This window comes from Manis pentadactyla, chromosome 3, assembly GCF_030020395.1.
Source record: "Manis pentadactyla isolate mManPen7 chromosome 3, mManPen7.hap1, whole genome shotgun sequence".
NCBI classification, from domain to species: Eukaryota; Metazoa; Chordata; class Mammalia; order Pholidota; family Manidae; genus Manis; species Manis pentadactyla.
In genome coordinates this window covers 149,042,663-149,331,020 of record NC_080021.1, presented here as the reverse complement: position 1 = coordinate 149,331,020, position 288,358 = coordinate 149,042,663, and the positions used below count along the sequence as shown (strand labels likewise).

The window sequence follows — 288,358 nt, the reverse complement described above, 5'->3', positions numbered from 1 at the left end:
GACTCAAAAATAGTAAGATTTACAAAATGACTGAAGGATGGTGTAATGCCTTTGAGATTTAAGCAATAATGATAATAGAACAGACAACCATGAAATTGGCTTTGTTCAACAGTTCGCTTAAAACCATGAGTTTCATAACTCTTGTATGGACCAAGATGTAGCTACAGCCTGATTATAACCAATGTATGCTAAGAGCTCTCCAGAGAAACAGAATCAATAAGATATATATAGTTATGTAAGAGGACATTTATTATAGGAATTGTATCACATGGTTATGGAGGCCAAGGAGTCCTGTGATCCGCCAACTGCAAATGGAGAACCAGGTAAGACGATGGTATATTTCAATCCAAGTCTAATGGCCAGAAAATCAGGGTGGCAAAGGTATAAGTCCTGATCTGTGTCAGAAAGCCCAGGAATCAGGAGCACTAATGCGTGAGGACTGGAAGAAATGCATGTCACAGCTCAAGTAGAGAGCGAGAGAATTCACCCTTTCTCTGCCTTTTAGTTCTATTCAAGCTCTCAAGGGATTGGAATCATTGATGCCCATCAGCATAGGTGAGGGTGATCTTCCTTACTCACTCTGCTGATTCAAATGCTAATCTCCCCTGAAGACTCCCTCACAGACATACCCAAGAATAATGTTCTAACAGCTATCTGGGCATCCCTTAGTCCAGTCATAAAATTAACCATCACAGCCAGTACCAAAAATATGTGTTCCTTGCACAAATGGAAAGCATCAGTGCACTGTGACTTGCTTCTTGAGAAACTGATCTTGTCAGTGGAAAAATTCAACAAATTGATGTCAACCAAAAGAGGACTGTGTAAGCAAACCTAGTCCGGAGCTGAAATCCCACACTTTTATGTATGCAATCCCAAGTAAGCATAGATAGGGAAGGAGATGATGCTTCCTGTCCACTCTCAGTTCAGGGCACTACCTCTAGTTCTGAGCTTTGGAAATTTCCCCAGTGGAAATTCCAGGAATGGGCATAGGACATGATGCAAGCAGGATGTTATGAAAAAAAGAAAAACTAACTCAGTGATTTACTAGAACTTTCAAATTAGCTGCAGATCCAGATAGAAAGAATGGAAATCCAGAATATAAAATACTTTATTTTTTGCAATCCACCTTGGTTTCTCATTCTAGCTCCCGAAATGGAACTCACAGATCCCAGTTTTTTGCTGCCTGCTGATATTTTCTTTAGTGACAAATCAATGAGCCAAGTTTTCATTCAATTCAATTTTGGTGTGTGCATGTCAATCATATTTTTTGAAGAATTAAAATAAACTGCACAGTACAAAATAAAAATACCCCTGGGTGAATTTGGCAGGAAATAATCTAGTTGAAAAGTAAATCATAAGATTCATTTGGGCAATCATCATCAAATGTTTATCATGCATTTATATTGTTTTAATGCAATTGTGAACAAGAGCGGTTTCCGTTAATAAAGTCACAACAGGGGAAGGAGGCACGTAATAAATAAGCAAATAATTAAACACAAAAATGTCTAATAATGGTGAGTGCTATGCAGACAACTCCTTTTTAATATGCAGGAGGGTAGAGTAGTAAGAGAACAGGAAGACAATTTGGGAAAGCCTTCTCTGAAGAGGCTGCCTTTGAGCTGAGACTTGAAGGATGAAATGGCACCCAGCCAGGCAAAGATCTGGAGGAAGAACATTCCAGGCAAAGTGAACACGTGTGCAAAGATCCTAAATGGGAATAAAGTCAGCATGTTTAGGGAACATACACAGACAGAAGAGCAGCAACTGGAGTACAGAGATCAAGAAGAAGAGCTCTAAGGTAAAATCAGTGGGATGGGAGCCTTCAAAGATCATTGTAAGGAGTTTCTAATCTATTCTACTACAAAGAGAAACCATTAGAAGATTTTTCAATATAAGGCAAATCAAAGGACCTAATCTACATTTTTACAAGATCTCAGTGATTGCTGTGGAGCACGTATTATAAAGGACTCCAATGGAAACAGAGAAACCCTAATCATGAGACTTGGAACTCAAACCATACTGATATTCCTTCAGATCTTTGTCTAATGTAGGCAAAGCTATATGGCCCTAATATTGGCCAAACTCCACATAAGAACTTATATAAGCATATTAATTTAACTTTTATTTTATTGACAAAGCATTCTTACTGACCAGCCAAAAGTGTTTTGTGAGCTTACAGTTTCCTGACCATCAAAGGAAGCATTCTAGCCTGAGAGGGGTTTCTCTGTTCTTTTTCTGCTGGTAGCAGAGTGGCATTTCCTCCGTGAGGGTTTGAAAGTGTAAATCAGAGATTTTGTCAAATTGCAGAAGAAAACTGCTTTTGCTTTCCATACTGACCTCAGCATTCTTTATTTGATGTACTTTTTATTACTGAGAAGCTTTTAATTCAGGGTGAAATTACTCAATGGATATCTTAACCTGTAATTGATTTGTAAGGAGCAACTTACTAAACAAGCAAACAAAATACCGGAAAAAACACTAAATTACACAGAACATTTCCAAGATAACTTCTGATTCCCCATTCTTCATTTTCTTTGCTAAATATTCTTTCTCTTGAAACTTTGTATTAAAATATCAATAGAATCTACCTTATGTACATCAGTGGTAATGACACTGAAGCAGTTATTTGGAAAACATCCAATTCTGTATCTTCTCTGCTTCCCAGTAATGGAGATCAGCATGAGTGACAAATGTCCTGGATCTTGGCCTAATATTCCTTTCCATAAACCAGACAATAAAAATTGCTTGTGACTATGTAAGAAGACAGACTATCCAGGGCACCAAGTTTAAAGTGTTATATTGATTCTCTTTTTATAGTTCCCCTTTCACAGTCTCTGCCTTTACAAATGGAAGATGCAGTTCTCAAGCATACCCAGTCTTATTTTATCACATTGTTTTTGGAGGAGAGTATCCCAAAGACAATTCAAAATGTCATCAAGTTGAGAAAAAATGGCTCAGATGATTTTCATTCACTTTTTTGACATGAAAATCAATGAATGAATTGTATGACATTGCTGTTACAAAACATCTTCCATTCTTAATTTTTGAACTCATGCCAACATGTTTTTTCTGCATAAACCTTAAGACAAAAGATAAAAGAGAAATAAAATTGACGCTAAAATCTATCTCATTCTAGCAATAAATAAGATTCATTTATAGATGCATGACTTTTTTAGGAAAATTAATTTTCATACATTTTATTAAGGGATACACTTCCTATAATGTATACTTTTTCTATTTAATAATTATTATCAAAATGTTTATTTAGATATGTATATATAGTGATTGATTGTATACTAACTGCAATGGTAACTCAGTCCAGAGGAATAATCTTTTGTAAAATGTATTTTATTATAGTAAAATAAATATAAGTCTGTCATTTTAATAATTTTAAGTAGACAATTAGATGACATTATCACATTCACAATGTTGTGCCACAATACTCCCTATTTATTTCCAAAACTTTTCATTAACTTAAACAGAAATTCTGTAAGCATTAAGCAATAACTCCACATTTACTCTCCACCAGGCCCAGATTATCTCTAATCTACTCTTTGTCTCTGTGAATTTGCCTAGTCTAAATATCTCATATTTAGAATATTTTTCCATTTGAGTCTGACTTATTTCACTTAGCAAAAACTATTGCAAGGTTTATCCTTGTTATAGCATATATCAGAATTTCATTCCTTTTGATGGATTAATATTATTCTGTTGTGTGTGTATATATATATATATATATATATATATATGTATATATATTCTTTTTGGTTTTTTATCTTTTTGACAGTTTGATTATAATGTATCTTTGTGTGGATCTCTTTCAGTCTATTCTATTGGATTCGAATAGCTTCTTAAATTTATAGACTCATGTATTTCATCAAATTCAGGGGAATTTTCACCCATTATTTCTTCAAACTTTCCTTCTAGTCCTTTCTCTTCTCCTCTGGTTCTCTCACTGTGCATATGTTGAACAGCTTGATAGTATCCTTCAGGTCCCTTAGGCTCTGTTTATTTTCCTTTATTCTTTCTGCTTCTCTGATTTGATCCTTATAGTTAGCCTACCTTCAGGTTCACTGATTGTTTCATCTGCCTGCTCAAATATACTGCTGCAACCATCTCATGGATTTTTTTTTTCATTCAGTTACTATAATTTTCAGCTCCAGAGTTTCTGTTTGGTTCCTTTTTATAACTTCTAACTGTATTATTAAAATACCTATTTTGTCCATACATCATTCCCTGATCTCTTTTAGCTCCTTGTCCATGCCTTTCTTTGCTTTTTGAACATATTAAGATAATTTTAAAGTCCTTGTCTAGTAAATCCAATTTCTGGACTTCTTTAGGGATTGTTTCTATTTATTTTGTTTTTTGAGTGGGCCATTCTGTCTTGTTTCTTTGCATGTCATGTATTTTTTTGTTGTTGAAAACAGATATTTGAATATTATAATGCAATAACTCATGAAATTAGATTTTTCCTTTCCTTCAGCATTTTCTTTTTTTCTCTTTGCTTTTCTTTATGTTGTTGTCATTGTTGAAGGTCTTAGTAGTCCATTGGCTTAGTGACTTTCTCCAAGTATTTTTGCAGAGATGCTACTCTTTATCATGTGGGTCACTGAAATCTGTTCTGTAGCTTATGTTGAGCTAGTATTTTAACAAAAATTTCCTTGAATACCAGGAGCTAAAAAACAAACAAAAAAACAATGAAACCCTCTCCCATTCTTTGAAGATTGGCTCTGTGCCAGGATAGTCTTTAAACACTTAGCCAAGTTTGCAATAAGCCTAGGGATCATCCTAAGGTGAAATCTAAGGGTCTTCTTTGAATGCCTTAATTTTCCATAGAAAATCTCCCAGCTTTGGCTTCCAGGTATGATATGGTCTTTTGTATGTTTCAACCATAATCTTCTGCCAGAGACATCTGCATTTGTTTGTTCACTTTGCAACACTTCTGACAATACCTATCACCTTCCCAAACTGAGCTTTGAGTTAGATGAAACAGAGATAAGCACCTGAGTCAGTCTTTCAGTCATCCTTCAAACATGCCAGAAGAGACATACACAACAATTTGGGGGAAAAAAGGGTCTGCTCTTCTCTATTCCTTCTGGAACCAGGGGCCAGAACCAGGTTCCACACTGGGAATACAGGCTTTCCTCTTGGAGACTACAACCATTTCTGAGATGGGTGGATGCGGAAAGGCAAGCAAAGATACCACCATGTTTTCCTACTGCTTGAAAGTCTCCCCTTTCTTGATAATAACATTCACTTTGTTGTTGAAAACATCAACCATTTTCCATAGTTCTGGAATAATTGGTTCTGACAGTTTCTTGTTTTTTTCTGTAGTGGGGGAGGGACAGAGAGCTTGAGGTACCTTCTCTGCCATTTTGCTGACATCACTCTGAAGAATAATTGTAACAAAGTCACTGAATTTTTTTCATTTAAACATAATTTTATATATTGTTATTGCATATATATATGATAAAGTGATCATTAAAAGTCACACATAAAAATATGTTATATTAAGATAAAACTCAATGGAGGAAGTATAATTGACACATCTGCTCAAAGAGTACTTTAAAAAATTCTGACTAGTAGAGAAGATCCTGTTCATGTATGTTTTAAATGAATGACAGACTATGGTATTAATATTTCACATTTAAAGACAGGTAATAATTTTATTTTAAATATATTTACAATGTTTCAAAAATTACATCATTTGCAACTATTACTTAAATGTATGAAAATCTTTGTATGTCAACTTAAAAATTTGCAAGAGGTGCTTAATTTTCAAAATTCATTTAAGTATTTGAGCCAAATATTTGAAGAACACTGCACTATATACACCGTTTCCTTAAATGTATATCAAACTGAAATTAATTGAATTGAACCAGGAACAAATAAAATACAAAGGAGAACTAAATTTGGCTACTATGAGTGTTGCCCTTCTATTCCAGCTTACCACAGGAGCCAACAAGTTGATAACCTCTTCCTTGAAATACTTTTTTTTTTTGTAGATAATTATTTTTTATTGAAGGGTAGTTGACACAGTATTACATTACATTAGTTTCAGGTGTACAACATAGTGATTCAACATTTATATACATGATAATTCCAGGTACCAGCTATCACCATACCAAGTTGTTACAATATTTTGACTATATTCCTTATGCTATACATTACATCCCGGTTACTTATTTATTTTACCATTGGAAGTGTGTACTTTTTTTTTGTTTTGTTTTTGTTTTTGTTTTTGTTTGTGAGGGCATCTCTCATATTTATTGATCAAATGGTTGTTAACAACAATAAAATTCTGTATAGGGGAGTCAATGCTCAATGCACAATCATTAATCCACCCCAAGCCTAATTTTCGTCAGTCTCCAATCTTCTGAGGCATAACAAACAAGTTCTTACATGGAGAACAAATTCTTACATAGGGAATAAGTTACATACTGAACACTACAAGGACAGTCATCACAGAAACTTCCGGTTTTGCTCATGCATTATGAACTATAAACAGTCAGTTCAAATATGAATACTCATTTGATTTTTATACTTGATTTATATGTGGATACCACATTTCTCTCTTTATTATTATTTTTAATAAAATGCTGAAGTGGTAGGTAGATACAAGATAAAGGTAGAAAACATAGTTTAGTGTTGTAAGAGAGCAAATGTAGATGATCAGGTGTGTGCCTGTAGACTATGTGTTAATCCAAGCTAGACAAGGGCAATAAAACATCCATGTATGCAGAAGATTTCTCTCAGAACAGGGGGGGTGAGGTTCTAAGCCTCACCTCTGTTGATCCCCAATTTCTCACCTGATGGCCCCCTGCGACTGTGCCTGTCTTAGGTTGTTCCTCCCTTGAGGAATCTTACCTGTCTCTGGATAACCAGTCATCTTCCGGGGCCATACAGGGAAATGTAAAGTTGGTAAGTGAGAGAGAAGCCTTATTGTTTGAAATGGTTAGCTTTTTATTTCTTTGCGTATTTATGCCCTGTAGCTTCTATGCCCAGCATTTGTCTTGAGGTATCTTTACCACTTGGAAGAATTATGATACTCGGTAAATTTGATATGAGGCACGAATTCTATTTAAGGGTTGTAATTAGGAAGGAAGAAGAAAAGCTATAGAAGTAGCAGGCAGAAGAAAACATGGGAAGATTGATCATTTCTTTGACATATCTTCTTGTAGAGTAACTTCAGCATATATAGATTTTAAGTACTACTTAAATTGCGCACACACATTAACATAATAGGAGTATAGTTACATAACCAAAGCATACCTCTAATTACCAGCCATCTCCAGTGAAACCAAGAAAACCAGTTAGGCACCTTAGCCATTTGTGAAAACTTATCTATGATATGGTGGATATTGTCCAACTGAACTTGAACAGTCTGAGAGAAATCAGACAAATTAAAACAACCCTTTCCTGGGGACTGTCCACATCCCTTAAGTTCTTTTAACAGTAAATAGTCTGTAGTTGTAAGATTTTGGAGCGCTACAATTTGCACTTCTCCTAATTCTTGGTTGAGTTCCAACAGTATAGATCCAGTCAAATTTGTTGTTTTACTGTATGCACAGGCCAGCTTAGATATCTCCTTCTTCATTCCCATGGCAAGTCCAGGAACTGGTGGGATGAGTGCATCTACACCTGTAGCAGTGCGTGAATCTTTGTTGGGGTGTTTTGATGATCATCTTCTGGCATGAGTCTTCCAGAGAGTGCTGATGTTGGAAGTTCTTTTTCATATCGTATCTTAGTTCATTTTCGGGGTAGCCCAATTAGGCTTTGATCCTCTGTATAAACACAAACAGACCCTTTGCCCTTCACTTTTATATGCCCTTTATACCCTTGTGTAGAACTCACTGGAGGTTACCACACAGGAACTGCCTTTTTATTTTTTTATTTTTTGGTATCACTAATCTACACTTACATGATGAATATTATGTTTACTAGGCTCTCCCCTATACCAGGTCCCCCCTATAAACCCCTTTAAAGTCACTGTCCATCAGCATAGCAAAATGTTGTAGAATCACTACTTGCCTTCTCTGTGTTGTACAGCCCTCCCTTTTCTCCTACCCCCCCATACATGCTAATCTTAATACCCCCCTACTTCTCCCCCCCCTTATCCCTCCCTACCCACACATCCTCCCCAGTCCCCTTCCCTTTGGTACCTGTCAGTCCATTCTTGAGTTCTGTGATTCTGCTGCTGTTTTGTTCCTTCAGTTTTTCCTTTGTTCTTATATTCCACAGATAAGTGAAGTCATTTGGTATTTCTCTTTCTCCGCTTGGCTTGTTTCACTGAGCATAATACCCTCCAGCTCCATCCATGTTGCTGCAAATGGTTGGATTTTCCCTTTTCTTATGGCTGAGTAGTATTCCATTGTGTATATGTACCACATCTTCTTTATCCATTCATCTATCGATGGACATTTAGGTTGCTTCCAATTCTTGGCTATTGTAAATAGTGCTGCAATAAACATAGGGGTGCACTGATCTTTCTCATACTTGATTGCTGCATTCTTAGGGTAAATTCCTAGGAGTGCAATTCCTGGGTCAAATGGTAAGTCTATTTTGAGCATTTTGATGTACTTCCATACTGCTTTCCACAATGGTTGAACTAACTTACATTCCCACCAGCAGTGTAGGAGGGTTCCCCTTTCTCCACAGCCTCGCCAACATTTGTTGTTGTTTGTCTTTTGGATGGCAGCCATCCTTACTGGTGTGAGGTGATACCTCATTGTAGTTTTAATTTGCATTTCTCTGATAATTAGCGATGTGGAGCATCTTTTCATGTGTCTGTTGGCCATCTGTATTTCTTTTTTGGAGAACTGTCTGTTCAGTTCCTCTGCCCATTTTTTAAGTGGGTTATTTGTTTTTTGTTTGTTGAGACGTGTGAGCTCTTTATATATTCTGGACGTCAAGCCTTTATCGGATGTGTCATTTTCAAATATATTCTCCCATACTGTAGGGTTCCTTTTTGTTCTATTGATGGTGTCTTTTGCTGTACAGAAGCTTTTCAGCTTAATATAGTCCCACTTGTTCATTTTTGCTGTTCTTTTCCTTGCCCGGGGAGATATGTTCAAGAAGAGGTCACTCATGTTTATGTCTAAGAGGTTTTTGCCTATGTTTTCTTCCATGAGTTTAATGGTTTCATGACTTACATTCAGGTCTTTGATCCATTTTCAGTTTACTTTTGTATATGGGGTTAGACAATGGTCCAGTTTCATTCTCCTACATGTAGCTGTCCAGTTTTGCCAGCACCATCTGTTGCAGAGACTGTCATTTTGCCATTGTATGTCCATGGCTCCTTTATCAAATATTAATTGACCATATATGTCTGGGTTAATGTCTGGATTCTCTAGTCTGTTCCATTGGTCTGTGGCTCTGCTCTTGTGCCAGTACCAAATTGTCTTGATTACTATGGCTTTATAGTAGAGCTTGAAGTTGGGGAGTGAGATCCCCCCTACTTTATTCTTCTTTCTCAGGATTGCTTTGGCTATTTGGGGTCTTTGGTGTTTCCATATGAATTGTTGAATTATTTGTTCCAGTTCATTGAAGAATGTTGCTGGTAGTTTCATAGGGATTGCATCAAATCTGTATATTGCTTTGGGCAGGATGGCCATTTTGACGATATTAATTCTTCCTAGCCACGAGCATGGGATGAGTTTCCATCTGTTAGTGTCCCCTTTAATTTCTCTTAAGAGTGACTTGTAGTTTTCAGAGTATAAGTCTTTCACTTCTTTGGTTAGGTTTATTCCTAGGTATTTTATTTTTTTTGATGCAGTTGTGAATGGAGTTGTTTTCCTGATTTCTCTTTCTGTTGGTTCATTGTCAGTGTATAGGAAAGCCACAGATTTCTGTGTGTTGATTATGTATCCTGCAACTTTGCTGTATTCCGATATCAATTCTGGTAGTTTTGGGGTGGAGTCTTTAGGGTTTTTTATGTACAGTATCATGTCATCTGCAAACAGTGACAGTTTAACTTCTTCTTTACCAATCTGGATTCCTTGTATTTCTTTGTTTTGTCTGATTGCCATGGCTAGGACCTCCAGTACTATGTTAAATAACAGTGGAGAGAGTGGGCATCCCTGTCTAGTTCCCGATCTCAGAGGAAATGCTTTCAGCTTCTCACTGTTCAATATAATGTTGGCTGTGGGTTTATCATATATGGCCTTTATTATGTTGAGGTACTTGCCCTCTATTCCCATTTTGCTGAGAGTTTTTATCATGAATGGATGTTGAACTTTGTCAAATGCTTTTTCAGCATCTATGGAGATGATCATGTGGTTTTTGTCTTTCTTTTTGTTGATGTGGTGGATGATGTTGATGGACTTTCGAATGTTGTACCATCCTTGCATCCCTGGGATGAATCCCACTTGGTCATGGTGTATGATCCTTTTAATGTATTTTTGAATTCGGTTTGCTAATACTTTGTTGAGTATTTTTGCATCTACGTTCATCAGGGATATTGGTCTGTAGTTTTCTTTTTTGGTGGGGTCTTTGCCTGGTTTTGGTATTAGGGTGATGTTAGCTTCATAGAATGAGTTTGGGAGTAACCCCTCCTCCTCTCTTTTTTGGAAAACTCTAAGGAGAATGGGTATTATGTTAAATGTATGTCTGATAAAATTCCGGGGTAAATCCATCTGGCCCGGGGATTTTGTTCTTTGGTAGTTTTTTGATTACCACTTCAATTTCGTTGCTGGTAATTGGTCTGTTTAGATTTTCTGTTTCTTTCTGGGTCAGTCTTGGAAGGTTGTATTTTTCTAGGAAGTTGTCCATTTCTCCTAGGTTTCCCAGCTTGTTAGCATATAGGTTTTCATAGTATTCTCTAATAATTGTTTGTATTTCTGTGGGGTCCATCGTGATTTTTCCTTTCTCGTTTCTGATACTGTTGATTTGTGTTGACTCTCTTTTCTTCTTAATAAGTCTGCCTAGAGGCTTATCTATTTTGTTTATTTTCTCGAAGAACCAGCTCTTGGTTTCATTGATTTTTGCTATTGTTTTATTCTTCTCTATTTTATTTATTTCTTCTCTGATCTTTATTATGTCCCTCCTTCTGCTGACCTTAGGCCTCATCTGTTCTTCTTTTCCCAATTTCGATAATTGTGACATTAGACCATTCATTTGGGATTGTTCTTCCTTTTATAAATATGCTTGGATTGCTATATACTTTCCTCTTAAGACTGCTTTTGCTGTGTCCCACAGAAGTTGGGGCTTAGTGTTGTTGTTCTCTTTCGTTTCCATATATTGGTGGATCTCCATTTTGATTTGGTAATTGATCCATTGATTATTTAGGAGCGTGTTGTTAAGCCTCCATGTGTTTGTGAGCCTCTTTGCTTTCTTTGTACAGTTTATTTCTTGTTTTATGCGTTTGTGGTCTGAAAAGTTGGTTGGTAGGATTTCAATCTTTTGGAATTTTCTGAGGCTCTTTTTGTGGCCTAGTATGTCGTCTATTCTGGAGAATGTTCCATGTGCACTTGAGAAGAATGTATATCCCGCTGCTTTTGGATGTAGAGTTCTATAGATGTCTATTAGGTCCATCTGCTCTACTGTGTTGTTCAGTGCTTCCGTGTCCTTATTTTCTGCCCAGTGGATCTATCCTTTGGGGTGAGTGGTGTGTTGAAGTCTCCTAGAATGAATGCATTGCAGTCTATTTCCCCCTTTAGTTCTGTTAGTATTTGTTTCACATATGCTGGTGCTCCTGTGTTGGCTGCATATATATTTAGAATGGTTATATCCTCTTGTTGGACTGAGCCCTTTATCATTATGTAGTGTCCTTCTTTATCTCTTGTTACTTTCTTTGTTTTGAAGTCTATTTTGTCTGATATTAGTACTGCAACCCCTGCTTTCTTCTCGCTGTTGTTTGCTTGAAATATGTTTTTCCATCCCTTGACTTCTGGTCTGTACATGTCTTTGGGTTTGAGGTGAGTTTCTTGTAAGCAGCATATAGATGGGTCTTGCTTTTTTATCCATTCTATTACTCTGTGTCTTTTGATTGGTGCATTCAGTCCATTAACATTTAGGGTGACTATTGAAAGATATGTACTTATTGCCACTGCAGGCTTTAAATTCGTGGTTACCAAAGGTTCAAGGTTAGCCTCTTTAGTATCTTACTGCCTAACTTAGCTCACTTATTGAGCTGTTATATACACTGTCTGGAGATTCTTTTCTTCTCTCCCTTCTTGTTCCTCCTCCTCGATTCTTCATATGTTGGGTGTTTTGTTCTGTGCTCTTTCTAGGAGTGCTCCCATCTAGAGCAGTCCCTGTAAGATGTCCTGTAGAGGTGGTTTGTGGGAAGCAAATTCCCTCAGCTTTTGTTTGTCTGGGAATTGTTTAATCCCACCGTCATATTTGAATGATAGTCATGCTGGATACAGTATCCTTGGTTCAAGGTCCTTCTGTTTCATTGTATTAAATATATCATGCCATTCTCTTCTGGCCTGTAGGGTTTCTGTTGAGAAGTCTGATGTTAGCCTGATGGGTTTTCCTTTATAGGTGACCTTTTTCTCTCTAGCTGCCTTTAAAACTCTTTCCTTGTCCTTGATCTTTGCCATTTTAATTATTATGTGTCTTGGTGTTGTCCTCCTTGGATCCTTTCTGTTGGGGTTTCTGTGTATTTCCGTGCTCTGTTCGATTATTTCCTCCCCCAGTTTGGGGAAGTTTTCAGCAATTATTTCTTCTAAGATACTTTCCATCTCTTTTCCTCTCTCTTCTTCTTCTGGAACCCCTATAATACGGATATTGTTCCTTTTGGATTGGTCACACTGTTCTCTTAATATTGTTTCATTCCTGGAGATCCTTTTATCTCTGTCTATGTCAGCTTCTATGCGTTCCTGTTCTCTGGTTTCAATTCCGTCAATGGCCTCTTGCATCCTATCCATTCTGCTTATAAACCCTTCCAGAGTTTGTTTCATTTCTGTGATCTCCTTTCTGGCATCTGTGATCTCCCTCCGGACTTCATCCCATATCTCTTGCGTATTTCTCTGCATCTCTGTCAGCATGTTTATTTTTCTTATTTTGAATTCTTTGTCAGGAAGACTGGTTAGGTCTGTCTCCTTCTCTGGTGTTTTCTCTGTGATCTTTGTCTGCCTGTAGCTTTGTCTTTTCATGGTGATAGGAATAGTTTGCAGAGCTGGGATGAGTGATGGCTGGAAGAACTTCCCTTCTTGTTGGTTTGTGGCCCTCCTCTCCTGGGAGAACAGCGACCTCTAGTGGCTTGTGCTGGGCAGCTGTGTGCAGACAGGGTTTCTGCTTCCTGCCCGGCTTCTATGGAGTTTATCTCCGCTATTGCTGTGGGCGTGGCCTAGCTCGGGCAGCTGCTCCGAAGTGGTGGAGTCGCGTTGAAGGGGCATTGGCTGGGAGGCTATTTATCTCCGTAAGGGGCCTCCCTGCTCCCTGCAGCCCAGGGGTTAGGGTGCCCAGAGATCCCCGGATTCCCTACCTCTGGATTAAGTGTCCCGCCCTGCCCCTTTAAGACTTCCAAAAAGCACCCGCCAAAACAAAACAACGACCACAAAAAAAAAAAAAAAAATTTCAATTTAAAAAAAATAAAAATAAAAAATGGCCACTCATTTTTCTTTATTCTCTTTCGCCAGCCTCAGGCATCTGCTCACCGGTCTTGCTGCCCTGTTTCCCTAGGAATGGGGTCCCTATCCCTTTAAGACTTCCAAAAAGCGCTTGCCAAAACAAAACAGCCAAAAAAAAAATTGTCACTCGCTTTTCTGGTGTCCTCCGGCGCCAGGCCTCCGGTGCCCGCTCACTGTTCTTGCTGCCCTGTTTTCCCAGTATCCAGGGCCCCCTGCACATGTACTGTGTCTGCACTCTGGCCCAGATGGCTGGGGCTGGGTGTTCGGCAGTCCTGGGCTCCGTCTCCCTCCCGCTCTGCCTATTCTTCTCCCGCCGGGAGCTGGGGGGAGGGGCGCTCGGCTCCCGCCGGGCCGGGGCTTGTATCTTACCCCCTTCGCAAGGCGCTGGGTTCTCTCAGGTGCAGATGTGGTCTGGATATTGTCCTGTGTCCTCTGGTCTTTATTCTAGGAAGAGTTGTCTTGGTTATATTTTCATAGATATATGTGGTTTTGGGAGGAGATTTCCGCTGCTCTACTCATGCCGCCATCTTCCGATCCCCTCTGAAATACTCTTATTTGGGATTTTATGACAGTACATGTGCCTGATATTCTCCCTACCTACTATTTCCTCTCAGTCTTTTCTGATTGGTCTTTATCTACTTAGCTTGTAAATATTGCAGTGCCTATGACACAATTCTTGTTTCTTCTATAACTACACCAGGCTCCTGGCTTTAAAAACTATTTACTGATAACCATTAACTTTATATCTTCATTCCCTATCTCTACTCTGATCTCTAAAAAGTGATATCTGTCTACTTAACATCTCTACTGAATGTTTAATATAAAATAATATAATATAATATAAAGTCTAAGGAAACTTTAATATAATAATTCCTAAGAAGAACTCTTGGTTTTCTCCACTTCCCAAACCAATTTCCAATCCAGTTTTATCCCTTTAAGCTAATGATGCCACTTTTAAATCATTTTTCTACCCCAAAAATCTAGGTGTCATATTTATTTCTACCTTTGTTCACCCTAAATATATCCAATCCATTCTAAGTAATTTAACACTGACTTTGAAATATATCCTGAGTCCAACCAGTTTTCTCTAATCTCCACTGTTTATACCTGGTCCTAGCTACCATAACCTCTCATCAGAATTTCTGAGATAGCCTCCTCAAAAATCTTCTGATTCATCCTGTAATATATCTTCCACATTGAAGTGAGAATAATTTTATAAAGCAAAAATTAGATCATGCCACTTCTCTGCTAAAAATTTCTCAGTAACTTTGAATAAAATTCTAGCCATCTTATCTATAACATACAAGACTCTCTGTCAGATATTCTCTACCCAGATTATACTCATCTCGGAAACTTTTTTTTTTTTTAAGTGTTGAGGCCTATTATCACTCCAGAATCTCTGGGACCAGGGCCTGGTATTAGTATTTTGCTAAAGTATTAGCCAGGTTAATCTAATGCACCACCAGAGTTCACAACGTCCATTACCTAACTCTCCAACCTTATTCTCTGCAATTCACACACAATTTCTGGGTTTCAGAAATTTTCAAAAATTCAGAACTTTTCCATTCTTCAGGCATACTAAGCTTTGCCCATATGAGGGCCTTTATACTTGATATTTCTGGGGTCTGGAATGCTGCTTTTTTGAAGACTTTCACATAACTAATTCCTTTTGTCAATTTGTCTCAGTTGAAAAGAAATATCTATTCATGAGGCCTTCAATTACCACCCATCCTAAATCAATATTCTCCCTCACCATCACCCTAACCATTCTGTATCTGAAATCACCTTGTTCATTTGTTTCTACTTACTTCTGTGTTATTTCCCACTAGACTGTAGGCACCGTAAGAACAGAGCCCTTGTCTATCTTGCTTCCCATTTCATCAGTCAGGATAGGATAGGTTTGGCTTCAGTGATATATAAGCCCAAAATCTCACTAGCTTAAAAAATCTAAAGTTTGTTCCTTACTCATTCTGTATGCTCATAGCAGCTCAGCTGAGGGTCCACTGTAGGACTCAAGCTGGTGGAACAACTACTATCTAGAACATTGACCATCTTCCTGATAGAGGAAAAAGACTATTTAAGGATCTCAAACTGGCATTCAATTGCTATGGTCCAGAAATGAAATATGTCAATTTTACTGATAACTCATTGGCCAGAATTAGTCACATGGACCTATCCAACTGCAAAAGGTCCAGGAAGTACATCTTTCCAGGTACCAATTAGGTGCAAAGAGGCAGGAAGATCTGATTACTGATTATGACCACAACCATAATATTCCCATTTTCTGTAACAGCACTTCAATACAGAAGATAATTTGTAAATATCAAATTAATGAATTAGTATATTCTGATACTGGAGAGTATCCGTGCTGGTAATTGAGCTAGTACATATTTCTGTTACTCAGAAGTGAGAGAGACAAATTTTCTTCAAAGTGGATGGCTTTGATTTATATAGTTTTGTAATTACAAGAGACTAAAAGTGATTTTTATCCAACAACCCTTCAGTTTTATAGAAGCTAAGGCCCAGGTTTAAATGATTTTTCCAAATTTTATGGCTAGTGTTTCAACAGTGAAAATATGACAAAGATGTGGAGTGTTTGCATCACATTAATGACCTCTACAGTATAATAATGATGCATTTTGACTCACAGTGTCTTTAAATTTTGACAATTCTATAGAAGTTTTCAAAAGTCATTATCACTTTAATCACAGTGTAAAACATTATTAAATCACCAATCTATTAAACATAGCACAATTAGATGAATTTTTGCTGGTCAACCTAAATCAAATGCATCATGGAAACCAGGCTGTTGGGTGTGAGCTTGATCCACTTTAGTCTGAACTTTTTATGTCACGGTCAGTCATGTTGTACCTAAAACCAACATATTACTAGGTATAATTTGCTGAACATTCATTTTCCAGTCCATTGGAAATTGATCAGATTTTCTTTCTCAAGTGTTATTAAGGTAGTAAAAAGCCCATATTTATTATCAGATTTAGTAAGCAGCTGAGCTTCAGCATGAATGTTAAGATACAGTATGTTTTAAATTTTTAGTGTCCTAGAATAGGCTGCAGGGTCCTTCATGACCTGGTTTTTGTTTCCTTCTACCAGCTGGTCTTCCATCTCCACCATGCCCAACACCAAAATGTGCCTCAGTACTTTTCTCACACACAGTGCTTTTCCTGACTTTACCTGTTTGTTAATAATGGTTTTCCTTGACTGTGCAATGTCTGTTTTTGTTCCTTCAAGTCCTGGTTCATGTGTCATCTCTCAGAAAGCTTGTCCTGATCTCCTTTGTCTATAGAGATTGGGCACCTAATTTCTTTGTGCCCTTTTGCATGCCCTTCTTAATTCTGACAAGCCAAAGATAGCATACATTTAGGATAATGCCTGACTCAAGGAAGAGTTTCTAGAAATAAGAATTCACTGATTAATTAATTAAAGACTCACTTGCTATGTTATATTGAGTTAATTGCTTGATATTTTCTCTGCCTTTCCCATTAGATAACATGTTCCTTAAATGCAGGGTTTGTGCAGATTTGTCATTGAATCAGTACCTGTCAAGGCAGTCAGCACAAAAAAAGATGCTCTGTAAATATCTGCCAAACTGAATCTAAATTGCACATATATTTCAAGAATTAAAGACTCTCAATTTATGAAATTTTCACAGTACTGTTTAAGAAGGAATAGAATTGAACCAAGGTAAATCTAAAAATCATTTGTGAAGCAAAACATTCAGTTCACTACAGGAATTTAACAGTTCAAATGTGTTTTTGTTTGAAATGTTTACTCTACTAACAGGCATTTCTAAAGTGTGTTTTTGCTATGAGGCTGAGAAATTTTGTTTAAAGGCATTAGGACATCAAGTGTTAAAAGATATCTAGTCCTTACTTAAACTAGAAAAGCGATTGCCAGTAGAAATGTTTGCAGGCAGGGTTTCAAGTTCAAAATACTTTCTTGAGTGAAATATCCTCAGAGGTAGAAGGAATTTCGTTTGCCAGCTTAGCTACTAGCATTATTTCATTAACATGGAAGCCAGTGCATTGTTGGAAAGTAAAAATAATATTGATTCACATGAAAATGTAAGATGAAAATAGCAAAAAAGGTAAGAAATATCATTCTCCAGTCTTTAAGTTAAATTGTCAATTTTAAAGTACACTATAAGTCAGTATTAAAATTATATTTTTTAATGCCACTCAGTAAAGCATCAGGAAGAATGATATATAGGATATGATATAATTTGTAGTTTCTATAGATAAATAGACATGTATCTGTATGAGTTAAAGGATTTCAAAAGTATATAAAAGTACACAATGCCACATATCACTATACAAATCAACAGCCAGGGTTTCCTTAGGGAGGGAGGAAAGGATATAGACCTTCAGTATTGTCCATAACATTTATACTTTTTACACAGGAAATACATATATTTATATTATTTATAAAATTAGAAATTACTGTTTAAAATATTTTTCAATGACAAAGATGAATGGGAGTTAATATGTTAAATGAATGATTTTCTAGATAATTTTTAACATCTTTTCCATCTATTTCCATAAAATAATTTTAATTTTATACTTCTGAAGGGAATTTTTTAAAAATTCATATAGTTAGTAGAGTTATAGTGTATCTTTTAGGTGTCAAAACATTTTCTCCACAACAAACAAAAAACTAAATATAATTTTCACTTAAAGGTATTTTGTTCTAAAATTATTTTTATCATAATTTGATCCAGATTTTCTTTAAAATATGAAAAAAATGACCCCCTTATATGTGTGTTTTTCCCAATTCTAAAATGAACATCTGAAATATAGAAAATAAGATAATAAATCTTTAGTAGTATTTTCAAAACATTTATCTAATTTAAAATTTTCTAATCACAAAAAATATACTGGCAATAATAACTATGCATAAAGAAATATTTGAATAAATTATGACAGATCCCCACCAGGATATAATATATGCTGTCATTACAAAGAATGAATCAAACTTACCTCAATTAATTTGAATAGATTTCCATAGTGTATTGTTAAATGAGAAAAATAGTATTTAGAAAATGTGTTTAAATTCTTTACTCCTGCTCAGCAAATTACCCCAAAACTTAGTGGTTTTAAGCAACAATAGTTATTATCTCAGAGTTTATCAGGTCCAGAAATCCAGGCACATATTATCAGAGGTCCCTGCCTGGGTCTCTCACAAGGCTGCAATCCAGATGCTGGCCAGGGTTGCTGTTAACCTGAAGGTTCAACTGGGACAAGGCTTGCTTCTAAACCCACTCTAGTTATTGGCAGGATTCAGCTCCTCGAAGGCTGTTGGACTGAGAAACCTCAATTTCCCACTGTTACCAAGGTCACTCTCAGTTCCTTTCCTTTTGAATATTTTCAAAAAGCAGCACATAACATGGCTTCTTCAAAATGGGCAAGCAAGAGAGAGAGAGCCAGTGAGACAGAAGTCAGCCTTTTATGTCCTAATCTTGGAATTGATATGTCATCATGTTTGTCATATTCATTAGAAGCAAAGCACTGGCTTCAGATCACATATTCAAGGGAAAGGGAAAGGGCATGAATGCCAGGAGGAGGGATAATTGATAGTTGTTTTTGAAGGTTTCCTCCCACAAGTTAAAAATGATGCCCCTTTTACTAAACAGATGAGACCAAAATTCACTTTTTATTATACATAATTTTTTAAAACTTATATATATTTTATGAGCAAGGAGAAAATTAGAGGGTAATCCACAGGTCAACACAGGAAACAAAAGTAACAAATTATTGGGGAGAAGCAAGAAATAACAAAAAAAAAAGAGACTTCACTAAAACAAACAGAAACCATTTATATACTGTTAGGTATTAAATTTAAAACAAAGACTTTCAGAGCTTAAAAAAAAACTGAAGTTACCTTGTCACCCAATGAAACCCTCCCTAGCAAACAGGCAATTTACTGAGTGGTTCTCTGAAGGAGAAAGTCAATAGTTCCTAAGTATTATAAAAGTGTATTTAATGGTGGTTATACCAATCAGGATTGAAAACTAAACTATGGATAGTACCAAATGCATCCATAAAATTGTACACATTTGGTTAAACATTTCCCATTGTTCCTTCATCAGGAAAGTCTTTAGTAGGTCCACAAAGGGTCCTGGAATTACTCAGAGTTCATGGTTATTTATCAGCTTCGGCAGGTTGGAACCAGTTGTGCTGGAATACAACATTCAGTTTTGTTATCTTAATGCTCTATAGAGGGATTTTTTTTCCTTTTTATTAATCAGGAAAAAAGATAATTGCAAAGAAATGTGTACAATGTGATTCAATTTCAGGAAAAGCAAAAGACAACAAGCCACCTATATTTTTGTGTGTATATTGGTATAAACATAGTGATGTGAAAGGATGGGAAAATAGGTGAAATTACTAGTTTTATATTTTTCCTGCATTTGCCTAGATAAAATGTTATCTCCTGGTAATGTACAAACTGTCCCAGGACTGAGAGGTTTCTCAGGACATAAGACTTTCAGTGCTAAAGCCAGGAAAGTCCCAGGCACACAATTTCTTGGTAATGACAAGCATGTATTACTTTTGAACTTTGATAACTTCAAATAAAGGAGTAAATGCTTTCTCTGACTAGATTTAATGATTTTAGAATGATCTGAGAAAAGAGGGTTAGCTCCTTTATTAACTTTTAGCTGGCAATGATGTCCTGCGGAAGTTCTTTTCTGACTGGAACAGGAAGCAAGGCCATGTGCTGAATGTGAGGACAGTGTAACAGTGTAGGCAATTTGGGAAGTGAAAAGAAATGAGTGGCCATCTATGAGAGTGGAAAGCAAGTTGGTGAGGGAAGAAGGGTTGGCTGACTGAGCTGTATGAGCCCCAAATGTTAAAGTCATGAGTTTAATGTAAGACGGGTCTGTCTAGGTGTGTACCCACCCCAACTCCCAGCCCCAACTATGTTCAGCTGCACAGACAGAGCATCTGGGCAGACTTGAGTTTACCTAAGTTTGGGTTTTTGCCAGAACAGCGGTAAAGAAAGAGAGGATGAAAGTGATTGAGAATTTATGCAAGAAGGAAAGCATATGGGTAGTCCATGGAGTGGAGCTTAATGCACAGGAATGAGGACATGAATGGGGATGAGACAATGAAAAGGTGGCGGTGTCAAAGGGTGGACTAGCAGAAGTGGGGTGGTGAGCAAGAAGGAGAAGCAAAAGTGATCAGAATAAGGGTGAGCCTCACAAGAACAAGGGTGTCTTGAAAAAGAACACCTGGTTGGGCTTCTTTTCTGTAGAACACAGTGGGGCTCAGGATTACATGTACAAATTATACCCCCACACCTCTGCATCCTGTCACATCACCAGTGTTGATTGGGCATAAGATGATGTAGTGATATGGTTGTTGGTGAGGACAAGGACCCAGAGTATGTGGAGAAGAAGGGGTAAAGGAACCAAACAACCCATGCCTTATGTCAGTACTAAAATTAAAAAGAAGTATGACAAACAGAAAAAAACCCTGACTGAAGCTGTTCAAAATACAAGTGCAGTAGAAATCGCAAATAACAGAAGGAGTGACATAAAGTGACTGAGTGACTTAAGAATGATACAAAATGCCATTTGAAAAGGACAGTTTCAAACCACCAGAAAAGTAAAGCTAAATCAAGAGTAATTAGCACTCACTAAGAAGAAAGAGATATTTTTTAAGTTACTTGTGCCCTTCATTTGAATGGCTGTTGAAAAACAAATATGGATCAATATGTAGCCAGGAGTTACAAAGAAAACAGAAACTGCCTTAAATGATAGTAGCCAAAATTGTTGATGAGTGGCTTGACTCCCACTAAAGTAAACAAGGCCACCAAATGTGTCCTTAGTTGTTACCTTTTTTACCTTCTTTAACACAATCTACCAGTTAAGAGTAATGAGTAATATACCAAATAGGTAGCTATGCTAATATGCTAATTTCTCAGTGAAGTGTAGTATTGTAGGTAAAACACATTTAGGTTCCTCTTGCTTGCTAAAGTACCTATTTCTCTCTGTTAATCCATGCCTAAAGAAAAGTTACTAAATTTGAAAGGCAAATCTACCCAACTGATACTACCTACCCAAAGTGCAGCCTTAAATTAGTTAAACCTGTAGCAGTCCTGTTGTGCATATTGTGTGTGTGTGTGTGTGTGAGTGATGCAAATAGCACAGAACTATTGACCAAACTCATAAAATTCCTTTAAAAATTCTAAAAGTTTATGGTGTCTTAAAGCAGAACATTTTGTGGGGCTTCTTCTCCAGAGAATCCAGTTGAGACTCTAGGTTGCAGCCATTCTGATAACATACAAATACTAACAAAATGTCTCCTTACCCTGTCAGACCACCTGTGCTAATTTGAGACCTAGATTTCCTACAGTGAGCATTTAAAGACCCCGTAGCATCTGGAGGCCTTCTGTAACATCTTATTTTTCTTAAAAGAAAAGGTACAAAGAGGGAAGATGCATTAACAACAACAAAAAAGTGATAATAATAATGTGTTCTGAAGAATACAAATTGTTATTTAACCAGAGGGTGTAAATCTCCAAGGAAGCTCCTTAAAGAAAATGTTTACATTCATTTTTTTATATGAAAGGATTCATCTAACAATGTATTACAAATAAAAACCACAACACTGTTGATGAGCTCAGCTGGAGAGAAAAGACAGAATGCAGACCAATTTATTGCCAACTGGTTTAAAGAAGTTATAGGCCCAGATCCAGGGATAAAGGAGGGAAGAGGTTTAGGGCATAGAAGGTAAGAAACACATTTTCTGATCATCAAATATGAACAAGCTTTGTGCTTAGTACTTTACAAAATTTTTCTTATTTAATCCTAAAACTAACTTTATGGTAAATAAAACAGGGGTATACTGTTAAGAAAAGTGAAGCTCAATAAATTTAGCAGATTGTTCAAGGTGACATAGCTCATAAAATGTAGGCCTTCATTTATCTGGCTTCAAAGCCAGTTGAAGACATAAAGAAATTCACCAGTGTATTTTTGCTTCCTTACTTCAAAAACCAGAAAATCACAAATGGAAGTAATTTTAAGGCTCTCTTCTCCCCTAGTCCCTGCATATTTACTTAAATAATAATTTACAAAGTCTATATACATCAGCTATGATAAAGTCAGTTTAAGGTTATTGGCTATGGAGGTGACTTTTATGGCTCTTTCTGACCCCTACTATATAGGTAGCATATGCTAATATGCTAATTTCTCAGTGAAGTGTAGTATTGTAGGTAAAACACATTTAGGTTCCTCTTGTTTGCTAAAGTTCCTATTTCTCTCTGTTAATCCTGTTTAAAATATTTTAAGTTTGCTCCTTACTCATTGATGACAGGCTGACATCATTTCAACTTCCTAAAAAAGTGGTAAGTGTGGGATTAAATGCACTAATAGTTAAAATTAAGATTGACTTTGGTGTTTATAAATTGGTAGCTGGTAGACCAAACATGGCCCTCAGACCTGATTACTATGGTCAGAATTGGGTTTGATTTTGACATGTTATACAGCCTCTAGTTTGCTACAGGCTTTGCTTTCCTTCTCCCTATGATCTTAAGCCCAGTCAGACTCACATATTTGTTACCTGCCTGACCCTTGGAGGCATCTGAGTTTGTAATCCCCAGACACAATGCTGCTGAAAGTTTCTTCCAGCTCTCATACACTATGATTATTTGACTGAGAATTACTGAAATATGTACCCAGGGCCTTCAAGACATTAAAAAAAAAAATTCTAACTCACAACTTGAGATGAAGAAGAGGAAATTTTTTGAAAGGCAGACTTTCTCATCCTCAGAAGATATTAGTATTTGTGGAAAAGGAAAATGGGAACGTGGCATCTCCTCAGCATTCAGTGGAGTGAAATCTTTATATTGTAATCACATGTCAAGCAATCAGTAGATGTTAGACATCAATGCTGTGCATGGCACTAGGCTAGACATTGAAAAATATATAAAGAGGTATAACACATGTCCATCATTTTCCTAGAAGGCATGCCTCATCTAGTTTATAAATTAACAATACATCAGCCTTTAAATGCATTAAATTTACTATGTGCCCGGGTCCTTGAAAAGTGGTGGACAGATCTTAAAATGCTGAATCAAAATTATGTTTCCCTATGAAATAAAATCAAGGAGATGTACTGTGAGAAGTAAAAATATTGCCAGCCATGTACCTTTTAGCCAAACTGAATTAAGAACTCTTGCCCAGAAAGTCAGATTACCTTCGAGGCCACAGACATAGGACTGTTCTGATTTTGGTGATGTTAGCCAAAAGTTGCCTATCCTGTCACAAAGGTATACCTTGTGATGAAGGCCTGTAATCTTTTGCTAATATGCCTCAAAACCATCATCGGATGAGTTGATGTAAGCTTATACAACAATGATGAGCACATAGTAAGTGCTCAATAAATATTAGATGTTTATAATTTTTCTTGTCATCATCATCATCATTCTGGCTGATTGTAAGAATCTACTCTTCTGATATTTTCCAGTATGATTTCACTATACAGTTAAGATAAGTACATGGGAAATTTCCTAGTACAAGGGAAAAAAATTATCAGAATATTGAGCACAATATACAAACATGTCTAAAGAAGTGGATTATGGCCAAAAATGTGGTTTGCATTACTTCCAGCATAGCACACTATCCATTTAGCTTGTCTCTGGACAACTGAACTACACAACCACCATACAGCCATTCAGGTTGTAGTACTCAGTCTAAACTCTATCCCTGTAAAATTAGCAGAGCTCACAGAAACACTAGAGGGTGTTAATTTCTGCATTATTCACCAAACGGGAATATTTAAAACTTAGGTAAATTGGGAAGCAGGTATAAAGAGACAATGTGATTACAGATTTGGAGAGGGATAGGGGCAGGAGTTTAGAAATGGAACTTCCCTGTGGACTACAGATGATATTTGTTGATCGCTTCCATTTGCCCTGTGAGCTTCCTGATGTCATAGCCTCTTGCTTTTCACGTGCACTGTCTGCCTTCCCCACTGTTCTGTTGGCAACTTGGTCATAATTTTGCTCATCATTAGGCCACGAGGCCTGCTGAGAACCTAGTACATAATGAGTTAGTGGTATGTCATTGTTAGATAAATAAATGAGTGAAATTGCAAGTAGTGTATTCACTCTTCAACTGTGAAACTGACTAATCTTGTGAAAATTCATCAGGACGGGAATGGAGTTGCATGATCACAAGTTCATCATTCAAAAAGAAAATCCTGGATGTTTTTGATATCTCACCTATTTCTCAGATCACTGGTTATGTTCTCTAAAAAAAAATCTCTGCATGCTAATTTTTGGGAAGACATTTGCTATAAGATTTTTAGCTGAACAGATTAATTTGGATGATAGTAGGCAATAAAACCTATGGTAGACTCAGAATCAGAAGGGAGCCTCTGACACACGCAAGGCCCTGAGCCAGCTGCTCCAGATGTTGCTTTATTTATCCTCATAACAATCTCATTAGGAAAACAGTGTGATCCCATTGTGCATATGGGTAAATTGAGGCTTAGAGTGGTAAAGTTAGCCTTAGGTTAAACAGCAGGTATGTAGAATGGCTGGTCTTCAAACCAGATCTCTCTGGTTACAAAGTCCTTCCTTTCTTCATGACAACTTGCTAAGTAAGCAAATAAAATTCAAGTGAAAAATATATTAACACAGGTTTATAAATTAAAAAAAGAGGAAACTGTAACAAACACATAATGATTTAAAATTAGGGCCCAACCTTACAGTACAAAATCCATTGGCTTTAATTCCAATTGTTATTGCTAAATAACCTCACTGCAGATGTGAAAGTATATTTCCATCATTTGAAAAGTCCAATTCTGTAATAGAAAGCAGTATGATACATTGGTTATTCACTATAAGAACCTGCAAATTATTTTCTCCACATTTTATTTTGAAAATAATCCCTTTGTGAGGTTAGAGAGACGACTTTGCATTGTGTTTTCAGGTGTAACAAATCAAAATTATAATTTTTACTGGCAATATTTATTGCAAATTAAGGAAAGGAAGCTATTTCCTAGGGCATGTTTTTCCTAGAACCACATCCACTTCCAAATCAGGAAATAAAAAGAGTTTTAAAAGGTTGGGAGCAGGGACTTGAGGAATTATTAAGCATTGGTGTTAACTGTATGCCCAGCACTTGACTTGATAAAGATGCTACATCTATAGAAAGATGAGAGTTGCAACGATAATAATTACTGGGAGATGTCTATCATCTACACCCCAGAATTCTCTATTGAAATCCTGTTCAGAGAATTGTCTGTGTTCAACTCCTCCACCCCCTGGGAATTCCCCCAGCTATATTTCTACAGAAGGCAAAATTGTGCTTGTCCATGGAGAAGAGGAAGTTAATCTGCTGTCCTGTTCTTCAAAAATGCCAAATCACTGCCAGTATTGATTTTTGGCTCTTTGTAAAACTTTAACTCTTCAGAATTTAATATGGAGAAACTAATGTTGGAAAAAGACGACCTTTCATTTTAGACAACCTCAGTGCTTTAAGGGTAAACAAGTATTTTGTAAATTGGTTCACTGAATGACAAGCCAACAGATTTGAAGCCAGCTGTCACCTTTTATTAGTCACACCCATAAATCTAGCCTGGTACTGGGATTGTTCCCAGTGTCCCTGCATCCCAGGCAAGGTACTGAAGGGGCCCGTGGAGAGAGGGTATCATTTCCCCCTTTTTAGAGCATTTTACTTGGAAGTCTGAGGGATTGGCTGTGGTCTCCAGATTGATCCTGCAAATGTTATAAGAGGAAATTGATGACATATGTTATTTTTCTTTTGCTCTCTCAAATTGTCCACCTTTCAATCATATATTTAGACATTAGTCCTGACCAGCACTTTAGATCTAATATCCATCAGTCCCCATCAGCTCTATACTCTTGTTTTGTCCCTCCTCCCACAAAGGAACTCTACCTCCTTATAGATATCAAGACTCACAACATTACTAAATAAAGTATAATAACCATAGCTGGAGCCTTTATATTTTCCCATCAATATGGATTTTAAAAGAGTGTCATCAAGAAAATCATCTTCAAAGATATTTTCTTGCCTGCTTAAGTACAGCACCTGAGATGATACTGGAGGGAGTGCAGTTGAACTATCCTGGGCTTTTGATGCACTGATTCCTTCCTCACTAGCAGAGACAGTGAATTTAACACTCAGATTTGCTCTGACAGGCTGACAACTGATATCACAAGACCACAGCTAAGAGTGGTTTATTACTTTTAGTGGGATTTATTTAATTCAGTCTCACAGCCTGAGGGTGGGGTAAAGATTTAACTTGAAATTAAATTCCAGCAGGAGACCTTTTAATATAAGAAAAATGGGCAGAAGGATAAATGACACACTCAATTGCAATGAATTTTTAAAAAAGCCTATATTTAACATGGAGGAAAAAAATCCCACACAAAATCATTTCAGTTGTTTGACAGATATGGAGAGAGAAAGTGCAGATGAACCAATAATGATGATATGACTTAAAAGAGAATGATCTAAAGGAAAGTTTTTGACACACTAGAATTTATTTAATCCATCCAAGAAAAAAAAAATTCCAGTTTATGAATGCTTTCCGTCAATGTCTGGATAAGTTGATGAGAAACTCCAAGCATTCCTCTATTGTTTAAGATTAAACTATACAATAATTCTCGATGAAATAGTAGAGTTTAAGTAAAGCCATGGGTAGAAATTACTCTGGTTTTTAACCTGAACACAGGGAATGCTGACACCCAAAAATTTGCTACATGAAATTTATATTCATTTGTATTGTGAGGCTACGAGAAATGGAGTTATATCTTATTAACAGATAACCCAAACATGGTCTTGCCAGTTTGGATACTTAAGACATATTGGATAGCTATGAGCATGGTCCTCTGATATCACTTACTTAGAAAAGAAGATACTTCTTCTTCATGGTTGATAAATATTTGAATATCAATGACATATTTCACTTTCTGTGGTAATATTTTAGTGCCTTGGGCTTCCTCTCATAAAGAAAAATGACTATGGAGAAAAGTTGATTAAACGTGAATGTTATCTATTAAAGACATTATCTAATTTTGAGGCTTTTGGGAAATCAATGCCAAGGAAGAGTATACTGTCTAATAAGCACAGTGGCCATTTGCCTTACTCTGTGTTTGAAGACATTCCAGTTCAGTCCAAGCTTCAGAAATGTGGTTCTAGATCACACCAGCTGGGGTCCATCGGCACAGTACAAGCCTGGTCTTAGACAAACTCACAAAGCCTACAACCTGTTTGTTCACTTACCATATTCTGCTTTTTCTTTGCCTCTCTCTTCTCTTCTGGAACTGCAAGTTTTCATGGCTGTCCTAGGAAACCTTCTTTGAAACCCCACATCCACTTGCCAAGAAGCTGTTCTGCTCCCCTCTTCCCCATGAAAACTTGTGCTGTGTTCATTGGATATATGGTTAAATAATTTGTAAAATTATTAATAGGTTATAATAGCTGAATGCAAGAGGTCCCATATTTTCTTAGTTCATGGCGTCCTTGGGCTGAAAGAAATACCTTACAGCCCCATTTATTAAATACTTAGGTCCAAGCACCTTAATAAGCATTTATGTCCTCAAAACTTGGCACCTATTGGACACTACACAAATTTCTCAAATTGTGGAATCAGATTGGACTGCACTATTCTCACTGAAAGGAATGTCGTAATTAACTTGGGAAATGTTTAGATAACATTTAGATAACCTTGAGCTACTAGTGCACGTGATGTCCAACAGATATTACTGTGTTTTTCCTGAATTTTAAAATATCTTGCAATGCCTCTTTAAATTTGCAGTGGGCCTCAGGTGACCTCAGTGCTCAGTTTGAGGTCCATGGGTTTGAACTGTTATCTCTGTTAACAGCTCTGCGTTTAAATGGAGATTGTTTATTCAGTTCACTGTTTATGAACTGACTGTTGGCGTCTGTTTCACACACCATGATAGACTCAAGGAGAGGTATTTGGAGACAGCAATTCTTTTGATACCTGGCATCCCACCACTCACCAGCTTCCTAATCCATGGAATGAGGACGAAGCCTTAATGTGTCTAAATTCCTAAGACCCCAGGGGCAATTGTATTTGCCCTGACTTTAAAATGATCAACACTCTATAATCGCACTGTAATTTCCCAGTGGCTCTTTGCTGTAGAAAGAGCCTGAGCAGCGGCACTTAAACCTCTGACCCAGTGTAGGAATAAGCCCTTCGAAGTAGGTAAACTACGAACAGACACCCTTTGGAAGACAAGTATTCGCCTGTCTCTGGGTTCCAGGACTCCCCTTCCCCCTTCTGCCTGCCCATCCGATCTAAACATACAGGACACAGTGTGACACGCACCTGCTCTTGCTTGGACCTATTGCTGTGGGACTGTTTGTCCTTCAGATTTGCATCCAATATGATTTTGCCACCAGTGTCCTTGTCCAGAATCTTGCTTATATGAATTTGAATGCTTCAGCTCCAAGTAACTTGATACAAAATCTCCTTAATCCAATGGCTCTTCCTACTGGCCTGAGTTTTTGTCTTGCCCTCTTCCTGGGTGAGCCTTACACTCACCATGGTATCGAAATGCTAACTGTAGCTATCTCAAGGCCATGATCAATAATTCCCATAAGAAGAAAGAGAGGGTCACTTTCAAAAGCTCTCCCAGCAGAATGAGGATCAACTTTCTCAAAAGCCCATACAAACTTCTCATATCCACTCTTTTTTGTTGTTGTTTGGTGTAATGACTTTTCCACACAAAAACACACTAGATGTACTCTTAGAAGTAATATTTCAGACACAATATGTTTTCCTGTGTACTAATATTATTTTAAGTGCATGTTGAGTGCAGGATAACCTTCAGCCTGCTCCCCAGCTGACTGAAGAACAGACAAATAAAATAGTCCATTTTCAAAGGATAACTTTCCGCCTCTTCAAACCTACCACCAATCACTTGGAAGTCTCACTTCTTTGGCAAGTTATTACATTGCATTTAAGATACAAATTATGTTTATTTGCTTTTCAGTCCTTATTTCCTACTTAGGCAAAATTGTTTTCATTGTGCAGTGATGTTTGTTTCTATTTGGGGTTTGGGATGGAACTCATGAGTTTTCCTGTCAGAAATGGTAGAGAAAAAAAAATTTTTTCACTTAACAGCTCTTTACTTAGTGGCAGTCTTTCCAGAAAGGAGTTAAAGTCATTAAACAAGGGATAGGTATATACTCAAAGCAATTTACTTCTTAGGTGATTCAATAATTGAGATATCACCATGTTTTTTTCCTGCAGTGAAGTTAAACTGAAGGCCCATCTGCTGATGAATAGCATAACCAGATTTTAGATTAATTAGCTCCCAAATGCCCTGTATGTATTTATACCATCAAAAGATCAAAAGGTACACATTTGAGTATGTCTAAACTGGAGTGTATGCATTTTACTGAGCCCCTTCTTTATCAAGTAAATAGATGATAACAGTGTGCTTTTACAAATACATTCTATGTAACTTTTTATGCTGAAAGTTATGGGTAAAGATGTAGTAAGTATGTTTTCTTATCTGCAGATTCCCAATGATGATAATAAGTATGTTTATTTCTTGTAAAAATCTTTATATTGAAATACCCAAGAATTTGAGCTCCTTTAAATGAAGGCAATCCAACTAATATAAAGAAGTAAAATCTCAGACAAAAGAATATAATATACAAAATAGTCATTCCTTTTGACTTTTAATTCAACACAATTTCTTTTGTATTTCAAGGTCACTTCTGAAAAAGCTGACAGGAAATTTTTATCTCATCCCTGTCCCCAGGATGATGTCAGGGTTCTGGGAGATTTATTCTGTGCCAGGATATTGGGAGGAAGGGATAGATTGTGTCCCTAAATTATCGGACCACACATCTGCACTAACATAATCATCATCCCAATCCAGGAGCCTTCCACTGTGCTACACTGAGGGGCAGTGAAATCTTTCTGCAAGGATGTGACAGTCCCCTTGCTTCTTACCCAAAAAGATCTCTTCCATCTGCTCACTGGTGCTTGAAAATGCCTCTGTGGAAGGTTCACCCACATGGCTTAATAGAGTGAACAGGCATAATGCAGATATACTTCACAGAAGAAAAGCTGTAGAGAGGCAGCCATTTTCTTATGTTATGGCTCAGTGCTAGAGTTTTTCTTAGAAGCATGTTCAGACAAGGAATATATACAATGTCAAGTTCCTAAATATTAAAGGAAGCTGCCCCAATGTGTGTGCTGCCCACATACCACACTTCTCATCCTCCTGTTTATTTCATGTACAACTTATGGTTTTTATTTAATGCCTAATAAACTTTATTATGTGGATGGGTAGTGTTTCCATTTCTTATTGTCTTTCTGGGTGTTTTTTTAACTTAGAAGTTTCTAAATTTAATTCGTATGGGTACTTTGATATATCAGTTCCTAAGAAAACCCAGTCATTCAAATAATGAATAATGTGCTTCATTAATATTAATTTCAGTAGAATGTTGTTTTTAGATTTTTCTAATGTTTAGGGTTTTTTTTATGAAAGGGCTTAATTCTCAACACACACACACACACACACATTCTCTCCCTCTCCCTCTCTCAAGCCATAAACTAAGAGACTAATAAGTAACCATGTGGAGATGAATGCAGACATGCCCTCTTCTGTACAAGAATGAAGCAGAGGATAAATAACTTATGTATTCCAATTTTCTGTCACTAATGGAAGATTTTTTTTACTATAAATGGACAGCAAATTGTCTAGGGTACATGTTGCAATTGGAATACAGTGGAAGCCCAATTTGAATAAGTCAGAGAAAGTAGAACAATGTAAAAAAATAACTTACACATTCTAATATTTGCATTTACCTACCTTCTACAATTCATATCAGTTCTACACATTTTTAATAAACCTTGAAAAGACTCCTTAGGTCGCATGATTCCCTGTGCCATAGGTTAGCCACCTTCAAAGCGACACATGGCAGGAGTGCATGAGCCAGAGAGGTGGACTACCTCAGAGCAAGCAGCCAGGGAGATCTGTTTCATTGCAGAGCTTTAAGTATTGCTATTGATTTCAATTTGTTTCTTATCTTGCCTCACTTTTGCAGCCCAAAAATTCTTTATACTTTCCGAGCTACTTGCCCATGAGCTGTAAAAGTTAAGTCAATAATTATTTTTTATATTCCCCTTATAAATTCCCATTTGTATCTTGTCTCAAGTTTCTCTGTTTTTCTAAGGACTAAGAAAAATGGGTGAAATCTATGGAGCTTTATTAGAAAGTAACCTTGAAATTAGCCACTCTGATTTGGGGTCAGCCCTTGGCTGAACTAAAACAATAGGCGACATGGCATAGTGAGGAAGAGGTTGGTTGAGAACCAAGTTAAGAGCCTTCTAGGGGGCACCATGCATCTTAGCATCATAGTATTCCAATCACATGAGCATGTGCCTACTTCATCTTACCTGAAGGCTAGTGCTATAGCTTCAAAGGGTCATTACTTCACTGGTCAATTAAAGTTCAGACTATTGCAGGGACATAAAGGCAATGGTAAAGATCAGCACAATTTGTTTTTAACATGATGGTTAGTCGAAGCAGGGATGTCTCTGTGTGAGTGTTGATGAAAGAAAGGGTGCTAAAGCTTGAGGATCTGTTGAGGAAGGACACATTCAGATGGAATGCTGGGATAGAAAGCTGTGTAAATACCAGCACACAAGGCACCAAGGTCAGGAATGGGGAGCCAGGGGAGAAAATTATGGGTGAGTGTGACTGAGTGGGCTGTGATATCACAAGATGGAAGTCTATGTCTACCCCATTTCCTCACTGGAGTACTTGTTCTTGCTGAGTATGCCTGATGCCATTGATAGTCTTCACTGGAACTTCTCCTAGTAGCTGGATCCCTGACGCATCCTGCCATACCAAATATAGTGAACCAACTTCTCTCCCATTTTTCTTCCCAGTGCATAACAGGTTAGTACTTGACACCTCACACTGAGCATGCCACAATAGTAAAATCACACAAACAGAGGCAAGATTTGAAGACTGGAGGAGAGTTTAGGGATGATCTTTCCCTTCAACTTCACTGCTACCAAAAACTTTCCATGTAATGATACTCTTCCCATCACCTAGAAATGAAACTGTAGATTTTGCTGTTTTTCCTACTTCACCTTCTACATCAGTTGCTTAACTCTTAAAGTCTTTTTAATGTGACTTCCCAACATGTCACTTGTGTCATTGTTTGCCATTCCCACTGAATCTTCTCTGCTTTAATTAACTAACTACTTTCTAGGTACACGTCTAGCTTCATGAAAGAAAAAGTCTTTGGAATTAGGTAAAATGGGGTCAAATCCAAGCTCTTTCTAGGTGTGTGATGTTGGTCAAGTTTTGTTCATCAATTCAAAGTTAACTTTCCTCAAAGATGAGACTAATATTTTCTTACAGTGCTGTTAAATTAACTAGCATATAAAAACTATTTAGGTATAGTCAGTGCTCAGTGTATGTTAAATATCTTCTCGAGTTAATCTTAAAATACCACATTAATTTTACGACTTCCTTACTCAAATCTATGTCATTATGCCCAAATACCTTGAGATAGCCTCCAAACTTCCTGCCCTGCCATCCTAGCTTCTCCTCTTTCCCATCCAGTTAGGGTAAATCCCCTCTTTTCTCTACACCAGCCTTCAACTATAGCCAAGGGAGACTTCTTGCTATCTCCTGTGTTCAACAGAGGGAGAAAACTTTATTTTTCCTTCACTTCCCATTTCAGATAAATGCATAACTTAATATTTGTAGAGTTAGTATTTCTAGATTAGAAGCTCCTCCAATCACTGTAGATATAAGAATAGTCTTTGTTTAGTAATTAAATTTCTGATCCAGTGTCATAATCATATAATGATATTCACTTTATTTGAAAATTCTCCCCACTTACCTCCAGTTTAAGCCTGACTAAAACTAAGATCCAAAAATTAAATGATATAGATGGGGAAAGCCCAATCATTCTGTAAACTAAGGACTGAATGGCTATTCTCCAGTTACTCCTCAAAATCTGAGACCACAAGTGTATTCAGTTGTAGCACTAGGAAGAGACGTGAGTCTCCACGTGCTGTCATATAGAAATATAACTGTGCCAATCTCAGGGGGTAAATCCACACTGAAACCTATTGGAGCCCATCAGAGACTTCTATTACAAAGGAGAGTCCCCTGCTTCCCAAAGGCAGAGGATTCATTCTCCACAGGATGTTAAGTATGAGGACCTCCAGGGCTGTTAAATGGCATGACTGTGTGGGCTGAGCATTTAACAATACTAGAGTAGTCCAAGTAAGGATTGTGGTACACATAGACTCTTACAAATTTGGAAGTGGGAGATACCTTATAAGTCATGGTTTGAAGTTCTAGGTCACTCTGCTTACAGTAGAAGAAATGAGTCATCCATCTCCAAATCTAATTTACAATATGTCTGTAATCTTTTAGCAACACCACTTCAAAAATCTTCAGTTCTTGACCAAACACTAATGGTACCTCTATGTTCGCAAAATCTGAATATCCTGTCTAAAGGTGATCCATGAACTTTTTACTTAAGAGAACAATAGAAAGCAATCTTGTGAAAGGGCTAAGCAGTGCTCCAGATATTGCCCCAAAACACTGTTCCCCAAATACTATAAAAAAATTCCACTCCTCTACCTGGAGCCCCATGATACAAAACATAAAGAGAAGCCATGATTTTCCTCATTCACAGCATCTGGATCAATTCGAAATAATCAACTACTATAATCCATGCCTTGTGTCCTTGTATATTATATAGCTAGTCTCCAACGTCCCTCCGAAGAGCTCTGAGGAATACATTTTTTTAACAAAAAAAGGCAATTATCATTTACTGCATTCATTGACAGAAACTTAATCGATATCATAAGGGAGAGACTGTCGTGTGGCAAGTCCCATTTTCATTCATTTCTCCCTCAAAAGTGTACATTAGCTTAGACTTGATTTATTTTAAGGAACAAGCACTCAGAATTCTAAATTAGGTTCATTGTCTCTTCTGGGGGTTTGCATTGCCTTCCATGCAAAACTCTGATTTAGAAAATAAATACTTTGGATGGAAATATCTGTTTATTCATCTGAATCTCAGATTCTGCCTTTCCTCACTCCCACCCTAAACTGTAATCTTTGGAGAACTGCTCCAGTTATCCATCGTACTCCAAAATTTTGTAACTTTTATTGCAAAAATAGCAACCATTTTATTGTCAAGGATTTGGACATGGCTCATCTGGGCAATTTTTTGTGTGTTATTTGCTATCAGCTGAAGTCTTGCTGTATCAACTGGTAGATGAGCTGGTCTGAAGAATGCAAGCTGGGCCCCTCATTTGTCTAGCGTCTTAGAAGGGATGGCTGAGTTGATACCATCTTCTGGAGTACCTATAAATGGACTGTCTGAATGGTGATCTCAGGGTAGCAGGATTCTTGAGGTTACCTCAGGGCTCCCAGAGTAGTATTTCAGACAGGCATAAGGAAAATTGCATGGCTTCTTACAATCCAGACCACCAGTTTCATCTCATTGTATTGTTCAAGCAAGTCACTAAGACTAGCCCAGATTCAAGGGGAAAGATATCAGACTCTACCTCTCACAGGATAGAAAACTAAATAATTCACGGTCATTTTTATTCTACTTTAGGGACTTGCCTTATATTTATTTATTGAACATCCCTCCCCCCTTAAAGTGTGCCAGGCACTGTGCTAAGCAATGGAGATAAAGTGGTAAACAACTGAAAAGGAAAGACCTGCTTTCCTGTTGTTCCTTTTTTACATTCTCTGCACTCCAACACCAAGCACAATGCATGGAATATTATAATGTCCAATAAGTTTTTGAGAAACCTAACAGACGGGATTGCACAGTTGCAAGGATGGACAGCTCTTCTCTTCAGGAGTGATGAGAATGAGGTGACTGATAGGGAAGAAGAAGGAGCACTATTTTACCATTTTTATTTTTTTCAGGCATCTGTCATATCTTCCTGTACGTTCAATGAGCATGCCTGGCACTGCCAACCCAACCAGGTCCAAGCTGAGAGTTTGCCAGTCTCAATCTATCATCCATTTTAGTGTAAGCTATCCCCTAGAAAGCACTGCTGTGCTTTACATTGAAGAAACAGTATTTGGCATCCAAGTCTACTTTTTTCATTTTTCCCAGACTTGAAGCACTTTTGTTTTATTGGTTAAATCCAAAATGTTGATGGAACTTCCCCTCTTCAGTACAAAAATCCACCAGAATATTAAAATCATAATGATAACATTCTTTGTGAGAATAAGATGTGTGCATATAGCCTATCTGGGGTGTTCCTGGTTCTTTATTTGGTTGTAATTCTGTGAGATTTCTCTTAAAATGACTTGGGAGGAATTACCTACAGTGTGAGGAATAGCCTCTCAGTTCAGGTTGCTTCCATATTTTTCTGATGGCATTATATACTTCAGTGTTGATGCATTTCCAAAAGGAAAATAATTGCTGCGACAGCTTGTACTCAAGACACAATTTTAATGATACAATTCACAAAGCATGCTGGAATGTTTAATAGAATGTAAAGGTAGTAGACATATGACATTTTTTCTAAAAGTCACATCATCTCTATAAAAATTAAAGTAAAACTCAAAGGAATTTACAAAGAGCAAGCTTTTTATTTTTTTGATTACAGTAGGGCTTCTTCATATAGGCAGTTTTTTGTGTATAGTGAACTATCACCCAAAAGGGAATACTCAGTGTAGGGGAAATGCAGCTCCCCCATTCATATAATTTAAAACAACCTTGCAGATAGTAAAGTATGTTGACAAGGTTCAGTATATAGACTTTATTTTTTTAAGTTGCTAGTAGGTATTGTCTCATACAGTAGAACTTGACACATCTTTTTGATTTTCTTTTTCTTCACAAAAACATTTGAACCTAACAAAATGAATCCTTCTAAGAAAAAATTTTGGACATTTAAATAATATGCTAAGTACTGATATACTATTCCAAGAGGAAATAACATTCCATCTTCTAACAGTTCTCCTTAGAGAATACAAAGTGAAAAACCTGGTGCTGAAAGCAAACTCTGCAAAAATGCATGTTCAAAGAACTTTGATTTGTAAAAGTGTAAGAACAAGGTTGCTTCAGAGCCACTTGTTCATACTTGTAGTAAATGAAACTGCAGATATGTGTTTTTTTTTTTCTATTTAACAGCTCCATTTCATTTTTTTTATCATCTTTCTGGGAATATTGTTATACATAGTTAATAGAGAACTTCAAAGAAGAAAAAGTGATGATTTTCAGAAGTTATGATTAACTAGAACCAAATGTAATGAAACAAAATAATATTAATATCTTATCAGTTACACTCTATTTCTTTGGCTCTGAAGAAAATGGAAGTAATATGAAGTTCTATTCACTTCATTTCAGTTTTGTTTTGTAAGTATGCAGTGACCTAAAAGCCACATGTAAATATTGTTATTCGATTAATTCCCCCTAGACATTTGGCATGACTATCATAGATGATAATAGATAAAGTGGAAATGAATTTTGACGTTTAAGAATTAAAATAAATGCTTTACAGAGCATTTAAAAAATATCTTTACAGAGATACAAAGATTAAGATCTTGTCATCCATAGATATTTTCTGAAAGAATCAGTAAGGGATGTTCATCAGCAGAATGAAAAATGAGCATAAAGAAACAATGCATAATCACAAAACCTGTTAAAAATGTGTTGGTAAACTTAATCAAACAGTCACTATGAAGAACAAATACATTTATAACTTAAAAAATTGTTCTTATGAAAGATTAGGGAAAAGTCTAAACAACAAGAGGCGACGTGTTGGTCAGTTAAAACATGAAACATTTTTTTGTATTACTCAGAAAGATGGAAATACTGAATAATTATTGGCTTGTTAGAAAATTTAATAACTAATTTATGTTTAAAAGTTAGAGTAAACATTTAAAAATATATATCTTATTTCCAAAGAAGCAGAATGGAAAAGAAAAAAATCAGTCCAACTTAACTGTGAAGAAAGAAAAGAATTATTATAAAAAATATACATTATATTGTGTCATCACAGTAATATTTCATTATATATCATTAATATATATAATTATAATAATTTTATTATAATACTCAAGTGACTAATTGGTAGACATAAATTCAAATATGTGTAGGTAATCTCAATTTACTTAAATAGAATAAACTCACTAAAAATGATAAAGACTACCAGATTATTTTTTAATCTGGCTTAACTTTTATAAGAATTTTACATGAAACATAACAATACTAAAAGTTAATAAAGGGACAGAATAAGTTATAAAGGGCAGATATTAACTAAAAGGACATATATGTAACAATAAGAATTTCAGACAAAATAGAACTTAAGAAGCAAGCAGCGAAGTTAGGGGTGATGCTATGTAATGATAAATAGAACAATCTACCAAAAAAATGCAAAACTATTATGAATTTCTGTATACTTAACTGGTTTGAAATACAATTTCATAATGTTAAAAAAATAGTCAAATATATAATAATGTCATACCTCCACCAAGAATTGATAGATAAAGCAAATAAATAAGGACATAGAAGACTGTAACAACCCAATTAATTAATTATTTAACTAGTAAGCATGCATAGCACCTTGTAGCCTAATATTTCTGGTTTTCAAACATAAATAAACAATTACAAAACATGGACATAAAGTAAGTCTGACAAAGTTCAGTAAATCAGTCTTTAGGTCACACTCTCTTAATTTCAATTTCAAAGCAATTGAATTAGGCTTGCCAGATAAAATACAGGACAATTAGTGAAATATGAATTTCAGATGAACAACAAAAAAATTTTAGTGTCAGCATACTCCACGAGATATTTGAGATATGCTTATATTAAAAAATATTTGTTTACCTGAAATTCAGATTTCACTGGGCGTCCTGTGTTTTTATTTCCTAAAGCTGGAAATCCTTCATGTCCGTGGTTATGTGAAGGAGAAAAGGATACTGGATTGGAGACAAGCTGAAAATATCTAAACCTTACCAGGCAGAGTTTAAGATTAAGGTTTGATAATACTGGATACAAAAGAATTTTTCTGTGTGGTTTTCTCCATTTTTGAAATGTGTCATTAAAACTAATTTAAACTATGTAATTGTTTTGAGAGAAAACAAATTTTATTCACAATTTTTTTTTTTACTTATTCATATATTTATACTCTATCTTGATCAGAGGAGATTTAAGGGAGCTGATGCATAACAAAAACCTATATTTGATGTATTAGCCAAGATTATTATATTTTGTAAAGCAAATAATTACAAATCATGTGGGATCATCCATTTGGAAGGTAAAATCAATAAATTTTATAGTTTAATCATTGAAATATTTATAGCCATATGTAAGTAATTGAAAACAATGATGCTATTATCATTAATGTTAATATTAATATTATTAACTATAACTAGTTATTCTTTTGAAGCAATTTTATGGAGATAGTGGAGGAAGGCAGCAAGTGTCACAGGTGGAAGGCTCAATTTCAGTTTACAATATTAATACCAAGTTAAGCTTAGAGAGACTTCTGAAATATGGAGTTGTTTGTGGGTTACTTAAATTATTCATCTTAATGGCCAGTTGACTGAACAGAAATGATGACAACAGATAAACCAAATTTGAAATCACTGACATGTTTGAAACATGCACATTTTGTTCAGTGATTAAAAGACTTGCATGCTGTAGATAACTAGGTCTGTCAATGACAAATTGGAATTTTTTGTTTTAAAACTGTTATATTCTTCCTTAATGTGAGTGCTAAGGGGAAAGGAGATCAAACTTCTGAAAAGACGAGTAAATTTGCCAATTTTACTAATGACACTTCTTTGGAAAGGGTTAAATGTGCAAACTCTTTCTATGTAGTCTATATCTTTAGGAAAGTAATCTATATCAATCTAATAATGGCTGTGACTCATTGCTCTGACACTAAAATGTGTAGTCTGTTATTCATTGTCTTTTTAAAATATGAATAACAATGTATTAATTTTCTCATTCATAGCTATATTTATTGCATATGCTGATAAGGTTTGAGAATGCAATTTAGTGAATTGTTCTAGGCTGGCAGAATCAGTGGTTCGCCACAATGTGCTTATTCATTTTACTGAATTGTTTACTGGCATCCTCAAGACCTGGTCAGTTAGAGATTTTTAAGTGCTAGGGATCTACTTTTCACACACACACACACACCAACTCATCACACATGACATTTCAGTTAAAAGCTACTAGGTACCAACTTCTTCTAACTGAACCAATAATTTTCAGAAAAAAAATCTTTATTCAAGGATGAGTTCTTACTTAGCTTGAAATGGAGCCAAGTTCAGCTACTAATAATAAAAATCAGTGCTAACTTCATTAAAGGCCATCTAACTCCATATTATATTCTAAATCAATGCTTCTAGTATGTTCTGTTTTAACATCTGTGACATTGCTGGCAACATCCATCAACTAAATTTTTTCAGTGCTTTTCACTTTTAATCATCGCCCCCTCTCTTATTTTTCCATACAGAAACTAGTGGGATGTTCCTAACGCTTTGCATTTCATTCAGTGTTGTAACTCAGCAGAAAGCAAGGCAGATCCACGATGGAGCATTCAACTCTAACTGGGGATGGAGGTGGGAGGGGAGCTTGGATTGCAAGTAAAATTGTGAAAATGCTTCAGTTGCTTATATCTTTAACATCTCCATTAATTAAAATCAGCTGATTTCTATGAATTCATTTCCTCCTTGCAAGTGGCAGAGAGATTACCCAACTGAAATTGGTGTAAATCCCATGCAAATGATTGATACTGAACATATACTGTGCACATTTTAGGGACTGCATTCTACCTAAATAATGCAGGAGCATGTGATGCCTGCCAAATTCCGCACAATGTTGAAACCTCAGTTAGTATTTTATCTTTAAAGAGAGCTCTGCGTCCTTTTGGCAGCTGATGAGTTCAGATAGAAAACATGCCAACCGTGCGGACCAAGGCATTATCACACACACACCCCTGCCTCATCATATGCCATAACATTGGCAAGTAGAGCCCAGAGCTCTTTAAGAACAAGAAAAAGCAGCTCATAAATAATGGTTGAATCACACAAGGGATAATTAAATGAGACAACTGAATGCCAATGGACTCCCCAGTGGAAAATACTCTTCAGAAAGAATCATTCCTAGCTCTCCTTCCTTTTGTTTTTCTTTCTCAGTTTTAGTTTTGACTAACAGTTCATTACTGTAGATACTTTTGAAATGGGAAGGTTTAAAAAATTGTCAAACTCTGCAAAACATTTTGATGTTTAAGAACTTTTCTTCAGTTTACATAAGTATGGATATATTCTTATTTTTCAAATGTTTAGCTTTAGTTTCACCATTCTAATGACATACACCTATTTGACAAACCAACCACAGATAACGCTCCTGAAAAGCAAAAGGAAAAAGTTCCATAATGTACAAAATCTCGCTGAGTTATGCGTCCTACAGTGTGAGTGGAATTCATTCATTCTTTTCATTTAGGATAAATACACATCAATTCTATAGCTGCCTCCTCATTCTTAAAAAATGAGATTCACGATGAATTTCAATGTTTCTCCACCAACCTTCTCTGAATTCTTTTTCAGAAATGCTTAATGTTTCTGGCTTGACAGCTTTGTGCTCAAGGTTGACAGGATATTTTTAGTATCCCAAGTATTTTAAGGGCTTGAAAAAAATCTAGCTCTGGTTTGCTTGTTTATGAAATACATTTAGCAGACAATTACAGTTAGTTTAATATGCATTCATTGCTGTCTAAGGGGGGGAAATGCCTTCAGCTTTTCTGGCAAAATGAAAAGAAATATGCATTCTCTCACACTGAGGCCACTCAGAATAGAGCACACTCACTGATCACTGATTGTGCATTTTGGAACAGTAAAAAGAAGGCGCTATAGGAGGTAAACCTAGCTTAGCTTCTTGATCAGTATAAGGAGCCTGGGGTCCCTGCAACTGACCTATTTCAATCTAGTAGCAACGAGCTTTGCATAGTAGTGCAAAGTTGTGTCCCACTTGCAGGCAGGGCTCTGAAAAGTCATGTGAAAATCTGCCTTGTCACTTCGGTCAGTCATCCAGTATTTATTCAGCACCTATACTGTGCCAGGTCCTGTAGATAGTTCTGGAGCTAAAAATGTAAATAGAATAAAGCCGCTCACTGATCTCTTGGTGATTACTACCCAGCAAGGAGAACAGACATAAAGAAATAATTTAAAAATGGGTAATATCCTTGACATGACACAATATCACTTACGCACTTTTCCACATTGAAAAACAGAACCTAAATCTAACTAAGATGGAACATCAGACAAAACCAAACTGACATCATTTCTGTTTTAAAGAAAAAACAGGACCATATGCTTAAAAAGTATCGATTTCTTGATAGACAAAAGAAAAACTGGATATTTTCTGAATTAAAGACTAAAGAAATAACTAAATGAGCCTTAATCACATCCTGTCTTAAAGTAAATTAATATGGTATATAGACGGTAATCAGATAAAAATAATGGATCAATGTTAAATTTACTGAAGCCAATAACACTATCTACTGTGGTTATGGAAAAGAATACCCCTATTAGGAAATATACTCTAAAGTATTTAAGGATATAAAGCTGTGATGTATGCAACTTACACTCACATGGTTCAGAAAAATAATATTGTGTGTGTGTGTCTGAGGGAGAAGATACAAATGCCAAAGCTTATAGGATAGGACAAAATATTAACAATAGATGAATCTAGGTAAAGAATGTTCTGTTAACTATTTTTGCAACTTTTCTGTAAGTTTGAAATTATAAACTTAAAACACAAAATTTTTTAAAAAGATGTCTACTTCAAAGGAGTTGTCCAGGATGCTGTGAGACATGTGCAGGGCCATAGAGCCTGGTCTCTAAGGGCGGTAGGCTTCCCAAAAGAGAAAGAGAAGCTCGGGGAGAAATAAGGAGTGTGCAGTGTTAGGAAATGAATTGTTTTAGATGCAAATATTTATGAAGGCCTTGAAGTAGTTAAGCTTTCAGAACCAGCAAAATCCAACATAACTAGAGCACAGAGGCGGCAGGGACATGGATGAGAGAAAAATGGCAGAGGTGGCAAGGACCTGATTATATAAGGTCTCATATACCAAGTCACAAGACCTTGTAAATCTGGGAATGGCATGATAAATAGTATAATGTAATCCAACGTGAAGGAAAGAAAGAAAACATTTCTTTTAGCATAATAAAGAAGAGGAAATGTGAAAACCTCCAAAGGGTAAATGTTTGTTTTAGTGAGTCCAACCTGAGAGTCCAAATGGTGAGGCCCATCACGCTGCCCTCCTTTCTCAGGAGCCAAAGGACTCGACCCTGTTCCCACCCCATGTTCAGTGAAACCTACAGTAAAAGAGCCTCACCGCTGCCAGACTGTTGGAAGGATCATGCGAGGAAAGGATTCTAAGGAGGGGTTATTTGGAGCCAACTGGCTAATGAAACAGAGAGGGGCAAGAAGAAGCTACAGGAAAGATGTTTCTAGCAAACCTCCACAGGATGTCCTCAGAGACTCTAGGTTTCAGGTCATAAGCCTAGGCTCTGTCTTAGGGAAAAGTCAAAATAATGAAGCCCTCTTTTAAATTTCTGTGTTTCTAAAGTTTAACTGCACCACTTGAATTTCAAGTGAGCGGCTGACAGATTATGTGTTTGACCAAATAGGGGTAAGACCTCCTTATGTGTCACCTTTTTCTCCTGTGATTACAAATACTTTACAAAGATACCTTAACCGTAGTGAGGAAAAATGCATTGGAGTGGCGGCTAGAGGGCTGAAAGGGAAAGAATGACCTCTGGGGAACAAGCCAGAGCAGGGCTGAATTACCCAGACAACAGGTAACCGTGGGTACTCACTCAAGTTGTACACATGGAGTTGGTACCATTCCAGTGTGATTATACTGTAAGTCTTACCCATTTAAATATTTTGGAAAGAAATCTGTTGTCATATTTTGAATTTGTTGAAAATAAGATATACTTAACAACCTAACCTCATGGAATTTAATATCCAGCAACAACTTTACCTAAGTACAGTGTTATATAGGTAATCTAGATCCCAGTGGCATTTGCCAACTAGGATTTCACCCCTAACTGAAGCAAAAAATGAATAGCCTGGACTATCCTAGCAATTATGCTATTAACCACAGAGCCTTCTAGAATCTGTCTAGTACATATGTTGCTTTTCCTTAAGAATATAGAATGGACCTCATGATGAAGAGGTTGTTATAGAACTGCTAGGAACTGAGATGACCCTGACATCTTTTAAATTTGCTGTGTATTCTACCAGGTACTGGCTCTAGAGGAAGCTCATCAAACCCAGTATGCTAGATGGACAGTCTCTTTTCTTTGATTTTTGGTAGACTTAAGGTGCTTTCTTTACTTATTTGTAGTAAAAATCAATTCTTTTATGATGGTAAGTTTTTATTTATAAAACCAAAGAAACTGTACTTCTACTTTAAGTCAAAATTAATGCTTGAGTCATAGGTAAATGAAGTTCTCTATTTCTCCAAAGTTGAATCTAAGAATTTATTAGACTCTGTATAGTTCTCCTCATGAAAAGTGTGAATTATTAACATAATAGGAAGTAAATTAATTTTATATATGATTCTCTAAGACTCATACTCTTATTGTTAATTAGCATGAGGAGCTAAAATAAACAAGTTATCCATAAATCTTTCCATTGTGACTTGAATTTTCCCAGTTGCTTCCCTTTAAAGCACCACCATAGATGCATTAAATAAGAAAAAATATAGATCCATTAAATAAGAAAAGTGTATGTAGATGTCAAGGATTTTTCCCTAAGAAATTTGATATGGCCTACAAACTGTACACACCTTGCCCTTAAGATAGAAATATGATAACTTTGATTGTGAGGACAGGAGGTACAATGTGATAGAGAAATTCGGAATAGCAGAGCCGTCATTGAACAAAGAGCAAAGCCCAGTTTTACACATTTTCTTCTTCAGTTTCTGCTCACTGAACATTGGAAACACATGAAATATCACTCTTATAACTAGAACCTTTCCCCTGTCTCCCAAGAGCATACCCATTACATGAAGGCTTACTTCCCACCTCCACCTCCAGTGGTCCCAGACTAGCTCATCCTTTCCCTTGTAAATGAGTTATTCCATCTGCCTCCTGAGATCGTGCCTCCCTTGTGTAGCCTAGATAATCTGAAGCCATTCAGCAGCTCTAGGCTAGGCAGGGAGACTAAACTGCTGGGGCCATCCTATAGGTGCCTGTGGGAATCTGCATTTTGAGGGGAAAAAAATGCCAATTTAGTTTAAACAATTAAGGAATCTACTAGTTGATTTAACTCAATATTTGCAGGATGGTTGGCTTCAGTTAATGTAGATGGAGAGCTGATTCTCTGTATCTGCTCTGCATTCTGTGGCTTTTCCTTCACCCTCAGCTTCCATAGGCTATTTCCATAGCTCAGGAGTCTCGCCATCAGTTCCACACTTCATAAAAAGAAGGCTCTGTTAAATCTGCTAAGACCGCCTTCACAAAGTGCCTCAGACTGAGTGGATTAAACAAATGAAATGTATTTCCTTGCAGTTCTGGAGGCTGGAGTCCAAAACCGAGGTGTCAGCAGCATAGGTTTCATTCTGAGGTCTCTCTCTTTTGCCTGTAGGTGGCCATCTTTTCCTTTGTCTTCACAAGACCTTTCCTCAGTGCGTGTCTGTGCCTTAATCTCCTCCTTTTACAAGGGTATCAGTCACACTGCATTAGGGCCTATTCATATGACCTCATATCTTACCTTAATTACCTCTTTACATCTCCAAATACAGTCACATTCTGAGTTACTACTACTTGGGGTCAGGACTTCAGTGTATGGACTTTGGCAGTGGTACAGTTCAGCCCATAACAATGGTACTTGATGAATGGTCAACAGGATATTTTAGATAAAAAGTATGAAATTCATGGGAAAGAGTGATGGTTACATGTGATACTCCATTTGAAAGAGAGCTTCACTTCTGCAGGAGTCTCAGCAAAAGTGCAGCGCTGATCTCATCACTGGCTTGGGATGGCGGCCATTTTTGAAGCACTCACAGCCAGAGAGATGAGATCGGACTGTCACCTGGGCACATCCTTAAAAATGAGGAGAAGCTCCAAATCATATGGAGGAAAATAGAAAAGCAGTGGTTTCCCAAAAGCAATCTGTCGTACTCTTAGGAAGAAGCAAGGATATTAGATAAACCTAAACAAAACACATGTACTGCATTAACTCAGTGTAAAAGGTGGCAAAATCTCTCAAGCAACAGAAAAAGAAATTCACTATATTGCATCCACCATATTATTGATTAGGGCAAGAAAACCAACAGGTATAGGAATATTGGAGCAAAAGATATTTGCGATGTCAGTTTCACTCTATAGATGACATATTAATTACAATTGAAAAGACAGGTAGCTACCACCTTAACTAAAATGGTCAGATTTGGCAATCTGTGAGCCACAGAAATCACAATACCACCTCTATAATATTTGCCAAAAAATGTTTAACTTGGATCTATTGTGAGGAAGGCACCCAACACAGGCATTTTTTCAACACAATTAGCTGGATGTCTTCAAAAATGCCAATGTTGTGGAAGACAGAAAAAGGCTAGGAAACCACACCCGATTCAGGAGACTAAGATGTGACAAATGAGATGCAACACCTGATTCTTGATTGGATCTTCAATCAAATAAAACAACAAAAAGTTATAAAAGGTACCTTTGGTACAATTAAGGGAATTTGTGTACGAATTATATGAGAGATAACAGAATTGCCATGTTACATTTATGGAGTCTGACAATAGTATTTTGTTTACGGAGGAGAATGTCCTTGTTTTTAGGCAGTACATGCTGAAATATATCCATGTGCTTTAAATGCTAAAAATCTCCTATGTCCTAGTATTGGCTTACTCTTAGGAAGTGAGACAGATGCTATTCCATCAAAAATAATAAAGGCTTTGATATTTATCTTCTTGAAACTTTTGGTCTTTTATGATGTCAAGTAACTATTGATATTCCTTTAATTCTTTGAATTTTTCCTTTATAGAATGAGAAGTGTATAAGGCATGAAGGGTCTGTCACTGTAAAAAGTGCACTGTTTTCACACTCAGAGAAATGAAAATTGGATGAAGCTGTGTATAACCTCCTCAACACAACTCGCATTTCTTTATGCAAAAGGCAATTGTGGCAGTGAGAAAAATTGGAGCAAACTACAAAAATGTATATGGGATTTTTAAAATTCTGAAGAGCCAGAAGTTTTTCCTGTTTATCCCTTTTTTTGTATTTTGGTTCTTTCCCTCCCCACTAAAAAAAAAAAAAAAAAAAAATACCCTCATCTCTTGTCATTTTTTTCTTGAAGCAATAATTACTGAGCATCTTCTTTGTGATGTGTAAAAAATATTTTCTATTTCCATGAGAAAATAACCATGAGGAAAAGGACTTATATAGATGTGGAGGTTTTGACTACATTTAAGGAAGAACTAAATGTCAGACTCACTGCAAAATTTAAGAAGTCTCACTTCTTGAAGATAAATATAATGACCATATATTTATGAAAGGTGGAGAAGAGGATTTTAACCAAATACTTTTGCACTTCGCTTCAAAAATCTGTATGTATATGATAATTAACAATATGTTTCCTGAAGCTGTAGAGGTGTTTTGTTTTTGAGAAATTCAGTAAAAATAGGGACTCAGAACTATAGCTGAACTCCATAAAGCACAATGTCCACCCATGCTCACTTCTGATTTTATATTATTTACCAAATACACAGCCTAATTCATTAATAATACTTACCTCCTTATAGGAATGCAAAGATGTTTGAGTTACAAAAATGTTTGTTACAAGTCCATATTTACATGATAGCCTTATATGCAACATACATAATTGTGTTAGAGCAAATGTTTGCAGTGGTTTCCAGTTCTTTTGCCACACTGTAGCTTATTTTCATCCACTGTTTCTTGCTGTAATCTACATTTGACTTTTTCCTTCTTAATATAATGAAGAATTGACAAAAACTTATCCATGTAATCACCATTACATCTCATCACTATTAAAAAATGTATAAGGGGAGGGTCACATATTTATTAATTCACTCAATTCTTGATGTCAGCTTCTGTTTCAGTAAACTATATAATCCTTCAAACCACATCAAAACTTTGTGACTTAAATCAAAAGTGACCTTCTATTACCTCTCACCATTCTGCAATGTGAGCTGAACAAGGTTGGGTGTTCTGTCCCACATGGTAACAGCCAGGGGTGTAGTCATTATGATTGGCTGGGCCATGCTCAAGATGGTCCAAACACATGATGGGTAAGAAGTGCTACTTATGAGCCGGAAGATCAGATGTGGCTGTTGACTGAAGTGCATCCATTCTCCTCCATTTGGCCTCTCCACACAGTCTGGGCTCGCAGTGTGAGGGCTGGCTCCAACGAATGTCTAAGGCCAGCCTTGGCTATTACACAGTGTCAAAGCAAGTTATTGGGATAGCCCAGATTAGGAGAAATTACAGGAACCAGAAGCATAGCATTTTCTATATATTACATATATATGTATTGTAGATTATATATATATATATAACTTTATATGTATATAGTATATAAGAAATTAGTGTATGTGTGTGTGTGTATATATATATATATGATAGTAAATACTATGTTTTTTGTGCCTGTAATTCCCTCTATGAATGTGTTTAGTATATAACAATATATTTTATAAATATATATATTAAACAAGAGCACATATGAAGAGGAGGATTAATGTACTTGAAATGGTTTATGATCCTTTCATTATGCCCTGGCTCAAGAAAGAAGACTGAAAATCAATGATTAAGCATCCATCTCAAGAAGTTTCTAAAAATCAATAAACATACCTAACATAAGTAGAAGGAAAGGAAAAATAAAAAGAAGACAGTAAAGGAAAACAAAGCAAACATTGGATAAAGATGATCAATAAAATAAACCTGGTTCATTAAGAATATACATAAAATAAGTTTCTGAAGAGCCTTATCAAGGTAAAAGAGGGGAGACACAAGACAAAACCAAGACAAAACATGAGCGGGGGCAAAGCTATAGCTTTTAAAGGCCTTTCAACGATGATGAGATAGTACTGTAATATCTTTATGCCAGCATATTTGAGAATATAGAGGACAAAGTGACCTTCCTAGAAAAATACAACATACCAAAATTGACTCCCCCAAAACAGAAAATCTTAATAGTTCTATGTCTCTTAAAGTGCATTGATTTTATTTAATCCCCAGCCCATGCCTGTAAAGTGATTGCAATCCTCACCATTTTATAGGTGAAGAAACTGAAGTTTAAGGAATTTAAGCCATTTACCCAAAGTCACATAGTAAGTTAAAAAGCTGGACCTTGTCCCAGGCTTCCCTGACTGCAGAGCTTCAGTGTTCTTACCACATTCGACTCTAGTCTAGAAAGTCAGACCTCAGATTCTAGGCAATGTGTTGGAGTGTGTTGAAGAGGAAGGACATCCACCAGCATGGGAACAGGAAATGTGGAATTAACTAGGTTAATCGCATGGCTAAGGAAAGTAAATCAATTATTTGAGTTGTAATTTTCCTATGGATAGAAAGTATGATAATATATATGTCACAAGGCTGAAGAATGAAATGAGAAAATGGGTAAATGTCTAGCATGTAACTTTCCATAATGTATAATTTCCTTTCATAACCTAAATTTTTAAAACCTACTAACAAATGTATTAGCATACTGAATTATCACATACATCTCACTTGATTCAATGTATTAATACTGAATATGGGTATGAAGTTGTGTGTGTGTGATAAATCAGAGAAAGAAAGTCTATTTTGTTCCAAGAATGCAAAAATATAAAGCTGGGTTAATATTAGAAAATTAATGAGTGTAGTTCATTACATTAACAGAAACAAAGCAAAAAAAAAAAAAACATTTTCACCATATTAACAGCATACAGAAAAGTATGAGGAAGGTTTTCATAAATTTTAATAGGAGTTCATGATAAGAACTCTTAGAAAGCTAAGAAAGTAAGGAGAGTTGCTTAATCTTTAAAAAGAAGTTCAAAAAATATCTAATGGTGAAATAATAAAAGCTTCCTAAGACTGGGTATAACACAAAGATGACCACTATCTACCTTTTATTTAATATTGTACCGAAGGTCCTAGCCAATAAAATAAGACAAACAAATAAATTAATTAATCTTAAAGAGATTGGAATGAAGACTTGTAATATTTTCAAGTGGCTTGATGGTTTATATACAATATTTAATCTAAAAAAAATTAGAATTATTGCAAAAGTTTAGCAAGGCTCCAGGATACAACATTAATATTGAAAGTCAACTTTGGTCCCAAATACCAATCAAAAAATCTGAAATTAAATCATATGATTATACCACTTACAAAAGCACCAAAAATATGTATTTTTTTATTAAGGTATTATTGACATACACTCTTATGAAGGTTTCACATCAAAAATCAATGTGGTTACTACATTCACCCACGTTATCATGTCCCCCCATACCCCATTGCAGTCACTGCCCATCAGTATAGTAAGATGCCACAGAGTCACTATTTGCTGTCTCTGTGCTACACTGTCTTCCCCCGATCCCCCCCACACTATATGTGCTAATCATAATACCCACCCCTTCTCCCTCCCTCCCCACCTGCCCTCTCCCACCCCTCCCCCTTGGCAACCACTAGTCCATTCTTGGAATCTGTGAGTCTATTGCTGTTTGTTCCTTCAGTTTTGCTTCGTTGTTATACTCCACAAATGTGGGAAATCATTTGGTACTTGTCTTTCTCTGGCTGGGTTATTTCATTGAACATAATATCCTCCAGCTCCATCCATATTGTTGCAAATGGTAGGATTTGTTTCTCTCTTATGGATGAATAGTATTCCATTGTGTATATCTACCACATCTTCTTTATCCATTCATCTACTGATGGATACTTAGGTTGCTTCCATATCTTGGCTATTGTAAATAGTGCTAAAATAAACATAGGGATGCATATGTCTTTTTGAATCTGAGAAATTATATTCTTTGGGTAAATTCCTAGGAATGGAATTTCTGGGTCAAATGGTATTTCTATTTTTAGTCTTTTGAGGAACCTCCATATTGCTTTCCACAATGGCTGAAATAGCTTACATTCCCCCCAGCAGTGTAGGAGGTTTCCCCTTTCTCCACATCCTCGCCAGCGTTTGTTGTTCTTAGTCTTTTTTGATGCTGGCTAGCCTAACTGGTGTGAGGCTGGAGCACCTTTTCATGTGCCTGTTGGCCATCTGAATTTCTTCTTTGGAGAATTGTCTGTTCATATTCTACACCCATTTGTTAATCGGGTTATTTGCTTTTTGGGTGTTGAGGCTTGTGAATTCTTTATTTATTTTGGATGTTAACCCCTTGTCAGATATGTCCTTTACAAACATTCTCCCATATTGTAGGATGCCTTTTTGTTCTGTTGATGGTGTCCTTTGCCATACAGAAGCTTTTTAGTTTGATGTGGTCCCATGTGTTCATTTTAAAAGCACCAAAAATATTAAGTGGTAATAAATATAACAAACATGTGAATACCTCTATCAAAACTATAAAACATTTTCTAAAAGGCTAAATGATGCAGGGGCAGGGAAGGAGAATATATCATATTATTAGGTTGCAAAATAATAGTGTAAAGATATCAATTTTCACCAAATGGATCTGTAAACTCAATCACAACCAAAATCCCACCGGGGATTGTTGTTGTTGTTGTTGTTGTTGTTGTTGTTGTTGTGTGTGTGTGTGTGTGTGTGTGTGTGTGTGTGTGTGTGTGTGTCTGGAAATTGATAAATGAATCCTAAAATTTGTATGTAAATGCAAAAAGCCAAGAATAAATAAGTCAAAATTGAAAAAGAAGAAAAAAGAGGTAAGTATTGCTGCACCACACATGAAGACATATTTTTAAATCTACAGTAATTAAGGTTTGTTCAAGAATAGCTAAATCAATAACAGCAAAAAACACCACTTAGAAACAGATCCACACATACACAGACACTTGAATTATGATAAAAGTGACACTAGAGAATGAGAGAGAAGGACAATCTTTTTGATAAATGGTTCTAGGTCAATAAGATATACATATGGGGAAAAAAAGAAACTTGATCCCTAATTCATGCCATACATAAAAGTAAACTTCAGATGAATTGTAGAATTAAAAGTAAAAGATAAGCGATAAAACATCTGGAATATAACAAATCAAGATAGTTTTGCAATCTTGGGATAAGCAGTTCTACAATAACACAACATTCACTATATCTTAAAAGGACATATTGAAACATTGGACCATATTAAGATTATGAATTTCTGGTAACCAAAAAGTCACAAAATAGTGAATAGTCAAGCCACAGAGTGGGAGAAGATATTCATAGCACATATAAACAAGAAAATTCTTCTATCCACAATATTTAAAGAACTACAGATCCTTCAGTAGAACACAAACAACCAAAAAGAAAATATAAGCAAAAGACTTGAAGAGGCACCTCACAAAAGAAGATATAAAAATGGCCTCTAAATATTTGAAATAATGCTTAACTTTTGTAGTCATTAGGGAAATGCAAATTAAAGCCACAAAAAGATGATAGTTCACGCCCACCAGAAGAACTAAAATTAAGAAGACTGACAATGCCAAGTGTTGGAAAATTGTTTGGCATTATATGCTAAAGTTAAATGTAAGCATACCAAATGCCCCAGCAATTCCACTCCTAACTATATGCCCATATAAATCCATATATATGTCCAGCAACAAATAGGTACAAGAATTTCATAGCTGCATTATTGGTACTAGCCCCAAATGGGAAACAACCCTAATATCAATCAACAATGGAATTACCAAATAAGTTGTGGAATATTCATTTAATGCAAGACCATGCAGCAAAGGGAATGAGCAAACAGGTTAACACACAAAATATGGCAAATGTTGAACAATTACACATTAGGGATGTTGTGAAGATTAAATGAGATTATTCCTATGAAGTACCTGTTACTTAGACTATCGGTGTCTCAACTTACCAAGTGCACTTCACTGTGCAAGTGTATCTTGATCACATTTCTTTTCCTTCTTTACTGAAATGGTGTTCTTTGATGATTTGTCTTATGTCATTACTTTGCATCTACCTGATGCCCTTCTAATCTGCTGGCCTTAAACAAAGATGGTCTTAGAAAGGGACAAGGAACCCCATGACCTGTGACTATGGGGAAGCTCTGACTTAGGATCTATAGTCTAAGACTGATGAAAGGGCAGAGGAAGTGTCTCAGGAATTGCAGCCTTAGCAGTAGGAGAATGAGCCATCCCATTGAATAGACAAAGGGTAGAGGGCACAAGGCATGGGTGCCAGAGGACCCTGAGTATGGCATGTACCATGTATACACGACATGCTTTCCTGTCCCCCGAGTCTAGGAAAGGGAGGCACAGACATACTCTTGGAAAAGTACAGACTGCTGGAAAAGGAGACACCTTCCAAACACAGAAGGTTTGTGTGGCTTGGCAACAACTTCTTTAAGTGTGAGTCAGATTGTGAATGACGACTCTTATTTTTTTTAATCCACATTTGAAGAAGTAAGATTTGTGCACAAGTAACTCAGATACTAGTCAGCCTATTTAGAAAATAAAATAATAATTGAGAACTCAGTAGTTAGAGACTTGGAGTCAGTTACATATGTTCTAATTTCAGCTTTTTGTCAGCTGAACATTTTTCCAGCTGTGATGTGGCTAGGTTAATGTTTTTTAGTTCAACCTTTATCATCTCTATAATTAGTATGATGACATATACTAAACAGTATTATTATAAATATTAAAAGGGATAACATATATAAAGTATATATCACAGTGTTTGGTAAAAAATAATTACTGAATAATGGCAGCTATTAGCCAACAGACAAGCATATTCAAACACACGCACACACACACCCCAAAATCTCAGGAGAGAAGTTAGCACTTAGTCATAAAAGAAACACAAGCAGAGGCATAGATTTGTCATCTAGCCAAAACTACATGCTGGCCATCAAGGAAGAAATTGTATTGAAGAGAATGGACATCCTTGTGGCTTGGGTATGCCATGTGCTAGATGGCAATACGTGCTATGTAATATAACATGCTATGTAATATAATGCTCTCCAAATGGGTTGTGTCAATCCACAACGCTGTCAATAATGTGTAAGTATACAAGTTTCTCAAAATGCATGCTTACATCAGGTATTATGTCTTTTGTTGTTTTGGCTGATTTTCAGTCTTTTAGGAAATGTTAATTTTCAGGACCTTAGAGATGTTTGATTAATTTTCAGTTTTTAGGAGCTATTCAATGAACAAGGACTATGGAGCTTTCAACTAAGCTGATAAGTTCTTATCTCTGGCATAAATTGATGAGGCATAGTAAACAAAGATTCTGAGGCAGCATAAGGAAGATTTTTTTGTTCTATAAAATGGTATGTACTTAATCCAGAAGCTCATTCAGTTCCTAAGCTCTTTCACAAAGCATTTGCAATTATCCACAAAATGTGCTTCCCAAGAGCATTTTGAAAACTCAAAATTGGGGGTTATTTTCACACTTCCAAGTGTTTTCAGGCTTTCGCTGGTTTTTAAATTAATGGAAAAAGTGTGACAAAACAAACAGAATTTTTCCTTATGAGAACCTGTTTGAAAGCCTATTGTGCTTTTTTGACAGTAAACACCAGGTAGGAAATTCAAGGGTTTTTTGATGTCAGCACATGCAATTTCTTATATACCCTTAAATAGTAATTTAAGAAGTTTCTTTATTTGTGGTATGAAAAATGTCTAATCATCTCAAAAGCAAAGTAATAATTGCAAGAGACAACTCTCTGACAAAAAGGATTAGGCCTTGAGAAAGAAAAAGGATGAGTTTAAATAACTTGTGATAGACTATTTTGTGAAGTCACACTGAATATATATATTGATGAGTGCATGTGTGTATGTGTGCATGCATGTACACATATGTGTGCACACACATACACACATATATCTATGTATCATTGCTACTGTCTGCCTTCATTGCTGGCCTACCTGTGATTATGGACCTGATGTCACAGATATATATAATCATACTGTGATAGTATTTGTCATTCCTTCCATTGTGTGAAAGGAGTGTAACAAGGACTCCCTGTGTAGCTAATAACTTCCCAGTATCTTAAGAAACTCGTAACAACACTGAATTGCTCTTTTATTTTCTGTTTCAAAGAGAGGATAAAGAAGAAAGAGTACATAAAGTATATCATCATGCCCTCTACAATTTATGTAAAACAGCTCAATGCAGTTGTCACCTGAATAATGTATGACCCTATCTGCCACTCTCAAAATAAGTCCATTTCTTGTACCGTTATTTCCTTTCTATGGCAACTTACCTATCGTTCTTTTTTTTTTGGTATCATTAATCTACAATTACATTAAGAACATTATGTTTAATAGACTCCCCCCTTCACCAGGTCCCCCCTACAAACCCCATTACAGTCACTGTCCATCAGCATAGTAAGATGCTATAGAATCACTACTTGTCTTCTCTGTGTTGTACAGCTCTCCCCATGCCCCACCGCCACATTATACATGCTAATCATAATGCCTCCTTTCTTTTTCCCCACCCTTATCCCTCCCGTCCCACCCATCCTCCCCAGTCCCTTTCCCTTTGGTAACTGTTAGTCCATTCTTGGGTTCTGTGATTCTGCTGCTGTTTTGTTCCTATAGTTTTTCTTTGTTCTTATAGTCCACATATGAGTGAAATCATTTGGTATTTGTCTTTCTCTGCTTGGCTTATTTCACTGAGCATAATACCCTCTAGCTCCATCCATGTTGTTGCAAATGGTAGGATTTGTTTTCTTCTTATGGCTGAATAATATTCCATTGTGTATATGTACCACAGCTTCTTTATCCATTCATCTACTGATGAACACTTAGGTTGCTTCCATTTCTTGGCTATTGTAAATAGTGCTGCAATAAACATATGGGTGCATTTGTCTTTTTCAAACTGGGCTGCTGCATTCTTAGGGTAAATTCCTAGAAATAAAATTCCTGGGTCAAATGGTATTTCTATTTTGAGCTTTTTGAGGAACCTTCATACTGCTTTCCACAATGGTTGAACTAATTTACAATCCCACCAGCAGTGTAGGAGGGTTCCCCTTTCTCCACATCCTTGTCAACATTTGTTGTTGTCTTTTGGATGGTGGTGATCCTTACTGGTGTGAGGTGATATCTCATTGTGGTTTTAATTTGCATTTCTCTGATGACTAGTGATGTGGAGCATCTTTTCGGGTGTCTGTAAAGGAGCCATGGACATACAATGGGGAAATGACAGTCTCTTCAACAGATGGTGCTGGGAAAACTGGACAGCTACATGTAAGAGAATGAAACTGGATCACTATCTAACCCCATACACAAAAGTAAATTCAAAATGGATCAAAGACCTGAATGTAAGTCATGAAACCATAAAACTCTTAGAAAAAAACATGGGCAAAAATCTCTTACCTATCATTCTTGAGTGAGTCACACCAAAGATAAGTTTGGTTTTTAAAGTAATTCACATTACTTGTACTTTAAGTATGATGCTGAAGATGTTATTTACCACATCAAACAGAATCCTTCTTATGAAGACATGTTAGAAAAATGTCTTTCAATCCTGTGCCAGTAAGAATCAAGCTTCTCAGCAGTAACTTACTTATTTTCATCTCATGGACATTGGTTATACCATAAATAGATTATTGTATCTCTGTTTGCCTTGACTCATCAGCTTTGTGGCCCACTCTGAAAAACTCTGCTGGACCATGCTTCATAGTTACTGTGAACTAATCTTATATTTGAATGCATTTAATTTTTCTTTCTTTATTCTATTTGCTTTTAAATTTTTTATTAAAAATGTTTAAGTTTTTCTTTAACTCCTTTTTTTAAACTTTTTATTAAGATATTATTGATATACACTCTTATGAAGATTTCACATAAAAAAACAATGTGGTTACTACATTTACCCATATTATCAAGTCCCCACCCATACCCCAATGCAGTCACTGTCCATCAGTGTAGTAAGATACCGCAGATTCACTATGTGCCTTCTCTGTGCTACACTGCTCTCCCCGTGATCCCCCACATCATGTGTACTAAATATAATACCCCTCAATTCCCTTCTCCCTCCCTCCCCACCAGCCCTCCTACACCCCTCCCCTTTGGTAACCACTAGTTCCTTCTTGGAGTCTCTGAGTCTGTTGCCATTTTGTTCCTTCCGTTTTGCTTTGTTGTTATACTCCACAAATGAGGGAAGTCATTTGGCACTTGTCTTTTCCCCACCTGGCTTATTTCACTGAGCTTAATGTCCTCCTGATCCATCCATGTTGTTGCAAATGGTGGGATTTGTTTCTTTCTTATGGCTGAATAGTATTCCATTGTGTATATGTACCACATCTTCTTTATCCATTCATCTACTGATGGACACATAGGTTGCTTCCATATCTTGGCTATTGTAAAAAGTGCTGTGATAAACTTAGGGGTGCATATGTCTTTTTGAATCTGAGAAGTTGTATTCTTTGGGTAAATTTCTAGGAGTGGGATTCCCTGGGCAAATGGTATTTCTATTTTTAGTTTTCAGAGGAACCTCCATATTGTCTTCCACAATAGTTGAACTAGCTTACATACCCACCAGCAGTGTAGGAGGTTTCGCCTTTCTCCACATCTTCGATAGCATTTGTTGTTCTTAGTCTTTTCGATGCTGGCCATCCTAACTGGTGTGAGGTGACATCTCATTGTGGTTTTAATTTGCATTTCCCTATGATCAGTGATGTGGAGCATCTTTTTGTGTGTCTGTTAGCCATCTGAATTTCTTCTTTGGAGAACTGTCTCTTCATATCCTCTGCCCATTTGTTGATTGGGTTATTTGGTTTTTGGGTGTTGAGGCGGGTGAGTTCTTTATATATTTTGGATGTTAGCCCCTTGTCAGATATGTCATTTACAAAAATATTCTCCCATACTGTAGGATGCTTTTTGTTCTGTTGATGGTGTTCTTTGCTGTACAAAACTTTTTAGTTTGATGTAGAATAAGTTCATTATTGTTTTTGTTTCCCTTGCTCGAGGAGACGCGTTCAGGAAGAAGTTGCTCATGCTTATATTCAGGAGATTTTTGCTTGTGTTGTCTTCTAAGAGTTTTATGGTTTCATGACTTACATTCAGGTCTTTGATCCATCTTGAATTTACTTTTGTAATGGGGTTAAACAATAATCCAGTTTCATTCTCTTGAATGTAGCTGTCCAGTTTTTCCAAAACCAGCTGTTGAAGAGGCTGTCATTTCTCCATTGTATGTCCATGGCTCCTATAGCATATATTAATTGACCATGTATGGTTGGTCTGTTCTAGTGCCAGTTCCATTGGTCTGTTCCATTGGTCTATGGGTCTGTTCCTGTGCCAGTATCAAATTGTCTTGATTACTGTGGCTTTGTAGTAGAGCTTGAAGTTGGGGAGCGAGATACCCCCCCACACTTTATTCTTCCTTCTCAGGCTTCCTTTAGTTATTCAGGGCCTTTTGTGGTTCCATATGAATTTTAGAAAGATTTTCTCTAGTTTGTTGAAGAATGCTGTTGGTATTTTGATAGAAATTGCATTGAATCTGTAGATTGCTTTAGGCAGGATGGCCATTTTTGACAATATTAATTCTTCCTGTCCATGAGCATGGGATGTGTTTCCATTAATTGGTATCTTCTTTGATTTCTCTCATGAGTGCCTGGTACTTTTCAGAGTATAGGTCTTTCACTTCCTTGGTTAGGTTTATTCCTAGGTATTTTATTCTTTTTGATGCAACTGTGAATGGAATTGTTTTCCCGATTTCTCTCTCTGCTAGTTCAATGTTAGTGTTCAGGAATGCCACAGATTTCTTTGTATTAATTTTTTATCCTGTAACTTTGCTGAATTGATATATTAGATCTACTAGTTTTGGAGTAGATTCTTTAGGGTTTTTTATGTACAATATCATTGTCATCTGCTAACAGGGACAGTTTAACTTCTTTCTTGCCAATCTGGATGCCTTTTATTTCTTTGTGTTGTCTGATTGTCATGGCTAGGACCTCCAGTACTATGTTGAATAGAAGTGGGGAGAGTGGGCATCCTTGTCTTGTTCCCAATCTTAAAGGAAAGGCTTTCAGTTTTTTGCCATGAAGTATTATGTTGGCTGTGGGTTTGTCATATATGGCCTTATTATGTTGATGTACTTGCCCTCTATACCCATTTCATTGAGAGTTTTTATCATGAATGGATGTTGAGTTTTGTCAAATGCTTTTTCAGCATCTATGGAGATGATCATGCAGTTTTTGTCCTTTTTGTTGTGGTGGATGATGTTGATGGATTTTCAAATATTGTACCATCCTTGCTTCCCTGGAATAAATCCTACTTGATCATGATGTATGATCTTTTTGATATATTTTTTAGTTTGGATTGCTAATATTTTGTTGAGTATTTTTGCATGTATGTTCATCAGGGCTATTGGTCTGTAATTTTCTTTTTTTGTGGTGTCTTTGCCTGGTTTTAGTATTAGAGTGATGCTGGCCTCATAGAATGAGTTTGGACATATTCTCTCTTCTTCTACTCTTTGGAGAACTTTGAGGAAGGGTATTAGGTCTTCACTAAATGTTTGATAAAATTCAGCGGTGAAGCCATCTGGTCCAGGGGTTTTGTTCTTTCATAGGTTTTTGATTACCAGTTCAATTTTGTTGCTGGTAATTGGTCTCTTCATATTTTCTGTTTCTTTCTGGGTCAGCCTTGGAAGGTTGTATTTCTCTAGAAAGTTGTCCATTTCTTCTAGGTTATCCACCTTGTTAGCTTATAATTTTTCATAGTATTTACTAATAATTCTTTGTATTTCTGTGGTGTCCATAGAGATTTTTCCTTTCTCATTTCTGGTCCTTTTTATGTGAGCAAACTCTCTTTTTTTCTTGATAAGTGTGGCTAGGGCTTTATCTATTTTGTTTATTTTCTCAAAGAACCAGCTCTTGCTTTCATTGATACTTTTTATTGTTCTATTCTTCTTGGTTTTATTTATTTCTGCTCTAATCCTTATTATGTCCCTCCTTCTACTGACTTTGGTCCTCATTTGTTCTTCTTTTTCCAGTTTTGTTAATTGTGAGTTTAGACTGCTCATATGGGATTGTTCTTCTTTCTGGAGGTATGCCTTTTTTGCAATATACTTTTATCTTAGCATGGCTTTCACTGCATCCCACAGATTTTTGCAGTGTTGAATTATTGTTGTCATTTGTCTCCATATATTGCTTGATCTCTGTTTTTATTTTTTCATTGATCCATTGGTTATTTAGAAGCATGTTGTGAAGCCTCCATGTGTTTGTGTGATTTTTCATTTGCTTTCAGTAGTTTATTTCCAGTTTCATACCTTTGTTGTCTGAGAAGCTGGTTGGTACAATTTCAATCTTTTTTAATTTACCAAGGCTCTTTTTGTGGCCTATTGTACGATCTATTCTTGAAAATGTTCCATGTGCACTTGGGAAGAATGTTTATTCTGCTGCTTTTGGGTGTAGAGTTCTGTAGATGTCTGTTAGGTCTCCATGTGTTGTAGTGTGTTGTTCAGGGCCTCTTTGTCCTTACTTATTTTCTGTTTGATTGATCTGTCATTTGGAGTGAGTGAAGTGTTGAAGTCTCCTAGAATGAATGCATTGCATTCTATTTCCCCTTTGAATTCTGTTAGTATTTCTTTCACATATGTAGGTGCTCCTATGTTGAGGACATACATATTTATAATGGTTATATCTTCTTGTTGGATTGAACTTTTTATCATTATGTAATGTCCTTCTTTGTCTCTTATGACTTTCTTTGTTTTGAAGTCTATTTTGTCTGATAAAAGTACTGCAACTCCTGCTTTTTTCCCCCTATTAGTTGCATGAAATATCTTTTTCCATCCCTTCACTTTTAGTCTGTGTATGTCTTTGGGTTTGAAGTGAGTCTCTTGTAGGCAGCGTATAGATGGGTCTTGTTTTTTTATCCATTCAGTGACTCTATGTCTTTTTGTTGTTATCATTTATCTACAATTATATGAAGAACATTATGTTTACTAGGGTCCCCCCTTCACAATGTCCCCCCAACAAACCCCATTACAGTCACTATCCATCAACGTAGTAAGATGTTGTAGAATCACTACTTGTCTTCTCTGTGTTTCACAGCCCTCCCCATTCCTCCCCCCCATATTATACATGCTAATCATAATGCCTCCTTTCTTTTTCCCCACCCTTATCCCTCCCTTCCCTCCCATTCTCCCCAGTCCCTTTCCCTTTGGTAACTGTTAGTACATTCTTGGGTTCTGTGATTCTGCTGCTGTTTTGTTCCTACAGTTTTTCTTTGTTCTTATAGTCTACATATGACTGAAATCATTTGGTATTTGTCTTTCTCCGCTTGGCTTATTTCACTGAGCATAATACCCTCTAGCTCCATCCATGTTGTTGCAAATGGTAGGATTTGTTTTCTTCTTATGGCTGAATAATATTCCATTGTGTATATGTACCACATCTTTTTTATCCATTCATCTACTGATGGACACTTAGGTTGCTTCCATTTCTTGGCTACTGTAAATAGTACTGTGATAAACATAGGGGTGCATCTGTCTTTTTCAAACTGGAGTGCTGCATCCTTAGGGTAAATTCCTAGAAGTGGAATTCCTGGATCAAATGGTATTTCTATTTTGACCATTTTTAGGAACCTCCATATTGCTTTCCACAATGGTTGAACTAATTTACAATCCCACCAGCAGTGTAGGAGAGTTCCCCTTTCTCCGCAACCTCGCCAACATTTGTTGTTGTTTGTCTTTTGGATGGTGGCCATCCTTACTGGTGTAAGGTGCTATCTCATTGTGGTTTTAATTTGCATTTCTCTGATAACTAGCGATGTGGAGCATCTTTTCATGTGTCTGTTGGCCATCTGAATTTCTTCTTTGGAGAACTGTCTGCTCATCTCCTCCGCCCATTTTTTAATTGGATTATTTGTTTTTTGTTTGTTGAGGTGTGTGAGTTCTTTATATATTTTGGATGTCAAGCCTTTATTGGTTCTGTCATTTATGAATATATTCTCCCATACTGTACGGTACCTTTTTGTTCTATTGATGGTGTCCTTTGCTGTATAGAAGCTTTTCAGCTTGATGTAGTTCCAGTTGTTCATTTTTGCTTTTGTTTTCCTTGCCCGGGGAGATATGTACATGAAGAAGTCACCCAAGTTTATGTCCAAGATATTCTTGCCTATGTTTTTTTCTAAGAGTTTGATGGTTTCATGACTTACATTCAGGTCTTTGATCCATTTCAAATTTAATCTCGTGTATGGGGTTAGACAGTGATCCAGTTTCATTCTCTTACATGTAGCTGTCCAGTTTTGCCAGCACCATCTGTTGAACAGACTGTCATTTCTGCACTGTATGTTCATGACTCTATGTCTTTTGATTGGTGCATTCAGTCTATTTACATTTAGGGTGATTATCGATAGGTATGTACTTATTGCCATTGCAGGCTTTAGATTTGTGGTCACCAAAGGTTCAAAGTTAACTTCCTTACTATCTAAGAGTCTAACTTAACTCGCTTAATATGCTATTACAAACACAATCTAAAGGTTCTTTTCTTTCCTTTTTCTTCCTCCTCCATTCTTTATATATTAGGTATTATATTCTATACTCTTTGTCTATCCTTTGATTAACTTTGGTGATAGTTAATTTAATTTTGCATTTGCTTAGTAATTAGCTCTTATTTTGATTTACTGTGGTTTTATTACCTCTGTTGACAGCTATTAAACCTTAGGAACACTTTCATCTATAGCAGTCCCTCCAAAATACACTGTAGAGATAGTTTGTGGAAGGTAAATTCTCTCAGCTTTTGCTTATCTGGAAATCGTTTAATCCCTCCTTCAAATTGAAATGATAATCTTGCTGGATAAAGTAATCTTGGTTTGAGACCCTTCTGCTTCTTTGCATTAAATACATCATGCCACTCCCTTCTGGCCTGTAAGGTCTCTGCTGAGAAGTCTGATGATAGCCTGATTGGCTTTCCTTTGTAAGTGATCTTATTTCTCTCTCTGACTGCTTTTAATAGTCTGTCCTTATCCTTGATCTTTGCCATTTTAATTACTATATGTCTTGGTGTTGTCTTCCTTGGGTCCCTTGTGTTGGGAGATCTGTGCACCTCTATAGCCTGAGAGACTATCTCCTTCCCCAGATGGGAAGTTTTCAGCAATTCCTCCTCAAAGACACTTTCTATCCCTTTTTCTCTCTTCTTCTTCTTCTTCTGGTACCCCTATAATGCAAATATTGTTCCGTTTGGTTTGGTCACACAGTTCTCTCAATATTCTCTCATTCTTAGAGATCCTTTATCTCTCTGTGCCTCAGCTTCTTTGTATTCCTCTTCTCTAGTTCCTATTTCATTTATCGTCTTCTCCACTGTATCCAATCTGCTTTTAATACCCTCCATTGTGCTCTTCAATGATTGGATCTCCGAGCAGAATTTATTCCTGGTTTCTTGAATATCTTTCCGTACCTCCATGAGCATGTTAATGATGTTTATTTTGGACTCTCTTTCAGGAAGAGTCATGAGGTCCATGTCATCTTTCTCAGGAGTTATATTAGTTTTGCTTTGAACCCGGTTCCTTTGTCATTTCATATTTGTATATGGCACCCTCCATTGTCCAGAAGCTCTACTCTCTGAAGGTGCTCAGCCCCTGAAGCAATGTCGGGGGTCACAGGGAAGTGGAATTGGTGCCTGGGTGGAGGAAAGAGGTGTTTCCTGCTTCCTGGCCTCTATGCCTATCTCCACTGCCAGAACCAGTGGACTGAGCACACAGGTATAAGGCTCTATGCTTTGCATTTGTAGTTGCTGTAAACATATCTTCCCTCTGACTGGCCTAATGCCAGGGTAGGGTTTACCGGTTTGCAAGCCAGGTGGGGCTGGCCAGGAGAAAGGCACAGTAGGCTGCCTGTCACAGAGGGGGTCCTTGGAGCTATGTAGCCAGCCAGGGAGCTGGAGTACCTGAAGATGGTGAAAGCTCCCAAACTGCTGGGCACAGAACACCTGGACAATGTTGTCTACTTGTCCTTTCTCCTGAGCAGTAAGCTCTGTGTGATCCTTGGCCCTTTAGTAGCTCTCTTGCTAAGGGCTTCCTTGTTAGGAGTTCTTTCAGATTGCCCACCTTTCTTTTGTCCCAGAGCAGCCGGATATGGATCCCTGCTTTCCACAAGTGGCTGGGATCTCAGTCTCTCCAGGAATTCTACCTGTCTTACCTTTCCAATCCCCTAATCATGAGAGTATCATGAAAACACTATGAAATGTAGGTTTGTGCTCCCAGAGCAGATCTCTGGAGTTAGGAATTCAGCAGTCCCAGTCCTCCACTCCCTCCCTGCTCCATTTCTCTTCCTCCTGCCTATGAGCTGGGGTGGGGGAAGGGCTTGGGTCCCGCCAGGCCACAGCTTTGCTACATTACCCTGTTCCGTGAGGTCTGCTCTTTTTTCCAGGTGTATGCCGTCTGGTGCAGTCCTCTTTCCTGTTGCTCTTTCAGATTAGTTGTATTAATTCTATTTTTGTATTATATGTGGTTTTAGGAGGAAGCCTCTGTCTCACCTCTCATGTCACCATCTTTCTCTCTTAAACTCTTTTTGACAATGCAGGACAAATATAAATGGAATATGGGGGTGAGAGATTAAAGATGGCGGCGTGAGAGGAGAGACAGAGGCTTCCTCCTAAAACTGGATACAATTAGAAAATTTAATTGGCACAACTAATCCTGAGAGAGCAACAGGAAAGAGGACGTTATCAGATTACACACACCTGGAGAAAAGAGGAGACCTCAGTGAATGGGGTAACGTACCACAGCTTTGGCTCCATGGGACCCAAGCCCCTCCCCCATCCCAGCTCACCGGAAGTAGGAAGATAAACAGAGCAGGGAGGGAGTGGAAGGCTTGGGACTGCTGAATACCTACCTCCGGAGCTCTGCTCTGGGAGCACAAATCTACATTTCATGGTGCATTCATGAGATTCGCATGACTACTGGGTTGGAAAGTTAATACAGGCAGAGTTCCTGGGGAGATGGGGATTCCAGCTGCTTGTGGAAAGCAGAGATCCATATCTGGCTGCTCAGGGACAAAAACTTATACCTGTGTGCCCGGCCCACTGGCTCAGGCAGTGGAGACAGGCACAGCAGCCAGGAGGTGGGGAACAGCACTTTCCTACCCCCAGGCACCAGTACTGCTCCCCTGCGACCCCCAAAATTGCTTCAGGGGCTCAGCAGCTCCAGAATAGAGATTCTGGATACTAGAGGGCACCATAAACAAACATGAAACGCCAAAGGAACCTTGTCCAGAGTAAAATTGTTAATACAACTCCAGAAAAAGATTTAAATGATATGGACCTCATGACTCTTCCTGAAAGGGAGTTCAAAATAAAAATAATCAACATCCTAATGGAGGTACGGAAAGACATCCAAGAACTCAGGAATGAATTCAGGTCAGAGATCCAATCGTTAAAGAACAAGATGGAGGGTATTAAAAGCAGGTTGGATACGGTGGAGGAGACAATAAATGAAATAGAAATGAAGAAGAGGAATACAAAAAAGCTGAGGCACAGAGAGAAAAAAGGATCTCTAAGAATGAAAGAATATTGGGAGAACTGTGTGACCAATCCAAGCAGAACAATATTTGCATTATAGGAATACCAGAAGAAGAAGAGAGAGAAAAAGGGATAGAAAGTGTCTTTGAGGAGGTAGTTGCTGAAAATTTCCCCAGTCTGGGGAAGGAGATAGTCTCTCAGGCCATGGAGATCCACAGATCCCCCAACACAAGGGACCCAAGGAAGGCAACACCAAGACACATAGTAATTAAAATGGGAAAGATCAAGGATAAGGAGAGACTGTTAAAAGCAGCCAGAGGCAGAAATAAGATCACATAGAAAGGAAAGCCCATAAGGCTAACATCAGACTTCTCAGCAGAAACCTTACAGGCCAGAAGGGAGTGGCATGATGTTTTAAATGCCATGAAGCAGAAGGGCCTATAACTAAGATTACTTTATCCAGCAAGATTATCATTTAAATTTGAAGGAGGGATTAAACAATTTCCAGATAAGCAAAAGCTGAGTTTACCTCCCACAAACCATCTCTGCAGTCTATTTTGGAGGGACTGCTATAGATGGAAGTGTTCCGAGGGTTGGATAGCTGCCACCAGAGGTAGTAAAATCATGGTAGGGAGGGTGGAGCAGCTGATTGCGAGGCAATGCAAAATTAAATTGACTATCCCCAAAGCCAATCAAGGGATAGAGAAAAAGTATAGAATCTGATACCTAATATATAAAGAATGAAGGAGGAAGAAGGAGGAGGAGAAATAGAAAAGAACCTTTAGATTGTGTTTGTAACAGCATACTAAGTGAGTTAAGTTCGACTCTTAGATAGTAAGGAAAGTAACCTGGAACCTTTGGTAACCACGAATCTAAAGCCTGAAATGGCAATAAGTACATACCTATTGATTATCACCCTAAATGTAAATGGACTGAATGCACCAATCAAAAGACATAGAGTCACTGAATGGATAAAAAAACAAGACCCATCTATATGCTGCTTACAAGAGACTCACCTCAAACCCAAAGACATGCACACACTAAAAGTCAAGGGATGGAAAAAGATATTTCATGCAAACAATAGGGAGAAAAAAGCAGGTGTTGCAGTACTAGTGTCAGACAAAATAGACTTCAAAACAAAGAAAGTAACAAGAGATAAAGAAGGACATTACATAATGATAAAGGGCTCAGTCCAACAAGAGGATATAACCATTCTAAATATATATGCACCCAACACAGGAGCACCAGCATATGTGAAACAAATAATAACAGAACTAAAGGAGGAAATAGACTGCAATGCATTCACTTTAGGAGACTTCAACACACCATTCACTACAAAGGACAGATCCACCAGACAGAAAATAAGTAAGGACACAGAGGCACTGAACAACACACTAGAACAGATGAACCTAATAGACATCTATAGAACTCTACACCCAAAAGCAACAGGATACACATTCTTCTCAAGTGCACATGGAACATTCTCCAGAATAGACCACAGACTAGGCCACAAAAAGAGCCTCAGTAAATTCAAAAAGATTGAAATCCTACCAACCAACCTTTCAGACCACAAAGGTATAAAACTAGAAATAAATTGTACCAAGAAAGCAAAAAGGCTTACAAACACATGGAGGCTTAACAACAGACTTCTAAATAGTCAATGGATCAATGACCAAATTAAAATGGAGATCCAGCAATATATAGAAATAAATGACAACAACAACACAAAGCCCCAACTTCTGTGGGATGTAGCAAAAGCAGTCTTAACAGGAAAGTATATAGCAATCCAGGCATATTTAAAGAAGGAAGAACAATCCCAAATGAATGGTCTAATGTCACAATTATCAAAATTGGAAAAAGAAGAACAAATGAGGCCTAAGGTCAGCAGAAGGAGGGACATAATAAAGATCAGAGAAGAAATAAACAAAATTGAGAAGAATAAAACAATAGAAAAAATCAATGAAAACAAGAGCTGGTTCTTTGAGAAAATAAACAAAATAGATAAGCCTCTAGCCAGACTTATTAAGAGAAAAAGAGAATGAACACACATCAACAGAATCAGAAATGAGAAAGGAAACATCACGATGAACCCAAAAGAAATACAAAGAATTATTAGAGACTACTATGAAAACCTATATGCTAAGAAGCTGGAAAACCTAGAAGAAATGGACACTACCTAGAAAAATACAACCTTCCAAGACTGACCAAGGAAGAAACACAAAATCTAAACAAACCAATTACCAGCAAAGAAATTGAAGTGGTAATCAAAAAATTACCCAAGAAAAAAAACCCTGGGACAGATAGATTTACCTCAGAATTTTATCAGACCTACAGAGAAGATCTAATACTCATTCTCCTTAAAGTTTTCCAAAAAATAGAAGAGGAGTGAATACTCCCAAACTCAATTCTATGAAGCCAACATCACCCTAATACCAAAACCAGGCAAAGACCCCACTAAAAAAGAAAATTACAGACCAATATCCCTGATGAACGTAGATGCAAAAATACTCAATAAAATATTAGCAAACCGAATTCAAAAATATATCAAAAGGATCATACACCACGACCAAGTGGGATTCATCCCAGGGATGCAAGGATGGTACAACATTCGAAAATCCATCAACATCATCCACCACATCAACAAAAAGAAAGACAACAAACACATGATCATCTCCATAGATGCTGAAAAAGCATTTGACAAAATTCAACATCCATTCATGATAAAAACTCTCAGCAAAATGGGTATAGAAGGCATGTTCCTCAACATAATAAAGGCCATATATGATAAACCCACAGCCAACATCATACTGAACAGCGAGAAGCTGACAGCTTTTCCTCTGAGAACGGGAACAAGACAGGGATGCCCACTCTCCCCACTGTTATTTAACATAGTACTGGAGGTCCTAGCCATAGCAATTAGACAAAACAAAGAAGTACAGGAATCCAGATTGGTAAAGAAGAAGTTAAACTGTCACTATTTGCTGATGACTTGATATTGTACATAAAAAAATCCTAAAGACTCCACTCCAAAACTACTAGAACTGATATCGGAATACAGCAAAGTTGCAGGATACATAATCAACACACAGAAATCTGTGGCTTTCCTATACACTGACAATGAACCAACAGAAAGAGAAATCAGGAAAACAACTCCATTCACAATTGCATCAAAAAAAATAAAATACCTAGGAATAAACCTAACCAAAGAAGTAAAAGACCTATACCCTGAAAACTATAAGACACTCTTAAGAGAAGTTAAAGAGGACACTAATAAATGGAAACTCATCCCATGCTCTTGGCTAGGAAGAATTAATATCGTCAAAATGGCCATCCTGCCCAAAGCAATATACAGATTTGATGCAATCCCTATCAAATTACCAGCAACTTTCTTCAACGAACTGGAACAAATAGTTCACAAATTCATATGGAAACACCAAAGACCCCGAATAGCCAAAGCAATCCTGAGAAAGAAGAATAAAGTGGCGGGGATCTCACTCCCTAACTTCAAGCTCTACTACAAAGCCATAGTAAGCAAGACAATTTGGTACTGGCACAAGAACAGAGCCACAGACCAGTGGAACAGATTAGAGACTCCAGACATTAACCCAAACATATATGGTCAATTAATATTCGATAAAGGAGCCATGGACATACAATGGGGAAATGACAGTCTCTTCAACAGATGGTGCTGGCAGAACTGGATACCTACATGTAAGAGAATGAAACTGGATCACTGTCTAACCCCATACACCAAAGTAAATTCAAAATGGGTCAAAGACCTGAATGTAAGTCATGAAACCATCAAACTCTTAGAAAAAAATATGGCAAAAATCTCTTGGATGTGAACATTAGCGACTTCTTCATGAATATATCTCCCCGGGCAAGGAAAACAAAAGCAAAAATGAACAAGTGGGACTATATCAAGCTGAAAAGCTTCTGTACAGCAAAGGACACCATCAATAGAACAAAAAGGTATCCTACAGTATGGGAGAATATATTCATAAATGACAGATCCGATAAAGGCTTGACATCCAAAATATATAAAGAGCTCACACACCTCAACAAACAAAAAGCAAACAATCCAATTAAAAAATGGGCGGAGGAGATGAGCAGACAGTTCTCCAAAGAAGAAATTCAGATGGCCAACAGACACATGAAAAGATGCTCCACATTGCTAGTTATCAGAGAAATGCAAATTAAAACCACAATGAGATAGCACCTCACACCAGTAAGAATGGCCACCATCCAAAAGACAAACAACAACAAATGTTGGCGAGGTTGCGGAGAAAGGGGAACCCTCCTACACTGCTGGTGGGAATGTAAATTAGTTCAACCTTTGTGGAAAGCAATATGGAGGCTCCTCAAAATGCTCAAAATAGACTTACCATTTGACCCAGGAATTCCACTTCTAGGAATTTACCCTAAGGATGCAGCACTCCAGTTTGAAAAAGACAGATGCACCCCTATGTTTATCACAGTATTATTTACAGTAGCCAAGAAATGGAAGCAACCTAAGTGTCCATCAGTAGATGAATGGATAAAAAAGATGTGGTACATATACACAATGGAATATTATTCAGCCATAAGAAGAAAACAAATCCTACCATTTGCAACAACATGGATGGAGCTAGAGGGTATTATGCTCAGTGAAATAAGCCAAGCGGAGAAAGACAAATACCAAATAATTTCAGTCATCTGTGGAGTAGAAGAACAAAAAAACTGAAGGAACAAAACAGCAGCAGAATCACAGAACCCAGGAATGTACTAACAGTTACCAAAGGGAAAGAGACTGGGGAGAATGGGAGGGTAGGGAGGGATAAGGGCAGGGAAGAAGAAAGGGGGTATTATGATTAGCATGTATAATGTTGGGGGGTGGGGGAAAGGGGAGGGCTTTGCAACAGAGAAGACAAGTAGTGATTCTACAGCATCCTGCTTTGCTGATGGACAGTAACTCTAATGGGGTTTGTTGGGGGGACTTGGGGTAGGGGAGAGCCTAGTAAACATAATGTTCTTCAAAAAAATAAAAATAAATAAATTTAAATATATATATATATATAAATGGAATAGAACCACTAAAACATTACTAATGTATTTCATTTGTGTATCCACACTGATAAGCATCTGCCTTTCCAAAAGAACTATGAGAGATACCAAGATGAATTGAATATGGTTTATGCCCCAGTTTTTTTAAAAATTCGTTTACAGAAGTGTGTAATAAAAATATTAATGTATAAGAATAGTAACATCTTGTTATGAAATTAAATGAGATAATGTACTTGGTATAAAATCTAGCATAAATGCTTTATATATTTTAGCTGAAGTCAACAGAGATTATATTAGAACTGGAATTTCATGGATAAAAATAATATGGATATTTTGATGTGGGAAGAAAAATACCCAATACTGCAAAAATGCAAAGAAAAAGGAAAGAAGGGTAGGAAATCATTGTCCGTGCATAGGGAAGGATGTTTAAGAGTTTGACTAGACCTTATGGCACCCAAAAACAGTCAATTGGAAATGCGTTTGGAATGGTGGGCCTTAGTGAAGATGTTTGAATGACCAATAATGTGTTTGGGCTTTAATCAAGAACCATGAGTCATTTTGAGGTTTTAAACAAGGACAAATTGTAATCATATTAATTGGAAGACAAATGAATTTAAAAATGGAAGTGAATAAAAACAGCAACAAGTGGGCTAGTAAAATGGCCCAGGTAAGGGGTAATGATACTCAAACTAAGGTAGTTGTACAAGGAATAGAAAGGAAACAACAGCTGCAAGACTACAGATGGCTCAGAAGTTGGCAACCTTTCTTTTGGTTTTGGTGTATTAGAAAGGGAGAGGTCAGAGTCTGTAGTTGAGTAGTAGTAGCTTTGAATGTAGCTGATAATCAGCATTCATTGTCATCAAAAGAGGAAATTAAGGGAAAAAGAAGAGATGAAGTTGAATTGATTAATTCAGATTGGATGGATGGTACCTGAGACACCAATAGGATACGAGGGCTGAGGTATGATGGACTTGGACATCAAAGCCCTCAGAGGAGGGATAAAAGTGGAAGTAAAGTTCTGGGAGTTATTTGCATTTTAAGCTGTTAGATTAGATGAGATTTATCATAGAGAAAATAATGAGAGAAAACAGGAAAGGTAAGGATCAACCCTTGACGAGTGTTTATGTACATGCCTGAGAGGCAGAAGACCACCAAAAAGGAGTAGTTAATGAAAAAGGAGGAAAACTAGAAGAATTTGCTGTAACCCAAAGAGATGAGTGAGCTCCATTCAAATGATGCAGGTCTCCCTCATATTTAGCTGGCTTTATTTTATTTTCAACTTGAAATATTTGTGGTAAATTTCTCTTTAGGAAATAATGCCATTGGAATTTTTTTTTAATTTGATTATTAGTGTGTTCTGAGGTAGTCTTTTTTTTTTCCAGCATGGAACGTTCAACAGAAAATATCTGACTCCATAAGGTATGTTCAGTTTCAGTAGTCATAAACTGTACTCAATGATGAATTAATATTTTTCAAGAAAAATTAAATTAAAATATGGAATATGTAGTGAACATTTAAAAAATACAACACTTACAGATATTATAGGTATTACATTCCTCTCCCTCCACTAGTTCATTTTCTATATCATTTGTGACAGATCAGTACATTTTACTTGCTTTCTGATTATTTTTGCTTCTGTTTGTACATTTTAGCTTCAGATTTCTTCACTTCTAAAAATCTATTGTTAACATTTGGCATTAGATGAATCATTTTTATTAATATTTTCTCTCAGCCTATGTTTCTGAAAATCATGAATGAAAATATTAGTTATATGGCAGGTAAATCTAGATATAAAATACAGATAATAGAAGTTATGGAAGGAGGGGGAATAAAAACAAGAATCACAAAGCTATTGAAAGAACCTTTCCTAAGCTAAATACTTATGATCCATAGCAAAAAAAAAGAAACATACTAAACTTGGCCCTCTTGGTGAAAGTTAGAACTCCAAGAATAAGGGAAAATACTATATACTTCCTGTAAATAGACTTGGTTATTTAGAAAGGAAAGAAAATCAGGCAGACATTCTCATTTACTACAGAAAATAAAAGAAGACAGTGGAACATTTTAAAGATTTTATAATTTATATGAACAAGAAAAAAGACATTTACAGACACCCAGGGACTCAAAAAGTATATAAGCTAGAAGTCCCGCCTGAGAAAAATACTTGAAAAACTATTAATAGTAATGATGATGATGATAAAATCAGACTAAATATCAATATAGGAGAAATATACCCCCAAATTGGAATAATTGACATTGCATGCATTCTACCTTCTTGGGTAATTTCCTTGTTATCCAGGAGTTCCCGGTGGGGCACATGAAATAAGCTTAAGCCCAGTTATGTGTCACATTCTTCCAGTTCAATGATTGGTTCAGAGATGGAAACTTTATCACGTCAAATTGAGTTACAATGAGACTCTTACGTTGTCCCCCTGGTTTGACTCCGATGGTAAAAAAATCTGGAGTACTGCAACCAGTGTAAAATCAGAAAGGCAAGAGATAAGAAGAAATCAATAACGATATGAAGAAAAATATAACATCAACTTAAATTTTTAGAACATACCAGGTTACCATCTTCACGAGAAAACTCAGTATTATAATGATATCAATTCTCCCTAAGGTAACTTATAAATGTAATGCAGTTCTAAACCAAATTTTATGAAACTTAAAATACATTTAACTCAATGAGGTGTTTCTTAATAGACCTTAACAAGGGAATTCTAAAAACTCATCTGTACCAGAAAAACACATGCAAGGATGCCAATTAAAAAAATGATGAGGCATATGTCCTTCCAGATGGTAAATAAACCTTAAAGTTATAATAATCAGAACAGAGGGAATTGAAAAATGAATAGATCAATGGAACAGAATAAAATACCACCCTAGACTCATTTTTGTACATAAATTATAGTAAATGTTGTGTATCAATTCACTAGAGCAGAGCTTGGATTTGTTTTGCTGCTGTTTTTGTTTTCTGTTTTGGGTGTTTTTTTTGGGGGGGGGGGCTGCTGGTTAGTATATATTAAGAAGGGTTTACAGTATTCCAGGCACTATTCTAAGTATTTTTCATGTAAAAATTCATTTCTGTCCTACAATTCTGTGAGGTAGGCAAAAATGTTACCCTCATTTTCTGTTGATAAAACTGAGTCTAGTAATTCAGAACTGCAAGCAAATAGCAGAGCTGGAAAAGAGACCTAAGCATTCTGACTCCATTACACCATGTAGGTAAAGATAAATTAGGTTTTTACCATCACCAGACTTAAAAAGAGTCGGATTCTGTGATAAATCTACAGTTAGACTATAAAATATTTGAATAAAATAGAGGAGAATGTTCTTTTAATCATGAGGGTGATGGAACCTTCATTAAAAAAAACATAAAATCCAGAAGCTGAAAGGAAAATATACTTTAAAATTATTACATAAAAATAAAATTTCTTATAAGGAAAAAAGATACCACATTAGGTTAAAAGATAAGCTGCAGAGAGAAAATGTTTGCAACTTATATGTTTAACAAAGTATTAATATCCATACCACATAAAACACCCCTGCAAATCAACAAGAGAATGATAAAGCTAAACAAAACACAGAACAAGAATCCCTAAAGCTCCATAAATATATGGAAAGGCCCTCAACATCAGTAGTAATCAAGGAAATACAATTAAAACATCAGTGGATACAAAAGGCTCAAAGGAAGAACTCGGGGTTGGTGAGGGTGAGGGGAAATGAGTACTTTCATACACCATTTGTGGCAATCAAAAATGGAAGAGGACATTTTGGAGTTTGGCTATATCCACCAAAATGTTAAATGTCAAACCTTACACCTAGCAGTTCTATTTGCTATATAAAAAAAGCAATTTGTAGGATTATATATAAATATACATATATTTATGTATATATTATGTGTGCATATATACATACGTATGTATACACATGGACACATTCATATGTACATACTTACAAAAGAAAAAGTAAAATTATGAGTATTAAGGTGAAAGGAAATGTTTTCTAACAAATACACTATTCTAGCAGTCATTCCTGCTAGGAAGAGGAGAGAATTGTGGAGGAAGGGAAAAGGACTTGTCATTTTTTACCCTATACACTTTATATTATTTGAATTTTTCATAATGCATATGTGTTTATATATCACTTCTGTTAATTCTTTAAAGAATAAATCTTGGTTATTTAAGAAAATGTCAAAACTAGATTCTCCTGTTTGCAAATATAACTGTATTTCACAGTTTTGCCATTTGCTCTCTCAGTTTGTTTTCTCTGAGTCTATTTACATAATCCAGACAGAGAGCTAATTTAACATTTTTGGCCATATTTACAGGGGTTCACTTTAGTGGTATATTGAGGAGTAAGGTCAAACCTAGCCCAACCTGTGAATAGTCAAAGAGGTTTTTTTTCTTTTTTCCACCTCTTTTCTCTGCAATCCTCTCTATAATTCTGGTATCTCTAGTGCTGTTCCTTCAGTTGCCAAGGCCTAGCTGTGAGTGCCAGGCCAGCTCCTAGCAACACGAAGGCCCATTGATAGTGCCAGGCCATTTTCTCACTGCCAAGGACTCCTTTTCTCTCTCTTAGGGAGGACCATTAGCTGGCAAGCACCTTTTGCCCTCTGCTTTCCACTTGCTCCTCATGCAATGCAGGAGGTGGAGAAAATATCTTGAGATGCCCAAGGAAAAGGCAGGAGAACAAAAGCCATATTCTTTGAGCATCTGAGGAATAGATAGAAGACACCTGTGTCCCTGTTGGAATCATGAAGACACTCTACTGGCCCGCTTACCTCTGTCATTTTGTAATGTTAAAAAACAAAAAGAGAACTCCCTATTTAATTCATCCAGGGTTAAACTGGCCTTTCTGTTACTTACAAACACCATCCTTACTTATATAGAGCCCCAAGTGGAAATTCAGGGAAATAGAGTGGAATTGGACCAGAGTGAGGTAGGCAGGGAAGGCTTTGATGACTCCGTCCTTTCCCCAAGAACTCTTACAGCTCATGTGCCAGCAGCAATTGGATCAGGAGTTCTTCCTCCCCTCGGGGCAGACAAATCGAAATAGATTTGTTTGTCTTAGTCTTCTTTTCTCCTGCAATCTTCCTTACAAAGAGGGCTACAAAACAAGTCCCTACAGGCATGTGTAATACACATGTGCTGTTTTCGCCTACCAAATTTGATTGTCTTTTGGGGAAATTCTCCCCCAAGGTTTCCAAGGACCTCCTGCAGACTTACCAATCAGGCCCACATCATTGGTTCAAGGCGGTCGATGTCATATCTGAGACTTTTGCTGATACTGTTAGATGCTCTGTTTGCATTGAGTTCACTCAGGTAGTGAAATGTAAACTAGACTATCTGGTAACTAATCTTGACCACCTCTTGGGTACCTGAGAAAGAAGTCACATGGAGTAAGGCAGATTTGAAAGATGGAAAGAGACAAGCCTGATGGTGTTATGTGTTGCCCTCAATCCAGATGTCCCACTTCTGGCCATAATCCAGCATATTCCCCGTTTTTCTCCAACCCGTGCTGTTTCTATCACTTATAAGCCACAGAATTCTGATCACAGATACACCACAAAATGGCCTTTCCTGGACAACTGAAATTTCAGTAAACCATGAACAGGGAAGAATGGATGAGAGGAAGAGTTGTGCCAAGAAACAGACTGAGACTCAGATAACATGTGCACGCTGGGTGCTTCCTATACGGTCTCATTTAGTTCTCCAATACTCCTGCTTAGTACAATAGATGAGTATCAAGGAACAGAAGTTAGTGATTGGCCTCTCACTCTAAATCCTTACTCTTTTCCTGGCCTATAACATCCTCGATCTTGAGCTGGTTCTTCCAGACAGTAAAGTGGATCCAGAGCTCCCCACTGATAAGGGATTTTTGATAAGTCATAAGAAGTGTTAAGAGTCTAATTAGAAACACCAGGGTCACAAAGAACATATTAAAACTTGCCACTTATGAGAAGTTCTTCCAGGGACTGGCTGGCATTGGAGTCCCTGATAGGCACACTTCTGCCTCCAGAAGGCCCTCTCCTACCCTTTGGGTTCTGCACAACTACCACATTAAATACCACATATTGGAGGCTCCATCAGACTAGGAAAATCTTGTCAACATTTTATTACATGCTGAAGTATCTGTATCTATAATCTCCTATTGATATCAAGAGATCTCATGGTCCTGATTTTAGAGGCAAGAGCTCCATTATAAAATGTCTTCTACATAGACATTTCTAGAAAATAGTTCTTCATTTCAAACATAGGTCATTTTAATCTACAAAAAAGCCCATATGATTTGTGCAGTACTGGCATTTTCAACTCAAAAATAAATCTATACATTTATTTTGTCAAAAAGAAAACTTTTAAAGACATATCATGACAACTGGAAGTAATCTAAATATCCAAACAGGGAAATGATTAAACAAAATGTAATATATCTACTTATTTTTTATAAACTGTATTAATATAATTTAATTACACTAAATAATTATGTTTAATAGTTCATATTACTATTTATTATTAATCTATTGATTTTATTAGTTTTATTATTAATATATTATGTTACTATATAATAAATTGAAATAAAAATAATTATTTTAACAAATTATATTTCATAATTATATTAATTGAATGTTACAATATAAAACAAACCAGAATATAACATTGTATTTGCATAATGATAATTATGTAAAATCCTTATGCATTTGCAGAAAAAAGAGAACACTGGAAGGAAGATAATGCAAAAATGACAATAGCTATGTTGTTAAATATGATTATAAGAAACACTTCTTTTTTGCAAGCTTTCTCTGTTGATCATTGCATGTGTTTTATAAATTAAAAATGGGTCATTTGAGGACAAAAGAGCTGACTAGCCACCTCAACAATGAAGACAGCAGATGACAAAGAAACATATGAAAAGATGCCCAACATCGTATCTCATTAGGGAACTGCAAATTTAAAAAGTGATGAGGTACCACAACACACCTATCAGAATCATTGAAATCCAGAACACTGACACCAAATGCTGGCAGGGATGTGGAGTAGCAGGAGTTCTCACTTGCTGTTGGTGGGAATGCGGTCTGGTACAGACACTTTGCAAGCAAGTTCGACAGTTTCTTATAAAACTAAACATATTCTTACACCATGCAATCCAGCAATCATGCTCCTGGGTGTTTACTGAAATTAACTGAAAACATATCCACACAAAAACCTGTACACAAGATATTTATAGCAGTTTGAATCATAATTGCCCAAACTTGGAGGCAACTAAGATGTCCTTCATTTAGTAAATGGATAAATAAACAGTGATGCATCCATACATTGAAATATTATTCAGTGCTAAAAAATAAAATAAAAGTTGTCAAATCCTGAAAAAATGTGGAGGAAATTTAAATGCATATCTCTAAATGAAACAAAAAATCTGAAAAGGCTACGGATTTATGATTTCAACTCTGTGATATTCTGGAAAAGACAATACTATGGAGATAGTAAAATGACCAGTGGTAAGCCAGGGATTTGTTATAGGGGAAAGGAAGGGAGAGATAAATAGGAGGCACACAGAGGACTTTTTTAGGGCAGTGAAAATCATCTGTATGATGCTGTATGATGGATACATACTGCTATACATATGTCAAAACCCATAAAGTGTACAAGAATAAACCCTAATGTAAACTATGGACTTTAGTTAATAATAATGTACTAATATTGGTTCATTAATTATTTAAAAATTACCACCTGAATGCAAGATTTTGTTAAAAAAATAAGTGGAGGTCGGGTTATACAGGAACTCTGTACTTTGTGCTCAGATTTCTGTAACTGTAAACCACTCTTAAAAATAAAGTCTATTAAAAACAATAATTTCAATGTGGTTCACAGAATCATCTTATTAGTAAATTCTAGGTTTTTTATTTCATTTGCTTAATTTTTTGGTTTTGGAGAATTTTTATTTGTAAAATTCTTACATATTTTCTGTATAAATTTTTAAGTGAAATTTTCAGACATGTATATTTTATAGAAGCATTATAGTTAAATAAATATTGGATTTTTAGCCATTTTCATTGCCTTTGTAACAAAATTTAATCAAGGCTTTATCTCTGTTGAAATATATTGGTGGTTGAAATGGCAGATTTTACTTAAATCTATATTCATTGAATTTTAAAATGAATGAAAAACCTATCTGTAAATACAGTAATGGCTTCATAATATCTGCTTTTTAAAAATAATTCTTTTTTTCCTCCCTTGAGTTTCACCTTAATCATTTGTAACTTAGCATCCACATTTTTCTAGCAAGTTCATGATCCTTGCAAGCCCTGGGGTTGCCCACTTATCACAGTCCACAGGATGAAAACCAGCTTGCCTTTTCCTTAAGCATTTTAATGTCTCCATTTAATGTCCTTTTTTCATTGCCAAGTTGTTTAGTCCTTTAGGAAAAAATTAATCTTCTTTGGGGACTGTAGATCTTTCTAAAAGCCAATGTAAGGATCTATTATGCCCAGGAAAGGTAGCCTCCCAAGTTAAAATATCAGTGTGTGGCTAGGTTGTTAAAAACCTAGCTGCTTCAACATTTAAGTGAAACAAACATAAAATGAGTCAGGAATAAAAAATTTTAAAAATAAAAGACTCTATGGACAAATAACATATGAGAAAAAAGACTTTCTGTAATAAACTACTCTTGATTGAAGGCAGCTATGAACAATTAATAGGTTATTGGTATTTCCCTGATAGCTCCTCATTCACAGATGCTCTACTTTAACTTAAAAAATTAAACAACTGTTAAGGCAGGTAATTATGGTTGGTTTTGTATATTTAATTTTGAGCTCAGTGGGTTTGAAGTTAAATATTAATTTAGTGGTCTACAATTAGCTCCCTAGTATAGGAAGGTGCTGACCCCTTTATTACCATCACTTCAGGGTGGTCAGGTTCTCTGCATCCTTGGAACCAACAGAAACAAGGCAGTGGCTCAACCAGGTCTAGCGTTCTTGACTCCAGCACTGCGCCCTCTGCTGGAAACTGTCCTCCATATCCAAATCTGTTGGGACAGGGTATGAATGCAAACCATCCCATAGAGTCAGGCAGAGATTACATGCTTATTTGTTGCCATTAATCCCTCCACTTACCCATTTCATCTATATCCCACCAGTATCTCCAGAAGCCAAGATAGTGGGTACAAGAGATCTCAGCAAATCTCTACAACTGTTTATTAACTTATCTCAAGTTTAAATATATAAAACAATACTCGCCTTCCATAGGTACACACTTGTACATATGTGAAAACTTGACATGACTAATTATTTTCAAAGCCGTACTCTTCTGCTTTGATTACATAATCCTGAGACTTGTGGCCAACAGAAATTAACTATTTTAGAAAACACTATTGTTTCTATTTCTACTATATTTTGAGTGTTAACAAACCTATCAAATGAAAAAAAAATTGATTCACTTGAATGTATTGTACTTTTTGTCAGTTCACTGGCATTTGGAAGAAATTGTCCTCCCTTTTTAAGATAACATCTGTCTTATAGCACTAACTTTATTATTAAGTGTAAGTAATTACCAAATCAATAATATTGACTTTACAAAAAAAACCTCATAATACAATTTAGTTAATGTCTATGCATTTACTTTGCCATTAAAAAAAAAGTCCTTTCTGGAACTTTTATTTGGGTACTGTGAGTTTGGCCCTGTACTATTGGTTTTGTGTTTACAATGTTGTACATAAACTTAAGCAGAATAGCCCCTTTCCCATGGTAGACCCTAGAGGTTAAAGGTAGGGGCTAGAAGCATAGGGGTGTCACTGTGAGAACACCATTGGAGCTGAATTGGTAAACATACAAACAAACATACAAACAAAATCCAGGTACTACTCCTCAGGAAACCAGACAATCAACTCTAGTCCTAAGTAATCTACTGCCCTTCACAGAAGCCAGTAAGTAACGCCAAAGATTCCACTGCCTCTTGCCCTCTTCTCTTTTTTCTTTATTCCTGCTTCTTCCTTTTCTATTCATCATCTTTATGCCATACCTCAACTTTTCCTCATTTACCATAGGATGACTAATGTGAAATAAGTCCCACTAAATACATAGTACACATTAGTTATCACTCTATTAAAGACACACATACACCTTCCTCATTCCTCTCAAGGGTTTTTTAATCCCTGATTTCTCATTCTTTTCCTCACATTTTATTCCCAAATTTAATTTCACATTCATACTTTATTTTTCTTTCTCTCCCTCTCCTAAGTCCTGGATGTTGAGTTGAACAGAATTTACATTCAAATAAAACCTAAAACTTTTTGTCCACATTTTCATACCAGCTGACTGAGATTGTAAGTGTTCCACTAGGAAGTTAAGATATATACTTGCTTAGAGTTTTTAAAAAGCATGCTGATTTCATCCCTTTATTCCCAGTGTCCCTACAGGGAAGAAGATGGACTATTCAAAATTGGTTTGGATTGATAAGATACTTCACCCTTATTTAAAGAGTTCATCTTGCATCAACCTCTCTTTTCATCCACTGAACAGATTCTGCAGCCTTCCTCATCTGAGAGAATTAGGCCTCCTTTGTCTGCTTTGATTCAGAAAATCATGCTTTCATTAACACAAACATCTCCTGATCTCTGCCAATGCATTTCAGATTTTCAAATTATGTATGTGCATCATTTTTCAAAATGCCGTAAGACCACAGGTCTGCCAAGCATTCAAACTGCACAGTCCCATGGCATGTATGTCAATTCATTCTAAATGGGGAGCATGATGATTGTAATCTTAGTCTCTCAAGTAGCTGCAGTTAGCTGTTTCCTTTATTTCAAGAAAAGAAATATGGTAGTATCTAACAAGAATGAAATCTCAGGAAATCTTATTCCCATCTATTTTCTGTTTTCCCAATAGAAAAGATGAAGACAACATTTTACATTATGAAATGGTCTGACTTTGGTGACTGAGTTGAAAAAAGACAAGTGTTCTTAGTGATGTTATAAACATACAGCAATAAACAAGTAGCAATTTTTATATTTGACAAGTGTAAATGCACAGGAAGTTTTTTAATTTTAATGGAAAATACCCTGGGTCATTTGTTCCATATACATGCTTTTCAACAAATTTTTTTCAAACTCAGATCTTCAAAATTGTCTTCACCTGTTTTCTTTGTCCATTCAAATCTTCTCTGAAACAGAAAAAGAAAAATGTCACCATAAAAAGTACCATTTAGACTATCCAGAGACTTGGTAATTAGAGACTGTGCCCAGAATTTCCATTAAAAGTTCTGGTAAACACACAAGAAATATATAAAACCAACAGATGACCCAGATACTGAAATTATCAAACAAGGACTTTAAAGTAACTATTTTCTCAAATAGTCAAGAAAATAGATGACAAGATGGAGTATTTTACCAGATAACAGGAACCCATAAAAAAGAGCTGAATAGAAATTCTAGGACTGAAAAATACAGTAATCGAAACAAATGCTTCATTGGATAGGTTTAACAATTGGAAGGCTGAATATAGCTGAGGGAAGGATTAGTGAACTGGAAGTCAGGTAAATATAAAATACCCTGAGGGAAACCTGGAGAGCAGAAAGGGTGGAAACTGTGAATAAGAATGAAAGGGGCAGATGGGATACAGTGAAAAGTTCTAATATGCATATAGCACCATCTCCCTCCAGAAAGAGAGGAGAGAATGGCAATGATGAAAAAGGACGATTTTTAAGAGTAAATGTCAAGAACTTACCAGTTGATGGAAGATACCAAACCACAGATTCAGAAGGTGTTCCAAATTCCAGACAAGGCAATTGAAAAGAAAACCACACTGGTGCACATCACAGTACAACAGCTGAAAACCGAAGACAAAGAGAAGAACCACAAGAGTACCTAAAAAGAAGGATATATTATTTTCAAAGGAACAATCATAAGACTGAGAACTGCCTCTTCAACCGGAAGATGTAGAACAAAGACAATGGAATAATATGAACAGAGTGTGAAAACAAAAAAATCTGGCAACCAGTCAAAATATCTTTCAAAAGTGAAGCAACATAGACATTTCTAGATTATCAAAGACTAAGCTTATTCATCAGCACCAGCCTATATGAAAGAGCATGCTAAAAGTAGTTCTCCAGGCAGAAGGAAAATGATCCCAAAGAGAAACACAAAAATGCAGGAAAAAATTATATAGGCTACATTTGGGGCAGATCTGAAGGAATACTGACTATACAAAATAATATTAACAACAATAATAATATCTTAAGGGGTTTAAAATATATGTAGAATTAACATATGTGACAACAATAATACTAATGGCACCTGGAGGGTTGGGGAAGGTTAATAGAGTTCAATATTCTAAAGTTTGGCATTGACTGTAATGTGGTAAGAGGACTAATTTAGATTCATTCTAATAATCCAAGGACACATGTTTAATCTCTAGGGGAATTTCTAAAACAGTATTGAAGGATGTGTAACCAGCAGGCCAATAAAAGAAAAATAAATGGAATAATCCAAAACTGATTAATTCAAAATAAGGAAGAAGGAAAAAAAGGGAGTCATAAAGCAATTGGGGGAAATAAAACTGAAAACAACTAATACTGTGGTAAATATTAAATTAGTTTATTTTCTGTGCATGTGTTGATTGTTTGAAAATAGCTGGGAAGTGTGATGGGCAAGCAATGTCTAATTGACCTGAATTGAAAATTTGCTATTGCTAATTCATTAAACAGATTTTCCACAAGCAAATAATAAAAATCATCAATAGTTGATGATTTTTGTATGATTACATAAGCATTATGTTACTGTATCTCATTTTATCCTTTGAAGTTTGTTTATTAGCCCTATTTTATGGGTATTTATATTTTTTAAGTGAGTTTCAGGCAGGTTAACTACAAGCTTACATTGAAAATAGCATATCTGGAACAGAAAACAATTTTTGTTTCTGTTGTTAAAACATTTTATTTTCCTCCAGAAGTGATACACCTAATCATCATGATATTTATCAACTGTCTTGAAAAGAAAAACAATATTTCATGATTTTCTTTTAAATGCAGACACAATAACACATGGAGGCATTTTAGCAAATGTGTGGATCAAGTTTTCAAAAAGGAAAAAAAAGGGGGAGGGTATCACCTAAATCCTAGCAATTAGCCCAAGTTATTGATTCATTGAACAAACTTTTATTAAGCATGTGCTAAGTGTCAGGCATAGTACTAGGCCCTGATGATATAGAATAAAACAACATTTTTAATAAAGATTATTAATCCTTTGTGCAGCAATATTTTCTCCAACCTATTGTGTGTATTTTCCCTTTGTTTTGAGCCTTTGGCCATTCAAAATACTCACTTTTTTAGTCTGTATATAGGAAAATATAACTAACTTTTTCTTCACAGAAACTTTTCCAATTTAAGAAACTTTACCCCTGTTTACATTATGTAAATATACACAAAAATGTAATTCTATTATTTTATGCACTTAGGTGTTTCATTTAAATCTCTAATTCATCAGAAATGCACTTTGTTATATGATCTCAGATAGAAATGTAGCATTATCCATCGTATTAAAATGCATATTTTCCAATCTGAACTGAAAATTCCATTTGCTTTTCATATAAAGTTCTCATAGTCTTAAATCAAATTTCTGTATGCTCTGATATTTATCTACTTCTTTGTGTCAATATATTCTATTTTTATTGGAATGACTTTAGAGTAACTCTTGGCAAGTGAAGTACCTGAACTAGTATTCTTTATTTCCACATCCCCCCAGTCCTCTTGAAAAACTTTTTTCATAGCACATGCACACACACACAGAATTATATCTACTTCTTGTAAATAGTATAAAATATATGACACAAAATGTTACAATCCTCATCTTAATTCCTCCACTATTAAAACGGTAGTGTGTTTTCTGCCAGTTTTATTAGCTAAGCATTTTATTCACTTAAAACTCATTCTGGACTAAACTTATTTTAAAAATAATTTCATTGGCTTTTCACAGGCATTTATTCTTCTAAAGAAACTTTAAAATATTTTAACCTAGTTGCATAAAATGAAGGATAATTCCTCTAGTATTTAGTGTCTGGAACACACTGGCAGCCAATAAATTCTTAGATGTTTTTCACATCAACCTGTTTTGGTAGAGCTTGTATGGTTACAAAGAAAAAAACAATCCAGCTCATGTAAATGGGTATTTGTTATATATAAGTCTTCAAGGGCTGTGAAAAAAATCGGGAGTTTACCAAAATACAATGACAGGACAGGACAGGGACTAACCTGAGACAAAGTTTCACTAATGATCCAACTCTCAAATTGAACTAAATCACTTAACAAGTAGCTTACAAGTCCAGGTGCTGGATATCCAAATAAAAATGACCAGGTCACTATCCTTAAGGTGCTCCCTGTGTAATGGAGAAATTGGGATACAGAAATAATGTGACTTGCATGGTGTCACACAGGTAATCTGATTGCTAACTGAGAGCTAGAGCTTAGTATCTCCCTCTACCCATGCCTTCTAACCAGGTTAACTCTACAAAGTTGCTCTCTTTTATCTATTCCTTCTGCTTTTGTATTGTAATCTCAGAAGAAAAAGTGCTCTTCTTACCAAAGTAACCTGTGACCCCTGATCTCCTTTCTTCAGCCCTTCTCTTTTTATATGCAAAATTGCCGTTCTGTTCAGTCTCAGATTTTTATACAAGGAAAGAAATGTGGGGTATGTATATGTGTGTGTGTTGAGAGAGATAACTTGGTCTACCATCTTTTTATCACAGTCAATTGCTCTGCTCCCATCCTCTGACCATTGAAAGGATCCTCCAGCCTCTACCTGCATCCATCCTTAAGAGCTCTCCACTCCTCTGCCCCTCAGGTTTCCTGAGGATCACTAGTAACCTCCTTATCCACAAACCCAGTAGCCCTTGATTCACCTATCTGACATTGTTGATCATTCCTTCTTTCTTGTAACTCTTCCCTACTTAGACTTCTCTGATTCAATACTTAAGAGTTCGCCACTTCCCTCCCCAATCCATCTTCTCGTTCACTGTCTTATCCTCTATTCCATGAAAAGAGACATTTGTTTTCTTCTCATATTATTTCTCTTTTCCCTAGGATTTTTGAATATCTTACAAATCTTTCCTTTCACCTTTTACCAATTTCCAGATCTCCAGTTCTATTCCCAATATCTTTTGGACATGGTTGGCTGATACATACCCAAACTGAAAATTAGTCTCAACATTTTCCCCTATTCAGTCAAGAACTTACTCCTCCTTACTTACTTATTTCTGTGAATAGTGTATTCATTCAACTGTCTGCCTCCTCATGAAGCTTTGGTTTGGCATCTCCCTCACCTTAACCAACACTCCTGCCCACCAGCACCACCATATAATTGTGCACTAGACTATGTAGCTTCTCCCTGCAAAATGTCTTGTTTCCAGGCTTTCCTTTTTTCATTTCTTCGCTCATTTTTACTGATACCCATATTATCTGTGACCTGAAATATTAATTACAAAAGTATTGCCTAGACTCCATGATGGACCTGAACCAAGTACTAGATCATTGTTACATAAAATTTTTACTATATCCTTTTATTTTCAAAGTCAAAATTCACTCTTCTTTAATGACATTTTAGATAATAACTACCTTTGGTCATAAAGAGTGTGGGATGTGGTACTATGTGGTGGACAAGAGTTCAAATGTCCATTTATTTATTCACCAATGTATTTTAAACATCTACTATTCAACAGGCAAGATTCTAGTTTCCAAGGATTCATCATTGAAAAAAATAAAATCAATATACTCACGGAATTTACATTTTAGAGGTTATATCTGAGTTTGAATCTTGGATCCAGCATTTTTGGATTTGTGATCTGAGACGTTACTTAACCTTTCTAAGCTTGTGCTCCTTCATCTGTTAAAAAAACGAAGTGGGGGTTAGGGAGTGAGATATAACACATACCACATAGGCTCTTCTAAGAAGTTGAACTTAGGCTGATAGACAATGTTATTTATCCAATAAATGTTAGCTTTTCTTTTTTTCCTGAACTGTATATTTTGTCCTTTCCCTAAAGGTTGCTTCACTCACTGTTTATGCCACATATTGGGGTTCATTTTGTGTTTTGGCCCATAACACTCTAACTTATTACATAATTCACAAACTACATGTTTTTAGTGTTTTGTCCGTTTTTTATTCTGAAAACTTACTGTATTTGCATAGATACTTAAAAATGAAGCAGAACTTAAAGTATGAAAAGACTATGAATACTCTCCATCTGAAAATAAAATGGAGCATAGTAAAAAATATGAAAATAACTAGATTTTGCTTTCTTTTGTAGTTATGTAACTGAGCTCAAACATCACTTTTTTCCTTCCCTAAATTAGGAGAGTTTAAAAATGAAAAAAAAAAAATCTCTCTCTCGCTCTCCCTCTCCTATTCACTAGAAACTAAGAAAGAAGAGATCTTATTCAGGTCTTTCCTACATTTCTGGTTCACATCCAATGGACAAAAGAGAAGAAGGCATTCATTCACTAATAATTATCAAGCACCTAAAAAGTACCACAGCTCTTCCAAACTCTAGGGAAATCCTGGCTTCTGCTCTCATGGAACTTGCCTTCTCAGTTAGAAAGCAGGGCTCTCCTGCAGCTGCTGGGGCAGCGGTAGCTGGCTGCATGTGAACACTCTTAGACTTACAGAAGACACTGGAGACAATCTAGACAATTTCCAACCTAGTAGAGAAATCTGTAATCTAGAGCATCTTCATTCAGCCTTTTCTTGGATGCCTGCAGTGACAAGGAGCTCAATATTTCATCTTTTCCATTTTCAATAGGTTTGAATATTAGATGTTCTCATATTTTTCTGGCTTACCAAAACATAAGGCAGCTTTATATCTCTTTCTTAACAATCACAGCCACATTTCTTAACATTCACAGCCCCCTAAACTGAGCTAAATACACCCAATCTGTTAGTCATTCTAAATGCAATATTGTCATTAATATTGCCAATGACCAAGATTCATAATTATTTAAATAGTCCCTATGTATAGACCCACCAGCTCAGAATATAGTGAACCATTCCTTCCTACTTGGGGTAAAGCATTTTAGGATTGAAATAATCCTAAACGCCATGGTCACCCTAACTGATTGGCTCATATTAAACCTTTGCCACTGTCAGGCTATTTCTTGTCATTATTTCTCCGTGGCCTTATAGCTGAAGGTTGGTGATATGTTGGGAAAGCATGGAAGCAGGCACACCTATGTGAAATAATATCATTTCTTGAGATTAACTAAAGTGCTATGTGACTTACTGATTTTCATTTAAATTTATTAAATTAGGTATCAACATTGAACATCTTCAGGTCCAAAGCCAAAAGCAGAGCTTCAAGCTTATAGAAAATCAAACAGTACCATAATCATTCAAATAAAATGAGTGGCACTGTACTTCATGTGAACAAGAATATTATATTAATGTTATTATGTCACTTGAAATATAGATATTTGCTGAAAGACAGGTTACAAAATCATCAGATTTATACATAAATATTTCATGACTTCTTGAAAAATGCTGATTTCTGTCATTTAAGTCCTGAGTATTTATTTTACATAAATCCATTCAGTTGAAATAATTTGGAACTTATTAGACATGCTCAAGAAAATTTTTTAAATTTTAGGAATATCCAGAATGTCCCAGATCACCACATTATAACCAATGACCAATATTTATTCCACTCTAAAAGAGAAAATACTTTTGCACCACCACATGTAATATGTTAGACACAGTTTTGAAAATTGATATAACATAATTAAGGAATTTCTAATTAACAATTTTTTTCAAAAGTATTCAGAAGAGATTAAGAAATATGTGATACAGTTCTAAGCAAAATTATGCATTGTTGAACTCACAGAGGATATATAAAAATGTGTAAGGGGGGGAAAGTACTTTTCATATGTGTGTTGACTGTCATTTTTTAAGAATTACAGATAATGCAGCAGTAAAAAGAAATTTCAGAATTCAATAAATGTTTAGAAATTTAAGAGTAGATGAAAGAGTGAAAATTCTTGAATTTTGAAATTCCTCTTTAATGAGAAAGGGAAATCTAAAATAATGACAACAACAATAATTAAATCATGCACAAAGGCTTTTGGAATTTTCAGAATTCCTGTGTCTCTGCTTAAAGCACATAAAATTAAAATGATGTAGTTACAATTTGTTTCTTAACTATTTTATATTCAGTAATTTTTAATGAAGCAACTAAATTAGGCATAACTTAGTGCAGCTTTAATGTAGTTATGATGAATATATTTTACTTGATTAAAAATGATAAAACCAGAGAGCCTTAAATATTATCTTAAAAGATTAACTACTGTGTTAATTACACATCTAGGGGAAAGGTATAAGTGAATATTCTGAACAGTAACTTCCTTTTGTTCATTTCATTTAATTAAAGACTCAATCAACTTTTGCTCTAAATACTAAAATTTTCCTAAATTACACCTTGGCTTGCAAATGGAAGGGCATACAGCAGGGCTGTCAATTTAACACTAGTGAAGATTCAGCAAGTAATCCATTTTTTTATTTAACCAAAAAAGTACTTGGCAGTGTAAAGTGATCTAATTAACTAAATAATCGCCAACCCTACATTGCATTTTGTGTTACATGATATAATGCAAATAAATATTAGTAAAAATCAAAGTATTTGGATACCTAACTGATGATGATGAGGCCTGCCTCTGCTAACAGGTACATTAATGAATAGAAGCCTCCATCCCTTAGGACCCAGTACATGAGGCAAATTTTTTCACCGCTCTCACTTCTAGGGTGACCAATTAACCACAGTATTTACAAAGTTTTCTCCCATAGGAATGGAAGTCCATGTGGTCATCTGTATGTTTATTTTGTCCAGTGAGAGGGGAAATCTTGTAAAGAAACAGTTTTGAGATACGTATTAGATTATTTAATCTAAATTTATTTTATCTAAAAAGCAAACAAATGTTCATAGATGACAATTTTCAGCTAAAAACTTTATCTACATTTAATTGCCAATCTCCTCTAAATAGGTAAATGTCTTCTCATAGCAACTAAAATTGAATCTCCTTCCTCCGAAAGCCCTGCACCTTTATCAAATCAAGTCTTGTCTTCAGGCCTCAGCCCTCGGCCTTGCATCACTAAGGGAGCCATACTGCCAATTGGACTGGGGCTGTTACCCTTGAGAAGGGTAGCTCAACTCCAGGAGAGTCTCCAAATGCTAATAAAAATTAATTTCCTCGACAAAAGAAAACATTTTTCAAAATACTAAAAAAGAAGGAAAGAAATCTCAGTGCTTTGTGTTTTTCTGTTTGTTGTTAGGATTGGGGACAGGAAGCATCTGAAAGATGGTTTTAAAGGAAGCGGATGGCTACTTGCATGGGACTGCATTTTAGTTGTGCACAAAGTGATGCGAGTTGACTTGAGTTGTTCTGCCACTAAAAGTGAAGCGCCCTGCACATGGAAACCCCCTTCAGACATTCAGAGTTTACCGAAAAAGGACTGCGGAGCGCTGCCATAAATTCAGAACTAACTCTCCAGCCCTCTCAGGCTTTGAGAGAGAGAAGGACGGAATGTGGCACCCGGGGAGCCCAGCGTGTATCGCCTTTAAAGAACCGGTCGGCGTCCTCTCCCTCCCCCCGAGTACGAAGCGAAAGTCACCTGCAGATCTGGCCGACTCTGCCGACTCTCTCGGTCGGTCCCGCTCTTCGTCTGCCCAGTTCGGACAGTCTCCATTGACCAGTTCCAGCTCCCGCCGCCTTCGGCTCCAGTGTCCCCTGCCCCCGCCCCTCGTCTGTAATCGCCCCCCCCCCCCCGGAGTCCCGGCCCCGCCGGGCGCTGATTGGCGGTGGCGCTGACAGGAGGCGGGGCCTGGAGTCCCGGCCAAACCTTCCCTGGCGTATAAGCCCCTTCTCGGCGCTCTCTCTCCATCTCTCTCCTCTCTTTCTCTCTCGCTCCCTTCCTCCCTGTAACTGAACAGTGAAAATTCACATTGTGGATCCGCTAACAGGCACAGATGTCATGTGAAAACGCACATGCTCTGCCATCCACACCGCCTTTCTTCCTTTTCTTTCTCTCTTTTTTTTTTCGTGCTCCTTCTCCCTCTTCTTTGTAACTAACAAAACCACTACCAACTCCTCCTGCTGCTGCCCTTCCTCCTCCTCCTCCGTCCAAGTGATCACAAAAGAAATCTTCTGAGCCGGAGGCGGTGGCATTTTTTTTTTTTTAAAGCAAGCACATTGGAGAGAAAGAAAAGAGAAAAACAAAAGCAAAACAAAACCCAGGCACCAGCCAGCCAGCACATTTTTTTTCCACCCTTCCTGAAAACAAACAAACAACCATCAAAACAATCACCACCACCACCCTCAAAACTGTTAACCTAGCGGCGGCGGCGACAGCAAACGTCACCCTCCGGCCACGGCGTCCGCCTGAAGGGATGGTTTTATCGGTTGAGCAGCTCTTTGCCGACCACCTTCTTCAGTGGTGCTGAGCGGGATTTTTGGGCTCTCCGGGGTTCGGGCTGGGAGCAGCTTCATGACTACGCGGAGCGGGAGAGCGGCCACACCATGCGAGGTAAGCGAGCCCGCGGGCACCGAGGCTGCCCGGGTCCGGCCAACTCCAGCCAGATGGGGAGGTGGGGGAGGGGAGCGCTCCCAGCCGCGAGGAAGGAGGTTGGCGGGGCGCAGTCCCCGAGTTCGCGGTCGCAGGTGGGCTGCAAATGGCCTGGGCGTAGAAAGTTGTGGGAAGGTGTTAATGCCTCTCGGGAGTTCTGGAGGGACGCGGGAGGGCGCTTTTTGGAGAGGGGAGCGACGATGGTTGCTTCCCCCCAGTCCGAGAGTTGCGCCGAACCATTTTTGTGTGTCACTCTTGCTTGCGGAAGCGGACGCGGGACGGAGGGAGAACCGGGAGCGGGATGCCTGGTGACAGAAGTGGCTGGAAGCGCTCGGCGCGCGGCGGGCGCCAGCCGGGGTTGGGCGCGCTAGGCGCACCAGCGGGCGGCGGGGCGGGAGCGCGCGGGCACACTCGCTCTCCAGGCTATGAGGCCCACCAGCGTCCCCGCCGGCTGACACGTCCCTACGTGGGAGTGGTAGGCAGAGGGGCGGTGTCGTGGGGCTGAAAGCGGATTCGGAGATCGGCCTCTGAGCGTGTCTCTCACTCTGCCGCTGCGCCCTAGCCAGGTCCGCGTGCCCTAGCCCGCGCCGCCCAGGGACCGTCGCCAACCCGAGAAAGTTGTACGGAGAAAGTTCCAGAGCCCACCCCCGACGGGACAGGCTCTTTTGTCAAATAGCCTCTGCGAGAGGCGGTCTGGGTGAGCCCTGGAGCCAGGACGCCAGGCACTGATGATAGCGGCGGGTCCCTGGGGCGAGATGGCAGCTGCGGGGCAGCGCGCCAGGGACAGGACAGAGACACCTTCTCCGGCGGCCCTTGGAGCTGCCCGAGTAGATGGCCTGGCTGGCTTTAGGGAGACAGCTTTTTGTTCGTCTCCTCCCCTGTGGTGCCGAGACCTTCAGGTTTCCTGCGCGCTGTGCCTGGACCCGCTCACCCTCACTTTCTGCTTGGCCCAACTTCACTCTTCTTGGGACAGCGGGCCGGGTACCCGAGTACCATGGGAGTATGAACAAGCCTCTGAGGACTCGCTCCCACCTCCACCCCATCCCAGTTTTTCCTCCCGGTCACCCCGCAGTTCTTTGGGGGGGGGGACGGGGGAAAGCTCTTCTCTACCCTTTAAGGGTCCTGGCAACAGAGTGGGAAACAGCCGGTTCCGGACCTTCGCACATCCATGACCCCGCGACAGGTGGACGAAGCAGGAAGAACTTGGAGAGCTAGGCTGCAGACACTCCTCGCCTTCCACGGGGCTGTGTTCACTCGCCACTCACATCCCCCCAGCACCGCTCTAAGAGCGCCCCGAGCGCGTAGCGGGCATGCTCCCCCGTCCCCGAGCGAAGGAGCCCAGAACCTGGACGGTGGGGAGGATACTAGGTTAGCCGGCCGGGCGCTGGGTCGTGGCAGGAAAGGGAAGGAAGAGAAGGAACACAGACTGCCCAGGGATGTGGGGGGTAGGGGATGTTGCTGAAGGTAAAGGACGGGGACATCCTGATGGGATGGTCTTGACTGACTCTCGCCCTGGAAGTAGGGGCCCAGGAATTCCAGCAGTTCCAGTTTAGTGTTCTAGCTGGGGGTTTGGTCACATGCTCCGCCGTCCAGATTCTTTCGGGAAACTCTACTTGAGCAGTTGGTGAGTTGGCCTTTAAGTGAAAGACTCCCAGTATTTGTTTTCCTTTTCCTGTCCCATCTCACCATTATCAGCTCTCCTTTCCGCTTCTTCTCTGGTCTGAGTCTGTCAGTTCGTCCTTCCTCCCCTTCTCCCCTTCCAACAGTCCTCCCGTGGCTGAGTTCTTATGTTCTGAGGGTCCAAAACTACAGGTCACCTCAGCTCCAACCCGGCACTAGGACCTGGGGCATAAAAGCTGCACATACTCCCCTTAAATGGTAGAACACTGAGGAGTGTGGGGGGCAACAGAGGCTTGTAGCTTGATCGCGCTGCTCCTGAAGGAGCAGTTTGCTGGCTACAGCCCGGGTTCGCCATGGAGCTTGCCGCGGGGACTCCAGCAGCTGGAAGGGTTGATAGCCAGGCGCTCACCTTATGCTCACCTGAGAAGCCAGGAGAAGCCCACTGCCCATTGCAGAGGGCACCACCCTCGCCAGGCTGCCCAGAAGAGCTTACGTATTCTAATTTACGGCGGCTCTCAGGCGGCCTTCGGGAACGCGCTGGAGAAAAAGCAAGCTTACAAGGTGGCGGAGTCCTTTCTACCCCTCAGTTTCTCCTTTCTTGACTCTCATCTGCCGTCCCTGCACATTTCCTGCAGATCATGCCCTCCCGCGACATCGGGGTTTGTGCTTCAAGGATGAGTTGAAAAAGGTATAGGCTCTTTAGACGTTTTATGGGAGTCAGGGGTTGCACTCGGGTGTGAACTTGGGAAGTGAAAACGGAAACCAATCAGCTGTCTCTTGAAAGCTACTAAGCAGCCTATATTAAGGGGAGGGCGCGGTTTTTGAACACGGCTCTAGGGTGCACCCACTCCGTCTCCCCTACACCACACACAAGCTCCCCATCCCCAGATGGTCCCCACTCATTGCCCCGGCCTCCGCTAGAAAGTTTGAAGTTGACGACGCAAACTTGGTACAGGATTGAGTGGGACCAATCCGTTAAAACCTACCCCCACCTGCATCCCGCCCCTTCCAGGTCTAAGATAGTTAAGAGACTTTATCCCTAGGGAAGCTCTAAGGTTAAAAAGGGGTTAAAAGGCCCAGATCTTTGAGGTCATTGCTCTGTCCCCCCCGCTGATTTGAGTCTGGGCTGGGCTGGGTGGCTTATTCTGGCTGGCTTGGGGCGAAGGAAGTGGTATTTGGTGGCGCACAAAGCACTTCACCCTTTGTTTCCTAGAAGAACCCTTGAGTTCCAGAGATGCTACTTTGTAGACCGCATTAGAAAGAAAACTTCTTTAGGCGGAAGGGAGGACTTTTAACTGGGTCCATCCATAGGTAAGAAAAGAGTGAGCTGAGGTGTGGGTGTCCAGACTCCTCCCTGGAGAGGCCTGTCAGCTGTTTATCACACAGGGTACTGAAATGGTCTGATTTTTCAGCCCTGCCTCTGCTGAAAACCCAGCTTCCAAAAACAGGGGCACAGATGTCCTAGCAATCAATAGGTGATTGTGGCTCCAGAGGATTAGGAATCTGTTTTTTTGCTTGCTGTAAACAAGGTTGGGGCTTGGCTTTTCTGAAGCCCAGTTTTCATCTATTATTTTCAGGTAGTTAATTTTTATTAACTGCTAACTTTAGAAAAGAAGCAGCTTGCTCTCTGAGATTATGGCAGCCTTTCAGAAGTCTGGAGCTCTGAATGTCCTGTAGGCCAGGACTTCAATTTCCTAAAGAAGTTCTCAACCTTAATTTCTTCCCCAAATTCCAGTTAAATATTTCTAACCAAGATTCCACCTTCCACAATTAAAAGGCATTGCTGGAAGGACATCTCTGACAGTAGTCTTATTAATATTTGTTCATTGCATAATCATCAGTAAGCTGTCTTCATTCCAAGAAAAGTAAACATTCAAACACTTTAAAGAATAGTCCTAAAGCTGTATGTCAAATATTGTTGGAAAAAATATAATTCCAGAAAAGTAAAATATTTTCTTAGGTGGTCACGTCTTGGGACTCTCTCCTCCCCCTGCCCCCAATATTCCGAGTGAATTTGTAACAAGTGTTATGACACAGAAGTGTATGACACCCTGGGCTTCTGGGATACATATTAGTATTACCAAGGCTTTTTACTTTTCCATATTTTTAGATAATCTGGAATTGGGAAATCGGGATGGAAATATAAAGGAAGGAATTTTGAGCAGCATAATCAAAATCATGAGGGACACTAGATTAAAACTCTTTGTTATCACTTATTTAAAACTTAGAAGTCCTAGATTTTTCATCAGCAACAGAAGAGCTTCTCCTATGTTGTTTAGAAAACCATTGAAAGACCGTTTTTATTAAAGTGGTGTATGTGAAGTTTTATTTTTACATAAATAACATATTTACTTTATACTCAAATCTAAGTGTTAATATTTACTTATTTTAGTAACAATTTGCTCAGTACTAAACTATTAACAGACTTAAAAAACACTTATTCAGTGCAGCGCAAATGCATTGTATTTTAAACTTAATATTTCAGAGCCTTGAAACCTAATTTTACAGCAACAAAGATTTTACAGCACCAAGAAAAATCTCAGTTTCAGGGTTGGTCTTCATGAAAAGGACTTTCTGTTTAATAATATCTACTTTTTTTCTAAAAGTAGCATAGAATTGTCACCAGAATTATAGAATGATTCAATATGGGAAATTTTTCTAAAAAGACAAGTAAAATTTTTTTTTCAGCTATTATTTCACATTTTACAAACCTGTATTCACCTTTTAGGAATATAATGTGGCCTGCGTAGTTTTTATACTTCTCAATACAGTAATCTTAGAAATGAAAGTATGAATCACATTAGCTAGATTTTTTTCACTTCAGTGGATAATATACCTAATTTATTTTACCATTCAATAGCTACAGAGTTAAAAATTATTCTAGTAAATTATTAAGTTAAGAAATTCTATATATGTGGGTCTGCTGGTATTCTGCAAATTTGTAAATAAAGTGAGGTTTTAAATTGTGAACAATAACATCAGTACCACTGCACACTGGTGTAACCTAAGCCTTATAAGTAATTATAGGAGGAAATAGGAGAATTAATCTCAAAGTTAAGAACACTAAATTCTGGCCAGTTTGAAAGAAACCAAAGGTTCTAAATAGATATGCTGTTAATGAAAAAGTGATTAGTGAGTGAGATGACTTAAAATCTAAATATCTTTTTTATCATTCTAGTATTATGAAGAGAATTTCTTAACACTAAGTCATTTCCGTGTGTACTCCATAAAGACAAAAAACCTTTAAATTACATTGCCATTAAGTTAACATAATTGACATTAACAGAACACTTTATTGTGATATTAAAATATACAGAAAAGTAAATATTAGGAATGGACATTGTGCTTGATAATTAAAATGTTTTTTTATTCTAGATGTAGTTTTGCTATTCCATCCATTCTTATCTAAGAATAGAAATTAAGTAGACAAATGAAATAAGCCTTTTTGTAATGTAATGAATAATGACCTTTGATAAAACAAGCACTCTACACATAAAGTATTATTCCTGTAATTTTGTAATCATCTTCCAATTACAGCTTCTTGCAAATATTTATCTTACTTTGAATAGAATCTCTGACTTAACAGAATTCCTTGCAGATAATAGCAGTCTTTGGAGGCGTCTGTTGATACACACTGATACACAATATGTATATGTATATGCCTATAACCACCCACACAGACAAGAAGAATGAATATTTGAGAGAGGAAAATCATTCTTATCCTTGCTTTCACAATCCAGACATCCAAATTCAAGCATATTTAGAGAAACAGAAACAACTTCTTAGAGCATTCAAAATGATGAAATGAATACATGTGGTACTTGAGTTGCATAAAAAGGAACTGTTAATAGCATCTATTTATAAATAATCTACACAAAACTCCATTATACTACCTGATGATAATTAGAGGAAAAAGGAATCAAAGAATTCAGGACTGCCAAATAAAATATTCTCTCTCAAATTAAGCAACAAATTCATAGATAACAAGGCTTATGCCATGAATTGAAGGATGTCTCCTTTGTAGCACAAGACAAAGGGAGCATAGAAGAATAAATATTGATTGAACTAATCATCTGATGAATAGAAATGAGATTTACCAGTGCACCAATATAATGGGCTATGTTAACTAATTCTTTCATAGCACATATGCTGCCCTTTCAACCCCTGACCCCATCCATTCACCTCTTAATGAAGGAAACCACAGGTGTTATAACGGCATTTATAGTGAATCAAGCTAAATATAAAAACCATGTGGTTAACTAATGGCATGGGGGTGGGGCATGGATTCTTATGAAAGGAAATATTGTGATCATAGTGTTGCAAAATTATTATGCACTGTCAGTCATTTAGAATTTTGGCTTGCTCTGTTCACCTTTAATGTATATCTGTGTGGCCGTCAATATTTCAAGTCCTAGATCTGTTGTCTTCATAATAAGTGCAATTTTATTAATGGTCATCTGAGGAATTAAAAAGGTTACTCAACATATACTTTACTTAGATTATTTAATACCTTACATTGTAAGCATCAAAAACATTTAAATATAACACTTGGGAGGTATAGTATTTTATACTTAATATAACATACATTTTTCTTGGATAGTGGTTTTTTTATAAATATTGGAACTAGAATATAACTATAAAAATTATTATAATTACATGATAAATTTTGTTTTAAAATTAAATTGGAATGGTCTTGGCTCAGGCATGGTCTTATAAAGGCTGAAATAAACATGTCACCGTTTGCTAAAACATGAGGACAAACATTTGTCCAAAAATGTGCTCTTACAAAAGAGCAAAAGTAATTTGCTTTAACTTAAGCGTGTTTACCTCTTCATCATGAATATTTTATTAACTGACTGGGTATCCTGACTTTGTAAATTACCTTACTAGAAAGGGTATTTATTGGGTTCATTTTTTATATGTGATTAGTTATCATATCATGTGATCCTGGGTTTTATTTCTTTAATTCAAGGAATTACAGACATCAGCTAAGAAAGGGCAAACTATCTGGTTGTTTACTGAATTACTTTTTTTGTCACTAGCTACTTACTACTCTGTACTCATGTGAGCCCAATATCCTGGTACCATCAAGCATATGAAAGATCTGGATGCTTTAAAAAACTGTTGACTAGATTTTATCTTATAGTAAACATTTTTTTCCAATGAATATTGCAATAAGTCAGTTTAAAATTATATTTAAAATTTTTTTCATAATGCATCCTTTTTTAAAGACTATTGCCTCATTACCTAAATTTCATTAGGATTATGTTGCAGTTCATGTGACAATATCAGATATACAATATTTTAATACTAAATTAGAAATAAAAAAGGCATTGTCTGAATTTGGGCACAAAGTTATTCTCAAAAAAGAAATAGCAAAAGCTTTTTTAAAGGCCTTGGCGTTTTATAACCATTTACTTGGCATGGAATAAATGAGCGCTACTGGCTCCAAAAAAATTGTAGAATATTATTTTATTTTAATCTTCTGCCTATTTTTTTAAATAGCATTTTCAAATACAAATTTCTCTCTCTCTCTTATCTGGAACTAACAGAATTTGATTCTCTCCTGTTTTGAAAAACTTTGTCAAACCATTGACCAACTCATTACTAGCAGTCCAAATGAAGATGAGCTCTCAAGTATGAGATAAGATAATCTCCCCAAATGTTTCAGTTTTAATTTAAAAAGGACCGGTTGAAAGATCTCATTTTTTATTGATATATAGAGAGACAGAGACAGAGAGTAATGTATAAGACTCACATGTATTTATTGATGATTTATTGAGCATCTGCTCAAAGCATTGCAGAGAACTGAGCCTTAAGGTTGCCCAGGTTGACAGAGCACAGATGACTGGTGGGGTCAAAGCTACGCTCAAACCGAGAGCAGAACAAAATTCAATAGGGACGCTATCAGAACATCAGAGAGAGCAGCTCTCACAAGAGAAGATGTTTGAGATGGGCCTCTAAGGATGAATAGAAGCTCATCTTTTGGCTAATTTGTTCATCACAAATGAGGGTTATTAAATTGTTTGTTGTATTCCCCGGTTGCCTTCCATAGTTGGCAACATGTGAAATTTGATTTATTGAAGTAGAACTGTACTGAAAAGAGTATATCTGACGTAGAACAAGTAGTAGTATTGTTCTCAAATAAAATGTTTACTAGTTTTGAAATGATTTTCAAGAGATAAGTAAAAAAATACCTCTAAGGTAATTTTAAATTACAAAAAAAAAATGTACTGAAGGAGACAAATGTTGTTGGAGTATAACATGAAAAAAAAACATAGCACCAGAAAAAAATATGGGAAAATACCTTACAATGTCCTATATATTTGTTTTTATAAGAGAAATTCTTATTTTTGTAAAATAAGAAAATGGCTGATATATACTGAATTTAATTTTCTTTAGGATTTAAGGTATTACCTGAAAATAGTGATATCTCCTCTGGAGAGTATCTTAGATTACCAGATACCAGGGAGAAAAAAAAAAACACTGAAGTAATAGGGTACATCAGCAATATCTCAGGATCATACTGATATTCTTCAAACTTTTCCATTGCAAGAACTTGAATATAAAATTGAGCTCTGAAAAATTTAACTATAAAAACAACACATAATGGTTTTGCTGACTTTTGAGCTATTCTCACTCTTAAGCATAGTTAAAGAGGAAAATTCCTGGACTCCTAGATAGTTACACATATGTGAGTGTGAGAAGCAGCCATTGGCCATATCCATCCCAACACTATCTTTGGGTAAACAACTTTTCAGGCTGAAGAAAGTATTCACTACAATTCACAATTAGACTGTGCATTTTGAAGTGATAATTTGGATTTCTGGTCTTACACATTAGCTCCTGTGAGCTTATACATTAGCTCTTATGAGCTTAGCGTGAATCCTTCTACTAAGATCTAATCCATTCTGAAACACTGGTAATATCAAGTTTTCTAGTCTACAAAGATGAAAAATAGAACCTGGCTTGTGGGGAATTCACCAAAGTAAATGACCCCATTTGAGACTTCCAGGCAGCCAGACTGCCACTCTTGGCCATAACCCCCTACATTAGCATGAACCTCACCTTCAAATGTCTACATAGCAAGTCAAGACCATAAAATCACACGTTTTCAGTCTTGAAAAACAGATACTTGAAAAAATTTGTTAAAATGCTAATTATCAATTGGAATTTACTAGACTAAGGAATGGTGCTCTTCCATTGTAATACATCCTAGTAGTATAATAGCAGTTGTACTTGATCTGCTTTTTTCTTTGAACTGGAAGTATTGAAGAAGTGGCTGAATAGCCCTATTTCTTCGAGCTTTCCTCACAAGGTGAAAGGTTGCACAAGAGGACACACAAAGGCTTCTCTGACTTCTGGAAGCTTTGATGGAGCAGTTATTTAATAAGGGAACTGGTTTTCTGGAAACTCCCTCTCTTACCTCTTATTGCAATTTCTCTGGTGCTTAGATGTTATATGACAATGGATACATACACCCACTTCATATCATGCGTAGGCCAGTGTGCTTTTCTGGGTGGTAAATGGACAGTGACCCTTTGGAGAACAGTGGTTTTACTTGAAGTTCTACATGTAATATGAGTCTAGATTTTTACTCTGGCTTTTATGGAAACATGCCTAATACTTAAACATTAAACCACGATTTTGATCTTTCTATTAAAAAGACTAAAGACAGCCTTGTTAAATAGGATCAGAATGTGTTGTTGCCTGTAATTAATTCTGAGAATAGGAAATTCAGACAGTAGTACTATATTTGTCTAAATAGTGTAATGAATATAATTGAAACTAGTTATTTATCAAACTACATTTAAAATATGTTTAATTTCACCTGTCCAAAGCATGGATCACAAAAGTACTTCATTTGGGTTTCATAACATTGCATTGGCATGAAAATCCCTATTCTAAATTTACCAAGTAAAAATTTAAGTATATTTCTTGAGCTGGAATGAACACACTCAAGTCATAATTTACCATCCACAGCTGTTGGATTCTAGAATCCAGAATCAAGTAGTAACACAAAAGTTTAAAGAACTTAAACATGCTGAGTTTCTAATGAATAATTGGCTATAATTATTGTCAGGACAAATAATAAAATTATTATGCATTATATTTCCTATTAATTTTTACATAAATAGTGCCTGGCACATAGCAAAGGAATTGAATGCTTTTTCTTAAAAAAGAAGAAACCTTGTTCCAAATTTCCGCAGTTGTTGAATATGAGCAAATGCTACACAGTCTGGTTGGATAGAGGAACATTTGTTCAGGAAAAACACATCGTATCATTAAGGTGCAATACTTCTTGGCAGTAATTTGTTTTTTTTACAAAATATTTTAGATAAATTCATTTCAAAAATTTTAGAATGCTAACCTATTCATTTGTTTGCTCTAAAATTAAATTTAGAACTAATATTTTTTTTCCTTTTAATGCTGACTACCTTTTAAAAGGCTTAAATCCAAACACTTTCACCCTTGCATATATATTTTCATTCTTCTGATGAAAAAAAAAAAAAGTTAAATACAGAAGGAAGAAGGCTTTTGGCATATCTCTCCAAGGACAGCTCAGAAATATCAATAATAAGAATGCTAATAAGGTAGTATTATTATCCTGACAGGTGTGTTTTTGTTGTATTATGTATTGTTTACTAATATTACTCAAGGTCAGTACTGGCTGCCACCCATGTCAGAATAAATTAAAATTTATTTAATTGGTTTTAGAAAGTGTTCTTTTTGTAATGAAATAAACTGAGTGTGAAATTCTTCCCTGAAATTTCATTAATGATTTTTGAATGGTTATCTACTATGGTTGACGTGAGTGTTGATTAGAATCCAAGACAGACTTTCTTTTACTATATACAATGACCAAAATGTAAAAGAAAATGTATGACAGAGTTGTAGGTGACACCCCCAATAGTGGGTCAGGTTTAAATGTGATTCAACAAATCTCGCTTAGTGAGTACTTACAACCCAGAAGACAGGATGCCCTTCAAAATTACAGTCTCAAGCACAACAAAAAATGATTTTCTTATAAAATTCCTTGACAATTCCTTAGATGATTTTTGTCTCATTAGAATTTCTGAAATGTCCAGTGTTAATTATATCCTTTTTTCCTAAATGAGTAAAACAGATGACTTATCCATAATAATTTTTAAAGGAGGTTGAGAACAGAACTTGTCTTCAGTCAACAGTTTCTGGCTCAGAGTCCAGTTCTAGTTTTCATTACTATGCTTTCTTTCTTAAGCTGTACTATTTTTTGCCACCCCTGCACCTAGAGCAGGCATCACTAATCAGCTATGGCATTAATACTTGCTAAGTCCAGATGCAACCCCCACTACCACTTGACCAGTACTGGCCTCAAGGTAAAACTTTTTAACAAAAGTCTCATAGCTTTTATTCAATAACAAGAAAAATCCTCTTGGTTAAACAATACTTCGCCACAGTTTTCAATCCTAAAATAATAGTAATGACACTTAACAATCTAAGGAAAAATTAAAATAAGTATTATGGAAATATCTAGAGATTCTAGATACCAACTATCAGTAAAAATAATAATAAACTCAATGTATATATAGTAAACTTTTGTGCAATAATTCTTCCCTCAAAGATTCTCAAATTTAATTCCAGAAGCTCCATTATGTCTCCTTTTAAAAAGATTTCAAATTTTAGTCGAATTGCATATTTATAGGTATTTTTCCTCCACTCAGATCCTAAGCTATCTGTACCTGCCTTATGGGAAGTAAAGACTGTTGATATCTAAACATGAAATTCCTCTTCATTCATAGCCAACATGCACTTACTTAATAGTTCATAATGTTTATCCACTCATTTGTCCCTCAGCTTGACAGTTCTTTCTTCTGGTTTTTATATTTTTCAAGAGGTCATCTTTGGCTGTAAGCATTTCAAGCAAAAGACTGGGTTGAATAGCCTAGCATACCACCGTTTACCTACCTGCATTTAAATTTTGTGACGGACTCAGATTGAAAGTACCATGAGCACATTCGTATCAAAGGCCTATTATCATCCTATCCAATTTTCTGTTTTGTGCAAGCACAAAATATTTTCTTAAGAAAAGAACCTTGACAACATTAAGAAGGTGCCATATCTAATTGTGCCCAGCACTATAAAGAAAAAAGGCAATTAAATTTGACTTTAATTCTAAGTAAATGCAGAGTTCTCCTCCTCCTTAGCAATATTACAATTTAATATGTTTTGCATTTGGGCTGAAATGTAATCTTCCTTACATGAAGATATCATTTATGTAGTTAATTTTTATGCTTTCAAATTAAGCACATTCATATTTCTCTGAAAGCACAATTATCAGTGTACTGTTGCTGATTTTCCAGGCCTCTTCAGTGTAAGCTGCGCTGTACAAACATAGCTCAACACACTGACCCTACCCTGTTCATTAAGTCTCCAGGAATTGAACTGATCTTATTATATAATGATCCTGACTCCCACAGCTAGACTAGATTTGACCAGAGATGCTATAAGAAATATTTATTTCTCTATTGGAGAAATTGTACTATTGAAAAGAAAATGGACTTCGCCAGAACCTGCATTGGGTTGTCTTCACCTTATCTTGAGTATCTAGTGTGTTTAATAATACCACATTGGAAAAATCTGTAGGGCTATCTCAGGTGATTCTGTTTTACTTCATGTAAAATACTTTCTTTGCTTGTTCTGCCTTTCAGAAATAAGGGCACATTTCCTTATACTCACTAATTCTGTCAGTCTCTGTGCTGTAGCTGTCTTAAGGAAAATTCTGAAAACATTTTTTAAAGAAACTATGCAAACCTGAGAGGTACTGACAGATTCAGTGTCATCCCTTTACAAATGTAATAGCAGGTAAAATTGATAATAACATCTTGCCTGTATTTAGTACTCTGTAGTTCTCAGTGGGCTTCTGTAGATGCTGAGTGGATGAGCCACACAGCAGTCTTGGGAGATATGCAGCACAGGTATGAAGAGGAATGTGCCCTGGGTAGCTGAGACAAAGAAAACCCGGAAATACAAACACAGTGCTTTTGCAAAAGTTCAAAATACAGTTTTCATACCTTAAAAAATAACCCCCAATCAAAAACATAAACAATTGTTTTCTAAAAAGAGGAAATATAAGCAGCTAATAAACATTTGGCAAGAAAGAGATCGACCTCACTTATTAAAGAATGAAAACAATACGAGGTGAATTTTTGCCATTCAGATTATAGTGGGGGTGATGAATTGAACACCATCATATTTTATGATTGGTGTTTATATTAATACAGTCAGTAAGCCTACACCCTTAAAAATGATCATAACTCTTCGGGCTAGTAATTCACCTTCTAGGAATCCTTCCAAGGGAAATAAAGTATGAAAAAGCCTTTATCCTTAAAGTCTTGTGCCTAAAGATTAATTGTAGCTTCATTATGATATTTTCAGAAATACAGGGAAATTTTATTGTAATGCTGTTTGTGGCATACTTTCATTTAGTATGTATTCACTGTGTATTCAATATACTTGACTAGTTTTAAGTGTTTATATATAGTTGACGAGGTGTTTTAGGCCCTAGGAATAAAATAGTAAGCAAGAAAGATAGCATTCCTGACCTCCTAACCCTAAAGACTTATTTTTTTTTAAAAGTTTGGAATAAAAAACTGCATATAGCATATGATCTAAATTATATTAAATGCATTAAAAAAAGAAATCGAAGAAAACATAAAAATGTTAAAAGTCACCTCTGGATATTTGGGTATCAGGTAATTATTCTCTTCCTTACTGCCTTTTCTGTACTTGCAAAATTTCCCACACATTCTTTGTAGATTAATCGTAAGTGTCAAAGTAAAAGCTCAATGACTTTGGCATAGTAGTAAGGCTATACTTTTATCTCTGACTCATTGTATTTTAGCTCATCCGTTTGTCTGAGATCAGCTAGTATGATAGTAAGGTTAAGGTGCAACTTTAATGGCTCACTGAGAAATTAACTTATTTGATGTTTGCACAACTACTTGCCCATCACCAAACATTTAGCAAGGAACTATTATTCCCCAGGCACTATCCTAAGTGTTGAAGAAACACTGGCGAATAGGACCCAGGCCCATCCTCTAAAGAGTTTACAGTCTAGTCTTCTTGAAAGCCATATGCTGTAATTCACAACAGGTACTGGAAATGGCAATAATATAAATAGTAATAATAATGTGCAGTTTGAAAACAACCTTCTCCATCATTGGAAGAAGAAAAGTTATGCCTTAATAAGTTCCTATTAAGAGTGGGTTAATATTGCCCTTTTTGTCTCTGAATACTCACAATAATCTGAGAAATATACTACTTCAAATGTTGGAAAAAAGATCAGAATACTCACAGAAAAAAATAATCAACTTGCCTTTATTTTATCTCTGTTAAACTAGCTCATATCTATCCCCCAATAATACTGCGGGGCCTTGCAATCCCTAGATGTGTTAAAGAACACCAACACAGATATCCTCAGGTCTCAAAATCAAGCAACTGGAGGGTGAATTGATTCCTATTGTTAGGGTTGTCAGATGATTCTAAATATTCCTATGCTCTGTGGTAGACAAAGAAACCCAACTGCCTTTAAGACTATGGGAAACTCATTGGTACATAGGGCAGAAGTCACGTATGGGGCTCAGTGCTAAGGCAGTCTGCATTTATGGGTACTCATACTCCTAGGGCAGTGGTTCAAAACAGGTGGCGGATTTTCCCCCCAAGAAATATTTGGCAAAGTCTAGAGACATTTTTGGTTGTCAAAATTGGGGAGGTGCTTATAGCATCCAGTAGGTACAGGTCGGAAATGCCACTAAACATTCTACAATCTATAAGGCAACCCCCGAAGTAAAGAATTATTCTGCCTAAAATGTCCACAGAGCTGAGATTGAGAAACACCATCCTAGGAGAATATGAAGGCTTTCTAAATGGAATCACTTTACGGATCTTCAGTTATCTTAGGTATTGCCTGAGAAAGCTGGTTCTTCTCTTCCACCTCTCATTACACAAGAACCTCACTTCCAAACAAAAAACAAAAGAGAGACCAAATCTTTTCAAATCTTACTGTGTACATGGGTCCCAAGATAGAAAAACTTTCATTGCACTAAGACAAAATGCAATTTGAAATTCTTTGATTTTAATGCCGAGAAAGTGAATAATTCTAATGAATGGACAAAATATCCTTTTGCAAGTCAGGTAGTTCCCATTTCTTTATTTTCAACAAAATTGAAGGAAGATCTAATCAAATTTTCAGTTACAGATCATTAAAAATAGTTTTTGATGATAGAATACTATGTGATTTGAGGTAAAAGTTTCAGAAGGAGTTTAAAGTGAGTTAAATAGCTATGGCAAAATTAGTTCCACTTCTATCTACATATTTATGTGAATACATTTTTCAACGCTTACATATTTAAAAACAAAAATAGGAACAGAAGTGATGCTAAACCCATGATATTCTAGTAGTAAATAATAGACAAGCATAGGTACCAGAATTAATTGGAAGGAAAAAAACCCCATCTGGCCTAAGAGATGAATTTCCTTTAAATATTTATTCTTCTGTTTAGTAAATATAAAATTTGTAATATAATTGTGTAACTTTTATTGCTGTATTTTAGTGATAATGATAACAATAAATCAACCCAGAAGCAATGTTAACACTCAGATGCTGTGTTCACAGGGGTGAAATGTTAAATTTAAATATATGAACATGTTTTTGTTGCTAAGAAGTATAACCAGGTGATTATAAAATACCTTCAAACATAAAAATTTGACATTAGAATCAAATTTTGTGGGGGAAAGAGAGTAAAATGTAAGTATGAATTTAAGGAGAAAAGTATATATTGTGAAATTTCCATTTAAAAAAGCTTCTACATGCATTTTCTTTTCAAATGTATGTTACCGATAGCAAAGCACTTTGAGATTTAAATTCCATTATTATATTCAAAGAACAACTCATCAGTTTTATTTTAAAATATACAATCTAAAATGCCTCAGAAATTACATCCTCTGCAGAGATACAGTGTATCCTGTATGGTCCACTGGTACAATGGTTCTAGGTTAAGTGGGGGTGCTCCAGGACTCATGGTTCCTTTTCCACGGTGGTTTGCCAAGTTCCTTTGGGTCCTTATTAACCTGGTATCCTAATTGCTTAGGAACTGCACTAGACTGAGTACCTAGGCAACAACTGTTTCAAACTCTAAGAAGAACCAAGAATGGTATCCTGTTCTCTTATTAACTTTTCATTGGTGACCAGGCACAATCACTCCTGAGAGGCTTTGGACAATAACCAACTATTCAATTCACCCGGGTTTCTAAGTGCCAGTTCTCTGTATTAGTTCTGGATGGCCACGAACCTCAGAATCAGCAATCATGATATAGGTTCAATATTCTCAAAAGAGTGTGACCTTAGTATATTCTTCTAGGCCAGGGATGTGCAAACTCTTTCCGTAAAGCCCCACATAGTAAATGTTTCAGACTTTATGGCCCATAGGGTCTGTGTTGCAGCTGCTCAACTCTGATATTTTAGCACAAAAGCAGCCATAGTCAATATATAAATGAATGCTTATGGCTGTGTTCCAGTAAAACTTTATTTACAAAAACAGGTGGGAAGCTAGATTTGGGTGAGCAGTAGTTTCCTGACCCCAACACTGCACTGTCAAGTCCCTGAGAATAGAATCCATGTTTTACTGAACTTGGTATTCTCATCATCAACACAAAATCTGAATCTGACATCAAATAAATGTTGACTAAATGAGTGAAAATATTCCAGCATTAAGAGAATAACAAACAGTATATTAAAAATATGCTGAAATACATTGAATTAGCATGTATTCATGCTTATTATGTTCATTTCTAATTTCTAATTTCTAACAAATATTAACAGAGTTAATCCTTATACCAAACTTGTGATAAAAATAGTGTTTTTGATTAGGTTCATTTGATAGGTGGGGAAACTGAGTTACAGAAGGTTAAGTACCTTGTCGAAAGTCACACATGTAGTCATTAGCAAAACTGGGATTCAGACCCAGACAGGCTATCTCCTGAGTCTGTGTTCTTAATCAATGTAAAATGCTATCATTTTTCTTCAGACATGGACCCTCGGTTTCTAAAGGGAAGATGTGAATTGTTAACTAAAGATACAACACTATATGACATTGCCAAAGGACCTGTAACAGCCAAAAGCTAGATGAGTTCAGAAGCAAGAAGCTCGGTGTTACAGTAATTAGGGTGAATTTTATGGGAAGTCACTTAAACTAAATCTTCCAATTGTGTAGAATTTTATTAACAAGGAATCACAGAGAAGCCTTTCAGGTGGAAGGACAGAGTGGACAGAAGTTTGGGGACAGAATTATAAGGCAGAAATTATATGTGTATACTGCCTCAAGTGAATCAAAGTGTGAGAGGAGAAACTAACACTTACTCTACCCTTACTGTGTTCAGGTAGTATAAAAGCCCTTGACCTTATAGGGAGCTAGTTGCAACCCCAGGCATTTAAGTGAGACAGCCAGGCTCCAATCCAGCCTCTACTACTTACTATGCGGCCTTAGTCCAGTTACTTAACTTCTCTGGGCCTCAAATTTTTTATAAAATGAAGATTCATAATTCTTTCACCCTGGGGTCATTGTAAAGGTTAAATCACATGAATATAAAATGCTTAACATAGTACTTTGGTATTTAGTCCTCTTTGAAGTGTTCTTGAATTTTCATCACTAAAAAATGTGGAGTGTTCTTATCTCCATATTGCAGATAAGAAAGTGTAGGCTCAGTGAGGCTCAGACCAACATCTATAAAATACATATAATTTTCCAAGCACAACAAGTTTCCCAAGGAGTTCTCATTGGGAGGTACAGATTTGGTTAGATAGAGGAAAGAACTGAGATATTGAAATACCGAATTAAGAGTTTCATTGTATGAAGATGAATTGAGTGAGAATGATAGGGGTCTAGAATCTGAGTTTTTGAAAAATCAAAAAATAAGACTTCATGAGTTTAAAATTTGCCTCTTAACAGTTTAGGGGTCACTGGATAAAAGGAGAAGTCAAACAAAAAGCAGGGAGAAGGTCTGGAGACTTGGTCTGGCACGTGGCAGTGTCAGCAGGCTGACATCTCAGTTGCCCCCTGAAAACTGTCTCATAGTAAGTGCCCCCACCCCACATAGTGGTGCTAACATACCTAGTGAACGTAATTTTGAAGCATTCACTGACCATAGCATTGCATCCAGTTAGAGAAGAAATTCAAGATAGTTGTGATATTTGGTGTTTTCCCTTATATTTATTTACAATTTTTTTTTTGAAGTATACTTGATCTTTCCTTTTGGGGAACTGTTTGGTGAAGGAACTCACCACTTTTTAAATGTGACCTATCCAGTATTTAATTTTATCATACTTTATAGGCAACCTTTAAAGATCCCATGAAGTATCTAAAATATTTGAACCTTTCTTCTTCTTCCACTAAAAATTATGCTTTCCATTAGAAAAACAGCTCAAAAATTTCATGTGGATCTACTTGCAAATACACACCTGCATGTACAATCTTAAGAACAAAAAAGCCCTCAAATTCTCCACCATTTCTTCTTAAAACAAATGAATGCTTGTATTTATCACTTCATTTTTATGATTCCCATTAGGAAGGTCATAATTTCAATGGTTTTTTTCTGCTGTAATGGAAGGTACTGGCATCAGAAGATCTAAATTGTGAAATTTATGTAACTTGCACTATATGCAGCCCAGCATCTCATGGGCTAATTAAATACAACCTGAGTCAGTTGGCAGAGAAGTACAGTGTTATGGTGCAGATGTTAGCACCTTGTTAGCAGTCCACAACCTGCTTTCTCAGGCGGAACCTATTTCTGAATGCAAAGTTTTATACAGATAAAAGCTGTAGTGTTTGAAAGGCATTTGATGAACTTTTATTTGAATCCAGAAAATCATGTATATAATTTTTACTGGGCAATTTTAATTTAAAAAAAAAAAAGCCAATCCAGTATTCTTAAAAACAGAAGGCATTTTCCAAAACCATTATTTTACTTTTTGGGTTCCATTTCTAGAAAAAGTAAAGAAATTAATTTTTCTAATGCCACTGCAAGATAACTGATCATATGAAATATGTTACAAATGTGTTATGATGTCTATGTTCCCCTGGCATTAATCTATATTTCCTCTTCATCACCATCATCACTAATTCTTATTGATCACCTACTATGTGCTAGGCTTTGTCATGAGCACTTCATATTAATAACCTTAGTTAATAATCACAAGTCCTTCAATTAAGTAGTTTTTTCCCCTCATTTTACAGATGAGGACAATGAAACAGAGAGGTTAAGTGAGTTGTCTGAAGTCATCCAGCTAGTACCTGCAGGAACTGGTGTTTGAATCTAGATTTTTAGCAGCTGTGCTCACACCTCTCCTGATCACTCACTTGTGGCCAGAGGATGCTGGAAGCTGATTTTCTACTCTTAGTCTGTCTTGTCTCAAGAGGCCTTTCCTGGGGTGTACAACCTTCAGACACCTCCCTGACTATAGCCAAGCCAAAGCTTGGTGAGTGGTCTGGCAGGGAAAGTTCCAGTTCATCTCCCTCTTTATGTCATGCACAATATCAGAACATCCCATCTGGAATGAGAAGATGATCATTTGGAATCGAAAGTATGTCTTCCTATTATAAATGTGCTTTTTTTTTTAATTGCCATCATTGACTATATATACTGCACCAGACCCTAAAGTAACCTTAATTTGGGAACATGCAGCTCACACACTAGGGCAAGCAGTATCCCACACAATGAGAATTTGCTATCTCTACAAAATACAGATGGTGTTCTGAGAATTTAGTGGAAAGAGTCCTAGAATTTAAATCAGGAGGTATTTCCCTGACCCTGACTCACGGTATACCCTAGACTAGTCACCTTTGGGGCCCGCCTGCTCAGCTCTAAATAAGATCATCGCCAGTGGTCCCTCCAGCTTTCAGAGTTGAGGGGCTCATGCCTTTAAGGATAATGCTCTGTTACATTGTTCCCAGGGCTGGTTCCCAGTTGTTTTTGTTGTGGAGGCATTAAAGGCTTTCATTGATTAGGTCACCTATTCAAAACCAAACAGGTTTGGTGCACATACTGGGATTCCACCGCAGGACCATGTAATCCCAAATTCTGAAATGGAATGTCCTTGGTGATTCTAAAATCCAATAGATCTGTCCCCTACAATATGCCTGGTCTCCAACTGATCAGAATTACAGTGAATTTCTACACAGTCCTATATCTTACAACACACCAATAATACAATATTCACTAGAATGATAGTAAGGTTCACAGATACCCAAAGAAGAGTATGATTTTTCTTGGATTCTATTATAAGATATACCCACTGAGAAATCTAGCCTCGATATCATTTATACCCTGGTAAATGAGTTTTCCAAATCCTTTCCTAAGAACATGTTTTCATAGGGTATAAGGACAGACCTCGAGGGCTCGTAAACTTGAAAGATCCTTCCGTCCTCCCTAGACGGAGTTGAGACGGGGTGAGCACAGAAAGGTTGTGCAGATTTAAGCTAAATATCCTGTCTCCGGCACACACGGGATGAGGGCTGGCTGGGGTGTGTGTGCGTGTGCACGCTGGCGGGAAGTCTTTAGAGAAGGCTGTGGGGCAGATCCGGGAATTCAATGAAGGGAGATACTTTAGCCTTCCCTTCAAGTACATCTCCCTCCTGAGTGCATTTACTTCTATCACAATGGACTAGAAGAGATCCTCGCTTAGTGGTGCAGAACCCTTGAGACCTAATTTAGCTTTTATAGGAAATTCAAAAAGAGAGAGAAGGCACAAGAGCAAGAGAACAGAATAAAGATATGAGTTTGTACGGGGAATATTGATACTTCTGGACTGCCTCTGTAACTCTTTTAAAAGAAATATTCTAAGTAAATGCTGACTTCGACTTTTCTGGCCATGGCCCATGCTAGGGAACAATGCACCTCTGAATCATCTTTACAATTCCCAACAGTCTGTCATCTCGAGAGCCTGGGTTCGTGGGTTTTTGGGCTGTGAAGGTCAGCAAACATTCTGGAAAAATTTTCCCCTTTTAATTTCTTAAATGTGTCCTCAACCGGATGCCCAGAAATAGGAAAGTTACATAAATGCAAATTAAAAACATGCCCTACAAGCTGTGCCTGTTGGTCCCATTGATCATTTTTATTCACATTTCACAGCAATTTCCAAGAACGTCACGCCATCCTTTGTTAGCTACGTATCAGTTAATATGCCTCTGAGAAGCAGGTAAGGTAACACGCTATTTATTATCTTTCTTCGACAGTAAAAGGCCCCCTTTTACTAACTGCTACAGGTAAAAGACTAAGAAAGGAGGTGAGGGGGACACTGTCCTTACAGATTTCACACAAGATGAAGAAAGACATTTTTCCCAACGCTGAAGGGAATAAAAGGCAGTTTAACCAGGCAATCAGTGAGAGGGTAAGACCAGAACCTGGACATGCTTATTCCTGCTCATCTGTTACAGCCACGAAGTCTAATGTGTCATTCACAAGCAATTTTGTCACACAGACATAAAGTTGTTAGTGCAAAGAACCAAAATCACTGTTGTGGATGGCCATAGTGGTGTAGTAGTGGAAGGCAGCCTGATTTTAAAAAGAGAAAGAAAAAAGAGAGAGACAGAGAAAAGGAAAACATCGAGCTTTGAAATGAAGTCTTCCTGTCCTACTTACTTTCTGTGTCAGCTGGGATCACTTTCCTCCCCGCTGAGTCTCTGTTTCCTCACCTGTCCAGTAGGAGACTGAGACCTACTTCATCGGATAGGTACAAGAATTAAAGTGAGGCAATAAATATCAAATGTGGCAGGTACTTAATTAGTAATATTATTACCTGATAGACAGCAATTGTATATAATGTTTGCACTTTTGAAAGTTGGCCTTACTTTTCTATGTGGCATTCAATATGTGACTCTTTTCTCTAGGGCTGGCTTGCTTTCCTGCATACTATATGGTTGTGTTGATCTTGCGTCTTGTCTGATAATAAGCTAAAGCATTATAACAAACCTTAAGGTCTTTCACATCCTTTAGTCTATTTACCGTGTGTAGCTGCACATCATTTAGGCCTGTTTAATATGAGTACAAAATAAATGGCAAAGTTCTGTGATTTAACAGATTAATTAACAGGACTGAGATGTTAAATTGAGGCAATGATCTTCATAGGACTAACATATTTATTTTGCTTATTGGGTAGCTGGATGCTAAAGCCATTGCCTACCAGCTAGAACAATACATCAATGTAACAACATCCCAGCTTCTAATATCCTGACGTTAACTAAAACTTGATTGTACCACTGCATTAATCACCGAGCCTGAGCCGAAACTCTTGTTTTTATTCTGGGAAGATGATTTATTCAAAATAATGTTTCATTTAGGGGTCTAGTCATAAGCCCAAGATGATTCAGATGGTAAAGTCCAGCTGTAACAACAGTATCATCCAGAAAAAGAAAAAAAACACATGTATATTGAATCTCTTGAAAGTTTTCCATAACAGATCTGGGATGATAAATCATGCAAACTCATTCTATAATTAATTAAAGTGTTCCTTTTCTTTCACCATAATCCAAAAGGTTTAGCCCATGGACTTTTATTGGATAAATCATTGAGCCACACTTTACTCCACTGTACAAAATTAAATTCAGATTTTAAAATCTGATCAAAAAATAAACATACACAAAAGTGAGCCTTTTCAAAATTTTAAAAGAAATCTTATCAGCAAATAAAAGTTCAACAATGAACAGTATCTCTATACTAAATAGCACAGTTTTCAATCATCTATTTTTGAATTTTTCCACAGGAATCTCCTAAAACTCACGGTCATGTCATCCAGGTACTGAGTTCCTAACATGGTAAGCCCAAAGAGCCAGGTTTCTACAGTTCATCCCTAATCTTAGGTTGTCACCAAGCTGACTTTTCACCATTTTATCCAGATTGCAAAATATAGTACCTGACACAAATGCTGAATTAATGCACCCAGGAAATGGAACCACACCCCGTTTCCTGCCTGTCATGAAATGAAATTACAGTTAACCTCCTCTGGATGATTTATTATGAAGTTATCAGAACTGGTAAAACAATACTACCATAGTATTCAAATCTTTCATAAATATACTCCTTGCATTATTACCTCCTGTGTCTCCCAATTCCTGCCCCTGGCTGCAACAGACCTTGGTTCTGCTCCTATCTGGCTTTTGTTTTCTGTTGTCACACCAATGGTCTATTCAACAAAAGGTTATTGAGCACTCACTTAAGACCTTTTTGCAACAAAGCAGAGATGGAAGGGTGGATGGATGGATGGATGGAGGGATGGATGGATGGATGGATGGATGGAGGGATGGATGGATGGATGGATGGATAACTTTCCTTAAAGAGAACATTCATAGTTGCTGAATTTTAATAGCATGCCTTCAATTTCACTTTTACATTTTAGCTCTCTAAAAACTTGATCATCTTTGGAGAACTGCATTATGCTGAATTTATTGATTTCCACTGAGCATGTTGAAAATGCCCATTACTCAATACATCATTATTATAATAACTGAGATCAAGCATTTTTAGACCAAAGTAAAGGAGATTAAAATCTCACAAGGATTAGAAAAATAGAGGGTAGAAATCACCTTCTTTCCAGGAAATACTGACCAATATTATTCTATAAGGTATTTTTATTGCATTATTTTCTGAGTTACCTGGGTGCGGGTTAAACAAAGGCGGAGAAATTGAGTTCACATTATTAACCCAAACACTGATCACAGACTGGTAATATAGCAGTGAATGGGTGTTTGCCTCAATAAAGAGAAAGCCTAATTCTTTGATTTTTGCCAAGATAAATCATTTAATTCAGTGCATTGTGTGTGACTTGCTTCCCTAGAGGATGGTGTTGATATTCAGTTCTTTAAACTGGTTACTAAAAAGAGAAACAGCATAAATCAGAATCTGTATAGGTTATTCTTCACGAGAAACAACCTATAAACTAAAGTCATTGTTTGGCTTTCCATCTGTACCCAGGTAATAAACTAAAGAATGGAAGGAAATGTTTGATGAATAGGGTCGTCACTGCAAATCACTATTAACGTTAAAAAAAAAAAAAAAAAGGAGAATGTAAAATGTATGTGCGTACTTCATGTCCAGTTTCTGGCTCTATCTCGAATCCTTATTAACCTAGCCCATCACACTGATTTATAGGGTAGGGATGGTGCCGTTTGAGTTTAGGTGCTTAACAAGCAATAGGCATTTAGTAGCTAGTTCTTGAGTTTTAACTCAGGTTGTTAGCTTTGCTCTCTCAAATTTTTTTTCTCTATATTAGTCTTTTAATTTGCAATGTCTTGTGTTCACCTTATATTCTCTTACAAATGTACATATCCTTTTTTGCCCTGTCATTTGTTTTCCCATCATCTCATAGCTCTCCCCCTTGGGATTGATTCCATTTCTCTCTTCTTTTATTATAGTCCTTTCTGTCTTTTCTTTTTTTTCTATTTCCCATTCACTTTGTCTTCATAGTCTTGACTTTTTTCCCATTTATTTTGAAAGGGTTTGCTTGATCCATATCCTCCTCCCATTTCCTTTATCTGCCCATTTTCATCCTTTCCCTTAAACACCTCTACCTTTGGTAAAGTTTATCAAAAGTGCCACCGAATTAAATAAGAAAAGATCTCAAGATCTTGTACCTTCATAAACTAGGTGAGATACAAAGCACAAATCATATTTACAGGTCAAAAGTGTGTTTGCCCCACAGCTGTGTTGTTTTACACATATGACCATTTCACAACTAGACAACTCCAGCCAGAGCCTTCAAAATAAAATCTTTGGCCTTTTAGTTAGAGCCCCATAATTGAGAGCTGAAATTTAAAAAAACACCTGAGATGTTTTCCAAACTAGCTTTCCAGCTGGACTCTTTTTCTAGGAGACTATTAAATCAAACAGCTTTTAAACTTTAATTCGTTCAACAATAAATAATATTTTGTTTCCTGTAGAATCTTCATTCTACAATTAGTGTTAAGTGTAGCTAGACAATTTTGATTAATTGACTATGCAGCAAAAGTCGTTTGGGTTTATACTCAGTTTTTGATACCAGAGCTATGAAAAACTCTTAAAAATAACTCAGTGGTCTACCACACCAGAGTTTTTAATTTGCAGCATAGAAATGATTGCCACCACTTCATTTGCTAGGTCAACCATATACTTTCTGGCAAAAATTATGTGCCAAGGCCTGAGGGAGGAAAGAGGAATAGAATAAGTATCATATACAGAGAGCCAGAGCCATGTATGACCTACCAGTAAATACAGTGCAGTACAATATGCCAGAGTGGAGTTTTACACAGGGGCAATGAGGTGATAAGAGAGGAACTTAATTTGCCATGGGTCTGGAAAAGCCTGAAGAAAGGTGAGATTCCTTCAAGGAGAGAAACAATTAAGATCAGTTCAAGCAGAGGAAATGTCCTAAAAGGGGTTCAGTTTTACTAGATGTGATGGATCATGAAATCAGGGAAGAACTTGCTATAAATAATACATACCACAACGACATCATTATCCCTTAGATACTAAGTCTTAAGAGGAAAGGAAAGGAAATCCTAAGCCGTGGCTTCTGCTGAAAAGCTAATTAACTTTATTTTTTGCTGAACTTTTCATTTCCTTCCCATAAGATGATCAGGTAAGTTGAATATATGCATGAAAAGATTCAACTAATTTATGGGAAAAGATAATGTTTAAATATTTATTCTGTTGTTTGCTCAGACTAGTCCTGTGGTCTCTTCTCTTCTCTCCTGGCACAACGTAAATATGTTTTTTCAACCACTGTTGATTCTTCCCTTGCCTGGTAATCAAAGCTTAAATCAACTATCATAGCTCAGATATGAGAAGCCAAATTCAAAGAATTATAATATTTGTCTTTATTTGATATTCAAACAATGAAAAAAGGAAAAACATAATACTATATGCCCTGCAAAGGTCACATCTAGAAACCTAATGATCTTTAAAATAAATGTTTTGGAAAATATATCTTTCATTCTAATTACATATAGTAAGGCTGACTTTTAGAAAGGGAAATTATTGCTTTTCACCTTGGATACACAAAGCTAAGGGTATAGACAAGGTATTAAAAAATTGCTCCCTAACTTATATATAGTTAATTTTACTTAAAGCTGAGTTGACTTAGTGGTCTACATTCCTAATGCTGGTAAATAAACACAAAAGATGAACCCAAACCATATCATCTTTAGAACAAGAATGATGATGTTAAAATGCTGATTTTCAGAAAGCAAGCAGGATTTCATTTTGTGGATTGAACAGAGAAGGGAGAGTGTCCTTATGTGCTATAGTCCCTGCTGTGGCTGATTAAATCATTTGTAAGGAAAATGTACAAGTTATGCAGAATTGGAAGTTATATTGATGTTTTATTACAGGTAAAGGCTTGCATGCCATATAAAATGGATTATAACATCAAGGCAGGGAAAAAGTCATGTTTCTGAGATCTTTTCTTAGAAATCAGTAAGAAATCAAAAAATTGTATAGTCCAGTTAATAAAGTTAGGCAATAGGGTGATGGAAGTTTATTTTTACTCTTTCTTAGAGAAAGCTGGATATTTATCTTTATAATTGGTCAAATAGCCTTCAGTTACCATCTCGCATTTCATGTATTATTAAACCAGCCATGATACTCTTCCTGGGTCTCTCTTGAAAGAAAAGAGGATACCACACCCACACATTAGAATTTCCACTCTGTCAAAACAGCAAGTCAGTAGATGTGTGGGGAATTTCATTTAAGTCCACATGTTCCCATATCAGGAGATGAGTAAATTCAAGAATACCTGTTTTCAATTTTTATAATAAATACAGAATTCTACTGTTTTTGCTTTCCATCCCCATTCCAGCAGCACTCTGATGAATGTTTATCTTTGCTTCCTGAAATCCACAACTAAATTAGAATCTTTTACTAAAAGTATCTCAGGTGATTCCAACACCAAGCCACTGAGAAAACAAATACAAACAAACTATAGTTGATCACTAAATTTTCAACGGTAAAGGAAAAAATTTTATAAAAGAACTAGTAAGAAAATATAAGATGTGATACAGTAACTTTAAGAAAATGTGAAGTTTTCTCCTAATTTACAGCTTCTTCACATGTTCTGGCTTCTTTTTACAATAAGAATACCTAAATGGACTATCAAAGACTCACCTAACTTAGAATCAGTCAGGTTGGGGTCAGCTCCTGGATTACATCATAACCACCAAGGAATTTATTTAAAATGCAGATATACGAATCTCTAACTGAGGGACACAAATAACTTAACAAACATCCACTTTAACAAAGACCTCCCCCCCAAAAAAATTATACACTACATCTTGAGATTCATTACTCTAGTTAACTCACATACTTCCCCCTTTGGAAAACAAATATTTACATTTAGTTTTGCAGTTCAAGCAACCAATGAGAAAAGCCTAGAGACTTATCCAGACTCGCCAGAACAGTCATCCTCCATGATTCTTGTGTGGAGCCCTGATTCTTCTTCTGCATAGTGCTTCTCCTTTTCTCACCCTGCAGGGCAAGGCTGCCGCAATTCCAGGGGTCCATTTTCTTCAAACTCTTGTTTCTCAGAATGTCTAATGACTTTTTCATATCACTGAGAATGAAAGAATATGTTGCATGAGACATCCAATATAAGCTTCCTGCCAGCTACTAAAAAAAGAAAGTTTGTGCCAGAGATTTGGGGAAGGTGTATTTTCTTAGATGCCAGATAAGGTTTCAGCCATGATCTGTTGTCTTGCTGCCAATGGTTTTAGTTTTTAAATTATGTAATTAGAACCAATTTCAATATGTATCATCTGCAATAATATAAAACAGACACCTAGGGCAAAGGTGAGAGACTTATGGCTGATCATAAGAAAAATTGAGCAGGTATACCTTTCAGAAACTAATGCTTCAAAACCCAAAAACAAACAGGACAATAAATAACAACCAATATCAACCCACCTCCACCCCCAAATTAAAAAAAATAGACAATAGAGATTAAATGTTACAGAAGAGACATTCTGTGACACTCTGGTAGAGCAGGGCTGATGAACAGAAGTCACTAGGAAGCAAATTTCCATTCATAATAAGGAATAATTGTCTAAGAGAAATGTGTTGGATTCCATCATTAACATGCTCAAGCAGAGCTTGAAATGGCTGACTTTCATTGCCGTTTACAAACATCAGCCTCAGTGAGTGGAAGACAGGGATTAAAGATCTAAATTCCATCCCAGTGCTAATATTCTGTATCTGTATTTATAGCTATTCACAAAAGAGAGTTTGGGAAAGACACCCTAATTAATTAAAGCTAGCCACAAAACTTAGAATTTGGACCTAGGAACCATAGGCCTGAGTAGTCAACCATTATGTTACTAGCAATATATCTTTCAGTGTGAAAGGACTTTAGTATTCAAATTTTAAATTAGAACTTTATTCTCAAGCATTTTTTAGGTAGGATGCAAGGAGAAGCCTTAATTACAGTACTCTACTACAGAAAACAGGATGCTAAATTATGCACAGTTATAAGATTCATTCATTCATTCATTCTGTAAGCATTTACTAAGCACCTAGTATTTGCCAGTCACTGTTCCAAGATCTGGGAAAACAGCAATGAACAAAAGAGACCAAACATCTTTGCCCAAAAGAAACCTACATTCCAGAAGGGAAAGACAGACAGTAAGAAAGAAAAAGTGAAATCTGTAGTTTTTGTGATGGTAGTAATTACTACAAAGAAAAACAAAGCAAGAAGTGGGATAGAGATGTTAACATTGTAAGAAGGTGCAGGGAATTCCTATTTTAATGTCTATATAATAAAACTATAGCTACATTTAGTATTGCCAAGAATGATATTAGAATTCACAGACTCAGTGTCATTTAGTTCAACTCCCCTGGTTATACAGAAGACAGAACAGAGCCCACAGCAGTTCATGTTTTGTTTGAGATTTCCAAGTTCTGAGTTCAAGTCTACTCACACAAATACACAATGTATCATGTGCCTTTCTTTTGGGTTTAGAAAATGTTCTGCAAATCCATTTTGTCACTGAAAACAAGGCCAGAATTTTGAGTAAGAATATTTTCATTCTTCCAAAATATTTCTCTGTGTGTATATCTCTCCACCAGCTTGTTTATAGGGTAGCCAGTCGACTTCATGCACTCGAAGATAGATGCCTGTTAACACCATGTGGTGAGCAATGACGTAATTTCACATGATTTCCAAATGGAGTTTCTAAGCTACTCTTCCAAGACTGAAATCCATATAGACTATCAACAGATGACCATAAATATAGTTGGTTGTAATTTATTTTTAAGATATATCTATCTGCTTTTAAAGACACTCCAAATCTGTCACTTCCTTTTCCGTCAACTTAAGTGACATAAAATGAGAGATCATTTTCTGCTGGGGCAAGGAGCAGAGAAACCTTGAAGGAAGAAGTAAGCGGAAAATACCCAACTTGAGTAAAACCGTAATCTACACAACAGGAGGAGGGATTCTTATCTTCCAAGTGTTGAAAACACTTTTAAAGGGCAGTTATTACTAGAAGTAACTGTGAAAATACTTTTCTCCTAGTGCAGCTGCTCCCTTCATAGCTGTTTTTCTGAAAAAAGAAAAAATGTTGATCATGGTTAGTAATGCAAGCCTCAGGCACCAATGCCTCAAGTGTCTCCTAAACTCTACTCACACAGAAACGTGTGTCTGATGGTGAGAAAGGCCGCAGCCCTCGATATTCGGATCTGGGATTTGGTTTGTGCTGGGCCAGGGCCTTGGGACCCTTTCCACTTGTAAACTGTGGACAAATAAGAGAAAGGCAGAAATAGACTGTTGGTACTTCTAAAGCAGTTTTTTGCAATCTTTGGGTATAATCACATTTTCAGTCTGTTTTAGGGACAAACTGCAAATTATTTTCTTTGGAACATAATGTGTTCTTCATTTGTAATATTACTGGAATTATTTTCTTCCTTGTTGGTAATGTAGCCCGAGCATGTGTTGAAGAGCTGTTCCATGCGCTCTGTTTTAGGCTTTATTGCATTGGTGGCATAGGAGCTAACCTTTGTTGTGCACCTGCTCCATCCCAGGCACTGTGCTAAGAGATTTACATTTGTCATCTCATTCCGTCCTCACAAAAATCCCATGATGTGGGTACTGTTATTGCTGTCATGACTTGGGTGAGGATGTGAGGCTAGCACCGGTGAAGTAACATTCCCAAGATCCCAGCATGACCTACACGAGTGTTGGAGGTAGGATTTCAGACCCGCAGCATTCAAATTCATGAAGCCTCTTTCATCAGAGTGTTGACTGAATCTCTTTATTCGAACACTTTTTCAAGGGGGAGTGCCATATTTTCCTGTCCTTGAAGATAGTGAAGGAATGGAGCATGTATTTTTGCAAGTATCAAATATTCCATTATTAAGAAAAATTCCTCATGCTGTCAGAATTTGGAAGCCCAGACTTTTAGATGATAATATTCGTTTTCTTCATGAAGGGAAGAGAGATTGAAACCTAAGCACTTCTGAAGGTTGATTTGTTATTGGAAAATTGAGGAAGAAAAGAAAGGATGGTGGGGGTTTGTAGGGGCAAGAGGATTGAACAGAAGAATTAAGAAGATAAATAAGGAACTAATAAGCTGAGAATGGTTCATGCAAAGCTAGAAAAACTACAACACTGAGATCAGATTTAACGATTTAGCCGTTAACCATTAAAAAAAATACTTTTCCATAGTCTCTGCTCCTTGCAGAATTACTGCATATTTCTCCAATATTTAAATCTTTGAAAATTGAGGTTTCCTTTGCCTCAACTTCTCATCTCTAAAATGGGCACAATAATAGTACCAGCTTCATACCTTGTGACAATTAAAATAATAAGTGCATTTAAAAGAGCTAATACAAGGTATTTTAAAAATGTTCTGAACAGCATCTAGTATGTAGTAAGTACTCAGTAAGTACTTACTGAATACTGTAAGTTTTATTATTATTACACATCAGTATGTAAAAGACCGTGACACCCAGGGTAAGGAAAACTAATTCCCTAGTTTCTGTCCTAAATATGGCATGTTACTGTTATTATTAAACTGGTGTATTGATTAATTTAGTCACACTCCAGAGCTGTATCAAATGGAAGTAAATGGGTTGAACAGCGTGGGTTTGAACTATATGGGTCCACTTACATGCAGATTTTTTCAATAAATATACTAGAAAAATTTGGAGATGTGCAATAACTTGAAACACAGTTTCTTTTCTCTTACTTTATTATAAACATACAGATTTAATACATGTAATATACAAAGTATGTGTTCATCAACTATTTATCAGCAAGGCTTCTGGTCAACAATTGACTAATAGTAGTTAAGTTTTAGGGGACTCAAAAGTCATATGCAGATTTTCTGCTGCACAAGGGTCAGCACTTCTAACCCCCAAACAGTTCAAGGGTCAACTCTGTTTCAGACGGACGGCATCCCGAGGGGATAGTGTAGTGTGACTATTCTGTCTCTTATCCCAAACATACAAGCAACCATGTTTCTTCTTAAAACTGATCTTCACTTCCTGTTCCTACAAATCTCTGAAATAAATCCAAACTCCAGCCCAAGTATGATGAAAGATCATACACATAACCAAATTATTTTCCAAAGAGCAGGAAAATCTTATGCCCTGTTAGATTTCGGTAGTTGGGGAAGAAAATTAATTATTCTATTCATTCCTTTTGAGAATTGACTATAAATTCCCCATCTTTTCTTTGGATTGAGCAAAATTAAAACTATCACACTTGAAACACCCTGAATATGAAACCAAATAAGGCTCCAAACATTAAAGGGGAGCCCAAATCTTTAAAGAAGACACCAACCAAGCTGTGGACGCTGCTATGAAATCTTTGCATCATTTTCTGCAAGTAAATTTGTACTATGGCAGCCACAAGAGAAAATCTGGTCTTTCTTGACATATAGATCCAGGAACATTAGACCCAGCAGAAAAGAAATTGTCAAACCATTTCGTTTATTCTGGTAATCAAAAGACACTCATCTATCAAACAAACAGAAACAGTGGTGGCTCGGGACCTGAAATCATTCATTTGCCTTTGTCTCACTCCTCCTTCTAGGTTCAAATCAGCCCTTCTGCCCTGGCCTCAAGGTGACTTTGTTTCTAATGCAGGCTAATTGTCTATTTCCAAATGAATACTTGAGACATTTTTCAAACAACATCTTCTTTCACATCATTCCCATTTATTAAATGTGATTCTTATACCAGAAAACCAATTTATTCCTAAACCTTCCTTTTGTGAGATTTCGTGAGGTACTAAACTATTAGATTGCTAATCTCAACATTTCTCCTGCAACATAGGAATAGTGCTCCCCTAAAGCCACTGTTTATCTCGTGAGGAGACTCCCAATACATGGAAACACTTTGCTGGGGAGGCAGTTTAGTTTGAAACATAATTGTCAGTCAGCATGAGTGAGCTCACACCTTGTTGAAGATACAAACTGACAACCTTAAACACTGGTATTTCACTGATTATTTTATCAAAGTGACACTGACTGATCAAGATAAAATGCTAGTTTCAAGCTTTCTGCTTTTTAAGCTGCAGCCATAACCCCACACTGCCCAGCTCCCATGGGTGTAGGCCTGCACCTTCAGACTGGGAAGATGGGCACAGACAAATCAAAAGTACTGCCAAAGCTCCCAGTTGTCTACATTGTTAATCCAAGTATTAGAGTGAAGTTCTGGAAGTACTGGGGAAGCTGAATTTCCCTCCTTGAGTGAATGACATTCCCACTTCAGAAATACCAAGTTTGTGGTTTTATGCCCTTTTTATCCCCCCATAAAATGCAATTTTATTATGAGATCAGTTTATAGGGCTCAGATGTCTTAGTTTCAGACAGCTGAGCTTCTGATACGTATAACCACTACATAATTGCCTTCTTTAGGTAAAAGGTCAGTCAAGTTTTATTGTTTTTGGCTTCTTCAATAAACAAAACAAAACAAAAAAGCCCTGTTTTTTATGATAACTTCTTTTGAAAGAAAAACAAATGTCAACTCAGAATAGCTTTCTTTCCTCTACCCTTCCTCAGTAAAATTTGACTGTAAACATGCTAAACCTTGGATGAAAATATTTTATAAAATCCTCTTGCAGATAGGTGCAGCTGATTTGGTGGGGTGATGAATTTCTAGTCTTGAAATTACTGCCATTTAAAGTCACATCTGGAAATTTTTTCATCAGAATTAATGCTATGTGATGTTTGAAGCCCATGAAAAACCTTCAGTGTTTCTTTTCATCTCAGTTGACACACTGTCACTGTGAGTAAAAATAAAAGAACATATAATGCTGTGGAATTGTTTGTAATCAGAAATTTTCTTTCAAGCTTACCTATCCTTGATCAGCTATCCATGACCTCCATAGTCCACATTACTTTCTAAGAATTAAAACCTGAATATTTCTTTCTTGTGCTGTTCTACACATTTACACCAAACGTGAATGCAGTCATATCTCAACAGCAGTCACATTACCTAGAAATGTATGTTTGTGAAGATAATTCAAAAACTAAGAGATCTCTATCCGACACCACTTTTTTCCCTTTTTGTCAATGATCAGGCCTGATATTCACTCCTAAAGCACCTCTCTAAACTTAGTTTTTATTTTCTCTCTCCAGTCTCATTCAGTCCTTCTGATCTTTATTCCTCAAAAAAACTTGACTTACTTTCATTATTCCTAATCGGAAGGAAGAGTCCAATGCTGTAACAGTAACTTTGCTGTATGTTAAAGAGCGGCCTACCTGACCTGAATCAGCAACCAGACACACATCACACTCTTTGAGAGTAAAGTCCTTGTCCTCAGAACGTCAATATTGAACTTAATATTCAGGAGACTCTCAATAAACATGGATAGTGTGATAACATACTCCATAAATTCCAAATGGCAGCTTGTGTGGATTCGAACAGCTTTTTTTTTTTTTTTGGTTAGTTTATGATTTGAATAAGTTGTCACTTTAAAGGTGGGAAACTGAGCAAAAACCCAGATTTCCAGTTTCTCTTTTTAAAATGTCAAGAGCTTTGGGCCCCCATTCCCACCGGGCAAAAGCTGGTACTGAGAAGTGGCTTCTCTGTTTAGCTGAATATCCACTCAGAGGTCCTCGGGCATTGGATTTGATTGACTCGTTATACGACCTGCCTCCCATTCGAGTTTGCTACCTCTGCAGTGCACAAACATTGTTCCAAGACTTTCTAATCAATTTCAGAGAACTGTCTCACAAATGCAATTTCCCCATGAGGCAAAATGATAGATGCTTTCCTCTGAGAGGACCCAGTCAGTGTCAAAATGGTGTTTCTGTGGCTTCCTTCATATTTATGCAAAATTTTGCAGGACTTTTGTTCATAATTCTACAGGAGTCCTCATTCTGCTGCTCCCAGCCTGGGAATATGATGAGATCTATAGTTTAGAAACAATCTGTAAGATGTCCTCAAAAATTACAGTGCCAGGGAAGCAACATCCTTGCCTCGAATAATACTAATGACAATAAGACATCTTTGTTTTAAATCACAATGCAGGTCTACAAGAATTAACAAGCTCTGATGCTTATTATTTTATTTATTTTTAATCTACCCCCTAACTTAAAACAAAGTGCATTTAAGGACCAGCCTGTCAAGCTTATTTAAATTGATTGCAGGGCTGAATGTCAGTCTCAGAAGATAATGACACCAGTTCTTACAAGTTCGGCTTTGTTACTGTATCCATGAGCTATGGTAGTTATGATTCCTTAATTAGGAATCTAGAAACATGTTTGTAATTCTTTTTTAATGTATGCATTGGTGCCAAAATTTCAGACTTTTAATAATATTGATTTTGTTTTCTTACTGTAAAATGAAAGGTTGATGACATTCCTGAAAATAAAATTTGCAGAGGACTCATTAAAAGTAGACACTTTACCACTGACTCATTGATTTAGTCATATGGTAGGAAGAAAAATAATCCACCGGAATAGTAGATGGCCACTGTGGCACCTGATCTGTTGACAAAATTATTCTTTTCTCTGCTGAGTGTTCTCCAACAGACTGATTCCAAATGTGACTTTTCTGATGAAGTTCCTCCTTCTATGTCATAAATAGCTCTTTACCGTGTTCAAATGGCCAGATTCATTAAGGGATAAAGAATAAACAAAAATGCCTGTTAGCACTCTCTTAGAAGCAAAGAACACTCTGAGAAAGAATTTTCTCCCAGATACGGAGTGCTGAATCAAGGTTGATTGTCAAAGGGCACACCAGTTAAATGTGATTGATAATGGCTTGATATTATTTCTTTGATCTTATTTCTTTTTTCTCTCTTTAATCCACATGAATAGTAATGAACACAGCTGAGTGAATGAACACAAAAGCAGATAAGCTACTGTGTGCATTTTATCCCCTCGAATCTCATGAGCACAATGTCTTTAGCATCATTAATGAGTTTTGCAAAAATCTGTAATACTTTCATAGAACAGTGTTGCAGCTTGTTTAAGGGTCATTTGACCATATTTTGCCCCTGGCAGCACAGTGATGGCTTAATTTTTAATTATAAATGCTAATTCTAATTAGCAGGCCTGAAAAGTCAGACTGAGTTCTCTCTGACCCTGTCTACCCACTTAAACCCCAGATGCTAACTTGAACCCCAAAGCCAAATATAGGAACTCTGTGCAGAGCCTGAGAAAAGATGCAGAAGTGGCTACTGCACCCCCATGATGGATATGAAGTCAGGGGATATTTGATGTCATTATTACAATAATATTTTTACTCTGCAGCTACTATACCCCAAAGTGGCTATGTCAGGACATCATTTCTTCTTTCTGTATTTTCTCAACCACAAAACCAGGCTCACAATTGGATTTGGCAGCTGCTGAGCTACCCTAATATAGCAGCAGACGAATCCAGGCAAAGAACAGATCTATCACTGTATCTGACTGATCTTTCTGCTTATGCACAGTGACAAATTCTCACCTCTCCATATAGATCAGCAGGCTCTGTAACCAGTCAGTCACGCATAAGTTGTGACAGAGCATCACAAAATTGGCATTTTGGAGCCCTGGAGAAGAAGGTGAAACATGCAGTTATTTTACATGAAAACTGCAGTCTTTCCCAAAGCAACATAGGGAGGGGGGGAAAGGGGGTGGACAGTGCATGTGTGTGTATGTGTGTGTGTGTGTACCTCTTACAAAAAAAGATGTTCTATTCACTTTATTAAAATACATAGAAAAGGAGATGCAAAAAACAAATCTTTGTGCTGCAAGAAAGGGATTTACATTGTCCATTGGATAATGACTACCCAGATTTCTTTTCCCACCTGCCTCTGAGTTACTCAGAAAAACTTAATCAAGGGAGCTTCTGGCTAATGAGAATTAATGGAATCGCCATGTCTCTGGGATTCCAGGGCTAGGCTTAGGATGACAGATGAAAAAATATTCAGTCAAGTTTTCCAATCTTTCTTCTCTATGTCCAGTGAAATATATACTCAGGAATCTTCTGTTTACCCTTGGGAGATCAAAATCTCCTACTTTTACCTCTAAGAACTTTGAGAAGTGGTTATTTGCATGGGTTTTAGAGAAACGTCCTTTGTCATTTTATGGTACACATATTAACAACTACCACAAAATATGTCTGTTTCAAGGTATGAGATGAAAATCATTCCCAGGAGCTATCCAAATTCAGAAGAAAGCACTAGTAACTTGCTAATATAAGAAATATATTAGTAATGTGTGTATATTGGAATTCAAAGGTGAGAGGAGTACAAACTAAATGTATTTAACATCACTCATTTATAAAGAACTAAATCTAAAAACAAATGACTCAATAGTAAAATAATGTAAGGATATAGGATTGTTGTTATCAGCTATAAGTTATGGGTATAAGAAATGGTTAATCATGGTTTAGAATAATCTCAGGCCATTGACCCGACAGTTACCCCCCAAATGGAAGTGACATAATCATAATTAAAAATAAATTTATTGCAAAGTCTTCTAAATATAACAAATTTCTCTGCTTACATAAAGTTTTAAATTCTTCCTTTAAATTTGTTTCCATTAAGAAAAAGCAAGACTTAGTCAGTCTGTGATTTGTTCTGGTTTAGAAGGTCAAAATAACATACTGTTTTGGGGGTTAAAAGATGGTGGGACTAACTATGTTGAAAAGGAGCTAAGACACTACATGAAAATTGAGTAGAATTTAATATTCGATGATGAAGAGGAGGAGGAGAATGGTAAGAGGAGGTAGAAAAGGAAGAGAAGATTACGGAAATTATCTTAACGCTGAAATAATCTTATAGGATAACATATAAAACCTCTCTATGTGAGCAAACTAGTTCTTTAAGTTCATCTAAGTCCTTGGAAATATACATTAACCGAAATTCTTCACCTCTTTTAGGGGCATTAAAGCATCATTTGTTCAAATATTTGGTCAAGTAAGATTATAAACAGCTCAAAATCTCCCTTTCTCTCACTTCCTGTGGCAAATCCAATTGACTACATTATTTCAAATCAATTGTTCCCTTGGACTGTCCCTGCAATGATAAAATCAAGTCAGTAACTTCAAGGTTCCAAAAATGGATTGTGTAGTTGGAGTCATTTATTAAATTGTTCCTACACATGAAAAAGCAAAAGAAGAAAAGTCAAAGTCTGAAGATGTAAAAACTACAAAGAGGAAACATCAGCTGATGAACCTGAGGTCACCTGGTGAGACAGCAATAAAGACAGCAGTTTAATATCTGCCATTCAAAAAGCTTTTAACTTGCATAGAAAAGGAAGAATTTTTAAGCTTTCCTAAAATGTGTGAACATCGCCATGACCCACATAAGGAAGAATTTTCTCTTACAGTGATATTGAACCTCTTCCTTGGCACACGCAGTTCACTTATTTGAATTAATCCCCACAACCATTTAGTGACATAAGTAAGGCAAGTGTAAGACCCACTTTACAAATAAGGAAACTGAACCCCAAGAGGTTAAATGAGTCACTTCGAGTGGTAGAACCAGTTAGGAATAGAGCTGGAAGTACATTGCAGACTTTATTCTCCTAATCTAATGTTTTCTAGAACATCACGATGCCACCTTCATCACTACCTCTTCCTCATTCTTCCTAGCACAAAAATCTGTTTTTGCTTGGGAGATTTTTAGAATAAAAACTATACATTCTCTTACTTATATAGTAAACAGAGATGAATTAAGCATTATATTAAGCATCTGAAAGCAAAGACACTTTTGTGCACCTGGCTTTCTAGTCCTTAAAGGGTTTGCTTTTTCTCTTACTTTCCATCTGCCCAAAAGAAAGTCCCCATAGGGTCTCCTGAAACTGGAAAAGGCTAATTTGTTTCCTCCACATGAAACCCTCAGCTCTGGTTAAATATTAGAAATCTTCAGGCAGGTGTTTATTTTCTTAAAAACAAGAATGACACTTTAACTTTACTCACTCTGCTTCAAAAGTATGCATTTTATTCATTAGTTCAAAACAAAACATTTCAAAGAGCCTCATCGTTGACTAGTTTCATGTCATTTGAAGTTTTAAATGTCATTCGATGAGTTTTAGCAGCACAGACATAGAAATAATAAAATGATTTTTGTTAGCTGCTGAATACACAATATTCCTATTCTCAAGAACACGTAGGTAATTTTTAAATGGTGAAAAGTAATGTCAGTGTAGAAATTTATCTGCATTTGCCCACTCTTCACTCCTTCAGTTAAAAAATTAAAGGTGAATAAAATAAAAACTCTAGGATTTGTAAAACAGGGGAAACATTTTCAAGAGGCCATCTGTTTAGCACAATTTACTGTGAAAGTGATCCCACTGTGTATACTTCAATTATTATTTCAGTTATTAATAATTATTAATTACACAATTAGTATATAAATAAAATCATAGACCTTTGGGATGCATTTGCATATGTATGTATGCATGTATTTATGTATTATGCATGATCTACTTCATAAAATACTTTTGAGTAGTTTACAATAAAAGTCAAAGATAGCAACAATAAATAAATAAAAAGGGTTGATAGGAAGAAGTAAACACTGAAAGAGCAGACCAGTTGTGTTTTAGTGCATGGACTTTGGAGTCATATAAAACTGAGTTTGAATCTAAGTTTGGCTGATGACTAGCTGTGTGACCTTGGACAATTTACCCAACCTCCCTGATCCCAACTCCTTATTCTATAAAGTAGAGATAATGATGACCACCTCAGTAAAGAAAATGGTGGTGTTTTTATTCCTTAAATGTCTTTACTAATGAACATACTTAAGCCCCAAAAAAAATTCTGTGCCCTTTGACCCTACTCATGATTCCATAGAAATGTAAAAACAAATGCTGAACTGAAAGTTCACTTTTCTATGAAGTTAAGAAGATCAAGTTAAATTATAAAACAAATTCTGTAGATTGATATTCATGAATACATTTCATATATGGATCAACACCTATGAAAGTAAGCAATCAATTGAGAGCCATAGCAGAAAATTTTAAGCAAACATCAGAAATAACCACATACACTTATTCTTAAAGTTCTAGTGTGTTTTGCATTAGATTTTTTTTAGATGTTGCTGGTTTCTGTTTGTAACACCCATTTGAAATGCAATGTCTTTGAAAGTCTAATTCCTTAATACCATGAAAAAAGACCGCACACCATTTCAACACTGGTTGCTATTTGGATGAGAACAAATGAAAGAAACAGAAAGTGATGTAAAAACTGTTCAGTTTAAACATGTATATTTATATAGAGAGAGTAAACTGGGACTTTCTATTAATAACTTCACTAAGTATTTATTGAAAAAGGGCCACTGTTTCTAAGTGCACTGGGCTACACATCAATAATCCAGACAAGATTCTTGCCTTCGTAAAGCATTTTATCTGTGATTTCAGTAAGGTAAACAGACCATGAAAAAACAAACAGGACAACAAAAATGATACAAATGGCAGTTCTTGATAAATGCCAGTAAACAGGGTAAAGGAATAAAGGGTGGCAGGAAACCAGGGACAGTGGGATGGGGCCACCTTTTACTATGAATTCCATGTGTGGGTAAAACAAAACATCATTTTCAAGCACAATTCCAGAAAACCTTAAGTTTTGTGGTTAAATTACCAGATCACCTATCCAGCCAACCCCTCAAATAAATAAATAAGTAAATAAATAAATAACATTTTTAAAGAAAAACAAAATAACTTGCCTCTGGCTTCAGCCAAGTCATCTCCCAGACACAAAAGCTATCATTATTTTCTAATTTAAAATGGCAAAGGAAAGGGTATTTTATTTAAAAGAAAATATCTTTTTATGTCAGTGTGATGGAAAGGGAGGGCTGGAATTAGCAGAATTTACCTACTTCCCTTTGCAACCTCTTCTTCCAGCAAAATGGCAAATGAAATCCTTTACATGGAAAACAACAAAAAATGCTGGATATTTTTTTAAATTATATCTTTTGTTAGTTCGAGTATATACTTTATCCACATACTTTGAAAACAAAAAAATGAAATATTAAAGGGTATGCATTGAGATCTCTTCCTCCTGCCCTGGCCTACCCTATCTACCCTCACTGTGTCCTAATCTGCCCCTAATTTATCATTTTTATTCATTTCTGGTGTATTCTTCTACTTCCTAGCTTTGTGACCTTGGGCATGTTACTTACCACCTCTCTGCTTCAATTTATTTATCTGCAAAAATGAGAATAATAGATTCACCTAAAAGGTCTTAAATGAGGGTGAATCAGGTTAACATTCATAAGCATACATAGAACAGTTCTTGACAAATAAGAAATGTTAGGTACATCTTTGTTAATAAATTAATACATACTGAAAATAAGAAAATTCCTTAATAATTTCCTTCTCTACTGTAAAAAAGGTAAAATACACTCTATTTTGTATTTTTGGTTTTGTCACTTAATATGTCTTGAAATGTATTATAAGTAAGGAGAACATTTCTCCTTTTTAAAGCTGCATAGTATTCCATTGAATAGATTAAAGCATTCTTGGTTTAAATATTCCTTCATTGAAGATCATTTGGGATGCCCATCACATATGATGTAGGTGTGCAGGTAAATCTATAGGACAGATTTCCAGGAGGGATATTGCTGAATCAAAAGGTAAATGTATTTGTTATTTTCTAAAATTTTCAAACTTCTCTCTGTTGTGGTTCTGCCATGTTGTACCCACACTGGCAATCTATCAGCATGCCTGAGAAAGCATCTCTTTAAAATACATTGCTGAGTCATAAAAGTAAAGACTTTTGAGAGGGAAAAAAAAAAGCCAATGTGAAAACAAGACTGAAAAGAAGTGGAGTCATTATTATACCATTATATTTTTAAAAGACAGCTTAGAACGATAAAATATTTATTACAATAAACTTAGGGTGAAATACATAGTAAAAAAAGACAATCCATTCCTCAGACAACCTTCTTATCCTCAAACCTGCCTTGCATTTTCTTAAACTGAATGCCTTCCACCTGTGATTTTTTTCTTTTCCTAAAGTGCATTTTTGTACTTTTAGTTACAGTGTTGTTCTAGAAGAGAGGTGTTTTTCATTTTGATGCGTGTTTATTTTAAATTGTGAGAGCTTTTCAAAGTTTAAATACAAGGTTTTGTGTAGGAAAATGAGCTTCCCTTATAATAAAATTTATAAGCATCCTTAATCTAGAACAAGAAAGAGAGAGAAGGAAGCATTTAAGCTGTCTTTCATCCCCCAGCCATCTGCCAACCCTCATGAGCTTCAGTTCTGATGACCACGGTTGTGGTGAGGAAGGGACAAGGTTTAGGAGACCAGATAATGATATTTAGGGCCTTCCCCAAATGGGGATTCTACTGAGAGACTACCACATAAAGTTAGAATGGGCCATAAATGCCTCAGTCTTAACATTATAGGAAAAAGCATCTTTCTTGAGAATGAATAACCAAAAAATAATCCTGTGGATTTCAATCCAAACTTCTGCTGCCTTTGTGGGGGGAAGAAGCCCAATCCCATCCAAAAAGATATTTTTCGGAAATTAGTAGAACACTCAGATACCTAATAGAAGGAAATGCAATCCTATCTGGAAAAATGAAACTTCAGTGCAGACCTCAAAAGAATTCATAGAAAGTTCTAAGGAACATAAGTTAACAATAAAAAGTAACCAAAATGCTGAAACAAATAAGATGCTCTGACAGAAGCACTAGAGAGAAAACCTAGATTCACAAAGACTTCAGATAGTGGAATTCTAAAATCCAAAACATAAAATTATATTTTTTGTATAAAATGGAAATTTTATAGTAAAAGTAACTGTTTCAAGAAATAAAGTGATAAGATAATATGTAAGTAATAAATAAGAGATGATAAATAAGACCAAGAATATTTCAAAAGAAAGCAATAACATATAAAAATGAAAACATTGATTTAGAAGTCCAAGGAATTTTGGTTTAAAGATAAAAACCTTAGCTTGATGGAGGAGAAAGCAAAAGAGTTGAAACTATTGAAATGATGCATATATGTTCATATAAAAACAAATTGAGCCAGTAAACAGTATCTCCCTAATCACTTGTATCAAAAGCTAATATAATCCTCTATCAATGATCTTTAAAAGAGTTGGGAGATGTTTTCCTATGTCGTAATGCAAAGGAAATTAATATCACTTCATCAGAGCATGAAAGGAAATTACTGAGAAACACAGTCTCAACATAAAATATGAAGCCTAGTTTCATCTATCTGTATAAACTAGGATGTGATGTGGGCTTGCAATTAAATATAACATCTTGAAGCTAGACTCAAACTGCTAGAGGATTTTATTTCCAATCTCTTGACCTAGGGTTTAAATTGGATGGAATCTTTCAGGATATTGTGCCAGTGACTCTCTTTGGTGAAGAAGAGCCAGTGAAATGTACTGTCAGCGGACACAATACCTTTTCACTTTCTTATTTTGTCTTCATTACTTGCTCCCCTGGCCAAACACTCACAGGCTTGCTGCTGTCTGCCTTGGCGCCTCTGTTTGCTCCATTCTCTATCATTATCCTTCTGATGTGAGGACACAGCTATTGATGTTGATTGCTAGCCGGTCATGTGACAGAGACTGAAAAGGCCCACACCTGTACAGCAAGCCCGCTTTCCTTCAGTCACACACACGTTAAGACTGTTCTTTACTTTCCAGCAACCACAGGACGCCTCTGCATAGATTGGCTTTTCTCTACCTTAGCTGAAAAAATACTTGAGATTAGAAACACATTCCACTTTTAAAACATTAAATGAATTGACCAGGTGTAGATAAAAGGTAATTCTAAATACTTGAGAAAACTGATAACTGTGTTTTTTAAATTGGTGTCATAAGACAAATTGATAAAATTACTAATGTGGCCAGAAGAAAGGGAATTAGAAATAGCACAATATCCTTAAAGTGGGAGGATGAGATGAGCAGTCTCCCAGGACGTGTATGAGAAGGTGCACCACTTTCACAGAAAACAATTTAATGTTAGATTTCAAAAGTCTTTAAATACTGATACTATTTGGTCCAGTATTCTCATTCTGATGTGGTCAAAGACTTAAATAAGGGATTTCATAGCATTATGAAAAGTTACTTCCAAATGCCCATCTAGAAGTAACTGTAAAGAACAGAACTTACTCTTTTGAGAAATATACCCTTTCCCAGCCCTAACTGACTTAATAACCACTGATTACTGAGCCACTGGTAAGTGGCTCTTAACTTTGACTGCAGATCAAGATCACTTGAACTTTATCTCCAGAACTTTTCATTTAGCAGATCAGGGGTGGGGCTTGGGTGCCTATCAGTTTTGAAGCTCCACAAGTGGCCTTTTAGCCTAGCCAGGGTTGAGAGTACTGTTCTATTAGTTTCCAATAGAAAAAAGTCATTTTTATTTCTAGCTGTGTGCAACTTTGTTTTAATTGGACAGTGCTGACTTTGGCCCTTTTTCAGTTACCACTTGACAGTCCATTTGAAAAAGGAAAGGATGTCACTTCAAACAGTTTTCTCTTTTTATATAGCTATTCTGGAAGAAAGCAATTGTCAGGTTAGTCCCATATGCTGGTCATAAACAAAGGGCAGCCCAAAGAATAAATAACTGTTTGGCATTCTATTTTCTATGAACGTCTAGAGCTTCATTGTCCAAATTGGCATCCACTAGCCCATTGTGGCAGTTGAGCAGTTGAATGTGGCTAGTCCAAATTGGCAAGTTGCACAAGCAAGAAATGCACACTGGATTTTGAAGACTACAAAAAAGTTAATGTAAAATATCTCATTGATAATTTTCATATTGCTCACCTGATAAAATTATGATATTAGATATATTGGTTTAACTAAAATATGTTTCTACTATTTCACTTGTTTCATTTTACTTTTTCTTTTATGAGGCTTCTAGAGAATTTTAAATTACATGTGAGGCTTGCATTATATTCTATTGGACAGTGCTGATGTGGAGACAGAGCATGCCCACTGAGGCAAATTACATTTATTTTCACATTATTGAAAATTTAGGCATCTAAAAGTATACAATACAATTAGATAATTAGAGTAGGTCACTTCGTTTGGTTTAATCTTAAGTATATTCACAGTGCATCTAAAAATCTCTCAGAGTAATTGCAACACAAAAAATTTTTCCTGGAAAAAAATTATAGTGGTTACGATTTGTTTGATTTTCAAAAGTTTATGGTGGAGTGCTTTTCACAACATGAATAGTTTTTAATTGATTGATAGAACCACTAGAGATTTTTCAAGCACAGAACTAGCTGTTATTCAAAGTAGGTTTAAAATAAAACTTTTCCTCATTTCTGTTCCTTGTTATGCACAGTTGTGCAGGGAGGGTAAAATAGTGTTAAGGGCATATTAAAGTACTGCTTCCAAACTGTAATCTCTGGGAAGCCAGAGCAGGAAAAAACAAGCCAGCCCAGATGCTATAAACCAGACAGGGTTGTTACAGAAAAAACCTGGGCTGAAATAGGACAGATAGGGTTAGCAGAAAACTGCAAGTTGTGGCAATATGGTGGTGTGGCAGGCTGTGTACTTAGCCAGTCCAGGGCACAGAGCAACCATCACCACAGAGGGACATCCCCGCACCCTGATTGCTGTCACAATCCACAGGATAATCCATGGTGCAACTCTATAAGAAAGCAATTGTCTCTGTGAAGCATAAATCTCACCACCAAATTCAGGGCTATGCATTTGAGCTTCTTCACAGATATCTTTCTCCAGTAACAGCAATACCTTTCCAACATAAGAATATCAACTCCTCCATATCACATAATGTTAGACCACAGAATTATATGGAATATTAGTATTGAAAGGAGCTTTACTGAGGTCATCCAGGGATATTGATTAATATTATGAAAGAAAAAAAAAGGTCCTGTGGGGGAGAAAACCAGTTTAAATATTAAAAGGAATTCTATTTTTTGTGAGTTTTCTTAAATGCTAACAATATACATTATGAATCTTCAAGTTGGGGAAATGGTAGATACATTTTCCAAACCTTTATATCACACCTAATGGAGCCGCTGTTCTGAGCATCATCCTTTGGGAAACTTGAGCTTGTTCCACCGACTTCTTTTCCAGGTGAAGTAACTGAGGCCTAGGGATGTGTAGCCGTTTGTCCACAATTACAAAGAGAGTGAATGACAGAGTCTAGGGCACATTCTGTCAACTCCACTAGGAGAAATGTAAACATGTGTCAGACTGTGCTCAGTAAAAGACTTTAGTGTATTAGTAAACAATGTTGTATGTCTAGAACTGGTTTTTAAACTTTTTTGACCTGTCCCACTTGAAAATGTTTCCTCATAACCTAGGAAACATACACAGATATACACATACACACATGCACAATGCACAGAAATTTAACTAAAGTGTCATAACATAGTGCTTGTCCTTACTATGTATGCAATATTCGGTTGTTTTATTTTCAATTTTTTAGATGTCGGTTGCATAATTTAAATATTTATGAAAACATTGGAAATTAGAATAATGACTGAATATGTGGTGACAGGGAGAAATTTGTTTTCAGATGTGATAATAACTTTATGGTTATATAAAGAGTGCTTATTTTCTTATTTTTAGATGAATTGATATGATGCATGGAGCTTTTTTCCACAATAATTCAGAGGAAGAGTAGGTGAGGTATGGATGAGATGAAATTGACTGTAAAATGGTAATTGTTGAAGCTGAGTGATGTACACATGTTGGTTCATCATATTATTTTGTCCACTTCTCTATATTTTGGACATTCCCCATAATAATTATTTTTAATTTAAAGAGAAGAAAAATGTGACCCAGTAAGATTTTACAACCCACTGACAGTGACACACAGTTCGAGGTAACCCTATTTTAGGAGAGAAAATCTTGCCACAGGTGCCATTTTTCAACTTAATTGATTACCTTCCTTGAGAAATTAATTGTATTTAAAAACTGAAGTATAATCTTAACACAAAGTTGTGCAATTAAAGGAAAGAGAATAGTGCCACATTACAAATGAGAAATTTCAAGTGAATTAAACTTTTCAAATAAAAGTTGGAATCAGTAAGTGCTTTGGCTGTAAATGAAGTGATTCTTTTTTCTGTTATGCTTTGGCTGTCAATGAAGTGATTCTTTTTTCTTTTAATCTCCATGTATAAATTCTATTAATAGCATTCATTAACGGAATTATGCTATCCATAATAATGGAGAAAATTTGTCCACCCTTTTGTGTTATCAGGCCATAAGGAAAATATTGTATTCAGTGCTGGGAGCACATTTTTAGAGGATATAAACTAGAAGAACACCGCCATCATAGAGGGTTAACGTATTACATTGAAGAGGCCATTGAAAGAACAGGAATGGTCAAGTTATAGAAGAAAAGTTTCAGGGAGGCAATGCCAAGTAGCTTCCAAACCTGGAAGGGTCATTGTGTGGAAGAGAAATTAAACTTTATCTGTAGGCCTCAAGGAGTAAAACTGGGACGAAGGGGTGAACGAAACACTGGGAGAAATTTTGGGTCGCAAAAGGGAGAACTTCTTTTCAGTACTTAACAGTATGCAAAATGGGCTGATTCTGAAATAAAATCTCATCAGTGGAATATGTACTCACATATTTGGAAATCCAGAATCATAAGCAAATACCATTAATTCAAGGCAAGAATGCCCTCACTCTACAGATAAGAATTTGGAGACGCAGAGTAATGAAATGAATTCTCTGTGGTCACATTTTGTCAGTAACAGAACTAGACTACAAATTTGTATCATATGATTTACCAATGACTCCACAGGCAAGCACCTCTTTACCAAGAACTAGAGTAGCATTCAGTAGTGAGGTGAATTTATGTAACAAACATAGTTTTATTATTTTATTTTATTATTATTATTTTCCTTCACTATAGAGATATAATTGACACCTAACATTATGCATGTTTAATGTGTCCAGCATGTTGATTTGGTATACTTACATATTGCAAAATGATTGCCTCCATAGTATTAGCTAATACCTGCATCATACACATCATCTAAATACTATTTCTTTTTTTATAGTGAGAACATTTCAGATCTACCCTCTTAGCAACTTTCAGGTATTTAATACAGTATTATTAACTATAACCACTGTGCTGTAAGGTGTGTAACAGGCATGATTTTAAATGCAGGAAATAAACAGACACAAAGAAAGAATAATCACAATAATAAGAATGAGAGTCTATTAACATGAGTTGATCAACAAGTGAATTTCACTGCTGTGTCTTTGCGGGTCAATTTGTACAGCTGTTGATTGCTAGATTGCCAATTTAAAAAAAAAAATCATCTTGCACCCTTTCAAGTGGACAATTATCATTACCTTCTGTTATATCAACCAAATGACTTCAAAGAAAACTGGAATCTTGTGGTTTTCTACTAAAACCACAGTAGGCTGAGTTATAGCTACTCCTCAATTTTCTTGGCCCAGGCATAAACAATATACAACAGTCTAGAGATAACATGAGATGATGTGTAGCAATTTAAAACTTTCGGATCCTTTGGGAATTATCTAGCTCCATAGTTCTCAGTGAGTGGTTCTCTGAATCAGCATCACCTGGGAAATTGTTAGAAATGCAAATTCTGGGCCCCACCCCAGAATCAGAAACTTTAGAGATGAGGCCCAGCAATTTGTGATTTAACAAGACCTGTAAGTGATCAATCTTAGCCTATGCCTATGTTTGAGAATTGCTGATCTGGTTCAAACCCTGTTGCACAGGCAAGGCAACTGAGAACATGAGGAGTAAAGCAATTTGCGTGACATGACCCTGGTTAGCATCACAACAAGCACCAGAACCTGGGCCTCCTGACGCCTGGTGTGGTGTATTTACCTCTTGAACTGGACTTCCTTCCTTTCTCTGCAACTGCAACCTGAGAAGCCCAGGTTGGGCCCAATCGTCACAGCTTTTGTCTGCACCCTCCTATCCTACATCAGGGAAGGTATGCTTCTCTGAAGCACCTGGGCTCTTTCGTTTCTTTTTGGACAGTTGCAGGAGTTTGTTGTTTGGAAGCTGCATAAATAATGAGCAGGCACAGCCAGCCCTGTTTAGCCACCGCTAAACCTTAGAAGGGAGTGTAGAACTACCTGAAGTCCAGTCTCTTCTAGATGCAATTTGAATAACTTAAAAAAAAAAGAGAGAGAATAAAGGTCCACTATCTATTTTCACAAGCATTTATCAGATCATAGCTTCAACACAAGCTTTCTGTTTGTTTGTTTGTTGAGGAATGAATGAAAGCAAAGGTCCCAAAAGAAGTGGAAAGATAGTTGAAATACTAGCCTGAAAATTCAGATGACCAGTGACTATTTGGCAGCACCAGACCACAACCGTGTAGCCCCTGCTTTCTTTGCCAGTAAGATGGTATTACGAATTCAGTCCCCACTAAAAAGAGATCTTGCCATCCTAGAATTTTAACTGGCGTCTCCTTTCTATAGTTGTTAATATAGCCAATATGCTACAGTTACCCCAGCAGTTGGGTGGTGTTTCTGGTGGGTGTGATTGTGAGTGTGTCTGTGTGCACAAGCGGTGAGCAAAGAAGGAGTTACAGAGAACAATGAGCAAAGAAGCAGATTAACAGTGGGCCTCGGCTTTCTGAGGAAATCAGTCATTAAAATCAGGTGCATGCTAACTGCCGGCCTGTCCCCCACTCATCCTCTCATGGCCCCTTCTCAATCCAGTTCATTCTCCTAAGCACTGAGGCTGCAGCCCCGCTGGCCTCTTATGTAAGTCTGAAATCAGATCTGGCGTGCGGTTTGTTTTAGCCTGTCACAGTCGCGGGGCACTGTGTTGCCCTGACAAGGCTGTTCAGCGTAGCATATGACTGTAAATCTTCTTTTTCATGAACCACAGTGGGGACCTTTGTCCCAGCAATGATTTAGCAGCTTTTATTAGCCTGAGAAGCAGCCAGTAATCAGGAAACATTTAAAGTGGGAGCTTGCTCATTGCAATGGAGAAGAATCCAGAAATCAAGTGCTTTTTAAAAATTACTTTTGAGCAAAGAGAAATAAAACCTCAATAAGCAAAAGCATATGGTATGTTTCTGTTTTAAATCTGTTGTGGGTCAAAATGATCCATACGTAATTTAGCAAAGACTTGAACTCACAACTGTGCAAATACCTTTAAAACTGCATTTGTCAAGCCATGTGCATGGGGGTTATTTAACTTTGCCTTTCAAAAGTGTGCATTTTGAGAGACTGTAGGCCTTGGATGGCAGCTCTGTGTATGTTATTCAGATCCTGGAGTGTCCACTACTTTTAAATTCAGTGTAATTCCAATTAGAGCTTGGGCTGGCAGCAGCTGCAAATAAGAACTAATAATGTTTCAATCCACTACTTATGTATTCTGCAAATGCGTTCTTGACATGGTAGTTTGCATATGATGTCAGCGTGGGAAAATAAGAAGGTATTAGCATCTGTAAGCCCAGCAGAAATTTCTCAGAGAAGTCAGTTCTCAGCTCCTACAGCTGATTCCACAATTTAGGCAGCATTTGCATTTTGTTTTTAATGTATTTGGTGATTTTTTTTTATTAGTTGAGTCATAAAATATCAATGGTTTTTTACTTGCATGTATTTGCAAGCTTTTAATTCCCTTTCATTGAGATCAAGTTCTCCATTACAAATTAGTGGTCTTCTTACTTCATGCCATTATGATTTTTACAGATATGAAATAATTATTCTCAGAAATTTGAAACACATATGTACAGCCATCAATGTGACAGCTTTTGTTGAAACGATTTCTGTAAGTTTCTGAAATTGTTTGTGGGAAGACAGAAGCATTATATGAGTTCAATTCATGTATATATTATACTTATTATTGATATATGCTATTGTAGAAAACACAAGGGCCTCTGCTGTAGGTCCTAGGACCCTCTGGGATAGTGAAAAAGAGTGTCATGTGGCACTAAAAGAGTAAAATGAGCCTTTCAAAAAGGAACCCTTGCTTTTAAAATGTGGCATAAATGATCTTATCTCTACAGCAAGGAGTTTGATCCTGATCCACAAAGAGCTGGAGTTATGCAGCCAAAGAGAAGTGGAGGCCTGTCCATTTATCTGAGGATTTGGGGACCATCCACAGTGACCAGGCAGGTTGTTCAGGAAACAAAGCCCACCCATCCCTGCATTCTCTGATGGCATAGACGGTCTTATATTTCCCAGATAATTGCACCACACACTGTTCTGCTGTGCTGGGTCATAGCAGTTGGCTGATCAGCCATGAGATAGATGGCAAAAAAAAAAAAATCACTCCTTAGAAGTATTTACCTATACGCTGTAGTGGGTGCTTTGTGTGCTGGGGAGCAGGCAGCCAGGATGGCCGGGAGGGAATGAATAACCATCTGATAATGGAGCTGAATGGGGCCATAGAATTATTTTTACTCCACCTTGCTATTGCTACATAGCTGAAACCCAGAGATTTTGTGAGTTTACTCACAGTTAAATGGTCTGTTAATTCCAACCCCTGGCATAGATGCTGGGTGTCCTGAATCATATCTTGATTTTTTTTTCCCACCACAACTATATGACCATGTAGTAGATACTGTTCCTTGACCCTTTTTCTTCCATTTACTAGAATTCCACCCCCACCCAGTCTTGCCTTTTTCTTCCCCCCAGGAACAAACTCTTTCCCTGTGTGGTATGTAATATTCAAGGGCAGTTGATCCTATTCCCATCCTGAGGCTAAATCAATGAAGGCAATTCCCTCCCTTGCCTGGGATTGGTTCCAGAAATTTGACTTAAGCCAAACATCACAGGGTATTCTCTAACTTCATTACTGACCCAAATAAACTGATAGGAAGGACTTTTACCTCATCCTTGGGGGAGAGGCTCCCTTGCCCTTCCAGAGACGTGAAGAAGGTGGCAGACAGCCCTGTCGCTGCTAGCAGCCATGTTGAAGCCAGAGGAGGCCAGTGCCAGGAGAACAGCCAGAAAGCTAATGGCGTTGTACCCTGACCTTGTCCTGCCTCTGGGTATTTTAAGTGACTTAATATATTTTTTTAGTCATTTCATCCAATTTCAGTCACAGTTTCTGTGACTTGCAGTTGAAAACATCCCACTTAACACACACTAATGTGTCCAGATATGTGAATACACCCATATACGTGATTTGGACTCAAGAAAGGATTGTGCTTTGACGAAGATCCCTCTATCATTGTTAGGATGGCCTTCCAGAACTTTGTCCATAATTATGGTAATGGCAGAGAACTCTGTGACATCCGTCACCATTCAAGTAGCTACAGTAAACAAATTGCAACAATCAGAAGCATAGAGAGCGGGATCCATATTGTTCTTTTTTTTTTAGTTTTGGGTTTGATTTCCTAACAAGGAGAAAAGACCATGTTTGATTTCTTTTAATTTTCTTGTATTAGGAACATTTATCGGTTCATGTTGTATTTTCCAATAAACTTTAGGTTTCTAGAGCTTAAGATGTGATAACCATTACATAAAATTTTAAAGACATTAAAATAAGAAGGAAATAAAAATGACCTATCATAGTTCCACGCTTGAGAGCAAATCATTGCTGGTAGATGGTCATATATGCTTCTATTCTCTTATCAAGATGTATATTTTCCTTAATATTTATATTAATGTTATTTCTGTAGTATTTTATTCTTCATATAATGTGGGCATCTTGATTAACATTGTATTCCATTTGAGTCATAACATCCTGCAGAGTACCTCTCCTTCTGGGGCTGCTCCGCAGGTAGCAGCCTCCAGCGTGTGCGCCTGCGGGTGGGAAGGATGAGCCCTAGGCAGGCGGGGGCGCGGTCAGAGCCGGGGAGTGCTATTGTTCAGCATCGAAATCTGCTGTCCTTGAATCAGCCCCTGTTGGAGATAGGCCCATCACCTCTGCCAGTTTTCTCTCTTGAGCTACCTTTTTATCTTGGCTCTCATTCCCACGTTAAGACTATTTTAAACAGATACATATGTTGACTTTAGAATTCTAATGAACAGAAGATTCACCTTTTGTTGTATATTGCATTCATTCACTCCGCACATCCTAGTACTGAGCAAATGGATTGTAGTACTGGACGTTCGGGGCCCCCAGTCTATGAGGGGAGATAGATTTTAAAGAACACGGCAGTACAGTGTGACAAAGGGAAGAACATAGTGTGGTGGAGAAATAGAAGGGGAAACGGGAATCTGCAAAGCCCCATCCTCTTCAGGAGCTGTCCAAGTTTGTGTTGTAATGCAGGTTTATATAAACCTTAAGACTGGTAACTTGCCAGTTATCCTGGGACTTTAGGTCTAGGAAAGATCTAAGCACTTGTCTGCTATAGTAAAAATTCCCCTTGGAGAGGGTTCATTAAAAGCAGACACATGTAAGTGGTCATTGTTAGCAACATTTATGAAAAGAAAACTCTAGGGAGGATGTGACTGACCCATTTAATTAAGACTACAGTTTCTTTCATTGGAGTATGATTATCAACTTTAAAATGCCGTATTTGTTAGCCATATTTTCCAAACTCAGGGCATAGGATTTGATAACCATCATGGGCTGGTGAGGCAGAATATATGAAATTACCATTATGTAGAAAAATCCAAGGCACAGGATCTCTGTAAACCATATTTCCTTGCATATTTTTGTCTTTCGAACAAATCACTTTATTTACTTTCTGTATCAGAATGCCAAGTAGTGGCTTCTAAAACTCTGAGAAAGGTAGAGTGAGTCTTCCTACATTATTTCTCTGGATTAATGGAAGGTAGATATTTCAGAGCAGCTTCTGCCAGAATGTGAAAATGAGGCTGGTATTGAACAGAGTTACTGGGTGCTAACCCCTGCCTCTGGCCCATGCAACCCAGTCCCTGGGTCCTCAGACACCATTTTCCATGCCTGCTTTTCTATCTGAGTTTTTTTTCTTTTTAATATAGCCAGAGTTTCACCTTTGACTTTGTCCATTATTGATAGAACTAGAAAGTTGATGAAATTCAAAAACAAATCCTGATCTTTCAGACTAGAGTTTTATATACAAAGACAGAGCCTTTGGGCTTTAAAGTTCAGATGCTAGATGCAGATAATAATAGTAATATTTTGGTTTCTGTGACATCTTCCCATCAAAGAGATGAATATACCTTGATAGCAATATTGAAATATTCATAATATTTCCATAAAGTAGATATAACACTTTAATCCCACCTTGTTTATAAGGAAATCAAGTCCTGCTTCTTTTAAAGGCATTGTTCAAAATTATACAGAAAGTGGATGAGTTGGAACTCTCAGGGTGCTTAAAGTAGGGACACTAGGGAAAGATGTAAGGATTCCATGTAAATTCCACATAAGAGTTGCATGTAAATTAAGAAGTACATGTACATTTCATGTAAATGTCATATGACCACACTACAAACCATTTACAAACTTTTTTGACTGTATTAATATTGAATAATCATCTTGAAATTCATATATCTCAAAAAACCATAGCAAAGGTATTCAGAAAATGTTAAGAGAATTAGAGCATTTGTTTCCTCTACAGTTCAACCATGTCTATTCACTGTTCTTCATTGGCCTGTGGGAAACTCATGATTCTCATAGAACATGTCATTAAAGAGTAAGAATCTACCTCTAGAAGCATCCTTTGACTATTTTCCTTACAGAGTAGTCTACAAAGTTCAAATTGCGGTCACAACTTCAAGTACGAGATATTTTTAATCTATTGTGTGCTTGTTGTGAATGTGGTGTAATGAAAGCACTCAGAATCCAAGGCAGGGTGTAAAGCACATTGTGCCACAATCTCTAAGTTCTCCAGCAAGGTAAGAATGTTATCCTACAATAAGTGAGTCTAAGAGCACTGTGGCTCCATGTATTAACAATTGCTATGCCCTGATCTCCTCTAACTCTAAAGCAGCTTACTGAGCTGAAAATATCAGGGGAAAAAAGTATCATTAGGGTTGCTTATTCATAGATTTAAGAAAAATGCATATAATGAAATCCAGTCATTTGTGACAGCATGGATGGACTGAGAGGGTTTTTATTATATGCTAGGTGAAATAAGTCAAGCAAAGACAAATGCTGTATGATTTCACTTATATGTGGAATCTATAAAATCAAAACAGGAACAGTCTCATAGATGCAGAAAACAAACTGTTGGTTTCTAGAGTGGGGAGAGGTACAAGGCAGGCAAAACAGACTTCCAAGTATAAGATAAATAAGACATGGGGATGTAATATACAGCATAGGGAATATAGTCAATAATATTATAATAACTTTGTATGGTGACAGATGTTAAGTCAACTTCTTGTGGGGATCATTTCTTAACGTATAAAAATATTGAATCATTATGATGTACACCTGCAACTAATAGGACATTGTAGGTTAATTACACTTCAATAAAAACAAAAAAGAAAATACATACATTCTCATAAGTTTTTAGCCTTGATAAAAGCATCTGAGATCTTTCCAAACAGAAACTAAAGATTGTTGAGTTAAACCTTAAAGCACATTCAAAAGATCTGGGTCATCATTTTTAAATTTATCTAGTACTATGTGAATTTAACCTAAACATTTTCAGTATTGATACAATGGGTATAAATGATTATAATTTACCTATTAGTTAAAAATTACTTGTCCCTCTAAAAACGGTGGGGCACATATAAATGGTTCTTTACAATGATGAGGGCTTTGTTCCTCTTACATGGTCCTCTAAGAGCCATGGAAATGTGGACTGTTTGCCGTGATGCTATCTGAATATATATCTGTTATCAGGATTAGATCTGAAATCTGGAATGCTGCTGTGGCCTTGGCCTTCTGTCTGTAGATATGAAACTGTCATTCCTCCCAGCCCCTGAGTCAAACTAAAGATCATGTTGCCTCCAATAGATGCAATTTCCCTTCCATTCTACATAAGATAATAACCCATTTTCCACATAATCCCAATGGATGGAACCAGAGAAAAAATATTAGCATCAATTGCAGCAGTAGAAACTCCAACTCTTTGGGATGCCTTCACTGAACTTTCCAAGAGATATAAGGAATGGACTATTAAATTCATCAAGTTACCCCTCCCAGCATTGTCTCTAGTTCTCTAGTTCTTTGTTTCTCTAGTTCTTGTCCTAAATATCAATTGAAAATAGTATTGAAATATGAGGAGAAATATTCAAAGTTAATATTTTCGCATAAATACTATGAGTCTATAGAATCATGAGTTGACATCTGTGTATTAGTACCAACTAAATGAATATGAGTTTAAACTTTCAAACCTTTTCTGTCTCCTGTAAAATAACATTTTAGGACTTAATGCACCACATTTATGCACAAAATTGGAAGCATTCAAGTTAGAATTGTAATAGTTTTATTAGGAAGAATGACTCCCTATAAATTTTTATATTCTGTTTTGAAGTAATTTTAGATTTACAGAAAGGCACAAAAATAATGCAGAGAGTTCACATACACCCTTTACTCAACTTAGCCTAATGTTAACAGTTTATATAACCATAGTACTGTGATTAAAATGAGAAAATTAACATTGGTGCAATACTGTTAAATAAATTATAGACCTTAACTCAAATTTATCCAGTTTTTTTTCTCTAATCTTCTCTTCCAGGATCCAATCCAGAATTCCATATTTCATTTAGTTGATATGCCTTTCTAATCTATGAAAGTCTCTTAGGCTTTCTTATTTTCCAAGACCTTAACCTTTTTTCTGACTGCTGATCAAGCATATGTAGAATGTCAGTTTAGGTTTGTCAAATGTTTTCTCACAAAAAATTAATAATATGCATATTATTAATATGAAGAATGTAACAAAAGTGATGTTGTGTCCTTTTCAGTGCATTATATCAAAGGCTAGTATGTAACATCATTATGTCATATTGCTGATGGTGTTTACCTGGACCATTTAGTTAAGATGGTGTCTTCCAAATCACTGGAAATCTTAACTCTGATATCCTTGAGCCAATGAAACATTTTCTACCCAAATATGCTACATATTCTGATCAGCTGTTGTGTTGTCCACCCAGCTATATGTTAGGTGTGATTCCATATCACTCCTATAAGGAGATGCTAAAATATTACTCTTGGTATCTCAAAACTAGATCCAATGAAGCAAGAATTCAAGTGAAAGACCATCATATACCATGACCTGCAATCTTCTAAGTATGTGTGTGCACGTGGATAAGTTTTTATATATGTAATACAAAATATGTGATACATTTTATGTAAAGAATATTAAGAAATTTACAAGTTCCCATTTGTGAATCCAGTCTACAGGCAGGGCTAGGGCTCTGAATGCATTAGGAGGTACCTCCATCACTCTCCTGCTGGTTTACCCCCTCTTAGACCTGATGAGGTAGGTGGCCATCTTTTCTTCTCCCCAGTGCTTCACCAGGATGGCTCTCCTGGCTCTGAAGCCATGAAAGGATTGAATGGTGAGATCATCATTTCTTAATAGACAGCAATTAACATGGAGATTAGAATCCATGTCAGTGAGCCTTCCAGCAGGAATGCGACAGCACACTCAGATTCTTGAAAACTCTTTTTTTAGTTTTAATTTTTAAAAAAGTTCTGACTACAGAAAAATTTCAAGAATAGTATAAAATATTCTTGTTTAAAACTTTGCTAAGATTTCCCAATTGCCAATACTTTATCAATATTGCTTTCTCATTCTCTCTGCCCCCTCCCGTATATATATCTGTGTGTATATGTGTGTGTGCATGTGTAAATATATGCATATACACAGATGTATATGGATGTGTGTGTAAATATATATGTACATGCATACACACATTATTAATTTTTTCCATTCCATTTGAAAGTCAGGTAAAGACATGATGTTCCTTTACTTCCCTAAATATTTCAATGTGTATTTCAATAAGGACACTACCTCATAACCACATTACAATCATCAAAACTAAGAAATTAACAATGCATTACCATTCCCAAAATTTATATCTCACCTCTTTTCCCAATAATGTTCTTTATAGCAAAACATAATTTTGTCTGGAGCCCAGTTCAGGATCACACACATTGCATTTGGTTGTCATGTCTTTTTAGTCTCCTTTAATATGTAATATTTCCTCAGTATGATTTTTTTCTTTCATGGCATTGACATTTTGAAGTGTAGAGGCCAGTTATTTCCAAGAAACTCCCTCATTTTGGTTTTGTCAGATATCTCCTCATGATTAAAGTGGTGCATTTTTGACACTGATGTATCTTGAAGAGACTCATATAGAAGAGACAGTGTACACAGGTATGGGGCAGGGGTAAGGAAACCAGTAAGAGATGCAGAGGCTAGCAAAAAAGGAAGTGATTATGCCCCTGGGGGAGTCTATTATGAGCTAGAGCTAGAACTTGTGGAGTTGCCTGGGGATAAACTTGAGAAAAGCAATAGTCTTAGAGGGAGGTAGACACTCACCAAGCATAAGTGGGTGCCTCCCAGTGGCTGAATACAACAAGCAGCCAGAAGGCAGTGAAGACCAGTGATGTAAATCCTAAATATCAGCCACCTGCAGCCCAAAGCACAGACTGGATCCTGGCAGTCAGATAAAAAATAGCCAGTCAGAGTTAAAGATTCCAACTTTTCTCATTTCCCTCTTTTAATCAACACTTATCATCAAGCTGCCATATATTATGTTCTATATGATTTAAATATAAAGGGTTCTAAACTATGCATCAAAAAAACTGGGCTCAGTTGCTAGCAGCACTTTTTCTGGCCATGCCACCTAGGCCAGATGCCAGCCCCTCTGAGTCTCTGTAAATCAGTATCTGAACATCTGTACCTCTCCCTCATGGTGTAGTTGCAAAGATTATTATTGTGTATATAATAGGTGTAGAGCTATGAAGTTAGCTGCATTCATTAACTTAGAGCAAAAGCAATTGAAACATAGTAATTTGTGTTTATGCCTCCTGTTTCAAGTGAGAATACCTGTGCCTCTTTATCAGAATTACTTTCCAAGAAAACCATTTTCTTGTGTAATGTGCCTTTCTTGCATCTACCATACCTCCCTGTGAGTTGCAGAAATGGTAAATAGCTGTGACTTGCAAGCCCACCGTTTTCTCCTATTTGAGGATATGGCTGAAAAGAACTGAACTTGTTTTACCTGCTGTATTTCTTGTTTTCTCTGGTTTTCTTGCCCTTTTGCATTTCTGCAGTCTTTATTTTGTACAGTTGACTATATGATGCTTTCAACAGTCAGTAATAAAACTAGGTAGATAGAATGTAACAGTCCATAATAAAAAAAGGTAGATACAATGAATATAAACACAGTTTTTATATATCATTCTTTAAAAATGACGTCTACCAGGATTCAAAAGGAGGACTTAGAAAATAAGATTTTGAAAAATGGGTTGAGACAAAGCACTTATGGGGGATATTTAAAGGATCTCAATCTCCGTTCTAATGCCTTTTTTCCTTTAAGGGTATGAAGATGCCAGGAGCTTTGGCCTAGATTGGTGGCGTAGAGAAAGTGTGGCTTCTGGATTGGCAGCATCTTTCAGAACATCTGCCTACTTACATCTTCTCAGGATAGGCTGAGCAAATATTGGTTCACTAGCATCTTCTGGCTGTAGAGACTCTCATAAAGAATGTATCTTTAATGTAATGGGCACTTATCAGATACATGAAAAGAAAATAAGACATCTCTTTACATTTTCTTACGTTATTGTTAAATATCTTTCAGTAGGGATTCCTATTTGGTATTAATTAAGTCTGGCACTCTGAACCTAATGACATAAATACCAGATATCATGATACTCTCAGCTGAAAGTACCCACCCCTTGCAAACACACAGCACAATATATATACTCCGAAGAAAGCTTCCTGTGCAAAATCCATTTATCTGCAAATTTATACAAATAAAAATGCTGTGTGAGAATTGCTAGTGAGATCCGACAAGTTGCTCTTAACTGTTCTTCTTTGGTTTAACATTTAGAGACCTTAGGTAAGAGAAGAATGAATTGCTGAAACATACCCACAGCAAAATCAGAGTGCTAATTAAAATCACATAAACAATGAATTTAGTCACTACTTATTGGCCAACTTTTGCCTCAGCTGGCTAACATCACTGTCAGACTGTATCATAAGTGTTCTCTATCTTGCAGATCAATGTGATGTTTATTTTTAAAGACACTCCACTTTGCAGGTACTCCCATGACTTCTAAGCAGGTAAATTTAGAAAATGTGAAGTCAAGTTAAAATGCTTATTTATCTCCATATTTCTTCAAAAAGTGGAATGAAAAAAACTTGTCTTACTATCTTAAAACATGCCTTTCCTTAAAGAAACATCTTCTTTTTCATACATTTTTATTTAAGCTTTTCTGCATATGTGTTGGCAAAATAAGTCTCTTTCAGGATATATGTGATTGACCTGCGGACCAGTGACCTGTGGACATTCTGTCACTGACATCTTCTAGCTTTATCCTTTATACTTAGGCATAAGTCAGAGTCCCCTCCATGGCATTCTCTTACATGAATATCAGAAATGCCTAATTCAAATGAAATGGCCCTGATTAGTGACAAGTGCTCTTTGAATAAGATGTTCTGATGATCTCCAGTCCTAAAATTCTCTATTGAAAAGGCTCTGTAAAAATACTTGCATCGTGATCTTGCTCTCAAGCACTGACAGAGTATTTAGTGAAAAAGACTATAATAACCTATGTATTTGTTATCTATTGAGGAAGGTGGGATAGTATCCTACCCCAGGGCAAATATGCTCCCTTTCTCTTCTGTTCCCTACCAGGCCCTGTCACCACAAATGTTGAAAGGAACAGTGAGGAAATGATCAAATCCGAGACCAGAGAAATGCATTAGCCAAAATATCCTCTCCCTTAATGCCTTTCATCAAAAGCTTTTACAGCTCTTCAACTTTTCGCAGCTATATGAAATCTAAACTTTTTAAGTTAGAATCTCAAAATAACCATTTCATACAGCTGTCAGGAGGTTATGAGATACTGCATGTACTTCTATTTTCATGTTTTAAGAGCATATTATTTATCTTAGTTTCCATTATTTTATTATTAGTATTAGGCTTCTCTATACTAGTGTCAACAGTTTTGTATTTCTAAGTGGTTTTTTATACCACCCCCAATATACATTCATCTTTTGTAAGTCTTTCAGGCTTCTAATGACTCCTTCCTAAGATAGCTGGAGGAAGTGGGGTAAGATGTAAAGCCAATAGCCCCAATTAAATCAGGAAGTCGGTAGTATTTCAGTAATGCAGCCATACTGATGTCACTTGATATAAATTATCTACCTATGTGGGAAGCTACCAGAAGCTTCTGCTTAAAGGAGTTTGGTCTGTGGATTATTTTGGTTTTCCAAAAACCATTACTTACCTGCCTCATTTGGGGCAGGAATGGCTTCTATTTGACAAGCCCCGCTAGTCCTAGGAAAACTGAATGGGTTTCAAAGAAGGAGAAGCAAAGATTAGTCTGAGACAAAACTGAATTGGACCTTCACATTTTCTTCTTGGTAATTAAGTTCTCATAGCCAAGACAGGATAAAAGGGAAGAAGTAAGAGTAGCTAGTGGCAAGGAATGAAAAGTAGACTTCCCCAGTGTCATGGCTCTCATAAGAGGAACATGATAAATGTGGGGGGAAATGATGAGAAGGATCTATGCAGAAACCACAGTTTTGATGGATACCATTTTCTCCAAAGCTATGACACATGTCAAATTTAATTCAGCACCATAACATCCTCTCATTCTGAAACTTTGCTGCCAACCTTAAGGAAAATGGTTTCTCTCATGAAATATAAAGACTCAGCAGCCTTATTCTCAGTTCTCTACAACAGCATATCCCAGTCCTTGAGAGAGTGGGTGCTCTTATTCCAAAACATTGCAAGTATCTGTGCTTCCTTTGGAATAGAATGCCATGAAAGAGCACAGTCTGACCAATTACAGAGCCAACATCCAGAACTGTCAGATGGCTTGTCGCAGAGTTTTTAAGCCTTGTGTCATTTTATGTTTTACAAGCCAGAGTTTTAATAACTCAGAAGACTTTCTATATGTTCATTAAACATAAATCTGTAGTTTAAATGTGCAGGTTCTCCCATTTATAATCTAATGCATCATTTCAATTAAACATTTTCCATTTCTTCTTGCTGTCAAGATTCCAAAGTCCAACTATTCCAAACTCCTATAACACCTTTCTCATGCTAAAAGTGTAGTTTTGCTGAACAAAACAAAATAAAATTCAGCACTGGACAGCACTCCCAAAAGCTGCTACATTCAGGTGAAGAGTATTTTGTTTCCATATTGGTCTGCAGCATATAGTTATGTAAATTTTCTAAAAATAGAAACCCAGCAAAATTTTTTTGGTTTTTATTTTTGGTCATTGGGGATAGAAAAGGTCAACTAATAAAGATGAAAATTAACAAAATAAAGATTACTATGAAATTTGCAATCATTTCTTTCCCCCACCCCAAAAAATGAGAAACTTGTCTTTAAAACATCAAATTGATTTGAATTACTGTTTTCTCTTAGAATGAATGAACAGTTAAAATCTAAATCTAAAATTACATGTCTAACCATAAATATACATTAAAAGAATTTATAGTTTCCTCAGGATATTTATTGTGTCACAGTTCTACAGCTATGAAAATCCTTCATCTTTTACCAAATATTAACAATCATAAACCTCAGAAAGGCCCCAGTACAAGAAATACTCTTCTAAGAACACAGAAAAGACGTACCCTCAGTTAGAGACATTATAGTAAAGGTCCCAATATCAAGATTTTTGTTAGTTGAAGAGGTTGGTCCTAGAATTAATACAAACTATTGAGATATTAATTGTAAAAATAAAGTATAAATCAGTCTACTTCAATCACTACACACGAGGAGAAAAATTTTAGCGGACCACAATAAAATGAAATTATTTTTTGTCCAGTTTTTCTTGATTTCATTAATGAATACAATGACCTAATTCCCAAAGCTTTATCTTATAAAGCTCATATTTGTTTTCTTAGCTTTTATAACTGTGTGGGATTCATTTATTTATTTATTTTGTTGTTGTTAAAAGGATTATATTCAAGGGCATTAGGGATGTATATATATTAAAATATATAGTGTAGCCAAAGTAAAGATTTATTAGAACTGTTAATGCTATTTTTTTGCTAAAGTTCATTATCATGACAGTTTTAAAAATGAGATCAATTCAAGAACGTTTATTACCAAAAAAAGGGTAATAACTATTTACATTGTACTTTATGGCATCTCTGGGTATAAAATTACTTCATAAATCTGTTATGTTTCATTGAAATAGCATGTAAAGACCAGTCACAGTTACTTCGGCTAAAAGGTAAAATGTGTGCAGCTTTTGTGAGTTCCTACCTACTCTTGAAATAACCCACAGACCTCAAAATTCATCTACAAAATGAAGAAATTTTGACCTTTTTGTTTATAAATAATTTTTAAATACCTCAGGAAACTTATAAAAAGAAAACTGTATACTACATTTTTCACAAATACAACCTTTTGATAACCATGCTAAAAATGCAAATTTCTTTCTTTGGCTATATGTAAATAAAGCCAAACATTCAGCATAGTCAATCAAAAACTCAGCTGTTTTATCTGGCAAATACTCAGAAACACTTTAAATTTTATTCCTTTTTTTTCAGATTTCATTAAAGGGGTGAAGATCATGTTGTTCGATCTCCTCCCTCTCGTACATACCTCAAAAAGGAACAGCATACATGTTCCAATAATATAAAACTTCAGCTAATATGTCTCAGGTCTAATAAAACTTATACCAACCTTATGACACTAAAATCCTTTCTTCTCCTGAAGTCCTTTTAGGAATGGCCTAAGGAATAATTGAAAAAATAAATAAAATTCCTTAGAAGTAAGAATTATTTTTAATAAAAGGAATTTCTACATAACTTTTGTCAAATAGCTTTGTTCCACTTTCTCACATTTTAATGTATCATTACATACCATTATTTGTTAAATTAGTAGAATTTTTCATAAAGGCATATATGTGCTGAATGTGTAAATGAATGTGTAAATTATGTGTTTGTCACCTTTCATGCATTTAATTTTGGCTAATGCACCCATAAAAAAATCCTCCAGCATATTTGGAGCATATATTTAAGCATATAATTAAGCATATTATGATAAACCATTTCAAGGAAAAAAGTTGGTCTTAGCATCACAATATGTTTATTTTTTAATCTTGAATGTTTAAAATACACCTCTAAAGGAATTATAGGTAGAAAAGATTGGCTTTGCTTCATGAAGAGGTGTAAAATGTTATTTTAATTGATCTTATGTGATGCCAAAAGCATAATTATGTAATAAATATTAAACCTGACTGGTACAATTTTGAGAGGCAAGATTATGCTATCCTTTCTACCTTTCATATAAGAAAAGAATTCCAGAAGGTGGTATTGCTTGGGACTACAGTGTGCTACAGCCATGTGTTGGTAAATGTGTGTGTGCATGTGTGTGTGTGTGTGTGTGTGTGTATGTGTGTGTGTTACAAATGTGTCTATTCCTGCAACTTACCATAGGGCCTGATAGTCAGTGTTCAGTACATATTCTTCGAATAATTCTTACATTCCCCCCAAATTATATTACCATAACATATGTGAAAGTTAATGAGCAAATGATCTTTTGAAAAGACATTTTTAATTCATTATTAATATTAAAAAAATAAATATAGCAATGTGGAAATTCTAGGAATCACACTATAGTGGAAAACTAATAATAATAGAGTAATATATTTATATTAAATATTTGCAGCTTGATGAATAGAAAGAAAATTCATGAACAAAATAGAAAATAATTCAATCTATGGGGAAATGCATGCATTAGTTTTTCCCCAGAAGTCGTTACTATAGTTATTGGTGACATCGTGTGGTTGTTGTTGGTATCGACAGCATAGTCAGAGTTCCCTAAAAACGGTTGTTACTCTTAGCAAATTTCAATTCTGCATACACTACAGTACTATCAATAGTAGCCACCATGCTGTGTATTAATCCTCAGACCTTATTCATCTTGTAACTATTGCCAACCTCCCCCTATTCTCCCTCCAACTCCCCAATCCCTGGCAACCATTTTTCTCCTCTCTGTATGATGTAGCTTAAATGTCCTCACCCAAAAAAAAAAGGTAAATATGTGAGGTGGTGGATGCGTTAACTAACTCAATGAGGAGAATCCTTTCAAATCATCACGTGATACACTTTAAATAGCTTACGATTTTAATTATCTATTATACCTCAGTAAAGCTGGAAAGAAATTGCTGTTCAGAAAAAGAAAATATTTGAAGTATGTATTGTCCAAATTAAATTTGAAACGAAGTATATCACCTATATCATGACTAATAGCTTGTTCCTCAAACTGCACACTTCTTTTTAGAGTAATGTGGTGTGCAGACACTGATAAGAGTTGATGAGCTCTCATACTACATGCAGAGTATACAGATTCAGTCTTTTTTTTACTACAGCATTTGGTCCTTTCCATTAAAAAAACTAAGATTTTTAATTATTAGAGTTGGGGAGTAGTTGTTCTCCTCACAAGAGGTAGAATTCTCTATTCACTACCTACCTCACATTTTTACATGAAAAATGTTACTGTATTAAAAGCATATTAAAAACTAACTTTTAATACTATTTTTTACTCAAAGTATCTATGATATTTTAATCAAGTATCACTCCTGGGGAGCACCTAACATCACTCAAAGTTTAGAAGTGTTTTGTCCTAATTCACTTTACAGTTCATAATAGGAAAAAGGTGATTTAAAAAAAAAAAGTTAGAAACTTACATAAATTTCTGAAATGAGACTGTTGGTCTCTAATATAACTTTCACATCTACAGTGTCATATTCCTGTAGTTTGATGAAATGGGAGGTTGCAGATATTAATGCAGCCCTCTGTCTCCTGGAGGAAAGGCAAGACTGAAGCATAGGTGGCCAGCATAGGTGAGTCCATTGCTTCCCGAACCATCTCCCTGGCAGCAGAGCCATGATGTGACAGTTCCTTCAGTCAGCATTTGTTGTCCCCATCTCTGCACCTCTCCCTCCCACCTGGGGCTCCTACCTGGTTCCCCCCCTTACCTTGCTGCACAATCCAGAGCCCTCTAGGGAACCTGCCTGTCCCTGCCTGAGGAAAGACTTCTAACTGCTACCATATCTCTACCTGAGATATCCATTTGCGATGTTGCCAGAGTTTAGTGAAAGCAGGTTCCCTAGAGGACCTCTTACTGTACCACATGATGCTAAAAGAAAAGCTCACTTTTTCTCTCTCTTAAAATTCAAGCCACTAAACTCAACGGGAAGGGGGAGCACAGATAACATTTACTTATGTAGGTGATTGTCACTGGTTTCAAAGGAAAGCGGGAGTGCTGATACTGGTATTAAAGAAAATATTATTGTCAGTTACGGCTGAAAAGCAACGTCACAGGAAATACAATCATTAGTTGACTACCAAAGTGTCTTTAAGAAAATACAAGGATGAAAAGAAAAAGTCTTTTTCCGGAGCGTGGGTCACTAAGGAAATCTGGGATGTACCTGGTACTGCCGTGCAGGCTCTTTTCGGAGACAGCCAAGACCTGGGGTTGCTTCTCGCCGAGAAAGATGCCCCACCGTGATAGCCGGTTACTGAACTCGTGGCATTGACAATTGATGAGGCGATGGTATCATCCTTTAAGTGCAGGTCACAGGAGAAAGAAGGGTGATCTTGAGGGCAAAGAGATACAAAACCAGCCGAATCACACTGCCGTTTGCCCAGAGTTAAATTAAAACCGGTAAGGAAAAACCCTTTGGAATATTTTTCCTTCAGTGCTTGGGGCCAGTCTTGGGACTAATTAACTAAGTTCAGCTGAAATCCCCTTTTTGTTCAATAGGTTTCACTTAATTACTTCATATGTTTCCTCATCCAGGTGTACCATGACATTAAGTTCAAACAAGTCCCAATGCCACTTTCTAAAATATATTTCCATTTTCCCCTTGTGCATTTGGCACAAAGGACGGGACCTTCTAGAATGGTCAAAGGAATTGCTTATTGATCGACTATTCAAAAGTTGGCAAATTGTAGCTGAATTTGAAAAGGTGTTTTTCACCTCTAAGAATCTGTTGATCATAGATTACCAAAATCTCACCTCTTTTTTATTGAATTATTTTAGTAATTCCACTGGGTGCCCCACCTTCCCAACCTATAAAATATATAACTTGAAGTAAAAGTAACAAAAATTTCACACATACTTTGATTACTGAAAAGGTTGGCAAGTTGTTAAATATGCTTTTTCCACATCTTAACTCTGTCGGTCTTACTTTTTTGGACAGAGTATGCAATGCCATTTTGGACATCTAATTAACGGATAGGCCTTGTAAAGAATTCGAGTGTGATCTGGAACTGCCTAGAAGGGGCTATTGCCAGCAGAAACTGGCAAGGACCAGTCAGCCACTTGTGAGTGCCATCTGTAGAAGTGGATTTTCCCCTTCAGTTGTGGTTCCGCTCTGTGTGATGACCTCAGTGGTTGAATTTAGTCCGTGGCAGGTCAGATCAGCACTCTGCTCTCTGAGCTTCGTGCGACAACCTCTGCCCAAAGGCTGAGTGAGCTTTTGTTGTGAGGAAAACTGGGCCTAATGATTGCAGCAAACAGAGTTGGGGTTTTACTGGTGTCCTCTGCGTGACTGTGACAGAGTTGACATTAAAGCAAATTCAATTAGCATGGGCTTGCTAATGCCTTACAGTGCTGCAGAAAGTAGCAAGAACAAAACATTTGGCAAAAAAAATCACCCAGTTACAGCCTGGTTTCCAGCTTCTTTTGGTTGCATTTCAGTGCGATTGCTAACTGCCAGCTTGTCTCCGAAGATGGATGTTAAAGAACTTCACTAATGAAGCTCCTGACAATATCTGTGTGTGAGGAGAAGGAAAGGGTAGGGAGCGTAGAGGGGTGCTTCTGTCCTCAGGTGCTCTCAAAGCAGTTTCGAAAGCCATGGTGGTGCGCATCGAAAGAGCAGCAAGTGCGTCCCTAGGGGATAACTTGGCTGGACAGGGTATCAAAGCTGCCAGGGGAAATAAGGTCTGCTGTCAGGATAGGGTTTCAGTAAATCTAGAGGCACCCTCTCGGAATGCGTGGGAGGCCAAGCCATTATCTGAGCAGCGTTTTAAAGGAACAGAGGAGCCTTTATGATACCCGCACCACCCCAGCAAGACCAAGATGATGTCCATCCTAGATAGCCACAGCTTTGATTGACTGCCTCCCTATTGTTCAGTTCCCCTGATCGTCGGGTGCGCTCGTTCGTACCTGCCCCCTCCCCCAGAAAGGGCAGCGGCAGCTTGGATTCACATTTACACTCCCCTCTATGCTATTAGCAAACAGCCTCTGTCCTGAGTCAGTATCAGGAATCCTCTAATAGCCAATATTGAATAAACAAAGTGTGATCTTAATTTAGAAAGAATTTGTGAGAGAAAAAGCCGATATCCTGACACGTTGTTAGGTCATTTTAATACGTCAGGCTGATTTCCTTGAATATTTATCCTCACATGATCTTCGGCCTTTCACCTCAGGCATTTCCCTTTAATATCTATTTCTCCATTCATTTAAATATACTTTAATAACAACTGCATAACGAAGTAGCATTAAGGAGCTCCAAAAAGGAAATAAAATTAAGCATGGTATCTGGAAAAAACATGCATATTTGTTTAGTTTTTCGATCTATAACATCATCCAATAGTGCGACCAGATTATTGTAAAAGAACAAAGCCTTATAAAGTCAGAATTGGGCAAAAACCTCAGCCTTCCTGGATCTTCTGTAACTGATAGATAAATTTGCCATGTAAAACTGGAACTTGAGAACACCACTAAAAAGCCAGAAACCAGCCATACAATTGAGAATCCAAGCCTACAGTGATGTGATTTTGACATTAGCAAAAAACTAAGAAAGTTCTCAGTTCTAGGGACTTCTGAGATCATAAACAAGGAGAAGATAAGGAACAATGCTCCAGAAAGGAATATTCACGTTAAAGAGAGACCCCTGCCCCTGCCCGGCTCACTACCACATCACCAGTGCAGGTCACACTGCCCAGTACTAAGCTTACCTGGGACTGAAGCCTGGCACAGGTGATGGGCAAATACAGAATATAGAAGTAAAGAACTGTGAGAAATTCAAATTACTCTAAGTGTGTCCTGGTCCCTTTAAAAGTTGGTTGAGTCATGTGGAAAATGAGTCTGGATACCTCAAATATCTCATCTAATGCAGACAGGACAAGAGTACCTTTCTTATGCCTCTACTCTAAAAGAATCACCTGGTTTACTATTGGAAATTACTCTGTAAAATAGGTGTCACTCCTCTCCTTTTACAAATGAGGAAACTGAGGCTCAGCCTTACTGGTGGCTCTAGAATCCATCAATAGAAATGCCCACTTGTAAGAGGCAGTTCAAGGAGAGGAAAGCGAGAGGACCTGTTAGGGCTGCATTTGCTTGGCAGTCACACCTTTCTCACTTAAATTGTTTATTCACATGGCTCAGTACTGCTAATCTCTTACCCAGAAAAAATGAGAAACTTTTCCAAAGTCCACGGGTAGTGGTAGAGCCAGGACGATCTGAATCTATTTGCCTGACATCAGAGCCTGTGCTCTAATAGGTTGCTTGCAAAATGTCCTGTCAATGGTAACTTTATTCACTGTTACAAACATCCAAAACCATTGTACATGCCTGGATGTTTACCCAGAAACAGGCTAACTCTTCCAAAAGACCCAGTTTTTAAAGATCTTCCCCAGGTCACAAGGAAGTTAACACCAAAAAAAGCCACTCAGCTTCCTGTTCACAAGTTAGCACTTTGCCTCTTGTAATTTTGCACACATTAAAAGTCAGAAGGAGAAGGGATAAAGAGAAATCTCCCTACAGAATGGTGCAGGGAATATTATGCTCCACAGAGTAGGAAGGACAAGTCAGACACAGAGTTTCATGAGAATCAAATGAAATAACATATGTGAAAGCACTTTGTAAATGAAAAGGCACTGTGAAATGTTAGCTTGCATTATTAATATTTATCACACAGGATTCCACTGCCTCCATTCTTAATGAAATAATGGTCTTCAAGGTCCCTAGAAGCCAAACCAAAGGAGTGTGTTTCCAGAGAAACAAAATGTAAAGGTAATTGTGGATGTTCAATAAATATTAAACAGCCTTGCTATTTGTGGAAAGCTTCAAGTACATGATTAAGTTGCAGGTGATGGTAAAGGAAACCAGCATGATCTTTAATTATAAAATACTTGTTAGGTTTGATTCCAGTAAAATGCAATTACCTTGAGACTTCCGGTTACATCTCACAAGAGGTTATGTTCTCAAAATGAAAGCTTTTGTGGATGAATGTTAGACTCTATTGTTTGGGACCATCTACACCGGTCCTGGCTCTTGTGTGCAGCAGCTAATCACCATTAACTTGGCCAGCCTTGCAGGAATTCCCAGTTGTATGCCAGCCATTCTGTGGCCCGCCTTGAAGTATGGAAACATCACAGAAGTAGGGATAAGGGCAACAGTGGCAGACCAGAGCATTAGCTAGGCTCCCGGAGAAAGAGACTTAAAGGGAATTCAAGATTTCATAGTGGACAAAAGAAAGCTCAGTAGGAGGCAGAAAATGGAATTGTCCTTGTACATGTCACCATGATTATAATGCAAACATATTTTTTAAAGCCTATCAAGGAAACCTCTGGATTTCATTTTGGAAAACTATCCATCAGTCTACATAAGCTTCATTTCAAACTGAAACTTTTAATAAGTGTCTATTTTTTTAACCTGCCCACGGAAGCAATTGATGGGATAAGAAAATGCTATTTTGAAAAGTCTTTTTTTAGTTTCATGCTGGTAGGGTTCCAAAAGCCTTTTATTAAGAACATCCTTAGATAATAATAATAGCTAACATTTAACTGGTGCTTACTACATGCCACAGACTGGCAAGTGCTTTATATATGTTAACTCAATGCTTATAATGAACCCTTGGGGAAACTGAGGCACACTAATGCTCATTAACTCATCGCTGCTCATGCAGCCTATCAGTGGGAGGAGTCAGTTTCTGTGTCTACATGGTCAGGATACAGAATCCACATTCTTATCCACCACTTTACTACCTTCCAGGCTAGTGACACAGAAGTTTCAGGTGTATATGGGTTATGAGCAGGGTGTGTGTATGTCTATATGGTCTGTGTATCTTAGGCACCAAAGCCATTGGTTTTTGCTGGTTTCTTTCTGTGTTCTTTAGTTTATTCCTGTGCAGTTGGTTCTACCAACTGAATATAGTTTCACTTCACAAGAACACTTGCCGACCTTGATTTTTTATATATAAGCAGATGAACACCTCCTCCCAGCAAGGCAGTTTATATACTGTTTTCATTTTAAATATATAAATATAGCTGCATTATATATAGAATATGAATATTTTAGCTGATCATTAAGTTCTTATCTTATCAAAATGGTTCTGTCAAGAGTTCCTTCTTCTTTTTAAGAATGGGCTTGACATCTTTTCCTTTGCCTTCTAAATTATTACTGCCTTAAATTAGAGTCACGAGCTTAATGCAGGACGACCAGCAGCCTACTTTTAGGAGTCTACCTGGTTCCATTCGCCTCATCCTACCTTTGCTCTAGGGAGCAATAGCAGGGCTCACAGGACATGAATTTTATGCAGAATGTGCTAGTCAATAGGCAAAGTAGTTTGTATATTTCCATTAGAGAGATACTGGGTGTTATGTACTGTGAGGTGAGTGGTAGATATCTTCAAAGCCAAGAGCAAACACTTCTTCAGAGGAAGTTAATAGAGGGTAACATTGCTCTGGATGCAGAGTGCAATTGAGCAGACTGAGAACCAGACAAACCTGAGTGTAAATCCCAGCTCTCCTACTTTCGGGTTATTTAGCCTCACTGATCCTCAGTTTCCAACCGTGTAAAATGGAGGCAATAATACTGACTGTAGGTTTGCTGAAAGAACCTGAACAAAGTGCCTGGTGTATAGTAGGTGAATAATTAATTTTAGAGCCAAGAAATAATTGTTTCTCTTCCCTGTGGTCCCAGGATTAAAAGAACCTTGTAACCCTCCTTAGGGATGGCTCTACGGCTCTGCAGGCTCCAAATCAAAGAATCCTAGAAATCCCAAAATACGATTGGGCCTGGCCAAATAAAGTATTAATCTCTACCCACCCTACCATTAGACCAGTAAGGAAACTAAGGACCTGAGGGGGTAAGGGGCTTGCTCAAGGTCGTACATCTGTCGAGTGATGGAGATAAAATTGGAACTAAACACTCTGCCTCCTCCTCGGGCATTTTTCATTACACTCGCTGCTTTTTTTTCTGTACTGAAAGTCGTAGGCCAGTAGGGGTCAGCCAAGAGCAAGAGTATAGGTTATATTAAGCCATCAAATTGTCACGTGAGAAAAAGAACGGTGACCATTTACAGAGAACACAGTTAAGATCCACATTGAGCATATGTCTTTTACATATTATTTAGTTCAGTGAGGTGTGTTCAGGTTCAGGGCATGAAGGATTCTGGGAAGTCAGTTATGGCAACCAGGTGATACAGGTGTCTTGCAAACGGATTCTTTAAATTGTGCCATAAAATGAAGTTAAAAAAAATAAAGATTTTTATTATGAATACTAAAAGTTTACTTTAAGTAGTACCTTCTTTTAGAGACACATTATCAATGCCATATACCATTGACTTAGCTGAAATGGTCCAAGTCTTTGCTACACTATTTCCACATGAAGTCTATTGTGGTTAAATCACCCATGGGGCTCTGTTTACCCCCTGACTCATTCACACAAGTTCTCATTGCCAGGCAGGTCCTCTGCCAGTTGATGTTGTGTTTCAGCATGTCTTATTCCTTTCCTTCTGCCTGCCCAGCCCTTCTCCCGCTCATCAGTCAGCTATTGTCCGCATGTAGAAAGAGAGCCCTTGCCGACCTTGATTTTTTATATATAAGCATATGAACACCTCCTCCCAGCAAGGCAGTTTATACACTGTTTTCATTTTAAATATATAAATATGGCTGCATTATATATAGAATATGAATATTTTAGCTGATCATTAAGTTCTTATCTTTTCTGATTTCCTAAGGTTTATTCCATTATTTCCTATTCAAGATTAATTAATAACTACATTTAGCACATAAACTTGTAGTTTTATAAGAAATTTTCCATTTTGACTTTCAGAGGTCAAGCATGTGAACATGCAACTTAAAACTAGAGAGATGATAAATGCTGGGCTATCGTAAAACTACTGTTTTATGTATTTACACATGAGTGATGACTTATACACCACAGAGTCTACCTTCACTTTTTTCTTTTGAAGTTTCTTTCTTTTGTTTGTTCTCAGTTGCTGGCAGCATCTTTTAGCATTGTTAAAGGGCTGAATTCCCAAAGGCTTTCCTCCTTGAATCACAGCATCACTGACTGAACTCTGATGAATGGGCCAGTCCTTTTCCAATTAAAATCTGCAGAGTTGCCATGCACAATACAATACAATACAGTATTAACAAGAAAGATTTAAATATTGATGGTTAATAAATGGGAGATAGAAATGAAGTTTTTTAGCCTGGGAATGTAAATTGCAATCCTGAGCTTGAGAAACACTTTATCATGTCACATTCACCACAGCGGGTGTATCTTATTAAAACACTGATTGTCAGAATCTGAAAATACTAAGTTTTTATTCCAACTGGTGTCAACCTTGGCTGCCTTCTGTCAGTGGTCACTTTATGTTCCCTTTGGGAAGATTTATTTATCCACAGAGCATTGGGAGGCATTTCAGAATAACCTTTAAAGGCATTTATTTTGGAGGAGGTAAAAATTGGAAAGGCACTGATGTAGTAAGACTCCAATGAGAGTGTCACTGCAGAGAAGAGGAAGTCATCACACAGTTTAAGATGAACTTCCCTGTGATGCAGAGGCTCCAAAATACACATGAAAAACATTTGATTGTTTTTCTCTGCTACCACTTGCCAAGATTTGCATGAATATTCAGAAAACGTGAAATTATTCTGGTGATCATGCCTCTTTTCCCCCCAGTTTTATTGAGATATAAATGACATATTCCACTGTGCAAGTTTAAAATGTACAATGTGATGATTTCATACATGTATATATGGCAAAATGATTGCCACAGTAAGGTTAGTTAACACACCCTCCATCTCGGATAATCACCATTTTATTGTTGCTATTATGGCAAGAACATTTAATATCTACTCTCCTAGCAACTTCAATGCTGTGCTGTTAACTATAGTCACCATGCTGTACATTAGCTCCCCAGAACCTCTTCATCTTATCATTGGAAGTTTGTACCCTTCGACAAACATCTCTCCATTTCCCCACAACCCCCAGCTTCTGGCAACTACCGTTCTACTCTGCCTTTATGAGTTCAGCTTTTTTAGATTCCATGTATAAATGAAACCTTTCAGAATTTTTCTCTGGCTTATTTCATTGATTGTGCCCCTAGATTGGGATGCAAAATCATCTTTCCAAGAATTATTGCCTAACAGATAGTGTGAGACCAACACAGGTCATTCTGATGTACTAATGCATAGTGGCTGTGGGAAGATTAGAGGAAATGTCACTTCTCCTACCTGTTACAGCAGCCCCTCCAAAAGGATTCTATAATGATTTTTAAGGAATATACTGTTCTTCCAGGAAAGAAATTAAGTTAGCAAACGCCATTCTTCAAGTATGGTAGATCAAGCAGCTAGTTCTGTCTTCCTCTGGGGACCTGGGGAAGCTGCTGGTCCCAAATAGTTCACAGAAATCATCTCAGTGAAGTGACAAGAGCATTCTAAGTAGTGATGGTTAATGGTGGTGTCAGCCTACTTTGGAGAAGTCACTGAAATAAACCATGCCTGTTACTTTGATTGTATAGTGGGGATTTCTATCACAGTGAAAGTTGTAGAGAGGACATTTTCTCTAGTTGGGTCCACAAATGAGTAATGGAAAATCATGGCTCTTTTTGAATCAAATACCCCACTGGCTCTCCAGAGGTGAATGAAGTTTTGCCCCATCAGGCTGTGGAGAGGAGCTGGAAGTTCAGATGCGGAAGTAGCCTGACTCCTTAACTTCTACCTTGAAGCTCAAGTCCTTGACCTTGGTAGCACAGAAACCTGAGACCACTCCTCTGGGTACCTATGTAGAAGTAAGGATATATTTTCTAGTTTCTTTCTTCCTTCATAAAAATCGACCTTTCTCTTAAGAACCCCAGAGCATGCCTTCTTAAAGATCCAAAGTCCCAGAGAAAAGACTCTGGTAGTTTTAGGCACCAAAAATGTCCCTATGCCATATACAACTGTTCATGGCCAAAGGTGGAGACATGAAATAGGATCCAGAAAGTCTACTTTTTCTTGAGCTGTAAACAAGCAATTTTCTATATGATCCACTCCTACATCAGCTGATTAGTAAAACTAAGACTAGTTTCAGAATACAGATAGGAAGAGATCATTTACTAGGGAAACCAGGTTTGTTTTGTTTTTTATCTCTTATCCCAGGAATTCAAGACCAAAGGAAGGCTCCTATTAGCAAGCGAGGTTTGCCAGCAATGAATTTATTGCTTTCACAACCTCACCAAAATGACAGGAAGTATCTTCATCTGCTTGAGAGGGAAAAGTTTGTAGACCTCAAGCTAAAATGGGATGAGAAAGAGGCATTAATCATAAAATGTGAGCCTACATCCTCCTCTTCAAATAGTCCACTCTCCCTACAAGTATATTTATATTAGTCTATTCTAAGGCCCCAGTCTGCATAAACTGCAGTGAAATTCCCTCTTAATGAAGTGATGCCCTTGAGAGCCAAACACCATTATATATTGAATTCATGACTCCAGTAAGTGTTAGAACACAGGGCATTCCTCTGATGGGTCCTTTGATTATGTGCTTTATGGCATCTGTTTCTCTGGAGCTCTAGAAACTCAAAGACACCTGCTATACACTTTAAACATGTGTAGATTGTTATTTTAGATTTTTAAAAATTGCATTGTTATTTTGGCTCAAGTCTGTACTCATGAAGTGAAATAAAGAATTCTCACCCATATCAATTCAAAGAAAAATCCATTTCCTTAGCTTTGTGGTGACAATATAAATATTCTATCATCTATTCAGTGTCTATTTATAGCTCTTATTGAACTACCCAGCATGGATGAAATATTGCATTCTGTCAGAAGGAATAACACCCAAAATAGCATTACATTTTAAGTGAAATGGGAAAAGTTTGACTGGCTTGCTTATGACTTAGTTTGTTAAGACATGATGTTAATAAAACCAAAGTTTAGGATTGAAATTATGAGTCTGTTTGCCATTCTGGGTATTTTACCCCCTGTTTGTCTCTAATAGAAACTTCTACCTGTTTTTTGCTATGTGTACAAAAAAGTCTTAGCCAGAAGGGTAAATAGACTGGTGGAGCTATCACTGATACTAGAAATATGGTTCAGAGCCCATGCCTAAGATTGGCAGACAATGTCAGCATCACTTAAAAATGTGAGCAAATTATTAAATTGAAGCAAAGCCTCCAAAAGTCACTAATTGGCAGACTGCTTGCCAAACACTGGCAACAATATTGTTTTGTTTGGCCCCTACAGTGTTTAAAACAGCTGAATCAGTTATCAACATTAAAAAAATCAGAGCATATTACACAAAATTCTGGGTAGCCCCTTGCATCTACATTCTTGCTTATCAACAGTAAACTGGATCTGAACAGCAGCTGCTCCTTTGGATGGAGCATGTGCTTGCTAGTTCACCACAGTCCCCACCATACCCTGTTGTCTTGTGCTCATCTCCCTTTATCTATGTTTTTTACCTACCCAAGCCTCAGAAGACATTTGAGCTTACAATCTCCTAAAGTCCTTATATGCATAAATAAACAGTTGTAGGAGCTGAGTAGTTTATCTTTTGGGAGGAAAATATCCACTACTTTGATAGATGTCAAAATTTGGTTCAAGAGAAGACTCTAGAGTTTGTACCATTATGACTCTCTTGCTCAGATCTCTGCATGAGACTGTACATCCTAAGGGCTCATTTCATTTATGAGGCAGCTATGTGGACCAAGCCGGGGTATGTACAAATCGAAAGGTGGGGAATGCATATCTAGCTTCCTCGACCCATCCTCTTTCCCCAAAAGTCAGCAAGGCTCACCACTTCGAGATATGGCACAAACCTACTTTTCAATCCACAGATGTGACTCTGAGGCTCGTGTGCTTCTCTTTGGAAACTTACTGTTGCCTCGGTAGATGATTTGGACTAAAGAACTGGCAGACATCCAAGCAGGCAATTCCCAAAGTCACACACGCCCGCAGCCTCTTCCCTGAACATCCAGACAGGTCCTGTGGATCCAGTGATCCATTTCCCATACACAGTCTTGGTTATTCACAAAACAGATGCCCCTTTTCTTCTCTTCTCAGGATTATTTTATATTTCTCAGTAGCTAATCTGTTTTGTTTGATTTACTAATCCTACAGGTATAAATTTGCCAAATAACTGTTTCATCAAGTCAAACGGACTTCCAAAAGTTATCTCCAGGTAGGTGATCTGTCTGTTACACAAGTAATTCAGACCACAAAACACTGACTGTCCTCCTTCCTGGAGTGGAGGGCCTTGACCCATGGCTGAGGTATAGCATCTAAAGTAAATACTCCAAACCTCTGTACTTTTTGAGACTCTGTTAGCTGAATCCAAATATGCCCCATGCTGGTTCTGGTGGACAGTCTATAAGTTAAAGATGTCTCTTTCCTCAATAAGGCAGAATTCAACATTTGCCCAGACAGAAAAAAACTCACTAGGAAGCAGGTTTGGCCCTTTGATGGTGTTGCTCAAGTTTATGTTGTCTTTGTGTGGAGCTGATACAAATTGAAACTTTTATGGGAGGCCTCTTAAGACAGTAAGAAAATATTTTGGAAGACTTAGCTTGTGCTGGTTCTGTGTGCCAGACTAGATGGCCATAAACACTCTCTCCAATCTTTAGCCTCTGGCTGGACAGGCTGAGAATTAAAGATCATTCATATTATTAAGTAAGTTATTAGTAGTAGGTTCAGTGTAGCAAATCATACAAAATTTTATCCCTATCCCCTCTGCAGTCTTACCAACTTATTTTGGGCTTTTTCTTTTTTTAAATAATGCTGTGTCATTTCAGCAGCACTGTACACAGTAAGATGGAGTGACAGAGAGGTTCTTTGGAATGGTTCTGTCTGGGATTGTAGTGGCTGTGTTACCTTGGTCAAAATATTTATCCTGTCTATGCCTCAGTTTCCTCATGCAAAATGGGTATTATGATGCTGTAACCACCTATAAGGTTGTTTTGAGGACTAAATAAGATGATACGTAAAGCTGGACTTGCTTGATTGGCATGTAGTAAGCACTCATTTAAACGCTGACTTCTCATTTCTCTGTAAAGTGCAGTGTGCTAGGTTCTGAAGATAGGTCTGGACTTTGTCAGTGCCACCCGTTACACTGGAAAGGTTATCTGTTGATTCAAGAGTCTACTGTTCCTCACATCAGCTCAGTATCACAGAGGACAAAAGCCATTAAGAGTGCACTCAGCTAGACAACAGTTTATTCTATTTAAAGTCATTATTCATTGGTGATGGAGACACATGTTCCGCCCCAGTTTCAATTCTCCTTTCACTGACTGTCATCACAGACCCTCAGACGAATGGAGCTATAAGCAAAAGGGAGGCAGAAACACAATGAGTCAGGGGGCTGGCCTCCAAAGTGTGATCACCAGTTAAATGCCAGAAGGCTTCTAGCCCTGGGACCGGCTAGTAGTGGATGTGAAGTAGGATTGTTGCTTTCAAAACCACCGTACAAAAACAATGCTGGCAGAGCATGCTGGGAGTGGTAATACAGCCAGAGCTCTGATGGATGAGATCTCTTGCCTCCCTCAGCCTCAGCACCAGTACAACGGTCCAACAGGAGACCCTCAGGGTAATGGCAGTCACCCAGCCTTATATGCGCATAAAGTGCTGCCTGAAGGCTGAGCAAATGTTACCTTGTACAGATAAATGTGACTGCTTTTCAAGTGTAGATGCTTAACTGAGGGCATTGGTAGTTTTATAACTGTGAATCTTACCCTGCAACAGATTCCAGAAGTACAATTTAGGATAGAGCTGAAAATCTATCTATCCTAAGTCCGTCTTTTTATTCCAAATTTTGGAAATCACTCTCCCTTGCCTTATTTCAAAGATTATCAGGGGCCAAAAGAGTAATTCAGTGTATATGAAAATACAAAACTGAATGGAGTCCTTCAAAGGTTGAATAACCATAATCTATATGGAGATTTTTCTAAAGAACATAAACAAGTGTTTGTTATCAGATTTTTCAACCAGAACCTAAATTATTCAGGGTTTGTCAAATTGAAGATCTGTTGCCTTTCAGTAATCTTGGTAAGTCCTCTTCCCCTTTCTGAATGTTTAACGTTAGAGGGAAAGGAGGTGACAGCCATAGTCTCCCTTATCCTAACCATTAGATTAGAAGAACTTTGTTGGTACTACTGAGTATGGTCAGTTAGCCCCCGCTGCTTGTGTGTATTATCACTCAGTCCTCACCCTCCCTAAGTTTATGAACATGTTAGATATATTTTTAAATCTATGCAGCAATTTTTAAGGCTTTATTTTTAGACTTTATTTAGCGCAGGTTTTGATTCACAATAAAATTAAGGGGAAGGTACAGATATTTCCCATATAACCCCACACCATTGTCAACATCAGTATATTTTTTAACAAAGATGAACCTACAGTGATGTTTCATAATCAAAGTCCATAGTTCACTTTAGAGCTCACTCTTGCTGTTGTACATTCTATAGGTTTGGGTAAATGTAGAATGACATGTTTCCACCATTTTAACAGTATACAGAGTACTTTTTCTACCCTAAAAATCCTCTGTGCTCTGCCTATTCATCCCTTCCCATCTCCTACCCCCAACACACAGTACTCTCACAGAATGGCCATAATTTATCAAAGTGTTAATGATACACAGACACCAGTAGCATATGAAATTCTAGAACTAACAAGATAGTTCATATTGTAAATAAATGTATTTCACTTATTTTTATTTGCATTACTGATTAGGAAAAACAAAATTGTATATGTATGAGTGTGTGTGTGCGTGTGTGTGTGTGTGTGTGTGTGTGTGTGTAATACTTACTTATTCCTGCTTCTGTTATACCACTCCACATGGACAAAGTTATAATCTTTTCTCTGAATCTGGCAAGTGTTTGTATTTGTATTTTGCCAGGTACTTAAAACTCAGAGTAGAGAAGAGACTGTAATAGAGACTCTAGGAATGTGTGTTAGTGTCATTGGGAGACTGGTCAGATGGAACAGAATTCTAACTTTGGTTTAATCAAACAATGGTCGGCATAGCCCTCTCTTGCCTGTGTCAATACAGATGCACTGTTCAGTTTCTTTATCTAATGCTCTATATGAAAAGTCCTACCTAATATTCAGAAGGCTCCTAACCAATGTGTCCATTTCCCTGGTACCAGTATTGGCTGGTATTTCCTTGCACAGCAGATTGTTTAACTTTGGGTTTCATTTTCTGCATCAGTAAAATTAACAATAACTTCATCTAAACTGACCATGGGGTGATAAATGATAAAAATCCTTACAAATTAGTAAAAATCAAGTAATTAAAGGGATTGAGCCTAGGTCGATCCATGGTGCTCTGTGTGAAAGGCTTCAGGATTTAAGTTTGCACTGGTTAGAGCTTCAGTGCCCAAATCAGATTCCACTCGTGTTAACTCTTTCCTGACCACTTTCCAGCAGAATGGGCCAAGCTCTTTATTCAAAGTTACTGTTACCCAGAGAACTCCTGTCACTTCTAAAAAAGGAGATTTTTGAATGGTTTTTAATTTTAAAGTGCTTCAAAATTGCCAGACTGTGTGAATGAAATTGGAATGAGCCTCTTTCCTATTTTCTGTGTTTTTCTCTATGATTTTCAGTCAGATGCTTTAACTCCATCACAATGCATGACCAAGTACATCAGTTAGCCAAAACGTACTGGCTTACAAAAGAAAACGTATTATTCATCATGCTTCTGTAGGTCAGCTAAGTGATTGTTCTTGTCTGAGCCCATGTAGCTGATCCCTGAAGTCCAGGGATGGATGGACTCAAATGGCCTTCCTCACCCACCTGCTGATTGACAGGATGCGTAGTCAGGGTGGCCTCAGCTGTCAAAACTTAACCCTCCAATAAGCTAGCCTGGGCTCCTTCATGTGTGGTCTTAGGGTTCCAAAGATCAGCAGGAGAAGGCAGGCCCCAAGGTGTAGCACACATGTCTAGACTCTGCTTCTGTCAGATCTTCTCTTGTCACATTGGCCAGAGCAAGCTGCATGACGAAGACTAGGGTCAATGTGGGAGACACTACCCAAAAGCGAGGATGCGGAAGAGATGTGAAAGACTGGCAGCCATCGCTTCCACAGTCTCCCAGAGCTAAGCCAGCATGAGGATTCCATTCATTCACAGGTCTTCTCTTTTGGTGTTTTACTGAAAAATCATTCCAATACCATCGTGGAAAATTTGTCACTAGATTCCGATCATTTCTCCCCTTTCATGCAAGGCTCGTAGGTTACAAGATTCTAGGTTACCCACAGGAAATTTGTTTTTAAATAAGGTTTCTTTAGATTTAAAAGACAAAATTCAAAATACCTAATGAAAGCAGAAGGATTTAATGGCAAGAACATTAGACTAGATTTAAACAGGCATGCTTTTCCACCAGCATGATGTGGGGCAATTGGGATAATTAGAACAAGTCCATATCTTTCAGTGATAATCAATTTTTTCACCTGGAAAATTAGGGATTTGTTCTAAGCCTCCTCTTGATTTTGATAGTCCACAACTATAAGATGTCCAGAATATGTGTAACAGTACAAAAAATGATTCTGTGCTTCAGTAAACATACGGATGTATTGCTCAATGAGGAAAATATTGACCTTGGCAAACTCAGGTCAATAAACTGTGATGTTTGCCTCAAAAGAAATCAATACCCACTTTTTTATCTGCATAAAATAATGCTTTTAAGAGCCAAAGCTAGTGATGGAAATGAGTTTACCTCTCATCCAAATAAATGCATTATGTGCAGTATAATATTATTGTAAACCACCATTCATAATGATTGGGTATTCTTTGATTTAGAACAAGGGTATTCTACTCTTAATTCATCATTCGGTTAACTTTTCTTCTGCAGGAAAGATAAAAAACATTTCTCATTCTTTTCAGCCCATTAGTACATGAAATAGTATATTCATTACATAAGAACATTCAGAGCTTTTAAGCTATCAATGGCATCTTGTTTAGTCAGCTAAAGTACATGTATTACCTTGTTGTATGGGTATAAAGTGATTCAAAGCAAGATATCTTTTAATCTTCTGAGAAAAACATTGTATATTTCTCTGGCCTGCTTTCACTGTTAGCGTTTCTTCTTTCCTTGTGTTTTCCTTTGGATTTGACTCTGACCGTTAGATGAGATTTTGTTTTTAAACAAGGAACCCAGAAAGAAGTGAAGGCTTTATATGCACGCCTGGCAAAAGAGTGATTCTAGCCATAACTTTTCTTTAAAATGAAGCATGGTATTCACAGAGCAGTACAGGTTGGACAGCATATTATAGAGCATCTTAAAAACATTCCTTTCAAGCAACCTAAGTATCCATTCATCTATTGATGTGATACATACACAGAATGGAATATTATTCAGCCCTAAGAAGAAAAGAAATCCTGCCATTTGTAACAGCATGGATGGCTCTAGAGGGTATTATGCTCAGTGAAGTAAGCCAGGTGGAGAAAGACAAATACCAAATGACTTCACTCATTTGTGGAGTGCAAAAACAAAGCAAAACAGAAGGAACAAAATAGCAATAGACTCACAGACACTGAGAAGGGTCTAGTGGTTACCAAAGCAGAGATGTTGGAGAGGGTGGTAGGGAGAGAGAAGGGGATTAAGGAGCCCTATAATTCACAATCACAATATAGATAGGTCATGGGGACAGTAGCAGCTCATGAAGAAGACGACTCTACAACATCTTACCACGTTGATAGACAGTGACTGCGATGGAGGGGGTGAGGACCTGATAATATGGGAGAATGTTGAACCACTGTGTTGTGTATGGGCAACCATCATAAGGTTGTATATCAATGATACTTTAATTTTTTTAAAAAGAAGCAAAAGAAAAAAAAGCATTCCTTTCAAAAAATTATCTGTGTTTGAGGTCAGAATATTCCTTGGAATCATTTGTCCACAGTTAGATTCAATCTAAGGATTTAGTAATTTTTGCAAACAGACTGGAAGGGCAGAAAATGGAATTAAGGAAGTCGGGGATTTCAGAAATCAAATGGAAGAACTTGTGACCCTTAAAGGAACTTTAACTGGGTTTCTGTGTCTCTCTACTATTTCTTCCATTACTGGAACATGACCATATAGGTCCTTGCCCCACCCCATGACTTAGAGTTTCCTCTTCGAAACAGGGCCCCCATGATTCAGTGATAAGAATCCAGACATGGACTGAACTCAAAGCCTGACTTGTCACCTACTTGCTATGGGACTTCGGTCAGGTCACTCTGTGAGCATCAGTGTTCTCATTCTTTAAATGATATCACAGGACATACATGAGAATTAAAAATCACTGATTGTATGGAATACATGTAGCAAAGAACCCTAACTCTAATTTTATTTTTCACACTTTACTTCCTGCACCTTCATATCTATGAAACCAAATTTACTAGAAAAGGGGAAAAAACAACAGAGGGCAAGAGTTATCATAAGGGCTTCTCACATGCCCTCTCACGTATCCCGCTCTCTCCTCTCTCAGGACCTGCTGAGCTGGCCCTCCTCCTACTAAACCCCAAACTGCAAGCCTCACGTCTCCCTCAGAACAGTATTTTCAAACCCAAAGACTAGGTTGGGTCTCCAGCTAAGCATTCCCTGTGCTTCTTTGCTGTAATGTATACACTTGCTGCTAATTCACTCGTTATAATTATTGGCTCTCTATGGTGGCTAAGAACATAGACTTTGGTGGCAGACTGCCTGAATTCAAATTCCGCCTTCTCCACCTATGACCTGTATGACCTTGGGCAAGTTATTTCATTTTACTGTGCCTCAGTTTCCTCATCTGCAACATCAAGGTAACGATATTACCTCAATGAATCAGTGGAGAAAGAACACACACTTAAAATCCCACCTGGCATATAGTAAGCTCCACGTAGCAGTAGCAGCTATCATAGTAAAGATAATGGCCCCAGTACTCACCCTATCACTAAGAGTAATAGGAGAGCTGAGCATGCTGGGAGAACTCAGAGCACTAGGAGTACCAGGAGTCGCAGTGCCCTCTGTGGGCCTGGAGTGCACATCTCTTCTGTCCTTCACTGTCCTCAGTGCCTAGGTTTGCGCCTGACGCATGGTAGGTACTCAAATATGTTCATTGACAGACTGATTACTTTTGGATCAATTATGAGTCCTTCTAAAATGTAGTATAAATTATCAGTTATATATAATAGAATCTGCTAATAGTCCGAGTTACAGTCTGAGAGTTGTAATGTTTGCGTCTATACTCTGCCCTCAGCAGAACCTTGGTTCAAGTCCTGATTCTACCACTTACACACTGTGTGACTTTGGGGAATTTATTTAGCCTCCATAATCTCTGTTTCCTCATCTGTACATGGGAATTGCTATAAGGATTAAATAAGAGAATAAATACATACAAAATGCTGAGCGTACTGACTTGTACACAGTAAGTTCTTTCTATGATTTGCCATCGTGTTGAGAGAGACTTCTGTATACTGTCCCTCACAAGGCACCGAAGGGTATTTCATAATAGTACATTATTGCTCTTGAGGAGTTGTTTGTATTCTCACTTTGGAAGGCTTCCTAATCTGAGCAGTTCAGTTATTTTAAAAGAAATTTCAGGGCCAATGGAATGGTAGTGAAAGGGGGGACAGTGATGACACCTTTTACAAAATACTAGAAAGCACTGACATTTCTGGTTGCATTGAGTTCTTGTAAAATGGGTTTTAATGTAGACTGAACTTCTAAGATTCAACTAGCCTTGTATCACCTTTAAAAAGTGGCCCCAATCTTGCATGGGACCATGATTATCTATGCATGTCAATAAGTGGCTGTCTATGGTGTGAGTCACTATCTATTCAGTAGGCCAAATACCATGGTCTTCTCACTAATTCCCTTTTAGATGAAGCCCCTTAGGTTTAAAAATGTTTTAGGAGGGCACAGAAGTTACACATGCTAACTTCAGGTTTATAGCAAATAATGTAAGGAAAGCAAAGACATAAACATTCTAATTTAAGGTGGATAACTGATAGTAAGTGGACACAGATTGTAAAATCCTGGTGACTACTCTGAATCTTCTTTTTGCTACCTTAGAGCAATATGGTTGTGATAATAAACAGGTGCTTTTATAGATTTTGAAATGTTTTTTACACAAAACGTTTCTTTCTCAAAGCTGGATTTACCTAAATTCACTGCCAGCTGGAAGCCAAACATATTCGTGTTAAATTGTTTACAGGGATTCCAGTAGATAAAATGCATTTAATTTATTAATGTACAACAAGGAGAAGAGACTGTAACACTGATATTTAACAAATACGTGTTTCATCATTTCTAACACTTAGAATGTTACTGAGAGGTTGGATGTGTGTGTATCTGTGTGTGTGTGTGTGTGTGTGTGTGAGACGATGGTTGATTTTTTGTTTTAGCAGTATCATTTCTATGTTTGTTTTCTGTTTGGTTTTGCAAAATAAGAAAGTGGATTACTCTCTATGATGGGCCCAGTCCAGAAACTGACCACAGCCATCCATATCCACTTTCCCTGGAGCTCTCAGTCTCCTGCTTCGCATTCACACATCCCTGGAAAATAAACAGTGGTAATGAAAATTTCAGCAATGCCAAAACAAGGGTTCACTTTCTTACTAGACAAAGTGTAGTACCTGGAGTAGAAGATTTTATTAGAAATGCAGACTTTTGAGCCTCATCCCAGGCCTGTTGAACCGGGATCTGAATTTTTCTAGTGATTTGTGTGGTTTAGATTGTCTGATTTATGGTTTAGAAAGCATTGCCTTAGGAGATTCCTACATGGCCAGCCACCTCCAACCCCCAGGTTCTTTGGACTATCTGAATGACATTGCTGTAGAATTTGTAGAATTGGAGAATGTCTACATTCCAGGGTATCAAGAAAATGTTGCTTTTTCACTGCTCACTGCACAAATTTTCTAGGAGCAGGTGCCATAAGGGCTGGTGAAAGTGTGAAGGTGGAGGACCCCCAGGAGGAAGGCAGGTACTACGAGAATATAATCTGAGAAGCTGGACCCAGACTGGAGAGTAATGGTCAGCAACATATCTCAGAATCTGCAAAGGATCATAGGAGGCACTGCCAGCCTGTCAAGGATGTTCCAAAAAACCATGTGTCAGGTGAAGAGAGATAGGCAACTAGAGGATGCTCTTAGGGACAAGTCTGTGAGGAGCATGCAGAACCTTAGGAAGGTCTTGGTCAGTAGGCCGTTTCTTGCCAGTCACAGCAGCTTTCTGCTCCGGACCCTTCAAGGACCTGCTCAGATTCCTGCACTGACCAAGCATAGCCCTCTGTCCATCCATAACTCAACTATCTGGCAATGTCATTTCCCCAGAAACACGCCAGAAATTTAGTTTAATTTAATGCAGCAAGTGTTTATGAATGCGCATTCCAGGCACCATACTATGACTCTGTTTTTTTAATTCAAAATAAAGAACCTCCAGACAACCAAACAGCAACAAAGCTCATTACTTAAACGCCCACCGTTCTTCCATGTAGAATCAGGATGGGCCTAATTCTGAGTCTATTTTTATTTATCTGTTTTATTCTACTTTACACACAATTCCAGCAAGCTTGGTTATCTGTTTATCAAAGGAGCAAATCTGAGAGGAAGGGACAGAACAGTTAATGCTGTTGCTACAGGAAGTGCACAGATTCAGCCTGAAGAGCAATAGCTTGTCCTTAAATAAAGGGACAGAGACCTATAAATAGAAAACAAGAAAGCTCAGAAAGCACAGCCATCTGGAGCCATTTTTGTGCAGATACCAACATTTCCATATACCTTTCAAGATCTGGGCCTTGGTATGTTACGTCAGTGCAGTGGATCCTTAAAGAGAGATAAGTCTTTACAAAAATTTAAATCGTGTTCAGAATATTATTTTCTTTAAAAATGAAAGTTATGTAACATATCTGAGAAAGCCTTTCATGTGAAGAGGCTCCAGTAGAAAAATCATGGTGCTTAAAAGGCGACCACAGCCCTTAAGAGGAATTTGCAAAGACTCAAGCTATAAAATCCTTGATATCTGAGGCTTTTGTATGTTTTTAAAAGGATAAAACTTACTTGACATAATATCAATAAATTGAAATAAGAAACACTCTTTCTGAAGGACCCTAATTTATACTATATGCTTTTACCTGAATGAGGTTTGCAATAGCCATACATTCATGAACATTGCAAGAGTATTTGCCTGGGACACATCTGAGGATCAGAGCTGTCAGCACAGGCTTCTCATGTTTTCACCCCCATTTCCAGGTTCTTGGGGATTATTTCAATTAAACCTCCAGGAAACTCCAAACGAAAGAAGTATGACTCTTCTTCACCTGTTCCTTAAAGAATATTCAAAAATAGGGATAAAAGGATCATGGACATTGCATAAAGTATATTGTATTGTGGGAATTATATATACAATCTATACATAATTTGCATGTTGATATAGTATATTTAATACTAATGTATATTTTATATTATCACACACATACACTAGACAAAGAGAGAGATGGAAAGTTGGGACTGTGCCAGGAAAAAGCTCATTGAAAATACACTCTAACCTCTTACAGTGGTTTTTTTCCCGTGGGAAATGGGATTATGTGCATCTTTACTTTCTTTTTTCACATCTGCATTCTATGAAATTTTTGCAAAGAACACCGACATACACACACACACACACACACACACACACACAGTATCATTTCTATTTGTAAGGAAAGAAAGAAAGGAGGGAGGTAAGGAGAGAGGACTGAGACAGTGAGGGAAGAAATCACTCAAATGCCACTTAGCCTATGAGCTTCCCTTGATCCTTTTCCATACCAGAATGTTCTGCCCTTTCTATCGTATGGAGCTTCCCTGCCACTGCCATGGATCATTCTACACACCTTGTCCCTAAAAATGTCTCTTTTTACTAGATGACAAAACCCAGGCACTGAAGATAAAAACTAGCCTGAAGCCGTAAAGCCAGCCTTAGGTACAACCAAAGACTGGGGACCCTCCTCCAGTTGGGTCACATCAGATTCTCTGTGACTCCCTTCTTCTGTTCCATCTGCAGTCTGGTTTTCTTCCTATTCAGAAACACAGCTATGAACCAAAACACAATCCTTGGCTCAGAATAACAGTCACCCTGCCTCAGGTTGGCACGAATTGCTACAGGCTGGAGAAAGAGAAGGCTTTGAGTACAAGCAGCCTCTTGTTGAAGAAAGCTTCCTTGAAGCCCCATCATTTGCTCAACCAAAGCAGGCAGGGCATAAGTCATCTAGAGAGGTAGCTTCATTTTTTTCTACCTTAAACATGCCCTTTCTTTGTATGCTGTTGAAGACTAAACAGTATAAAATGGGATTGACATTATGTAATTACTTGCCTTTTACACTATGCTAACTTAATTTGCTTTTCATTCTCAGGTATTTAAGAGATCATTATTTTCCCATCAGACTTTACTGTCTGCCTATTAAAGCGTTAGATGGATGAGGTAGAGAGAAACCATTGTTCGGGAAGATTTCAGGTAGACATTGAAAACAACAGCTTTGTATCACCTTCCTTTTGTCAAAGACACAATTATTGTGCCAGTTTTATCAGTTTATGTGATACCCTCTGTGCATAATATGTTGTTTTCTCGTTTGACTTACAAATAAAAATGGCAGAGCCATCATGTAAGTTCCAGCATTTACAGCTACGTACAAACTGAGTCCCCTTTCTATGGGAAGAGCAATCAGATGCGATCAGGTTTAGGAGCTGGAGTTGTTTTGAGGCCTCATTCACCTTCTTTTGCACACCTAAACTACAAAGCATGCCGTGCTGGGGCCCATTTGTCCTACAGAGCTGTGCTGTCCCTCTATTTTGCCAGGTAAATTTCATCAGGAACCACATTCCAGCTCCCAGAGAGCCCACTTGAATCACATGATCAAATATGACTCCTGTCCAGGGAACCATGGCGTTTAAGTTGGTTTAAGTAAGGTGTAATGACTAGAACAAAAAATGCAAGTCGCTTTTCTTCTTATCCACTCTCATTTTAAGTAATCAGAGCTATGGCACTGAGGTTTTTCCTCATAACTGGAACTCATTTTCTTTTTCTGTGTCATTATGGAAAACGCTTGTACTTGGAAGTGCAAGGTACAAAGTCCGCCTGTACTTTGGAAGTGCATAGTAATTGCTTAAGAACTGTGGAAGGAGAAAGGGTCCAGGACAACAGAGATATCTGTCAGGTCCAGAAAGAATTGTTTAGAAGAGAGAATTAACAAATAAAAATAGGTTAACATAAGCACAGCCAGATAGTCTGTACCATTAAAAAATTAATAGACTGTCAGTTATGATAACTCAGGAGCCAAAGGAAGAGAACAGCTTATGCAATCATTAATCACAAAATATGATTATTGTGTGTCATGCCTCCTTGTCAGGATTCATGGTTCTACTTCTGACCTGAAAAAATAAGTCCATAGGTCTTGATCAGGCAGTGGGCTTCAGGTTGTTTTCATCACCCTAATCCTGGGCTTGGGACACACAGCAGTTCAGTGAATCTGTCTCGTCTCTGTTCTGATAAAGTAGCCCTGGAAAAGACAAGGTGGCAAAGCCTATGAGATTCCACCTGTGAGTTACCCTGAACTCACTCCAGCTTCACATTAGTGATCCCACAGTTACTGAACCCCATGCCTGTCGGTAAGGGAGGATTGTTAGGTAACTACTAGCCACATGTGGCTATCTAAATTTAAACTTAAGGTAATTAAAATTCAAGAGAATTTAAAATTTGGTTCCTTATTTGCATGAGCCATATTTCAAGTGGACAATATCCATGTGGCTAGTGGCTACTACCCTAGATAGTGCAGATAGAGAATATTTCCATTGTCACAAAAAGCTCTAGTGGACAGCACTATAGAAATAGAATCTCTTCGCTTTCTTGGCATCCCCCACCCCAAGCAAAAGCCTTTAGACCCATAGCAGCAGTGTTCAAACTTGAGCATGCATCAGAGTCTCCTGGAGGGCCTGCTAAAACAGACAGCTGAGCCCCAGCCCCAGAGTTTCTGACTCAGTGGGTCTATGAGGGTCCCGCAGATTCACTATTCTAACAAGTTCCCAGCTGACGCAGATTTGGAGGACCACTGCTCTATAGAAACTGGGCTACAAATAGCAAGCCTGGATCCCATAACTGAGAAAGAGCTGTGCTGCCCAATCTGGTAGCCACTGACCACATGTGCCAGTGGGCACAAGAAATATGCACATAAGGCACTGAACATTTACTACTATTTAGTTGTAATTCATTGTAATTTAACTACTAAAGCAATATAAAGTAGTATTAATCACAGCTATACTGTTCTGGCAAGACTATATTTCACCTGAACCATTGAAAATTTAATACCCAAATTGAGACATAATATAATATACACACAGGATTTCAAAGATTTAGTACAAAAAAAAGGGTTAAAATATCTCATTAATAATTTGTATGTTGATTGCATGTTGAAATATTTGGTATATAAATAAAATGTTTAAGTAAAACATGTTATTGAAATTATTTCCACCTGTTCCTTGCTGCTTTTTTTTAATATAGCTACTAGACACATTTTAAATTACATATGTGGTTTGTGTTCTATTTATATTGGACTGTGCTGATCTAGAACTTCACTTTCTTGGACTATCAATTGCCCATCAATCAACTGATGTCCTGGGTTGGAGGGAGGGAGTGGTGGATTAGTGATCTCTAAAGGTCCTATAAGGCTCTAAAAGTCCATGATTTCCTAAAGACAAACTGCTAGGAGATCATCTTTCTTCTCTGCTTTTCCTCCAAACATTAGTGATATCTGCCAAATATTTCCCTTTGAAGGCCATGACTCAAATTTATAGTGCAGAGAAACAGATGATTGAATCTCTTTAAGGTACATGTCAGGCCCACATTACCAACATACACTTTTCTAACTGGACTGTACTTTTTATATATATACCTACATAACTGAGTGAGAATGGGCAGTGTTTGTTGTGTATTGCAAAACATGAAGCTCCTGACTCTCCAAACATCCTTTCCATCAGACACAAAAATGCCGTGGATTGAAATGCCAACTATTATTCAATGGCATCCCATGTCAAAAATAGGAAAATTACTCCTACACATGCAAATGAAATTTTTAAAAATTAAAACCATATGCCCATGTTAACAGCCACATTACTAATAATAACCAAAAGTTCTGTGGATGAATTGGATAGACATACAATGGAGTATTACTTAGCCTTACAAAGAAAGGAAATTCTGCCACTAGCTGCAACATGGGTTGATCTTGGTAACATTATTCTGAGTGAAATAAGCCAGTCACAAAAGGACAAATTGTATATGATTCCACTCTTGCAAGGTACCTAAAGTAGTTAAATTTATAGAAACAGAAAGAAGATGGTTTCCAGACACGACAGGGAGGGAGGAATGGGGAATTAGTGTTTAATGGGCACAGAGTTTCAGTTTGGGAAAATGAAAAAGTTCTGGAGATAAACGGTGGTGATGGTTCCAGAACAATGTGAATACACTTACCACCACAAAACTGTACACTTTAAATTACATGTTATGTATATTTTGCCACAATTAAAAGAAAAAATTAAAACAACCTACTATTTAATATTATGAAGGTTATCTTCCATCTCTTTCCCTCTACCATCCCTGAAGCTTGCAAAATTCTAGAGAATTGTTAATAATAATAGTGAAACTAACAATAATGCTCATTCTATAGTTGCAGTATTTTAGCACTTATAAAACACGTTAAAATATATTCTTTAACTTGAAATAATAATTCACTGCCAGTTGTGTTGTACATACTATAATTAACTACTCTAAGGACTAAAATTCAATGACACACCTAAGGTCATAAGGGTAAGTTGTGGCAGGTCCAGGATTCTGTCCCCACACATCATATATGGTCCTCTGTACCCTATATGATCTTCATCTGGGGTCCTAATGGCTGCCTACTTATCTATCAGTGGAGGTCATATTCAAAGTGAATTAAAGAAAAGCCACTGTTCACCACTGAGATACTTTGGCTGTCTTGCAGAAAGTTAACCAGGAAACTTTCATAAAGTCCCTTCTGAGGGTAGTGGGTGTCCTTGGGATCACTAATGGGCCATGTGGCCTGTCATCTGTTGTCATGATTTCGGATCATCCTCTGAGCCACCACTGGTCCCATACTTGTCATTTGGTGCAACATGAACTGAACCAAGTTGAGGGACTCAGGCTGGCTTTGCTCTAGTTTTCTTATTGAAAGAGAATCAAGGTGGTAAATGATTTCAGCGGTGAATTTTGGAGCTAGAAACATTAATAAATTGAAATATACTATTGAAATACAAATTCTACTAGTACACTATGTTCTGCATTGACTGTGACTCTATCATCCATCCAGTGAAGAACAAGAATAGTGAAGATGTTACCAAAATCATGGGAAACCTAGAATTTTTCTACCTAGGGTTGAGCAGATTTCTCTTTAAAATGATAATTTTCTTAGACCAATGCTTTTGTAATTTGCCTTCTGTAGATACAAAGCGTGTAAGAACCAAAAATTCATGTTAAGTGGCAAGTAGAAGTCAATCTGGGGAAATAGTGTATTATAACATTGAGATACCAAGAGGCGCTTTTTCACCTCTTACATGAGCAGTTACTACCTTGAAAAATAATAATCATGTCAGAAAGAGTATAGAGAGCCAGGTATGCTCATAACATGCTCAGTGTTTCAAGGAACTCTTAAAAAATTTTACCCTTTCTCTTAGTTATCCCTTTCATAAGAATCTAAGAGAAGTAAAGAGATACGCATTTTTATAATAAGGAAAAGAGTCTTAGAAACAAATACCCACTTTTGATGAAATTGCATAAATTAAGGCAATCCACATGAGGAAGTATTATATATCCACTAAAAGTAAAGTTTCTTTGAAAATATTTTGAAACAACTGTTTATTTTTATTTTTTACTGAAGTGTAGTTGACATATATTTTTAAGTTGGTTTCAGGTGTACAGCGTAGTGATTTGACCATTATATACTTTACAAAATGCTCACCACAATGTGTAGTTACCATCTGTCACCATACAAACGTATTGCAATATTACTGACTATATTCCCTATGCTGTACTTTCTATCCCTGTGACTTACTTATTTTATTATTGGAAGTTTGTATTCTTTATCCTCTTCACCTATTTCTCTTATCCCCCAACCCTCTCTGGATTAGTTTAAATTTTAATTTAATTTTGCATAAGGAATATTCAAATAATATATGTACAATATTTTATGGTTAAGAGGTATTAAATTAAATGTCTCCCTCTCATTTCTAATCATCTCCACAGAGACAAATAGACAAATTAGCAGTTTCTTCTTTATCATGTCAGAAATATTTTATGCATATACAAGTTCTAACACATGTGAATAAATGTTTGCTTGCCCTTGAGAAGACTCATACTAAATTTGCAGCTTTAGAAGAGATTACCACTCAACTCTAAGTATCTCATTTCTTATTGTAAAGTTTCCTATGAGATTTCCAAATTTTAATTGTAGGAAAAGGACTTAATACCATGTAACATTACTAGAAATCCTATTTGCTACATGTCTACAGAGACCTTCTGATTAAAAGCAAAAGAAATAAGGAGTTGTAGTCATACAGCCACTTTCCCTCCAAAGTCCTAATAACCTATGATAGTTCAGTGGGTGAACAGGAGTGAATGAGTTTTCCTCTCTCTATGCCTAGACTGTAGCCACTAGAAGATTATACAGTACTTCTAGCATAAATGTGCAGAACAACCAAAGTAAATCCCTAATTTTGGCACAAGCTACAGTGATAAGGGAGAACTGCATTCTCACCTTAAAAGCAAGACTTGAACTCAGCTTAACTTATGCTCAGCAGAACTGTGTGCTGGTCCTCAGGCACCAACTACTCCTGCTGTCCATCATGCTGAGGCCAGGGGTCCAGCTGTATCATCCTGGTGCATCTAACTCCCATCCTGGCCCCTATCACCACCTCCTTCAGTGTGCTTAGAGGAAACTTCACAAACCCTGTCACCCCAGGCAGAATAAAATGTCTTCCACTCTGGCTTTTCTGCTGAAACTTTGGGCTTTTACTTCAGATTAAAATTGTAAGGTATAAAATATGTTGTATAAACTATTTATCAAGCTTCTGGACCTGGCACATAATAAGTACTCACTAATTTTTCAAAGATGCCTACATGAATCAATTTTGTATTATTCTTTCAAAGAATCTTTTTTTAAGGATGTATGTATGAGACCTTTTGACACTTCCTATTATATTCAATAAAAACAGCACAGGTGGAACTTCTAGTGGTGAGAAAAGAAGAATTTGTGGAGTTGTGTTTGAGAAAGGTTTGATACAGCATTTGGTTCTAAAGCAATAATGATGACAGGATACACAACATGAAGACAAGTGGGCCACTCTGCGGCTGACCTTGCTAACAGACTGTTCTATCTTTGAGTTATTTTGTCTGAACTTACAGAAGGGAAAGAAATTAATGATCCTTGAATTAGATAGCCTTTTTTTTTTGTCTGAAAAACGCCAGTGTGTAGCTGACAATTCCTTTCTCCACCTCTGATTACTCAATACCTACCTTTCTTCTGTTTTGTCAAGAAATTCTTCTCTATGTAAACTTATAATAGGTGAACATTTTCATATTTAGAATGTCCATAGAAATGTACATAAAAATGTGCCATGTAAACTATTATTATTTAGGATAACTGTTATTGTTGTAATTAGTATAAGAAAGATAGTGTTTATAATATTCCCCCAAAATAACAGGCAACTTATTAACTGTGTAACTAGTGAGTGTAAATGAGCCCTGGCCCAGGCAGTTAGTGCATGTATGATAATAATCTATTGTCGCATTAACTGATAGGTCTAATTTTCCCAGTCATGAAATTACAGAGAGTAAGAACTAGCTTAGGAAATTAGCTGCTGGGGGTAAGAATGCATGGGCTGTGGGACAGCTCTTTTACACATGTGATGTGCCAAGTCATAAGAGTGTCTGGTATTCAGCTCCAAACTATATGTGTCCCCAATGGTGGCTCTCTCAAAGGACTCTCAGCCTCCTGCAGTAAGGAAAATGCAGGTTGCTAGTAGGCCTGGGGATGGCTCTTTTCTGGCACTGGAGCAGCAAGCTCAGCTATGGGGTGGGCAGTTTTCATGCTTACTAATGACCACCATATCCTGACCACTTTCTGTGTGCCAAACATGAGCCAGTTACCTAACAAGATGATGTCATTCTATTCTTGCAGCAACCATATGAGGTACAAATCATCACACCAGTTAGACAGATGCAGAAACCTAGATGCAAAGAGGTTAAGGATGCATATCTTGAGTGGCCTAGAGCAAACCAGTATTGCTCAAGGTGTGATCCTCAGTTCACCAGAAGGGCTGAGTGTTCCCCAAGGTCAGCCTCTCATTAAATATTACAAGCCCTTTTCCTTCCAGTTCTAATAACAGGCAAATGACAATTTCACAGAGTTTCATTTTTATATAAGACTAAGGGCCAATTCCCTAGTAACTTAGTAGGTGGGTTACAAAGTCACTAAAATGTTGATATTCAGAAACTAAAATTAACATGTTATTAAGTAGTTTAGAGATAGTTCTAATTTATTGTTCTATGAGGAATTCAGACTAACACATCATAATGTAAAGTTACTACTTTACATAAATAAACATTTATGTGTTTCCACTAGAAATCCACCCGGAAGTGGGCGTGGATATAGTAACACTTTAAGGTCTTGGCCTTGCCTAAGTGTATTAAAGTTAACAAGGTTGAGTACCACTGTCCCGACCATTATGCTAAAATGGGAAGGGAGAGAGGAGTGTCTTAGTCTGTTCCGGCTGCCATAACAAAGTACCATAGACCAGGAGGCTTAATAGCAACAGAAATTTCTTTCTCCTAATTCTGGAGGCTGGGAGTCTGAGCTCAAGATGCCAGCAGTGGTGAGCTTCTGGGTTGCAGACTGCCAGCTTCCTGTTGCATCCTTCCCTGGCAGAAAGAGAGGCTAGCCAGCTCTGCAGGTCGTACAAGGGCAGTAATCCCATTCATAAGGGCTCCACCCTCATGACCCAATTACCTCCTGAAGTCCCCACCTCCTAATACTACACACTGGAGGTCAGGATTTCAACAAAGGAACTTTGGAGAAACACAAACATCCAGCCCCTTACAGAGTTTATTCCATTACATGTGAACAGAACAGTAAGTGCCTGTGCTATTTTCCTGTACGTGGAATGGGTGCTTAAGCACAAAATGTTTTTTTTTTCCTCCTGTCCCTATAATTCACATAAAATTACACCTTTTTAAAAAACAGCCCTATTGTTATTTTCCAAACTAAAATACTAGAATCGCAAATAAGGCGGGATGCACCCAATGCTGATGATTCACTGTCTAAATTCTCACGTTGCTTCATTTTTTGAGTAAATATTATCTGAATCTTTTCCTGTTTTAAGGTATCCTAACAATTCTGCCTTTTTTACACCCTACGCAATATAAACTCCTCAGCGAGGCCATTTAGCTTCTCGTCAGAAAATCAGAATAAGCACTTTTCTGGAACGTACCGAAGGCGGCCGCTCCTCCAACACATCACCCATCAACTGCCTTTAGCAAACAAAAGATAATTTTTAGATTCCAAGCATTAACTATTCTTGGACCCATTAGCTGCCAGGGCATGGGCAAATTGGGTTATTCACTCAGAGCGTTTTTGTCACAGAGTTGAAGATCCTTATTGTCCTTTATTTATTGAAACGTTCCTGCGGCATTCGTGCCCTGCTCATCTGAAAACTTCCTTAGCCAGTGGGACGCAGTTATAGTTTTCAACCATAAGACAATAATTCAAGGTTTATTCCCCCAGATCATCCAATTAGTATTTGTTAGTAAGCATGGTGGTGTTAAATAGCAATTATTTCTACTTGGCGATTTTATCACAGTCCACGAAGAAAAAAATCGTCTAAACCGGGTAGGAAAAGAAGTCTTTTAAGTCTGATATGACATTTATCACTGAAAATTCCCCAGGCTTTCTTGACCTCCAAATCAGCAATATTTTGATAATGCTTTTCAAGCAGTTTGAAAATAACTTTAATTTACCCCTTAATAGTGCTTAAGACAGCGACTTGAACACCTAATAAGTATTAAGGATAAAATATATATATATATATATATAATGGAAAGGCAGATGCTACTACATTCACCAAATTGTATCCACATTCAGTATTTTACCCTTTATTCTGACTAAATAGGGTAAGCCTCCAAGTTTTATACAGTAACCCTTTAATCCTCAGAAGCGAAGGGAGAGATCATCATAAACATGTAGTGCTCTTCGTTCCTCTTTTCTTTCTTCAGGGAGACTAGAGTTGAAATATTTCATTCAGTCCTGAAGTATGGAAAATATTTCTTTCAGCATGAAGCATAGCAGAGACACTAAGGGTAGTATGTAAAAATAATAATGACGCACTTGCCAACCCAGCCTAAGGTCATGATTAAAAGGTAGAAAGAGAAAGTAAGTGACAATCCTTTTTCCATTCAGACACACAGGCTTATGGTGGGTAAGCAAGTTTCATGAGGGTTTGGAGGATTGTAGATCGGCTTTAGGCCCAAAGCTTCATGGGACAGCTGGTTAGTCACCTCCCCTGGCCTAGCAGTGTTCCCAAGAGAAACATTCTGTGGAATTTTTGTCTCAATGATGGGGACATGCTCCATTTCTCTCCAACTTCCCACAGGGAGTAAGGGCAGTCTGTCAGCCACAGTGATCACCACAATGCCCCCAGTAAGGAGATAAGCCCGTGTCTGTCTGTGTCTTAGAAATAAAGAGGGAAGAGTTTGCATAATATGCAGTTTGTCTTTGCAGGGATCCCGTAGCCCTGCTGAAGTTACAAGGGCTGGAAACATAGGTCTTCAGGACATCTTCAAATGGAAGAAATAAGCAATACTTAAGTATTAAGTAAAAAGTATGTCTTTCTTGAAGTGCTCCCATGTCACTCACCTTTGTGAATAAATCTATGCACTAGGTATGTGATTGAAAGCTTGGGCTTAAATGCCAAAACAGACATGGCTCCAACATTACTAATTGTGTGATCTAAACTTCTGTTCCCAGACTTTCACAGTTGTTAGAATCAGCAGGAGGGCTGCTTAGAACAGGTTGCTGTAACATTCACTCCTAGTGTTCCTGGACCACACATCAGTAGGTCCGAGGTGGGCCAGAGAATCTGCATCTCTAACAAGAATAAAGGAGTGGGAGGTGCTGATGCCAACACTGCTCCTCTGTGGACTGTCTGTGCTCATTGTGAGACCACCACTGTGAGGTTCTATCCTTAGCCGTGCCGGGCCTCACTGTCTTCACCAGTGACTTGAGAGTACCAACACCTGCCTCCCAGAGTAGTGATAAATGAATGAGGCAGTGTATTTGAAGCTCTCAACACAGTGCCTGGCACATACTAAGTTCTCGGTTCTTGCGAGCTGTTACTACTGGTTAATTATATGGACCCTGGAGGATTCTGCAAATGAAAACAGTGAATGGCTTGATGTTTGCCTTTGACTGCTCCTCTGGATTTTTTGCTTTTAACTTTGGATCAAACTCAACTCACAGTTTCACTTTTGAGTTAGACATGAAAGATTTTGATTCTTCAAGGATGCAAAAGCTACATTTAGTTAGGCAACATGTGATTTGTTTGTGGTTTTATATTCTCCATTCATTTTTTGTTCAGTAAAACATTCATGCTTTTGGTTGGCTGTAAGGTGCCGTTAGAGGTCCCAGGGTGAGTGAGAGAAAAGAACTGTGCACAGTTCTACCTTGTAAGATACTTGAGGGACAGATTTCCTTCTACTAATGCAAACTTGGGCTGCACACAGAGAGAATGCTACCACTCTTGGAGTTCCTACATTTTTAAGTAAATTTACTGTATCTGGTTGTTAAGTTGTCTCTTGGTGAATATGTTCCTTAGAAGACACAAGATGAGAAATTCAACTCTTGCTGATTTTGGAGTAAAACCGAGTTGGTGTAGCACTAATGACTGTTCCTGAATTTCTATTGACTGAATTGCCTGGTTCTCATGTAAATGAGGCTATGCTATTGATGCCTTTCCACAGAAAGAAGAAACAATAGGATCTAAGCAATAGCAGTAACTGACAGGGCCTAGAGATCTAGGGTTAAAAATTACCAATGTTTATAGCCAAGAAATGGAAGCAACCTAAGTGTCCATCAGTAGATGAATGGATAAAGAAGATGTGATACATATACACAATGGAATATTATTCAGCCATAAGAAGAAAACAAATCCTACCATTTGCAACAACATGGATGGAGCTAAAGGGTATTATGCTCAGTGAAATAAGCCAGACAGAGAAAGACAAGTACCAAATGATTTCACTCATCTGTGGAGCATGAGAACAAAGGAAAAACTGAAGGAACAAAACAGCAGCAAACTCACAGAACCAAGAATGGACTAACAGTTGCCAAAGGGAAAGGGAATGGGGAGGATGGGTGGAAAGGGAGGGATAAGGGGAATAAGGGGCATTACGATTAGCACACATAATGTGCGGGGAGGCATGGGGAAGGCAGTATAGCACAGAGAAGACAAGTAGTGACTCTCTAGCATCTTACTATGCTGATGGACAGTGACTGTAATTGGTATGTGGTGGGGACTTGATAATGAGGGGAATCTAGTAACCACAATGTTGCTCATGTAATTGTATATCAATGATACCAAAATAAAAAAATCTTTTTAATTACCAATCTTTATAAAAGGAAGAAGTTACTCTTTTTACTTGACGAGCACAATGCAAGACCAGACTCTTGAGATGTGGGAATGACTTTGCCAGAAAATTCTGAGCTAGCATGAATGAAGCCCATGCAAGAATGTATAATAACATAGATCTGAGGTGCAGAGTTGACAGCCATGTATCCTGGATGAAAACGATCAAAGGTCAACCTGTGATGTTGCATATTCAGCAACATACAAAACTACTACTGTCTCCCATGGCACCAGATTATAGTAGTCTTCAGCATATACAGGCTTATGAAGGGGCTTATCTGAAGTCAACCTCCAAGTGAGGACACCTTGGCAAACATTCTTAAGGTACAGATCTCTGCATATTTTTTAAGAATGTACACCACCAAGCACAAACCCTAATGTGATTATGATGTGTCGGTGTAGGTCCATCCTTGCTGAAAAATGTTCTGATGAATAATATTGATAATGGGGGAAGCTATGCATGTGTGTGAACAGAAGATATAGGGAAAATCTCTGTCTTCCTCTCAATTATGTTGTAAACCTAAAAATGCTCTACAAACAGTCTTTTAAGAACTATCCAGCACTTTTTCATGCAAATAAAAATGACTTGTTCCCCAAAAATCTGTCTTACATCTTTTTTCAATTTAATAACTCATTTACATGGAAGGAATCTATTTTACATGGTACTGGGAATTTAGTTATTCCCGTTAATTTTCTTAGAGTTTAAAACCTGACATGTTGGAATGAAGCTTAAAAATGTATTAGTAAGTGAACAACCAGGGCTCAAGACTTGTGCCATTTGGATTTGGGGTTCTACTGTCATCTAGTGAGAATATTATTAGTCTCTTTTTTTCCAACCTATTGTCTATATAACTTTCCCTTGAATGGGAAATAAGTTGGGGCACTGTAGGGAAAATGCTTGAAAATGTAAATTATTTTAAAAGTATAGGTCTCAAACAAAGTTAAAATATATGCCAACTCTGTCACCAGAATAATTTAGCTGCTGATTGAGGCAAATACCACTTCTCCACACTGCATAAAAATGAAACTGCTAAAGTTTCTTAAATGGATTTTACAAGATAAGTGTCCCCCCAGGAGATACTTGGCAATATTTGGAAACGTTTTTGGTTAGTTGGTCACAACTAAGAGGGGATGCTAGCATCTAGTGGATAGAGGCCAAGAGTGTGTACAATTTTGCTTGTAGAGTGGCGCAAATGATGCATGTACAAAACCATGAATCAATTAACCCATTCCTTGAGTCTTCTGGAGAATGTACAGTTTGAACTACATTAAAACAAATATTTAATTTTACTAAGTAACCTTCCAAGACCTCATTATGCAAAAGAAATTCTGACAGAACAAAATGTTATTGTGACTAGAGAAACCCTTCTCAATGTTTACTTGTCAATTTTGATGAAATGATGCCATGCAAAGTTCGTGTCCATGAAGACAGGAACCATGCCCACCTTATTTCCTACTGTGCTTTCACTGATAATGATTTTAAGGGAATCAAATGTTTATTGAGTGCTTTCTGTATACCAGGATATTGATTTATGTGCTTTCACATGTATTATCTAATATGCTTTTTGTAACAAATACATGAAGTAGCAATTATTTTCCCTACTTTACAAATGAGGAACAGTGGTTCTGAGAGGCTAAGTCACTTCCTAAAAGTGCATAGCCAGAAATGGTGGAGGCAGAGCCCTGGTCTGATTCTGACACTGCCTTGCTCTTCTCCCTGTTTCCTGCACCAGCTGGAAACCCCAAGTTGCATATATTACTAGTCATCCTGATTCATTACTCAGAGGATAAATTTATGAATGGACACACAACTTCTATGTAAAGACTTTAGGAGACGAGTTTTCCTGGTGGTTTGGAATCAAAACAAGACTTCAGAGATGTAGAGACAGAGATGGAGGTGCTATGTATAGATACGTCAATGCGAGCTGACATGTACTGAGTATGTACTGCTGTGGCCTGCTCAGGCTGCAGTAACAAAGGACTGTAGCCGGGGTGGCTTATACACAACAGAAACTTACTTCTCAACAGTTTTGGAAACTGGAAGCCTGAGATCATGTGCCAGCATGGCTGGGTTCTTGTGAGAGCCCATTTCAAGACTGCAGACTGCTGGCTTCCCATTGCATCCTCACAAGGGGGAGCTCTCTGGGGTCCTTTCCTAAGGACATGAACACCATTCATTCATGAGGGCCCCACCCTTATGACTGAATCCCCTCCCAAAGACCCCACCTCTTAACCACTATCACACTGGAAATTAGGATCACAATACTAATTTGGGGGGACAAAAACATTCAGTCCATAACATTTACCATGCTCCAGACACTATTCTCAGTGCTTTGTATGCATTTCCTCTTCTATTTTCCAAATGGCCTAATAGAACTCTATGAAGTGCATACAGTCATTACCTCCATTTCACAGGAGCGGACACTGAGGCACAGTGGGGTTAAGTACCTTGCTTTACTCATACAGCTGCTAAATAGTTTTACTATTTGAATCCAGGCCCTGAAACTCTACAAAAACTAGAGCTGTCAATGGTGGTGGTGGGGCTATTCCCCAAGGGCATGTTTGGAAACCTTTTCTGTTGTCACAACTGGAGGCTGATACTAACAGATGCCAGTATCTCATGGATACAGGCCAAAGATGTTTGTAATACACAGAATAGCTCCCCAGAAAATAGAATTATCCAGCCCAAAATGTCAATAATGGCAAGATTGGGAAACCCTCCTCCAGACCCTATGTTTTAGGATTTTTCTGTACTTTTCTGTCATTGAACTGGGGCAAAATCATGGAAATAAAGAATAGGACATCTGACATTACCCAAGATGAACTGTTACCTGCATTCAACCTCATACCTCTTTTTCCTGGCAGTATTGATTTTAATATGTAACACCAGTATGTTATATGTACATCAGAATCATCCTAGTCTCATCTGTAAAATAAAAATGTCCAGTCTCATTTCCAAAAATTCTTACTGAATTGGTGTGCAGTCTCTTGGGAATCAGACAATTTTTATAAGTTCCCCCAAGTAATTTTAACCAGGGCTAAGTTTTGAGAAACTTATACAGAAACATATCAAAGACTTTTAAAGTACAGAATACTTTCGGTACACTACACTAAAGTATTACCACTGCATGGCCCACAGTTAGCACTTATTTTGTGTCTAGCACCAATGCTGAATGCTTTACAGGAATCATCCTGCTTTAAATTCTTCAACACTTCTACTGGGTAGGTGTTCTTATGACCATTTTACAAATGACAAAACTGATGCATCAGAGGATTAAATAACTTGTCCAGACCACAGTGTGTGAAGGAGCTGCAAATCAACACCAGCTCCTCCTGACTGAAAAGCCCATGCGTAAAGCCGTGGCTCTGGAACACAAATGCACATTAGAACCACCTCAAGGGCTGTGAAAGCCTAGACTGCTGAGCCCTCCTCCCCATCACCACCACACACCCGCATCAGGGGTTCTGACTCTGCAGGTCTTATGGGGGTTGGGGGGGCTTGCCAAGAATTTGTATTTCTCATAAGTTCCCAGGTGGTGCTGCCGATCCTCCTGCTCTGGGGAGCTACACTTTGAGAAGCACCATGCCGAAGAGGGACAGTTTTCTATAAAGTCAAGCTCTCACTCTTCCCTGACACTGCTTTTGTCAAGAAGAGCCATCTCTCATTTCCCCCTTGAAGGTTAGGGTTGTTTTCTTTTTAAGAACTTTTCTGTCCCACTAGCTTAATGTCTTGTGATGCCAGGGAGTCTAACCACCACGTTGCTGTGACAAGTGTAACATAGTGGAGTGGAGTCAAGGGACAACCATCCTGGGGGAGAGGTCAGCTCCTTCTTGCCTCTATGATAATACTCCTGACCAGAGAAGAAGAAATCTACCAACAGGACAGAGAAAAGACCTAAACCAATGAGACAACAGCCCAAAGTGGCAATTAAATGCCAAACAAAAGAGAAGAAGGGAAATGTGGTAAAGGAAGGGAATTCAGGAAATCAAGAGTTTTTTGGTTCCAACCTCCTCCTTCCGCCACTAAGAACCAATTAGGATTAAATAAAGAACAAAAAGAGGTGAGAGCTTTTTCTCCTAACCTGCCTTCATCTGCATTAAGTAGCAACAAACAAATATGTCAACAAGCCTCAGAGAACTGTCAAAGTGAACAGGACAGGTGGAAGTCGGCAGTGGGACTCATGTAGCGTCCCAGTGCTGCCGCTGGTCAGCAGGTGCTCACTCAGCCCTGATGGATGCCATGCATTGTACTGAATCCCTATACCAGACACTGGGAGGCACACAAGAGGGGTTTGCTCCTCAGGAGCTTACAGTCAAGGAGAAAGGTAAGCATAGAAGCAGGCCTAAGAGAGAACAGTGGGACCAAGCAGTGGTGGAGACGTGGGGACCCGGGCATCACTGTGGATGCCGTGGCCACGGGATGCTTTGCAGAGGTGGTGGGAGCTGAGCTGGCTCTTCAAGAAAACCTGGATGTGGGTAGCTGGAGCACAGTGTAGGGAGGCCTTCAGGAGGAGAGAGGAGTGTCATGAGATGGGCAGAGAAGCGAGGAATTGGGGGCGAAATTTGAAGGTGGATGGATGGCTGTGGCCCTGGATCACAGGGGAAGTGCCTGAAGAGAGAGCTGCCCCAGGCTATGGAAAGCAAGGCCAAGTTGAAAGTTGGGTTTATCCTGGGGACCCTGGAGGGCTGAAAAGGTTTTGATGAGGACAGTGATGTGATAAACCTGTAGCTCTAGTGAATCCCAACCATTTCTTCCTGCTTTCCTGATCATAAGCCCCTTATACAGGGTGGGTGCCCCCTCATGCTTATGCTCCTGTCTCCCACCCTGCCCTTTGTTTCTAGGGGGATGAGTATGCCCTGTGCATGAAGAGGCACTGGGTCTGTTTTGATGGTCTTTGGTGCCCATTTCCTGGTCGGTCAGATTTTTTTCAAGACTCAGGAGGTATGAGGTGTAAGTTTCTAACTCTGAGATTTGGCTTCTAGCACCCTAATGAGTGGTGCCTATAAATTTTGTTCCATGCAAGTTAATATTTAACAACCTTTAAATAGCTCACAGAGAACAATTCTGTCTCCACATTGAAATTATAACACATGAAACATCTGTTATCCCTCAAATCTGTTTACTTTCTGACCCAAAAACAAATTTTTTCTTATGCCTATCCTCATTACCAACAGTTCTTCCAAAAATACTACATATTATACAGAAAACTGACCATTACAATGGAAGAATTTAAGTAGGATTAAATCCATAGGTTGTATATGCACACTGGACCATCAGCTCCATCATGTTTATTTCTCAGTGTCTGGTACAAATGATAATAACTATTAATTAATTAATATATATTGACTGAATGAACATATGATACTGAGTCAGCAGTCAAAATGCATGTCTTGGAAATAAAGAAAGACTCAATTTCTCTCTTCTTTGAGTCTATGAAAATAAAGACTCAAAGGGAGATTCACTTGCAGGTACATTTACTGAAATTCCAATATATATCAGACACTGTGCTATATCAGACTTTACATTTACACCTCACACAACTCTAGTGGGTAGATGTCATGATCATATTTTTAGGGAGTTGCAACCTAGGACACAGAAAAAGTTAAGTAACTTGTCCAAGAATTCAGAACCAGATGTTCTAATTCAAAGTCCAAGATTCTTTCCTTGAGTTTTCCCCAAATTTATCTAATTGGAGCAAATACCTAAGTGCTTATTACTATAGCTTCCCAGGCCCCCCTTCAGAAGATTCTGACTCAGTATTGGTGGGGGATGAGGAATCTACACATTTAACAAAAGTCTCTGGTGATTCTGTGAAACATTCCAGGGGGCTTCAGTCCTGGCTGCCCCTGAGAACCACTTTGGAAATGTTTAAAAACTGCAGATGCTGTGGCCCCACACCAAACAAATTGATGGTGAGTAAGAGAGAAATCCCTGGCCATCAATATTTTTAAATTATCCAGATTATTCCAGTGGGCATCCGAAGCTGAGAACCCAGCTCTCCCATACTGACAATCACATTTAATAGGCTCCCCTAACCACCTCCCCACCTCTTCCAGCACAACTACAGTGTGGGCCAGGAACAAGCGGAGATGTTTAAGGAAAGAGAGGAACAGAAGAAAGGTGATCAGGAAACCATTTATGACAAGTGATTGGTGAAAAGAAAATGAGAGCCAAAGAAGATGGTAAAGGGAGGCTAGAGGAGAAGAAAAAGGGCCAGGATGCATCACTGGAACAATTTACTAACTCTAAGCAAAAGTTAAATAAAGCTGATACTTAAGGGATTTTGCTCTCACATGAAGATCATGCTTTTCTCTGTAGAAGTCAAAGCAATGTTTACATATTCATATATTTATCCTTCCTAGTGACAAGGGTTGAGGACCAGAAATTTCTGTGTGTCTTCACCCTGATTTTACACGTGGGAGCACTGAGGCATCTCAGGGTTGGGCTGAGGGATGCACCTGGTATTAAGTCCCCAACCTGGTTTCTGGGTTTTGTTCATACTGCTGCTATAAAGTATGCATATTTTCTTTGACTGCAAAACTCTCCTGTGCATAGACAACTGTGATCCAATATTTGGGAGAACAGGAACATGGTAATATCTTTATGCAATCCTTCATCCCTGCACCTCAACACAGAGTCCAAACATCATTGGAGCAAATTGATTCTGAAGGAAATGTATGTTCTACTTTTATAATCACAAAGATGACTCCTGTCACATGGCATATTGGATCTGCTTCCAAAGGATGAAAATAAAGCAGACTTGAAGTGCAGAAATTATGTGTATGTATACAAATCTGGGGGCAAATGATGTTTTTCAGCTGCTCATTGTGATTTGGCAAATGCTGCATTCTTTCATGAAAAAGTAGTATCAAAAAGAAAAACCCATTATTCTCCTTCCTGCCTTCCTGCCTGGGCAGCCCTTCACCCTTACTTAATGAAATGGAGCAGTTGATGCCTCTAACTCCTCTTTCATTTAATCTCATTAACGCAGTCTGTTGGGATTTTGTGGTGGGGTAACAGGGCCAGTTGTCAGACCTCTAGTGAAAAGTACAATATTTTTCAGTTAGACTTTAAGTTGCTACGTCAAAATGTGTGAAAACGAGCTCAAAACTAAAGCTGACGCCACTGGTAAGTTTTACATTTTTTCCTTTTGTCTGACACTTAACCATATGAACTGCCCTTCAGGCAAGACAGTAAACATTAATAAGCTCTCAGCAAAACAAATTGATGGCTAGGTGTGGGAACAGTAAAATATTTTCTGACTTGAGCATGTATATAATAAATAATTCACCCGGACTTTACTTTACACTAGAGAACATATTTATATATAAATAGTATCATATCCTGAAATGAATTACCAAATGCGTAAGTTTTGCAATTCAATTCAAGTAGTCATCTGCTAGCCAATCCTTGTCATAATTTTGCAGCTTTGATTTTGGTCATTGCTATCATTATGATCCTTTTACTTTGCTAATTTTTAAAAATTTTCGTTTACTAAAATATTATACCAGACACTTTCTTATATGTAGGAAACGTATTTAACAAAAGAAAAATTCTATTTGGTTGAATTATGTTTGAATTTTTCTCTAATATTTTTTACCAGTAAGCTAATGTATAGTTCCCTAAACATACATTATTTCATAACATAGATTTTGAGCATTTGTTTTAAAAATGTTTCAGGAAAATATGATTGTTGCCATTTTTTTTTTTTTTTGGCTACTGCTAGGCAGCAATGAACAACAGTTAGAGATAATAAAATGTAAATTGGTATAATTGTTTGCTTCAAATAATATAAACCTTGTGACTGTTCCCTAAAAAGTTACTAATCAAACTAAAACTCCTTCAAATATTATATAAACCCAGAATTAGGTCTTTCCAAAATGCTTAGAGCTTCCTGATGCTTGTACTTTTAGAAAAGAATAAATATTATTTCAGCACAATTATTCACACCAACTTCAAAATATATTTAAAGACATTATTGGTAAAATAAGCCATTACGTGCAGATTGCAGTTCTGACATCAGTGGAGTCTTTAAACAACTATTTATCCATACTACTGACGGATTTACTCAGGATATTGTTGCTATTGTTGTTTAGAAATTAATAACACTGGACGTATTAACGTCTATGTACTTAATCCCCTTTGGATCTGAATTACAGTGAGGAGAGGCTGACAGGTGAACATAAATGTTCCTTTCTCCCTTGGTTTGGTGTAAAAACAAAAAAGCATGAATTTGCCCTCTGTTGGGAAACTACATAAAACACAGTGTTTGATTTTTAGGAGCTTGTGTATGTGCACACACATACAACTCGTTTTTTAAATGAATTGTATGAACAAATGTGCATTTACATTTTGCAAAGAGAAACAAATATTTTACTCTCCTCTTTTATTTCAGTGGAATTAAAAGGAATATCCTAAAGCTGCAGCTGACTTTTTTAGGTTACTACAGTAGACTACTTGGTGCTGCGCTTCGAAATTTCTGGTTTTCCCCAGTCTTTTTCCTCTTTTATTTTACCCCAAAATAAGTATCTCTGTTGCTTTGAAATAATTCAAACCTTTAAAGAAATGACCCATCCCCCCCACAAAAAAAACACTTTTTCGTACCAATTCATTCCACCTAATAGCTTCAAAATGCCTTTGGTGGAAATTAACGTGTAAGAAACACAGATAACAAATGAGACAGCCATAAATGTCAACAGGCACATGTTATTATAAACTATCAAACAATGATTATGAATTTTCCACTTGTAGGAGAAAACAATTCAAAAGAAACTTGGTAAAATGGAATTTGAAAACCACGGTTTTGTGTTCTTGGTACTGGGTCGTCTTTGTTCATATAACTCCATCGCCAGCTTACACAAACACTGAGTAAAGCTGTTAGAGATTACGTGCAGCATACTGGATCTGATGAGCTCAAAAATAAGATAGCTTGGGTCCTATAATATTTAGGATTATGCTGGTAATCTCTTTAGGGAAAGTGTGCAGTATCAGCAGAACAGGCACTTCAGCCTTTGGGGGAGCTGTGCACTAATGAGTCTTCATTTGGGGGGTGGCTAAGCTGTTATCTACATTGATATAGAGCTTTTGTGACATTGAGCACTGGGTGAAATTACAAGAGCTTCTAGGCTGATATCCTAAATTATCTATTCTACTCCTAAAATAATTTCTGGTGCGGGGTGCAGCTGAGAATGCTTTCCTTAGATTCTACATGTCTCCTTTTTTAAAAAAGAACATCCATGTAAGGATGACCTAAACTCAAATATAAAATAAAATAACCCAAAACCAAATAACCCAACCTCTGAACTCATTCTTGTCTCTAGAGATGAAATAAATATTAAGATTGCCTCTTCGATTCTTTATTTTCATTTCAAGAGTCAATGCCGAAGCAGTGGGGGCCCACTTGCAGGTTTGCTAGGACATAAATGATCTAATAATATAATTCTCATTGCAATCTATTTTGCTGTTGTAGCATTATCTATGTTAAAAACAAAAGCCAAAGCCCTTTCAAATAATACAAAAAAATGAGCTTCTAAAATCTGAATTCTTCTAGAATGATCACATACAATGGCATCATTATATGTCCAAGGTATTCTCCCCAAAGTGAAAATTGCCTAATGTCATATGGGAGCACCTATTCAGGCAAGTTTTGCCCTCAATCAACCTTCTGATGGCAAAGGAAGTCTTTGGGACTGCTCATTGTGGTTGGCTTCTTCCTTTTCATCTTCTACCTCTCTCTCTTTCTCTCTTTCTGAGATTCACAAAACATATGTAAATAGCTCATCTATGTTTTAAAGTTTATTTATGCAATTATTTGCTGCATCAATGACTAAAGGCATATTAAAAACCAGAAGTGTCCGTGAAATGTGAGTGACATAAAGCTACTGGTTAGTTTTGGGCCATCTAAGCAAATCGTAGGATATTATGAGCCAGTTTAAAATAAAGTTATTGTTACATTGAGAACCAGTGTTAATATGGTATTTTCTAGCAAAACAAGTAAGGAGAACTTTAGAAACAATCTATTCAGCAAACATATTTTGTTGTAGACCACAGATTTATGCAAAACCAAGTTTTTGCACTTGGTTGCCACTTCTAATGGCAAATAAGAAAATAAGATGCCACTTCTATTTTGCAAAGTTTCTTCTTTCAAGAGCAAAGGCACTGAAGTTGGATTCCAATGACTCTATTTCAGAAAAAAACCTTTGCCCTTTTCCTGGTAGGTCCCATTGTCTCTTTACTTAAGGAGATTTCATCTTTCTTTGCCACCAAGCAGAGAGAGACGTATTTATCTTATGTTCAAACTCTGAACAAGTGCTGAGGGCATCAGGCATCAGGAAGGGTCTCTACCATTCCATCAATGAAGAGTAAGATAGTATTGTATGCTTTCCACCCCAGACTTTAGTTACTTGTTACTTGGGGTTTTCTCTGTGTGTGTGTGTGTGTGTGTGTGTGTGTGTGTGTGTGTGTGCAGTGTTCCTGTTCCAAACTTTGAATTGTCTACTTTCAAATATATAATTCAATGGCTTTAGTTTTATATTTATTAAGAATCTCCCTGTCAATTGGTCCCCTCAAGTATTCTTGAGGAGAATGTAGTACAGGAACCATGCCTTAGCGCACAGTTATAATACCGTGTTGAACCACACAAAACTGCTAGTGTTGACTGTTTTCTTGCACAAAAAGGTGGCAATTTCATATGGTTCAACTTGACCTGTGTAGCTACAGATAAAAGTGTGGCTGTTTGATAATTCTAAAAGCATTCTGTTAATATTTACATTTCATTTAACCTCAATAAGTAGGTCCCCAAAATGAAAGTTTAAAAACCTTAATCTGGAATTTTATTCTCAAAATTGGTTTTCCTCTTTCAGTCTTTAGTCACCATTTTGCCTTCTCCCTACACATTTACTACTTGCTCACTTTCTACGACCCAGTTCAAAAGCCACCTCATCTACCAACCCTTCCCAGCTTCTCCCAGTTGAAATCCACCCCCTCCACTTCCGGGTTCATTAAGCACACATCTCAGTCTGCCTTCTATGCAGGTTATTTCGACCTCCGTGGGGCTGTACAATCATATTCATTTTGAGGAAACTTGGTTTTGCATATATCTGTGGTCTACAACAAAATATGTTTGCTGAATAGATTGTTTCTAAAGTTCTCCTTATTTGTCTTTGCTAGGCTGTCTGTGATGATCCTCACTACTTCCAACAAAGGAAGCACTTTTGTGTAATTCAATTATTTTTAATAGTTAATGGCAGCTTTTAGTACAGTTTTAGATGTACAGAGCAATTGAGCAGAGTTTCATAAACCCACCCATGCCCACACATTTTCCTCTATTATTAATATCTTGCACTAGTGTGATAAATTTGTTACAATCAATGAATCAATACTGATACTTTGTTATTAACTACACTCCATAGTTTAAAGTTCACTCTTTTTGTTTTGTGGTCAGCTGTGGGTTTCAACAAATGCATACACATGTATCCATCATACAGAATAGTTTCATTACCCTAATAATTCTGTTTCACCTTTTTATTACCCCTCTTCCCCCAAACCTATAGCAACCACTGAAAGTTTTAAGTCTATAGTTTCGCCTCTCCCAAAATGTCATATAGTTGGAATCATACAGGTACGTAGGTAACCTGTTCATACTGGCTTCTTTCACTTCAAATGTGCACATATGATTCCTCCTTGTCTTTTCATGGCTTGATAGCTCATTTCTTTTTATCACTGAATAATATTCCATTGCCTGGATGTGCCAACGTTGGTTTATCCACTCACCTATTGAGGGACATCTTGCTGGTTTCCAGTTTGGGATGATTATGAGTAAAGTTGCCATAAACATTCATGTTCAGGTTGTATGTGGATATAAGTTTTTCAACTCAGTTGTTAAATACCTAGGAACATAATTGATGGATCTTACATGTGGTAAGACCATGTAGCTTTGTAAGAAACTGCCAAACAGCTTTCCAAAGTGGCTGTACCATTTGGCATTCCCATTAGCAAGGAATAAGCGTTCCTTTTGCTCTGCATCCTCACCAGCATTTGCTACCGTCAGTTTTTTAGAGTTTTGTCAATTTAATAAGTATGCTTTAATTTGCATTTACCTAAGGACTTATGATGTTGAGCCTCTTTTTATATGTTTATTTGCCATCATATATCTTTTTTGGTGAGGTGTCTGTTCTGATCATTTGCCCATTTTTTGAGTGGTAAGAGCTTCATATTTTGGATAAAGCCCTTTATCAGATACATATTTTGCAATGTTTTCTCTCAGTCCGTGACTTGTCTTTTCATTCTCATAATGCAATTTGTTTTTAACATAGAAAAAAATATATTTTTTAATCTTCTGAAACAAGGCTTTTTTTTGCTCTTTTCAAACAAATTTTTCTTAAAGGAATGCATGCTACCTGGTACTGTGAATTACCTGTGTGATCCAGCATATGGAGTTTCTCTGCTCTCCTTGCTAAAGGTGGTGCTGCATAAACATAAGCTTCCTGTGGAGTATCTCAGCTAAATGGAGACTAATGGAAGGGGCCCAGAAACAAATGAAGGGACTAAAGAGAGACACATTTTTTCATTGAAGCAAAATAGTTGCTGTTCTCTTCTTTTCATACCTGAAATAATTAGCTATCAAGTAGAAAACATTTCTTCTTTTATTTTTATTACATTCTCTTCACAGAGTCAGGTTTGGGGTCAATAACTTGAAAATCAAATTGAAGAATATCTTCCCTTTCTCTCTTCCAGAACTTCTCAAACTTCACTGTGCACATGAATCCCAGAGACATTGTTACAATGGCGATTCTGATTATGTTGGTCCAGGACAGAACCTAAGTGCCTGCATTTTTATCAGGCACCCAGGGAATGCCAACTCTGCTGATCAGGGGCCACACTTTGAGAAGCACGCGTCAGGGCAGCATTATGATAGACAAGAGGCATTCAAAGAGTACCCATCAGGACTATGGAACTGACCTGTCTCCACGAGATGGGGCAGCTTACCAAATCATTCATTTCTAGAATTACCATGGATAGCTGAAATGAGCTCATCTCTGTCTCAACCGTTATTTAGCCTCCTTATCTCCATCAGAACAAGTAAACTTTCTGCAATTCAATTTTTTAAATAGAAAAACTATTTTTTAAATCTTCTGCAGATAGGTTTTTTCTCACTATCCAGAGAGTAAGCTAACAGCCACGGCCCCAGGAGTGAGTACACAAATGAGGTAGGACACCGTGTTATCACAGGAAGATGTCAGTGCAGCTGACAATCGTTAAATCTGCAAAGGAAACCTGGTACACTGGGTGTTAATTACAGTAAGGCAAGAAGTTTTAGGGAATACATTGGCTTCTCTTTCTTCTGCTTTGCCAAATGTTGACTAGAGTTTTTTGTAACAAACCCTTCAATTGTCCTACCGCCTTTTGAACAAAAGAGAAATGCCCAAAAGGCAACAGCAGAAAGTGCTTCCCCAGAATCCTGTGATGTTTCTAATTTCCCTTGATGCCAGAGAATTTTTTAATTGCATCATATCTCAAGTAGCTACAACTGTAATTACCTGGACATACAGAACTGTTCTTCTCAAACTTGAATGCATCTAGGGGGCTTGTTAAAAAGCAAATTTTGACTCAGTTGCTCCTGGGTATGTCTTGGTAGTTTGCATTTCTAAGTTGCTCCCAGGTCATGCCAATTCCACTGGTCTGTGGACCACGCACGATGTGAATGGTCATGGAAGACGTTAAATGCTTTCCACCTGAATGTCAGGTCCTACACACACATTATCTCATTATAATTAACACTTTGACAGGACAAGATGTATTTAATGGGAATTAATTCATAAATCATGAGTTTAAAACCACTACAACTTAACAAAAGTGATTTGCTTTGCTTCCAAGGGGGATGTTTAACTCATTATCAGTAATTCTTATTAATGATAATACTAACTGCTGCCATTATTCTTGGTCTTATTCTCTGTTGTTCCAGTCTCCTGGGGAGTTAGAGTAGGTGAGCAAATCTTCAGGAGTAAATGTTCCTGTGTAAAAGATAAGTCAACTCTTTTCATGATAGTCCTACAAATTACACTTTTGAAATAAATCATTTTTTGCCATTATCATGTGATACTAATTTCTTTTCTTACTCTAGCTTCCAAAGATATATAGTTTAGGGAATTACAATAATATAAATGTGAATATTATCTTTAGGTCATTCAGAAGCTATCTGTTGACTGAATGGAACAGAAGGCTCACATAGACCATCACACAAATATTACAGGCAAGAGCTTGAGAATAATGGGAGACCCCAAATTTGAGAGCATTCTAGCAGGGATTAGAGTTTGCTGAAGTTCATGCACCATATTTATATTGGCATAATTGGTACTGGTATAATTGGTATAATATTAGTATTTAAGATCAAGATGCTCTGTGCCCTGATGAGATATGTGTGAATACAAACCTGATCCAACTTCAGGAATCTTTTAGAATCACCACATAGCATGATATAAGGGCAAAAGCCCAAAGACTTATGTTTTTCCCGAGTGTCTCATTTTCCACACTTCCATCCCACCCCAACGTTTTCTGATAAATCAAAGTTACAGATCTTAGGAATACTTGCTTCATCCTTTGGGTTTGCTGTTATGTGACACCTGAAGATATTATACCTGATAGAGGTAGATACTTAGTAGTCTGCCAGTAATAGGGAAAAAAAGTACAAAGAGGAATTTTAACTCGGATTTGCCACAAATGGTAGATGAGAGATAAAGTGGGCTACTGAGTCCATCTGCAAAAGGTTTTCTAACCAAAATAGTCACCTTAATTGGAGGCCTCTGTATGCGCAAGTTTTCTTCACTCAAATATTAAGAGTTTTGCTACAGTGCCCACTTTCAGCATAACCGTAAAATTCTAGGAAACAGAAACTGAGAAGCAAACCCAGTGTCCAGGAACAGGAGTTATCATAGACTGAATAGATGCTTCTTATTCACATGAAGGGGGGGAAAAAGGCAGAAAAAAAAAGATGCTGCAATTATAGCTCCAAACCGAAGGTCAAGAATCAGAGAACTACTGGTCACTCCTTAGTGTTTCCAGATTCTAGCCTTTTCTCTGAGTTCATTTCCTTTGTAGATAGTTTACATGCTACAGAGAATACCTAGTTAATAACTTGATTCATTTAATCTTCAGTGGAAGCCTTATCTTATCACATCAGAATCACTCGGGGACCTTTTCCAAATGTATATCCACCACAATCTCAAGATTCTGACTTGCTCTCCTCACCACAAATAGGGAAAATCTGTATGGAAATGAGTATGTGAAATCCCTTGATTTTGTTTCTACTCTAACAAAAAAAAATTTAGGACCACTGCTTTAAGGAGTTATAAAAATTCTCTTGTGTGCCTTAGAAAATATAAAAAGGAAGTATGATCTGGATCCTGCTTTCAATGGATTTAAAATGCCCAGAATATAAAAATAGCCAGGTTGAGTTGTAAGAGATGGAATGGTAAGAATTGAGAGCCACACGTGCACACCTGGTAAAAATGTTTCCTCCATCCAGAAAGGACCTGAACAGTCCACTTAATAATCTACCATTCCTGGTGGCTGCTGTTAAGAGTTAAGGTATTTTCAAGGATCAAAGTGATATATATTTTCTTGTTAACTCATTAGCTCATCTAACCTAACAACAAATAAGGGGCTCCAAGCAAGAAAGGGCCTCCCAGAGATACTGGTAGGGAAAACTCCCATCTTCAATTTTTTTCCTGTTCTCTAATTATTGAATAGGACCTGCCTGCCAAATCATGGGCTATTAAATTAATTGTACTTCATAAATTGTTCTGATGTAGGTAAAACATCAGATTTTTAAAAACCTTTCATGACATTCTTTGACATTGTAAGAACATCATTTCAAAACAAACTAGATATGCTTGCTTTTATACACAAAAAATACTTAATTGGTAAAGAGAATTTTAACTATTTTCTCCACAAAGGGTTACCAATAGAAACATTTAAGTGAGAGTGAGATATAAGAAATGGAAAAACTGAGAAACGAGCATACCTTGAGCCATCTCTCAGGGCGCTTCGGCTCTGCTTTTGTCTCGGAGCATGCTATCATGGAATTAATCCATGAGTCAAACAAAAGCATGAAAGTTGAACTCGCTCCTCGGTCTCCTTATAGTGCCTTCATTGTCACAACTGGTGAGGTCCATGTCACCAAATCCTCTGTAGATGTTCAGTTTGAAACTATGATAAATAACATATCACCAGATCTGTGTTCACTGCACGGGGACTGGGCTGGTGTGATGGCGAGACGTTGAGAAGGGGCAGACGTGAGAGCAATGATGTGATCTGTTGTCCTGATCAGTGTCTGAAATATCTGCCTTGAGCTTTATAAAATACATAGTGTGAACTATGAAGTTGTAGCTCATTAGCAGTTTATTTTAAATGCAACAAAAGGAAAAAGATTAGTACTTTAAATGATTTAAATTTATCTTTGCCTGCAACAAACTTCAGATGATCTATTCTGCCATTAATAGGTAAAAATGGTCATAGGTTTTCCAAACTGATAATCCCCTACCACACACAGTAACACACATATACCTTTTTAAGAGACTTCTTTCTCTTTAAAAATACTGTTAAAATGTTTATGGTTCTTCAGGATTACATGTTGAGCCAGGATTATAAATATGTATAAATATGCAGATGTTCTATCGAATCATTCCTTATCCCATTTGTATCTCCCAAATTGAATAAGATAACCTTTGTGGCTTTCAAAAACATCTTCTCACACCTCAGGGGGCAAATTACCTCTATTTTCATTTCCTTTAGAGTTAGATCATTTTATAATTAAGAACTTATTGAAGCAGATTCTCCCCACTTGTAAGTTACTCCCTGGGGAGTAATTTATGCAAAGAGAGCCTTTGACTTAATATCATATAAGCCTAACAACTTACAATAGATATCTGGGATTTTTTGTCAATTTTGTAATCATTGTAAATAATCCACTCCTTGAAAGATTATCACTAAAAAAAAAAAAAAAGAACAGTTCAAATAACTTATAATTTCATTCATTTGGTTTTTTTTATGGTAAAATATTAATAAAGGAATAATAATGTGGAGTGTCATATTTCTCATCCAAAAGCATTAGAAATACCAGTTAACAATGATACTGATATTGATACTGATGATGAAGACTGACATTTTGCAGGTCTTTACTATTTACAAGGCACCTTCCACATAAAACATCTCATTCAATCTTAACAAATCTGTTTAGTTTGTCAGGTAAGCTTTATAAACCAGGAAACTAGATCAGAGATTTTTACTTTGGCCATGACCCTAGTCATTAAGAGACAAGGGACAGAATCCAGGAAAACAGAATAGAATTACACCAAGTCTCACATTTTTTTCCCATATTAAAAAGTCTTGAAAACAAATACTAGTGTATGTAATCCAAAAGCTTAAAGAACAGAAGCAATATAATAAAAATATGTAGTCTAGGGTGTGTTTCAGTTGACTTTGTCTCTCCTGATGTTTTTGTTATTATCTCTTTAGCTGGTGCTACTGGAATAATATAGGAATTCAAATTTGTATTCATATTTTATCTTGGCAGTAGGCAGAGAAAGGGTTACTGAGTGAGGTGTCAGGAAAATTGCCTACTTCCTGGTTGTCCTCTCCCAAATCAACTCCAGGACATCACTAACCACCTGCATCCTCAGTTTTCTCATATGAAAAATAGGGACATAACACTGAATTTTTAGCTTAAAGATGATTTGAACTTACTTGAAATATTTAATATGAAAACACTTAATATGCTCCCCCAAAGCTAAGTATTATCTTTTTTAAAATACAAAGCAATAGGGAAAAGAGGGTTATGCCCTTCATTTATCTGTTTTGTGTATTCAAGGGTAAGAAATTGTAGAAAAGCATCCAAGTGGCAGATTGATATACAAAGCATTTTGAAGTGTATTTTGCATAATTATTTTAAATTGGGAGCAGGAATAGCAAATCTTCCTAGTGTGTATAATTTTTCGAACACTTGAGAGTACTATCCGAGACTAGGAATTACCTCTTTCTAAATAAAGTCTATTTCATGAATTTGTCTACAACCTTGATGCTGATGACTTGAAATCAACTTTCCAAGAAATTCCATATACAGATGCCTACAGGACATAACACCAAGTTGCACGCAGGTGAAAGGGAAATCCCATGCCCCACAATGGTGTGTCTTATCTCGCATCAATGACCTCTGTTATTTCAGCAGACATAAAAGTATGCGCAATAAATATTAGACAGATTCATCACTGGCATTTTCACAAGTAAACATCCAGCCATGTAATGTATAAAGTCAGCACCACCCCCTCCAGTTTTGCTTTGTTTACTTATTTAAAATATTATTGAAATAAGGCAATGTGACAGGTCTCAGTGACTTAATATTTGAAATGCAAAATAAGAAAACCAAAGCCACGGGTTCAAGGGACTTTTGAGTCACACTATGATAGGGTCAAGTTTAAAAAGGAGAAGAGTGAATGCAAGAGGTTAGAATACTTCTGGTCCCTGAATTTATTTTTTAGTATAAGAAAAGCTAAGCAAACAATGGTATATGGATGGCCCCCTTCTCTTGGAAGCAGTTTAGGAAAACCATTAAAATAGCAGTGGATGACCCCACCCCATCCCACTCCAGAGTCTTCAAACGATGAGGGTGAAAGGAAGAGAACAACTCTGTAAGATCAAAATGTCTGTTTTCCCTTTTCAGCACAAATTGAAGTGATACCATGCAAAATTTGTGGCGATAAGTCGTCCGGGATCCACTACGGAGTCATCACATGCGAAGGCTGCAAGGTATGGGAGTCCGTCCAGCCCTGCCTCCGGCATCCGTGTGCCTCACGGTGCCCGCGGAGAGAGCTTTGTAAACGGGGCCACGGGGCCTCGGAAAGGATTCTGGAGCGTGCTCACGACATGGGAATTCTCCCGTGGTGGGTGGGTGGGTTTGATTTCCTGTTCCTTGGCCGGTCCCTTTTCTGTTATCTTCTTAAGGGATCAGCAGCTGCCTAAAAATGGATTGTTATTTAAAAGCTTGAATTACTCACATTTACAGAGCTATCAATACTGATTCTTGCTGTTTTAACACTATCTCAGGTAAACTCCAGGGTATTTATTTTCATGTGAAAGAACTAAAGGTTAAAATGAAGATGATAAGCTAATGGGCCTATATTTATTTATCTGCTTGAGAAAGAAGTCACAGTATAGCTACAGTACGCATATGGTCATCCTTTATTCTCACACTCCAGAAACATAAAACTAGAAGCATGGAATGTCAGAAGTAGACCAGATAATCTCTAAATTAATTAAAAATCATCTGCCCCAACCTCCTCATTTTTTCAGTGACCTCCTGAGGTATAAACAAGATCATGTCATTCAGCCAACTTCACTGATCTAGTTGAGTGAGCTTGGCCAAAACTAGATGTTGTTTTAATTGTTTGTCCAGTGTTCCCCTCCAGAAGAGGTTCAACCAATACTTCCAAAGACAAACTAATTTCCAAAACAATTTCCTATGGCAAATTGTTTTTAAAATACAAAGCTGGGAAAACAGCAGTTAACATAGATCTAATCTGAAATGAGAGAAATTTGAAACTTAATAGTAAGTTTTTAAAATTCATCCTTAGAAGAAAGAATGAGAGACTAAATGCCAAGAGGGAAATAAAAATCATTCTACAACGAATTTTAAACAAAATGCAGCTACCAGCTGGGAGGGAAAAATGATAGGCTGCCAAAGTTATAGGCGAAAGCAGTCACATTTTTGATAAAAGATGTAAGCAACATGAATCGTTTACTTAAGGTCAGTAAACTGAAAGAGACTTAACACAACCATAGAGTCTAAGAACCAACCTTAATCTTATGAGACTTTCAAATATAAATGAAACAAAACATCCTGTAATTGTCAAATAGTGGTGCTATGTGAAAACCTGGCAATGTCTTCATAGTAGTCTCTAAAAAGTGCAATTCCTGGAATTGAAACTGGAGGGAAGAAAAGAAAAAATAAATAAATGGAAATAAAAGTGGGGGAGGGTCGCAGAGAAGGAAGAATAACATTACTGACCCATCAATACACTGACCTGCTTTAGAGGCGATCAGTGACAACCTATATGTGAACACACGAGATGCTCCTTGCATTCTATTCCTCTGCAGACCTACAATTAAGAATTGTATGTTATCCACCTTAATGCAATTTGTTCCACTTATCAGAAGAAACAATTAAGCAAAATTACAAATCAGCGATTTTTTTGCCCTCCTAGAATAACTTACTACTACCTCTGGGCAGGTAGAGAAATCATTTTTTCTTCATAAGCATGAATAAATTTGGAATCAGAACCCTCTCGAGTGGAAGCATTCTCACCACTACATTGGTTTATTAAATGTTCAGTTTTAAGAGCTGTGGTCTACTTTACCCCTGAAAAATGTTTTGTAGATCTGTGTCAAAATGGAGATGCTTTGTGTTTCATTGTATAAGCCCTAATTGGAAAAAGTCTGATTTCAAAATATGAGGAGATGTTCATGTCATGTTAAGGAACAAAACATTTTAAACAGCAATTTCCAAAAAGATCTGACTATTGAGCAAATATATTCCAATGGGTCAATAGCCAGAAACAAGTATTTTAGGCTACTATTATCTTTTCTATTTGAAGGAAGAAAATAAAAAGAAATTATGCTGTTATTCTGAAGCATACTCTGAGGTTTTAATCAAAATGACATTGTACACTGCAGTACATTTTTTTATTTCATGGGAAAACCCACATTTGTAAATACGCTGCATTTCTCTCCCAATAGAAAATACTCAAGAAATTGTGTTCAGAATAAGATGTCAGTGTCAGCACATTGACTATCAACCTCTGAATTTTCATAATACAATTTTTGAGTTAACATAAAAGTAACCCATTTTAGATGACCTCAGTTCAGCTTGTACACTTATACAACTTCTTTTGATTCAATAATATTTGAAACGGAATCTCTTCTTCATTCCAAAAACCTCATTTGCAAACAGATAAGCAAGAAATGCCTTATAATCACTGTCAAATTGGCCTTAAATTAAGGCTGTAGCTATTAACTTCAGAAAACTCTTTTCTGTAGACTCTTTTGCACTGGATTATTCAAAGATAAAAACCACCCAATTCTTTCTTAAAATGTAAATTCCAAGTCATCTTTAATCAGACTGATGGGCTGAAGTTAACTTTCTGATAACTTTCATGGTACAGATCTTCCTCAGCTTGCTTACGGTAGGGTAGTATCCAGATAAACCCATGAAAACATCTCAAGTAAAAAATGCATTTAACATACCTAACCTGCCGCACATAATAGCTTAGCTTAGTTTACCTAAAACATGTTGAGAACAATGACATTAGCCTGCAGTTGGGAAACTCATCTAACACAAAGCCTATTTTTTAATGAAGTGTTGAATATTTCATGTAAATTATTGAATACTGAACTGAAGTGAAAACCAGAATGGTTGAATGAGCACAGAATGGTTGTTAAGTGTACTGGCTGTTGACCCTCACGACTGCGTGGCTAATGGGGAGCCGCGACTCTCTGTGGCCCTCCAGCATCATGAGAGAGTGTCAAACCAGATGCTGCTAGTCCACGAAAAGATCAAAATTCAAAGTATGGTTTCTACTGACTACATATCAATTTTGCCCCATCATAAAGTTGAAAAATAGTTAAGTCAAACCTTTGTTAAGTCAGAGATCGTTTGTACATGAAGTACATTATTTTAATCCCTGGGGACCTGGATGTGATCTCTGTTTTAAGAGGCTCCATGAATTCACTCAATGGACAATCAGATATTTTATTCTGCCACCATTGGTCCATTAAATACATAATACACATGGCTCTGTGGGGACCAAACCAGTCCTTGTTGTTGAATGGCTTGGGGCTTAAAACCACAAAACCAGTTTGGGACTCTTTCTCTTTAAGAAAAGAGCTGATCACACATCCATTTCTGAGGTTCCTCACAAGGTTAGCCAAGCTGTCTTGACAGTGCTATGCTAAGACATATGGAACCTGAAACAAAAGTAAAATCAATGATCTTGACCCTGTCTGTATTTAAACTTTGGGAGTGGGGACTGAATTAATGTTGATTTTTTACATACTGTGTTAAACTATTACTTATCCTGATTACCAAGGCTTTTGGCAACCCTTACATTTGGGGGTCAAGGTGATTACCTCCTGAGCCTCACTCTAGCCCCAGCCCTGCTCCATCCTCCTGTGGTGGTTGATGAAGCCAGAAGCTGTTTGACAGAAGACAGGAGACCTATGTCCAGGCCATTCAGCAAGACAGGCATTGAGCTTACTATCCTGGAACTATTCTAGGCTTCCTTCTAGATGATACTGTGGATTACCCTTTGCTAAAATTTCTCTTGGTAAATCTACAGTAAACTACCCATTTGTTTGTGGCATTTTATGCTTTTTCTGTATTGCAATTCAGGAGTAAAGAATGATTAGGGAAACTGATTAAATAGAGGAATGAAACCCAGTAAGGTTTTCTGTAAGATAACCAAGACTCGTGATAACCAAAGAATTTAAAAAGTAATTAACTCAGCTGTGGATTTATTTAGGCTTATTATGGTCCATGGCAGTTCATTTTGTACCAAAAGAACACAAACATGGCTTGCATGAAAACTTATTGCAACATGAGACCACATGGAGGCAATGGTTCAGCTCTCAGTTACTGCTTATGTTTTATTGAACAATTTACATACCATATTTCCTTTATTCAAAGATGTAGTTGATTATAAGATACATCAGTGGTTTAAAGAAACAACCTTCCAGATGCCTTCTGGTCAAACTGAATAATTTTTGAATAGGTAAAAAATTCATCTCAAAAACTAAGAAGATAGTGGCACATACTGAGCCCACAATCCCTCAGTACTGCGACTGCAACCAACACCCCACATTCCCCACCCCACATCTCTTGACATGATCCTTGGCGATTATCCCCATGAAGTTTTGTCATATTTGGCTCAGCAGCAACACTCTCCTCTGCCACTCCTTTGCCCCCTGCTCTTTGGAGGCAGAAAATGTTCTGGTTTTCTTTGCATAAAACAGCACAACTCACAAATGTCTTCAGTACATATTGATTAAAGGAAGGACACAGGGAAGAAGAAAAGAAGGAAGGAAGGAAGGAAGGAAGGGAGGGAAGGAGAGAGGATACCTTCATATTCCTGCACATACTACATGATTTCCCAAGTAGAAATATCTGTTAACTATCCAAGGAGAGGTATCCTACAAATTTTAAAAATTCAAATCAGTTATGTTCTCTGCAAAAAATGTAGCAGTGTATGTGCAAATGGTCTCTGTTTCCCTCCTTATGAATCTGTCTCCCTCCCATTCCCTTTTTCCCTCTAGGGATTCTTTAGAAGGAGCCAGCAGAACAATGCCTCTTACTCCTGCCCAAGGCAGAGGAACTGTTTGATTGACAGAACCAACAGAAACCGTTGCCAACATTGCCGCCTGCAGAAGTGTCTTGCCCTAGGAATGTCCAGAGATGGTAAGGCACTGCCTTCCTATTTCATATTGAAAGGCTTTCCACTGGATGCTTTGCTGCTGTCTATTTAAGCCTTTGGAAGAATTCCAGACAAAGGGAATTGGGAATAAGAAAAAAAAGAAAACCACGTGCTGGTAGTAGTGCATGAAGAGAAAAAGTAAGAACATATAAAAATATAGTCTTGCCTATGAGATAGGAAGAAAGGAAAGACTTCACTGTAGCTCATGGAGCAACTTGGGCTTACTAGGTCAGGTGAAATGCAAAAGGCCTAGGCAGATAGGTGACCATCTGCCCAGGTTTGCTTGTCAACGAGAGGTTTCCTGGGACCTGAGATCATCAGAGTTAAAACCGGCAAGTCCCAGGCAAACCAGACCCATTTGGTCACTGGGTAAGTCTGACTGGGGCACAAGCTGCTTAATATGTGGAGATGCTAAGGAACAGAATGTGCTTCTCTAGGAAACCCAGAAGCTCCACCATTGGGTGTGGACTATTTTGAGGAGTGATGAAGACTGCAAAGGCTATAGCAAAAATTCAAGCCTTAAAAGGGTTGTGTAGGTGGTGTCCTTCTCAGAATATGACTCAAACCTAACCCGTGTGGGTGGCTTGGCTCCCCAGCCGAACTTCTGAGATTAACAAAAGAGGACAAATAAACTCCTACAAAGACATTCAGTTTTGCTCCCATTTTTAAGCATTCATCTAATTCTTCTCCGCTGAGACTGAAGACTGAAGGCTCCACAGCAAGCCTGTATAAGATTTTGAGCAGCCCTGAGTCCTGGGGCCATTTCTGTCTTGTTCCCACTGTATCTTCAGGGTCTGATTAAAAGCAGGCACCTAAATGTTTGTTGATTGAACCATGGGATTCTCTTTTACCTCCAGCCTGAAACACAGATAATGCCCCTGACTTATTCTTTGGTCACACTCCCTCTAATGAAGTTCAAAGTGCTGTGCACCAAAAAAAATTAAGTACTTCCTGATTTTAAAGAAATATAGATAACTGGCATGTATTGTCCCTTGGCATAACAGGATTTTATGAGCTACTAAATAAATGTGAACCTTTTAGTCATGTGAATAAATTCACCCTAGGTCTTGATATCTAAACATATAAACTGCTTGCTTCTTAGTTTGCATTCTCCAAATAGGTGTATCTTGAATTTTTGTTTATCTTTTCTCTAATTCCCAACCCACCTAAACTTGTCTTGCACTAAAGTACACCTATGAGATAGATTCGACCAAAATGAATAAATAGTAATCTGACCTGAGTCCTTGAATTTTCAGGTGGCTTCTAAAGCTGCAGAGATGTTTCTAAAACTTTCCATCAATTGACTGGTTTTTATTTATTTATTTTCCTAGATTTGCTAACCACATAAATTTACTCTTAGGGTAAATTTATAGCACTGTGTACTTCCATGTAACTAAAGTAAAGAATATAGAGGGTGGCAGTTAAGTAGCTGCCAGAATTTATTTAGTGAAATTCTATAAGAATTTGAGCTGATGATTTTGCATTTTATTTCTACCATATGGAGGCAGCATATTATGTGACAGTATATGAAACCTCACTAATAATTGTGCAAAGAGATTAAGCCACCGGGTATCTGTCTTTGTTACTTCTTCCTGCAATAAAAGGAAATATCTCTTTTGGAAGGGCAGATCTTGTAGGTCTGTACTGGTGAATAGAATCATTGGCAAAGGATGGCCATATGGTGCAAGCGACATCAGCCTACAAAGTCTAGGACATTGTCTGAATCCCATAACATAAAAGAAGTGTGTTGGAAGAGAAAAGCATTTAATGGAGAGAGCCACAATCTGTTCTCAAGAGAGGAGAAATTTACTGCAGAACATTAAACTTCTATGCAAGTAAAATAAATGCAGAGTCTAAAGATATGGGAGCTTAAGGATAATGATCCATTGTAATGCTAGTTAGGTACAGAGACAATCCTGAGGCTACCTGAGACATCTCCCAGAATGCCTCCTAAGCATATCTTATGCCAAATTAGTAACGAGGACAAATACTTGGGGATGGGAGTGGTGATTGAGACTGAGGAGAAAGGGCTCCAGCAGAAGGGAAAAAAATGATTCTAAGAGGAAACAAACTCTTCTTTACTATATTACAGAGAGGAAGTTTGGTCTGAAACTTGATTATAAAGGGTACTTTGTATGAAATAAGTCATACTAATATGAGGGGAGCTGAAGAGGTTTTATCTCCTCTTGCTAAATAATGCCTAGTGTGCGGTACTGAAGGCCTGGGAAGCCCCATAGTATGGGTGGTTGATTCTGTCTAGCAAAGACTCAAGAATGAGAGGTGGTGTTTCTCCTGCCACTAATTTATTGTATCTACCGTCTACTGATTAAACTTTCAAAGTGCTTTAGTAGTAGTACCGGTAGTCAAGATAAGATGCCCTCACCCCAAACGTCTTTCCAGGTACCCTCCACCCACCTCCCTTCAGACATAAAGCGGCATCTTCATTTTAATATTTGCATTTGCTCTCTGTCAGTTATGCATGGCTCTAAGAATGCTTGCCTCACCTACCTGGTCACTGAAACAATGTGACTACCAGTAGATAGATTGATATAACTCTTAAAATCACTGGACTCTCAGTGTCTCCTGAATTTCCATTGCTTGAGTAGCCTATTAGCCATGACGCACATAATGAGTAGACAACAAACTCAGCAATAGCAAATTTGTTCAAATTTAACTTAGGCAAAGAATCAAAAGTCAAATCTACTTGGAATACATACATGTGTGTTTGCATGTATAAAAAGGCAAAGGTACATATGTACCTGTATATGTGAATTGATAGCATTTATATGCCCACTGAATCCTCTCCAATAACCTTCATTTTTCTTTTTCACTGGACCCTCTGCAAATGTTAGTTGTGGGGATCTTCAGTTTAAACTTTCCAATTGTACTACTACAAACAACAACAAAAACAGAAAAATGTTTGGCATCAATAGGCAGACACTGGGCTGCAAGAGGAAACTTGATGGTCACCTTACAGTAATTGAGTGTGTGTTCTCCTAAATGACATGCCTCTGTGAGAAAATGGAAGCTGCCCTCCAGGGACTGGTTTCACAGATTAGGTTTCTCATCCAGAACAGTGTTGTCCAAAATGGTAAACACGGGTCATTATTTCAATTTATGTTAATTATAAAGAAATGATATTTAAAATTCAGTTCTTCAGTCCTATTAGCTCTATTTCAAGTGCTCAAAAATCACATGAGGCTTGTGGTTACCTTATCAGAAAACAAAGAACATTCTGTCATCACAGGATGTTCTGTTGGAGAAGTGGAGGGGATGAGAAAGAATATTTTAAACTATGAATACAGCTAGGTAAACTGAATCCGATTTTTTTCTACAAAGCCTGGTGGACTACAAAAAAGGCACATCGTTGAAATTTAAAAGAGTTAAATTCTGACCACTTTCCTTGGGAAGCAGCGAGATGTAAACATACCTTTACAGCCAACAAGAGCAAGATGAAATAATTTCCAAAATGACTGTGGAAAGTCATGGGATTATGGTTCTCTGGCTGGGTTCTCTTGAAACCAAAACCATGTGTCTAGTTGGCATGTGGTGGTAAGTAGAAATCTTTGAAGAAGCAATGGCTTTGTTTTATAGTTGCTCCAAAACCTTCCATTCCAATTAGAATCCCACAATCCAAATAAATATGAGAAGCTTCCTGATATTTTGCATAAAATTATTTGTTTTGCAAGTGTGGCATCAAAATGAGGGTTAAGAGCATATCATGAGCAAATACCATCATCACTGAATATTTATAGAGATTGCAATGTATACAGAATTGTGCTCATTTCTTGGAGAGCTGGCAGTTTAACAAGAGGCTGCCTCTATACTCAAGTGAATCTCATTAACAGAATAATTCAAGTTTGAGAGGGGCAAACACTTAAAATACGTGCCATTCTGATTAGTTGGTAGTGACAAGAAGAATGCTAATACGTGAAAATAGTAGTACATCCTTTGTAAAAATAGGCCTATGAATACAACAGATGTATTTACAAATAGCGGCAAGGAATCATTTATGTGGCAGGAAAGATCGGTAGTTTTATTTTTGCCATGTACTGTAATTTTTTCCCAAATATGTCAGCCCGTTTATGACAGGAGGGGCACAAAACTGAAACACTGGCTCATCAGTATTTCTGAAACAAATGGAAAATTCTTTCTGAAATAGTATGATAGTAATTTGTCAGCAAAGCCCTTGATTTAGGATGAAGTCTGATAATTCAAAGTAGTGGACTTTCATGTTGTTTCTTTGAAAATATTTTAGTTTGCTGAGGGATAGGGTCAAGTCAATTTCTTGGAAAAGGCGTAACTATTCACCATCGAGTTGTCAGATATTGACTAGGGTAGAGGTTTTGACAGCTTGTTTATTTGACATTTTGATTTTGAGATCTATGGTTAACAGCAGAATTCTGAACCTAAAATTGTTCAATTCAGGGTCTTAACTGGACTCCTTCATTCATCTGCCATCAGTTCTAGGTGGGTCTTTGCCTCCGCTGATCATAGATGGCCTTGTCCAGGCTGACTGAGGTGGCTGAGCTCAGCTTCACATATCTTATCCTCCAACAAGCTAGTTAAGGTGTGTCCTTTTCATGGTAAGCCGGGTATGTCAGAATCTCATTGGCCCAGAGCAGCTCACATGACCCTGAGTCTCGGGGTTTGGGCAGGATGCCTGCACAGAATGAAAGGGTGCTGCAAATCCACCTGGGGAATGGTCTGGAAATAGGGAAGAGGAATCAGAGTTATGAATGCAATCAATTCCCTACAGTGTGTATTTAGGCTAAATATAGAGTGTACACAGCTCCAAAGCAAGGATTAAATGGAAAAGGGGTTTAAAAAGAGACACTGCATTTATGTCCCCATATTAGAAGAGTTCATCATTTTCAGTTTTTTCTCCCTATAGATTTTAAGCAAACAAATGCAAAACTATGCTACTAAAACAAGTCAGCACAAATATCTACTCCCACTAAAACAAATATCTTGATCTATAGCAATAGATACAAATTTTGTATTCACCTCCATAGCTCTGTAACAAAGAGCCTCTGAACCTAGAGGAATGCAGAAGTCAGTCAGCAAATGTGCATGTCAGCTTATTTTCTTGGGGAAAAAGAGTTCTTTTTGGGGTAAAAAGACAAATTTTCTGAATCAAAATTTATCATGGTTTATTTTTTCTTATATGAAAACTTTGTTCCATAGAGAATTATGAATAATAAATTATTAATAAAGATATAAAAGCACACAGAATGCTTTCCCTAAAATTTACTGTAGAATTCTGTCCACAGAAATACCACTGCAATTAGTAAGCAAATAAATTTTTCTCTGAAAAACAGAATCTAATAAAGACAGTGTCTCAACAAAGTCAAACACAATGATCTAAATGATTCAAGATCCCATAAAAATGACCATTGAGGTGGAAGAAGGAGTTTGGTCTGAATTAACCAGATGAATTGCCCTCATTCAGAAAAATTGCTGGATAATTATGCCTTTTTTTTTCTTACTTGGTCAGCGTCAGAATGCCAGAACAAAAGTTGTTAAGAAGGCTTAAGTGCTGGAATAGGAAGAGTTTGGGCTGCTCTAAATCCAGCCCTCACATCCACAGTCCAGCAGGCAGGAAGGAGGAAGACGGCATGCCCCAGCCCCCAGAAATGTGCGCAGCGCTTTCCTTCACTTCCTATTACCCAGAACGTCATCACAAAGCCACACCTGGCAGTGAGGGGGATTGGGAAAGGTGGCCTCCATTCTGAGCAGTCCATGCTTAGATAAAATTTGGTGGCTCTGCAGCCAGTGGGAGGAGAAATTAAATATTGGAGGAATATTGCGGAGTGACATGGCAACCCTTTCACAATAGGAATCTCTTCTGTGGCCCTTTGTACTGGACAGTTCTTAAGCATGGCACCATTTAGTTATATAATCTCAGTAATTATTTTCACCAACTCGAAGGATGGAATCCAGGAATTGGACCTGTTTCTACTTTCTTCTTTCTATGCTCTCTGAGTTCTCAACACCAGCAGGTGATGAGAACACTGTCACAAAAGAAAAGAAAACTGGAATAGAGGGGGACCTCCAAATTTGTCATAGTCCCCACCATCAGCATGAGCTGAACCACACAGGGCTTGATGATTCGGACAAGGTAGCCTCTTGACTCACAACATTCACAGTCTAACTGGGAGTTGACAGCTTGTGAGGAGAAATGTAAATATCCATAATAGTTCAGGAGGTTAAGCTCTATGTGTAAAGAAACATTGCATTCAGATCAAAGCATCCTCACATTACTCTGTGGCTTACACAGCCTCTCCCTGCTTTTTCCTCAGAATGGCTATAAAGATTTTGCCAGAAGACATGTGTAATATAAAACTTGGGGGTGGTAGAACAAGAAAAGAGGGGTTATACTGTTGGCTCATTTGTTGGGCACTGGATGCCCAGAATTTCTATTTTCCAAAGATTCTTTTAATTTGATCCCCAAAGCCAACTAAAGGCAAATGATATAGTTTACTTAAAACTATGCTTATCACCCCACATCCCCATCCCTGGTCTTACCCAGCATGCTATTTAGAAAACAGTGAAGTAATAGGGTCCTGTCCCACAATCTAATAATCCTGCTGTTCGGGAGAGAACGTTAATAATGAGTGTTTGTTGGTATTTTAATTGGTAGTTTTTGGCTTCTGTGGATCTTTGTTTCCACAGGTAAGAAAGAAAAGCAAACATGCCTTGTAACTTCATGGTACCAAAACATTCATAAGCTTTTACATTTCTTCCTAGCTTCGATTTAGTTCTCACTATCCCATCAACCAGCAGAGACACCCCTGCATTTAACCTTTTCCCTGTGTGGAGTGCAAATGAACCGACTCCTGACCTACGGTGCCAGGAGTTTGTGCCCTCATTTGATGTCAAGGGGACAACCGTCTGTGACCCCTTCGATTTGACGTAGTTGACGGAAATGACACCCGGAAGTGTTACCTCTCTGCTTTTCTCCCCTACACAGCTGTGAAGTTCGGGCGGATGTCCAAGAAGCAGAGGGACAGCCTATACGCGGAGGTGCAGAAGCACCAGCAGAGGCTGCAGGAGCAGCGACAGCAGCAGGGCGGGGAGGCCGAGGCACTCGCCAGGGTGTACAGCGCCGGCGTCAGCAACGGCCTCGGCGGCCTGAGCGGCGACGCCGGCGGCACCTACGCCAACGGGCACGTCATCGACCTGCCCAAGTCCGAGGGTTTCTACAGCGTGGACTCCGGCCAGCCGTCCCCGGATCAGTCCGGGCTGGACATGACTGGAATCAAACAGATAAAGCAAGAGCCTATCTACGACCTCACATCCGTCCCCAACTTGTTTACCTATAGCTCTTTCAACAACGGGCAGTTAGCGCCAGGGATAACAATGACTGAAATTGGTAAGTGGGAGTCTGCTCCCTGCTCATTTTTGGAAGTTCGGCTTTGAAGTTGACTTGGTCCTATTTAGTGTGGTGGTTCTCATAGGACTAAGTTGAATTACCTGCATTCATGGCTTGTAGGGAGAAAACTATTTGATTTTAAAATGCATTCTGATAACTGTCATTGTTCCCCTGCCCCATGAAAGTTTATTTTCAAGCAAAGGAAGAAAGAAGAAATTATAAATAGGAAGATGCTATCTGTAAAGAACAGATGCTATGTGTTGAATTTGGGTTCATCACTGAAGGAAAAATGTTATTGGTATAAAACAGTAAAATTGCAGCGAGGTTTCAGAGCAAGCTATTTAAAATGAAAGCGCTAAGGGATGCAGAAACAGGATGTAATAACAATGAGCAGGACTCCAGCTCTCCTTCTAAGATAGCTGGGGACAAACCCTACACAAATGGTCTGGTTCCCTTCTTTGTAAAGGCAGAGGGGTAGACCAGAAGACCTCTACGGTTCTTGTAGATCCGAATTCAAGAATCTGTGTAGGAGTAGAGTATGAATGACTGGCAATGAAAAGAGTGCAGTCTGGAATGTTACACAACGTAAGAGCCACCTGACAGCGTGATGAGCAGGAGTGATTGCATCAGCAGGCCTAGCCTCCTGCCCCTGGTCTTTGGATGCCTGCTGAGGGGTCTTCAAGAGGGCACTCTCCCAGGCATGAGCTCTTCTCGCCTGCCACAGCTTTGTTTTACCTTGTTAAGCTCTGGAGTCTATTAAATGTTTAACCACTCGTTCTCATTTACTAACTGCCATAAAAACATTGATATAGATTTAACACATCATCCTCCTGCGTAATGGAGGATGTATGTTTAGCAGTAGCTTAAAAGAGCTTAACAGTGGCCATAGCAGGCTTCATTATAGCATTTGGTGTGCGGTGGGGGGAGACAGTGTAGACCTCAGCAGTCTTTGAGGCCTCCTCACATCCCACCCTGAGAGGTGGCAGAGCAGAATGGCTAAGGACCAGGCCACCTGGGCTCAAATCCTGGCTCTGTGGCTTGTTATTTGAGCTGGAGTGAATCTCCCCATCCCAGTTTACTCATCTTTGAAAAGGGAAAAGTACGAGTTTAGCTGTTTTTATTTGTAAGCCAGTCACTGCCTCTGTCTAAACCGTGAGTAGGAGCCTAAAGCCTACGAGCGTTTTAAATAAAGTTGACGTGAACACATAATGAAGTACATGCCATATGTATCTTGACTACTTGACTACTTCTACCATCTGGTGGAGGAAGAAGCAAAGTTACCCAGTTATAAAACCTGAAACGTTATTTTGCTTTTTTAGCAGTTTAGCATGTGACAGTAAGTAAAGTTGACAAAGTACCTGTAATGATATCCACAACTGAGAGATGGGAAACTGAACATTAGCTGTAGTAACAAAACTTCATTACCACTGCTGCCTTAACCTTGTTTTGCAACCAGGTCACAGGCACTTTACACACATTTAAGTTTCACAACAATAAGTAAAAGTTCCCATTTTGCAGATGTGGATATGGGGTCTTAGAGGTGTCCCAGGGTCCTTGGGTTACTATGAAAGAAGCCAGGTTCCAGCCTAGGCAGTTCAATACCATCTTCCTTTTGCTTATCCATTACCTTGCTCCCTGCTATGGGCCTCACATCCACAGTCTGCCTGTCAACCAATAGGAACAGTCTTTTTAAGTGGAGTCAGTCTGTCTTTCCCAAAGGACATGAGAAAAAGAAGAAGAAACAGGCACCATTTTTTACGCTACTTAATATCTAAGTGGCTGAATCTGATATTGATTTGGAACACATGTTCAAACCTAATGAAAAAGGAAAGTCTTGTTAAAATTCAGAAATCACAGTTTCTTTGTGATAGAATCAATAGGAAATATTATGGAAAGAGAACTATAGCCAAAACCAATAGGTCTGGGTCACCCTACTTTAAAAAGTCACTTTTCCTCTCTTGCCCTCAAGCTATTCACCTAGGAATGGATGCACTTGGACTAGATAGTCTCTAAATTCATCCAGATTTTCTACACAGATGTTGACACCCAAAATGAACTAGCATATGTTTTTCCTAATTATTTCAAGATCCCATTAGTCTTTACACATCCTTAGATATGCTATAAATGTGGGAGTTTCTTCCATCAAACTTGTAGGGATACAGTTATATAGTCCTAGTGCTTTCAAATTAGCAGGCTCCTAAACTTAGGGACTTGGTTCACGTTTCATTAAAACAGCAATGCCATCTAGTGGACGCACACTCCTAAGGGTGTCAAACAAAGGCACCTATGAAAAACCACCGTAATGTGATACGCTATTTCTGTACCATCCAAAAACCTGCCATTCATTTCACTAAAACACTAAGTTCTTAACAGTATCCATCAGTGGTAAGGGATTAGTGGTATAGTGTGGTGGTTAAGAACTCTCGCTCTAGAGGTGAACTGCCTGAGTTTAAAACTTGGTATACCTTTTCCCTTAAGCAATTTACCTAACCTCTTTGAGTCTCAGTTGCAAACCTAGGGCAAATATAATCCCCACCTGTGTGTGTCGATTAAACAAATTAATATTCATACCTTCTTAGGACAGCACTTGTCATGCATAAGCCTTATTATTTATATTATTAATATAATTGGTATAATAATGTTATTACTGGTTAAAAACTTACTTAAAAACATTACTGGTTATTACAGGTAATTTAGTTAACCTTTTATTGAGCACCTATATTGCGCTGAGCAATGTCCTATATTGAATTCTCATAACAAATCCTGTTATGCCTGTTATATAAGTATCTGTATATCCATTTTACAGATGAAAAAATTGAGGCTCAGACATTACAAAACCTGTAAAAAGCAAAGTAAGCGTGGGAGCCCAGGTCTGAGAAACATCAAAACCCCTTCTTTTAACCACTGTACTGTAGTTCCTCCTATCAAATAGAAAGAGCCTGTCACAAACTAACTGGCATTCCCACAGCAAAACATGCTTAGTTTTTGCTGCCTACTTGACACCCTTCTGGGTGCTACAAAGAAGCTTGCAGAGTGAGCATGCTGACACTTGGGCTTGACTTGATTAATGAGCATCTATACCAATCTGGCTGGTGGCAAGCTGTCATAGAAAGAGCCCTGTGCAGACAAAATAGAAAAATTTGATTTTTGCCACATTCTCTCTGGGTGAATGCAAGGCTATATCACACTAATGAATTTTTTAACATGACTCTTAGCTACTGAAAGTCTTGATTTACTTCCTTTGGTTTCTGAGAAAACAATGAAATGTGTATAACCAGGATATTACTCTGATATTGGATTATCTTAAAATCAGGTGTTTTTAAAACAAGTTTTTGGACTAATTCATATAGAATATGTCCTACTGTTTGGGATTTTTAAATAAAAACACTTGTTTAAGAACCATAAAACAACTATGTAAACAACAGCATACACATCCCAAAGAGTCAGTTATATGAATGTTATCAGAGTCACAACTATTGCCCAGAAAAGTTGTCTTACTAAGGGTGCACCAAAGATACTGCAAACTTCCAAGGGTAAGGACCCTAATAATAGTACTTTATGAAGAGAAATGCAGACAGATTTTTATGCATGTTAGCCAATTTGAGCCTCACACCAGTGGCTTCAGGTAGGCAGTGAAGAAATGATCCCATTGTGCAGATGAAGAAATTGAAGGGTCAGAAACAATAAGTGATTTCCTTAGACCAGATTATCCTGAGATGGTTAACTAGTAAGGCTTAAATTCTACTGCCCTAGACTGCCAGGCATTCTTTCAAAAACATTTTTGAAATGTGCCAGGCACTCAAGACAAGCAGATCACGGAGGAGAGCAGAGGATTTCCCCACTGGATTTACTCCCACCCCATGGCTCCGATGGGTTGGGGGGTGCTGCAGGACTAAGCCTCTTAATAAGGGCTCATTAACCTCAGAGATGATTGACAACCTACCTATGAGGCACCAGACAACAGAAGAAGCCAAACAACCAGACAACATGCTTTTAAAAACAGAAAGAAAAGAAAAATCGAACAAATTCACTGTGAAGCCAAGGGGACAATTGGCCTTTTACACACATTGCCTGAGAGTGCTGTTCTAGTCAGTAATTTTTCTTTCCAGATAAAAACAATGAAATGTGAATTCATTGGTCCCACCCATAGTTGTTCACATGTAGATTGAGTTTCATATCCCATTTGTGTTCTATTTATGGAGCCTGGGATTTTAATCATCAAAACTAGAAATAAACCTCTTTTAAAAAAAAAACGTACCTATTCCAAAAGCTGAGATCAACAGTTAGAGGTGATTACAAAAAGAGATTGGCCTAAAGTGATCTAGTCCCTAGGGTGTATACTTTATTCTATCAGGTCTACACAGAAACAGAAGATATTGCTAGTGTGTTTTATTTGAGGGAGTTCTGTGGAGGTTGGTAGTGTTTCAATTGTTACTTATTAAGAACCCCAAGCAGGTGCTGTGGTCTTAAGGCACCCCCTTTAATGACATATGCTTCTGTAGATAAATACATTATAACTGCTTAAATCCATTCATGCATATTTATGTGTATATTTAACAGATACATATATATCTACTTATGCATATTTAATGACTCATTCAGAAATGGTACAGAGAATAGACTTTAATTCTAGATATGTATTTCCTCTGTCCTCTGATGGCACCTTTATCAAAAACAAGTAGTCACTTCTTTAGGAGCAACTGTGTAATATGTCATTAAAATTGATAGAAGTAGATTAGTAAGACAAATCATTCAAGCAGTATAGGAAAAGGAAAATCCAGGGTCTTGAGTTCTTTTCTTGCTCTGAGACCTCCCTCATCTTGTGAACGTCCACTGTCATCTAACACCCCACCCATCCTTCCCCAGCCACAGGCCCTTTGCAGGGAGTTTAGGGGAAGTAAAATTGAGATTCCTGGCTCTACATACTAGCCATGTGAACTTACTCAAAATTTATTCAGCTTTCTGAGGCCCAGTCTCTTCATCTGAAAAATAAGGCAGTTGAACTCAATGGTTTTCAGGGATCATGGTTCTCCCACCTCCTGATGGAGGTTTGGCTACATGCACAAATACCGCCTTTGTGTCAGCCACTTCCCAAGGACGAGGATAGGGCAGTGGAGAGGAGGGCACTCACAGGCACCTAGGCAGTCCTTGCTGAGCAGATGCAGCAGCACTTGCCTGTGGCAGTAGCTGCCCCTCCTGCCTCCCCAGAGCAGAAGCACACTCAGGGCTTTCCACAGGGAGGAGTGACCCTGTCAAATACAGTTAATAACCATAATCAAATCAGAGCTTGTGCACCCCTCATCTCTTCATCTACCCTCCTGAAAAAAGCTAACAAAACAAAAATAAGAAGTCAGATTAAAATGAGCATCAAGGACCACAAGAGGCTTCGAGGAGAGGGTGGTGGTCAATCCCCAAACGCTCCAAGTTCATGTACAATCACTGACAAAAAGGAGCTGCTGTACAGATAGCTTCAGGGCAAATCCACCTGGCCTCGCTGGCCCAGTCCAGCCTGATCACCTTCCTGAGCTTCTCTTGAGAGAAAAAAAAGGCAACTGTAAAAGGAAGATACTCCTCCATGACGAAGGGGCCTGCCTCAGCCCCAGGTCTACCTGGTCACCTTGGTCACTGGAGAGGACCTACTTGATGACCCTGAAATTTTAATGCTACCTTCTTAACCACCCACAGAATCTCTCTCAAGAGGCTGCTATTCCAGAATCCTGCCTTCTCTCTCAAAAAGGAATTCCCCAAGTATGGGAACTGGGCTAATCAACTCAACTTGTCACATTTCTGGGATCTCTACCATGGCTGCAACTATCTAACCAGTCTATAGCCATGAATTATTCTTGAGCATGCTGGGACAAAGAACACTATAGTCCTTTGCTAGGGTCACTCAAATCCATTTCACTATGGATATTCTTTAATAACCTCAAAGATAGTCTAAAATCACCTAGTCATATGTTGTAGTCACTCTACTGTCATGTTCAGAGCATTGATTCCCCATGATGAGTAAATGTCATAATGTACACAAAAGCACTTTGTGACCAGCAAGGCTCTAAATAAATATAAAGATGATCTACATTATAAGCAAGCAACACACGCATGTATGCTCATTTCATATAAATATACGTATCTGTTTCTAGTAACTATATGCATATTAGTCACTGCATGTTGTGCCTCTGTTAATACAGCTTTCCTAGTAGGCTAGCATTCACTAAGTAAATCTTCTCAATTACCTTTTCTGTTTCAAGTTGAAGTTGTGCAAAACTGATATTCCTCAGTGGACTTCCCCTGGATATACCAGTTAGGGATTAAATTTTGACTCAGACTTTAGAATTTCACAAAAAGATTCTAAAATCCACCAGCTCCCCCACCCCACAAAAAAAAATGTTATTGATAAGTTATTGGAAAACTAATTCCATTTTATACAGTCAGTTTCAAAAGCCATGGTAGATATGAAATATTCTGCAGTAAGGAAGAGGAAAGGAGATTTCATGAGTAATCTTCCTGTGATTTGTTGGGGGAAGGAATGTTTATGCTAATAAAATTGCCTCTGACACAGACCGCACCACTGCCCACCCCCCACTACCCCTACCTCCCCCACCGCCCTGCACCCCCCACCTCTGGTTGAGTGACATTTCAAGTTATTGTAAGCATTGACACTGGCTCTCAGAAAGAGCTCTGAATCACTTTTTTACTGCCTGGGGTGGATATGGACTGCTTTAGCCACACAGTGAAGGACCTGGTTAGGGTTAAAATACTGCATAGGCCATGGAAAACAAAAATGTCTGTCAATGGCCATTTGTTGGAAGTCAGTACACTTTGGTGTTACTAGCATGGTATGCAAACAACTTAACAGGCTCTCTCCACCAACCAGTACTGATTTACTCCTGTGAGGTTTACAAATATGGGAAAACCCATTCCAAATGTCCCTAGCTGGAAAGACTGTTGTTTTATTTTATTTTTTTATTTTAAGATATAAACTTTCCTTAAGAATATACCTTCAATACTGAGGAGAAAGAATTTACTAGTTAAATTTGAGTGATATTTATAATGCCTATTGCAGAACTGTTTGGTGTTCAGAAAGGTCTGTTCTAAGACAATTTGGCTCCAGACTATTTAGAAAACACTTATTTTATAACTTTGATTAATTAAATGTATTATATAAGCAATCAAGTTACTTTTAAAAATTTAGATTAAATGTGTTCAAAAATGTAAAAATTAGCTCCAAAGATTTCCTCTGAAATCTTTCCTAAAGGTCAGCAATACATTTACTAAATTTCCAAAAGGCCAGTAGGGTGGGGAAGGGATTGCTTCTGTTTAAGTCAACCATCAACCCCATATGTCAACAAAACCTAACTTGTAAAAGCCAATTGGCCCTGAGCAATTTTCATAATTAGGTTTTCATCATCTGTGGTCTGCTAAATGTCCTTTGGGTAGCATGTGGAGATGCAGTTTTGAAAAGAGAGTAGAGAAAGATTTTAACAGGCTCTGGATTATATTGTTTTTGTTCTGTCTAAGACTCTTGAAGTGCTTTAAGGCTGTGAGCTGTCCTCTCAGCCACTGTAACTCTGCAAGACTTCTCCCTCATGAACCAAAATAAAGAGAGATTCCCAAGGTAGCCCCTCAGACTCAAGTCGCTGTGCTTCACATAGCCCTTAGAAAATGTCTCTGCTGCCAAACATTTCTGTAGGTAGAAGATCAAACCCAAAGAAACTAAGATTTGAAGATGTTAAGTGACTTCCCAAAGGGGCATGAAATAAAAATCTAAAGCAGTCCATATTGGCTTCCTACGTCTCACAAGACAGCTCCTCTTAGAACTCACCAATGCTAGGACATTGAAGTAAGTTCATCTTTTCTGATTGTTGTGTGAAGGAGGTCTTTTATCATGAAAATTAACTTTGGAATGCAATGTTTTCATAATAGATTCTTTCTCAATTTTCTTAGCAAAAATTAGACATGCACCATTGCAGTAAAACAACCCATTCATGATACAAAACAGCTTTCCATTATTACATTATGAAGCAGACATGCTCTTAGTTAACTTGTTTTGCTTTGGCTATACTCCGCTTAAACCTAACTGCTATATAGATTCTTTCAGTTCTTCTTTCTGCTTAACACTCTGCTTTCTTACCTTCTATTAAAATGCTCTTACCTAGACTGCCCGAAATTTAAGAAAACGTTAACCATTTTATTAATCTGTTCCTTCAGTCTTTGCCCAGATACTCTCATTACTTGTATAAATCTGATTTTTTTCATTGTTTTCCCTAATTGTGTCTTATCACACTTTCATCTTTTATAGTTAATTACATCATCTCACTCTCTGATACAATAATTGACAACAGAATTTGTATGAGAAGAAGCCTGGAGGTTATCCTAATTCATTGGCGAGTGAGTAACATCTTGTTGGGCCATGACACTGAGCCAACAAATGAGTTATAGGTTATTTATGCCACCAACTCCTTCTTAAAAGAATACGAAAAATGCTACTTTCCTGTGGCTATGGATCACTAATAGATGGCTGCTTTAAGCTTACGTGTAACCGATGTTTTTATGCTGACAGCACAATTCTATTTATGCTAAGCAATGATCATCTCTACATAGAGATTAGGAAAATCAGAAAGGTCTTGAAATTGACATTGTCCCCTCTCTGACACTGTCATCTATTACACCCTAACCAGTAGACTTGTCCTGTTTAGTAACAGAAAACTTATAAAACCTAGTGGTCTGTTGTCAAAAAGATAAAACGCACACTTGGTTAAATGTTTCAACTTTCAGCCAGGTGTTCTAACATATTATAGTCACTGCCTCAGAGTGTGGATTCTGAGTGATCTTGATATGCTGAAAACCTAATGCAGGCACTTAAAACTTGCCTTGAGCAAGTCCATAGAGATATCTTGGCATTAATTCAAAGTGAATCCCTTAAGAATTCCACTTTCACACTAGTAGTATAAACTAAACAGAGAATTGAGCAATTATCTAGATCCTTAAGGCAAGTGATAAATTAAAAATTCATTAATTGCTTTGATTGAGGCTGAAATATGGTATTTTAGGAAGAATACTTCCAAGTTTAAAAATAATCCCGTGTTGAGGAAAATGAATAAGGGGTAGGTATAGTTCACCAAGAAGAAACCATCCTTTCTAATGAGAAAAAAAAAAAGGAGAGGGAGGAGAAAGAATTAGCAAGTTCAGTTGCAACCCTCTCTAGTGCTATATATAGCTTTGAGCCTCAGATTTCTTGCCTTGGTACAGTTGGGCCATGGGTACTCTTGTTAATAACACTGAATGCAGCATTTTTTAAAGATATACGCAACTTTCCCCACTCCCAGGACATGAGATTCTAATGGAACCACCTGTGCGATCAATGTCTGAGACACTGTAGCCTCTGCAGAGCAGCATTTGCTGAAATGTCTAGCGAGAGCTAAAATAAGCCCCTTTGGTGGAAAAAACCCACTGAGTGGTGGAAATCGGAGCTGCAGAAGGTCACTTCCTATTTTGGTAGCTGCAAGATGGTCCTCATTTTATAACATTACAGTTATAAACAAGAAATTGTCCCCTTGCATGTCAGTTTATTTCTTGTTGAAATAAGCAGAAGTAGCTTTTTTTCTACATGGAATTAGGTAATCTGGATGACTTATTTCCAAACTTTGCTTCACTTTGTGGATCAATACATGAGAAAAGTGATTTTTCATGTATTTCTGAAATAAATGTTATTTTTACAGTGTCCAAAATGATTGACCTCTAAAACGTTATCCTATACATCTCAACCACCTATAAACGCCTTAAGGAGGGACCTCCTTCCTACCTCTTTAATTTATTCAATAGATCACAATGAAGACTGATGAGAATGGGGTAGGGGGTGTGGAAGTTCTTTATAGTTTCCAAGAGAGAATAGAGACCCAGCTAACCAATAGTCCCTCCGGAAATGGAGGAAGAAGGCTGGTTCCAGCCCCAGGGTTCTACAACTTTTGCACACTATTGAAAATTACTGTCAATCTTGTTCCAGTTTACCCTTCAAAAATTTAATTTTTCTTTTCTTATTGTCCATGTTATAAGTGGATTTAAGATTACCCTTAAGGCTTCTTAGGGAAGTATGACAATTTTAACAATATTTTAAAGTATTTTTTCATCAAACATGATAAAATGTAGTTGCCCGCCGTATCAATTATTTTCAAACTTCTTTAATGAGGTATAACTGATATACAGAAAGCTGTACATATTTAATGTGTACAACTTAATAAGTTTGGAGAAAGTGTGCACTTGTGAAACCATGACCACAATCCATGAGGTAAACACATCCCTATAGCAACTACTTTAAAGATTTCTGGGATTATTTTTTCACTTGAATCACATGTTGCTACTCCCATTTTATAAAGAAAGTTACTTAATACATGAAGACACAAATTCCATTAATTGGTTGTAAGTCTTGGGTTCTAATAACCTTTGCTTCAAGACAAGGTATCAAGACAAAAGCCTAAAATCAGAACTGCAATTTTATGGAAAAAGATATATATATATATATATATATATATATATATTTATTTATTTATTTATTTATATGTGAGAGAAAGTGAGAACAAGCTGTTTATCATGAAATTAACAAATAGAAAATAAGGATCATGGACTTAATATTAACTTGTAATTCAACAATCATTTTTCCCTTGCCAGCTTCAGTGTCTACATTTCACCTCATGATTGAAAAGAAATGACTGGACTGAGCATATGAAGTTGTTTTTCTCATTCCTTGACGTAGTTTTATTAACTATCAAAGTGGCCTCCATACTCTTAGGGAATTGGACAAAGCGCTGTCTCACGGCAGATATGCAGAATCTTAACTACTGAGAAGGTGTCAGTGCATCATCATGTCCACTGAGGAAAGCTCTAGCCTCACCCCTGGTCTCAGGAAGATCAGAGTCGAGTCCTCTGGTATCGCCTCTGTAGGTGGTAGAATTCCCATTAGTCAGGCACGGGGGCAATTTCCTGTTGGAGTCATTCTCCCAGCACAGTGCGTGCCGACTCCTTCAACATGTGCGACTGTCAAGCTAGTTAAGAATTCGACCAAAACTGGGCTCTGACGAGCAACTGCAATCCAAGTCAGGGAAAGGGATGATGGGCGGGCGATTGCCCAGAAAGATTCCCCATCCTCCGCTTTTTAACCTCAGTCTCTTTGTCGGGACTTCTCATGTGCTTAGTCCCGGGAGGGGATTGCATTTACTAGTCCCTTTCTATTTTTCCAGGCAAGGACTCTTGAAAGTTCCTTTGGCTCCCAGCAGGAACTTTGCCTACTGTATTCACTGTCTCTCCCTTTGTCCCCTCTTTTAAAATCTTCTCCCCTTTTCACAACTGCAGACTCTGAGTCCAAGCAAACCAGCTGCTCTGACAGTCTGCAGCTCCTTAATGAACAGAAGGAATGCTCAGGCTTTGCTCCCAGAGGACCAAGTCTAGCTTTACCTTCTGGTTATTGGCCTGAGCCTTGAGCGGGCCAAGTGGGTTTTTGCACGTGGCTCACCTTTGCCCTGCAGACTCGTGAGGGGAAGTGGAGGATGACTGCTCCTGCAACTGTGTCTTAAGCATCACTGAGTTATAGCTCTTACGTCAAACCAAGATTTGCCTTTTATTTCTCACCAGAAGGGTATGGGGAATAACTGTGCATGTTTAGTGTTTGACTTCAAAGCTGTTGTCAATGTTAAGGCTTTAAGATGGTCAAACAAAGGGTCAATCTAAGCTTTCTAAAATCTTCTGAGAAATAAAGCAGAAAATGGAAGGATGGACAGATGAATGCATGGAAGGACATTTTTAACATTATCTTACTAAACATTTGTTGAGCGCCCACTATAGTTAATGTTTTCTCTCTCTCCACCTCTCTCTGTCACATCTGCTGCACCTCTGCATCCTCCTTCAGAATTGTCTTGAATCCAGCCCCTTCCTCCATCACTGTCATTGTCACCTAATCCAGAACCTCCTCGTATTTTGCCTGATTTTTCACAATAGCCTGATCAATCTCGAGTACTCCCTACTGCCATCTCATCTCTGCCATAGCCAGGATCAGTGTTTTAAAACAAAAAAACCTAACCATGTCAGTCTCCTGCTTCACAGCTTCCACTAACATCCAGTTGTCTACAAGATAAACTCCAAATCCCTTGGCCTGGCTCACTCAGCTAGTCTCTAGTCACAGTTTCTCCCCACATTCTGTGTTGCCAGTGCTACAGACTTCTTGCCAGAAAAGACAAACCTGATTTCAAAACACCATTTGCTAGCTCTGTACAAACAGGTCTGGAGTCACTCACTTTTTATGCACATCACTTTTTTCCTAACCAAAAAGGAAACTGTTTGTAAAAGGTAAGGTTTGTAAAGATGTAAAATACAGTGTCGGAAGTTATATAGCTCATGGTTAGCACATGGCTAGCTTTATGTATGCCTTTGTAGTATCAGTTCCCTCTATCTGAGGTCCACCTTTCTCTTCTCCATGTGACAAATGCTTGTTCAGACACAGATCAACAGGCAGATTCTCTATGCTTATTTTCTGCCTCCCCAGACTTAGATATTTGCCTCTTTGGACTTTCACCATTTATTGCATCAGGGCATTTATTACATCGTGATATGATATGACATGGTTAAAAGATCCTTTAAGAAAGAAAATATATTTTTATTAACCCTTACTTTAACCTGGTATATAATAGCTTCTCAAAAAATATTTGTTGAATGAATATATGAAGGCACTATGCTGGGCTCTTCAGTCCAGTTCTTGAAGAGCTCCAGTTGTAAAGGACATGGAACAAACAGATCCACACATATAACCATGAGCAAGACTGACTGGAATAAGGGCTCAATTGGAAGCAGAATCAAAGTGTAATGGCAGCGAGTGATTCTACCTGAAGATACAGGGAAGCAGAGAAACCTACCCCAGGAATCAGAGCTGAGTTCTAAAGCATGCATGTGGATTTCACTTACAGTTTTCACCTGCCCACATGTTCATTACGGCCAGCACTCTTCATGTCCCTTATGACTCTAAGCTTAGGTGGCAGAAGGCCAGAGAGTTCTTAAACCTTGGCCAAAAGTTCCTAGGTGGTGTCATAAAGGAAAAGATAAAGAGTTTTTCATAATGCAATTTTGAATGGCAATTGTAGTTTTGCTTATAAATCCTGAAGCCTGTAAATTACTGACAAATCAGCATATCTTTGAAGATGAAAACAGACAACACCAAGAAGATAAAGGTTTGAAAACTATAGATCCATAAAAATCTTTTGTTTTCATTATAAACCTCTGAGGAAGAGAGATTTTTTTTGGATTGTAAGAAATTAGACTACCCATGTGAAATAGAAAAATGATGAACCATAAGATACTAATTTATTTTAATATGATGTATGGAGTAATTCCTGCCCTCTTTTACAACATAGGAGGATATTCAATATAATTTTAAATGTAAGATTTTTTAAAGAAAGGATTTTATAATATAAGCAGTGCAAGTCTAGAAATGCTCAATGCTCAGTCCATGTAAACCAAGTTAACATTTTGTAGCATCTTCTACATCTACCACTTTATAGTTTTGATAGAAAAAGTCTAATATCTTCCTTCAATAGCATTGATTCCAAAATCAAATATCTCTGTTTTCTCTCCATTTGTGTCACCACACTGCTGCCCTGATGAAAAACTGTATAAAATGTCCTAATAATGATCGCTGTGGCTACTGTTCATCCAGTGTTTATAATGTGCCAGGCAATGGGCTATCCAAGATTGCGTTTACTTGGAGAGCTATTAGAAGCTTCTGCTTACATTTTTTATTCCCTATATCACTAAAGCTCAACTTTTGTTGTACCATATATACCAGAAACTTAGCAAGGTAAGAGAAGGTACCTAAGTATTGCTTTGAGAGGTATCCCAGAGAAATGAAATATGGCTATTTAGGAAAAACAGAAATTGCATTTGAAATGGCACAACCTGAAACCCAAGAAAAAGTCCATTCCTGTGTGAGCCAAGGACAGTTACCAGGCAGAACATTGGTCTTCGTTCTACTCACAGCCCACATGCAGAGTTCCTATGCACTTGGGTTTCCCAAGATGTCACCTTCTTCATGTGTTCAAGTAGCAGAGGACATTATGAGGGGACCTCCTACCAGCTCTGTCCAGCTCCAGGGACTCATTTCAGGTTTTTGAGGAGAGCTCTTAGGTCTGGTTCTACTGCTCAACTTTCAAACCTTCAAACCCAAGATGACACCGAACACAGCTCATTTGGGATAAACAGCCAGAAAGGCTGATTCTGTTTGTGACTACTTTTTATGAGTATAATCATTTTCTATTTTTTAACTTTTTAAAAGAAAAACATAAGAAATTAGAAAGGAGAATATAATGGCCCCCCCATGATCCAGCTTCAGTAATTATCATCTCATGAGTCAATATTATTTCATCCATCCTCCCTCTCCATTGTTTATTATGTAAGATAGCTTCATGGTTCCAAAGTCAAAACTACCAGAATAATCTCATCAGAGCAGTCTAGTTTCTGTCCCTGTTCCTCCATTCTGTTCTCTGTCCTCTGTAGAAAACTGGATTTTTAGCTGTTTAATTCTCCATATATATGTGTATGTATATGTATGTATATGATTTTCAAAATATTTTAAAGTATCTAGAGTATAGATATCGAGACTGTTAGTGGATTTTTAGGACAAAAACCAAGAAACATGGTAATTAAAAAAAAATTATTTGAACACTTTACAACTTGTAACTCAGGTTTGTAACCAAAAAGAGGAGCCAAAGGCAGTAAATTTTTATTAAAAGGCTGAAAATTGAAAAAAGGCAATGAAGAGTTTATCTGGAGATCTTTAAATAGATAGTAGTGTTAAAGACCCTCTAATACAACTGGAATGTGTCCAAAAGGCATTCCTATAGTAAACACATTAAAAGCTGGTTTCTTTGAGCAGAGTTGGATTATATTCACAAACCTTCAAAGTGATACTCTTTCTCATAGATCGAATTGCACAGAACATCATTAAGTCCCATTTGGAGACATGTCAGTACACCATGGAGGAGCTACACCAGTTGGCGTGGCAGACACACACCTATGAAGAAATTAAAGTGTATCAAAGCAAGGTAACTCTGGGAAATACTGGAAAGTTTTTCTGTAACTCTCTCTCTCTCTCTCTGACTTTCTCAACCACAGCATTACTGACATTTTGGGCTGGACAACTCTGTGCTGTAGAGACTGGCCTGCATATTGTAGGATATTTAACATCATCCCTGGTCTCCACCCACTAGATGCCAGTTACACCCCCATCGCACACAGTAGTGACAATCAAAATGGCTCCAGATATTGCCAAATGTTCCCTTGGAGGAAAAACCACCCCAATTGAAAAACACAGCCCTATTTGAGTGGCCAGGGAGACTGTGCCCGAATTAGATGATTTTAGGACATCACATGATGGCAAGGAACAAGAACAATTGGGAAATCACAACAATAATAATAGTTGCAAACTTACACTACAAAGATAGGCAGCAAAACATCCCACGTGTTTTTTTCTTGCCCTACATGTTAGAAAGAACCAAAGAAAAAAGACAACTCATCCCATATTGTTATTATTGTTATTATTATTAATTTGATTATTGTTTTTTGAACTTTAATGAAATTTTTAAGAGAAGGAATTGGTTATTGTTGTTCTACATTCACATTCCTTTCCTTTAGCTTTGAGATCCATAATTACAAGATCTACCAGTAAATGAAATTTTAATAAAATATAAATGTGTCTGTATGTAATGAATGATTACACATACTAATTTTTACCCACAGGGGCAAGTAGATCTTACCACTTTTATTTAAATAAGAAGACAAAAGCATAAGTATTTTTTTGGTTAAAAAAAGCAGAATTAACACACTTGGATTTACACTGCCTATGCTAAAAAAATACAAGGATCAAAATACATTTCTGGGAGTCTATATTACTTAGGAGAGTGATTTGATTTTTATGTCCTTTCCCTTAAAATTATTTTCATACCATAAAGCAATCTCCATAAGTTCTGGAAAAAGAACACAACATAAAAACATTGCAAGTTTAGTGTCCACCAGGTATATATGAATATGACCTTCTAGAAGCCTGTGAAGAAAAATCACTATTTCTCAGTGTAAGAGTTTGTTTCTATAAACCAGACTAACAGCTTAAGTTTGTTTAAGTGAGAAGAAAAAGAAAAAAGAATGAAGAAAATACAACTATCTACGTTTGCATAGTATTGAATATTTCCATTATTTTAGCCTCAGTACTTCAATAATTGTAGCATATCAAGGTTCAAACAGGTCAAAACAATGTTGGAAAATACTGCCTACTTCTTTCAAAGGAATTGGGTAAATTCCCACTATGGGCCCCAAGTGACAGCTAAGCGCTAGCAGAGCAACCCTGGGTATTTAATTGACTCTCCCAGTTTTTCTTTGCTCTGGGTGCATTCTGTGTTCTCTCTCTTGAAGTCCAGGGAAGCACTATGGCAGCAATGTGCCATCCAGATCACTCATGCCATCCAGTATGTGGTGGAGTTTGCAAAGCGGATAACAGGCTTCATGGAACTCTGTCAAAATGATCAAATTCTACTTCTGAAGTCAGGTGAGCAAGAAGATTCATGGGGGGCCTTATTGTAGACTGGAATGTTCTTGACCTTATTCCGTGTTGGTCCTAGAAAATCGTCCTTCCAATATTGTAGCACCTTTTTGCCACCCACACTGTCAGCCAACTCCCAAAGGAAATTCTCAGTAATAAAAATGTCTTAATACTCATTCAGTTCCCCTTTGAAGTCAAATACGATTTTGCTTATTGAAAGTGGAGCTATTAATTGAGGAGGTTGAGATACCCAGTTTGACAGGCAGTGCAAGTAATTAGCGTGTCAAGGTGGCTGAATTGCTGAGCTGGCTCTAAAACATACTACTTACCTTCTCTTGGTGGGGGAAAAAAATCCAGGCTAGCTGAGCTCTGCCTCTGTGGTATATCTAATCATATTAATGAGGATAGCCTGCAGCCAGAATATACCAGGAGAACTCCACTGAATTCTGATTTTGCCCTGCCTCCTCTTTCACACATGCCCCCTGTCACACACACACAGTCACTTAGGAAGGACTCAAGAAATTCTGCCCATGACTGACCTGGCAGATGCTAATACCCAAACAGGAAAAAAAAAATTTTTTCTTCTTGGTCCCCTTTGAAAACACAGTATATGAACCATGGTGTTTATATTAACCTGCATGGTCCAGAGTCGTAGTAGTAATAATAATGTACTTTCAGATATACCTAATAGCATATATATATATATGTATGTTTACCTCTGACATCTCATCTCATCTTGCGAGATCAGTATTTCCATCTTATAGATGAGGAGAAGATTCAGAGTGAAGGGCTATGTTCAGTGTCACAAAGCCAATAAATAAATATATGGCAAAGCTTGTATTTGAACCTGGGCCAAATAGTTATTCAAAGTAGCTGCTGCTTCTTTACCAAATGATAAAAGTTGATGCAAATCTTGACCCAAACATTAACTTAATCTATCAGTTGTCTATTGCTGGATAAAACTGACCCCAAAACTTAGTTCAAATAACAACAATCATTTATTTTGCTTCTACAGCTACTGTGTGAGCAGGGCTCAGCAAGGGATGGCTAGTCTCTGCTCCGTGTGACATTCTCTTGACTGAGGGCAGGAGGGTCCACTTTCAAACTGGCTCACTCACATAGCCGGCCATTTGTGCTGGTTGACAGCTCAGAGTTCAGCCCAGAGCCTGGGCTGAGGCTCCTATCCAGGGAGCCTCTCCTCAGACCGCTTGGACTTCCTCACAGCAGGGTTGGTGGATTTCAAGTGTTAGCCTTCCAAGAGAACAAGGCAGACATGCATAGCACTTTCCTGACTTAGCTTCAGAAGTGACAAGCTGTCACTTCCACTTCGCTCTATGGGTCTGACAGTCATGAAGGTCCATCTGGGTTCAAGAGTAGGAGACAGGGATTCTTCTTGATAGGAGAGTAGTAAAGCTCTAGAAAGGCATATGGGATGGAAGATATGTTTGTGGCTTTCTTGGAAAAATAAAATCTGCCACACTTGATATGTGATCTTGAGCAAACCTCTCTGGGTGGCATGTTTCCTCATTTGTAAAATAAAGAGATGGACCAGAAATAGTAAATTCCAAACTTAGAATTATACCAGCAGCATCAGAGGGTTTATTAACTGTCTGTGTCATCATCCATGGCCCACGGAATCTGAGTCTCCTGGAAGGGAACCCGTTCACTCTATGTCTAACCGAGTCTCAAATATAATCAGTCCATGGACTAGCATTTGAGAACCACTGGACCGTATAATCTTTAACATCTCTACCTGCTGTAAAAATGTGGACTCTAGTATAAAAGGCAGGGTTAACCTCCTTAAGCCTCCTTTAACTCATTTCTTAAAGAAAGGGAAGGGGGTACTAATAAAACTCACCTGAAGTCGTATTGCAAGGTGCAAATAAAAAAAATGAATATAAGGGCCCAAAGAAAGTGGCTTTCATATTGTTAATACTCAGTAAATGGTACCTATCACTTGTTTTTGTCAGAAAAGCATTGTTTCAATCAGTATTTGCAAATCCCTTCCTATAGATAAGTGTTTATGCTAGAGACATATGCTGGAAAGCAAAGAGAAAATGGCAGAACAAAGAAAATAAAACACAGACATAAATATTAAGTGGCAGCATAAGAAAGGCACTGCAGGTACCTTTGGTGAAGCCGAATCACCTGTATCATGCTCTCATGCAGACTTGTGGCTTCTGAGTCTAGCTGTCACCTTACAACACACTATGGAGCAAATACCATTTCTCCAAAACATGGAGAACTGTGCAATTATCCTCAGGATGTCAATAAATGTTCAGAGGCAAAAACAAGTGTAGTAAGCTAATTCATTAGATAAATATTTGTTAAACACCTACTATGTGACAGGAACTTTTCTAGGCCCTGGAGATGAAATGGTGAATAAAATAATCACAGTTGCCTATGGCTGCAGGCAATGGTTCTGCCCTCATCAGGCTCACAGTGAACTCAGAGAAATGCTAGGTCCATCAAGAATGGACAGGTTCCTTCATGTTGGGATTTCTCCAAGCCTTTAATTTGTCAATGTTGATCAAAATATCTGGAGTGAGATAATATTCAGCATTTTGCCAAAACTTATTTGACCAAGAAACCTTTATTTCAAAGACATCAGACATAAATGATGCCCTTTAAGAAAAACTCCCTGAATGAGTCCCTATTTAAAGTCATCATATAATAAAATATACATGCAGTATGTTCCAAACTGAGGCAGAGAGCAAGTTCTCCCACTACCAAAACGTTCACAAAGTTAACAGACTGGACTTGCTTGCTGCAAAGCTCCTTTCTAGGCCACTTATCGGCACTGGTGACTTAGGAGTTGAAAGTACTTCAATATGAGTAGAAAAAAAAGAAAGAAAGAGAGGAAGGAAGGAAGAGAGAGAGAGGGAAGGAAGGAAGGAAGGGAGGGAGGGAGGGAGGGAGGGAGGAAAGAAAATGCATGCTTCCAAAAAAACTGTATTGCTGCTCCCCATTTTAGCCACTTTTATTTTGTTAAAGTCTCATTGATATACAATCTTAGGAAGATTTCACTTGACCAAAATTGTGGTTTCAACATTCACCCATATTATCAAGTCCCACACACACACACCCCATTGCAGTCACTGTCCATCAGAGTAGTAAGGTGATATAGAGTCATTACTTGTCTTCTCCTTGCTGTACTGCCTTCCCCGTGAGCTGCCTATATTGTGAGTGCTAATTATAATGTCCCTTAATCCCCTTCTCCCCACCTCCCCACCCATCCTCCGCAACCCCTTCCCTTTAGTAATCACTAGTCCCTTCTTGGAGTCTGTGAGTCTGCTGCTGTTTTGTTCCTTTAGTTTTGCTGTGTTGTTATACTACACAAATGAGTGAAATCATTTGGCACTTGTCTTTCTCCACCTGGAATATTTCACTCTATACCCTCTAGCTCCATCCATGTTGTTGCAAATGGCAGGATTTGTTTTTTTCTTATGGCTGAATAATATATTCCATTGTGTGTATGTACCACATCTTCTTTATCCATTCATCTACTGATGGACACTTAGGTTGCTTCTATATGTTGGCTATTGTAAATAGTGCTGCAATAAACATAGGGGTGAATATGTCTTTGAATCTGGGATCTTGCTTTCATCAGGTAAATTTTTAGGAGTGGAATTCCTGGGTCAAATGGTATTTCTGTTTTTAGTTTTTGGAGGAACCTCCATACTGCTTTCCATTTTAGCCACTTTCAAGCATACTTTATCTTTAATTCCTCACATAAGCATCAAGAGAGCTTTATTTCTAATACAGTTACTTTTTACTTGGGAAGAAGTCCTGAGGTGTCTCTGAATGTGCATCTACCTGTCTCTGTGTGTGTTTTCAAAGCTTTTTAAAGCCTCTTGACCTATATGCAATAACAACCACTTTATTTTATATATATATATATATATATGTAAAAAAACCTTTTTTTACTCATAGGTTGCTTGGAAGTGGTTTTGGTGAGAATGTGCCGTGCCTTCAATCCATTAAACAACACTGTTCTGTTTGAAGGAAAATATGGAGGAATGCAAATGTTCAAGGCCTTAGGTAAGCTTACCTTTGATTTACACAATTTTATTAGCTACCGTCAATTTTTCCATTCTTCAAAAAGAGTTGGACTAAGTGGGTTTCCAGTGTTTCATTTAAATCCCCAGATCCTACAGTTGTGCATCCTAAGATGAAAAGAAATGCAGGGAAGTGTGGACCCAATTTATACCAACTGTGCCTCATGTGGAAATCACTGAAGACTGATTCTGAAAGAACTGGGATGCATTATAGGTCATTCTCTGTAGGATCGTCTTTTCTTTTATCCTCTAGCTTCCTGCTTCACAAAGTATATTATTTGGACCACTGGTGGTCCATGGATGACCTACCTCTTAAATGTAAATCCATAATCATTATTCAAGATACTTAGTTAAAAGAGAAGTTCCTTTACTTGTTTCTCACCCAGAGCAGTGGCTTTCTCCCTGTTAATTCATGGAGTTCTGGAGCACAGACAGAGTGGGTCCCAACCGGTCCAATCATCCCCAGACCATTGCTGTGGGAGGATACGGACAGAGTGAGTCTCCGGAAGCGCTGTATATCATTGCCATCCAGTTCTCAGTTCCCAGCGCGGATAAGAACGTTAGTAAAGATGGGCTGAAGCCAGGAAAGGTTTAACAATGCACAGTGCCATTTGTTCCATCTCCTGCCCACGGACATCAAAGAAGGCCACTGCCCTTTCACCTTTTGTACTGTTAGCTGATACGGTAGCCAACAAGTCCATCGGGGCTGGCAAGGTTTCCCTTCTGCAGTTGATACACATCCATGTCATCTCCAGGCTAGATTTTCATGAAAGGAGGAAAAGCCTTGGCAAGCAACTAAGGTATATTTCCAGCTTCATAAAATAAACATTTACCTAGGATCACTGTAAGGATGAAAATTATTTTGCCAAAATTCACAATTGCTAAGTAACTGACCTATGAGTCATTCATTAGAAGGTAAAAATATATGAATGCCTGTACCTCAATCAAATTATTAGGGAAGTTTCCAAATGAAAGCCACTTCATCTCTGTTTTATAAGTTTTTAACATCCCAGTTTGAGGCCCCTGGACATTCTGCATTATCCAGGTCCAAGTGCCACTAAGACTGACAGCCCTCAGCCCCTTATACATAATGTCTTAGGTTTTCATGAATGCCATCTCTATGCCAAAGGATCCCCAAATCATTTATTTCACAATGTTTAGTTGGAATTAATTTCAAGCTTATATATATTCCCAGTTGGATATTTCAATGGGCACACACCCTTTCCATCTGCCTCTCATTGGTAATGTTAACTTTCATTATCTGGTTAAAATGTTGTCCGGTTTCCACATCCTATTATGACTACTGAATCACTTTTTATGGTTAAGCACTTGGAAATATTCTTTCTCTAGGTACCTAGTGTGCAAACCCTTAAATAGCTTGTTGATTATAGGATTTTCCATACTATCTCCCCATTCAAGTATTTTCATTTAATTGGCCTTCTTTTATAGGTTCTGATGACCTAGTGAATGAAGCATTTGACTTTGCAAAGAATTTGTGTTCCTTGCAGCTGACTGAAGAGGAGATTGCTTTGTTCTCATCTGCTGTTCTCATATCTCCAGGTGGGGAGGGCCTTACATTTTTTTTTTTATGTTTTGCTCTCTTTAACATAGATTATGCCTCCTAAGCCAAGGTGCTCAGGAGAGACTTTCAAAGAACTCTATTTTCTTTAGCAAGCTTGTGATATTTTGGGACAATTCAAAGGAATACAGCCTCAAGTTAATTAAAATGACCAATTTTGCCCCTAGAACAAGAGTAGGGTGTGTGGTGAGGGTCACTCTAGATTCAGATAAGCAAAATTATTCCTTAACAAGTAAGTGAGGACAGAAATAGTGGCCTGAGTTATAACTAAGTTGAATTTTTATTTTAAAAATAAAGGACAAAGAAAAAAAAAGAAAGTCCAGAAGTGAGATTTAGTGTAAATACATGTGAATGAAAGATCCAGCATAGGGACTAAAATAAGCAAACACTTTCTCCTCTTTAAGTAGCCCTTCTGTTGGCTTTTCCTCCCAAATTACCATTGGTGTGCTGACTTCCAGCTAATGCTGCTACCCCTTTTTTTTTCCCCTTTAATCAATATCAGGTGCTTTAAAAGGAGGGAAGGAGAACAGAGGGAAAAACGGCTCCTACTAAAGACAGGAAAAGGAGGAGTCCCTAACGTAGCGACATTCTAGTAAGGGTTGTCACTGTTCCTCTGTGTGACCTCAACCACTTGACCCCTCAGAGCCTCCATTTTCTCATCTATAAAGTATGGGATTGGACTTTGTGTAGCTCTAAAATGTAATAAAATACCCAAAAAATTTTCATAGAGGGTAAGGTGGGACATTTAGAGATCAAATAGAACTGCAACAATTGAAGTGTTTTTTTAAAGTATATACCACCTTGAAAATGGATAAAATCTGAGTAAGCTCATGGCTCCTTCTTCAACCAGAATGAGAACTCAAGAGTCATTCCCTCAGCTGCTGTTCAGTTAGATTCTGGGTCAATAGGTAGCAGCATCATTCATAGTTCTCTACTGAAAAACACATTCCTGCTAATTTTACAGTTAAGAAACTCATTCCTTTTGTAGTCCATTTATCTCTAGAGACTCAGTCTATTTTTTTATACCCTAATGTGTTTTTCAGTAAGGCTGGAAGAAATTAATCTTACCTTACACATGTTATTCTAGCCTTATCTACCTATAGGCCTGACCTCTGCACTGTTTATCAGTTAGGTTTTATTTACTTACTTTTAATTTTTATGAAGATTTTTTTTATTTGTTCTGTTTTTATTTATCTACTTTATCAAAAATGTAAATTAGTTTTCCCTTGGCATGTGTTACTAACAGTTCCTTTTGTGAGTCTATCTAACATGAAGCTGTTCCCCAAGGTCTTTTTTTTTGAACCCTAGAAAGTTTCCCAGGCATGGAAACCCAAACATAAATGGAAGAGGTGACAAGAAATATTTATTTCTGGTAGCAACCACAAGCCAGATAATTTTCCTCCAACCATTTTCTCATTGCATTTGATTGCTCCCATTGGGTGTAATTCCGTAGAAGACTAGTTCTAAGCCTGGGGGTCTGTGATGAGGGAGGTGCTCCAGTCTGGGTCCTGTTTGCTCAATGGAAGCATTGCAAAATTCACTATCCTCTTCAGGTGTGTTTTTGGCAAGTCAATAAATTTCTAGTAGCAAGTAGTTAAGACATGGCATCTCTAACCTAAACAGTCTGATAACTCTCCAGAAGAAAGGCAAGCCTATTCCTTATGAGGTAGAAATCAGCTGAACTATGAGTCTTTTTGCTAGAAAGAATGTGCAATAGCCATCAAATTCTGCTGTTTGAAAGCATGAGATTTGGCTTATTCTACCTAGTGGGCTGGTAGCAGACCCACACTCAGAGGCTTCTGCAACTCCAAATACCTCGTTTGCCAACCTGGCCCAGTGCCAGATTCAAAAAGAGAGGAAAAGACCAATTTCCAGCCTATGTTACTCCATCTTCTGCCAGACCCCACCCTTCCCCCAGGTTCTTGCCATAATAGCCACTGTCTATTCAGTTTCAGATAGTTTAGGGAAGGTAGAGGGAGGGAAACTATTTGTTCTGATTGACAATTGTCACTAAAGGTTTTTGTGCTCACTTACGTAAGGGTTTGCTTCACTGCTGGCTGGACTTGTCCTTGCCCTGTCTAGGATTACAGAATTGAGTTTCTTGCCTGACCTGAACTGTGTTCAGAAGGATCATGTCCAAGTTCTTTTCCATGAGTACTTGTTCAGCATTTGAAGGCTCTAGATGTCTCTTCATTGGAGCTCCAACCTAAGGCATTAATGCTGGGCTGCTTTTTGTCACCATGGTGTGTAAAGCCTCTAGGAAGAAAAGAAGGAAGGAAGGAAGGAAGGAGGGAGGGAGGGAAAGAAGGGAGAAATGAAGGAAGGAAAGAAAGAAGAAAGGAATGTAAAATAGGAGAAAGGAAAGGAGGGCTTATCCTGTCTACCATTTAAAAATACAATATAGAGAAAGATATAGATTAAAATTTTTGAAGTTATGCTATATGAACAATAACATAGCTTATAAAAGGGAAGGAGGAGCCAGAATACCAAAAATATTCCTATACAACACACTTTCCTAATTCTATAATTCATTTTCTTCACAAATCATTAACTTCTACTTTGAAGGAAAAGGTAAGCCTATGTCCAGAGAAAGAGAAAGAAATGTAAATTGTCACAGACAATGAGAAACATGTAGGAGTTTACTTGAACCACTGTGCCCTTACCTCCATCATGATTTCCTGCCAGCGTATTGTGCATTACTGTCATCAGGGCACTGCTTATAAAATGTTATGTTTTATATAACTAATTACATCTTTAGAAGCAAATTAAAACTAAGTAATTGAAATGGGTCCAAAACTCAGCACCTAAACATGTGGGTGAAATAAAAACAAAGTTTACAGTCCCTACCATTCTTACCTAAATCTTTTCCTTTGTCAGACCGAGCCTGGCTGATAGAACCAAGGAAGGTCCAGAAGCTTCAGGAAAAAATTTACTTTGCACTTCAACATGTGATTCAGAAGAATCACCTCGATGATGAGACCTTGGCAAAGGTAGGTGCTCAGATCACAGACCTACTGTCACCAAAAGCACAGCGAGCAAAGAGGGCTAGCTACAGGGCAAAGGGCATCTCTCAGTAGCAGCGATTTCTGAAAGTCACCAAAGGTGCATGAATTTTGAGGTGCCCATTTTAAAAGAGAGATGAGTAAATTACAATAGATTGAGAAGCGAATGTCTTTCTGAGGGAAAGATGATAGGAACAGATCTGAACCCCAGGTACAGAAACGCACATCAAAGGAACCAACAGTGTTTTATCTGAAGAACAAAAGCTTGAAGCAAGGAAGGAATCAAATCTTCAAAATTTATCTGTGATGAAAGAGGAGACTTTGTGCCACTTCAGGAGTCTGGACTGGGTCAACATTAAGAGCAGGCAGATTTGTATTCCAAATAAGGACTATAAAATTCGTGAGCCACTGCATGACGTGGTGAGCTCCCTGTCATTGGTCACGTTGTAGAAGAGCAGGTCGCTTTCCTCTCACGTATGTCGGTAAATTGAGAGTCTCCCTGGGGTTCTTTCAAAATGGTGAAGTATCCCAGGGTAAAATGTACAACATACCATCAATTTCTTGATTTCAGCTTAATTATGAATAGTGATCTTTAAGACGGGTATTGAGAAAAGATGTTTACGAGAAGAAAATGCTCCTAAAAGGAAGAAGTGATTTTCTAAGGATTGGTATTCAGCACCATTTTAGATTTTAAAGTATCTTTGATTTCTCACAGACTGGGATTTTTTAGAGGGTGAGCAACTAGGAAATGGAGCTTATTCTTGATTAAAGATGATAGGGATCTTACTCTATTTATAATCATTAAAACCCTCTCACTCTGCTCCTAAAGTTCTTTATTTTTAAAAGGGAGGAAAACTTCATTAGAGATACTATCAGATTTTATTTTGCACATAGAGAGGACTGCTATAAAAAAATCTCCATGAGTTACATATGTTGTTTCATTATGGTAACATTTTGTTAAAATTAATGCATCTCTAGGAAGAACATTTCCACACTGTAGCGTGATAGTTCTCTTTGGTGTAACTTTTCACTTTTTATGTGAGCAAGGACATAACACCTGCTTTCCACATCTCAGTTTTCTCCCAGTCAAGAGCAAAACTTCTATGTGGTCTCAGACACACTGCACAGAAAAATGGCAATGGAAATATAGGCATCTTTCTCTATGATTGCTCTGATTGCTCCATAGCATACATGCCTAAAAACATCTGGTTAATTAATGGGGGAATGTTTCCTGCACCTGGGATCTCCCAAAAACTTTGGTCCCCATATTTATCATCGAAACTAAGGTCTTGATAAAAGCCATAGTTAGACGAAAGTTGTTGCTCTCCTACTTTGGGGAGGGAGGTTCATCTGCCTATTAGAAAACCCTGGTCTTAACATCTGTAAAATGAGGATTATAATTCCTTACTCTTATTTTGAGGTCTAAATGAGATACACATTGTATAAATTCTAACACACTGTGAAATTGTGATTATTCTCCTCAGAGAGTAAAATTGTCACACCTACACCAGTTTCTACCTCCTGGGGTCCTGGTAGGGATGATCCAACATATTTGAGATAGAAGGGAGAGAGAGAAATTGAAGAATGAAAATTATTTAACAGCAGGAAAAAATACTAAAACACTGACTATAGGTCAACTTAACTTTCTTTTCTCCATCTTTAGTGAGAAAAGTACACAATTCAGTCCTTTTCTTACAGAGAAAGAATGTTGCCAAACTGGGACCAGAAAAGGTGTTAGAATAGGATGATTTCTCCCATAAAATTCGTTGGATCCAGATGACAAAGCACTGCTTCCACAGGTCGTGTGTGGATACTGGGTGTTTGTGTGCACCCTTCCTTGTAAGTTGTCACTTTACTAGGACGCTCTGTGAACTCATGTGGTGGGCGCATGAGACCGAATGAGAGCTGGCTGCCCATTTATCCCAGTTCTGAACTGTGTGGCGTTGGATAAGTAACCCCATTGTGGAAGTCTCAGGTTTATCAACTGTCAAGTGCTGGGGTGTGCCGGGAGGGGAAAGTATCTCTGGTTCCCGACTGCTCTAACACTTTAAGGACAATGGCATCATTGATGTATAGGGACACCCTCTCATCAAACGCACACTCCCCAAAAGGAATCATTTTATTTAAATCCAAGAAAAACTATTTACCCTACCACAGAGTCTCCTCATCTTTTCAGAAATGCTCCTCTGCCTTCATAGTCATGGGGCTCCTCTGCCTCCACAGCCCCTCCAGAACAGTGAGGATCATTCTTATCATTTCTTACTTATAGACCCCTTGGGGAATCTGGCAAACATGATGAAACCTATCTCTAGAAAAATGTGCACGTATTCAACTGTGGTATGCAAGTCCTGGCACTCAGTTTGAATCCCGGTAGGATTATCCCATTGCCTTCTATATAATTGCAAAGACCATCTATCCTGCTGATCAGGTTAACCTCGAACAGGTGTGGCAGCCATCAGGCGCGAGGTGCAGGGTTCAGACACCGTCACTGGGCTTCATCCTGGGAAGATGGTCTCCAAAACGCTTCCTACAAGCCCACATCCTGAAGTAAAGTTCAAGGATCAGTGCCTTAGACTTTTGACCAAACTTGGACCTAGGGAAGGTTTGAAAATTCGGTTATTCTGTATCCATTAAGTAGAAGGTTTCAGTCCTTAAGTATTGATCGATTTATTTATTTATTTATTTATTTATTTATTTATTTGGGGGCAAAAAAAAACATTAAAGAATCTATTCTCCTCTCCTCATCAGCATAATTGTAATATGTAGCATATTATAATAAACCATCAGAACCACTTCCTAGCTAAATGACCCTGAACAAGTGACTGAACAGCTCTGTGCCTCAGTTTCCCCATTTGTAAAATGTGACTAAAGATAGTATCTGTAATAAAGGTTATTTTGAGGACTAAATGCTGTTAAATATAAGCAAGCTGCACAGTCGGTAATAGGTAGAGTATGTAAATGTTCTTGTTGTGGACAGAAGGAATTTTATTTGACGGAAATTTTTCTCAAAGAGATGGTACGTTTAAGCTAATCACTAATGGATGAAAACGATTTCAAAAGATGGAAGTTAGGGGTTGAAGCAGTGGAGTATGGCATTCCAAGTGATGGGGGAAATGATATGGAAATTGTAAGGTATATTTGGGCTGTGAATAATAGATTTGTATGGATGCTGGATTTGAGAAACCAGGAAGTGCGAGGACACTGGTCACTTTCACTGAAGCTCATAATATATATATTTTTTCAGCCCCATTGACTAGGGTAGGCAGCCCCTGGGCTTCATGCATCCTGCCTGGGAAATGAGTAGGTCGGACTGGATGACCTTAAGGCCCCTTCAGTATAATATTCTTTCACTCCAAGAGAAAAGCAAAGGTTCCTCCAGATACCTTCCATCCTCCAATGCTTGGTCCAGTGTGGTAGTTTTAAAGACCCTTTAGATGTTCTACCATTACAATAAGTGAAGAGAGAGACTGATTTCACCAAGTCTTTCAGATTCAAATTGGTACTCTGTGCATTATGGTAATTTAGGATGATATCTGGCCCCAAAGCTGCAATGTGCACAATGTTTGTAAAGCCTGCACCCAGAGGTCAGCATTCCCATCAGGCTGTCAGGTGTGGCTCTGTCACCTCACGCACGCACTGTGATGACTCACCTTGAGATGTTTACTCCCAGGGTGAGGACAGTTGTGGGGATTAGGATCCCTGGCAGTCTTTCTCCGTGGACCACTGCCAGGGGAGGTAAAGCAGGGAATATTTGAACTGCAGAGATTGGTGCAGGCTCTGTTCTCTGACCTGGTTGGTTCCTTTATCACATGTCACTAACTCTGCTGTTCTTGCTGCCCTGACCAGAGGGACAGAGAGTGAAGGAGAAAGGGGAGCCGCACCAGGTAGGGCCAGACAGTGGCAGTTGTACTCACAGCCAAGACCAAAGCCTAGATCTGCACACCTCACGCCCATCCTGCCCTCAGGTGCGCATGCCCGGCCCTTTCCTGGATGCAGCCTCTGGGTCAAGACCACAGCTGCAGCCTTGTTTAATGTAGTCTTCTCCTGCCCAGCCCCTCCTGTTGTGTCAACTAAGTAATTAAAGTCACGAATATTGTTAGGTAGTATATTTATTTTTCCCAGAACTCCTGCAAATATATGCAACACTCCTGGAAGTATGGTCTTGCCCAAAGCCGTACTGAGAAACTTAAAAGTAGCAATCTCTATAACAACATATATATCCAGCAGGAAGGCATGGAGGACTGCTGTTATAACTCAGACTGCAAGTCTGCTCACCTTACCCTATGCAGAGACCAGGAGTGTCATTTTTTTATTTTACTCTTGAATGAGTACCATGCCTTCAATTCACTTCTCAGAACAGCATTCCAGTGCTTGTGACCTGCCATGTGCTATAGATTTTACCTTTCCAGGAATCATGGGCCACACCACCCTTCTGGGCATGTTTATACCCATAGTTCTGTGCTAATATACCCCTTCTAATTCTTTCAGGATGTGGAGGAGTCTAGTTATTTTGCTAAAGCTCAGAATCTCTGTCTTCCTTTTCCTAGCTGGCCAGAAAGTTGTTCCCTGTTCCCTGCTGGGCTCTCTTTTCTAGTCAGTCTTTCTAGGGCTTTGCTGCCCATGAAGATGTTTCATAGCACCCCCTCATCCAGGAAATGTTAGTCTAAGATTATAGAATTTTAGTGAAAACACAGTGCAGATCTCAGGTTAGCTATGGGGAGAGAATGTCGTGGACAAGAATGTCTGCACCGTGTTGTGACAGATCTCTGCCTAGGAGGTTCATCTCCCTCTCAGGTCTGGAAGGTTCCATTCATCCTTCCCAGGGAGAACTATGAGTGGTTCAGCTGTAAAAGGTACGAGCCAACAGTTTCACTAACTTCTTAATTCCTAAGGCCACTTCTATCACAACAGGAACAAAACTGTATCAGCAACATAGAGGGGAAGTTTCTCTTTCCCATGCAAAACAGTCCCAAGTTACTAAATAAAAGCTTAAAAGATGGAAGACTTAGACAGCCCTATTTACAGGTTAATAACTGAAATGTTACCTGAGAGAAACCATGCCTGGTCACTCAGCATTCATGGTGCTATTATGGTACAGATTTAGGAAAAACAACCATGTTGATTTATGCATAGAGTATGGAGTAATTGCTGATTGAGAGACCAGTGAGCACCACAAGGATTGTTTGCAGTGACCACCATTGCTTTCTCAATGAGCTCCCGTTTATGCCACGACTAATAATGGAAAGTTTATGGCTAAAGCCAGCTTATTCTTTGTAAGACTCTAGGTGTTACATTAGCATTCTTAGTAGGTGGGACTAGGCACTGGACATCAATTTTTCTTTGACCAGTAGTCTGTGCAGTCAGTGTTTGAGGAGCCCCTGCTCAGGTATGGCCTCGTGGACTGAGCCTCCCCAACCCCTTTCTCTTTGGTTAGGAATTTGCTTTATATTTTTAAATTTCTCTCTCTTTTTATGTTTAACACTCATGCTGAAAAGTTCTTATTTAAATCATAAGGGTATAACTCAGTGAATGATGACAGAATTAACACACCCATGTAACCACTGCCCAGGTAAAACCAGGCCCCCCAGAAGCCCCACTAAGGTGTCCACACAGTGGAATATATGCTTTAAAATAATACAAGAACAGGCAAAATTATAGAAAACAATTCAACAGATCACCTGAGTTTTTAAATTCCAAATCCACACTCAAGAACCATTGCTTTCTCCAGGGATAGTTTTCTCCTTCAACCTGTATTTATTATAAGTGTGTACTATGCACCAGATGTAAGGGAGAGAATGGTGAATAGTACATGGTCTTGGCCCTTGAGCTCTTTCCTTGCAGAGTTTCTATGAGAAACCAGATTATTCAGTCCATTTTAGCTGTTTATAGGTTGCTGGCATATATTATAGGTCCAATACCCAGAAATTCCAGGGGGTGTCCATCAGACTAATGGCCTATGAATAAGAAGAGAGGTTTTGATGTTATTCCTCACTCATCAAGTTGCCAGTCAATGTATTAGTTAGGACTCTTCAGTTGCAAGTAACCGGAACCAACTTAACACTAGCTTAAAAATAAAATGAAATAATGGAGAGCTATCTCCTGGAACTTAGGGTCAAAAATCCAGCCACCATTTAGGAAGGCACTGAAACAAGAAATTGGGAAGCCTGCAGAATTCACTGTATCACATGTTTATCTCTCTGTAGGTAGCCACTTCATTATGCTCCCTCTCTGAATACCAGCTGACTCTTGCTTCATTGGTCCACACAGTGCAACATGGCTGACTCTTGGCTTCTTAGATTACCTATAGTTCCTGCTACATTTACAAAGGAACTTGCTGGTTCTCAGTCTGAGTCCAGATTCCAACCCCAGGTGAATCAAATGTCCACTTCCACTTTAATCAGCCACGCCCAGGGGAGAAAGATATGCAGTACAGCATGGATGCCAAGGATGGGCCAGGGAGGGCTTCTGATCCAACAGGCATCTCAAGTTCAATATTATAATTCTAATCCAAGAGTCTAAGTTTCATTAAACAAAAACCCCAAACAGAAAAGTGAATGGACAAGTAAAATGGGCATATTCAGCCTCATTTGACGTGCCCTGTTTTATCAGTGCTGTACAGTGTCTTCTACTTTGACCTAACCATTTTGCCTCCCTGCTTCACATTGGTGGGCATGTTGATGACCTGGGAGCCCTTTTTATTTATTTATTTATTTATTTATTATTTTTTGAGAGGGCACCTCTCATATTTATTGATCAAATGATTGTTTACAACAATAAAATTCTGTATACGGGACTCAATGCACAATCATTAATCAACCCCAAGCCTAATTCTCAACAGTCTCCAATCTTCTGAAACATAACAAACAAGTTCTTACATGGTGAACAAGTTCTTACATAGTGAATAAGTTCTTACATGGTGAACAGTGCAAGGGCAGTCATATCACAGAATCTTTCGGTTTTGATCACGCATCATGAACTATAAACAATCAGGACAAATATGATTATTCGTTTGATTTTTGTGTGTGTGTGATTTATTTATTTATTTATTTTCTTTTGAGAGGGCATCTCTATTTATTGATCAAATGGTTGTTAATAAAATTCTGTATAGGGGACTCAATGCACAATCATTAATCAACCCCAAGCCTAATTCTCAACAGTCTCCAATCTTCTGAAGCATAATGAACAAGTTCTTACATGGTGAATAAGTTCTTACACAGTGAATAAGTTCTTACATGGTGAACAGTGCAAGGGCAGTCATATCACAGAAACTTTTGGTTTTGATCGAACATCATAAACTATAAACAATCAAGTCAGATATGATTATTCATTTGATTTTTATACTTGAGTTATATGTGAATCCCACATCACATTTCTCCCTTATTATTTTTTTAAAATAAAATGCTGAAGTGGTAGGTAGATGCAAGATAAAGATAGAAAGCATAAGTTAGTGCTGTAAGAAGGCAAGTGTAGATGATCAGGTCTGTGCCTATAGACTAAATATTAATCCAAGCTAGACAAGGGCAACAAAACATCCACAGATGCAGAGGATTTCTCTCAAAACGGTGGGGGGGGGGTGAGGTTCTAAGCCTCAAGCTCTGTTGACCCCCCAATTTCTCACCTGCGACTGTGCCTGTCTTAGGTTGTTCCTCCCTTAAGGAATCTTACCCCGTCTCTGGCTAACCAGCCGTCTTCCGGGGCCATACAGGGAAATGTAAATTTGGTAAGTGAGAGAGAAGCCTTATTGTTTGAAAAGGTTAGCTTTTTACTTCTTTGCAGATTTATGCCCTGTGGCTTCTATGCCCAGCACTTGTCTTGAGGTGTCTTTACCACTTGGAAGAATTATGATACTCGGTAATTTTAAATATGAGGCACGAATTCTACTAAAGTGCTATAATTAGGAAGGAAGAAGAAAAGCTATAGAAGTAGCAGACAGAAGAAAACATGAGAAGATTGATTATTTCTTTGACATAACTTCTTGTAGAGTAACATAAGCATATATAGGTTTTAACAAACTACTAATTAGATTGCGTACACACATTAACAGAATAGGAATACAGATACATAACAAAAGCAGACCTACAATTACGGGCCATATCCAGTGAAACCAAGAAAACCAGTTAGGTAACCCAGGCATTTGTGAAAACTTATCAATAATATGATGGATATTGTCTAACTGATTTTGAATAGTTTGAGAAAAATCAGACAAATTAAAACAACACATTCCTGAAAACTGTTCACATCCCATATGTTCTTTTAACAATAGATAGTCTATAGTAGCACGATTTTGAAGCACTGCAACTCGCACTTCTCCTAATTCTTGGTTGAGTTCCGACAATACAGAACTAGTCAAATTTGTTGTTTTACTATATGCACAGGCCAGTTTAGATATCTCCATGGGAGCCCATTTAAACAAGATCATTAGTTTGACCTGCATATTCCATTTTTCCAACATCAAATGTACTAGTTACTAAATTGTGGATTTTCTCATAAAACCACCCTCTGGAAAGCATAGGATTATTATCTCCTCTCAAACAGCTGTTTTTCCTTCTTGTAGACCTCTGTAGGTATAAGCTAAAGCTTCCTTCTTATAAGAAATGATTGTCATAAGAGAAAGATGGGTGTGGAAAAGCCTTTTTATAAACCCTCTGTCTACTGCTATGGGGATTATTGAAACATGAAGGAATTTCATGGTGATTTGAAATTGACTGTCCCCTCCATCTCCAAGTGCTTTTGGATCACCTCCCCAGCTGTTTAAAAAGTTGTTGAGCCATTAACTGCTGCTGAGGCTGCTCCAAGCTCCCTTGGAAATGGGGTCCCCCAGCTGCAATACCCAGTATCGATGAGCAATGAGTGACTCCCTGCCGCCTCCTCCACCAGGCCCTCCTGGGGTCTGGCAGGTGCTGCACTGTCTCACCATGGCCTGCTGGCCCATCCTGCCCCCAGAGTGATGGAGGCCCCTGTCAGCCCTTCTATTTCCACAGCTGATTGGACACCTTTCAATCAGCCTTTCTGAGAACACCGAGTTTGAAGGAACTCTTTGCCTTTCTCATGCTTTTGCTCAAGTGTCCCTGTGCTCTTTAACAAAATAATTCTCACCATTCAGCCCATTCTGCAGATAAGCAACAGGAACAAGATCCAAATTCCCTGCAAATGGGAAGAACTAGTTTCTGAGGCAGATGTTTGTTAACCTCCAGCTTAGGGCAGGAAAGAAGCAAGAGTCCATATTCACATTCCCAAATCGAACACGTGGTTGAATATTTCCAGTGAAAACAACCCATAGAAGGGTCATCCTCTTATACATTTAATTTCTCACATCACTTCTTCATTAAAGGAACAGAAAAATGTTTTAAGAATTGCAGTCCATAGGATTCTGCTTTGTGAATCACAGTTTATTAAATGAGCAACTTTATACAAGAAAATGAAAACCAATAGGATGTTGCCTTTTCATTCCAATAAAAGTAATTGGTTGATTTCCCCGTGCATTAACATGTGATATAGAGAGACTAAATTTTTGGTGCTTGGTGAAGGGCTAAGCTGGGTCTTTGCCTTGTGTGTCATTTGGCTGAACAGGCATGGCCTTGACTGTTCTCTCCTTGAAGGAAGCATTATGTGGGCACAGAAGCATGACACCTAACCAACACATTATGCCACTCTGTGCCAGGTGCCGCTATCAGCATTTTGTGCTCACTTAACCCTCCCAACAAATTTCTGAGGTAGGAACTGTTATAACTGCCATCTGACAAACAGTAAAGCTGAAAGGTAAGTGACTTTACCCAAGATCACACAACTAAATACCAGGTCCAGGATTCAACGCAGGCAGCCAGCCTGTAAAGCCCATACTTTTTGTCGCCAGTCCTTTCTATGTAGGGAACTGAGGAATTTCATTACTTGTCCCTCACCAAACTAATTGAGCTAAGTAAATGGAACCTTCTCTCTAGAGGTGTGGTCACTTACTTCTCTGCCTCCTGAAAAGGAGCTGACTTTCCACTTGGCTCCCACGACTGTTTCAAATATGGTACAGAATTTATTTTCCAATTTTGAAAACCAGTTGTGAATGTATCAGATTTGAAACTCTAAAACAGTGCTACTCAAAGTGTATTCCATGGACTCAACACCTGCAAGGGATGTTTGATTCAAACATGGAGTCGAAGCTCCACATAGATGTACTGAAATAGAATCCATAGGGGTAGGTCCCAGGAAACTGCAGTTTTAGGAAGCACCCCAGCTATTCTTATGCACAGTAAAGATTAACAGTCACTATAGAGGTGCATCCGGAAGTTTCAGGGGCTCTGCACATGATCAGTTCAACTGCACATGATTATTAAAAAGCTTTCAAGGCCTCTCTGAACTCAATAGCTATTTCAGGGAGAATTGTAATGTGCGAGAAGTGTTCCAAAATTGTTGTGGTCTCCTTCTGTGCGAGCCAGCTGGTTAAGAGAGCTTGAATAATTTCTTAAGGGACTCTAGTTAAGAGGACACTTGTACACTCTTTACCTACGAAAATATAGAAAAGACAGTTTTCCAACCTGGACCCAAAGTGAATCTTACAGAATAGAATTCTGATCATCTTTCTATTTTGCTAAACACCTTTCCAAAGAGCCTGATGGTAGATTTACATAATCTGGCCCTACCCACCTCTCCAGCTTTAACCCCAACAAGCTCCCCAGTCCCTGCTCCAGCAATACTGAACTTCCCTCACTTCCTCCAGTGCTCCAAGCAGCTCAGCTTCTGTGCGTGAGATCCAGGGCAAATTACACACCTTTTGCCCAGCATATCAGTGGTTCCCACTCTTCCTTCAGAGCCCAGCTTAAGTGGCACTTTCTCAGGGAAGCCGTTCCTCGCCTGACAGAAGACTCCAGAACGGCCCATTATCTACCACTTCCCCCAGTTCCATTCCTCCAGAGCACTTAACCAGATTTTTACCTGCTTTCAACCGTATGATAACCTCATTCACATCTGTCTTCCCTAGTAGATTACAAGCAAGAACCATACTGTCTTGTGCATTCTAGTAGAATGGCTGCTACAGGTTTAAGCAACTCAGAACTTTGGAAAGGAAGGCTTGATTCTCAGTCTAAAATTTGATGTCCATTCTATCAACAATTCTACATTTTTTCCATTTCTATCCTTATCATTAAAGAGCAGTGGACACGGAAAGACCGAACCCCAAACTTTTTTATGTGTGCAGATCCCTTCCATGAACATGTCAGCAGCTCTAATCCTGATACTATTTTTAAACTGCTCATAGTATGATTATACAGTCATTAGTTGTTAAAAGGAAAGTCAATAAAAGAGGGGTAATTTCTGATTTTGAAAAACCACAAAGCAACTAATTATCTATTTCCTCTTTTACTTCGAAGGCTGAAATGGTTTCTCATTATTGAATAGGGAGTGCAATGAGTCTAATTGGTGATTAGATGGATTTTATTTAATTTTGTTTCATCACCACTTTCCAGTGTATTGTGGGTCAGCTATATGAACTAGCAAACTCACCTTTTGCAAAAGTTTTCTCTATATGAGAACATCTTTATCTCACAGTAATTTGATCACAACATTTGGGTTTAAACTAATTTTGACATGAAATGATGGATTCTAAGTGTTCCTAAATGATAAGTATGCAAAAGCTAGACTTGTTCATCTCCAAGACCTATATAGCATTTAGCAAACTGCGGACATTTTAAATTATAAAAAAACTGGCTTCTGGGTATTTGAACTAAAAAAAATTACATCCTATAGGATACATATATATCAAAACCTAGCAATTATAAGTGGATAGTCTTCAACAAGTTTTTTAAATGCCTCCTTAAGGAAGCTAAGTGCCACTGACCTCCTCAATTTGCTCTTGATTAAATATAGGTTTCATTTTATGCATTACAATAGAAAAGGATTAAAGAGACACAGGCAGGCAAGCAAGCTTGACAGCAAAGCAGTCCAGATAATTATGGCTTATACCTCACACAGTTTAGGTTACACCTTCCGGACAGTGTCATCTTCCAAAATTAAAAATCTAATGTTCATGTCATAAAAAATCTGTGGGAAATGATAGATAATAACAATATTAGCTAACAATTGTGTTTCATGCCTGCAGCATTCTTAGCCCTTCTATACGAATTACCTCACTCAGTCCACACCATAAGCCAGTGAAGCAGGAACTGGGAGTAAGCCCATTTTACAAATGAGAAAACTGAGACAGAGTATGTCACAGACACACAGCCATGTAACTACTTTGGAAGCAGGATTCCAACTCAGTCCACTTGCCTGCAGAGTGCTTACTACGTTCAATGAAACTAGACCATCTGCCATACATACTTAATTTAGGGCAGGAGGGGTAAAGGGACAGACAAAATAGGTGAAGGAGATCTTCAGAAGGTACAAACGTCCAGTTATAAAAAACATAAGCCACAGAGATGTAAAGTACAGTGTAGGGAACATTGCTAGTAGCATTGTAATAACTTCGTTTGGTGACAGACGGCAACTACACTTATCACAGGAAATGAGTCATAACATATAGACGTGTCGAATTACTGTGTTATACCCCTGAAACTATTATAGGCCAACTACACTTCAGTAAAAAAAAAAATTTTTTTTAAACAGCAATGAATCTGGAAGCTTGGTCCTGCTTTCTTTCTTTCTCTTTATTTTCCCTTTAGAGGATGGGGGTAGAGGGTACGTATTGTTTTGTTTTGTTTTGTTCTAAAGGAGAAGCTGAAAGTGAGCCTTTTCTTTCTGAACATCTTTTTCCAACACCATTTCCCTTCATCTGGGGCCAGGAAGGACCCTGATTCGGAAGACAGAGAACTAATGAGCTGCCCCTTTTGTCTCCTCCCCTGTCTCTCCACTCTACAGTTAATAGCCAAGATACCAACCATCACGGCAGTTTGTAACTTGCACGGCGAGAAGCTACAGGTATTTAAGCAATCACATCCAGACATAGTGAATACACTCTTTCCTCCATTATACAAGGAGCTCTTTAATCCTGACTGTACCACTGTCTGCAAGTGAACACGACGACAGAACTCTCTCATAGTCATGGAATGCGTCACCCTTAAGACAAAAGCAATGTGTTCATGAAGACTTAAGAAAAATGTCACTACTGCAACATTAGGAATGTCCTGCACTTAATAGAATTATTTTTCACCGCTACAGTTTGAAGAATGTAAATATGCACCTGAGTGGGGCTCTTTTATTTGTTTGTTTTTTGAGATGACCATAAATATACAAATAATAGGACACTGGGTGTTATCTTTTTTTTTTTTATTTTATTCGGGTATGTTTTGGAGACAACTGTTTATAGAATTTTATTGTAGATAATACAAGAACAGAGCAGTACTTTACATGATTACTTTTCCTGTTGATTGTTCAAATATAATTTAAGAAATTCAACTGAATAGGCTTACCTATTTCTATGTTTCTAGATAGTTGATGCATGTGTAAATTTGTAGCTGTCTTGGAAAGCACTGTGCATGTGTGTAATAAGTATATAATATCTGAGAATATTATATATTACTATTACTTATAAACATACATGCACTGTGGCTTAAAATACCGTACTAGTAAAGGAGGTTCAGTCGGGCTCTCTTATATTATTTACCTTCTGTGTTATGCGTTACCTTTATGTTAGACGATCAGGATTTTGTTTTTCCAGCCAGAGTTTTCATCTGTAGTCGATGGCAGGATGGCACCAATTCAGAAGTAGGTCTATAAAGGAACAAATATAATGCCAGCCTCTGTAAAAAAAATAAAAAAAAAAAAGAGGAAAAAAAACAACTTCTATCAATAACATTAAAGCCTTGTCAAGATGGTACATATTGGGGGGAAAGATTAAATATTTGGAGCCATTTTCCTGTTTTAAGAATTTAGCCACAGATAATATTGTGTGGACTTTTTGGACCACATACACACACAAAAAATAGATATTTCCTATTTTTCACCAGGACACATAAAAATTTTGGGGGGCTTCAGCTTGTGAAAGAAACTTGATCCCAGTCCTGATTATGTCTTCAATAGAGAAATACGCTCTGTAGATTATGACCACCAGCAAATTTTTCTAATAAAATTTGAGTAAAAGAGTAAATCAGAACCCAGGATCACAAAGCCATTTCATGTAAACATTTTCTCTCTAACCATTTTTTGTTTTTTTGCAGAGAGATAGAAAGAGAATATACAAAGTAAAGAACTAGTTCTTTATATTCATTCTCTTTAATAAGTTTGGTAGAAAAAGCAGCAAGAAAGGAAGAGGCAGGGCTTTATGCCCTTCTAGTCTGGGGCCTCTAATTTTTCCAGCTCCAAACTGCTATGTGATATAAAAATATAGCAAAAACTTTGAGTTATTCTATAGAATGAATATGCCCCAAAGCCAAAACTATTTCCTACGCCATTTGAAATTGCATCATCCATGTAGCTTGGGATTATTATTATTTTTTTTTTTAGCAACTTTTAAAGGTACAGAATGCAGAGGTGAGATCAGGATTAGAGAATTTAAACTTCCCAGGACAAGTTCTCACTTCTCCACCTGCTCGCCAATTAAACTAATAACCAGAAAAACATACATTCCAAGGGGCTTATTCTGCCTGTGTTCTGGAGACCTTTGGAGTTTTCTGATCCAAAATAAGATTTTGCAGCAGGAACTGCAGGAAAGCTTTGCATTTAAAGCAATGAAAATTACGATCTCCCTTAAGTGCAGCCCAGCCACTAGCTCTGAAGACCTGCCCTTTTCTCCTTGTCACACACACACACACACACACACACACACACACACCTGCTTTGTAAAGTTTCTGCCAGTGGAAACTTTGATTTCTTTTTAATCTCTTATCCTCTCCTGAAGTTACATGGTCTTGAGAGCCATCTCCTTGATGCCATGGAACTCCTCATCGATGATCAAACAGTAACGTTAGTCTTTTCTTTAGAACACAGAGTCTTTTCCCACCTCATGATTGATGAATTCCAAACCAATGGGGAAAAACAAAAAGGCTTTAAAATAATGAATCTCTTTCTCAACTACTGTTATATTCAATTAATTTAACTACATTGAACCAAATTACCTTCAGTGTCTAAGAAGACAGCTGTAGACGGCTTATTATGCTGCTACAGGGACTCAATTCTTTTTGGTGTAAATGTCACTCCTGCTAGCTCTTTGTATAAAGAATTAATTCCAAGAGTCATATTTCCTTCTAATGGAAAGATTACTTTACTGATTGCTAGGAAAACAGGGTAATGGAAGGCACTCAATTAAACCAAGCCGTTTCCAAATGCAATGTATGTTTTATGATTGGCTTGTGATAGGCGATGCTTAATGTGTGTACTTGGTGTTCCCCTTTGAGCTTTGAACTTATGTCAAACTTTGTTTTCATTGTTCTGTTGGCCTAGTGTTTTCCATTGCCGGCCTATAATTCCTGCTCAGTTGCAAAGGGAGTCATTTGTTTTCCTCCAATTTACCTTAGAGTATTTAAATTGGCTCCATTGATGAAGTGGCTGAGAATTTTTTCCTCCCTCGTCCCATGGATGATGTAGAAAAAAGATTATTCCCCGCATTTGTCTCAGGAGGTAGTGGATTTGAATTTGTGCAGTTTCCACTAGTGCACGCGGTTCACTGGGATGGCGTGAACCTTTTGAAGCTAGGGGACGGGCAACAGCTAGCGACTGAACCAGAACAAAATAGGAGAAACCAGTACACACTCAGCCCACTTCAGCTGAAAGGAGAGATTTCCATGTTTTGCCACAGTTACCAAATCTGTCCTTTTGAACCAAGTCATATTTTCACTGGTAACAAAGCACCTTTGAAAACTTCCCTTTGAATATCTCCTGTGACCACACAGGAGACAGGTTCATGTCCTGTCATGACACATTCTTGATAAAGTGTGTGCCCTGGAAGAAAGAACCCAGGGTCTGTACTTCCCACTTCATGCTTCGTAAATGACAATCACTGTTTGATGCAGATGTTGCACTGTATCCACTCAGGGATGTTTCATCAAAAAAAAAAAAAAAAGATACATCAAGGGGGTGAGAAACAGGAAAATGACAACAAAATGTACATGGCATAAATTAAATATGCCATTGAGAGGACGTCTCTGACAAGGCTTTCAGACCAATAGTCAGTAACTCCATACTGTCAGCTGCTTGGACTTGCTGAGAAGTTACACATGAGTAAGGAAAACTTAGTCTCATTTTCTAAAATCTGCTAATAGCTAAATAATCCAGCTGCCCCATTTATAAGAGAACAGATCTCCCAGAAAACCCAAGCTTCTTATACAAGTCCTGAGCAAGGGAAACCCAGAAATCGAAGTGACATTAGGGGAGCCTGACAAGGGAGGTGAAGCTATGTGAGTTCAAAGTCCAACGCATCTGCGATCTGTGAAAGGGAAGGCAGATTTGGTCGGGGAATATAGGAGAATAAAGGGGTTCCAAATGGGCTTAACATCCTATGTTTAGCTTAATATTCCTACTGTCCATGACTCAGTTCGTCTTTGCACCCCTTTTCTGTGGCTTTTTTAATCCCCAGACTGAAAGCTGAGGATGGAGATACACTCTATAACATACCCTTTCTGGATTTCCCTTGTCAGAATACTGTCTTCAGGGCTCTGGACTAGACGACCGCCGAGGTAAAAAGCAGAGCATGTAGTGATCTCTTGGGTGATCAGACTTCTCTGACAGAATGTGAGATACCCGAACTGTTAGGAACCCTGGATATTGACAAGAGGTGCCAAGGAGGCATCAGTTCGTTTCCTATCATAGCTCCTTGTTGACTCATAGCTTCACAGTCATCAGGCTCAACTGTCTGTAGAAAATCACGTACGTGGATCATGAACTCACATGCACCCTTTACAACCCATGTGTACCAGGTAAAACAACCAGCTTTTTTCAAAAACATCAGATGCAAATGATGTCAGTTTTGGTCCATGTTCTTTGTTTCCATTTTCATAGAAGCAAGGAAAAATTCTACTAGTACTGGAAATTAGAAGAAATAACATTTTGTTTGTTTTTCATGAAGTTACCTAGGATTGGCAGTATATTAAGGCGAGGATGTCTGTGCCCTGACAGAACCATCCTTTAATAGAATAGCAGTAACTTTAAAGTGTGCCTCTGTAGTGGCACTTTGCATCAAGTTCCCTGTATAAAGAAGAGGAAACAGCCCACCCTCTGCTTTAGACGAAGACATATTTGATTTTCTGTTTCCAACTGCTAGGACAAGCAGCAACCTGATATGGAAAGGCATGTGGGTCTTTAGACAACAGTTGACAACCATTTTGGGGAAGGCAGGAGGTGTCTCAGGACCAGAGGCACATGTCCGTTTAAAGCAAGGGTTAAAAATTCAAAAGCCTAAAAGGGCCAGGGAGTTGATGCAAATGAATGAAAGCAGTCCAGTGGCAAGCTGGCAGGGAAACAAATGCCCTGATCATCAGGCGAGAGACAGCGCTCATCAGCTAAAGCTGAAGTGTTGATAAGCCGTCTGAAGCTTATAAAAACTCGAGTTGTCAGTTCTGTCCGTTGAGTCAGAGCTTAATGCAGACCAAACAAATATGCCTCTGAGCAGAGGAGGGACCGCAGTCTGCAAACCCTGGTTTAAAGGAAAATGGAATCCAGGGGCCTGTTTGGCTGGAGCAAGTCTGGCCAGACACAACTCGGAATGACATTAGAGATCTTGCCCTTCTCACACTCAGTTTGATTTCCGTATTTGACTATCATCAGTAAAGGATACACTAGGCATTCAGTTGAAAATACAGCAGTCCAAAAATGAAAATTTTCAATTATAAAAGACACTTGTGTTTGTCTTGCCCAACTCCTAGCTTCATAGAGCCAGGTGGCTAAATCTCTTGCCACTTTTTTTTCTGAAGGTCAAATGCCCAATTTTTAGGCTTTTGAGTCTCAATGTGTTTCCTCAAATGCGTGGCTTCATTATCTGTGACAGGTTTTTAACTTCCCTTAGTTTTATCTGAAGAATTCATCCTACAGTCATGATAAGGTAGCCCTCCATTTTTCTGAAGTGCGGGACCACGGATTCCTATGCAGCAGACAGGGGTTGTCTGTGCACTTTGTTCCAAAGCTGCTGAAATTCCTCTGAAGTGAATTGGCCATAGTCATCTCTGCCTGCTGCATGACTGGAAGCACGACCTCCAGTGGATCAGAGAAAGCAGCTCAGTGATTGTCTTTATGGCCAAAAATAAAGCACAAAAATGAAAAAATTCAATTATAAAAGACTCTTCTGTTGACCGGAATTGAATAAACCCAGTTGAGGGAAGAGCAGGTATCTGCACCCCCACTGGACAGCGTGATCCTTCTGCTAAACCATAGTCTTCTGGCGGGGGCTGATGTAGAGCACCTGCATGCCTCCGTCACGACCGTGTGCAGACACACATTAGGTATGTCTGGAAAGCTACAGATCCCTCATCCCAGCACAATGCTGTCCGCTTTGTCTGATTAACACTAGAATGAAAACTACACCCACGGAAAACTGAGTATGTATTGTAGAAATGTAGAAGAAAAATAAAAATATTTTTTCAAATGTAATTACTTTTAATATATGCTTGTGGAAGGTCTAATACTATGTATACTGTCTCTGTAATTTTTGCTGTAAATAACTGGAGACAGTGAATACACTGATTTTTCTATGTCTCTGTTTAAGCATAAGACTTTGTAACAATTTTTTTAGAGGGGGAAAAACCAACAAAGAGCAAATATGTACTTGCTTCCTGTCTGTGTATTATGTATTTCTCAGAAACTGGTTGTAACAGTTTAAACATCTTGACGGGTCATTGGTGTTAAGTGTTCGCTTCTTTTTGTAATACAGCTGAGAAAGGGACAGGGCTGTCCATTAAACCTACTCCAAAGAATTCGGATTGAAGATTGGCCTGAGAGCTGCAAACTCTATCTGAACTAGACAATATGAAAAAGGAGACTTAAAAATATATATATATTGCCTGAGTAAGTCATCTTTCCTGGTAGCAAATGGCTTTGTCCAAATCCTTTCTGCGTGGAATAGCTTAAGGAAAACAAACTCTGCTTTCTGATGAACAAAATATTTTTGTACACATTTATTTCTTAATTAATAACCTGAGGTCAGACCACTCATTCGCCGAAGCCATAACTGACCTTCACCAAATAAATGTAAAGAACCTGGGGGAGGGTGGGGAAGAGACAAAGAGGGAGGAAGATCAAAGGTGTCATGATCTGTACAGCACAGTCAGGAGCAAGTCCAACAAACCTGATGCTTTTCCTGCATCCCAAATATGACTTTAAAAGGCTAGTATTTTATGATGATCGATTTATAATAAAAAAGATATTTAGATTTAAATGAGACTTTCCAATATTTTTTAAATCCCTGACAATGCTTCCTTGCTTTTAGGACTGAGAGAAATGATTTTCATATACTTCCAACATTCAGAGATTTAATGTTTTTATCTTAACTCCAGCCCACGTGTGTGAAGTGAATAATGGCTGTAAGTTGTGCAGTGTTTAAAACCACGGGCTGTCTGGGACGTGGCTATTCCTCCCCACCACACTGCACCTGAAGGGGTAGCGGGTGGGGGTGCAGTTGGTATCTCTTACTAGCATGCACACCATCGTTGGCAATGCACAAAAGTTGCATTGCCAAACCTATGTAAAATAAAAGCATTGAGTCTAAAAACATAGTAATTATACTTTTTTAAAAGGATAACACCTCCTAGAGTCACCCTTGATTTTTCTGGAGCTGAATCATGTTATTGCCATGTATTATTATTGGCCTATAGAGGCAAAAGGCAAACTACAAATAAACCCAGTGACATACATAGTTTTAAAATCTACAATTTTCTGATCTCTCTCTCCTTGTTTAATATATAAGCCCTAATTTCTGTGTACATGAGTAAAACTGCAGCCTGAGTCATTTAGGAAGTAAGCATTGAGTTTTTTTTAATTATACTAGAATAAAACAGCACTCCCTAACAATTTAAAAGAGTTTTATATTACTTTAGAATGTAATAGGTTTTTGTCCTTATTTTATGTCCTGTAAATTATTAGTTGAATACTGTTAGCACTCCCTGATAATGCACACATGATTTCTGAATGTTTTCTGTAAATGACAATCAATGTTTATGATGTTCCCCTCCTTTAATGCTGAACAAAATTAAAAGAAGAAAAAGAAAAAAGTCTCACCTGATTGTCTTCTTTCCCTCTGCTGGGAGCAAGGAAGGGATGGAGAGGATAGACAGATTTAGCTTTGAAAACATTATCTCCTGGGCTCTTAAAGACAAAGTTGCCCTTTTTCCAGTGAAATAATGGGTAATTTTTCTGGAAGTTCTTGTGTCTTCATGGGCCGGGCCTGAGTTAGAAATGCTCATTGAGAAAAGACCCAGACATCATTCTAGCTCAGTGGCTCGCCAAGCTGCAGTTAAAATGAAAGCAGCATCTCTCAAAGATAAATTGCTCCCCTTTACTAGAATTTTCATGAAAGGAAGTCCAACTAGCAGAGATGTAAGAAAACTCCTTTGCAAACACTTTGCTGAAATAAGTTGCAGCGGGTTTGAAACAGATGTAACAATCCCTACTGCTAATGAAAACTTTCAGGTGATAATTAATGAGTCAGTCTTGAGGTCTGATTTTCTTCTTTTTAACAAAGCATCACCAACCTGCTCCATCACCAAAATCAATACTCACTGACATATGAATGCTCTGGTTATTGGAAGCTGTTGTAAGGTAACCGAGGATAATCACAGACTCACAGTGATGTTGAAAAAGGCAGTTCTAAGAAAGGCCAGTGGTTTTCTGGAGCTTGGAAGTTGTCGCAGGTTGGGGGCCCCTAGAGCTGAAATACTCCAAGAATAGTCATTTAAAGCCAGATGGAACCGATTTTAAAAGTCGGAGCCTTAGAAAGCCACCTGCAAAGTTTTCCCAACTACAGTCTTTCGAACCAGTGGAAACCCTTGCAGTATGTTTCAAGCACCATCCCTTCTCAACACATCCTGATCCCATGTGGCCCAGTGCACAGCACCCAGAAACAGCGAACTGCGTTGATGTTTCTGTTGGAGCACTGCTTATGTCCCTTGGTTTCTATCAGGTCTTCAAATGACCAGCCAAAGACAGCAAATACATTATCACAACCTATCCCAGGCTCATGTCAACTGTCACCAACAGTTGATCACAGAACTCCTTACATCTACAGTTTTTTCAGAAACCTAGGTCTAGGCAGCATTGAAATACAAGATGAAACTTACCATTTTTAAATTCAGGTTGGACCATATGATAGTTATTAACCTTTGATAACATTGCCAAAAATTATGAACTAAGCACTTTTTTGCAGAAAGCTTTGTTCCATTCACAGATCTTCCTCTTTATTTAGAGTAAGAACTGGCAACCTGTTCCCATAATCAGACCAGTGCATGAAGGATTTCAGATATCAAAGGAGTAGCTGAGGTTTGGCCCCATATTCCAAGGGACAGCAGCCCCCAACCCAATTAGAGAAGGTGTGGAAGTGAAGCAAATTCCTAATGCCATCTTTGGCAGGAGCAGGAAGGGGCTTGGAGGGAGGGGGTCTCAGACTACCAAGCCAGCATACTATAAAAGTTTTCTCTCACTGTTTTCTGAATTTAGACTTACTAAGTTTAACTGGTTGAATAACTATTATATTTAAAGACTATAAAGTTATTGATAGCTGTGTCTCGCAGATCTCTGTCTCCCAAGTGCATGGAGCAGGGCATGCATAGTGTAAGCATTCATATATCAGCTACATGTACTGGGGTCCATTCTTCTGTTGTCATTTGAGCTCCCAACTATCTCTTTGCTGTCATTTCACTGGTTTTGTTTTTGAGGAAATCACTCTACAGCAGAGGCACCAGATACAGACATGCTTTTTAGCAGAGGCAGGGAGAGGGGAAATGGCAGCCGACTGGCACAGGGCACTGCAAGAATACTCTTTCCCTTCCTTTCTCAAAGATTTAACCAAAGCAGTAAAAGAAGCAGCTTGAGTGCCTATTAGAACTTAGACATAACTTCCTAGATTTTCACAGAATACTCATCTGGGCAGAAACAAAAAAGCAGAGATGAGGGAGCCTAATTAGCAAAACAAATTGGACATAAAATTATGCTTGGAGTTATCATGTCCCTTCCAAATCATCCAGTCTGACTTGACCTAATAACAAGTCTCAGTCAAAAAGAAGATAATCTGGAGAACTCGTTACTTCTTGAGCTATGTCACTGCTCAAGTAAGACATTGTAGAAAAAGTACTACTTTTTCAGAGATGGAAACCACTGTGGCTGTCATCTTGTGTTCCTGTCACAGCAGTCAAAACAGTGGGTCAAATGGCATCTGAGATGACATTGTTGTCACTGGATACGTTGCATGTGGTCAGATGAAGGAAGCAGGAGAGAGCATGCAGGATTATACTGTCAGTGTGGATGGGTGAGGCCTACCCACATGCCACCAATCAGAGGTAATCCCATAGCCCCACAGAACAGTAAGGGTTATGGGAAATGTAGTCCATGTGTGACCACAGAGAAAGGCAACCAGGCTTGGGAAACACTTGGCAGTTTCTGACACAGATCTTAAAGGAATCCAGGGAAGTCTCTAACTTGATTTCCCATGAGATACTGCAACAAACATTTATGCAAATTCAACCAATATTTATTTCCATTATTATATGCCAGGCACTGTTCACTGGGAATACAATAGTGAAATATGACAGGTACAGACTCTATCCTTATGAAATCTATGTTCTAAGTCCAAATAAGGTTTATATACAAAAGGAAAAGGACATAATACAAATAACTATAGAAGATAAACTTTATTACAAGTGTTACACTGGCCACAAAAAAAAATTATAGGATGTTCCTACATGTGGTAACAGTTCAGTATTTAACTCTACTCTTGAACCTATTATCACCCATCATAGCCCATTCTGGGTTTTTTTTTAAACAGTGTGAATTCTTACGAGTGACACGAAATCTTCTCTTATCTTGTATCCATGGTTATAACTAGTTTTGCTCATTGGGACTAAGTTGAACAAGTGAATGTCCAAAACTGTTTGTCATTATCACTGCCTTAAATACAACACATCTTTCATTCCTCATTCCCAATCTTCTTTTTCACACACTAAAAATACTGTTATCACAAACATTTCTCACAGTGTAATGCTCATAAGACAAGTATTGTTCGGTGGGAGATCATCATCAGAAGCAGCAGCAGCACAGGTGGGTGAAGTGTGGAAGGCTCAAGGCCCCAACGTCAATGACGTCACTCGTATGTGCGTTTAAAACATAACTTTTACACACATTTGCGTTTTAAAATGTAGGTTTCATTATGATTCAGGTTTGGTGAGGCCAACAGATCAGATGACTACCACTGAGAAGACTTTGTCACTCACAGTTCCCAAGAAGCGGGGGCGGGCGTTGCTATGCCACGCAGGGCCATAGGGAGAAGCACCAGGGTCGGTCAGGAGGCGGAAGGAGTGAGGGAGAAACCTGGGAAAGAACCATTGTGGTGGTTTCTGCAGGAGGGAACTGGGGAGGTGGGCTAAGCAGGCTTAGGGTTAGCTGGTTCGGATAATTTCAGCAGGCACTGGGATAAAGACTGTCTCAGTTTGTCTCGTATTTGCCCCTCTGGTGATGGCAGTGATGCAGAATGTGAGAGCCCAAGAAAGGGCGTGGTTGGGGCATGGACTCTGGATTGGTTCGCAGTGCAAGGAGAGCTCACAGGCAAGTCATCTTCTCTCCCTAAGAACCGGCTAGCCCTGGGAGGGGCAGCCTGGAGAACTTGCCAAGTTAGCAAGGCCTCAGATGTCAAAGCATCACACTAAGACATGCTTAATACAAGCTGATTTGTGCATATTGACCCACAGCGGTAAAATACCTGATGCCAAACATTATGTATAAAGAATAGAGCAATTTCTGTCTCCTGTGGAGGAATATTTTTTGAGATGTTAATCTGTGGTCTTTCTTATTTTCCCTCCTCAGAGTCCAAACTCACATGTTAGGCTCTTGGTAATTCCTTACTTGAAGGATTTTTACAAGATAGAAAGCCAAGTCCCAAGCTCCTGAGGTCCCCTCCCCAGCAAAGATTACTATCTCATGCAGGTCACCAAAGACGAGAATTTTCTTTTTTCTCAGGGTTTGGGTCATGAAGGAATACATCATGATTATGCTGATTAGAACACAGGCATTCAATCCCAGTTCCTAGGCACCAGGGCATATGAGTTTTTAATTCATTCAGCTCTTATTTATTAAGCACCTACTGTGGCCAAACAGCATGCCAATCATCAGTATATTGGATTGTTAGTATTATTGGTTTATTAGTATATTGATTTGCTAGGGCTGCTGTAATAGTGTCACACATGGGGTGGCTTAACAGCAGAAATCTATTGCCTCACATTTCTGGGGCCTAGAAGCCAAGATCAGGATGTTGGCAGGGCTGGTTCCTGCTGAGGGCTGTAAGGAAAAATGTGTCCCATGCCTCTCGCCTGGCTTCTGGTGGTTTTCTGTTAATCTTTATGATTCCTTGGCTTGTAGAAGTTATCGCCCAGATATTTGCTTTCATCTTTATATGATGTTGTCCCCGTGTGCATGTCTGTTGTCCAGGTTTCCCCTTTCATAAGGACACCAGTCATACTGGATCAAGACCCACCCTAATGACTTCAGTTTACCTTGGAGCACCACTGTAAAGCCCCTATCTCTAAATAAGGTCACATTCTGGTTAAGACTCCAATATATCTTTTTGGGAGGGGAAGGAATACGATTCAATCCATTAAAATCCTCATGTGGTGTGAATTTCAGTGATATTTTATAATTTCCCACCCACTTAATGAGATGATAAGCCTCTAAAGTGATTTTAAGGAAATAAAGTTGTTCCTTGAACATCTGTATTTATGAACTGACGACCACAAATCACACAACATATTCCTAATGCAAAGGAGGGGGGTGGGCAAAGTAGCATCAGGAAACAATAGGGCAGTGGAAAGTGCCAGGCTTGAAGAAACCTAAAAGAGGCTTTTGAGAAGTAAGTGAATTAAGTGGGAATTCTGACATTCGTATGGCCAACCAATCCCAAACATCCTGTCATCTTGCCACACACTCTCCCCAGGGACTCAGTGTCCTACTTAAGTATTCAAACAAGAACTAAGAGAATTTACAACACTTTCTCACAACCAGCTAAAAATATTTAACCAAGAGGATGGAGGATGGAACTAACAATCCCTTTACACCTCCAAGTGGCAACAGAATACAATTGCCACATGGCGGGGAAGTCTTCCCAGAGCTGGGATCCCTACTGAACTATCACTTGGCATCATCCACAATTTGCTAACAGCTGCCTCCTCTGTACTTTGCATCCTTACCTGTTTTACAGACCTAAAGCTCTGCAGCTTTCTAACATGCTCAGGTAAAATGCCTTTGGAATTGTCTTCCTTGAAAAGATAAAACATTTTTAGGTGGGATGGAGCTGAGAGCTGAGGGTAGGAGAGTGAGGAAGGCAAAGTCATAAGGACTTTCCCAAAATAAATAGTAACTCTCATGGCGCTCAGTCTGCAGAAACTTCTGCACGTGCCCATCACTGGTCAGGAAATTCTTGGTCTTTCCACAGTGAAATTCCCTGCATAAACACTAAGCAGTATAGAAAATGACATGTGTGGAAACTCTTGGGTTTTTTTTTTTCCTTTTCTCTTGTGCTTAAAGCCATTAGGTCCTAAAAGTGTTCCTAGTCTTGGAAGAAAAAGTCATAAAAATATCAGGTATTAAAATAATCCCCCCAGTCACAGGGAAGACAAGTAGTGACTCTGGCATCTTACTACACTGATGAACAGTGACTGCAATGGAATGTGAGGGAGACTTGATAATATGGGTGAATGTAGTAAACACAATGGTTTTCATGTGAAACCTTCCTAAGAGTGTATATCAATGATACCTTAATAAGAAAATTTTACAAAATAGAAAAATAAACTACCATAAAATAAATGGTCAGAGGGTAAGTCAAAAAATAAAATAAAATAAAATGATCCCCCCCAAAATAATTCCTTTGCAAACATCTTCATTTGTATTGATTTTTAAATTGAAACTAATTATGTTGTTAATGTGGGGAGGGATCTAAGTTTTCCCTCTCTAAGTTCTCATTTCCAAAACATCACTCCTCCCTGAAAGTAGGAATAAAATTCCTAAGAGTAATTTTATATGAACTTGTGGAGACTCAACCATCAGACGGTGAAATGGCACCACTCTATAGGAAATATTCATGTACTTCTTGGCGGAATTGAAATATCTTATCCAGACAGGTTCAACACAACAGTAAGATGGCTCTTTCTACTTCACATTTCAGAGGAGTCCCACATGCTATTTAGACAGTTCCATCAGACTCCCAGCTTTTACCTCACTCACACATTCCCCTTCACCCTGGCAAGAACAAATGCCTGTCCAATTGTGCTCGATGGGCTGTGCAGTAAAATACTCTTTAAAAATAGACTCTTCGAAGAAAGAGCCCAGACATTTGCTCAAAACAGCCAGAAAATTTTTTTCACAGTAGTTTTTCACATAGATTGTATTAACTACTTTCCTGCCTGTCCTCAAAGGTCAGGGATAACAGTTTACAAAAGCAAGACATGATTAAGTGTAAAAGAAAAGTGTGAGAGGTAAAGCAGAGAGGAGAGCTGAGCTCAGACTTCACACCCAGGAGTCATGTCTATTTCCCTCATCCATTCAACAAACATTGAGTGCTTACTATGTGCTAAGCATTATATCAGGTCCTGAGGATAAAAAGACAGAGCAGGCAGACCAGCTAACAGAATGCAGTGATACATTTCAAAAGAGGTTTTTAGAGTGAGGATTCTGGTAACTGTAAAGAGGGGGTGATTAAGTCCACCTAGGAATAGCTGGAGGAGAAAATGGGGAAACCTGAGAAATACTGCCCTTTGAACTGAGCCCTGAAGGATGACAAGATGTTTATCAAAAGAAAGAGTATTTCTAGAAGTGGAAGAAGCAAGTGAAGAGAGATAGAAATCTAAAATATGGAGCAACGGGCAAGTACATTCCAAATATTGCCCCCAGACATGTTTTGTTTGGCTTACATTTAACTGGGAAATTTCCTATAAAATTGGAATCTCCAGATTTTTTTTTTAAATAGAAATTCTATCAACATTGTTCACAAATTCCCATATGGAAAAACTGTCCTTCTTCCATAAGACCTATGTTTTCTCTAGTTTTATTCTTTACTCATTTCCCTACCTGCCTGGCTCTTAACACGATTGAGTACATGGTGCAAAGGTGGAAGACAGAGGAGACAGGTCCACTGCACACCGGTTACAAAGGTTTCCAAATGTCTACTGAGATGCTAATTATTAGCTCAGTGTTTCTATGACTACGCCCTCTCAGAACTGGTCACCGCAAGTTGGATCAAAGGGTTGACCTGTTTTCCCTTATAAATCTTTTTTTTTTTTAAACATCAGGACTGGCTGCCTCTCCTCTATATTGCTGTATTAGGACACAATATGTGTTATTTACAACTACCTGTTCAGGAAGATGTTAAATAGAAAACCCTCAGTTCTATTAAAACTTAATAGTTTCAGATTTGCAAGTTTTAGAGGAGAACTCCAAGTCTGTCCAAGAGGAAGGAAGGTCGTGAGGGGAGGTGGGGAAATGCCAGAAAGGAGCCAATGGGAGCATGCGGCCTGGGCACAGGTGCCCAAGGCACCAATGAAGAACCCCCAGTGGCAGGATGACCCAATGGGTTTTTAAAACAGGGATGATAAATGTACAATTATAAGTGGTTTGCTGCTCAAAAACTATGTGAAACACACCCCCAGCCCCCACCACCGTGACTTCTGATTTTCAGTGACATCAACCTCGAAATGGCTCATGTGGTCTTGAGGATTTAAATATCCAGAAACTCACAGAAATCTTTAGATCTTTAGATTTCTTCAGTTAAATGTTACTCTGGCCAATATTAAGTTTACAGTAGAATTTCATTGCTGAGGAAGTAGTATTTAAGGCAAATTTTATTAAATTATTTTATGATCAATCTTAATATGTATTACTTTTCTATAAGGGGCAACATAAGTCCCAGGAGCTGACACCTAAACTCATCTGATGAGCATGAAGCACGAGAAGGCTTTCTGAGGCTCTCCAGTTCTGTGGTTGAGAGGGGTTCATGCAACTCAACCTAGAAGAGACCAGAGGCAATTTTTCTCCAAGTCTCCACTTGCCTCATGGGAAGATCGTGCTCTTGTAGGCAAAGACCCTTGCCCTAGTGAGAAGGTCACGCCAGCTGGCTTGATTGCTCATGTTGATGAACATAGCTCTACCTGCATTGGAACTGAATTGTGATGTCTCACCAGCTGGTGAAACAGCTTTGGTCTATAATTCACCTCCTGGCTTCTGGTCCTTGTGCCTGATGGATACAAATCCCCTAGCTTCCCAATCTGAATGGTGCCTGTAGTAAAGTTTGGGTCTCAAAGTAAATCATGAACTCATACTCCTTCCTTCAGCTGGAGTGAAACATGTCCCTCAGATTTCCCAGTCTGGAGACTCTTGCCAAGATAACAAAGGCCTGCCAGGTGGTTGGGGCTCGGGCATCTGCTCAGCTTCATGTTTGACCAAAATGATCACTGGGATGCATGCTTTCCACCGAGGTGTTGTCAGAATCAGAAGCAAAAAGAGACTTAATGTCTGCCTTTAAAAGGAAGCTGTATTTTGCGATTCATTTCTAAATAAATCATTCCCACATATCCACTATATTTCTCAACATGAGATCTCATATCCCTCTCAAAACAAAAAGGATCATTGAAAAAGGAAATATGTGGTGAAGGTGGCCAAGCTAGGTATCAAATTGAATTAGCACATACTGATTGAGCACCCACTCTAATAATAGTAACTAACTATTGTAGGGTTGTTTACGCCATATAGGTCTTTCACATGTATTCTTCATTTGAGCATCAAAATAGCCCATTATGGGAAAAACAGATATTACAAAAGATCATCAATACTTGCAATCAGTACTTCCAAAATTCAGCTATGAAATAGTTTCCCACCATAACATGAAATAAAGTGTAACAGAAATATAAGAAAGTCCTTCAGATCTTAATATTACTAGAGATTCAAGATTAAGACAATTCCTAAAGTTATTAAAATAAGTTCTACCACTAAAATGCTATATGTCACATTACATCAATACTGTAGTAATATCATCCCTTTCTTACCTGCATTCGTGGTACCAAAAAAAAATGCTTCTTAAAAACTATAACCGAAGATTTCCATCTAACAAGTTTGGGTTCAAATAAAGTCTACATAATAGATTAAAGGAAAAGAGTTTATAATTTTACTAATAGCTGCCAAAAGGACATTCCGAATAAAAACTCTAATATAGAACTAGAAGGAAATTGTGTGTACCTGATAAATGCAAGAATATACTTTTTAAAATACTGTATCAGGAAGAAATGAAATGGAAAAAATTGCATTTACTACAGTGTAAATACTATAAAGTTCCAGTGAACATGTTTGACAATAAAAGCACAAAACCTATATGAACAAAAGAATGAACTTTATTGTAAGGCAGTAAAAAAGACTCAACACACCGCATCCTAGAAGAAAAAGAAAAGAAACAACAGAAAGCATAATATGTAGAAAATAAAATGACTAAAAAATAAGTTTATGTATATTAATAATTGATAACAGATGTTTTCATTCTGCATTTTAAAGGTAGAGGCATGAAATAGGTTTTACTAAAATTTAAATACATGTTTTAAAAGAGAGACTTAAAACAAATTGACACAGGAAAGTCTAAAATAAAGAAACGGAAAAAGGTGCCCCAGATAAATGCTAACAAAAAGATTTTTTAAGGAATAGTAGTAGTAATCAAAGAAAATTATATATGGTCTACTTCGAATTTTTTAAAGTTACAAATCCACCCAGAAGATTCAATAGTCATCTACTTTTTTATGTATCTAATAACATAGGTTTGAAATATATAAAGCAAAATCTGTTAGAGTTCTGAGATGAAATTGAAAAAGCTATAGTAGACAAAAGTTACACAGGTCTCAGATCTTAAAAGATCAAATAGATATTTTTTTCAAAAAAATATTTTAATTACACAGTTAACAAGTTTGATCTAAGAGATAAATATTTAACTCTGTACCCAATAAATAAGGAATGCATATCATTTTCAAACACATGGAACATTCATAAAAATTGTGTATTGAGTCACAAAGAAAGTCTCCATAAATTCCAAAAAGAAGAAACTACTTACCACAGTGGAAAATTTTGAAGTTAACAACAACACCACCCTCCCACCACCACCAAAAAATAAAAAATAAGAGCACCTAGAAATTTAAAAATAAGCTTCTAGGCAATTCCTGGATTAAAGAGGAAATCAAAATGTAAATTACAAATGATTTAGAAATAAAAATAATCTAAGATCTCAATACCAATACTTACAGGATGCAACCAGCATTTATATTGCAACCAAGAGTATATATATGTGAATATATATATTCATACACTTAGAAAACAAAACTAAGCCTTTAGTTCAAGAAATTATAAGCACAAAAAAATAGAAAGAAATATAGACACAAGCAGAAATTAATCAAAGTTAACTACAGTTGATCGATAAGATAAAAAATTAGCCCTGAAAAAAGGCTGTAAAACAAGTGTCTGAATCAGATCAAATTCAGGAGATGGGGAGGTGGGGAGAGCTACAAACAGACATCAGCAGTTAGAAGGAGAATTTAATTACACATACATATGTGGTGTCAATCTATCAATTTCTTCATCAGGCTTGTGAGCAGCATATCTTTTTAAATGATTCACCTCTGTCTTTCAGTAGGAGAAATTTTAGAATTCATTAGTTTCCACCTATTTCTCTATCTCTGTAGACCTTGCTGAGAAGAGGTTGCTTGGATCCTGTTTGCTGACTCAAGAAGGAGCACACCTTTGACAGGTGAGTGTCAACTTCCCCAGCTACTAGCCCAACCATGACCCTCTGTTGTCTTCTGCCAAGATCCCTACACCTGACTGTTCATCTACCAAAAGGTTGGGACCCTGTGTTGCTCTTGCCACTCTGCCTCCCTGCCTCGAACCACGAGACTGTGGTCAACCTGACCGCCTACCTGACTGCCTAGCTCTGAGTGCCACCCTTGGGGCTGCAAAAATGGAAATCCATGATTGACAAAACAAAGAAAAAGAGACAAACCTGAGAAGTACTTAGAGAATAGAAGGAAAAGAGTGAAGAGATATTTTTTTTTAAATCATTTGAGAAAATAACTGGATGCAAACCACAAATCATAGAGACCTGGCCAATGAAGAAAGAAAACAGAACAATGGAATAAAAGGAGTAATCAAGGATAAACCAAGACTGTGAAAGAATGACATAGAACTTTTCCTGGATAAAGAAGCAGACACTTTTCAATGACATTTACCAAAACATTGAAGGATGAGCCAAACAAAAGGAAAAAATACATAATATCAATAGTGTTTGCTATATGCTAGGCACTCTCCTGGGCGCTTGTAGTAATACAGTTAAATCATTTGTGCAAACCAATTTAGAAAGATGAGACTGAGAGAGGTTCACTTTCATGATCAAGATCATACAACCAATAAGAGGGAGTGCCAGGATTTGAACCCTAGCATTCTGGCTTTAAATTTCACATTCTTAGCCCTTGTACTGCCTGTAACAAACCTTTAAACATAAACACAAACATTAACTGATGAATTTGAATAATTATTTCACTTACTATTATAAAATTGAACACCAAAAAAAGTCTTTGTTTCAAATAATATAGTGCAGAACCCAGAAAAAAATTAATGAAGATTTTAAAAAGTAAAGAATACATCTTTAAAACAAAGATACCAGGCTCACTGCCAATAAATAAGAATCAGAATTAATTGTTTTGATTTTGATATTGATGATTAGATAAGTATAGGCTTAAGAATTTGTTTAAAGCTTTAATGTAACCACTCATAAAATATTTAAAAGAAAGTCTAGCTATGGTTCAAATCTAACTTCCATGGATGGCATCTCAAAAATGCTAGATAACTGTCAGGGCAGGAGCTTCAGGGCAGCAGAAGCAGAAGATCACACGGATTATCCTGTCCTGTCTGTTCCCTGCCTTGGCCTCCCAAGAAGTAGGAAAGACTTATAAAAATAAGTCACCCGGATTTATTTTTATAAGTAAATAATAAATAAAGTAAGTAAAGTAAATCACCTGGAGTTTCAGTCCAAGATAGTGACATAGGAGGCTCTTGAACTCCCCTCCTCCCATGGAAACACCAAATGTGCAGCTACACATGGAGCAAGCAGCCCCTCTGAAAGTCCAGAAACAAGCAGAGCAACACCTACACATCAGGTGAACAAGAAAATACTCATCGAAACAGTGGCTAACTGCCATCCTCCCGAGAGACCAGGGAAAGAAGTGGACACCTCCTCTATCTTCTCCCTCTTGCCACTCCAAATCACTAGTATCTCCCTGTAAGGAGCTTGAACATGCATTTATGCCCCAGTTTTTACAACTTCCATCCATGGGACAGGCTTCTGGATCTCTTGGCTCTAACAGTCAATGAGATGGGGTTTGCATTCACAAGTCACACAGGATTATAGAAAACAAACAAACAAACAAAAAATCTTAATAGGCACAGAATCACTCCCCTATACCTATAAACCCAGAACAAGTACAGAGGGAGTAGACAAAACACCCATCTCCCAGTTTCTCTCTAGAAGGGGCTGCACACTTTCCTAGCTACTGTCTGAGGGTCCAGCTCCCAATCAACCTGCAACTAGGTATTGACTATGATCCTCCCCTTTAGGACAGTGATAGGTCTTGGTGCACCCTCAAAACTGGGGGGCAGCAAGAACAAAGAAGGTGGCTTGGACCATCACAAAAGTTTGTGAGACAGCCAAAATCAATCAGGCCAAGCTCATTGATAAGGTTCATCTCCTACATGAGATCACTCTGTCAAGACTAGGAGAGGTGGCTGTTTTATCTACCGTATAGAACTCAAAAGAGAGTCAAGGAAAGTGGGGAAACAGAGGGATATACCCCAAACAAAAGGACAAGATAAAGCTCCAGAAACAGACCTTAATGAAATGGAGATACCTTGTAGTGAGTTTAAAATAACAGCCATAAAGATGCTCACCAAGGTCAGGAGAACAATACATGAAAAAAGCTAGAATTTCAACAAGGAGATAGAAAATATTTAAAAGTACCAGACATAAACCATAGAGCTAAAGAATACAATAACTGAACTGAAAAATTCAGTAGAGGCCTTCAGTATGAGTCTAGATCAAGCTGAAGAAAGGATCAGCCAAACCCAAAGACAGGGCAGAGAACCCATTCAATCAAAGGAGCAACAAATTTTAAAAAAAACGAAAGAGTGAAGATTGCTCAAGGGACTTATGGTACCCTAAAGTGGATCAATACACACAATATAGGATCCCAGAAAGAGAAGAGAGAAAGGGGCATAAAGCCTATTTAGAAATATAATGGATGAAAACTTCCCTTACCTAGGGAAAGAAACAGACATCCAGATCCAGGAATCTCAGAGAATTCCAAACAAGATGAATCCAGAGACCCACTTCAAGACACATTATAATTAAAATGTCAAATGTTAAAGACAAGAGGGGTTAAAAGCAGCAAGAGAAAATCAATTTGTTACAAACAAGGGAACCCCTTAAGGCTACCAGCATCTTTTTCAGCAGAAGCTGCAACCCAGAAGGCAATGGTGTGATACATTCAAAGTGCTAAAAGAAAAACTTGCCAACCAAGCAAAGTTGTCCTTCAAAATTGAAGGAGAGATAAAGAAGTTTCCACAGCAGTAAAAATGTTAGATATAACACATAAAATGAGATACAAGAATATCTAGATAACAGATTGTGACTAAAATATAAATAGGACCAAAAGACAGCTATATAGAATTAAACAGAAAGAAAACATATAATTAAAGAAATCAGTCAATGTAACAACTGCTTATGGCAATAGATATAACCAGTTTAAATTCCCCCCATTAAAAGTCACTAGACTGAGTTTTTTTGAGCCCCTCAGCACACACAAAAAAAAACAGGATTAAAAATAGAAGAAAAATAGTAGATATTTAGGGGGAACACAAATATAAAGAAGTACAATCCTATGAGTCAAAAAATTAATAATGACAAAACATTAGCAAAATAAAATCAAAGATGAGACATCTAATCCAATCTTATTTGGAAAAACAGGTAAGGTTTCCTCAAAAAAAGTTATGATATTTTCTGTTTGCTTACCTCCTATCCTAATCCGTTCTGCATCCTTTACCATCCCGGGTTAGTGCTTCTATTAATTGAAATTTGAATCAATTGCTTTCAAACCCTTTTCAAATTATTTTCACAAATGGCATTGCCAACACTATCCACACATGCACACTCATACGAATCACTGAAAAAAAAAATTTTACAAAGCAATACCCTCACTCTGTGTGAGTCTGATACTTTCTATTGTAATTTATTCTGTTCCTTTTCTTTTTCTTTCTTTTAAATGCAAGTAATAACCAACCAAACTGATTTCATGACTCACCATTCGACTAAACCTATAATTTGAAAAACATTGGATTAAAGAAGAAATAAGCCCAGATGCATAGGCAAACATATTTAACATCATTAGGAACCAGGGAAATGCAAACTAAAACTATGAGATACCACTACATACAATATTCACATCTAGCAATAATAAGAACAAACTGCTTATACGCACAATTACATGGATAAATCTCAAAAACATGTTGAGCAAAAGACCTCAGACACAAAAGGGTATATACTCTGTGATTCCATTTATAAAAAGTTCAAGAGCAAGAAAAAAAATAATCTACAGTAACAAAAATCAGGATATCAGAGGTAGGGTCTGGAGGGTGACTGGGAAGAAGCATAAGAAAACTTTCTAGGGTGACGGAAATGTTCTCTATATTGATCTGTATGATAAATATGTACAAGAAGAATGTGTACTTATCAAAATTTATCAGTGTGTATGCTTAAGATTTGTGCATTTGGCTAGATAAATTATAAATCAATAAAGGACCATTAGCATTTTTTAAAGGCTAAATAAGATTTAGCCATCAAAGAAAACTCCAGCAACATAGAAAAGGCAAGGGGAAGAGTAAGGCAGAGAGGACCATGACCTGCATCTGGAGAGGTAAAGGGGATGTGTATGCCACGTTAGGAAGTTCAGACATTCCTATAGGAGCAATGGAACCCTCTGGTGGGCTGGAAGAGTCACATGAATAATATTGGCAGATTTGCATATCTGAAAAGTCAATCTGTCATCTATGCAGGAGATGGAGATAAAACATCAGGGAGGTCAACTGGGTCTTAAATATGTGTTTGTGGAGGAAGCAGGGCAGGTGGGTTTTGATGCGCTCTTTACTGTAGCCGAAGCATGACTGCATACTGAGGAGGTAGAGGTGTCCCGCCTAAAGAAGGTGGGTCACAATTGTGACGGCTTTCTATGCCATGGAAAGGAGTTGGACATGTCCCAGTTAAATGAGAGAGAGCATGAGAACACACACCGACGGAGCATCCTCTGTGTATGAGACTATTGCTAGCTAGTGAGACTTTCTTCATCTTCATGGGAGCCCCAGGGGCTAAATATGAGCCTCATTTTATAGATGAAGAAGCACAGAAAATATGAGTAAATTTGCTAAGGCCACACAGCTAGTAACCTTTACAACGGGGATTCAAACCCAGATCTATCTAGCTTTAAATATCTGCTCTTTCCAAAATACCTCACTGTCACCAGTTTTGAAGGACATAAAAGCATATGACAATCCTAAAAGGTACAGTTTCATCCACATTGCATGCAGGAGTCAGGAGGACCAATCTGAAGATTACTGAAATAATGCAGGTGAGCGTGATGGTTACTGGAGGTGGGAAATGTTGAAGTTCTGAACATATTTTGTTCAGAGAGGATTTGGGAAAACACTGGATATAGAGTGAAATAAACATGTAGAATCAAGGATGACTCCAAAATTTTTTACCTTAGTGACAAAAAGGATGATTTGCATTAACTGAGCTGGGAGAGACTGCAGAAGTAGATTGGGAGGGATATCAGATCAGGTATCAAATCGTCTGAGATACCTGCTCAACTCCAAGTCTAGTAGTCGATGTCAAGCAAGCATTTGGATATAGGGACTGATATTCCAGAGAGTTTTTGTTTAAGTCTGTGTGTGATGTATGTGTGTGTGTGTGTGTGTGTGTGTGTTATGTACATGGGATCACATTTCCCATACTGTTCTAGCAACATTTAAATTTGCTTATAGATGCAAAAGGAATAAATGAAGCAATCAAGCAATCAGTGTACATATACAAAGAGAATTGTCTAGATAAAGCTTTAATAATAGCAATCCTAGGTGATAAGATAGTGGGTAACTTGTATGTATAGTAATCATTGGATTGTTCTTCCAAATATGACAAACTTATTTTCAAAGAATATTGGAGGAAATTTGTTTTACATATAATAAATCTTGAAAGTGAGTATGTTCTCCCACACAGAAAGTGTACAGTAACTGCATTGCAGCAATTGCCTTCTGCTACACGCAAGGAACTAAAATGAGTATGTACTGACATGAGTTTTAGACAGTACAAATTACCCACTTTCAGAGTATGACTGGACCAGATGCCCTTCTTTAACACCAGTTAAGCCTGAGCCTGTCTGTGGAGTAGGTGTGTGTGTTAGATGTGCAAGTTTGTGTGAGTGTGTGTCCCTGCAATCTCTATCAAGAGTTGGCAGGTGCCTTCTGCACCAGCGCTATAAGGCTCTTTGTAAAAGAACCCTGCCTTTTAATGAGTTTACCATTAAAAAAAAAAAATTGGGACACTGCCTGGTTCCACAGTGTTAAATGAAAATAACATTCAGAGCTGAGTTAATCTGATTGCATGGGATCTATTTTCCCCCTTGCTGCAAATCAGAACAGTTTTCAGCTAACAAGAATGGGTGCCCTACTTGAACGGGCAGCGGGCACTGCTGCTAGTCAGAGCGGTACTTAGCATGGCATTGCCATCATTACATCCCCAGGTTCGAGGCAATGAAACTCCAGGAGTGGCAAAGTCAAATCAGTTCAATTGTCTGATTGTTCATACTCATAAAGTGGGGAAGCTGGCAGGGGTCCGGCATATAAAACTTGGAGTTCTGCAATGGGGCTCCTTTAAGGTAATTCATTGCCCTCTGCAGTAGCTTAAATCAGAAGGGCCAGCATGGTCACAGTAAATGCAGCTCCCCACACTGCTTGAGAGCAATATCGCAGATAGCCGGCTGCTATGCCAGATGTCAAAGGTGCACTAAAAGCACTTGTTTTTGATCTACCCCATTCCCGAGAAGTACAATGGATGGGCCTTTAAGCACTGCCATAAAAAAAAGATTGTGATTAATGAAGCAGCACAACTTAATAAACCAAGCTGACTCCCGCTTCCTTCTCCTAGGCATTTTCACTGTCCACAAAGCAGTTCTTTTACTTAGCAGCAGGGACATGTAAAATGTTAATCATCAATCTGTGGGCCATTAAAGAAGTTGCTTTCCCTTTCTCAACTTGAAACCAAGGGGGAAAGATAATAGGTTTGGTTAACAGAGCTGTTCACATAATGGAGATGCGTGGAAGAAAGCTTTGATAGAGTCAGCGTGGGAGCCCTGAACACTAATCCATCCTGCTCTTGGGACCGTGAGTTCAAGTCCAAGCTGGGGCTGGGAGGCTCAGGATGAGGCTGGGGTGGATGTCTTGATCTGGCTGGGCCAGCAGGAGATTACTGTACCTGGGAGAGGACAAAAATAAGATGAGAAGGCACGGACGCTTTCTGTGTCAGAAGAGAGTGGCAGGGGATGTTTGTTCTGTCTGCTCTTAACTGGCCTTCTTCCTCCCAGAAAAGAGGACCAAAGTGGATTCCGCAGGTAGGCAGGGGCAGTAAGGAAGCCCTGAGGCTGCAGACTCCACCGTTGCCCAGAGGCCAACACCCAGAGTTTTCAGCTAATTCTCCCAAATCTAATGAAATGCTTTCTTTGCAGGAGTCAAAGACGCATTAGCCAGAGATATACAACTGAAAAATGTACTCATGCAATAGGAGTTGCTTTTGGCAGAGGCAGGAGTCAAGAACACAAGGGTCAGACACATGGTCCACAAATGCTTGAGACAGTTGATCAGTTAATATTGGCAGAAGAAGAGAAACTACTGGAAGACAGTGTCAGATGAGGACATTTTGAAATGTCCATGGTTGGGAAAGTCGATACTAAAATGATGAATTCACCACGTCTCTTTTCACTCCTTGAGATGAACTGGTCTTGTGTTGCCCTGGTGAAGAAAGCTCGGACAGCACCACGGCCAGAGCCCTGTGAGGAGACGGCCTCCCGCTCGGAGAGAGAGTGTGTGATGGGTGACTCCTGTGAGAGGAAGGGCAGTGTCCTCGGCATTCCTGCAAATGCTCTCTGGTCAGCTGAAATGCTACTGTGCTTCTAGGGCCTTTAACCTTCAGTGTTCACTGCTTTCTCTAAAAATTAAATTGGAGCAGGGCCATTTTTCATCTTCTAAAATCCTGCATATCCACAGCTTTTAATGTTTTTTACAGCATGCTTCTCCTGAGGCCCAAGTCAAGATCCTGAGGTCCAGTGAAATTGGCCTCTTACTAACTCAGCTGGTCCACTCAACCTGAGGGAACTCAGCCAGTCGCCAATGCCACTCGGCTTCTCAGACCAGGGCACGCAGGTCAGGGAAGAGATACCAACAACCTCGAAAAATAGACTGTGGCCAACGACATCTTTGACAGCTTATAGGATTTTCATCATTGTATGAGATTTCCTGGAGCAAGAGAATGAACTTCTGAGAGAACTATGATGAATCAGTAGAAGTGGGTTTCCTGCCCCGCCCACCCCTCACATCCCAATGAATCTACTGGGTGGTTATCAAGAAATAGATGTTGGTCAACTGAGCCTGTACAATTTCCTCAAAAGCTTTCATATGCCAAGGCGACCACATGGTTCTCCCATCCTCAACCTCCAGTCTCTCCAGCACAGAACAACCACAGCAGCCGGTCTGACACACTCCGGCTCTAGGCAGACCACCCTTGTCCTCCGGCGTGCGCTCTGCTGCAAATGACCTTCCACCTCCTCTTCCACAGAGGCCTCTCCTCCTTCAGCACAGGCTTGAACTCCTCCGGGAAGCCTCCCCTTGGCATGCACAATGTGCCCCCAGGACAGCTCCAGTGTTGTTCCCTCTCTCTCTCCTGTACCTACTACCCTGAGCTGTGACAACTGATCTGGGTCTGCGGGTTTCTCATGCACACCTTGTGGAGAGCACCTTGTCTCAGGTAGAGTAAGACCTGTCATAGCTGACTGCCCCAGACTTCCTACACAGGACAGGCATAGGGGAGGAGCAATTGGATTGAAAGGGTAGACGAGGGATCTTCTCTTCCTTGCCTATTAAGGACATTGTTTTTATATAGGTTTTACATTATAGATAAATATAATAGCAGTATTTTCCCAAAAACACACTTAAGTTTGAGAAAACTTCCATCAGCCACATCAAAGACAATGATGATGTTGATGGTGATAAGAAGTAAAGTTGGAAGGAGTTGATGGTATAAACCATTTAAGCCCTTCCCAAAAAACCCTTGGAACCATCTCTTCTGATTGAAAATACTCACCACACTTCAAATTCTTTATGGGCAGGTTCTACATCATTTTCAGTGTTATATTTCTAAATCCAAGCAGTTTATACTCAGTGGATGATTAATAAATGTTTGCTGAATTAATTAATTAACCCAGTATTGATTATATTTAAAACAGTTCCTAACTTCCCTAGCCTGCATGATAAAACAATTCCTTAAAATTACATGAAAGCCTTCCGACAAATTTACCCAAACATTCTCAGCTTCAAGTCTTGCTGCTTATTGCCTTATCCCATTACGTGCTCTAGGCATTAGCCTCACAACTACTCACCAGTCCCCAAACATCTCTTGGGGTTGCTGTTCGCTCCACCAGGTAAAGTCCTTCTGATCATTCCCTGTGAACATTTCCCTTCCCTCTTGGGAGAGGGAGGCCTCCTGCACTTGACTCCAAAAGCATTTTGCCAACGCCTCAACTGCAGCTTGCACGTCTGTCTTCCCACAGACCTGTGAGTACCCACCTTACTAATCTTGGCACAGTGCCTGGCAAATGCTAGGCACTTAATGAATCTAATTTAAATCAATAAATCAATGACTAAACCAATAAAGTAATTGAGCAACCACTGGGGTGGGGTGGGTGGTATGAGGCGATCACATGATCTGTCTAATCTGCATGTGCTCTGTCAGCCATGGCCCCTAGAGGGCTTAAAAAGGATTTGATCATAAATTTTCATAAAAGTATTCTAGAAATGGCTTCAATTTTAAAATTTGATAAATTAAAATACTTCATTAAATGTTTCAATTCCCCACCCACTACCCTATAAGAAATGATCCAAGATGCTCTTAAAACTCATTTTAAAGCATCTACATCTGAGCTTTGGAGTCAGAGCACCCTTTAAGGTGTTCGTTCTACTTTGTGGAAAAGTTATGTGATGATTAACTCTCTTCATAAAATGTAATCAATCCCCATCTCTTGTGTATACCTAAGTTTTCCACCTCCATCTTAGTTAGCTCTTGCCACAGTAAAAATTTACAGTGATCATGGCCATTCAGCATAGAAAATGAATTAACACTCTCCACAGGACCCTCATTTGTACAGTATATTAATAGGATCCTTATGTAAATTTCAACCCTTACCTCACTGCTTATGTGCCTGCTAGTTGGCTGTGTGCAGTTCAGAGATGAGGGCAGGATATGTTTGATTTCACATGATGTTGTTTAGAGAGATGGTGAGGTGGGGAATGAGTGGGGGTCAAAGCAGGGAGAGGAAAGTTACAATGGGCGTATTTTATAGCTGCCAGTGCTCAATAAATCCAACTCATCCCAGTAGATTTTACTTCCTGTGTCCAATAGGTTTTTCCATTATAAATGAATTATGGAAAAATAAAAGGACTGTATCTCATATTTTAAAGACATGTGGCACAAGATAGGGAGAGTTAGTCAAAAGTGTGCCATGTCTTAAATAAGGAGAACTTTTCAGTAAAGGTTTCTGTAGAAAGAAAATAATCCACTTTCTGTAACCATATCAAATAACACTCTACCTTCTAGAGCCATGCTCAGTCAAATGAGGAATTGGACCAGAATAGATAGGCCAAATCCCCAATTTGACAGATTTTTAGTGTTCATCAAACTCCTTTTTCTCTTTTTCGTGGACATATTGCTAGAATGAATTTCCTAGCCCCTTTTTCAGGTAAGCATGACCTTGTGATTGATTGAGTTCTAGCCAATGGTATGAACAAAAGGATGCGTTCTGAGTCTAGGGCTGTCCATAAAACCGCCCACGTGCGCTCCTCCATGTTCTTTTCCCTTCTGGCAACAAGGCTGTGGATACCCAAGGACAGTCTTGGGACCCATCTGTAAAAGTGGTCGAATCACTACTGACCTGGGACCCAGAGAGACTGAGTGGAGCAGAGAACCCCACCACTCACCACAGACTGTCCTGAACTACTAAGCAAGCAAGAAACAAATGTTTACTGTGTTAAATCATCACATTTTGGTGTCTATTGCTGTTGCCTAGCCTCCCCTAATATAGGACTCTCAGTTCTAGCATTCTAAGGTCAGTGTCATGTACTATTTTGTTTGAAAAGAGAAGTAGATGGGGGAAGCTATGCATGTGTTGGGGGCAAGAAGTATTCAGGAAATCTCTGTACATTTTGTTCAGTTTTACTATAAACCTGAAGTTGCTCTAAAAATATAAAGTCTACTTCTTTAAAAAGAAAGAGAAGCAGGTCCAGCTCCACCTATCTTGGGTATTCTGATGATGAAATAAAAGTATTTTAAATAACAATTATTAATAATTTCTTATCATGCCTATTGTGGGCCAGACACTGTACTAAGAGCTCTATTTACATTAACTCTAATTCTCAGAATAATACTGCATGGTAAACATGGTAAAATATAATCTTGCCAGGTTACAGAGATGAATTTGTTCTATAACATGCAGGTGTAAGAAATGACACATTACCTTATCTTTCTAAGTCTAGATAGAGGTCCCTTCTCTCCAAAACGATAGAAGAGCCAATCTAAGTCAAATTTTGCAATTTTAAATCATGTAAGGAAAAAAGGTAATTTATGGGGTACTTAGAAATAAGGGAAGAGCTTCTAACCCTTAGGCCAGTGGTCCAATGGTCCCAGCTCATGTGACCCATTCACAGGCAGGAGAATCCATTAGATCCATTAGATCTTCCATGAGATCCATGACTAGAATGGACATGTATTGCTTCCTGTGATTTTTCAGGCCATATCTCTCAGTCAGTCCTCCTGATGTCCATGAACTAGCCCTTCACAAGCCCTACACCTCTTAGAAAATCACCACTATCTTACTTATCTCTAGGAATGAATCTGCCTTCTCTTTCCCAGGGTGGGCTTCCCCTGCCTCATGAACTCCACGTTCCAGCCATCAATTTTCCAGAAGTCTTGGTGAGAGGTGTTCATACTGAGGCCTTGCAACTTCTGCAATAAGCCATGAATGTCCTGAGGCAGGGGCATT

General features: G+C 37.8%; 1 protein-coding gene and 1 long non-coding RNA gene across 2 annotated transcripts; one reads left to right on the top strand and one right to left on the bottom strand.

Moving 5' to 3' along the window:
• Positions 1-81,135: 81,135 nt before the first annotated feature.
• Positions 81,136-89,961, bottom strand: LOC118916444 (uncharacterized). The gene is made up of 4 exons (XR_005026387.2): positions 89,846-89,961; positions 85,968-86,074; positions 81,927-82,066; positions 81,136-81,363 (listed from the first exon to the last, which is right to left on the bottom strand). It is a non-coding gene; the product is annotated as an uncharacterized LOC118916444 (long non-coding RNA).
• A 96-nt stretch (positions 89,962-90,057) lies between these two features.
• RORB (RAR related orphan receptor B) lies at positions 90,058-259,567 on the top strand. Its single transcript, XM_036893480.2, has 10 exons — positions 90,058-90,757; positions 208,447-208,532; positions 213,090-213,231; positions 220,221-220,622; positions 235,581-235,702; positions 237,066-237,198; positions 241,126-241,233; positions 242,700-242,810; positions 245,707-245,819; positions 258,675-259,567. Exons 1-10 carry the CDS (start codon positions 90,751-90,753, stop codon positions 258,828-258,830), a joined length of 1,380 nt encoding a protein of 459 aa, XP_036749375.1. The 5' UTR covers positions 90,058-90,750; the 3' UTR covers positions 258,831-259,567.
• The last annotated feature ends 28,791 nt before the right edge of the window (positions 259,568-288,358 follow it).

Excerpts from the sequence above, each read along its gene's own strand:
- RORB (XM_036893480.2), top strand. Across the intron at positions 237,199-241,125 it reads AATTCTACTTCTGAAGTCAG|GTTGCTTGGAAGTGGTTTTG; the intron begins GTGAGCAAGAAG and ends TTTTACTCATAG. Across the intron at positions 242,811-245,706 it reads TGCTGTTCTCATATCTCCAG|ACCGAGCCTGGCTGATAGAA; the intron begins GTGGGGAGGGCC and ends TTCCTTTGTCAG.